Source organism: Leucoraja erinacea, chromosome 17, assembly GCF_028641065.1.
Source record: "Leucoraja erinacea ecotype New England chromosome 17, Leri_hhj_1, whole genome shotgun sequence".
In the NCBI taxonomy this organism is placed as follows: Eukaryota; Metazoa; Chordata; class Chondrichthyes; order Rajiformes; family Rajidae; genus Leucoraja; species Leucoraja erinaceus.
In genome coordinates this window covers 7,594,507-7,882,864 of record NC_073393.1, presented here as the reverse complement: position 1 = coordinate 7,882,864, position 288,358 = coordinate 7,594,507, and the positions used below count along the sequence as shown (strand labels likewise).

Sequence of the window (288,358 nt, the reverse complement as noted above, 5' to 3'; positions counted from 1 at the left end):
CAGTCACCTCCCAGCCTTGACCTTCCAAACCAAGACTTTGATCATTCAATACCAGACTGCTGTCTTCTGCTGTCTTATGGGGAGAAGGCAGGAGAATGGGGTTAGGAGGGAGTGATAGATCAACCATGATTGAATGGCGGAGTAGACTTGATGGGGCGAATGGCCTAATTCTGCTCCTATTATAGTACAGAGAAGGTTCACCAGACTGATTCCTGGGATGTCAGGACTTTCATATGAAGAAAGACTGGACAGACTCGGCTTGTACTCGCTAGAATTTAGAAGATTGAGGGGGGGATCTTATAGAAACTTACAAAATTCTTAAGGGGTTGGACAGGCTAGATGCAGGAAGATTGTTCCTGATGTTAGGGAAGTCCAGGACAAGGGGTCACAGTTTAAGGATAAAGGGGAATTCCTTTAGGACCGAGATGAGAAAAACATTTTTCACACAGAGAGTGGTGAATCTGTGGAACTCTCTGCCACAGAAGATAGTTGAGGCCAGTTCATTGGCTATATTTAAGAGGGAGTTAGATGTGGTCCTTGTGGCTAAAGGGATCAGGGGGTATGGAGAGAAGGCAGGTACAGGATACTGAGTTGGATGATCAGCCTTGATCATATTGAATGGCGGTGCAGGCTCAAAGGGCCGAATGGCCTACTCCTGCACCTATTTTCTATGTTTCTATTATATTATGACCTTCTGAGTCGCCAGGTTTGGTGCCATTTCCAGTGTCCCAGCTGCAGCCGGCCACCAAGGTCTGTTGCAGCCATCGCCTCTGTCCGGATCATCCAGCAATCTTCCCAATAACCCTTTCTGGCTTAAGTCTTCCCTTCACCACCTCCAGTTTAAATTCCATTTGGAATATTTTGGAGGACCAAGAAACCAAGAACAATCCGTTGGCCCTTTCCTCACCCGGCCACCTTCAGCCTTTGTGCCTCGGGGGGTGTGGGCCCCACGCAGCCGACTGAGGGGACAGAGAGCTAGACCCTGGTTCTTCAGTCAGAGACACTATGAAATAGGAAAGAAAAGGTGGATTACGCGGCCATGTGCTGGTGATGAAGGAGGTCAGTGATTCCGTACGACTGATTTGATGGGGAGAAGTGTAATGATATCAGTAGGACTATGATGGAGTGAGCTTGTGGGTCAAGACCCAGCAGTTGGCAGCCAAGAGCCAAGAGTCAAGCGTTTGGAATCAAAAGTCAACACAAGAGCTGGAGATCAAGGTTTAATATATGAGAACCAGAGGGCATGGGTTTAAGGTGAAGGGGGGGGGAAGGGGGGGGGGGGGGGGGAAGGTATAATAGGCACCTGAGGTGTAATCTTTTCACACAAAGGTTGGACGATCTGCTGGGAGGAGGTAGTTGAGGCAGGTACTATCGCAATGTTTAGACAAGTACATGGATAGGACAAGTTTAGAGGTCTATGGGCCTAACACAGGCTGGTGAGACTAGTGTAGATGGGACAGGTTGGCCGGTGTGAGCAAGTTGGGCTGAAGGGCCCGTTTCCACACACTGCATGTTTCTATGGCTCCACGTGTCTCACCAACCATTGACCTCGAGGAGACCGTTGGAGAGCAAGTGTTTCCTTGAGAGACGGGGAGAGACCCTCGTACCTGCGCAAGCCAGGAGCTCCCACCCCCTTCTCCTTGGTTGATGAAAATCATGACTGTGGTTGCTATTAAATTTAATCAGGCTTCCAACTGTGCTGTGGGATCCCAATTTAAATCAGATAATGCGGCACATCTCCATGACGCAGACTGCACAGGCTGTCTCTGTAAAGTAAAGGTACGGGCAAGGCACTTTGATAGACAGTCCCCTTAATTATTAATATTTACATTCCCTCCCCCAACTCTCTCTCTCTCTCTCTCGCACATTGTGCAAAGGTTACTATTAAGACCTTAATAAAAATGTTGGCTGTTACCCATGAATATGTCACCTTATGTTCACTGCTAAGCCAGTGGCAGCTACTCAGTGCATTGAGGGTTAACACCAAACAATTAATGCCTGAGCAAAACTGCAGGTTTTGGAGAGAATGCAAATGGAGAGAGTGTTCATGACGGTTCACAGATACCAAGTAAGTAAGGTGAGTTTCATAAGTTCATAAACAATAGGTGCATAATCGGGCCATTCGGCCCATCAAGTTTAGAGATACAGCACGGAAACAGGCAACTTTCGGGCCACCGAGTGCGCGCCGACCAGCGGTCCCCGCACATTAACACCATCCTTCACAGAATGGGGACGATTTACTTGTTTACATTTATACCAAGCCAATGAAACTACAAACCTGGACGTCTTTGGAGTGTGGGAGGAAACCGAAGATCTCAGAGAAAACCCACGCGGTCACGGGGAGAAAAGTACAAACTCAGTGCAGACAGACAGCACCTGTAGTCGGGAACCCGGGTCTCTAGCGCTGCAAGCGTTGTAAGGCAGCAACTCCACCGTGCCACCTTTGCAAGTCTGATCCACCGTTCAATCAGGGCTGATGACATTTTTTTAACGTGAACCTGTTCTCTGGCGAGTTATCTGTAGTTATTTTCAGATTACCTCCTCGTTTCACATGGTCCATCCCAACCCACACCTCTTCCTCCTTCCTGGTTCACCCAAGAATAACATGAGATGGTAAACAAGTAATCCTCACTCGATCATCTATTGAAAGTCACGTTGGCCTTCTGAACCTTCTGTATTTTGTAGTCGGCAGGGCAGTACTCTGCATATCGCCAACTTGGACAATTTTACATTTTTATCAAGCCAATTAACCTACAAACCTGGGTACACAAAAAAGCTGGAGAAACTCAGCGGGTTCGGCAGCATCTATGGATTGAAGTTCTCCAGCATCTGCAGTTCCTTCTTAAACACTGTGTAACCTACAAACCTGTACGTCTTTGGAGTGTGGGAGGAAACCGAAGCTCTCGGAGAAAACCCACGCAGATCACAGGGAGAGCGTACAAACTCCATACAGACAGCACCCGTAGTCGGGATCGAACCCGGGTCTCTGGCGCTGCATTTCGCTGTAAGGCAGCAACTCTACCGCTGTGCCACCGTGACTGCCCATGTTATCTCTAACACCAAACATCAAAGCCTCCACATCCACCCTCACTACAGTCCCCATTGGTAGCAAAGGTCAAGAGTTCAGTGTGTTATTCCAGCTTCTGCCTCTATTGATCAATCTTGTTCCGCAGACCAATAAATTGTGCAGGAAGGAACTGCGGATGCTGGTTTAAACTGAAGGCAGACACAATAAGCTGGAATATCTCAGCGGGACAGGCAGCCCCTCTGGGGAGAAGGAATAGGTGACGCTTCTGGTCGAGACCCTTCTTCAGACTGAGAGTCAGGGGAGAAGGGAAACAAGAGACCTGAAAAGATACACAGAACAAATGAATGAAAGGTGTGCAAAAGGAAAGGGAAACGAGAGATGTAGACAATGTGACATTGATGTAGAACAAGTGAATGAAAAGATTTGCAAAAAAGTAACGATGATCGAGGAAAGGTGGAACCCGCAATGGCCCATTGAAACTCAACGGTGGGTTTGCCTGTTCACTCATAGAGCTTTCTTGCTAAATGCCATGAACATGTGGTCGGGAGTCTCAAGTAGCAATGCAGATGCCTTGATGGGTCAATGGTCTTCTCCAGCACGTGTCAACCATACTCACCAAGGTGAACAATGACCTGCTATATGTTGTACAGCTTTACAGAGCAGCGAGACATAAGCCTGAGGCTGGGTGAAGAGAAGGAGCATCAACAACAAAGCAGGAGGTGAGCAACAAAGAACATGAAAGTCGTGAGGATGTGCCTGCAGACTTGCTTTTGCAAGCAATTAATGCCACTCCCTTGACTTTTGGACGTGAACTTATGTTTGAAGAGCCATCCACACTGGTGTATTTACTACATCTTCACAATGGTTTAGACAGATATTTTCCTGTTGGCAATACATCTCACTGCATCTAAACTGGTATGTATTCCAGGATAAAGAAATCCTAATGCCCCTGTCCCACCTAGGAAACCTGGAGGAAACGGAGACTTGGTGCCCCACCCAAGGTTTCCGTGCGGTTCCCGGAGGTTCCCGGAGGTTTTTGTCAGTCTCCCTACCTGCAACCTCCGGCAACCACCTGCAACCTGTGGAGAGAGAGAGAGAGAGAGAGAGAGAGAGAGAGGAGAGAGAGAGAGAGAGAGAGGGAGAGAGAGAGAGAGAGAGAGAGAGAGAGAGAGAGAGAGAGAGAGAGAGAGAGAGAGAGAGAGAGGGGAGAGGGGGGAGAGAGAGAGAGTGAGTGTGAATGCGAGAGAGAAAAGAGAGAGAAAGATGGAGGGAGAAAGAGAGGGAGAGAAAGTGATAGTGAGCAGAAACAAAGATGGAGAGAAAGAGAGATGGAGCGAGAGGGGAGAGGACATCAATGGGAAGAGAGATAGAGGGAGTGGAGAGAGATAAGGAGGGGAGAGAGGGGGAAAGAGAGAGGGGAAGTGAAAGATAGGGAGAAAGTGATGGAGAGAGAGAAAGAGAAAGAGCAAGAAAGAGATAAAGAGGGGGAGAGAAGGAGAAGGAGAAGGAGAGAGGGAGAGTGTGTGTTTCTTTCTGTTTGGTGGCAGCTCATGTGCTTTAGTCGCTTAAATGAAATATAATTGTAACTTCAGTGAACATGTTGAAAAATGGCCTCCAGTATCATCTGTGGTGTGACAGCTCCTATTGTGAGACATCAGTGTGATGAGGTTTGCCACAGACAAGGTTTTGCACTCACAATGGGCACCAGTTATTTTCTGTTCCAAGTGTCAATCCATTCAATAGCTCGTTAACTGCACATATTACACTTTTCAATTTTACACATCACGACCTTCCGTAAACATTACACTTTTCAAAATTTGGAACAACACACAAAGATGCGCTCACTCAAAGAGTTTTAAAACGACAAGGATATGTTGCCTTATTCTCTACTGAAATAACCAGGCCAAATTCACTTTCTTCCAGCATCAGGTTCAGCACAAGGCATCAGCTTCCAGCTAAATCAATCCACCCAACGTTAACACTTTTAGTAGCTGCCTTACATAGAAACATAGAAACATAGAAAATAGGTGCAGGAGTAGGCCATTCGGCCCTTCGAGCCTGCACCGCCATTCAATATGATCATGGCTGATCATCCAACTCAGTATCCCGTACCTGCCTTCTCTCCATACCCCCTGATCCCTTTAGCCACAAGGGCCACATCTAACTCCCTCTTAAATATAGCCAATGAATTGTGGCCTCAACTACCTTCTGTGGCAGAGAATTCCAGAGATTCACCACTCTCTGTGTGAAAAATGTTTTTCTCATCTCGGTCCTAAAAGACTTCCCCCTTTTCCTTAAACTGTGACCCCTTGTTCTGGACTTCCCCAACATCAGGAACAATCTTCCTGCATCTAGCCTGTCCAACCCCTTAAGAATTTTGTAAGTTTCTATAAGATCCCCCCTCAATCTACTAAATTCTAGCGAGTACAAGCCAAGTCTATCCAGTCTTTCTTCATATGAAAGTCCTGACATCCCAGGAATCAGTCTGGTGAACCTTCTCTGTATTCCCTCTATGGCAAGAATGTCTTTCTTCAGATGAGGAGACCAAAACTGTATGCAATACTCCAGGTGTGGTCTCACCAAGACCCTGTACAACTGAGTGCAGTGGAGAGATAAGTTTATTTGGCCTTCCATCACAGCGATTTGATGGATGTTTATGTAAATTATGTTGTGTCTTGGGTCTATGTGTTTGTAATGTATGGCTGCAGAAACGGCATTTCGTTTGGACCTCAAGGGGTCCAAATGACAATTAAATGTATCTTGTATCTTGTAACTGCAGTAGAGCTTCCCTGCTCCTGAGCAGAGCCCGAGCCATAGTGCCACAGACCCGGGTTTGATCCTGACTACGGGTGCTGTCTGTACGGAGTTTGTTCGTTCTCCCAGTGACCTGCGTGGGATTCCTCTGGGTGCTCGGGTTTCCTCCCACATCCCAAAGACGTACTGGTTTGTAGGTTAATTGATTGATTAATTGGCTAGATAAAATTGTAAATATTGTCCGGTATAAAATTGTCCAACTTCCAGTATAGTCCCTGGTGGACTCTTCGGATGGGTACAAGGTACAAGATACAAGGTTTGTAGGTTCATCTGTAAATTGTCTCTAGTGTGTAGGGAGTGATTGATAGTCAACGTAGACTCAGTGGGTCAAAGGGTCTGCCTCCATGCTGAATCACCAAAAACTCATGCAATAACTATTATCTTCTATAAAGATTGGGAACATGGTTTAATAGTTTAGTTTAGATCAGAGATACAGCATGGAACCAGATCCTTCAGCCCACTGAATCCATGATGAACATTAGAAAAGTCTCGATCCAAAACGTCACCTATTCCTTTTCACCAGAGATGTGGCCTGGCCCACTGAGTTACTCCAGCATTTTGTGTCTATCTTTAGTTCTCTGTTTTCCCACTTTTTCCATCCACCCTCTATGCAGTAAGGGCAATTCACAGAGGCCAAATAACCTACAAACCTTGTCAGAGGAAACCGGAGTGCTCGGAGGAAAACCATAAAAGATGTTCTTTTAGGAAGGAGGCATTTCTTTATTCAGAGGGTGGTGAATCTGTGGAATTCAGAAGGCTGCAGAAGCCATCGGTGGAAATTTTTACGGCAGAGATAGATAGATTTGGGTGTCAGAGGTTATGGGGAGAAGGCAGGAGAATGGGGTTGGGAGGGGGAGATAGATCAGCCATGATCGAATGGCGGTGTAGACTTGATGGGCCGAATGGCCTAATTCTGCTCCTATTCCTTCTGGCATTATGCGGTCACAGGATAAAACGTGCAAACTCCACACAGACAGCATCCAAGGTGAGGATTGAACCCGGGTCTCTCGCGCGAACAGTTTTGTCACCCAAATGATTTATTTCAGCTTTAATTATTTTGATTGTGGAAGTTGCCCATGACATTAAGCCTGGCCTTCGTCATCTCGATGCTGAGGAATATAAGGTAGCTGCATCTTGATTAATAGTACCCCTTGAATAAAGGGAGCATCACAGTTAAAGGTAATATTGCCTTCATTCATTCAAATGCAAATGCTACACTGTTCATATTCTTTGCAATGAGAGCACTCCCATTTGAAATGCTTGCAGTGTTGCTTATCCACTCATGGCATAATGAAGCACATTAGACACCCCCCCCACCACCATCACCGATTAATGTTTTATGACAGGCTGCATCACTCTCGTTTGGCCTCGGTAGACTCTTTTATAAAATCAGACTACCCACCAGAGTCTAGTTCATCGTGTTAATCTTCCAAGATGCATTCGCTTTTCTGCTTTGAATATCTATCTGCTTAGCTTTCCGTGGAAGCTGGAGAATAGAATTGAGGGCATGGGCAAAGGCCGCTCACTGCAACTTAATCTCGGCCTCACCGAGAATGTTTGGCTGCCGAAAGGAAAGTCCGGTCTCATCCTGAGTGATTTGTTTGTTCATATGTCCGTGCGTTGTAAAGCAGAATTAGGCCATTTGGCCCATCAGATCTAACCCGCCATTCCTGCCTTCTCCCCATAACCCCTGGCACCCGTACCAATCAAGAATCAATCAATCTCCACCTTAAAAATATCCAGTGACGGCCTGCACAGCTGTCTGTGGCAATGAATTCCATAGAATCACTACCCTCTGCCTAAAGTGGAGATCGAATTTCCAATTTCAGGTAGTCCTTGCTTTCTCCCTCCTACCCCTCCCCTTCCCAGCTCTCCCACAGCCTACTGTCTCCGCCTCTTCCTTTCTTCTTCCCGCATCTCTTCTCCTGCCTTCACCCCATAGCCCTTGACACCTGTCATAATCAAGAATCAATCAATCTCCGCCTTAAAAATATCCAGTGACTTTGCATGCAGATTAAGCATGCAGGTACAGCAGGCAGTGAAGAAAGCGAATGGCATGATGGCCTTCATAACAAGAGGAATCGAATATAGAAGCGAAGAGGTCCTTCTTCAGTTGTACAGAGCCCTAGTGAGACCACACCTGGAGTATTGTGTGCAGTTTTGGTCCCCTAATTTGAGGAAGGACATTCTTGCTATTGAGGGAGTGCAAGGTTAATTCCCAGGATGGTGGGACTGTCATATGCTGAGCGAATGGAGCAGCTGGGCTTGTACACTCTGGAGTTTAGAAGGATGAACGGGTATCTCATTGAAACATATAAGATTGTTAAGGGCTTGGACACTCTAGAGGCAGGAAACATGTTTCCCGATGTCGGGGGAGTCCAGAACCAGGGGGCCACAGTTTAAGAATAAGGAGTAAGCTATTTAACACGGAGATGAGGAATCACTTTTTCTCACAGAGAGTGGTGAGTCTGTGGAATTCTCTGCCTCAGAGGGCGGTGGAGGCAGGTTCTCTGGATGCTTTCAAGAGAGAGCTATATAGTGCTCTTAAAAATAGCGGAGTCAGGGGATATGGGGAGAAGGCAGGAACGGGGTACTGATTGGTGATGATCAGCCATGATCACATTGAATGGCGGTGCTGGCTCAAAGGGCCAAATGGCCTACTCCTGCACCTGTTGTCTATTGTCTATTGTCTATTGACTTGGCCTCCACAGCCTTCTGTGACAATGAGTTCCACAGACATACCTTTTTCAATTTGGGAAAATAGCATAGAAGTTGGGATGTGATGTTACAGTTGTACAAGGCGTTGGTGAGGCCGCACTTGGAGTATTGTGCTCAGTTTTGGTTACCCTCCAAAAGAAACAATGCAATTAAACGGGAAAGAGTGCAGAGAAAATGTACACAGATGTTGCCGGCATTCATTTGGGCAAGCGAGGACTTTATTCCCTGGTGTGCAGGATGCTGAGAGAAGTGTGTCAGATCGTGAGGAGAATAGTAAGGATGGATGCACAGAGTCTTTTCCCCAGGTCGGGGAATCAAGAACTAGAAGGCATAGGTTTAAGGTGAGGGGGAAGATTTAATAGGAACCTGATGAGCAACTTTTTCACGCAGAGGGTGGTGGGCATATGGAACAAACTGCCAGAGGAGGTGGTTGAGACAGGAACAAATAACAACATTTAAAAGACATTTGGACAGGAACATGGATGGGAATGATTTACGAAAAAGCTTTGCACTGTACCTCAGTACACGTGATAATAAACTAAACTAAACTAAACTAAACTCAACTAATCTGAACTAATCTAAACTCAACTAAGCTCAACTCAACTCAATTAACTCAACACCTCAACTCAACTCAACTCAACTCAACTAAACTAAACTAGATATTGGCCAAACACAGATAAATGGGATTAGCATTTTGGTTGGGCCAAAGTCTCTGTGCAGTATAACTTTATAACTGTAAGTCACATTTAATAGAGCACCTCTCAATGTCGTCAAGACATCCCATTACACCCAAAATATAGCCAACATAAACTAATATATATGGAACAGTGTTGCAATATGGAGCTTGCTATAGAGTCAAAAACTCTGCCTTTGGAGAAATTCTAAGTCACATTTTCATTTGTCCATCGTTTTTAGTGAAGAGAGCAGTCTGAAGAAGGGTCTCAACCCCAAACGTCGCCCATTCCTTCTCTCCAGAGATGCTGCCTGCCCCGCTGAGTTCCTCCAGCACTTTGCGTCTATGTTCGATGTAAACCGGCATCTGCAGTTCCTGTCTGCACATGAAATACAAGTGAGTGATGCCATGATGAAAGCAGGATTGTTATTCATAACGGTGGAATAAATAACAGAAGCAACACTTCCTGAAACGCCATGCATTTTACTGTGCTGTAACAAATAGCCAGTCAATTAATCTTTCTGCACTTCAGTAATAAAGCTGCCTTAATTAATTGCCTGACCCAATGTTAAATTGTCAATTGTTATTTTGCTGGCGGGATTTGAATCGTTATTTGAGGAGAAGAATGTTGATGGTCCAGAAATTCACTCACTCCAAGAACACAACGTTAAAACCATATTGCACGGGGCAATGGTGCAACAGTGTCGAGGCAGCACGCACGAGGAATGCTTACAATCCCTATTCGCATCGTGGCAAAGTTATAGATACACATTTTACCTGGATCTCCTGGTATCAGGATAAAGGAAGCTTGCTTATACAATACGGATCACAGTTTGATCTACCGTCTCCCATTATTTGGATGACAGTGGAAGTAGCGAACCGGTGGATAGGATGGTCAAAAAGGCTTTCTGCACATTGGCCTTCATCAGTCAGAGTATTGAGTATTTGCTTGGGGAAGCTTACAACCTAGGGGTATGAATATTGATTTCTCTAACTTCAAATAACCCCTGCATTCCCTCTCTCCCCATTCCTCCCCCACCCAAGTCACACCAGCTTCTCGTTCTCACCTCGCTACAGCTAACAATGGCCTGTTTCCTTTATCATTATTATTTTTTTGCATATCTTCAAGTTCAGGTTCAAGTTCAAGTGAGTTTATTGTCATGTGTCCCTGTATAGGACAATGAAATTCTTGCTTTGCTTAAGCACACAAAACATAGTAGGCATTTTCATTCATGTGTTCTATATATGTCTCTCCACATCATCGTCAATATCTCTCATTTCCCTCTCCTGTGACATTCAGTCTGAAGAAGGGTCTCGACCCAAAACGTCACCCATTCCTTCTCTCCAGAGATGCTGCCTGTCTCGCTGAGTTACTCCAGCATTTTGTGTCTGTCTCTGGTTTAAACCAGCGTCTGCAGTTCCTTCGTACACATATTGAGTATCGAAGTTGGGAAGTCATGTTATAGTTATCTAATGGCCCTGTCCCACTGTACGAGTTTATTCCAAGAGCTCTCCCGAGTTAAAAAAAAATCTAACGTGGTAAGCACGTAGAATGAACATAGCGGGTATGTCGGAGCTCGGGGACGTCTCTTAGCGGCTTGTAACGCTAACGGCAGGTTCTCAGGAAAACTCGCTAACGTCAGGTAAGCTCGGGAAGACTCGTGAAGATTTTTCAACATGTTGAAAAATGTCCACGAGAGCCCCGAGCACCGACGAGTGGCCATTACCGTAAATCTCCGAGTTCAAATCAGGGCAAACTCGGGGAGAACTCTTGAATGAACTCATACCATGGGACAGGGCTTTAAGACATTGGTGAGACCACATATGGAATATTGTGTTCAGTTTTGGTCACTGTGTTATAGGAAAGATGTTGTCAAGCATGAAAGTGTTCTGCGATTTACCAGGATGTTGCCAGGACTTGAGGGCCAGAGCAATAGGGTACAGTTGAGCTGGTTCGGGCTTTATTCCCTGGAGCGCAGGCGGATGAGGGGTGATCTTATAGAAGTGTACAAAATCATGAGAGCAATAGATCGGGTCAACCAGAGGACATCGCTTTAAGGTGAGGGGGAAAAGATTTAATGGGAATCTGAGCAGTAACTTCTTTACACAAAGGGAGGAGGGTGTATGGATCAAGTCGGTGGAGATAGTTTAGGCAAGAACTAACGCAACATTTAAGAGACATTTGGAGAGATACATGGATAGGCCACGTTTAGAGGGATATGACCTAAAAGCCGGTAGGTGGGACTACAGTAGATTGGGCATGTTGGTCGGTGTGGGCAAGTTGGGCTGGAGGTCCTGTTTCCACGCTGCATGACTCTATGACTCTACGAAAGGCATTCAGTGTCCAATGCGCGCGCCCACATTTGCAGCACCCGTCCCACTGGCTGCGGTTTTGAGGCCAACGTTGTCTGCAATGCTAACATTGGGTGCAAAGAGCCAGAGACAATGCCAATCCACATGCAATAGCAAATTAATGCCTGTCCTGCATGTTACTGATGGCAAACATAAAGCAGGCGGAGGGAGGATCAGCAAGATGAAGAACTAACCAACTGCACGATGTAAAGGGATCATTTAAAAAAACAGACGAAAGACACAAAAAGCGGGACAGGCAGCATCTCTGGTGAGAAGGAATGGGTGACGTTTCAGGTCAAGACCCTTCTTTAGACTCTCCAGGCTGGGGTTATGCTAAGTTCTGCTTCCCAACTTTCCATCTGTGAGCTTCTAAGTCCTCCATTCCCAAGTGCATGTCGAACTAAAGATTGTAAACGGAATCATCTTCCACCACATTCTCAAGTGGAGCGTTCAAGATCATGAAGACTCTCTGGAAACTATTACCACTTCTATCCCCTTCTGACTTATTCCTAACGCTTTTGCATTAGTTATTAAGCCACTCCTCAGGGATAACAGATTTTCTCTCTTTATCAAAAGCTTTGAACGCCTCATTTGATTATTTATTTTAATCTCTCCTCTCCAATAAGATGCAACTTTAATGATCGTGTGACTAAAACTTTAATTTCTGCAAAATGCTCGTAAATCTCCTTTACAACGTTTCTAAGATTCATTTGTGCTTTTGGAAATGTGGCGTTATTCACAATACTGAAACGCTGGACTATAACGTTCTAGCATAATCTCTTGTTGTTAATGTTTTATATTTATATAGACCTTGCTCAAGAGATGCAGTGCAGAAAGAGGCCCTTGGGCCCACCGAGTCCGCGCCGACCAACAGTACACTTCCAGAACCCGACAGACTACGTGGCCAGCATGGACTTGGTGGGCCAAAGGGCCTGTTCCTCTGCTGTATCTTTCAAGCAATCAATTCAATCAATGTGATAGAATTGCCCAGTCTAATGAGAGGAGGCAGGATGCAGGGACCAGGTGCTCTTTCATAGAGCCAACCCCTATCCCTTTCCCATAACTTTAAGTCTGAAGTAGGGTCTCAACCCGAAACGTCACCCATTCCTTCCCTCCAAAGATGCTGCCTGTCCCACTGAGTTACTCCAACAATTTGTGTCTAACATATTGTATCTGTCTTCGATTTAAACCAGCATCTGCAGTTTTTTCCTACACATTTAGACTGGTTAAGAAGGATATGGGTTCCGAACGCGGGCAGGTGGGCCAAGTGTAGATTGGACATGTTGGTCGGTGTGGGCAAGTTGGGCTGATGGGCCTGTTTCCACACTGCTTGGCTCAACTCTATACTGGTTTATACCAAAGATAAGACATCTATGCCAGATGCCTATCTCAGGCTGTTCGTTGCCAGTTCAACAGCAAAGCATTCCCAATATTTGGACCATTTTTGAACGAGACTGAGGTGACCTTTGCGAGGGGAATAGGGTTGGGTTGCACCTTTGCCAAGTCCTGGCGAGATGCCCAAAACCAGCTCTATTCTCCTGAGTCATTATGGTGGTTTTGTACTGGTTTGTGGTTATGTCTTTTCAGAAGGCAATTATGAATTGACTGCATTTATGTAGTCATATTATATTACCTACCCTGAGTCAGACCATGTATAAATAGATAGGTTTTATACCTTATGATGAAGAAATGAAATGTTATTTTAAGCAACAAACCAATGGATTCAGAGCCATTCTTCCTGATTTGAGCATTTTTTATTCTCATTGATTACTTAAAAGGAATTTGATGTCTCAACCCATCATTATAGATTTGAACTCAAATTGCATTGTGTTAATTACCATGGATTATTTACATGGATCATTTCTGGATAATTTATAATTCTTTTTGGATTATTGTGGCGTCTGTCGAATGTTGTTGCAGAAAATGACTCGTGATACTATCTGGAACTTGGAATTAAGGAAATGTATGAAGGCCAAATGGTGTCTGAAATTAGTAGGTCTGAAGAAGGGTCTTGACCCGAAACGTTACCCATTCCTTCTCTTCAGAGATGCTGCCTGTCCCGCTGACTTACTCCAGCTTTTTGTGTCTAGAAACATAGAAACATAGAAAATAGGTGCAGGAGTAGGCCATTCGGCCCTTCGAGCCTGCACCGCCATTCATTATGATCATGGCTAATCAAATTGGTCTATCTTCGGTGTCTGAGATTACTTTGGAATTCGAGTAGAAAAACTTGCTGGAGTGACTCAGCTGGTCAGGCAATGGAGAACATGGACAGGCAATGTTTTGGGTTGGGATGCTTCTTTAGACTGATTGTGGTGGGGGGGGGGGGGGGGGGGGGAGAAAAGCTGGAAGAGAAGTGGGGGAAGGACCATTGTGGACTTCACATTTCCTTGATTATCGTTGCTTTCTGCATATCTTCCATTCAGTTGTCCTAGGTACCGTCTATATCTATTGGTCCCCTTTCCCCCGACTCTCAGTCTAAACATAGAAACATAGAAATTAGGTGCAGGAGTAGGCCATTTGGCCCTTCGAGCCTGCACCGCCATTCAATATGATCATGGCTGATCATCCAACTCAGTATCCCGTACCTGCCTTCTCTCCATACCCCCTAATCCCCCTAGCCACAAGGGCCACAAGGGCTAAAGAAGGGTCTTGCATCCAAACTTCACCTTCGCCTGTTCTCCAGAGATGCTGCCTGACCCACTGAGTTACTCCAGCTTTTTGTTTATGTCTTTGGGGTATGGACAAACCCTGGCGAGTAATAGGTGGATACAGGTGGAGGGGGAGTTAATTAGCAGATGTTTGGACAAAGGCCAGAGAATTGTGAAGCCAGAGGAAGGAAAATAGGTGTGAGCGAATGAGGGGAGGGGGAAGGGGAGAAATTGATGCAATTTCCGGTGAGGCTTCCTGAAGACTGGTGCAGAGATAGCAATGGTGGAGAATCCGTGGAATTCCTTGCCACAGAAGGCTGTGGAGGCCAAGTCAATGGGTATTTTTAAGGCGGAGATTGATAGATTCTTGATTAGTACGGGTGTCAGAGGTTATGGGGAGAAGGCAGGAGAATGGGGTAGAGTGGGATAGATAGATCAGCCATGATTGAATAGCAGAGTAGACTTGATGAGCCAAATGGCCTTATTTTGCTCATAGGTTTTATGAACCTGAACCTATGAACTTATGAACTTATGAATGGTGACGAGGAAGGCATGTGGCATGCTTTCTTTCATCAGAGGCATCATGTTACAACTGTGCAAAACATTAGTTAGGCTGCATTTTGAATATTATGTGTATAATGTCACCATCCCCTTGAATGCATATAACCTACCTTGCTATGTTCTATGTTCTCCCTGCTCTATGCCCCCCCACTGCAGGAAGGATGTGATTTGTGTTTGAGGATTCACAAGGATATTGTCTGATGGACTGGAGTAATCAGGAGAGATGAGTATTACGGGTGTCAAGGGTTATGGGGAGAAGGCAGTAGAATGGTGTTGAGTGGGAAAGATAGATCAGCCATGATTGAATGGCGGAGTCGACTTGATGGCCCCGAATTGCCTAATTCTGTCTAATTCACCACCATCCAAATCAGCCTGACCTTTCTGTGCAGGAAGGAGCTGCAGATGCTGGTTTATACCGAAGATAGACACATAGAACAATACGGTGCACAAACAGGCCCTTCGACCCACAGATAGACACAAAATGCTGGAGTAATTCAGCGGGACAGGCAGCATCTCTGGAGGGAAGGAATGGGTGATGTTTCAGGTCGATGCTAAAGTATACATCAATCCCCCGCCAGGAAGTCCTCTGTTTCTTCCTCGAAAACCAGCATCTACAGTTCCTTCCTACACCTTCGACCCAGTATCTATGCCAAACACAATGCCATACCCATCACTGCACTTATCTATCTATCCCTCCATTCCCTGCATATCCATGTGCCTATCCAAAAGTCTCTCAAATGCCACTAATGTATGTGCTTCAACCACCACCCCCAGTAGCGTATTCCAGGCATTCACCACCATCTGTGTAAAGAACTTGCCCCGCACATATTCTTTAAACCTGACCCCTCTTACCTTGTGGCTTTGTCCTTTAGTATTTAATTTTTCCATCCTGGGAAAAAATCATTCTGACTGTCTCCCATATTTATGCCTCTCGTCGTTGTATATACTTCTATCAGGTTACCCTGCGTTCCAGAAAAAATGATCCAAATTTGTCCAACTCCTCCCTGTGGCCAATGCCTTCCAATCCAGGCATCATTCTGGTAAAAGGAGATTTACATCGGGGAGACTAAGCGTAGGTTGGGCGATCGTTTCGCCGAACACCTCCGCTCAGTCCGCAATAACCAACCTGACCTCCCGGTGGCTCAGCACTTCAACTCCCCCTCCCATTCCCAATCCGACCTCTCTGCCCTGGGTCTCCTCCATTGCCAGAGTGAGCAACAGCAGAAATTGGAGGAACAGCACCTCATATTCCGCCTGGGGATCTTGCATCCGGATGGCATTAACATTGAATTCTCCCAATTTTGCTAGCCCTTACTGTCTCCTCCCCTTCCTTAACCCTCTAGCTGTCTCCTCCCACCCTCCTATCCGCCCGCCCTCAGGCTTCTCCTCCTCCCCTTTTCCTTCCTTCTTCCCCCCCCACCCCCCATCAGTCTGAAGAAGGGTTTCGGCCCGAAACGTTGCCTATTTCCTTCGCTCCATAGATGCTGCTGCACCCGCTGAGTTCTCCAGCAATTTTGTGTACCATCATTCTGGTAAACCTCCTCTGCACACTTTCCGAACTCTCCACCCCCTTCCTGGAATGGGGGACGTGACCAGAACTGATCACAATGCCACGACATTTAGAAGAGGACACATAATGCAGATTTAGGACGGCACGGTGGCGCAGCGGTAGAGTTGCTGCCTTACAGCGCTTACAGCTTCGATCCCGGGTTCGATCCCAACTACGGGTGCCGTCTGTACGGAGTTTGTACGTGCTCCCCGTGACCGCATGAGTTTTCTCCGAGACCTTCGCTTTCATTCCCACACTCCAAAGACATACAGGTTTGTAGGTCAAGTGGCCTGGTATCAATGCAGAATTGCCCCTAGTGTGTGTAGGATGGTGTTGATGTCCAGGGATCGCTGGTCAAGTCAAGTCAAGTCAAGCCACTTTTATTTCTATAGCACATTTAAAAAACAACTCTCGTTGACCAAAGTGCTTTACATTGGTGGAGGTACTAACGTTATACAACAGTGGTTCATAGATTAAGTACATACATCACTACATACATATAGCATTCCCTCAGAGGACGCCAAGAAAGGTTTGAGAGTAAACACCGGCTTGGTCGGTGCGGACTTGATGGGCTGAAGGGCCTGTCTGGCTGAATTACTCCAGCATTTTGTGTCTTTCTGTGGGTCGAAAGGCTGAAGGGACTGTATCTCTAATGTGTGACAAGGACATTTGAAAGGCTTGACCAAGCTGCTGGGCAGACTCCCTTGACTCTTTGAACCACTTTTGCGCTCTGTCCACATGACACCAATAATGTGCCCTGACCTTCACACCCCACTGACTCTGCCATTACTATCTTTTTTCACCATCTCCGTTTGTACCTTCGTGGACCGTCAGTTAATTTTGAATTACAGGTGGTCTAGAAATATGGATTTAAATCCGGCCAGTGATTTATCGTGAATTGAATGCCAAGGCTTACACTGTCCTGAAAGTTTTATGACAAATGGTTGTACTCAAATAGCGCGGCAACTATCGTACATTAAGTGTTGGAAATTTACAGCATTGTTTTATTAGAGGTCACCTCAATATTTTTACTCTGACCCACTGCAATTAGTTTGTGACCAGCAAAGAATATAAAACATTCTACAGTGGCAGCTTCACCCTGACAGAAAGAATCGGTGGAGTTGAATCCAGTTGGTTGTGTCACACAGTGAGACGATCAAGTTAGATATATTATACAACGCAATGATGTTTCGTTTTTGTTTAGGTTAGAAATACAATGAGGAAACAGGCCCTTCGGCCCACCGAGACCGTGCCGATCAGCGATCCACGCACAATAACACTATCCTAGGAACAATATTACATCGTCAATTATCCTACAGGCCTGTACCTCTTTGGAGTGTGGGAGAAAACCGAAGATCTCGGTGAAAAAACCCACGCAGTCACGGGGAGAAAGTACAAACTCCGTACAGACATCACCCATAGTCGGGATCGAACCCGGTTCTCTGGCGCTGTTAGCACTGTAAGGTAGCAACACTACCGCTGCTCTACATTACTGCCCCTAAATGATTGAAGTATATTTCCTTTCATGCACTTCCACAATTTCAAGTTCTCACAATAAATTTATTAACCAATGGACGGGTTCTCAATTTATTTCAGAATTATTCAGATTAAAATGTTATAAAAGGTTTTCTGCATGTAGATTGATGTGATCTGCTAACAAATCAAATGGTAGCTTTTACAGCCAAGGTAACCTTTGTTGAGATTTCTCAACCCGTAATGTAATCCAGAACCAGGTTTAAGTTTAAGAATAAGGAGTAAGCCATTTAGAACGGAGACGAGGAAACACTTTTTCTCACAGAGAGTGGTGAGTCTGTGGAATTCTCTGCCTCAGAGGGCGATGGAGGCAGGTTCTCTGGATGCTTTCGAGAGAGAGCTAGATAGGGCTCTTAAAAATAGCGGCGCCAGGGGATATGGGGAGAAGGCAGGAACGGGGTACTGATTGGGGATGATCAGCCATGATCACATTGAATGGCGGTGCTGGCTCGAAGGGCCGAATGGCCTGCTCCTGCACCTATTGTCTGTTGTCTATTGTCTAAATTATAAATATAAATTATTCACTAGGTCTTCATTTATTTCCACACAGTTCATAATTACAGCAACATTTCGGACCTTTGGTATAGTTTAATTTAGAGATATAGCATGCAAACAGGCCCTTCGGCCCGCTGAGTACACTCTGACCATCGATCACGATTTCACACTTGTTCTATGTTATGCCACGTTCTCATCCACTCCCTACAAACCCGCATGTCTTTGGGATGTGTGAGGAAACCGAAGCACCTGGAGAAAACACACGTGGTTGCAGGGAGAACGTTTAAACTCCACATAGACAGCACCCGTAGTCTGGATCGAACCTGTGTCTCTGGCGCCGTGAGACAGCAGCTCTACCAGCTGCGCCAATGGGCCGCCCATGTTAATCTAAATAATTCCACGCTGTTTTGTATTTGCTTTTTGAACAGTTTTTCTCAATTTTAACTTCAGTTATGCTCAGCTTTAAACTCATAGATAATCGGAATGGTGCCATCTAAATTGGCGGCTGGCCTGGGGAATCGGAAAAAGAGCAAAGAGTTTTCAGAAGGTAGGGTCATGAAAAAGAGAAATGTCCGAATTCAAGTGTTATGAGTGCGTACATGGGAAAAGATGCTAAACATAGTCAAGCGACGCCACATATGGAGGAAGTTTAATTTTTTTATTAATATCACGAGGAAAAGACTTCGAAAAATAATGATGATAAAAATAATGATGATAAGATTTTTAAAAAGAATGAAGAAGTGAGAGGTGAGCAAAGAAGCTGCGACAATGAGAAAAAGGAGAATGATTCGAGACATGTAGTATCAGGGAATAATGAGTGTAAAAGGAAGGATGAAAAAGATCAAATAATTAAGTGTCTTTTCACTATCTGAGTACAACAGAAAGGCACGGAAAATGAAGAAACTCGAAAACAAGATCAATATCCCTTTTAGAAATATTCAATATAGTGAAATCATTATCTGATTTGTTTTTTAATATTTTTAGTGACTACCAAACAGTTTGAATGATAAAAATCAGAATGCCCAATAAGTAAATTTCCAGAATTAGACACAAAAAGCTGGAGTAACTCAGTGGGACAGGCAGCATCTCTGGACAGAAGGAATGGGTGACATTTCGAGTCGAGACCCTTCGTCAGACTGGTTAGGGATAAGGGAAAGTCATTCTGAGGAAGGGTCTCAACCTGAAACATCACCCATTCCTTCTCTCCAACTCAGCGGGACATAGCCTGTGCCGATGAGTTACTCCAGCTTTTTGTGTCTATCTTCAGTTTAAACCAACATCTGCAGTTCCTTCTTACACAAGTACGTTTCCAGGATACCTTGAGCTAATTTTAGTTTAGTTTTGTTCAGAGACACAACATTGAAACATAGGGTCAGTCTGAAGAAGAGTCTCAACCCGAAACGTCACCCATTCATTCTATGTTATCCCATTTTCTCATCCACTCCCTACACACGAGGGGCAATTTACAGAGGCCAATTAACCTACAAACCCGCACGTCTTTGGGACGTGTGAGGAAACCTGAGCACCTGGTGAAAAGCCACGTGGTCCCAGGGAGAACGTACAAACTCCGCATAGACAACACCCGTAGCCTGGATCGAACCTGTGTCTCTGGTGCTGTGAGGCAGCACTGAACCACTTTTATTGACTTATTCCCCCAAATAAAATGTTGAAAGCATTTAAAATATAAATCACCTTGTCACACTTTTTTTTTTTATAGCTTGATATCGTGATAACGTTCAGTTGCAATGAATCACATCCAAAAATAATTTATTTACTCGCAGTTTAACATATAATAGAATGATTTCAAACAAACATTGCCGGAGGGAGGCAGCAGTAAAGGGATAATCGGGATAAAAATAAATAAATATGATGGGAAGAAGGGAAACTGCATTTGGTGCCACAGCAAATAGCTTCTTCAAGGTTGAATATTTCTCCCGTCTGATCAATATGAAGCTACTTACAAATCACATTCATTGATCACAGTAATCATCGAAAGGAATGTAGGGCGGTCACTAAAACCACATGCACTTAGTCTTAATTGCCCACATTAAAGCAATTATGTCTGCAAACTATTGCTGTCTAACATTATGCTTATTATTAATACCGTCTCTTCACTTATATTGACATAAACTGTATTTACTGGAAATCAATCAAACCCTGCGCTCCTCCACACATTCAAGCTGCTGATGCTCTGAAATATTGCCACAGTAATAGCAAATATGTCTTCTTCCTCTGAATGTCAAAACAGTTTTGGCAGTCGCAGTGATAACTCTGCTAACTGATAATGCACAAGCGTTTTATGAGCTTCTGTCCCTCTTGCTTCCCGCGATGATACCATTACCGGAAACATATGACCTTTTAATGAACAGACCCGCAAAATCATTTCAAAATTTAGAGAATCGTTCAGCAAACATGTTTGTGTTAAATCTTTTGTGGAAAATTATGCTAATCTTAGCGAAGGTTTGTATGTCTCCTTGTTTGTCGTGTCAATGGATAAGCCTAGAATTTGTACAAATAGACAATTAGATGATTAGATGACAATCAGACAATTAGTCTGAAGAAGGGTTTCGGCCCGAAATGTTGCCTATTTCCTTCGCTCCATAGATGCTGCTGCACCCGCTGAGTTTCTCCAGCATTTCTGTCTACCTTCGATTTTCCAGCATCTGCAGTTCCGTCTTAAACAATTAGATGATTTTTTTTGTTTTGCATTAATTATCTCATTAGCTTCCATTCTGGTATAGCCAGAATATACTTTTCTGTGACACTACAGCTACAATATAGTAACAACACTATACTAAACATTATAGTTCAATAGTTCTCTGCACTCGACCCGAAACGTCATCTATCCATTTTTTTCCGCTGATGCTACCTGACCTGCTGAGTTACTCCAGCATTTTGTGTCTATCTTTGGTATAAACCTGCATCTGTAGTTCTACATTATATGGGACGGCACAGTAGCGCAGCGGTAGAGTTGCTGCCTTTATGCCCCTGTCCCACTTAGGAAACCTGAACGGAAACCTCTGGAGACTTTGCGTCCCACCCAAGGTTTCCGTGCAGTTCCCGGAGGTTGCAGATGGTTGGCGGAGGTTGCAGGTAGTGGAAGCAGGTAGGGAGACTGACAAAAACCTCCGGGAACCTCCGGGAACCGCACGGAAACTTTGGGTGGGGCGCAAAGTCTCCAAAGGTTTACGTTCAGGTTTCCTAAGTGGGACAGGGGCATTACATCGCTTTCAGTTCTCCCCGTGGCCGCATGGGTTCTCTCTGAGAACTTCCTCACACACCCTAAAGAAGCGACAGCTTTGTCGGTTAATTGTCTCCCTAGTGTAGGATAGTGGTAATGAGCGGGGATCGCTGGTCGGTGCGGACTCGGTGGGCTGAAGGGCCTGTTTCTCTGCTGAATCTGTAAACTAAACTAAACATGACGCTTCCTCGACCTTGAGGACCAAATTGGAGAGCAGAAGCGTTTAGGCAGCATCACATTGTGGCATGTTCATCCGGAATCTTGGTCGACAAAGACGGGTTGAGGTGAAGGCCCATTTTCCACGCTGCATGACTGTATGACTCTATATATCTTAGCTGCAAGACAAAATAACATGCGTGTACATTATAATCGGCAAGGACTTAAAATTTTGGAACTACCATTTCTTAATTTTAGCTTGGAAAAACAACACGAAAACCGGCCCTATGGCCCTCTGAATCCACGCTGACCAGCGATCCCCGCACATTTACACCATCCTACACACACTAGGGACGATTTTTACAATTATACCAAGTCAATTAACCTACAAACCTGTATGTCTTTGGCGTGTGGGAGGAACCTGGAAGAACAGGATAAAACCCACGCAGGTCACGGGGAGAAGGTACAAACTCCGTACAGACAAGCACCCATAGTCAGGATCCAACCCGGGTCTCTGGCGCTGTAAGGCAGCAACTCTACCGCTGCGCCACCGTACCTTGGTCCTAAGCAAGTCTTCTGCCAAGTAGTGAAAATCTAAAGACCCACCTACAGTTTCCAGGATCGAAGGAAAACGTTCGCAGTGAACTCGTGCAAGATACATTTCAAACCTTCTGTAAACAACATGTACAAATTCGTGTAAGAAAATGCTCTAATGTTTTTTTCATTATTTTAGAAATGAACGCAGATTTGCAATGGTTGCAACTGGAGTGGAGACACAGCGGTGGGTGCACAAATCTTGCACAATATCCACAGTGTTACTGTGAAGGAAGTCTAGCAAATTGAATTGATTTCCAGACCAACACATGACAGTTTCCAATCTGATATGCAGATCCCAGTCTCCAGTCTAATTTAGCTTGCTGCAATTTTGTAGCAGAACTAGGGGGAAATAACTCAATTAAAAACCGCTCCCCGCTTCCTGTCCCTCGTGAGAATAAAATAAGTTTGAATGTTAAATACAACGTGTTTGGCGAAGGAACGTGGTGATATAGTGAGATCCTCCTGATGTGAATCCCTGCGAACTGTGATTACATTTTGGTGAGTGCTGACTTGATGAGAAGGAACTTAGAATCAAATATGGGCAGAAAGTGACCGAGTAAAGGGCCTGTCCCACGAGCATGCGGCAAGCGCGACCTAACGTGGTCGCTTGAGCCATACGGCCTCGCGGGGCCGGTCCCACTTCGATCGCCGGAGCCATATGGAGTTGTGCGGAGCTGGTCCCGACATTGCGCGGGGCTCCGGAAAACTGACAGTGTTCAAAAACTCCGCCGCGGCAACGGCCTGCCGGCCCGCGGTCACATTAAGGCCGTACGCAGCGCCTCGACGGGCATAACCAGCGTCTTGACGCCGTACGCAGCATCTTGACACCGTACGTCATGCGCGAACTTCCCGTGGACTTCGCTCGAACTTCACATCACTCACTCGACCTCCGCGCGGCCCCCGCTTCTGGTTTGGTCGCACTCGCCGCATGCAGTCGCATGCTCGTAGGGTAGGCCCTTTATCATCAGCATCTCTGGAGAACATGGTTAGGTGACGATTCTGGTCGCCACCCATCTGAATGAAGTATGTATGATTTTCACCAATGGATAAAGCTGCTCGCAGTTAATTATGTCTGCTATTTTGAAAAAGTCACCTTTTTTCCCCTCCTTTTCCATTTTCATTTTGGCTATCAAGAGTCCCATTGTGAAAACGGGCTCCTGTGGAAAAAAAAATCATGTATTTGGGTAACAGCGATTGAGAGATATAGCATGGAAAGTGAGTACAGAGAAGGTTCACCAGACTGATTCCTGGGATGTCAGGACTTCCATGTGAAGAAAGACTGGATAGACTCGGCTTGTCCTCACTAGAATTTAGAAGATTGAGGGGGGATCTTATAGAAACTTACAAAATTCTTAAGGGGTTGGACAGGCTAGATGCAGGAAGATTGTTCCCGATGTTGGGGAAGTCCAGAACAAGGGGTCACAGTCTAAGGATAAGGGGGAAATCTTTTAGGACCGAGATGAGAAAAAACATTTTTTACACAGAGAGTGGTGAATCTCTGGAATTCTCTGCAACAGAAGGTAGTTGAGGCCAGTTCGTTGGCTATATTTAAGAGGGAGTTAGATGTGGCCCTTGTGGCTAAAGGGATCAGGGGGTATGGAGAGAAGGCAGGTATGGGATACTGAGTGGGACGATCAGCCATGATCATATTGATTGACGATGCAGGCTCGAAGGGCCGAATGGCCTACTCCTGCACCTATATTCTATGTTTCTATGTTTCTATGAAACAAGCCCACTGTGTCCATGCCAACCATCGATCACCCATTCACACTGGTTCAACGTTATTCCACTTCCCCATCTACCTACCCACACACTAGAAGCAACTTAGAGAGGACAATTAACCCGCAAATACGCGCGTCTTTGGGATAGGGGAGGAGACTGGAGCACCCGGAGGAAACCCACGCAGTCACTGGGAGAACGTGCAAACTCCACACAGTCAGCAGTTGAGGTTTGGATCGAACCTGGGGCTCTGGTGCCGTGAGGCTGCAACTCTGCCACTGTGCCACCTCTCAGTAATAGTACATATTACTATACCTGAGTAACACACATACATTTTAACCTTCTTATTGACTCAAATATACATTTTAGCCACCTTATCAATTGCTGTTTTGCAGCAGCTCCAGCAAGTGTGGCACTCTGCTGCTCAACTTTCCCATTATATTAGAATGGAAGTATTTATTTTGCTGGATGGAACAGATAAATTGCACCGTACATTGTTTGACCCATTATGTCGAAGAATACCATGAGTAACTGTGAAATTGCAGTATCGTTATTTAAGAACTTCTCCCTTGTTGAGCAGCAGTGCCTGCAGGAGTATTCTGAATGTCTTTATCTTGACATATCTCCTGTTGTCACTCGAGTCAATTTTTTCAAATTATCATTTAGTCGTGCCTTTCTATTTTAAACCCAAAACCCTTTGTGCCAGTTTGTCTTGCACCTTATCCAATTACTTCATTTTACCACTTCAATAGTCAAAGTGACTCAGGGCTGGAAACTGAGCAGGATTCTCTCCGCAGCACCTTTCCTCACATTTCTCATTTAACCTTCTATCAAATCATCCTTTGTCTCTCCAGTCCCCTCACGATGCCTCTGTTACATCTAAAAAATTACCAGGTCACATGGGTCAGACAGACTCAGAAGTGGATCATATAAGAAACCGTTGAACAAACCTTTTAACATCTATGAATAGACCAACGCTATCATTTGCCTTCACCTCTGGTATCACATGACACTAACCAATGATTCTTGACAACTTTACGTTTTAAAAAAAATATTTTGCTACCTTTTAAAACAAAAGTCAATGTACTTTCCATTTACTTTTTGAAACCTTTCTTTCTTTTAACTCTGCATGGTGGCATGTTTCTTTTGTGTCCATTTCTTTCTGCATGCACCTTCTTTAAATTTCTTGCCGATATCTTTATTTTCCTGCCTTTTTCTCCCTATTTCCATTTATCCTTCTTTCCATCAGCTATAATACTTGCGTCTCGTTATAAGTGTATACCGTTGCTTTCTTCGCTGGTGTTGTTATAGCCCAGGCTTTGTCCATCCCGCAACGTCTTGTGTTTTCTTTAGGCTTTTTTTTGGCGAGGTTCTAATCTCGCCGAACCAGCGAGAAAGAATGAGAAGGTTTAACATGAAGCCTTTAAAGTGGCTGAAGGCGAGAGGGTCCACGATAAGTGGATTTGAACAGAGGAGGTTCAGAGAGGCCGCAAGAATCTTCAATCAATGGGGGGGGGGGGGTTACGACACGGGGTGAAAAGGACTTGAAATGCCAGAGCAAGGGGGACAAAAGTGGCCGAAGAAAAATATCAGAGTCGCAAGGACGCAGACAATGAGTTCAGAAGTGAAATTTGGCAGCGGACCCAAGAATGGTCGCAGATGGCTTTAAATGCACAGCGAGGCTAAGATTGAGGGAGATAGATGAGAAGAAAAAGAAGCCAAAAAAACTGCAAACGAAAAGAAAGCCCAAGGGGCATAAGGTATATTTTATCAATATCTGATTAATCTAATAGCGTTACTGCTACTGAGATACTGAATGACATGTTCCTGGCTATTCTCTACATACAACAGTCACTACACCGAGAGAACATAATCACACTCCTATTTGATGAGCACTGGGCAATAAATTCATTAATCATCATTTTATGCCTCATCAAATCTTTTCCAAGCTGCTCCATGGGAGTTATACAAATTAGCCAGAGAAAAGGCAGTAATTTTAGTTTAGCTAGGTAAGTGCTTTTTGATTGCCTTCTTGAACAATGCTTCCCTTGACAAGCCAATAAATCAGTTCTTTCTGAACCAGAAGCACAGCAAGTGTGAACAATAAGTTCACATAGTTTTGCCACTGATTTTCGACGGAGAGGAAAAAAAGGGCCCAAGTGAATGGGGGTGAGATCAAAGTCCCCCAAGTTTATTGCAGAGTAAGGCTTTCTCCATCAAGAACAAGCAGTGAAGAGAAAAGATTTTGTTTTATTATTAATGAACAGGCGAAAAAGTCTGGCGACAAAAGGAACAACTGTATGTAGCTGGAATTGCAGCATTTGACCCCTGTGTTCTCCAGGCCACCATTCAGACGTATTGTCTTGCCATTTGTAAGGTTTGAAACAGGAGCAATATTGCCACTGTTGTACTGGGCGCCCCGCTGTGCTCCTGAGATATCGACATTCTCACACAGTTGGACAGGTGAGGAGGAGTGGTTACGTACAGCTAGGAGACACTATTGTCAAGGAAACAAATTACCAGGGAAGCTGGTAATACAGACTGCATTTAATCAGTGGACAATTGATTGCTTGACTGTTTCAGGTATTTGTGGAGTATGTCTTGATTTGTTGGGTGGTTTACAGTAACATGTGTGAAGCCTGGCGGGGATGCTATCATGTCTTTTTGAATTGCAGACTTGACAGTATCATCCTTTCTGTTAGGCTGTAAATCATCTCACTAATCAGCTTCCACCAAGCCAACATGCATACGCTGGCAATCAGCCGGAGAAGGCCTTCAGCAACGAAAACTGTGTTTGTATCAATAACTGTCTGCTAATGTCTCATGCATATGGATGTAGCACACACACACACACACACAAAACAAGTAAATACAGTGATACAAGCAGTCCTGTAATCATTGCGTTTGCTCCAGATGTCTGATTGTATCCCGCACGACAGAATAATCAAAGCTGCGGACACGGGAAAGAAAAATCTGCCCACTTGAAGTAACTTGAAACAGCATTTTAGTTCATCGGGCATTATCAGAACCTATCTGGAGAAGAAAATTAATTCCCCGAAGATAGACACAAAATGCTGGAGTAACTCAGCAGGACAGGCAGCATCTCCGGAGAGAAGGGATGGTTGACGTTTCAGGTCTTGGCCTGAAACGTCACCTATTCTATCTCTCCAGACATACCACCTGTCACGCTGAGTAACTCCAGCATTTTGTGTCTATCTTCGGTGTAAACCAGCATCTGCAGTTCCTTCCTACACAACATAAATGATCTGCAGTGGCTGAGGGTGCTGTTAATTTTTGTAGCGTTGAGCTTGTATATTCCACAAACCTCATCCCAAAGATGTACAGGTTTGTAGGTTAGAGTTGCTGCCTTATGGAGCTTGCAGCGCCAGAGACCCGGGTTTCGATTCCGACTATGAGTGCTGTCTGTGCGGAGTTTGTACGTTCTCCCCTTGGCCGTAGGGGTTTCCTCCCACACTCCAAAGACCTACAGGCTTATAAGTTCATTGGCTGGGTAAAATCGTAAATTATCCCCAGTATGTGTAGGATAGTGTTAATGTGTGGGGATTGCTGGTCGGCGCGGACTTGGTGGGCTGAAGGCCCTGTTTCTGCACTGTATCTCTAAACTAAACTAATCTAAATTAACCTGTACCACTGAAGAACATGCAGTTTAATTTCCCCTGCATGTAAAAAAAAACTCAAGGCTTCCTTTCAGCAAGTCTAGACACAAGGTATTTTAAGTACAGTTTGTCTCTTAGCTTCTTCATTAACTTTCTCTACACACATCACTGCATGCCTCTGAAAATAACTTGGCAAACTGGGAGCAGTTTATCTCTTTTATCTTGGGACCTGATCCAATTAAATAAGTGCACATTTACATTTGCATCTATCAAGCTTAAGCAAATAGAGTTTATGGTTTGCTTACAGTGAATAAGACTCTAGTTTTAGAGAAAAGCAGTATCTGAACAAAATATGTTATTTTACTATTAAATAGAAATGTAAACTATTATCTATTTAATAGTGTCATAAACCAAGTGTCAAGAGACTGTTGTCATTCTGGATATGTCATCAGAGCATAAAAATCAAATATCATCTTTGTTAAGTAATTGAATTATGCTGTCTTATCCGTTGCAGGTTCTGTGGAAGTGTGCAAATGACTCTATCCAACCCTTAACATTGATAATTGTTACTTACATTGATCCCTTGCCAACTATCTACAAGATTCATCAATGATATCCTCACTGCAAATGACACATTTTGTACAGCTCCAGAGACAAAAAACTCCATAAAATAGTGAAAGGCCTGGATAGAGTGGATGTGGAGAGGATGTTACCACTAGTGGGAGAGTCTAGGACCAGTAGGCATAGGCTCAGAATAAAAGGACGTACCTTTAGGAAGGAGATGAGGGGGAATTTCTTTTATCAGAGGAATGGTGAATCTGTAGAATTCGTTGCCACGGAAGGCTGCGGAGGCCGTCAATGGATATTTTTATGGTGGAGTTGATAGACTCTTGATTAGTACGGGTGTCAGGGGTTATGGTGAGAAGGCAGGGGAATGGGGTTAGGAGGGAGAGAGAGAACAACCATGATTTAATGGCGGAGTGGACGATGGGCCGAATGGCCTAATTCTGCTCCTCCTCTTCTTCTTGCGTATGGCGTGCACAGCCTAAAGTTGTAGGACAACTTGTTCTATTTGATCTTACTTGATTGTGCACGTCAGGTTGATTGCATTCATCGAAACAGGGCGGACCACGTGAAGGTTGCAATCTCCCACCCCATTCTGCTCCTATAACTTATGAACTTATGAACAGTTTTACAGAATTAATTTAACGTTTGTATAATTTCCATACATTAATTGGTTAATAGTGTAAAAGAAGGACATACTATTTTTAACATGATCTTGCACCTTTGTAAAGGCTGGCCCTTTTTAATTTAAATATTTTTCCACAATTCAAATTGAAGTCTAACCACAAAATAGATGTGGATCGAAAACACTGAGCAAAACTACATTGGCATCAAAATGATTCACCTACTGTTGCCCTATGACCTTATAGTTTCTTTGCAACCTTCCTTTGCAATATGCATCTTCCTTAATCGTGAACATTTCACAAAGTGAATGATTTCATTCCCTTTCTCTGGAATTTTACATTGGCACAGCTGGATTTTTCCCAATTGGTGCATTGATCTATTTCCAGGCTTGTATCTCTCCCTCTCAAAGTTCCCGGTCCCAGTCATTGTATTTATTGTGAGTCTCTATTTTCTTTTCAAATAACTCAGCAATCCTACGAAATATCAGCAGCGTTACAATTCCGCCTTCCTTTGCATCCTCCTTTGCATTAATGCAGGTCTAGCCTTCAACTACTGAAGCCACAGTCTCTGGAAATTCCTGCCTAGACCTCTGTACCTCAACCTCCCTTTCCTCTTATTTTTAGTTTGGAGATACAACGCAGAAACAGGCCCGAGTCCGCACCGACCAGTGAATCCCGCACACTAACCCTATCCTACACACACTGGGGACAATTTACACTATACCAAGCTAATTAACATATAAGCCTGTAGGTCTTTGGGGTGTGGGAGGAAACTCACACGGTCACGGGGAAAACATGCAAACTCCGTACAGACAGCACCTGTAGTCGGGATCGAACTCGGTACTCGGGCGCTGCAAGGGCTGTAAGACAACAACTCCACTGCTGTGCCATCATGCTGCCCCCTTGTCAAAATGATCCTTAACATCTACCTCTTTGAACATTTTGTGCTTACCCGTCCTTACATCTCTTTAGAAAAAGGATTTCCCCAGAGCTGCTGCCTGACCTGCTCCAGCAAGTTGTGTCTGCAGTATATTTTTGGTATAAACTAGCATCCTCAGTTCTTTCATTCTAACATAGATTTCTGTCCTTTGGTGCAAGTTCTTTCTGGGTAATGCTCCTCTGAAAAGTCACGAGATATTTACTGTCTTCAGGAGGCTTCACAGCTACTAGTTTTTGTTGTGGAAATTGTTCCTGGCAATGTTTAACATTCTTTAATGTAACTTCAATCTACTTCCTCCCTTCTTTCCCACAGAAAAGAAAACAGAACAGAAAATCAGCTTAATAAGCATCTAACTATAGGTGTCCCAGCCAAAGGCGTAGTGCTGGAGGAACTCAGCAGGTCAGGCAGCATCTGTGGAGGGAATAGAGAGATGACTTTCCAGCACAGGTCCCTTCTATACACTGCTTAGAATGGGGGGGGGGGGGCGAGAAAGCTGGAGGAAGCAGGTATAACACAGGTACAGGTATCCCAACATTTGACTGAACCAAGTGCCCATTGTAAATTTGGAAATTAAAATAAAAGATAGGGCAGCATGGTGGAGTTGCTGCATCACAGCGCCAGAGACCCGGGATCAGACTACGGGTGCTGTCTGTACAGAGTTTGTACGTTCACCCCGTGACCAGCATGAATTTTGTCCCGTTGCTCCGGTTTCCTCCCACACTCCAAAGACGTATAGATTTGTAGGTTAATTTACTTTGGTAAAAACTTGTAAATGTGTAGTTGTAAACCCTAGTGTGTGGGATAGTATAAGTGTGACGGGGATCGCTGGTCGGCGCCAACTCGGTGGGCTGAAGGCCTGTTTCCGCGCAGAATCTCTAAACTAAACTAAACCTAAATGCTGTACATTGTTCGTTGTCAGAAAGTTGTTCCATTTGAATGTTTACTTTTATTGTTCACAGTTGTTCCACTGTTCTTGATTAGTACATGGTGTCAGAGGCAATGGGGAGAAGGCAGGAGAATGGAGAGATAGATCAGCCAGTGATTGATTAATCGGTAGACTTGATGGGCCGAATGGCGTAATTCTACTCCTATTCCTTGTGAGCTTATGACCTTAATACTGGGACAGGTTTTCAATATGCTGACCAAAACTGATATTTGTTTGATGTGGTGAGGTTAGTTGGTAGAGTCATAGAATCAGGTGATAGTGCCACTGAGTTGCATGGACCACCCTGCCCATTTTGACCATTTTGTCCATCAATACTGATCTCATTTGCCTGCATTAGGTTCTTATTCTGCAATACCTTACCTACTTCAGTGCATGTGTGGAGTTTCTTAGATGTAATGCCTGCATCTGTCTCCACTACTCCTCTGGCAGTGAGTTCTAGATATCAACCACTTACCCTTTAAATCCCCTTTAAAACATCTTCCTCTCATATCAAACCCATGTCCTCTTGCTTTTGATACCCCCACTTGGGAAAGATGATTCTGGCTATTAACACTATATAATATGTCTCTTATTATCCTTCGCTCCGGGGAAAACAAATCCTTCTTATGCATCCAGCCTCTCTCCATGACTATAGTCCTTCAATTCAGGCATCAAGATGACTCTCTCTCAACAAGACCATATGTTTCCTTTTATTTGGCGAACAGAACTGGATGCAATATTCCAAGTGCAGTCCAACCAGTGTGTTTTAAAGTTAAAACATAACGTCCCAACTTTTATATACTATGAAGGCAAGCATGCCCATGGTCTTAGGGGAAGAATGGATTGTACGTGGCATTAACATAGACAACAAAGAGTTGGAATAAATGGATCCTTTCCAGTTGAAGGTAAGTATCCTGGGATGTATTAAGGTGAGAAAGCAAAGTGTAAGCAACATATGTGGGGCAAGTTTTTTTGGACAGAAAGGTGGGTGTCTGGAATGTGCTTCCATGGGTGGTGATGGAGTTGGATATGATAACGGCATTGAACAGGTTTTACGATAGGCACGTGGATATGCAGGGAATGGAGGGATATGGATCACGTTCAGGCAGAAAGTTCAACTTGGCATCATGTTCAAAATGGAAATTGTGGGCCAAGAGTTGAATCGTTATCTAAATGGAGAGAGAATGCAACCGAGTAAAGTTCATCAGGATGAGTGTCTTTATTTAAACATACAAGATCCTCAAGGAGTTTGACTAAGTAGATGTTAAGATGTTCTTACTAGTGTGATAGTTGTGAAGAAGAACACTTTGGCCAAAATAAGAGGCCTGTTATAGCTGAGGTGTGTAGAAATTGTGTCTCTCGGAGGGTAGTGAATCTCTGGAATTCTCTGCCCCCTCCCCTCCATAATAGTCCTTCTAGTTCCACTGTTCTAGATATTAATGTGCATCTATTTGACGCGTCAAAACTATTTTACAGACCAGAAGAACCTTTTCCAATGATTAAGTGGCTTTTCATCCATTTTTACAAGCGAAGCTAAGACGAAGAACTGCAGGTAGACACAAAATGCTGGAGTAACTCAGCGGGACAGGCGGCATCTCTGGAGAAAAGGAATGGGTGGCGTTTCGGGTCGAGACCCTTTTTCAGACCCGACCCGAAACGCCACCCATTCCTTCTCTCCAGAGATGCCGCCTGTCCCGCTGAGTTACTCCAGCACTTTGTGTCTACCTTCGAATTAAACCAGCATCTGCAGTTCTTTCCTACACGAAGACCTGCAGTCTCCTAATGTACAAAATAACATAAATGTGTCTGCTCCGCGTTCCTCTTTAGTTCTATTAGCAGAATATTCTGTAGTTTATGAGCTTCCTACTCAGTCAGCTGGGAGAATATGGTGTTTGCTTTTCCCGGTTATATTGCAACCAGTGTAAGTCGAGCCGCTTGTACAAACACAGATCTGGAAATGTCATTCCTAAATTACGCTACAGAAGTCACCGCCGTCCAAAACTGGAGTTGGCTCGCTTCACTGTAAAATGCAAATATCACTGCGAGTCTGTGCATGCACCCATATTCCCAAGAATATCTATAGAACCAATTCTGAGAATGAAGAAACGAGGAACTGCAGATGCTGGTTTACCAAGGAAAAACACAAAATGCTGGAGTAACTCAGCGGACCAGGCAGCATCCCCGGAGAACAAGGATGGGTAACGTTTCAGGCCAGGAACCTTCTTCAGAGTTTGGATTCTGAAAAAACGGTTACCTGCCCATTCCCTCCACCGAAGCTGCCTGACCCACTGAGTTCCTCCTGAGTTCCTCCTCTGAGTTTTTGCTTGACAATGGATTCAAAAGTTCAGTACACTTTTGATGGACCTAAAAACCTCTCTATATTAGTGTTGAGTTGATTAGACACAAAATGTTGGAGTAACTCAGCGGGTCAGGCAGCGTCCCCTGGAGAGAAGGAACGGGTGACGTTGACGAACGGGACCCTTCTTCGGACAACCAGATGAAGTCTGATGAAGTGTGCAAGAAGGAACTGCAGATGCTGGAAGATCGAAGGTACACACAAATGCTGGAGAAGGTTCTCCACCCATTCTTTTATCCAGAGATGCTGTCTCACTCGCTGAGTTACTCCAGCATCCGGTAATAATCCAATACCTGCAGTTCCTTCCTACACATATCGAGTTGATTAGTTATATATGTGATAAATCGACTCATAAGAGGAAATAGAAAGGCGGTTTAAACCGTACACTCGAAGTGAAAGAAGTATATCGCATCATTTAAATTCTAGCTCGCCATCTGAACGACAGCAAGAATTCTACACCGTCACCCGTTGTTCCCTCTGGACTAGGGAAAACGAGATTAACATGTATCTGAATAAGGGTTCCGACCCAAAACATCGCCCGTTCCTTCTCTCCAGAGACGCTGCCTGTCCCGCTGAGTTACTCCGGCATTTTGTGTCGATCTTCGGTGTAAACCAGCATCTGCAGTTCCTTCCTCCACACTTTGTGTCTGTGTTCGGTTTAACAAAGGACATTCTGATTCATCTCCGTTGCTTTTGCACTGGTTTTGAAACCCACTTATTAAACGCAAACTAAACATGCGTTTTTTTAAAGTATATTTTCCTTCTGAAAACTTGTATAAATGATTATAGTAACAACTTGCAGGCCGAAGCACAATTTCAACGTACATATTTAAAAGTTTTGTTTTAATAATGTTTTTATTGCAAATTCTTGCTTACGCACCGGCTCGATTTCTATACTCTGAACCAGAAACGTTGAAGCCAATCAACTATCAGTCATTTTCAGGAAGGATTGTCATTAGAAACTGACTGCAAATGTGCTCTAACGTATCTCAGTCCAGGCTTTACCTTTCTCCACTCGAGCCAGAGCCAAAGAAACAGCTGGGCTGAATTTTTAGCGCCTATAATTAATTAAGAGCTTCATTCTCGGGATTCGATGATTAAATAAAGCAAGACCCCTTATCCCCTTTGCGATTTCACTGGAAGTGCCTACTCCAGCCTGGCTCTCCTGGTCCCACGCCGGCAGTCCAGTCTAATCCCTTTTTGTCAAGAAAATGCCACAAGATTGCAAGTAGACACAGGCACAAAGGGTTTTTTTTTTAACAGCTACTTGTTCTGCAGTCGCTTCTGTTTTCTCCAGCATCTTGCATTTTTGGTTACTTTTAAAAAAAAGAATCGATGGGTGGAGAAAGCTGACAAGTATTAAGGCATTGTTGTTTTTCTGGGGGGGGGGGGGGGGAATTCCTGGTAAGACTTGGTGTGCTGCCAGTCACACATGTCCTTACTAATAATCTTAACTGGGTCAAAAGTGATCGGATTCCCTTTACACTTTCTAACTGAATTTTGATGTTGTTCTGAAGTGGCAGCCTCGCTCTTCTCGCTGCCTCTAGCGGTTTATTTGTGTAAACTTGATTTGTGAAACTGACTTGCACACATTTGGGTAATAACAATAAACTAAACAGCATGCCACGTCGTTTGTCAACAGACCGCTATTATGTCATTAATTTTCGGGGTGTTTTGTTTTATTTATTTTTTAATCCGTAATCTATTCATATTTCCGCTCCATAACCCAAGTTACAAAAGGGAACAAGATCCCGCAACCGAAATCTACAACGAAATCTACAAATGGCATGGGGGAATGATGAGAGACGCCAAGCAGAGATAGAAATCGGGAACTCGGTTTGTAATTTTGGTCAAAAAATAAAGAGGTCAAAAAATTTTTTGTATAATCCGTGGAGAGTAAAAGGAATCGGCCGTTCGGCCCCTCCGACCAATCTACTAGCCCAAAATGCCAACCAATTCTAACGTGACAGGGAACCTGTGTCTCGATTCCACGCACTCGTTTTTATTTAACAAATTAAGCGCTTAAGGTTGCCCTCAAAATATGTAGGAAGAAACTGCAGATGCTGGTTTAAATCGAAGATAAGCACAAAATGCTGGGGTAACTCAGCGGGACAGGCAGCATCTCTGGAGAGAAGGAACGGGTGACGTTTTGGGTCGAGACCCTTCTTCATATACCCCGCGCCGTTACCCGTTCCTTCTCTCCAGAGATGCTGCCTGTCCCGCTGAGTTACTCCAACATTTCGTGTCTATCCTCGCTGTATAACCAGCATCTGCTCTTCCTGCCTACACGCCTCGACACTTACCTTTGGCAAGGGTGATGCAACTCAATTATACTGGGTGATCCTTGGAATATGTAACACTTCTGTCTGCATCTAGTCCTAGTCAAAAAGGCGTGAGTTTGAAAATGTCATTTCAGATAATTTCCCGGAATAACCTCCCCTATGGATACACATATTAGGAGCCAAAATGCAGACCGTTCATGGAGGGGTCGGTCAACTGCTGTTTATTTCAACCGATTAAGAATTGTTCTCCATACAACCCATTTTTTCTCAAGAACACTTGAGGCTTTTGCAAAGTCGCGCTGCACACGGTGGCATGAAACGCGCGTTTTAGCATGAAAAATTTGAGCCCGATATAACGCTGACTAGTGTCAATTTAGGGAAATAAATAACTAAGATCGACACAAAATGCTGGAGTAACTCAGCGGGACAGGCAGAGAGGAGAGAGGGGACGGAGAAGGAGAGACGGACTAGTCAGAATACAACGACGCCCTTCTAAGTACACATAAGTATTTGTACGGCGCGTATAATTCTCAATTAGACCAATAGATAATGCACGTAAAATTAGTTGTAATTTCTATACTAAAATCTATTGGTTTTCTAAGAAAGGGTCTTCAGATGGCGCCGAGCGCATTGTACGTACAAGGCATTTTAAAGCAATTAGGAAAACAGTGGAAGAAATTATTAACTCTCCACTATAATTTGATTTACTTACGTTAGTGATGGCCCGAACATTCATTACCACACTAACAGAACTACCCTGACATACGCAACACAGTGGCTGGCGATGTATAAGCAGTTGCCGCAGATTTACCATCCGCGGCGCCAGCCAGCACTTCAAACAAAGTTTGTGTCGTTTCTTTTTTTTTTAAGGTCTCGTCCGTCATCCCATGTTTCCCTACAAATGTATCCTGCCTGCTTTCTTAGCGGTCTCCCCGTTGGGTGCGTGTCAAGGGTTGGGATCAGTGCAATGTTTCGCTCTGGGTACAGAAGCGAGTTTCCTAAATCTGCTCGCAGGACACAGACAGACGACTAACATTTCAGCCCAAGCAAAACCGGGCCCTTTGATCATCGCGATCAGCTCCAGATGGACTCGATTTGTAGGCCATTTTTTAGTTTTCTCTCCAAATGATTATTTATGTAGTGTGCAAACGCCACCTTTTACTCCCCGACGCAGACACAAGAGCACAGAAGCAATCAGCTCACACCTTGTCCGGAAGCTGGAGTTTATTTGGGGGTGACGGCGGTAGATTAAATAGGCCGGCTCAACTTTAACCGTGGAGAGAGAGAGAGAGAGAGAGCGGGCACGGCCAAATAAGAAACAGCTTCACCCACATAAACTTTTCAAGTTGCATAACAACTTGGAATTGGACTTGCCATGCAGCTTTTGATAAACACAATAGCTGATTCCAAAGTATTACCACGTGTTAAGTATTCTCCGTATTTGAATGTTAAGTCCTGTTTTTTTTTAAGTCAAGAGTTTTTTAAATTGTCATATGGAACAACGGCATTCTTACTTGCAGCAGCACAGCAGAATATTAACATGAATGTTTTAAGGGACTTAAAGAAAACATTGACTGCATATGGATTGGCACAGTTGGCAAACTCACACCGATATTTGCTTTCAATTCCCGATTGCATGTATTATTGTGCGATTCAATATGTTCTGTAACCAGTAAACCACGGACCCCTCGGCAATAAATGGGACTATTTGGAATATTAAATGTATTCTGGAGGGAAGCGTGTGTGAGATCGCGCCAACCCAGCTAAAATGTATTGGTCGGAATTATCCATTCTCTTTCGAAGCGCCGAGGCGAATCGTAAGAGAATTTAAAGTTTTATTTTAAAGGAATACCGGTGAATAATATGAAAATGGTTCTGATCATACATCTCACGAGAGTTATAAGTTGCAAAACAATACCTTGAACAGTGGAGCGTTTGAATGCAGCGTGTGATGTGTGTGGCACGATTTTATTTTGATATCACCAGCAAATTAAGAATTCATTCGAAGATAGACACGAAATGCAGGAGTAACTCAGCGGGACAGGCAGCATCTCCGGAGAGAAGGAATGGGTGACGTTTCGGGTCGGGGCCCTTCTTCAAATTCCTTCCACGCATTCATCAATTTTGTGATGAATTAAAATAATCTTCCCCTCTCCCTTTCCTCCCTTTCTTTTATAGTGGTACTGGGTTTGTCCGGTAGGAAGATAACAAGGATAGTGACAACGACTAGTTCATTGCTTTCAGCGACTTGTCAAGAGTCGAGAGTGTTTTATTGTCATGTGTCCCAGATAGAATAATGAAATTCTTACTTGCAGCAGCACAACAGAATATATAAACATAGTACACTGTAAACAATATGATAAACGGGGAGAAAAAAGGTCAGTGAGTGTATATATATATATAATCACAAATACACACACACACACACACACACATATATATATTAGATCACTCTCACACACACACACACACACACACACACATATATACACACTCTCACACACACACATATATATATATACACACACTATATATACACATATATATACACACACATATATATACATATATATATACATATATATATATACACACATATATATATATACACACACATACATATATGTATATATATATATATATATATACATACACATACATATAGATCACTCTCACACACATATATTATATATATATAGATCACTATATAGAAATATATCTATATTTATTTATATAGAACACACACACACACACAATATATATATATATATATATATATACACATGTGTATATATATATATATATATATATTGTGTGTGTGTGTGTGTTCTATATAAATAAATATAGATATATTTCTATATAGTGATCTATATATATAATATATGTGTGAGAGTGATCTATATGTATGTGTATGTATATATATATATATATATATATACATATATGTATGTGTGTTATATATATGTATGTATATATCATATGTATGTATGATATATATATATCCCCACACGTTATCCAGTCGGTTAGAAGGAGCCGAGGGTAAACGTCTCGTTTCTTCCGAGATGATTGCATTGCCTGGGCCGCCTGGAGGAATTCAGCAGGCCAGGCAGCATCTCTGGAGGCAATGGACAGGCGACCTTTCGGGTCTGCACCCTTGTCCAGCCTGATTTTCAACACTACTACAAGTCAGACGCGAAGATGCGAGCAGTGATACTGTGCCGTGTCATTCCCTCCCCTTTCTCCCCCTGAGGTTGCGAACGACCGCTGCCCCGTGTCGCTCCAAAGACTATGCAGTGGAAGAAGAATGTCAGGAATTCGTGCCTGGGAAGGGGACGGAGACTTTTTCACCTCTCGCTATTCAATAGGGACGAGCTAGAATGGGCAGCTGCGAGCTGAACGGGCTACACAGTCCTGGTTTGGAATGGAAGGGGGCTGATTTCAACGGGATAATGCCAAAATCAACTTCCCGGTTTAGCGCGAGTTTGTTTTCCCTTAATAGTTCCTTTCGCTTGATCCTTGGTTACCTGGAATACCGTAATCCCCAGCGATGGGGCGACATCCAGTGTTTCTCCTCTGCTTAAGGTCCCTTGTGAATAAATGCAAACGCTGTTTGAATTAATACTATCTGTCTTTCACCTTTCTTATCTTGTATCGATATTTTATTTAATTATTAAAGATGCGCATTTGCATTGTCACCCTTCCTAATATTACAAACAGTGATATCCTGTAGAGAGGTTTCTTACATAAATACGTGGGTGTCATATCTATATGGGCCATCAAAAGTGCATTGATTTGCATTTTCAAAACTTTCTGTAAAGCCTTATCTATTCCAGGGTGTTTTGTTTTGTGTTTGGCAACGTTTCGAGTATTCCTCGGGCCTTCAGTTTCAAACTTAATAGACCCTGTGAAAATAAACCTTGTTTTCCCTCCCTCGTTTTACCTGCTCTATGCGACAACAATCCGAAGATCTGCATCGTTACCCGCTGGGTGTTTAACGCAATGCGGTGGGTGTGTGGGCAACTTAAAGATCAGTACTAGGAACATCGTAAGCGGTATCAGCACTTCTTAAAAAAAAAGTGTTTGCGGTACTTTAAAGTCGGATTAGGTAGCAGCCTGACTGGTGTGAAATGTTTTTTTGGTGGTGGGGAGGGGAGAGGGGGGGGGGGGGGGGGGGAGGGAGGGGGGGGGGGGGGGGGGGGGGGGAGGCGTGGGGAGGTGATGATCAAGAACATTTGTTAAGTACTGTTTGGTATGAAAATGTCTCGTCTGAATTTGAACCGCTTAACCTCGATCAACCCTTCGTTAATTCCCTGCTTATTTTTCAAGAAGTCATCTATTTTCGATTTTAACCGAGGACACCAGTAAACCTGGGCTGGGTTAATGGACTGTAGTTATTTACATCTGTGCGCCTATATGCACATTGCTGCTCAGTCAAGTGCGTGAACATATAATGCTCCACCAGTCACGAATATTCTGCATTGCCTACTGATAGCTGTGATCAAATAATACATATTCCGAGCGTTTGGAAGAAAGGATGACTGAGCTCAGAGCACCATTAAATGTTTTTTTTTTTCATTTCTTAAGTGGGTGAAACTAAAAAAAACGCAGGCACCCTGTAAGAAAACTGTTGTGATCTTGCATCGGCAGTTATAAATATTAATACATTCGGCCACCGGTCATCCTTGAGATAAAAGCTGCCCTCGGAGGAAGTCTCGTGTGAGATTCTACAACTGCAAATCCTACGCAAGCCATCAACCTCCCAAAAACCATATCATTTAGTCAAAAACCACAAGGTAACTGGAATCAGGTCTGGGGCTTGGGAAACACTCACTGTGTGTGTGAAACACTGGCAACTGCGTTTGTAAATCTGCGCTTACGCACTTGGAACAACTCACGAGAGATCATTTCTTTATAGAAAAATATTTTTAAAAATCAGCTTAGGACTAATGCCGCCTGTAAAATACTAATCCTTGAAAATTAAGTAAAGATTAATTTAATTCCTAAAATAGACACCATAGCCACACTACTAATTTGCATAGTTTCCATGTTTAAAAAAAAAGCAATTTACTACTAATTCCTTGCTTGAAATTGATCATAACTTTAAGCTGCAGGTTATTTTATGTGTTGTATAACAAAAAATTACACTTCAAGAAACCAGATGGGGGAGGAGGCGAGGAGAAACTAATAATTATGGCCTTGGTTGATGATATATTGCAATCACACCAAACAAGCTAACACTTTAACACCAGATAAAAATAGAAGTTCTGATTTGAATTTGAGTCCGAGAGACTCCGAACATTTTTGTACTGTTACAAGGGTATTTATGTTCGCCTCCTGAGACGTTTTCGCACAATTTACTGAAAGCCTAGAAAGATGAAATGAAGTAAGATTAATAGCAATCCACCGTTTAACAATCCTGCTGGAGAAACTGTAATTTAAAGAGAACTGATAAGTAAATCTGCCCTTTTTTCTACGCTTTGTTAAACTCACTGCTATTACACATTTAATAAGATCAGTCCGTGTCTTTTAAATGGGGAACCAATCATCGAATGTACTTTATAGGTAATTGTAAAAATAACATTGCAAAATGGAAATAACATATTGTGCATCATATTCGTTGATTATGGATAACTTTTGTGTGTGTGCCTGTGTCTGTATGTTCGTGTGTGTATGTGTATGTTCGTGTGTGTGAATGTGCCTGTGTGTGTGTGTCTGTATGTTCGTGTGTGTGTGTGTCTGTATGTTCGTGTGTGTGTAATTTCGTGTGTGTGTGTGTGTGTGTGTGTGTGAATGTGTGCGTGCATGTGTGAGTCTGTGTGTGTCTGTGTGTGTGTGAGTGTGAGTCTGTGTGTCCGTGCGTGTGTGACTGTGTGTGTGCTGCACCTGAAAATGTTTAGGTTCTGAATTAATCATAGACCAATGACAAGTAATTCTGAATATGTCTAATTGGTTATAATGGCAGCAACGTTAAACTTCATCCAGTGGAACTGACTGCGATATTAAAAATATATATTTTATTCATCTTATTTGTGGAACCATCTAGATTGTGATAAGTTAACAATGCAATTGTTAGGAAAAATCGCTGAATCTCTGAAGCACAGGACCGAGAAATACAAATTCCACAGGCAATTAGTCGTTAACTAAATATATATACGTGCCAAGTACGAAATTTACATGAGTTCATTTCCATTCAATAACCTTAAACCACCCATAGTTCGGGCAGAATTGCACTGTCGTTAAACAGGCTATGTATCTAAATTCAATTGAGGAAGATGGGACTGACATCTTCAATTTAATTGCCACTAAAAATAAGCCTTTTTTTGTTTTCCCCTATTCTGTGGCGAAATAATCAGATGGTCCGTCATTAATATTTGATTTCCCAATCTGTTGATCTTTTAAATTAGGCCGCTCGGATTTTGACTGCGGTTCCACAGAAGCTGAAAACAGGAAAACATCAAGTCGCGTTTGGAAAAAATCAGGCTGAGATTTTATTTACAAACATTTCCGAGTCCATTGTTTCGCGAGAGATAGAGAAGAAGAGGAAAAAAAACAGCCGCATAAATTAGTAAAAGCTTACAAAAATACATTTCAAAGATTTGTTTTACTCTCGCCTTCTTCCTGCCCACTCCGTGCACAGAGACAATATTTCACAAAAAAAAACCTGGTTATCGTCGCATCGCACGTCCAAGTACGGTGACATTTTCGGGTCAGTGGCCGTATTCTCTGCAAATAATGAGTTGAATTTCTTTCCCATATTTCGTCAAGATTTATCATCATTTGTTAGTCCCCGGGTTTGTGAATTGGGAGGTTTGTGTTGAACAAAGACTGTTATTTGAGGCTGGTGTGTGTGTGTGTGATTTTATTAATTAAGTATAAACAAAATCTTTTTGGCACTTATTGGAAAGTAGCACGGGTTTCTTTTCAGAACAAGTCTGACACCTACCTGCGAACCGGGGAAAAGTTCAAGTTAACACTTTTGAACTGAACGGGGGACTCCAATCTCAATCTCATCGTAACGTTGAGGATGGGAAAATATAGGCAGGGAAAATAAATACCCTAAGAAAAATCTTGTGGCCAACACCGGGGAAATTAAACGAATTTACGCGATACACCAAAAAGTAGTTGACTGTGCGAGAGTTGGTGATGAGAGAGAGGGCTATAGGCGACATTATCTAATGCTGGTGTCACTGAGTGTTCCGTTTTCATTGCCTCGTATATCGCACCACTATGCCTTTTTTTTTGCGATAGTAATGAGGACTAAATTTGGCATAAAATCGAACTCATTAGCAAAGTTCACCAGCTGATTGCTTTGCATAAAACACGACACTGATTAGATGTAATTAGGTTAAAGGATGGCACTTGAGTTTTTCGCCTTATTATTCCAGCCAGTTTTCTCTACTTCACCAGCTGCACGGTTAAAGTGCCACACTCTCTAGTCTGGATTAATTGTCTTTTAAAGTAACGCATTAACAACCCTTAAACAAAAAAAAACAAAACAAGCCAACAGCAATGCTTGCCTGGGTGTGTAAGCTAAAACTGTGTTTTAATTAAATATTTACAATTTTTTTTTGCCAGCAGCGATCTTTGATATTCTGTATTTTTTGTGTGTGTCTTTTGTTGAGACCTTATTTTCCTCCGATTTCCAGAGAAACAGCTTTCGTCTTAAATTAAATTGCTACCGTGTTAATTATGAAACACTTCAAAAAACAGATTTATATTATATATGTATATATATTATACGAAAGAACAACATTAATATCTGTACAAGAGACTCATTTCATAATTTACTTCAAAGAGGGTGTATTATCCTTTTTTTAAATACAAAAATGCTACATTAAATATACAGAATTAGTCTCAATACAAATTAATCCGTGGTTGGTTAAGACGGGTTTTTTTCAGATGTTACTTTCGGACAGTTTGAATCGACCGTTTGGAATATAACAGGAACTAAACTTCTTTGTTACTTTATACCACATAGACGGCGAAATTTGCCATGGCAAGATAATAGTGTCCAGAGATTCGGCGAAGAACCATTATTAAATGTTGGACATACCTTTCTTCAATTCATAAGGCGACGCGTCCTTACACTGGTCTAGTGGCGCCGGGCTCTTTGTTTTAGATTCTGGACACAGTTTTGCCAATACTTCTGCTCTGCTTAAGACAGTCTGACTTAATCCATTAGAACTGAAGTGATTTGTGCTGCTACCTCCGTGGTGGCTGTGAAGGTGTCCGAAAGTGCCATAGTTCGTGTAGCCCGTGTAGAAGGGAGAGGTGTAGTAGAGGGGCCGGCCCAACACGGCGCTGTTCGGGTAGGGGCAAGGTGAACGGCTCGGCGATGCAGCGCTGGCGGACACAGCGCAACCGTGGCCCGAGCAAGCGCTCGGCTGCTGCTCGTTGCTTTCTTTCGACTTGTCCGAGGTGGCGATCTCCGCTAAAGACCACAGTTTGGGCTTGGAGCTTGCAGCCGGGGGCGAGTGAATGACTGAAGTCACAGTGCAGCTCGGCGTGTCGCTGGCAAGAGTATGGACTAGGTTTGTATGTGCATTTTCCAAGTCGGAGTCGTGGCTTTCGCGTCGGAGCTCCGTTCGATGAGGAAGAGCCAGGGCTGAAGTTGTAGCTTTGGGCGAGTGAAGGGTCTCTTTTTCCTCCGAATCTTTAAATTCCGAATCGCTCAGGATCTGCTCACTCTCTTTACCGAGGTCTTGTTCCTGAAACCTCTCGCAAGCAATTTCTACCACGTTTTTCTGCTCCCCTGTTTCAAAGAGTTGAGAGAGACAATAACATCACATTTCATTAATCAAACATTTTAATCGCGATCTAATTGCATTCACTTCACAAGAAGATTCACAATTGTACACATGTTTAAACTCTACAATGGGATTCACTTTCAAGCAGTATTTCTAAAGGGTGTGTAGGAAGGAACTGTAGATGCTGTTGCCTGACACCGGTGATAGACACACAAAATGCTCAGCGGGTAAATGCTGGAGTAACTGCCCGTCCCGCTGAGTTACTCCAGCATTGTGTGTCTATCTTTCCAAACAAAAAGATATTAAGGTTGCAGAGACATTTCCACGCAGCGAAAATTACAATTCCCACGAAAATCCGGTGTGTTCTTTTTGCATATGCGTGCGTTATAAATAATACACCAACAATCAACCCTGCGCCATTATTGGAATTGATTTCTCTAAAATATTCATTAATTTCTTACCTGGCTCTGGCTCCGACGAGTTCTCTTTCTCCAAAGGTTTCTGCGGTTCATCCTCGTCGTTTTTCTCCAGATCAATGTTCTCTTCCTCCTCCTCGTCCTCGCTCCTGTTTCTCGGGGTCCAAGTCATCTTGTTCTCTTTCTTCAATCTCCGCCGGGCGTTGGCGAACCAGGTGGACACTTGGGTCAGGGTCATTTTGGTGATGATGGCCAGCATGATCTTCTCGCCTTTGGTGGGGTAAGGGTTCTTCCTGTGCTCGCTCAGCCAGGCTTTGAGGGTGGCGGTGGCATCTCGGGTGGCATTTTTCCGGTAAGCCGGGTCGCCGTAAGGGTAAGAGCCTAGAGGGGCAGCGTACGGATGATATCCTATAGATCCAGCCATGCCCGTAGTGTGATCATAGGGAGATCCCTGTGATTACAAACAGCCGTCAACATCGCGTTTTGTACCAAACGCATTCAATTGTAAACCCTTTTTTTCCCCAACATTGTGAAATAATATATTTAAACCTGCCAGCTTTGGAAGATTATTGGAGCAGCTGATTATATATATATATATATATATATATATTAAACATCATTCCCTCTCCCCCCCCCCCCCCCCCCCTCCCCAACGCTTATCTAAAATCAAATAGCGTTCAAATAACAGATTGAGATGCATGGAAAGTTTGTGAAGAAGGGTGCGTTAGACGGTGTCGGCGAAGCGCCGTTCATTGTGTGGTTGAAACACAGGCGAAAGCAGAACTTACCACGTAGGAAGTGAAGGCAGCGGTCGGGTCGGTGCTGTACTGGAGGTGGCTGTTGTAGCCCGGGGAAGGGGCGCTGAAGGCGGTCGAACCGGCGTAGGGGCTGAAGGCTGACCCCGACGAAGACCGACCAAGTTCATCCGTCCTGGGTCCCGAAATGACGCTGGTGCTGTAAGCCGGGCACGAGTAAAGAGCTAACGAGGCTGACGGCTGGTACAAATAACCCTGAGGATACGACATGGTTAGTGATAGTGCGCTTCTGTGCGCGAATCAGGACACCTTTTTTTTTCCAAGGCTTTACAAAAAAAAATATATATATATATATATATAATGTGGAACTGGGCGAACCGGAGCCACGCACCGGCAGATTGCCTGGGTGGGCGTTCTCAGCTCCGAGCGGACTCATCCGCTGTTTACTTGCTTGTAGAAGTTTTTCTTTTGCATAGAGCTGTCTAGAAAAAAAAAGGTCCTGCGAGATGCAAGTTGGAAAATCGGGACTTCTGACGCCTTCTACGCACTCAGAGCTCCTCCTACCATGGGTGGTATCAACATAAGAAAGCTGTAGCATGCTGGGGTACCACAGCTAACCTAATGAGAGAATATCTCTCTCTCTCGCTCTCTCTCGCTCTCTCTCGCTCTCCCTCCCTCTCCCACTCTCTGTGGCGGAACAAGAATCATTTCAAGACTCAACTGCGCCGGCCCCTGGATGGCAATCTTTTACCAAGCAACTAAACTTTAGTTTGCTCGTGGCTCAACGTGACGGTAGCCTGGCGAATCAGACCACAGAGGGTGGAAGAAGAGACAGAGAGAGAGAGAAGAGAGAGAGAAGAGAGAAAAAAAAACAGACACAAATGTGAAACTTGCTGTTGATGTGCGCCAATTAAAACGCTCCCAAAACGCTACCTTCCTCAAAACGTGCATGAAGGAAGGAACTGCAGATGCCGATTTACGCCGAAGATAAGCACAGAATGCCGGGGTAACTCAGCGGGACAGGCAGCATCTCTGGATCTCTGAAGAAGCGGTCTCGACCCGAAACGTCACCCATTCCTTCTCTCCAGAGATGCTGCCTGTCCCGCTGAGTTACTCCAGCATTTTGTGTCTCTTTACGTTCCTTAAACAATCATTGAAATTTAAATTCGCAGGACATTTAAATTCCCGGAATGAATTACAATGTTGGCGTGTGTGCCAGCGAGGCATTACAGCTGTATAAAATGTTGTAAAGGATAGGCTTTCTTTCAAAAAAGATACAAAATGAATGCAGGGAATATGATTCTTTAAGATAGGGTTGAAATTATTTGTCTGAAGAAGGGTTCCGAGCCGAAACATCACCGAACCTTTTTGGCCTGAGATACTGTCTGGACCCGCTGTGTTACTCCAGCATTTTGTACCTTCACCTTCTTTAAAATATAATTTACAACGCGCTAGAGACTCACCCAGCTCGTCTCCATGAACCCCGCGAGTTACCCGGTCAAGAGTTCCAGCAATATCGGTATCCAGCCGGTGCCAATACTAAATGATGCACGGTGATGCCGGCTTCGGCGCCTCGCTTAGTCGAGTGAGAGTGCATCTGGCTTTCGCCCTTCTGATTACCGGCCAGTGACTTAGCTGTGAATTGTGTGCGCCTGTGTGTGTGTTTGGGCATCGGGCGAGGACAGGATCGGCAGTGATGGTCTGGATGTGATGTCACTTGCCCACCCAGCTGACTGTCACTGTGACCACGGATCAGGAACTAGAAGGTACCTCGCTTCTCTTGCAGTCGGCGGAAGGGATTGGTCTTAAGGTCATAAGCGGTAGCGGCGGAATTAGGCCATTCGGCCCATCAGGTTTACTCCGCCATTCAATCGTGGCTGATCTATCTCTCCCTCCTAACCCCATTCTCCTGCCTTCTCCCCATAACCTCTGACACTCGTACTAATCAGGAATTTAACTATTTCTGCCTTAAAAATATCCATCGACTTGGCCTCCACAGCCCTCTATGGGTTGAGTTGAGTAGAGCTTAGTTTATTGTCACGTGCACCGAGGTACAGTCGAAAGGTTTTTTTGTGAAGAAGGATTTCGGCCCGAAACGTTGCCTATTTCCTTCGCTCCATGGATGCTGTTGCACCCGCTGAGTTTCTCCAGCACTTTTGTCTACCTTTGATTTTCCAGCATCTGCCGTTCCTTCTTAAAAGCTTTTTTTTGTTGCATGCTAACCAGTCCGCGAAAAACCAATACATGATTACAATCGAGACATCCACAGTGTACATATACATGATAAAGGGAATAGCATGAATAACACTTAGTTCAACATAAAGTCCAGTAAAGTCTGATCAAAGATAGTATGAATGCCTCCAATGAGGTAGATAGTAGTTCAGGCCCGCTCTCTAGTTGTTGGTAGTGGTTCAGTTGCCTGATAACAGCTGGGAAGAAACTGTCCCTGAATCTGGAGCTGTGGGTTTTCACACTTCTGCAGCTAATGCCCGATGGGAGAGGGGAGAAGAATGGCCCAGGTGCTACTCGTCCTTGATTACAAGTCTTGTTGACTCCTTCACTCTACCCGAGGACGCACCCCGGCCACTCCCTCTTCTCCTCTCTCCCATCTTCTTATTAGCAGTACCTTGAAATCACTCCAGGGTATTGGCTATTACGATGTGCCGTTAACAGTGCACTATTAATCTGATGAGGTGATTTGATTCAATTTTGGGCCTGTCTGTATTCTCTTCTGACAGCAGCTGTCAGTGTAGTCTATAACATTAATGCGAAATGGGGCTCTCCCGCGCTGAAGGATCAACAATTGTGAATGTCATTACTGAAAATATATTGAGGAATAATTTGCAGTAGGTGCATTTAACACACACAGAAGCAACCCCTACCCATCCAGGCCCTCAATGCTGTATATGATCGTTGTAGATTGTGGAGAAGCTAATTTTTACCATTGGCTACCAATTGACATCCGCTTGTAGCCGTCATTAGCAAGGCTTGCCAGATGATGATAAAGCATAATGAGTAGACAGTACGTACATAACATGTATGGGGAAAAATGTATGTAAGAATGAACTGCTGATGCTGGTTTACACCGAAGATAGACACAAAATGCTTCAGTAACACAGTGGGCCAGGCAGCATCTCTGGAGAAAAGGAATAGATAACGTTTCGAGTTGAGATCCTTTATCAGACTGGAAATAAATACTGCTGTAACAATAAACTCAAAACCAAGTACATTCAATAATAATAAATAATCATTTACAAAATCTATTCTTTGGCTATAAAATAATCTTGCACATATCAAGAAATATTAAGCCCCACATTTCATTATTTTACATATTGAAAAATGGAAATTGATTAATGGAAATGACCAAACTTAAAATTTGGAACTAAAATGCATTTTATAAAACATAATTGTGCTTAATACAACATGACCTATTCGCGACACAGGAAACTGCAAATGCTGGGGTCTTGAGGAAACCCATCTTGAATTTAATTTTTTTGTGGTTCAAATTAGTGAGGTAAGTGAGATGGGGAATAGTAAATGTATGAATGCCTTGCTGGCTATAGAAGACAGACAATTTCTCCTTTTAAAAATAAAGTATAATGTACAACAGTTCCATGCTTGATTTTTATTTTGGATCCAGAATGCTGAGAGTAACACAACGGTCATGCGGCATCTCTGGAGAAAAGGAATAGGCGACGCTTTGAGTCGAGACCCTTATTCAGACTGATTATTATTTCGTTTATTACCTTCCATTCAGGTAATTGAGTAACAATTTTGTTTTACATATTTTGTTGTACAAGCTATCATCCATTTTTAACATTTTCATTGTATAATATAATGAAATGCATGGTTTTATATTTTCCAATATGTGTAAACACCTATTAGAACTAAAGAACATAACTAATGAACACATTTTGAAAACATTAAATGTAAGCATTTAATTTGATTTACAATCTGAGGTGGCCTGCAACCCATCAGTGTTGGGGGGTTTTCTGAATATGGACTCAAATGCAAAATTTCCTTTGACTGTTTGGACTAACATGCACTAAATAAGGCACTGTTCATCCTACGAAGCCCTCGTTGTTCTTCACATATGTCTGTAGCCACTCCTCCTGTCCTCAAAGTCTTTCACAACTGTCTCAATGAAAGGCAGTGAAGAAGTTGTTCGCAGAAGATGTGTCATTTGTCGTTAACTTAAGTTAACTGTCACACCCACATAGGAACCTGATGATTCTGAATTTTGAGTGCAACTCAACAAACTGAATACAGTGGACACAATGCTGGAGTAACTCAGTGGGTCAGGCAGCATCTCTGGAGAGAAGGAATAGGTGACGTTTCGGGTCAAGACCCTTCTTCAGACTGAAGAAGGGTCTCGACCCCGAAGGAGGGTCTCGACCCGAAATGGCACCCATTCCTTCTCTCCATAGATGCCGCCTGACCCGTGGAGTTACTCCAGCATTTTGTGTCTACCTTCGATTTAAAACAGCATCTGCAGTTCTTTCCTACACAAACTGAATACAGTTATCTGGGCTTATTATCCAGTTCCAAAAAGAGTTAGACATAAATGCTGGAGTAACTCAGCCGGTCAGGCAACATCCCTGGAAGAAAGGAATAGGTGATGTTTCAGGTCAAATCCCTTCTTCAGACAGAGTCACGGGAAAGTGAAAACGAGGGAGAGGGAAACTGGAGGTTTGGAAAGGTACAGAACAAATCAGAGCTGGCACTGATGACCAAGGAAAGGTGGAGTACACAATGGTCCATTGTTGGCTGTGGAAGAAGTGCACAGAATGGGAGCAGCAAGAGAGGGTGTTGCACAACTAGCGGAGAGAGGCGGAGAACTATTTCAAAGTAGACATACCTAGTGGAGATTTCACTGTAGAGCAGAGATACCTGCACTGTCAGAAATGTTTCATTTTGGTTGAAACTCTAAACCAAGGAACCATAAGAATTCTGATGTACGCATGTGGCGTACTTTACAAGAGGAGTAAGGCAGAGATCCTTGATATACAACCACTATGCATCCCTCAATCAACATCTCTAAAATACACATTATCTGGTCCTTATCATATCTCCGTTTGTGGGACAATGCTATGTACAAATTGGCTGTTGCTGATTAATTCCAATCAAAAGCAAGGTCTAGACATTAGTTTTATCAAGTGACCAAGAGTTCTTCAAGTGGGAATTTACAAGGAAAGTAGAACTGTTAGGTTTCACAGCTACAGTGCTACAATATTGATCCAGTGTTATGCTGGTAACAAAAATGGAGAACGTTGAAGGCTTAAAAAGGACCAATTTTGTATGTCAAAATTTGGATATAATAATTGATGTGTTATATCCAATGAAGCTGGCATCACAATTCACATCTGATTTAACAGAATTTACAACTTTTATACAAGACTGAGGTGGTATATCTATCTACCAGGATGAATGCTACATCTTTTCCCATTATCAGCAGAAAATCATAATTCTCATCACAGTCTGTGATTACAGAAACTCACAGTAGTTATATGGGCATCAATAATAGGTCCACAACAGGTGAAAGAGTTAGGTGCATTACAGTCAAGTGACAACCATCCACTGAGAAGATATTATAGGCTGCACTTCATGACATATTTTATTGTTTGCTAATGTAATCCACTTAACCATCATGCTTGTTGTGGTTACCTTGTTACTTTCAATAAAATCTATTTTACCGCATGGCACTTTTCAATCAATCTTTCTGCCATGCTCGAAGTCCAAATACATTATATTTATAAACACACATAACCCTTCTGAGAAGAGCAGACATTTGCTTCAAAATTTGATACCCCACTTAGATTTATAATGTGTTTTATTTTATTTTGCTCTGATATACAGGTGGCCCTACAAATTGACATCTCTGCCTCAGAGGGCAGTGGAGGCAGGTTCTCTGGATGCTTTCAAGAGAGAGCTAGATAGGGCTCTTAAAAATAGCGGAGTCAGTGGATATGGGGAGAAGGCAGGAACGGGGTACTGATTGGGAATGATCAGCCATGATCACATTGAATAGCGGTGCTGGCTCGAAGGGCCGAATGGCCTACTCCTGCATCTAGTGTCTAATGACTATTTATTTGTGTGATAGATAACTCATAGGTAATAAATGAAAACTCAATAAATTAACAACAGATATAGTGCAAAAAAAAAAGCCTGACGTCCTTAATGCAGCCAAAGACAGTCCATAGTCCATTGTTTAGTTAGTGTTGTGTAGTGTTCAAGAGCCTGATGGTTGTTGGGAAGAAGCTATTCTTGAACTTGTTGGTCATGGGTTACATATTCATAAATTAGTCTACTTCCCTATACTATCCATCATTGTATACCTCAACCTTCCTCGCACAGATCAATTATATAAGTTCCTAACAAAGTTTTAGGTATGCGTGAATTGCATAGAAAGAAAATAATTGCTCCGCATTAAAACCAACTTATCATTGGAAAACTTAAAACAAGTAGACAACAATATTTCCCTCCAGCTGCTGCACAGTTGTGGAACAGCTGCTGACAACATCTGTCCATTCTGAGGTATTGCACTTGCTGGTTCATTTTTACTTTTGATGGCTGAATATTTTGGTAACTTTAGTTAATGCTCCTTCTCTTTACTCACCAAGAAGGCCATTATATTCTAAAAAAAGCTAGTGAATTGTTTCATAATCTCTGTAAGGCATGTAACCGGTTTAGTTCTTGTGATCACTGAACACATCGTTGGAGATGGAGACTTAAGGCGATGGACTATATTGAAATATCTTTGAGTTCAGTTTATTGTCACGTGTACCAAGGTACAGTGAAAAGCTTATGTTGCGTGCTAACCAGTCAGCGGAAAGACAGTACATGATTACAATCGAGCCATCCACAGTGCATAATAAACGGTATATCGTGAATGTGTTTGGTGCAAGATAAAGCCAGTAAAGTCCGATCACAGATAGTCCGAGGGTCTACAATGAAGTAGAGACCTCATGCTGGTGGTAATGTGGGTTACTAATATATTTGATAACATTATGTTACAGTAATGTTATCCAACCCATTGATGCAGTGATCTGAGGATGTAAACTAAGAAAAGGAAGAATGAACTGTCAAAATGTACACTTTAACCATCAGAACGAATTCAACAAAGACCACAATTACAAGATGTCTTCATATAATATAATTAGATATTCTGCTAATATTAATGTTGATATTAGCAGGGGGTCATTTTATGATTAGCTCACTAATTTGGTGTAGGTCTTAATTTATTCTTGTTATTTTAACTTGCAAAAAAAAAAATCCTATTAATTGATTAAAATGTCATCAGCTAACAATGGCTTGGAGTTGGTACCCTGAGAGTGAAACCCTTTTATGTGTGAGTTTGGATCAAATCCATACTGTAGGTTGGTGCAGGACACAAATCAAAGCCTTGTTATTTAGGCTGAAAGACTTAATATGGCGATTCTTCACGATGGCATGGAAGTCACATCTAGAAAGGGGTCACCAACTTGATGTTATAAGGAAGAAACATGTGTAGTGTTTCCCTTCAAGTGTAAACAGTTCTTGAATCTAAAGCTCGTTAAGCGAATACACAGCAATTGTTTCGTTTTCGTAAGTACCACAGAGATTTCTGTCAATTAAAATCTTCCGACAATATTAATTTGAAATATGCACTCGGCTAGTTCAACTATTTCCCTCTGCCGTCGAGCAGTAATTCAACTGCAACACTTTGCATAAGAGCTAAAGTTAGCGACCAATTATGAAACTGGGAGAGGTTACGTTGTTTGCTCTGTGCTCAATAATTCGAAGAATGGCAAAGGTTATTTAAAACAATAAATCGACAAAAGAGGTATACATCGATTCAGCAGTTGATTCAGGAGAAACCGATCTGTTCAGCTTTCTTGTAGAGGTTTCGAATGATATTAATTACTTGGAGAATTCCGAATTTAGACGGGCGTCTCTACAACGCGGAGCAAACCCACGGGTTCGCGGCATTTCACACTCTCAAGCTCAAAATGAGTGTTTACTGGTGGATATAAGCGAATAAACGGACCAGGTATCCCCTCTCGAAAACTCATAAAAGGGTAGAAGCGAAAGCAGATTAAAACCATATGAACTGGGCTAAATCCCTGCCGATCAACGGATGTAATCTCCTTTGATTCCACCAGATATATTTCCCAACACGAACATATCCCGGTTTATTTAATTCTCTTTGTCTGCTTATAGCTGCTATTCTGCTCAAGCCCACATCTCAGCGGGAAATCTCACAAATCGATAGTTTTCAAAGTCTTTTGCCCTGCGAAATAAATCAGCGCATTGCATATTGTTGCCTTTAGCCTCCCAATGTTAAGAACGTCATTTTACTCTACAATATCATGCTCTGATATCACTCCGTGTTAATGATTGATTGAGATGTTTGTTCATATTCATCTGTTTATAATCCGTTTTTGTTACTTTCAATTACGTTTCTTTGGCGTGGATTAAAGGCTTAATGCTCCCTTTCCGAAATCATCTTTGGAAGCATTATATCTATACAGGAAAATGACTATTGTCAAATTGTACACGTTGCTAATGTGTGCATCATTGCTTTACATGGACAGATAATTAACATGCGCGCCTCTACCTCCACATTTGTTTCCAAGTACATGGATGTTTCGTAATTTGCTTTGAACTGTCTGGCAAGATGTTTTTTTAACAAATCTCAAATGTGCAAACATCTGGAACCTGACGAAATGCAACCTTTAACTGCGATTTGCATCTGTACATTGCAGGATAGAGGAGATGCCGTTCAAAATAAGTAATTAATGCAAATAATGCAACTCATACCAGCACTTTGCTCCAGTTTCACTCCTTTATCTATATCATATTAAAGATAGGACACAAAATGCTGGAGTAACTCAGCGGGTCAGGCAGCATCTCCGGAGAGAAGGAATTTGTGACGTTTCAGGTCGAGACGCTTCTTCAGACTATCTCCTTTTACAGACGCCCTTTAAATTAATCTGCATTATTGTCTTTAATCTGTATATTTCGCAAAATAGTATTTTCTTTCTATTTCCTTTCCACTTTTTTTTTCAGGCTCATAGATTCCTCCGCTTATCAGTTTCGCATCTGGGGCAGTAAAAAGAGTATGAGTAAAAGAGCAGGAGGCAAATATTAAGCCATCATTTTCTGCAGTCTCTACTATTTCTGATTTTGTTTTACCGCAGAAACATTCCCCTACATCCAAACCATGCACAGATAAAATAGACACATAATGCTGGAGTAACTCATCGGGACAGGTAACATCTCTGGAGAGAAGGAATGTTAATACAGCATTTTGTGTCTCTCTTCGGTGTAAACAGGCATCTGCAGTTGCTTCCGACTTATTTTGTGTCTATCTTCCGTGTAAACCAACATCTCTAGTTGTTTCCTACATTATGCACAAAGAAATCCGATTGAAACCATTTCGCAGGTAACATCAGTCATTGCCTCTGCAATCCACACGTCCAGCTATTGCCGGGGGAAGTCGTGATTGACAGGAGTGCCTGGGAAGCGCGAGGCGGTCTGGGAAATGTAGTTGGCGGACTACAACTCCCGGAATGCCGCGCGCGGCTGTGACGCGTCCTTCATTTACATGGCCGGGGAGTGGGCGTGGCCGAATGTAAATCGGGCGCCCCGCCCACCGCTGCGGAAACGCCCACCTGCTTCCGGTCCGGTTGCCAAGGCAGCGAACGGGCGACCGGAAGCGGGCGGCGGCGGTCCCTGACGCCCTGACGCCCGGCCGGAGATGGCGGACAGCGGGCGGTTGTCGGCTCCACTCCCGGCCCGGCCCGGCCCGGCCTGGCTCCCCTCACTCACTCACAGGCCGAGGCCGCCTGCACCGGACCCGACCCGACCCGACCCGACCCCCCTCGGGTAAGTCCCGCTTCTCTTCATCCCGGCTCCCTATCATCATCATCTCCGTGAGCTCTTTATTCCACAGCGCGCTTCACACCTTAACTAAAGCCCATCAACATTTATTTATATCCATAAATATTTCGCAGTCATAGAAACGTAGAACATAGGTGCAGGAGTAGCCATTCGGCCCTTCGCACCAGCATTCAATGTGATAATAACAATAATAATAATATTATATTTTATTGTCATTGCACATAGGTGCAACGAGATTTGGTATCACCACAGATCATTGCTGATCATCCACAATCAGTACCCCGTCCCTGCTTTCTCCCCGGCCTATATCCTTGATTCCGTTAGCCCCAAGAGCTAAATCTCTCTTAAAAAACAATATATTCCGCGTTCAAATGTAATACATGCTTATAGATGATATATATGTTTCAGAATTATATGTCTGTACTACTCGTTATCCCACAGCTAACAATGGACTGTTTCCTTTATCATCGTTATTTTTTTGTGCACGTCTTTCATTCATTTGTTCTCTCTCTCCCTCTGTCTGTCTCTCCACATCACCGTCTCTATACCTCTTGTTTCCATCTCCCCTGACTCTCAGTCTGAAGAAGGGTCTCGACCCGAAATCTCACCCATTCCTTCTCTCCAGAGATGCTGCCGGTCCCGCTGAGTTACTCCAGCATTTTGTGTCCAACTTCAGGATTTTATTCACTTTATATATTGAGACCATTACACCAGTATATATGCAGAGAGTCAAATGTACCCAGGCGACGCTCGAAACAAACCTGAGTGAATTATTAGCCACACAAGAAGCTGCAGATGCTGGAATCTCCAGTGAATTATTCATTCCATCGTGGCAGAGGTGTACGAAATACTGTGTGCTATTTATTTCGAGGTGGCTGCATTGATTGCTCTCACCTTTTAAGGTTGTCAACAGTGTTTTGATTTGTTCTTTTCACACCTTTAATTCATTTGTTCTGTGTACCTTTTCGCGCCTCTTGTTTCCCTCTCCCCTGACACTCAGTCTGAAGAAGGGTCTCGACCCGAAACCCCACCTATTCCTTTTCACCAGAGATGCTCCTTGACCTCCAGCAATTTGTGTGTCTGTCACCAGTGTTTTGCTGGGTTGGCGTTTGCAGAATGTGTGACTTGGTGAAAATAGATTTCTCTCCGGCAAAAATGGTGAGGGCGAACTGTTCTGTTCAGGTTCGAGAGCAGGTGCGTTGCTTTGCATTTCACCCTCTGGTCGTGGATAAAATGCGTCGGTGAGTCCTAGTTAACGCGAAAGCAGATTTTTCCAGGCACGCAGCCGTCAACGGGAACTTACCCCTTCATTTGAAATTCCTGACCTGAAACTGATTGCAAGCCGCAGATTTGCTTTGATGCAATTAGCACTCGCCCGCACCTTTTTGTTAACAGCCAAATAAACAGATCGTTTTTTTTAAACTACCAAATAATATAATTTGTGTATCGTTTGAGAAACAAAGCAATTATTAAAACCAACTATTCAGAATAATATAGAACGTGTAAGTATATCTTCTAAACAGAACATTGCCTTTTCTACAATCATAATTTAATATAAATATCGGTACAATTGACCCAACATAAATATCGGTATAATGGACTATATATAAAGTGAATATAATTATTCTGAAACCTGTATATCATTTATATATGTATGTATTATATTTCAACGTAAAATATATTTTATACTTCTAACATATTTCTTGATAGAAATAAATATTCATAGGATTTGATCCATAAACATAAATACTGCTTGTATTTTCTTGGTTTTTATTTAATTATTGTGGGAGTTACATGTATAATCCTAAATAAGGTGAAATGTTGATGTTTCTAATGCTGTGTTGATATGAATAAGATTTTATCTTGTAAAGACTTTTTTATACATGCTTGGTCGAGTATATATTTGGTTTTCAGTCTTGATAATAAATATGGATTGTTATTTGTCATTGTTTCTAAAAATGTTTAATAGACTGCATATATTGAGTTATTAAATTCTAACTGCCCCAAATGTGTTTTACCACCATTGTATATATTGCATTGATTATGAAAGCCAATCAGTAATTTGGATGTTTAATGTCAGTACACTTATCATGTTGAGTCTAGCCATCAGTATTGGCTTTGCAAGAGGAAATGAGACAATTAAAACTGACATTAATAAATCTAGTATTTTTGTGGCACATCTTTGCCGATAGAGATAATTTCCATATGTAATATTTGTCTTGCCACAGGTATGGAACTACTGCGCAAAATTAATGTTACTTCTGGATATTTGTAAAATGGCTGTCTGTATAATACAACATTGGTTATTAATTCCAGTTGAGATGTAATCAATTCCTAATCATTCTGAGCTTTGTTCCTGGATACAATGAAGTTTTATAAATTAGCAATGAACTGCTGTGACTAAGCTACCTCATTTTAAAAAATTCAATCATTTTGCCAGAGTTTTACTTTCGACTGGTTATAAGCAAAGCACTGATTAAAATCAAAATAAATGTCTGCTATTTGATATTTTATTGAAACTTCAAATATAAGACAAGCAATCATTACAAATGCATTTGTAAACACGTATTCTAATTCTAATTTGAAGTAGCAATAATATGATGGACTTTAGGGATCATGATGTACTCTATAACCCCATGTAGCAATATGCCAGTAATATGATTTGAAATTGTTCCAACAGGAACACAAAGATCAGGGTGACTCCTCACAACTATTTTTACTCGTGTTTATTTTCAATTGTTGAATTTTAAAATTTATACCTGAGAATTCTATTACAAAAATATGCAGTGATCGTGTATCTCTGTGGTGGTATAAGTAGCTATTAACCTATCACAGGTGGTAGAATCCTCGAGTCAGGAAAAGAATGGTTGCAAGTTAAAGTGCCAGTTAATGCTGTCAATCCCGTTTGCCTGTCGCTACATGAGTGTTATCCGTGCTCAGTTGCAGCTACAATACTGCACGCTAAGAGGGGATGCTCCATCTTGAGACTGCAAACTGTAAGTCAACATGGTCTAATCTAAGACCTTGAACAATGTACCCCTGGATCAGGAATTTACAAGGTAATGTCTTTAGGGGCAACACAAATAAAATATTTAAATTATATTGAAACATAATTTGTATGAAGCAAATGACTAGTATTGTGTCAAATATCCTAAGCATGCAACAGAGAAGCTTTTCTGAACATTTGTATCCTTTCAGGTAGAAACAGATCACTTCAGATGTGTACTTGCAGATTTTGGATCTGTCATTTGAAGAGGAGGTAAGGCAGGGCTATTGAAAGTAACTCTGCTCAAGCAAACAAGTTGTGTATTTGATTGAATGTATCGGCATTAAGAATGGATGAAGAGTTTTTGCACAGTTTTTGTTTTGTGTATGTTTTTAAAATTCTGAATACATTTTGAAATAAAAATATTGATTATCAAAATCTCCAAGTATTACCATATATTCTATTAAAGAAAACCAAGATCATTTACTTTGACATTTTCCATGGCTTTAATAACATTGAACTGCAGTTTTTCTTAAAATTCAATTTCTGTCACAATTTTCTGTAATTGGTTGGTTGTCCTGTTATAACAGGCAAACTATAGCCTGTTAGATCAGCCATGATTGAATGGTGGAGTAGACTAGATGGGGCAAATGGCCTAATTCTGTTCCTATAACTTATGAACGTGAACAGTATGAATGTACGTTTTTTGTAAAGTGTTTGAGCAGCAGGCCATCCGAGTGATATCAAACAAAATTTGCCATTGAACTTTATTAGATATTAGGAAAGATATGTACATGGTGTCATCTAAAGCCCTGGTGAGATTATTCATGTTTTGCTCACATGTTGCAGTTGTGGAAAGAAGATAGTTAGGAATTAGAAAAGGCCAAACAAACTAATTCCTCCATTATTCTCGTTCATATAGCGAAGCAACAAATTCACTTTAAATACTCGTGTTTTGTTACTTTTAAAACCTGGAATTTATTATTAAAATTATTCTTCAATTATTGAGCAAACAAATGTTTACATTTGTGGTTTCAATTTACTTTCCATATAATTGACAGTTTTCCTTATTTAAAAATAGGAAAGGGTTGCTCAGGAAGGCACAGAAGATTGCAAAAACAAGGAAGTGAAGCAAATGAAAGAGATGAAAAGTGAAGGGGGGTCAGAAGGAGAGGATGACAATGAGGAGGATAACTGAGAGGGAGGAGATAGTGTGGGAGAGCAAGGTTGATCTGGAAGGGCGAGGTTGGCAGGAGAGAGTCAGAAGGTTCAGAGCTGGGATTGTAAGAAGGAATCTGAGATGGAGGGGGTGGTAAGGGAGGATGGGTAGGTGGCTGTTGGGAGGCGATAGAAAGGAAAAGGATGTAATGGTAAGTATGGTGAGGAGGGAATCTGAAAGGGGAAAGTAAATGGTTGGAGAGAAGGAAAGGATGGCAAGGGAAGGTGGGGGAGGGACGGTCAGGCAAGGCGATGGTAAAGAGGAAGAATGGTAGGTGAGGTGATGAGGAGTTGGTAAATAGTGAAGAGGTTCTGAAGGAGAGAGAGGTTGGTAAAGGGAGGCAGGAGGTCTGGGGCAATGCAGTGGGTGAAACATGGCTCGGGTGGAGATGGGAGTCTAAGGGACTGGTAGACCAAACAGGGTAGCAGCGGTGGGATGAAGTGAGAGGCTTAAGGAAGGATTGGAAGGTAGAGGCATGGAATTTGTGTTTTTACAGTGGGGTCTCTTGAGTGGTTATTTCTGCTGGGAGAGGGAAGTGTCCTAGTCAAGAGGTTTGAGAGGATCTAATGGAGAAGCATGGGTGTGGGAGATGGGGTGAAGGGGGGATTGCTCTGGGATTGGCTGAGGCAGAGGCAATGGGTACCTTTGTGGATGTGGGAGAGGGGCAAGAGGAGGCCACTGAGAAAGGCGAGTTGTGTTCAAGGGGAATGTGAATTCTGAGAGGACGCGTGGTGACGAAACAGTAATGCTGATCTAGGAGAAGGGGGTCTGAGGGAGTTTGCGAGGAGAGTAGTAATGAGGGATGGTAAAGGGCAGTGAGTGGCTGGTGAGGTACATAGTGACTGAAGGTGCCTGGTGGGTGGCATGTCAGCGCAGCGGTAGAATTGCTGCCTGACTGCACGAGGGACCCAAGTTCGATCCTGACCAGGGGTGCTGTCTGTACAGAGTTTGTACGTTATTCCTGTAACCGTGTGGGCTTTCTCCGGGAGCTCCAGTTTCCTCCCATTCCTAGGATAGCGCGAGTGTCCAGGATGATCGCTGCACAGTGCAGATTCGGTGGACCGTTTCTACGCTGTATCTCGAAAGTCTAAAGTCATGGTTCTGGGGCTGGTGAGAGGAAGGGTGCCGTGAAGAAGAGTGTTCATGAAAAAGGGTTGGGGTCTGGGTTGGAGGTAGGAGAGCAGCATATGAGGGAGAATTGGTGGGAAGAGGGTCATGGATGCATTTGTGCTATGGGGTGACTGAAGGAAATTATTGTGATTGAAAGGGGAGGAAAAGTGTGTTGAAAGGGAGGGAAGGGTTCTGAGTGAGTAGTTGACGAGCGAGTGGGAAGGGTGGAATAATGAGTTCTGGTGCATGGGTGTGGGGGAGAGGGAAGATGAGGTGGGATTGAGTAATGGGGCACAATTGGTAGTTACGGGGGTTCTGAGGGAAGGTTTGGTGGATGAGTGCAGAAAGAAGTACAGATGAAGGATCTAATGAAGTGGGAGGCGAGGAGGAACAATGAGTTGTGCTGGAGAGAGGGGAGTGTGAAGAAGGGATAGAGAACTGCAAGGGAGAGGTGAAAGGGCAGAGGTGTTTTAAGAGTTAAGGAGAGGCATATTGAGAGGTTGTTGTGTGGTCTTTGAAGGAGGGAGGGAAAAGAGAGATGTAGGAGAGAAACGGTACCTGAGGAACAGGATGTCAAGGGATTATAAGGGTGAGGGTCTACAATGGGGAGGACAGTGGACAGAGGAGCTGGCCAGTGGTAGAGAGGTGGGCTTTGTAGGAGAGAGGTGTTGGGGGGGGGAGGTGCAAATTAATGAGAAAGTGAGGGACTTTGAAGTATGTGGTGATGTTTTGGAAGATGAGGTTCGCAGGGATCACAGGGTCAGGCGCTGATGAGGAGGTGAGATCATGAAGGATGGGAGAGGAGGTTCTGAAGGACATTATGAAGCTCTGATGGAGGGGCGGGATGAGGGTTGGCTTTGTGAGGGAGAGGGAGGTTGGATTCTCATGGAGAGAATGGTCTAGGTCAGAAGGAGAAGGTAGTTAGTGCTTTGGCTTCGGTATCGGAAGGAGTACAGGCCAGCCCCAAGAAAGTGGTTTGAATGGAGTGGTTGGTCACGGGAAGAATAGAGAGATTAGAATTAAGCTTCTGGGGGAAGACTAGGAAGATGAAAATGGGGTCTTGGAAGAATGCGTGTTCGGGGAGAGTTCGATGAAAGGAAGGCAGTTCTTGGCAATATGGAGGGAGGGTTGTCTGAGGGAAGGTGTGGCGATTGGTAGGCTTTTGACCTGCCTCTGAGGAAGGGTATTGGAGGAGTTCGTAGTGGGGCTACAGGAAGATTAGATCAGGAGGGTGAGGGTATGCTATGGAGTCTGTGTGGTAAGGGTAACAATAAGAAGTCAGAATGCCATTGTTTAGGTCTGAGGTAAAGGTGTGGGTTGGGGGGATTGGTGATGATTCTATGGATTTTGGTGGAAATAAAAAGATGTGATTGTAAATAGATAGCCTGAGAGCGTGTGTGCGAGAGTTAGTTATATCCAGGTTCAAGTGGTAGAGTGTCATATTGGATACCCTTGTTAATGGACCAAGATCACATTTCATCAGCTGTTGTGCTATGATTACCCCCAAGTAAGAAGAGCAGTGCTCGGATGTCATCCTTCATAACAGAACATTTTAAAGTAATTTTCAGGATTCCGTTTTTCTCCTTTTTTACCCACTGAGGCATCTCTTCCCATCGCCTATCTTGACTGCGGTTAGAGGAGAAAGGAACCTGCCAAAGAAAATTGCTTGAAGTTTACCAGGTGTCACTGCTATGGTTTGTACCTCAGAGATTTTATTGCTGGACTCTGCTGATGGGGAGTGCCTGGAACAACTTCATTTGAAATATACAAAGCTGCAGAACCGTGGAAACCATCAAAATACTTCATTTTTGTGCGTTTATTTGTTGTTACTTTTTGTATCACATTTTTGTATTTCATTTTCTTACATGCACATCAAGAAGCAACATTGGTTCGAAAGCAAGGAGGTAGTTAAATTGTATGTCATTAGCGATTTAAAACACTGGATTTGTCTACATTTGGACATTTGATGCACCCAATGTGTGGATCTCAGCTATGTAATTATTTTGTACATTTAATTGTTTGAATAGAGGTATCATGGTTTAGATTTTGGACAAAACACATCTCATAAACAGATTATATTGAGTACTTTGAACATTGCACAATCTTTGTTCATAGTACATTTAATTTGTAAAACTTTTTAGCAATGTTGTAACATTAGCTTATATACTGGGAACCTAAAAAGCTACGGGTTTATCTTTAATTAACTAAATACTACATCCTTTTTAATGATGGTATTAAATAATAAATGTAAAGATATTATTAGTCCTTTAAGGTCATAAAATAACCATCTTGTATACAGAAGTAAAAACATAATCATATCATGGTGCTAAATGGATTTCTTTATTTAAGTGAGTATGATTTATAGTAATCCTTTCTTGTTTTGCTTACCGAGTGTTCATGCTTATCTTAATTGAGTGCATTAGTGATTATCTCTTAGTGTGAATTATAAGGTAAGGAATGGTGGGAAATTACTTTTAGCTGCATTTTAAAATATGCTTTATGTCTAGTAATTTGGGAATTATTTTCAAATCTTTACATTTTTTCTTGGATGGGTCAAAAATGCGTACCTGCTAACTTGAAATGTTTGCAGTGATTTTTCACAACATGTGCCTCTCCCATATCAAAATTTCACGAATAAAATGGATGCAAGAATAAATATGTTTTCTCCATTAAAACTCCTCATCTATCTAGTCAGTAATTGTGAAATTGATTTTATGCTCTTTCATCAGCTTTAGTGGATCAAGTGCCTTTATGGTATCGTCTATTATGGATTTTTACTTTTAAACGTTTTGCTGTTTAACCATTCTAGAGCTTTAACTGTACAGGCTATAATATAAGTTGTGTTGGTATTTTTAAGTCAATGTCCACCAATAATGGCTTCAGTGTTTATTCATTTTTGGTGCATTTTTTTGCTTTCAATTATGCTTTATCTTTACCAGGTTTTGGCTGCCTTCTCATTTTATACATTTTTGTTCTATAAATGCTTGAATCCATTGTAACAATTTAAAATAATTTGAACAAATATCTAACAAAATAAATTGCATTTGAAAAGCTTTTTTTTTAAATATAGATTTGCAAGCTTTGCGCTCAGCATTATTTTATTTTCACCAGCAACCCTTCCTGTAATATCTTTTCCCCCATATGTAATTTAATATAATAGCATGCTTGGGTTATTTGGGATGATGAATAATATGTGCAAAACCACTTAATTACTGTATGAAAAATAACTATATTTGACACTTTACGTGCTTAAACTCTGCAAATAACCCTGCATTCAGTTATTACCTCTAACTAATAGAAGGAAAGCTCTCCCCCCATCTCCCCCCCCCCCCCTTGACTTAAGTATTGAGGAATGCAACACCTTTTTGAGTGACTGTGCCCATTTTATTCATGCTCGGTAATGGATTGTAAACCAATGCAATGACTGTGCATGTGCCATTGAGGCAGCTTGCTTTAAAATGAAACATCACTTAAAGCATCAACATCATCACTGTTGTTATTGTCTGCTCTGCTTCAATTACGTTTGGTTATAAAAGTAATTGTCTTTACTCCAACAACTGGTTTACAGACTTTACAACATATATGGATGTGCCATTGAGGCAAACTAGTCAGTATTCTTCTAAGTTGTCATTTAACATCCATTACAAAATTGTATTTGCGAGCAATAAACTCAGTGTCTACTGTTTAGTTTTGAGATACAGGATGGAAACAGGCTCCTGGGCCACTGAGTCCGAGCTGACCATTGATCACCCGTACACACTCGTTCTACGTTATCGCACTTTCTCATCCACTGCCTGCACGTTATGGGTAATTTATGGAGGGCAATTAACCTACAAACCCAAATGCCTTTGGGACGTGGGAGGAAACTGGAGCACCCGTAGGAGACTCACGTGGTCCCAGGGAGAAAATGCAAACTCCACACAGACGGCACCCGAGGGCAGGATTTAACCTGATAGGTTTGTGGCGTTGTGAGGGAGCCGTACTACTGGCTGTGCCTCTGTGCTGCCTATACTACTATTATCAATGTTGATAACATTTAAAAGAAAATATATGACAGCCAATAGAAATTTAAAAAATATCTGCAGATTTTGGAAATGTGAGATAAAAACAAAAAATACTGGAAACACTCAGTAGGTCAGGCAGTATCTATGGAAAAAGAAAAATTAACACTTTGGGTCAAAGACCCTGCATCAGGCAATTGAGGTTGACCATAATTGAAAAATCTGTACATGGAAGTCAGGGTGTCAATTAATTATATGCAATATATAAGAGACATAAAATTCATGCATCTGGAATAATTTTTCTATGAGCTTTATGATTTTAAGTACATTTTCCGATGACATTGACTGATGTGATGGATTCAGATTTATAGTGCGTTAAGTGGGGGGAAAAGTAGCTATTGGAAAAGTGTCATTATGATGTGTTAACTACTAGCAAACCTGGTGAATTACATGGTTATGTGGTTTATTGTAAAATTCATAGAAGTACAGGGAGTTGTCAAAGATTTGCAGAGATTGCTTTGCCTACGGGCCATTGTGTATGATCTGCAGACCTTTTCATTTTGAGAATTTAAAATACCTCATCCGATCTGAGGTGTTTATTCATAAATATTTACAACATAATTGTATCTCCAACATTCTTTTGATTTAGTATTTATTAATGGATGCTCATAATGTGGAAAAGAGCATTTTTATTTTAAATCCTGACACCACCTATGGCCTATTCTATCCCCAAGTCAGTAGTTGTTCAGAATAAGTATAACCTCGGAGTAAACCTCTCTTTAGAAATGTTTATCTTTTATTATCCTTTCTTCCTGGATTAAAATATCATTTCTGATTTCTGCGTCCTTCATCATTGACTATCTGCATGAGATTGTAATTTAACAGAACCTTTGTCTCATATCAGCAGAAAATTGCCAGAACACCCAAACTGGTTTTATCCAAGTGCATTGGAAAGGCATGCAGTTGCCTCTTACATTTGATCCTGAATGCTTCAGAAAAAATATATATTTACCTATTAAACATAGATCTTGGATTTTCCTTTTGTTCAAATAAAGTTGCACCTGAATGTGGCCTATGGAGACAGAAAAATAATAAATGATTCTGAATACTACAGGGGAAAGGAATATGTATTTACCTATTGAACTCTGATCTTTGATTTATTTTTGTTCAAACATATTTCCACCTAAATGGATGTGGATAAAGTACAGTTTTGCTAGTTATCTTGTTGACATTTTTCTCATTGAAACTCCCAAACCTACATTTAACAGGGGTTGTCTTCCATCAGACCGCCTGTACTGCCATTTCCTTTCTGGTAGCGTCCTCACTGCTCAATCTCAACCTAATGAACCCTCCTGGGTACCACCTCACCATTTGTAATGGTTCGCAAAATAAATACAACTTTAAAAACTTAATAATAATAGATGTTCATTATTAATATGTCTGCTTGGGAAATGGATCGATTCTATCATTTGTAAAATGACATTTTGTTCAGCTGTATGAAGCAAAATATAACCTAGTCAGGCGTGAATGTGATCTTTATTTTCGCTTCCAATGACGAATGCAACTTGATTGATGTTGCTAAAAAATACTTGGTCAACATCTTTAGTGGCAGTAACAATATTGAGCAGTTGGCTGTAATTTCATTTGTATTTCCTATCTTTTTTTTCTTCTCTCATCCTGCCAAATCCACACACGTATCTTTATTTTAAATGCACTAGTTCTGTATTCTGTCACAATTATGATTTGGAAGATGTTTTGTGCTAAGTGTTTAAAATAGAATGACAATTTTTATTTGAAATAGCACGTGAACCTTGTTTCTGATTAAATAATGAAACATTTGCAAACACCTAATTAGGACTGAATTATTGGTTCTTGGAGTTCTTCTGTGTCCGTTTTTGCCAGTTAAAATAAATTCACTTTAGATTTCAGGTGGTGAAAAAAAAACAGAAACTAAAGAGAGAGGAAATAAAATCCCATATGTACATATAAAATAAACAAACCTGCTGAGAAACCCTTGAATTTCTGTCAGAGGAGAGGCTGTGCTCTGTGCAGTATCTATCATAATATTCTGTACCATGCTGTTCATGCAACCTTTAGTCCTTTAAGTAGCTGGATAATAGTCACCCGTCCAATACATTTGCCCCAAGGCAATAGATAGAGACTTTTTCATCATTTTTCTCCTTTGGGTATTGAAACCTGGTGACTCTTGAGGAGAAAGACAATCGTCTGTGTTCCTTTCACAGTGCACTGAATTATTATCCAGTATATAGTTACATGCAACCGAGTATAGAGTCGTAATGTGAATATATTTATATATTAAATTTGTACCAGCTTAAATTATGCAACTTAAGATATTTTTATTTTGTGAAGAGTAGAACATGGAATAGTTGTATTCACAGCACCCGGGAAAAACATTTAAGTAGAAATCTTACTTTTATACAACGTATAGATATCAAAGACTTTAAGTTCCTGCAGGAGCTAATTTGCAGTGAAATTGTGCATGTGAGGCATACATAATTGATTAGTAGGAAGAAAACTGCAATGTAATATTGACAGACAGTTGGCCTCCCTTATACTGCTAACTAATGCAGAAACCATTTAAATTAAATGTTTGTTTATATAACAGTGATGGTTTATCTCCTAGTCATAGTTTTCCCATTCCACGCTGTGAGCGGCAGTGGCAGTGACTGTTAAGTGTTTAAAAGATGACACCATTATGTGAAGTGATTTTGAAATGAGAGATTTCACTGGAAGATTGCATCTGCTTCTCACCCTCCCTATATCACACTCCTTGGCTGTGCAGATTATGATTGATTTGTTTGTGACAGATTGCAGGAAACAGTCATTGATTTTTCAATATTTTACCAAAAAATTATTTACAGTTGTAACCATGGGGAGGTATTTCCATGGGCTGTCAGCCCTTGAAAGACTGGGATAATATTCCCTGCTCCCTGACAAGACAAATTACCTGTAATGAGTGCAATAGCTGAAGGGTATACTTTTATTTTAAAATATGTCAATAACCCCAGTGACTAAACGAATATTGATTCAGCATAATGAAGCCTGAGTAATGCAGAAATGAGCTCTTCAAGAAACCTACTAAAGGTTTCATTCAGCTCATAGCAGGAGGTTTTCCATTCTTCACTGCTGGGTCATGAAATGCTGCTGCTTAGGAACGAATCATTAGAAAATTCAGTGCCCTATTTCAATGCGACGACTGAAAATTGGCCTACTGTAAGTGATAGATAGCCCTGCTCTCCCATGTTTTTATTCCAGTATTTATATTATGTACACATAAAACAGCTTTAATATTAATGCAAGGGCTATTTATTTTCTGAGGTGTTGCCAAAAGTCATTTTGAGATCAACGCATACCTTTTAATCATTTACGTTCACAGAATAAAATTTATTTTCTATACTCCCAGCTTGTTCAAATGATTTCTTGTCAGAGGCAACAGTGAAATGTAAGAAACTTGACAGAATATATGATTTGAATATTTAATTTGCCCATGCTTTGAGGGAAAAATGAAAATTGCTTTACATATTTTTTAAGAGCATTATTCTAATGTTTGACTTGTTTTTTGACATTTTGAGCACTTGATGAGCATTCCTCCTGATACAGTATTAGTTTCTAATTTCCATCTTTTTAAAATTGAATTTGGACTCTCATTCCAGTAACGGGATTTGAATCTGTTTACTTCGGATTGTTAGTCTGCATTACTAGTGCATAAAACATAACCAATATTATAACTTGAATTAGTAATATATTCTGAAATAAGACCGTCAGAAGCAGGATTTGCATGTGAATGCAGTTTTCTATGGACGAAGGAATACATAATTGAAACATTAGGTAGAAATATGGAAGTTCAGATGCTGGTTTACAAAATCCCTGGAGGTCGGAGAGAGGAGGAGAACGTTTTCAAAGTAGGCATACCCTGAAGAGGTTTTGCAATGGAGCAGTCAAAATGTAGAAATAAGAAACTGCAGATGCTGGTTTACAAAAAGGCAAAATGAAATGTCAAAAGGGAAATATAAAATAAACGTTTCTTTCCATACAAGCTGCCTGACATACTGAGTTTTTCCAACATTTTCTGTTCTGTTCCATGTTTTTTGTTATTGACCCATGGGCTTAATTCTTCATCCATCGTGCTACTAGCTGCCTGTCATGAGGTACTTGCAAGAGTTTCTATGCTTTTGTTTCTGATCCTGACTTCCTTGCAGTCACTGTAACAGAACATTGTGACCTTTCCAACCATATTGCAGTTCATAGGTGGGCCATCGTGGGATGGGGTGGAGAAGGAAGGGGATGTTTGAGATGCAGAAAACAGCATTATGTAATAATCTGTGCAGGTGCTGGTACCAGTTTGGTATAACAAGTGGAATGTAAATTATCAGTGAAGTAGTCTTTGGAGATTTTTAATCATATGTTGATTAATGACAGGGTTTAGAAAAGGGTATTGTTAGTGAGGAATAGCACTGAACTAGAAATGCCGAGATGTTTCAAAATGGAAAATGCAGAGGCATATTATTTCAATGCGACTAATCAGAAGCATAAATGTTCTTCATTTATTTTCAGGTAATTGGAGTTGATATAATAGCCAGTGGGGGAGAAAAAAGAGTGATTTTTGTATTTTAATCTACCAGCAGAACTTTTGAACTTCAAATGGAATCAAGTGTGCCCTGCCCTGGCCCGGCAGTCAACATTTCTCTGACAACGTCCCTAAGGTTTTAAGATCAATCCCCAATCCACACAATCCAGACTGAAGACGTTGAGCAATGTTTAGGAAATATTGCATTGTTAGAGCTGCCACCTGCCAAGTGGCACATGAGTTTGCGATCCAGGGAAACATAAGATGGAGGACATGAAAAATTCTATAAATGGGAAGAGCTGAGTCGTGACTTTGTTCAAGAATTAATTCTGTACAGTTACATAGTTGGAGACAGTGGTGAGTTATTAATTTAATGGTTGCTGAAGCTTTTTGTGTGCCACTTAGTTATGCCCGCTTAGTTCACAATGATTATAACATTTGTAAGAGAAGTGATATATCTAATGAATTAGCATTTTTCTGTAAATTTAGGCTTTTATAAAGTATTGTTAATCGAATAATGCATGGAGGATTGAGGTAGAGGGATTATTGGAGGAGCCTCGGCCCTTGAACTTGTACTGCAGATCTGAGATTCTTGCTCCCTGTGCAGACAAGTGTGGGGGATGTGGGAAGGAGAAGCAAACTAACCATGGCACCATGGATCAGGGAGTCATTCAAAATGGGAGAGAGAGGAGAGACATAGCTGTCATTGGAGATAGTATGGTCAGGGGAATAGAGACCATTCTCTGTCACGAGGATCAAGTGTTCTGAAGGCTGTGTTGCCTGCCTGGTGCCAGGGTCCCCGCATCTCATCTGACCTGCAGAGGAATTTGGAATGGGAGGAGAAAGATCCAGTTGTCGTGGCCTGTGTGGGTACCAATTACATAGATAGAACAGGGAAAGAGGTTCTACTGTGGGACTAAATTGAAAAAAAAAAAGTTAATAATCTTCATATTGATATCTGAGCTATAGGGTCAAGAAGATGAAAGAGTTGAAGGTGTGGCTCAAAGACTGGTATTGGAGAAGTTTGTTTGAATTTGTGGAACATTGCATCAGTATTGAGAAAGAAGGAAGCTGTATAACTAGGACAGTGGATAGGGGTTTTAACTAAATAATGGGGGGGTCAACAAATTGGAAATGTATAAATTGAGTTGAAATGAAGCAGAGTGCAGGAGAGGTTACTGAAGTCTACAGATGTTATAGGTCAGAAGGTTTAAGACGGGATAAGTGCCTAAAGTCAAGCAAAATGGGGACCAATTTGAGGAAAGGGGTGGGGGATACTGAACTATTCATATTTGAATGTATGCAGTATATGGAACCAAGTGGATGAGCTTATAGCACAGTTAAAAATTGTGTGCAGTTTTGAGCTCCATATCTGAGGAGGGATGTTTTGGAGTGGGTCCAGAGAAGAATGATCCCGGGAAAGATTGGGTTAACATATGATGAGTGTTTGATGGCTTTTGGCCACTACTCGCTGGAGTTTGGAAGGATGAGGGGGACCTCATTGAAACTTACTGAATAGTAATAGGCCTCAATAATGTGGATGTGAAGAAGATGTTTCCACTTGTGGGAGAGTCTCTGATCAGAGGGCACGCCCACAGAATAAAAGGACGTACCTTTATAAAGGACATCGGGAGGAATTTCTTTAGTCAGAGGGTGGTGCACCTGTGGAATTCATTGCCACAGAAAGCTGGGTATTTTTAAAGTGGAGATTGACAGATTCTTTATTAGTAAGAGTGTTGAAGGTTACGGGAGAAGGCAGGAGAATGGCGTTGTGAGGGAAAGATAGATCAGCCATTATTGGAATAGCGGAGTAGACTTGATGGGCTGAATAATTCTGCTCCTATGACTAATGAACTGTTATAGATGGGCAGTATAGAAGGGCATAAGTGAGGAACAGGATTGAGGAGTGAAGTATAAGAGGTAATGTAAGATTGAGGAAGGGATTCAGTACAAAGAAAAACAGAAAACTATCGGCAAAATTATTTTTTTATTTTTTAAAGCTATTATTGGGTATTTTCATGACCTCCCAAAAGTGCTTTATATTCAGCTAGTGACTTAATTATCTTGCTTTTGTCTGCTGCTTTTCATAAATCCCAGTATCCAATATGCTTATTTTGTGATCAGCTTCTCAACCTGCTTCACACCTTCAAAGATTTGTGCGAATTTACAAGATCTGTTGCAGCTCCTTTAGAAATATCCTTTTATATTGCCCTTCTTCATACTTGTTACCAATATGCACTAAGTTTCATCTAGCGCATGTCCACCCATTTTACCAACCTGTCAATATCTTTCTCACTGTTTGTCACACTTGCTGAGAGATGTGTCAACTGTGATTTTAGAAATACTGCTTGTAGACCCAAATCTGTCAATATGTATGAAGAAAACCTTGGGGTGCCCCACAGCATATGCTTCTGTTGCTTGAGAAGCAACCATTCACGTTGATTCTTTCTTGTTTCTCTAACTGCTGTCACTTTTTTGCCATGTGCTCCAATCTTTACTGATAAACGTGCATGGCAATTTAGCCAGTGTATTTTGAAAGTCCGTTTACAACATCAGCTACTTTGCCCTCATTAATCCCCAACTCATCAAATACTCTAGTCAGATTAGCTAAGTAAAATTTGCCTTTAACATATTCTTTCTTTGGATGTTGTTCCAAAGTTGTCCAAGTGAGTTTTAATTTTGTCCCAGGTACAGTCTACAGCAGTATTCTCTGAGTTATTAGGTTTATCTTTGCAACCTTTTAGAAAATACCCTCTGACCCTTTAGCACCACCCAATTATCTTGGAATCCAAGCAGTTCATTCACACTTGGTAATTGAATTGTCTTAATCATCTGCCTTTTCACTACATTCATATTATCAAATTTTAGTTTGTTTGGAATCTCAATTATTTTTCTCTTTATGCTGACTTTGGCAGCAGTCTCTCTGTTGGCTGTGAAGTCTTCTTAGGCAGAAATGAAAGAGGCTGCAGCAAGCAGTAGACTTGATTGCCCGGTCTATCATGGATGTTGACCTCCTCACCATCAAGGGGATCTACATGAGATGCTGCCTCAAAAAGGCCACTTATATCATAAAAGACTCTCACCAGCTGGCCTCATCGCACTGCTTCCATCAGGAAGAAAATACAGGAGCCTGATAATCATGACCTCCAGGTTCACGAACAGCTTCTTCCCAGCAACCCATCAAGCTCTTGAACCACACTCAAACACTAATCACCATCTCACCTCAGCAACACTTCACTATGGACTTTATTTTGAATGCACTACATATTATAAAATAAAGTTAGAAACAAAATGCTGGAGCACTCAGTGGATTAAGCAGCTCTCAGGAGAAAGGAATAGACGGCGTTTTGGGTATGAACCCTTCTTCAAGAAGAACCCTTTGTGTCTATCTTCAGTATAAATCAGCATCTGCAGTTCCTTCCTACACATACTACATAATAATTTGATTCCCTGATATTACCGATTAATAATTAATTGTACTGTTGATTATTGTAAATAAGGAGACCAACTTGTGGCTAAATTTGAACGTTATTAAATCATAATGAAACACCACAGCATTACAAATGGGCTTACTTATTATCCTTTTGAGCTAATTTGTGATCAAAATGTAATAATTTCAAAATTTGAAATAAAAACGATAATTTTATTTACTGCTTTCTAAGCTCCCTTCCAAATTGTGGACACATAACTCACCACGAGGCCCGTAGTTCACGCTAGAGTCATTATAATCGTGTTGTTTGAATTTTTTTCAAATCACAATGAGTGCAAAAAAATCAGTCAGAGCATTGACGGAGTCAGACAAACGGAAGGGACTACAGAATGAGACATCGATACAATAGGTGAGCAAACTAGATTTTTATTTCATGATTTTAAGTTGTATTCATTATTAAGTATTTCAATGGAAAGCTTAAACACAAAATATAACCAATAAAAACGAAAGAATAAATATAAAAACGGTTACTCTGCTTTTAATTCTCACATTTCACACGTGACCAAATGGACACTGCTACTCACGTTGGCTGCAAAAACTCGCGGCATCAGAAAACCATCTAATCAGGTGCTAATCATAAAAATCATAAGCATAATCAGAATTTGGCTTTTATGGAGTTATTTAATTGCAAAATTAATGTAATCTTTCTGGTATAAACTAGCCTAAGGATTTGATGAAATCTTGTTTGAAAAATGTCACAAAAAAAGACAAGAAAACACAGGGACACATCTAATATTTTTCTTCGTAAAAACAGATTTATTTATTTTTGCTTCATCTCATTATTTTGGCTATACACCATGATCTGTACTATTTAAAATACAGGATATGAAACAATGGGAACATTACATAAAAAACAGGAAAATAATCTGGAAGTTTGAAGACCTTCAGTTTCACTACTGACTGAGTGCTGTATTTACCGAAACACCCATAATATATTTGTTGTGTTATTGCATGAATGGGTCTGTGAAGCTGCAACCAGTAAAAACATCATTTTTTCTGATCCTGGTACATATGACAATTAAACACACTTGATTCATGACTCCTTTGGTAATATCATAGATCTCGTTTTTGGTCCCTAATCATCAGTACTCCTCCTCCTCGTCTTGCAAACAATTCATTAGATGTTCTAGTATGTCAGTAGAAAACATGATTAAATTTATTATTTGCTGATCTACTCTCATATATTCTCTTTATCATCTCTGATCTCTCTATATATAGTCTGCATTTTCACATTCTATTTTTCTGACATCTGTCATGCACTGCATTTTTCTGCTTTATCTTGCTCTCCATCTCTTGTCATCCAGGGAACTCGGGCTTTGATTGCCCTGCCTTCCCTCCCCTGAAGGGAATATACCTTGAATGCACAGAACCATTTCCTCTTTAAAGACTTCCAATTGTTCAATTACAGTTTTTTTGCCTGCCAGTCATTGATACCAATTTACCTTGGCCTGATCTATTTTCAATCTGCTGAAATCGGCACTCTTTCAATTCAGAATTTTAACTCCAGAATGTTCCTTGATCTTTTCCATGGTTAATCTAAACCTTATACCATAATCACTGTTCCCTTAATGCCATCTCATTGATCCTCGCCCATTTGACTCCTCTCATTTCCCAAAACAGAACTTTTCTTGATGAGCTAGAAATGCACTGAGGAAGGTATTTTTCTGAGCATGCCCGGCAAATTCTGCCCCTTTCGCCCTTTATATTTAAATAGTTCTTGCATCACTTTGCAATTTCACTACATTTGCCTCCATACACTTTCTGTTTGTTGGCCGATGGAATATACCAGGAATGTTAATGTCGATCTTGATTATTTATTTGGCTTAATTCCAAGAATGGAAATATTTTTGGAAGGTCCAAACCTTCAAGTGCTGGTGTAAGCGCCCTTCTTGGGTGATAGAGGTCATGAATATAGAAGGTGTAATTTCTGTGTTCCAATCATGGGGGGAGGAATTTTCATATGGTGGATGTGGACGAGTAGAGAAGCAAAGAGGTCCTTCTGCAGTTGTACAGGGCCCTAGCGAGACCACACCTGGAGTATTGTGTGCAGTTCTGGTCCACTAATATGAGGAAGGACATTCTTGCTATTGAGGGAGTGCAGCATAAAGGGCCTGTCCCACTTGGACGACCTAATCCACAAGTTTAGAAGACCCTAGATGAGTTGAATAAAAATGTGAAGGTCGTGTTGACTCGCCGAAGTAAAAGACCTCCTACGACTATGTCTATGACCTCCTACGACCCCCCTCGACCTCAGTCTTCCACACCTAACACCAACTACGATTATCTACGAGTGGAAAACGATCACATGATAAAATGATGTCATGTTTGCATTTTTTTTTTCTCGGGCCAGTTATCGACCTACGATTACCCACTACTATCTACGACTACCATCACGCCTTACTACGACCTACCTACGAGTAAAAAGTGTCCATTTTTTCCATGCCATTCATTTTTTTTACTCGTGGACATTTTTTATCAGGCTGGAAAAAACACCGCGACCTACTTGAGGCCACGAGTACGCGGAGACCACTCACGAGCATGAGGAAGAGTTACGAAGACCTTTTACGACCTTGTGGCGATCATGCTGCGAGTACGAGTCAAGGGCAAACACGGCAAAGATCGCCAATTAAGTCGTGAAAGTGGGACGGGCTTTACGAAGACCTCCTATGACCTTGTGGCGACATGCTGCGAGTATGTCAAGGGCAAACTCGGCAGAGGTCGCCAATTAGGTCGTGAAAGTGGGACAGGGGCTTAAGTTTACAAGATTAATTCCCAGGATGTCGGGAATGTCATATGCTGAGAGAATGGAGCGGCTGGGCTTGTATACTGTGGAGTTTAGAAGGATGAGAGGGGATCTTATTGAAACATATAAGATTATTAAGGATTTGCTAGAGGCAGAACACATATTCCCGATGTTGGGGGAGTCCAGAACCAGGGGCCACAGTTTAAGAATAAGGGGTAAGCTATTTAGAAAGGAGAGGAGGAAACATTTTTTCTCACAGAGAGTTGTGAGTGTGGAATTCTCTGCTTCAGAGGGCAATGGAGGCCGGTTCTCTGGATCCTTTCAAGAGAGAGCTAGATAGGGCTCTTAAAGATAGCGGAGTCAGGGATATGAGGAAAAAGTAGGAACGGGGTACTAATTGGGGATGATCAGCCATGTTCACATTGAATGGCAGTGCTGGCTCGAAGGGCAGAATGGCCTACTCCTGCACCTATTGTCTATTGACTCAATCAAGGGGATTGCTTTGCACTGGATGACTTTGAGCTGCTTGTGGTAGGCAAACTAATCATCCTACCACAACTAGAGAGCAGTCTTGAACTACTATCTATCTCATTGGTGACCCTCAGACTATCTTTAATCGTACTTTATTGGCTTTATCTTGAACTAAACGCTTTTCCCCTAAATGTATCTATACACTGTAAATGACTCGATTGTAATCATGTATTGTCTTTCCACTGGCTGGTTAGCATGCAACAAACCCTTTTCACTGTACCTCAGTACACATGACAATAAATTAAACTGATCATTGACACTGTATTCATCCAGACATGTGGAGAGTATTTCATCCCATTCATTTTAGGTGGTGGAAAAGGTTTGGGAAAATCTAGAGGCAAGTTGTTTACCTATGTATATCCATTCGCTGCACTAATGCAATTGAAATATTTATGTGGCTGACTCGATTCAAATTTTGGTTAATGGTCAACAGCATGATATTGATTTTTGGAAGCTCTGTGATGCTTCTGTTATTGATCACAAAGAGAAGATGGTTAGATTCTCCCTCATACCACACTATCATTTTATGGTCAACGGTGATGCCAAGGATACTGATGTAGGTCACCATAAATGTAATGCAACTGAATATCAAGCATATTGTATGGAACCTTTGCAAATATTACTTCCAATGTGTCATCCTATGCTGAAGTGTGGTCCAGGCCACACTGCTTATCATGTTAACAAGTCATAGAAGCAGAATTAGGTTATTCAGCTCATCAAATCTACTCAATTCAATCATGGCTGATCTGTCAGACAAATCTATCAGACAAAAAGGAACCATTCAGTTGGGACATTTCATTTTCTGTGCTTTCAAGAATAAAACTCATCCAAGGTATTGAATTTAATTGTAATAACACTTTGTTTTCTAAAAAGTACAATCGTAGTAAAATGTGAACAAAATGATGGGTGGGAGCATGTCACACCCTTAGTGCTAATTATGAGCAGCTGTATTATTTTGTGTTGTGGGGGTGGGGTTGTTAAGAGAGATAACATTAACATGTCACTCGAGAAAACTGCTGCTGGTAAGTTCAGCAACTTTTCTGAGGAAGCTGGTTTGCTTTCTAGCTGGTGGGCAAGTCCGGGTCCAATTTTGAGGTGCACAGGTATGTAATACGACTTGATGTAGCTTGCAAAGCTAAAGACCTTTTCTTGTGAAGTTCAGGATGAATTTGCAGCTAGTTGTGAAAGAACAATGCACAACCGACGAATATACAAATTGAAATATTAACAAAGACTTTTAAATAAGAGATGATGTTTACCATTGCAGCCTACTGCAACAGAAAGTTATTGCGTGAAATTGCACTGGATCTGGCACACTGCCCGACTTGTATTTACTTGCATTAGCTCGATCTGGATTTGGAGGTTGTCTGAGCTGATCTGCACATTCACGTGTCCTGCAAAATCTGTCCTTGTCCTTGGGCTATAGACATAATTCAGATGGTAGATCCTGAGACCTTTATCCAGAATACCATGACAATGGCCTTTTGATAATACTGCTCCAGTAGGCGTTAGATCATGTGTGTGATTGAGGACTTTAGATGAAAGGGAGATGACTGGGGGGAGATGAAATTAAAGGTAATTATTAGAAAGGGTCGAGGAGAGATGGCAAAAAGAGGTGTGTGGAGAAAGGAGGAGTGGAAGAGGACTAGAACAACCATGCCTGAAAAGATAGTAGAAACAGAAATCCTCATCACAATTTAAGAATAGTTGGATAATATAAACTGTCTTAATGTAGAAAACTGATGCAACAAAGCAGGGTTAACTTGCATTTGCATGGACATGACGGTTGCATCGGTTACTTTTTGTCTAATAAATTCCAATAATTCCATGATGACAAAATGGGATTATGATAAGGGAAGGACAATTTACAGCTGTTTACATAGTTGATATATTCACACTGCTGCCAAAAGGGGCTCTGACTTTACACCAACGTGAAGTTGTGGATGGCTTCAACTCATTGCCAATGTGATCGCCAACTCGCATTTACTAGAGATTCGAGCACCAAATATCTCTTCAATGTTTGTTAGCTGCACCGATTGGTGTGCTGCATATTGCGCTGAAGCAGCAAGAGGTATGGAGCAGCACAGGTGGTGTCAACTGGTGTTCTGGTAAACACTAGGCAGGCTTGCATAGTCACAAGACCTGGTGTAATAACTTCAGTCCCCCTAGCATTGACTCAAAAGTTCACAAGTTCTAGTAGCAGAATTAGGCCATTCAGCCCATCAAGTACACTCTACATTCGATCATGGCTGATCTATCTTTCCCTCTCAACTCCATTTTCCTGCTTTCTCTCCATAACCCCCGACACACTTCCTAATCAAGAATCTGTCAATCTCCACCATAAAAATATTAATTGATTTGGCCTCCACAGCTGTGGCAATGAATTCCACAGATTTATTACCCTCTGACTAAAGATTCAATTTAATGATCCAATTTTCTCCTCATCTCCTTTCTAAATGTATGTCCTATTATTCTGAGGTGATGGTCTCTGGTCCTAGACTATCCCACTAGTGGAAACATCCTCTCCACATTCACTCTATCCTTTCACTACTCGGTAAGTTTCAATGAGGTACCCCTTCATCCTTCGAAACTCCAGCGAATGCAGGCCCGGCGCCTTCAAACACTCATCATATGTTAACCCAAAATGATTCATCATGGAATCAGATAGTGGGATTTCTGAGTCACTGTGTCTCTGTACTGGATTGTGCCACAAACAATCATTTTTATAAATTAGTACTGTTCAATAATTGTAAGGGGAAAGCACGGATAGAAATAAGTTAGACCTTCTCTGCAGCACTGAGATGTGGAGGTAAATTTGTTGCCTTACAGTGCTAGAGACCCGGGTGCAATTTTGACTACGGGTGCTGTCTGTACGGAGTGTGTATGTTCTCCCCGTGACCACGTGGGTTTTACCCAGGTGCTCCGGTTTCCTCCTACACAACAAAGACGTACAGGTTTGTAGGTTAATCGGCTTTGGTAAAAATTGTTTAATTGTCCGTAATGTGGAGGATAGGGCTAGGGTACGGGGATTGCTGTTTGGCACGGACATGATGGGCCGAAGGGCCTGTTTACGCACTATATCTCTAAACTAAATCTCTAAACTAAATTCTATGGCTGCTACATGATTTCCCTGCGATCCCTCTTGTAGTTATTATATTGTGCAGAAGTAAAGTGTCATAAGCCACGATTAAACAATTTTCAAAGGGCAACAAAGTTAGTTAGTTATAGCAAATATCAAACATTTGCAAAATACTGTATAAAAAATAGAACAGCAGTGTGTAATTGCAGAGTTCATTGGAAAAGCTAAGCATCAGGTCCCCTGAATGTTGAATAATATTTTATCGTCCAATTTTCCACGGTGATTATTCTCTTTATCCAGTTCAAAAATAAGGTATTTGTTTCATGGAGCTATTGCTCATGCCATTACTGTTCTATATATTCTTAACAGAGACAATTTTGTAACAAGTGCCAATTGGAGTGCATTCTTTCCTTAGATTTTGTTTTAACATTTTGGATTTGAGTTGAACTGAGATCACCCTATTTGGGACCAAAATTTCTACTGCCATCAAGATCATTAAATCCGTTCATTGATTAGTCTCGTTGTCGTTAATGGGATCATGCTCAAAGAAATAATACTTTGCCAAGCCTGCTTACAATAAAGCAAAACAATAAATGAACCATAAAAACTGTTTACTAACTATTCACTGCTGTAATTTTATCCATAGGCCTGAACAATTGTAATTTGCCCTTTCCTCCCATCCCCTCTTTATAGCATATGACTTGTACATTGAGTTTTATTTTGAAGGGATGGCTGTAAATGGTTCTAATTGCAGAAAATTAATGCAATGGCATTTTTCCTAAATATTTTGCTCTCTCTTTCCCTTGCATCAAAGTCTATGATTTTTCATTTGGTTGACGTCAAGTGATCAAAATATCTTTAGACTGAAAAATAATTATTTTTGGTTAAAATGTGAATCTTCAGTTGGTGACCAATAGACATTCTGACTCCACTGTGATTACGGTACTGTCTGTAATGTGATGTTTCAGAATTGGCGTAGCTTTGAGATTAAAATGTGGTTGATGTAAAATTACTATTTTGGCAATACAGGATTCTGTAAATGATCCACTTAACCTCTTACATTGTATTACAGTAATGTTATAATTTTGAGCTGTTTATATATCATGTATTGTTTCTACACAAACAAAGTGTAAAATTACACCATAATCACTTATTTGTGTGTTACGTGATGTCACTGATCAAACATAATCCATTTCCCACCCTCGTCGTTCCTCCTTCTCCCTACTCCCGTTGGGCAAAATATATGACTTGGCTTGAAGATATGGCTTGAAAATGCGCACCACCAGACTCGGGAAGAGCTTCTTCCCCTCTGTTATCGGGCGTCTGAACAGTCCTTACAAAAGCCAGGATACAAACTAATTGCTTACTACTTAAGACATAGGTTTAAAGTGAAGGGAAAAAGATTTAATAGAAATCCGAGAGGTAACTTTTTCACAAAAAAGGTGGTGGGTGTATGGAACAAGCTGCCAAAGGAGGTAGTTGGGACAGAGGGGCTATCTCAACATTTAAGAAACAGTTAGACAGGTACATAAATAGGACAGATTTGGAGGAATGTGGGCTAAATGCAGGCAGATGGGACTAGTGTAGCTGGGACATGTTGGCTGGTGTGGGCAGGCCTGCTCCACACTGTTTCAGTCTATAACTCTGACTCTACCTCCATTGCAGTCATTGGACTTTGTCTCGAGAACTGTTGCGCTATAATGCAGATAACTATATTCCGTACTCTTTATCATTTCCTCTGCTCTCTATTGTACTTGTGTTTGACTTGATTATATTTATTCTTGGTGTACAACCCAATTAGATAGCAAGCAAAACAAAGCTTTTCACTGTACCTCAGTACACATGACAGTAATAAACCTAAACCTAAATTCTCCTTAGTCAAAAATTCCTTCTCTCTTTCCTCCATCTCTATCCGGCCTGTAGCATCTGTAACGTAGAACATTAAGCCCCCAGTCCTGTCCTTCCCCAAACCATGTTTCTTGAATGGCAACATTAAAGAAGTGTGGCAACTTTAATGGCCCCATGCACCTATCCATACCCGGAGCTCGTCCATCTTGCCTGTCAAGCCTCTTGCATTGAAAGAAGTTTAAATTAATCTAAATATCCAAATGCTTTCCATATGATTGCTGGGGACCACAACCAGGCTAGCCAAAAGAAGTATTTGTTGAACCAACATCAACTTCAACATCAACACACACAGACACCACTATACCACCATCAGAAACACCCACTACTCTATCCCTCGTCCATAGTTTGGAAAATCTGACCACCTGGCTGTGCTGCTTTTCCCCATCTATAGACAGGGACATAATGTGGCACCAGTGAATAGAACTGTGAAGTGCTGGTGAAGGGAGGCAGAGGAGCAGTTGAGGGATTGCTTTGAATCGTGGACTGGGTCACATTCAAGGATTCATAAGTGATAGGAGCAGAATTAGGCCATTCAGCCCATCAAGTCTACTCTACTATTCAATCATGGCTGATCTATCTTCCCCTCCTAACCCCATTCTCCTGCCATCTCCCCATTACCTGTGACACCCATATTAATCAAGAATGTATCTATATCTGTCTCAAAAATATGCATCGACTTGGCCTCCACAGCCTTCTGCGGACTTCAATGAATATGCCATAGTCATCGGCGGCTAAATGGTCATGCATCTGCCTATAAAAAGCTTTAATCAAAAGCCTTGGTTGAACCAGGAGACCCGTAATCTGTTGAGGGGTAGATCACTTGCATCCATTGTAATGAAATGGTTCAAGAGGTTAGTTATGGCATGAATCAACTCTTGCCGCAGAAATGACTTGGATCTGCTTCAAGCTGCATATCGCCACAATAGGTCAACAGCACGTGCTATCTCACGGGCTTTCCATTTTGCTCTGGATTACCTGTATAATAAGTCCCAGTTCTTTCATGCGGTCAGTCAGTTGAAGCTGGACACACTTACCACGTGTAGTCACCAGTTACACAGGAAGATTCTCTGTTCTCTCACATTATGTAGATGGAGCATGCCACTGACCCAACTGTCCCCTCAGCTGCACTAAGACTAAAGGGGAAATTTAAAAAATACCTGACCTTACTTTCACTCTCTGCTCATTCTCTTGGCAAAGCCTCCTGAGGCTAAAGGGCCTATCCCACGTGGTGATTTTTTTTGGCGACTGCCAGCGTCATATCAGCTTCGCCAAAAGATTTTGAACATTTCAAAATCCAGCAGCCACAAAAAAAGTTGTGACATTTGAAAAAACCCGCGCGTCAAACGTCACCACGCCACGAATGTTTTGGTGACCTGATACGCAAGTCAATTATGCCGGCAGTCGCCGAAAAAATCACCAGTGGGACAGGTCCTTAAGCCTCACAATCACAGCACTTTACCTCAGTCACAGCCATTCCTAAAAACAGCTGCTCATGACAGAAATTACTAGATGTTTTTCTTTCCTACTTGAAACCAACCTAGATATTATCTTTGGGATAATTGCATTATCCTCCACCATGAAGACGGACTCAAAATATTGGTTTAAATTGCTCTTCTTAGTTTAATTTAGGGACACAGTGCGAGAACAGGCCCGTTTGCCTACCGAGTCCGCACCGACCTGCGATCCCCGTACCCATAATGGGAACAATTTACAATTAAACCCAGCCAATTAACCAACAAGCCTGTATGTCTTTAGAGTGTGAGAGGAAACCAGAGAAAAAAACTACACCGGTCTCTGGGAGAACATACAACCTCCGTACAGACAAGCACCTGTAGTCAAGATCAAACCCGGATCTCTAACGCTGCACCATCGTGCTGCCCGTCTGAGGAAGGATCTGAGTCCAATTTAATGCCTGACCCACTGAGTATGTTTTGATTATTGGTTTAAATTTGCTGGTATTTTCCTTCTTTCATGTTCAGAGTCGTGAACATGTTGTTTGCAAGCATATGTGGCATTCCATGGTTAGATACCTTTTAAAAAAAATAGAGAATGTGAAATTGAGGATGAGGAAGGTCAGAAATGGAAAATGTGAAGACAAGAGAAAGGTGAAAATTGGAGCAACTTGATAAAACATGGGTTAGGTAAGGTCATCTAAACAGAAATGAGACAAGAATATGCCACACATCCCACAAAATGTGCATAGGTTGTGTCCATACAAGTTCTTGTAACATTGATTATTAAAGAACTGAGCTGTGTGTCCAACTAAACTTGTCACCAAATTGTGATGGGTTTTAACTAGTGTATTTAAGAAGAAATGAAGCAGAAAATAATAAAATCCACTGGAGTGCTGAGTTGTTTGATTCAAAGTTTGAGGCAGTATTTTCAAAGTCCTATGGGAGATATTACAACATAGAAACTACTTAACAAATCACCACGTGAAATCCAGCATGATGAGAGGTCTTATTGTGATGTCATTCTCCTTTAACCCCATAGAATGGTCAAATTACTCAAAATAACCATTTAGTTTATTATTAAAACGCTAGCAAATGGCAACAATTTAATTCTGTAAACTAGTATTTATTTGATTGGTACTGTTACTAAATGCTTCATATTATTTTAATGTATTACTAATATGCTATCCCATGTATACATGTAAATAAAAATATATTATATGTATGTATATACATTTAAATATATAGAATGACATATAAAAATAATAACATATTTTTAATGACATGTAAATACATATATATATACACATGTACACATATATACAAACGTGTATATATATACACACACACACACACTATATATATTTATTTACATGTATACACAATTGGGATATGTCTTCTTGATATTTAAATGATATTTAAATGATATATATATATGTGTGTGTGTGTGTGTAGATAAAATTGTATTAGATATATATAAATAACACAAGAAAAGGTTATTTCCATGCAGTGTTCAGAGCACTTTTGAAGTAGCAGAATTATGACTAGGACCCATTACTTAGCAAAACAGCATAATCTAATGAAGAAACAAGAAAAATTCAATTATACCAAATTGTTGCAATACTGACATATTACTTATTAAGTTAAAGCATTATATGATTTGGTTAAGTGAAACTTTTCTAATTGTATATGCCATGAACTAACTGAAACTTGAAACCAGAGCATTGAGGTCATGCTTGAGAGGGCAGAGAAATATTTTTACTTTCAGAAACAAGGCAGTTCTGATAACTTGTGAACAATAACAGTTCAAATAAATTGTGCCCTGCTTTAATAGTGAAAACACAAATAATAATTCACTGATTTTTGTTCAATATTCTATTTATAAGACAAATTAATTTTGTAATTAATTTTATTTACTTTTGCGGAAGGTTATTACAAGCATAATGGTGTTTTTGTTCACATGAGTTGGTAAGTTAAGTGACCAGTTTTAAGCTCTTTTAAGAGGTAATTTACTATTTCACTTATCAGCTTTTGAAGTAATATGAGTTTTTAGCCTCATGGGTCATTTCTTTTTGAGAACAAAACATGTTTTAAATACTTTTGGCTGCTTAAGAGGTGTATTTGATGGCATACAATGATGAGAAACTGAATTGACAATTTTATAAACTGCTTGAGACTGGTGATAAAGAAATTCTATATATATGTTCAGTAACACTGTGTGATATGTGGCAAAAATGATAGAGTGACTGATGATGGAGGTGCAGTTGAAAATATGATTTAAACTTGTTTTAGGAATTATATTCTCCCAATTACTTTTTTCTTCATTCAGTCTGCACTATTTTCTTCCAAGAGGTGGGTCAGAGGGCCTGATCCATAATTTTTGACTAGGTCATTCTGAAGACTAGGAGACTTGGGAACAGCTGTGTCCCCATTGTTTTGGACTCCCAAACCATTTGCCTCTTTCACATCCCCTCATTGTAGGTACTGCCACATACTCTTTTAACTGTACCTAATTCAGTTATTCTATTATTGTTTTAATATTTCTTTGCAGTATTTCAGATTTTACACTATAATACAGCACAATTTTACCGTTTTGCATTTGTCGCTCTTATTATTGTGTTTATCATTATTATATGTACACTGATCATTTTCTGAGCTTCGTGGGATGAAAGAATGCCATTGCACACAATTGATGATACGTTGATTCTCTGTTTTTAGGATGATCTGCATATATTTTGGTGTAACCTTGATGCAACCTTGAAACCCACAACTTCCATCCGCTATTTTACAGAAATCACTGGATATCAAAAATGTCCATTTTGAAAGAATTTAAAAAAGGTGGATAATCTAGTACGTACGTAAAGATGTTAACCACATCCAAGTGTTACAGTTCTTAAAACCCATCAGCTGAGGATTAATATGGACAGATGAAGTGCACAACATCTGAAGCTTTTGTTTGGTTTTTCAGATTGGAAAGGATTCTAATGTTAAAGGCACAAAGTCACACTTCATCTTAGACTCGTTCAAGCATGAATTTCTTATTGGGCTTTACTGTTTTAATATGGATACTTAATTCCTGGAAGACATTTTTAGTATTGTTTCTTCAAGAAACAGCCACACTAACTAATTTTGCTTTTGAACCATTATTCTAATTTTATGTATCTGTTTCAAGTAGCACCAAAATCCTATACAATATACAATATCTGTTTCAGAACTCTTCTAATTCTGTTGAATTGCCGTACACTTAGTGGTATTGATACGAGTTATAAAGCATTGTAACAGGCGTTTCGGCCTTGCGTGTCCATGCTGAGATTCCCATTTTCTTGCACATACTTGTCCAAATGTTTTTAAAATGCTATGACTACCCATTTTTACTACATCTACTGACAACTTGTTCATATATACCACCAATTCCCGTGTGGAAAGGCACCCCTCAGATCTCCTTTTAAATATTTCCACTCTCACCTTACATCTATGTCTCATTTGAAACTTACCTACCCTTGAAAGAATCTGTGACTGTCTACCATATCCAAGCGCCTCGTCATTTAATAAACCTCTATAAAGTCCTACTTGGTCTTATGTACTGCACTCCCAGCCTAGGTAATCTTTCCTTGTCCCTCCATTCCAACCAACATCCTGGTGAAATATTTAATCCTTTCTCATGCTACTGCATCCTTCCTATAATGTTAGGATCAGAAGCACACACAGTATTGGCTGAACCAAGTGTGGCTGAACCAATATCTCATACAGCTGCAACACGAGGTCCCAACTTTCATTCTAATTAACAAGCAATCTAAATGACTTCACTACCCTGTCCACCTGCGTCACCATTTTGAGAGAGCTCTCTGCACTTGGAACCCAATGTCCCTCATGATACCAATGCTTCCAAGTGAAGAAGGGTCTCAACCCAAAACGTCACCTATTCCTTCTCTCCAGAGATGCCGCCTGTCCCGCTGAGTTCAGCTTTTTTTGTCTATCTTTGTCAGAAGGCTCAGAATTGGAAAGGACTTGAATGCAGGCTTACAGAGAAGTACTGAAGAAAACCCAAAATCCAAACACGAATGGTACCGAAAGATATAGACCTGGAACCGACAGAACTCAGAACTGCTATCGAACCGACAGAATGCAGAACTGATCAGTCAGCACCCAATTGCTGATGATCGCAGGTATTTATACCAAGTGATAGAAATGTCCAGCCAGTATTTGATGGCCCAAAATGAAATTGCCTCACACTTGCCTGGATCTGCCACCTCTCCATCCAGATTTCCACCTGATCCATGGGATGTAATCCTTGATATCTACATTTCTGCTATTCTTCATGTAATAATAATAATAATAAATGTTATTTATGGGCGCCTTTCAAGAGTCTCAAGGACATCTTACAAAAATTTAGCAGGTAGAGGAAAAACATGTAAGGGGAATGAAATAAATAGTAGAGACATGACTAGTACACAAATTAAAGACAGAATTCAATTCAAAACACAATATGAGGCAATTAATGCACAGATGAAAAGGGAGGGGGACATGGGGCTAAGGATAGGCAGAGGTGAAGAGATGGGCCTTGAGGCGGGACTGGAAGATGGTGAGGGACACGGAATTGCGGATCAGTTGGGGGAGGGAGTTCCAGAGCCTGGGAGCTGTCCTGGAGAAGGCTCTGTCCCCAAAACTGCAGAGGTTGGACTTGTGGATGGAGAGGAGACCGGCTGATGTGGATCTGAGGGACCGTGAGGGTTGGTAGGGGGAGAGGAGGTCAGTGAGATATGGGGGGGTTCAGATGGTGGAGGGCTTTGTAGGTGAGGACCAGGATTTTGTAGGTGATCCGGTGGGAGATGGGAAGCCAGTGAAGTTGTTTGAGGACTGGAGTGATGTGATGCCAGGATTTGGTGTGGGTGATGAGTCGGGTGGCTGCGTTCTGGACCAGTTGGAGTTGGTTGATGTAGGTGGAGCTGATGCCAAGGAGAAGTGAGTTGCAATAGTCCAGTCGGGAGGAGATGAAGGCATGGATGAGTCTTTCAGCAGCGGGAGGTGTGAGAGAGGGTCTGAGTTTGGCGATGTTGCGGAGATGAAAGAAGGAGGTTTTAATGACATGGCGGATGTGAGGCTCAAGGGAGAGGGTGGAATCAAAGATCACGCCAAGGTTGCGGGCCTTGGGAGATGGGGAGACAGTGGTGCCGTCGATGGTGAGAGTGGGGTTATTGATTTTGCTGAGTGTGGATTTGGTGCCTATGAGGAGGAATTCTGTCTTATCGCTGTTGAGTTTGAGGAAGTTATGTTGCATCCAGGTTTTTATAGCTGACAGACAGGATACTTGCTTATCAGACCACAGATTTGCATCAAAGTAATTTGTGACCAACAACAAAGGTTCCAGCACCGAACCCGATGTTACTCCACGAGTCACCGACCTCCACTCAGAGAAACAATCTCCATGATGTAATACTTTGAATGGAGGAATTCTAATTCAGATTGTTTATTTTTAATAAGATAAAACAACCACAAGAGCTTTTTTTTAGACAAAGAAACAACTTTAATTGAATGTTTTTCATTCACCACCAGCTAAGTATAGGATGTCAAGATTTGATCTGTGCCTGCAACAACTGTATGCTATCAGCCCATCAGCCAGCTGCCATTTCAACACTTAAGAAAATCTTGTCTGGGTAAATATATAGGAGCCCAGTAATTATTCCATTGAACATTATTGCAATTGAAATCTTTCAACTGTTAATGAGAAAAATCACGTGGAATTCTGCTAACAAGATTATTGGAAACATATGAAGGAATTGATGTCAGGAAGAAAGTCATCTAATTATTCACCCAATTATGGTACTGTTACGAGTTAAGGATCAGTCATTTTAACTTCATGCCACTAACAATGTCACTGGTAAAGTCTATGCCTTATCAGAAGGCCTTCAATTTTAATTTGTAATTTATGGTGAAAGGAAATCTGCAGAAAATACAATATTAGAATTGGCTAATCATTGAATTAGCAGGATAATACTGGACTATAGTTTGGGAATAAAGCCTCAAACAACTGTATTAAAACACAACCATAATTATCATTCTATGATGTAAGCTTGTACTTGCTTTTTTTTTGCAGATTGCCTACAGTAAAAAAATGTTCCAATGTTTCAAGGTACACAATGCCATGGACAGATAGCTAAAGAATTGTGCTTACAATATTACTTAGTATTAGCTAGCATTTCTGATTATACATAAGATGAAATGTTAGAATTGTCACAGGAGGCCATTCAGCCCAACACGACCATGCTGGGTCTCTGTTCATACGGATTCCTCTGTGCTTTCCCCTGCACACTACATGTTTTTCCTCTCAAATGCTATCTGATTACAGTTTCAAAGTCCAATTTGACTCTCTTTCCTCCACTCTTACAAGCAGCGAGTTGAGACAATTCCCATAAGTCAAAACGACGTGCATTTGCATCAAGTCTTCCTCCCCAGGCAAAGAACAAATTATGCTGTTCCTATCTAAGTATTGGCTGAAGTTCCTGGAACTGTTCTAGATTATCATCTCCACTGCATCTGTCTGACGAAGGGTCTGGACCCAAAACGTCACCTATTCCCTTTTCTCCAGAGATGCTGCCTGTCCCCTTGACTTACTCCAGCTTTTTGTGTCTATCTTCGGTATAAACCAGCATCTGCATTTCCTTCCTACACAAAGTAGTAGGTGACCACAATTTAACAAGAACAATAAATATTGGAACAAACTCTTTCCTCAAATTAAGTTTTACCTCGTTAAGTCACTTTCTGGTTTTCTTCGACTGGACTTTCTTTAAGGAGCAACTATCCTTTATCAGGTCTGAAGAGGGTTTGGAGGTTGGAATTACTTCACCCGAAAGCACTCCGCTGACATTTTTACAAACAATAGGGGTTCAAACTGCTTTCGACATGAAACAAAATATTCCTCATTGTAGATATCACTGGAAAGTACTAGGTTCATTCTTCTTATCAAACAAGAACTATTTGCATGGAATTTTGCAATGGACTGTCAACAACTCGCCACCATCAGCCCAATAGACACAAAATGCTGGAGTAACTCAGCGGGCCAGGCAGCATCTCTGGTGAAAAGGAATGGGTGATGTTTTGGGTCGAGACCTTTCTTCAGAGTGCCTGGCCCACTGAGTTGCTCCAGCATTTTGTGTCTATCTTCGGTTTAAACCAGTATCTGCAGTTCCTTCCAACACCATCAGCACAATGACTGGAATCCATCAATTTCCATGAAGAAAACAAGCCCAATAGAACAAAATGTTTAAAGTTCAGCATTATTCTTTGTAAATTTGTTTCTTAAATAAAGGATGACAAAGTAAGTATGCTTAGAGTTGTCATTTGATTACAATTTCTCTTCTATTGATTGCAGACTTTAAATGGAATTGCGTGATCTCAGCAGATCAGGCAACACTTGAGGAGAGGGGATTAGAGTTAATGTTTCAGGTTGATGAACTTTAATCAGTTCGGATTTTTCATGAACCTGATTTGTTAACTCTTCTCTATCTGCAGATGCAGGGACAAACCCAGATTCAGGCACAATTTCTTCCCAGCTTCTATCAGGTAACTGAATCATCCTACCATCAACCAGAGAGTAGTCCTGAACTATTACCTACTTTCGGACTATCCTTGATCGGACTTTGCTGGCTTTACCTTGCACTAAAAGTTATTCCCTTATCATGTATCTATACGCTGTAAATGGCTCAATTGTAATCGTGTATTCCTCTGACTGGATAGCACGCAACAAAAAGCTTTACACTGTACCTCGGTACACATTACAATAAACTGAACTGAGATGCTGTCTAACTTGCTGTGTATTTCCAAAGTTTAAGTCTTAATTACACATTTATGCAATTTATTGTGGCAGCTTAAATACAACATGATTATCGACAGTTCTCTTTGTACTTGGCCGGGAAGATTGTTTTTCATATTCACTTTCATATTTTCTCATGACAAAGGAGACTATTTGGCCCATTGTGTCCATGCTGGCTCTCAGATGAATAAATCCCCATAGCAAGTTTCTGTAAGCTATGTTTGCAAGCATGCTTCTGAGGAGTCTTCAAATATCTTCTAACATGAACGTGCTCATAGATGTGTTTTGAAAGATGCAGACTGATTTTAGTTTACTGAGTTCTGAACCTCAATTTAGGAATCTGTGTATGTATTTAAAAATCTGCTTATTCACAGGATATGAATAACCACACACTGTGATTTTTCTTTAACCATACTCATTTTCAGTACTATTGATCAAACTTTTTCTTGCATTACAGCTCTTAAATATATCAGCACACTTTTAACGGTAAAGGTTTTAAAAATAATATTGATTCATTGCCCTTTTTTTTGATCCCCTGGGTAATATACAATACGATACGATAGAACTTTATTTATCCCAGGAGGGAAATTGATCTGCCAACAGTCATAAAAACTCAAAATACACAAAACACAAAATCCATGAAACATGAAATTAAAGTGACGAGTGGAGAGGCTTGGGGGGGTGCATAGATTGGGGAAGGGGGTAGGGGAGTCAGTCTCAGTTTACCCCATGACAGAAGGGGGAGGAGTTACATTTGATAGCGACAGGGAAGAAGGATCTCCTGTGGCGTTCTGTCCTGCATCTTGGTGGGACCAGCCTGTTGCTGAAGGTGCTCCTCAAGTTGGCCATTGTGTCTTAGAGGGGGTGAGCTGTATTGTCCAGGATGCTCCGCAGTTTGAGGAGCATACACCCCTCCAAAATCAGGTTAATTTAAGTAGAAGCTTTTGAAGGGGGAGAATAATTTCAAAACACTTACCAATTTGTGCTGTAATCGTTTTAGCACGCAAAATGAAAACTTTCACTCCATGGTCAAAACTTTATGGACAGTGCCTCTGGAGGGGATCTTGGGTTTGGTAGTCTGCTCTGAGTTAGTTGATCTTGATATTGCAATGTAGGAGAAAATATCTCTTTCTGTATTCCTTAATTTTGTAAAGCAAGAACAGCCAAGAATCATGTATTGTACTTAACCATATAACCATATAACAATTACAATTACAGCACGGAAACAGGCCATTCGACCCTTCTAGTCCGTGCCATTTTGATGACTATCTGTGATTCATGTTCACACACGACCATTACTGTGTGGAGCAAAAAAGTACTTATTTGCACAACCCTTCTCTGATTTTAACAGTACATTTAAGAGAAATATACTTTTTTTTTTAATAAAGATGGTAAGACTTAGCATAGTTAATGATATTTTGACCAAAGATATATTCTGTGATAAGCAGTGGAACATTAAACATTATGTATTAACATTCTGTTCAATGTCACCTTATCATTTAACTGGGCAACACTGGTTTGCTCAGGCACTCCATCGTTAATGCCAACTGAGTAATTACATGGCAAATTAAAGCTGTGGAGTTTGAAGTTTTTCAGTCAGTTATTTAACCATTAAATCACGATTCAGAATGTGCACCTTGCCTTCACAAAACCGTACACTTAGTTTTTTTTACCACTTTATTGTAATCCAAGGAATTTTGATTCTGCATCTTTTGAAAAATTTGCTTTGAGCGGATAATTTCGGGAACATCAAAATATTATGGTGTGACATCCAAAACTTTTTTGTTTTTCTGAATATATTTGTTAATTATATATGAGCTCAGTTGAGGGAAAAGTAGAGTTATTTTGCAATATTGGATCATTTAATAATCTCAAGATAACCCCACATGCCTTCACCACACAGGGAATTTTACTCTTCACATGATGGGCAACTTTGGATGGGCTCACACTTGAAAGTACATTTATGGCTATCTGCGATCCACAGTGAGTTTCAGTAAGTTATGTTCACGTGCATGCTCCTGAAGAGGTTTCATAGGTCTTCTGACACATGGATGCTCATAGGTATGTTTTGAAAGATGCTAATTTATTTTAATTTACTGAGTTCTGAACCCCAGTATATAATTTAAACAAAAATCCCAATATTCACAATATTAATACTGTGATTTTCATAAAAATCATACACATATTCAACAATATTAATCAATTCCATTTAAGTACATCACCTTATTTTAAAGCCTTAAAAATTTTTTTTTAATGGTGATTGATTGCTTTGGTTTTATTACCCTATGTAATATTTAAATTAGTTTAAGTAGAAACTTAGATTCTGCAATGATTTCTGTATCTTCGATTGTCTTGTAGTTTTGTCTATAGTGTGCCTGTGCAGTTTGAAGTAAAATAAGTTTTAATTGTGACACAACATAGCTGATTAAAAGGCAACTCCTCGTTGATGCAGGCTGAACTGCTACCAGGATCAATCAGCATGGATTACTATTTGAAGAGCGATGCGGTGGCGCAGCGATAGAGCTACTGCCTTACAGTGTCAGAGACCCGAGTTCGATCCTGATTATGGGTGCTTGTCTGGATGGAGTTTGTACGTTTTCCCCATGATCTGCGTGGGTTTTCTCCGAGACCTTCGCTTTCCTCCCACACTCCAAAGACATAGATGTTTGAAGGATAATTTGCTTGGTTATGAATGTAAAATTGTCCCTAGTGTATGTAGGGTAGTGTTAATGTGCAGGGATCACTGGTTTGTGTGGACTCAGTGGGCCGAAGGGCCTGTTTCCGCGCTGTATCTCTAAACTGAACGTTTTTGAAATCTTACTCGTTTATTTTCATTCTGCATTCCACCTCTATGACACCAATTTAAAAAGTATGATTTAATTTGGAGTGCCAATGCACAAATGGTTACAGTACACAACAGATGTGATATCTCATGCGCGTACTACTCAACACATCTTCCACCAAACACATTGTCGTTTGTAGGATTGTGAAGTGGTGTTTTGAAAAGTGGATTCCTATTAGGATTTAATAAAGCTAAGGTTAAGAGTTGTTTTTAATGTATCAGTAAAAACAGTGTTGAAAGACAGCTTCACTACTGCTCAGTAGATTAGTATTTGTAAATGTTTAACAATGATTCAGTAAACCACTTTGTCAGTTTGTTTTCAAAACTGCAGAAATGACTGTAATCTACTATCAAAGCCCGCATAAGTGTTTAATTTTTCTTTGATTTAAAAAGCATTTTATATATAATTCACTTGTGTCAACAGCGACATAAGTATTTGGACAGCTTTCTTGTGCAAATATTTTTATTAACTTTTATTTCTTTTGTGTGGTAACTGGTACAAATAAAAGTTACGAGCAACTTGGTACCAATGCTTTTCTGAAACATCCTTGAAATAGAGACAAAAAAAGTTGAGAACTGAAGTACAAGGATATGTAACAAAGCAATGGTTGATTTGGAAATGTTTTATCCAGCATCAATTAGCCAGGCTTAAATGATAAGAGGTTACTCATACATTGTTTAATTAATTGAAAAATGCTCATATTGCAGTAAGTTGTTATTAAAAACTAGAATCAGTGTTGCCAGTACGCAACCATAATTGGTACACTGGGGAATTAAATATTTAGCATTAGTAATGTAGCAGTACTAAGACACAAATTTCTATTTCGGTAATGAAAGGGATTTACTGTAAGTGCAAATGGCTGCAATGACAGCTGTGACAAGGGAAACAGTCTGGACTATTTCAATAAGACTTTTCATTTGATGGCAAGCTTTACCACATTATTTGCTGGTAAAAAGATCTGCACGTTTAATTCCCAAATGTAATGCATTACCAAAAGTACTGAGATTTCTAATTACAAATAGGATGAACAGTTGGCCAAATGTCTTGCCTTAAGTGGCCGAAACATGAAGCTCTCACCAACTAACATGACATCAGTTCATGCTGTTGTCAGTAAAAACATAGATGTCAGAAAGATCTTGTTTGTTTTAAGTTTAATTACATTTTGAGCATAAGTGCTTCCACTGATACAACATAAAAAGTCGGATATAGGCCTCTAATGAGCTGTAGTGGTGGATGGCTGAACACCCTGAGGGATTCTTTCACTAAATTGACTGTACTGCAGTATTTGGTTTGGACTCAATATGTCTTTTAGAAACTGTTTAAGCACAATTACAGAACTCACTCAGTCTTGTGTTCCGTTCAGCCAGGCTGAATTAAGTTGTTTTATCTAACAAAAGAACTTACCGGGAATTTTCCATAACTATCTCTGGTCCTGTTTATTTTATATTGAAAAACTAATATTAAAGATACAAAAAGCCTCCAGGTTGAATGATTTTTTTTTTCAAATTATTAAATAATTTAGCTCAGCCATTTTAAGTTAAACAAACCCTCTAAATATCTCAACACTTGGAAGTATTTTATGTAATACACAATCAACTGTAAACTGCAGTTTATTATTGAATTTAGTCCAAATAAGTTGCAGTCAAATACTTTGATCATATCAATACCTAATTTATTTGTATAGATTTAATTACTGTCATCTTTTAAAATATGCTTAAACGTGCAGAACAATGTGATACACTTTGTAATTCACCATCTTTGAGAATTGGTGATGATTTATTTTATTTTATTATCCCATAACCTTTTATTCCACGGTGGTAAATATTGGGAAGCATTCTGGCGAGACCTCATTTTAGATTCCTGAGTACAAAGGGATAGTTTTCCAATAATATTTGCACGGCAATTTTATCATTACAGTATTTGGATGAATGTGAGATTCTTTCATTCCTTGAGGAAAATACGACGATTTTAATATTGATTTTTTTTTTAGAAAGGTGGTGCAGTGGACAATAAAATCTCCTAAGGAAATGTTAGTCTTGGCAATAATTGTTATTTGGGATTTTGGAAATTTAGAAATATGGATCATTATTTGTTAAAGTTATAATCTAAGGTGCTTTGTGTTGTCTGGGTGGCACATGCTTCCTTGAATTGCCAGTGCTGCTTGTTTTGCCTTTATCAGTCATCAACTCATCAACTGGTCCATTCATATAATGACTCTGGCAGCTCATCAGGGAATGGAGCACCATTGAATACACTTCTATCAGCCTTCACACCTCATTGTGGGAACCTGTATACGATGTCAACTTTCTCTGCAAATTGTGCACAGTGCAATAAAAGGAGATTCAGCAAAATGAAACCGTATAACCTTGTAGCAGTCAGTTGAGATTGCAAGTTTGTGTTGAGTGATAATTCACAGCCTCTTTTTTACTTGGTCACTAAGTCACATTGAGATGCATATCCTTGAAGTCCACCATACAGGAGATAATTAGACGACATTTCATTTGGTTTAACTGTTGTCAGTTTCTCTTTGAAAGAGATTCCTGATAATTAGGGTATGTGGATCAGTTTTCTGACAGCACACTAACCTTTCACTCTCTTGTTATGCTAACTTCTTCCAAAGCATTGTCATGTTTAGTGCGTCAGGTTTCTACAACCTTTGCACCGAATTAAAACACAGTTGCCCTTTGATACTCTACCAACAGTTAATATAATGATTCCCACAAATGTAAGGTCATATAATTTGGCCGTATTTAGTAAACAGTTGGTCCTTGTTACAAATTTATAAAGTAGTTGGTATAACTGTTAAACTATATCCCGGCAAAAAAAAGTGCATTTATTCACAATTTATTTTCCTATTATTCCTTAATTTTCATTCTCTTTTTTATGGAATTTTGAATCATAATCATTGAGTGGATGGTATTGATCATCTAAATGGAGAAATGAAAGGCTGGTCATTTGGGCAGTAGGTTTGATTTTTTCACCCAAAAGGCAACACCTTTGACACACACTGGATTCGACTTCATTTGATCCTTGGTGGTATGAATTTAACCCATGATCATCCTGAAACCATCACTGCAATCCACGTTGAAGTGCCAGTGTCAGCCCAAGTATATCTATAGCTCTTCATCTATTTTGCAACTACGTGCTGCTCCTTGGTGACATTATCAAAACTTATTTCCATACACAGGTTCAAAACATCTCAGTCACCAACTCCAATGCTTCTGATTTGTCATATTCGCCAATGAAGTGATGGGAAGAGATCACCTTCAGTTCACATATCTTCTCGCCAAAAGTTCCGTCACTTGCAGCCATCTGAAGCTGAGACAGGCTATTCGCAATTTGCTTTCATATTTGGCTTCAAGATATGTTGTCATCTGCTGCTGCTCCATCACCAGGTGTGCCACCTTCTACTCCCGTGACATCTCCTGACTCCATGCCTGCACTAACTTGTCTATTCCTGTAATGCTCCTCTATCCCCTTGTCTGTCCTCTTGACTTATTCTAATGCTCTCCCACCAGTTTCCTATTTTCCACTTCTATACTCTGGTGCATATTTCTTGACTACAGTCATATCCTACTCATTCTTCATCTCTGGCTCACGTTTTGGTGACAGCTCAGTTCTGAATCCCTCACTTTCATTTTGAAATGATTCCACGACTTGTTATTTGTATTTTCTCTTGCACCCTCTTCCAAACAAAGACCATCCAAAGGTATCAGTGTGACATTTCTAGCCTCGGGCTCATCTTCAGTATAATTGCTGCATCATTGACAGCCATGCCTTCAGTGGCCATTTTCCTAGACTTGCACCATAACCTCTCCATCTCTCCCTACTCTTCAGAATTGCTCCTTAAATCTTCAACCGACCCCAATACATGGCTCAGTATTAGACTTTTTTAATAGTCCTTCTGAAGTACCTTGGTACATGTAACTAAGTGATGGCACAATATAAATTTCCCACAGTATTTTTATTTGTGGGAGCATAAAGTGTAAATTAATTCCTTCTTCTGGATGAAACTATAAAAATTCCATTGACTGGAAAACACTGACATTGAGATTCAGTCTTGAGAAAGGCAAGATGGAAACAAAATGCTGGAGTAACTCAGCGAGACAGGCAGCATACCTGGAGAGAAGGATTGGGTGACGTTTCGCATTGAGTCCCTTCTTCAGACAGCCTGACCCGACCCAAAATATCACACATTCCTTCTCCAGAGATGCTGCCTGTCCACGCTGAGTTACTCTAGCATTTTGTGTCTATCCTCGGTAAACCAGCATCTGCAGTTCCTTCCTACACATTGAGAAGTGTTCTTTGCATAATATAATCCTAGTATGGATATGATAAAGAAAAATATATCTGTGAATAACTCTTTACTGTGTTATTGCTTTACATAGTTGCTGTATCTCAAAGTGTTATGTACCGAGGCTAAGATTAGTTACTGGTTGAAATAAGTTTTGATCACATAGGATCCTCTCAAACATCTGTTTTCTTCGCATTTGGTTCATCGCAACTTGGAAAATTAGTCAATAAATCAAAACGCAAGGAATCGCACGTGCTAGAATTGTAGCTAAAGCAAAGTGCTGGAGTAACTCAGCAGGTCAGACAGCATCCATGGAGGGAATGGATAGACAACATTTTGGGTGGCGTAAACTTCTTCAGATTGTAATAGAGGGAGAAAGTTGGACAAGAGAAGTGGGGGCCTGTCAAAGCCTGACAAATAGTAGGTGGATACAGGTGGAGTGGGGGGGGGGGGGGGGGGGTTTGACAGATAGGTGGAGGAGGAAGTGACAAAGATTAAAAATGAAAAGCAGATAGGATGATAAATAAGGAAAGATGAGTGATGAAATGTAAAGCCAGGGGGAAGGATATAGGCACAATAGGAGGGGGGGCGTGGAAGATGGGTGGGGACAGTGGGGAAAATGGATGTGCATTCTGATGGGAGGGAGGCATCCAATTCAGTTTTGTTCCTAAGTACTGGGCAACAATAAGTACCACAAAATAGATAAAATTGAATGATAATTAATTCACGTTGCTTTGACTACTTCACATTGCTTGGGTTGCTGTTTCCCTCTTTATGTACACATGACTACGTTAGAAACTGTGCACTATTATGGAAAAATACATTTAAGCCTATCCACAAAGTGTAACTATTTCATGCTTGAATTGTCCATTCTGCTTGTTTCTGCTCACTTGCCTTCCTATTAGTAACAAATCAAAAATGTGCTGATTTTCAAAGATGCGTCACTCATGTTGTGTGTTTTATACTGTTGTGAAACGAATATTCAAGATGCATTTAATGCATGCCATGTGATATTAAAGGATATGCGAGAATTGTCTATAATTATATGTTGCAATGATTGAAGAAGTTATTACATTTTCAGCAAGTAACTAGCATCCTTTTCCTTTCTGCAGATGGACTGCTCTGTTTTGCAACTCGAGAATACTGCAGTGCACACCTACAATGCCTACGATAACTTGGGTAAGAAGCTTCAGTAACAAGTTCTTCCATTATTCTTGCATCATCTGAAGCCATGATAACATCTTTAAATCCTAAGCTCCCTGTGACTAAAACTGTTAGTACTAGTGAGTCTGTAAAGCAAAACTTACGTTTTATTTGCAGTTTTATTTATTTCTTACTCACCAGGCTTTTTGTGTTTGTGTTTTTCTTTCAACCATGCCAAAGTGAGTCTTCACTCTCCATCGCTTTTCTAATCATGTGCCTTGTTTCAATTCCGTTCATCTTTTCACACTTCCTTATGTTTTTGTACTTCATTCTCTCTCAGTTCTCCTTTTGGAATTCTCCTCACCTCCAGATAAAAGCTGATAGAAGTATATACAAGTATATAACATTATGAGAGGCATTAGATTGGGTAGACAGTCAGAACTTTTCCCCCAAGGTGGAAGTGTCAAGGACTGGAGGGCATAGCTTTAAGGTGAGAGGGGCAAAGTTTAATGGAGATGTGTAAGACACAGAGTATGGTGGCGGCTTGGAACATGCAGGTGAGGGTGATGGTGGAGGCAGATATGATGGTACCATTTAAAATACTTTTAGGGCAGCACAATGGCATAGTGGTAGTTGCTCCCTGACAGCACCAGAGACCCAGGTTCAATCCTGACTACAGTGGCTTGTCTTTACAGAGTTGGAGTAGATTGTGTAGCTTAATTGGCTTGGTATATTGTAAATTGTCCCTAGTGTGTGTAGGATAGTGTTAATGTGCGGGTATCACTGGTTGGTGCAGTCTCAGTGGGCCGAAGGGCCTGTTTCCACGCTATATGTCTCTATGACACACAACCTATGTGGCAATCACTTGTGCATGCAGCTGGATCAAAAAAACCCACTGTGGATTATCAGGTGGATGACCATGCAGTAGTCTGGATTTTGCTCTCAGTGGGTGTGCAGATAATTTCTAATAAGCTCTGTAGTGGACAGCAGTGCATCCCAAATCTCTGCACCTCTGCATTGTAGTGTAGATCCAACCTTCCACCCTACACTCAAGTTGCCATCAGTTACAGGCTGTGCCTGGCCCTTATGATTTATTTAATCCACAGCTAGTGCATTAGACACACAGGGCAATTCATTTACCTGTGGCACCTGAATGCTGGAGCAGCTGAACGGTTTAGGCAGCCAATGTGAAGAAGGGTGCAAACATGAAATGTCACCCATCCTTTTTCTCCAGAGCTGCTGCCTGACCTCTTGAGTTATTCCAGCACTTTGTGCCTATCTTCAGTATAAACCAGCACCTGCTGTTCCATCCTACACATTTAAAAATAGAATGTAGTTACGTTTTTTTTAATTTTGTATTTATTTTATTGCAGCTGCTTCAGCTTATTTAACTTAATTTTTAGGGTTTTTTTTAAACACTTTAAATCTTTTTTCTATGCTTTCTTTTAACTTTTAATTTGGTTTGGCAGTTTCCAAATGTCTCCATTCATCATGGGAGAGTATGAGATGCCTCATGCTTTCAGCAGCTCCTAGCTAATCATGGCTCATGCAACACAGAGCTTCACGGAGGGTCTGAGGCACTGATGCTACCTGAGACCTTTGTAACAATTTAGCTTGGCCAGTAGACCGGTACCACTGGCATCCTTGAGGCCAGGACCAGTTTTGGAGGAACTCTGCAGTTCTTCTAGTGGTTTGAACCAAAAAACAATATGTTTGTGTTGTTGAAGGGCAAGAGATAAACCCTGGATTAAGGGCAAGAAAGATTGAAAAACGAGACTTTTGGCAAGATAATGTTCCCTTAGTGCTGCAGAACATTGTTTGAGGAGTGATGTTTGATGCAAAGGATCATCACAGTCAAACCTTGATACTCCAAGTTTCTTTCTCTCTGATTTACTTGCTGTGGGTTTGAATGGACTGTGGATGGGAATAGCTGCAATAGATCCTGGGATCATCAAAAAGGTCTCAAAATAGTTCAAGGCAAGCCACTGTAGCGAGCAAGACCAGTTTCCAGAAACATAATCGACAGGGAGTGGAACCAAATTGAATGTGAGAAGCCAGTATATGATTTACACGGTCTTATAGCAGAATAGTAGGAGTCAAAGCTTCTCCAGTAATAAATAGGAAATAGCCAAAGTCATCTCAGCGAGGGTGCTCTCAGAACAAATTATTTTAAGTCATTGTATTGAAACATAACAGAATTGAGGACTCCAGCATTTTGTAATTATCTTCAGTATAAACCAGCATCTGCAGTTCATTCCTGCACACTTCAATGGCGCATCTGCTTAAATTTGCACAATCCTGTCATCCAAAAAAGAGGGGAATAAACAAAGCAAACACACGGTCCTTGAGTAACAGGTGCTCAGGTATCATCTCTGGAGAACGTGGAGAGGCAACATAGTGGGTCAGGATCCTTTTCCAAAAAAGAGGAATTGAATTTCACAATTGTGACAGATTGTGGCAGATTCTATGTTAATGAAATTTACAGTAATTGAGATTAAATTACCCTGGGTAATAACAAAGGAGTGGAAATATTGAATAATTGCTCTACTATTTACCTGAGAGACATGTAAGCCAGGCATGCCTTTGCAAGGTGGGCTTAGAAAAGATATACTAATATTTAGAATAAAATGAGGAAAAATATTAATGAAATGCAAAATGTCTGTGTGGTTAGATGTGTAAATTTTAAGTGGACCTCGAAGATAAGGCAAATATACCGTTTATTTCCAACATGCTGAAAGAAGTGTGTAGTACTAGTGGAGGCAAGACTGACTATCATTGTGGGTGTATTTAAGGGAACTGGACACTACCCATCTTAATATTGGAGTTAGGAAAAATAATATAAATCTTAAAGTCGAAGGGATAAAATATATCAAATCTATTCTAATGAGTAGAATATACATTTCAGAAAGGAGAACTTGCTCCCTCAATCTCATTGAATTATTTGAGAATATATCAAAGAAAGTAGAGAAGGCAGGTGCAATAGATGTAATATTTCTACCTTTCTGAAAGGCTTGCTAATTAACGTCAGCAGGCAGAATAGAGTTCGTTTTGGGATGAGAATGAGAGTTACGATAAATAGTTGCTCCTCATGGTGACAGAAGAGGGAAGCACAGTCTCACAAAGATCAATGCTGAAACTTCTGTTCATAATTTTTATTCCAAAATTGGCATCAAAATAAAAGACAATTCCAAAATATTCAGACAGCAGCAAATGTTGGATCATTTGGGGAACGATTGCAGCAAATGGCAGGAAATTAATTACAGGTATTTAACAGGGAAGTGCATTTCAACACAGCAAAGTGTTTACATTGGTAAGGAAAATAAAGGGGTCACATAGAAAATAAGCATAATTGAGATCGAGGAACAAAGTGATTTGTGTGCTAAGTGTAGTGATAAAACCATGGGTGTGGTGAGAGGTGGTGTGGGGATGTAGGGCTGAGTTTTGTTTTGGAGGGTCAGTTAGTGGATGGACTAGTCGATTGAGTGGGTTGAGTTTGGTACCCACAAAGGTAAAGGAAAATAACTCCTTCACTCACCATACTGCACATCTCAGTGCAGTTTTGTATTGGGAAGGCCAATCTTCTGCTCCCAGGGCGATGTGACTCAAAATGCTGGAGTAACTCAGCGGGACAGGCAGCATCTCTGGGGAGAAAGAATGGATGACGTTTCGGGTCGAGACCCTTCTTCAGAAACATCACCCATTTCTTCTCTCCTGAAATGCTGCCTGTCCCACTGAATAATTCCAGCGTTTTGTGTCACATCGGCCTGCGAACAGTAGATTGGCTTCAGTGTAAACCAGCATCTGCAGTTCCTTCCTACACAATGTGACTCTAGTTCTCTTGCAGTGATCCAAAACGGGCATTTTATGAGGACGGCCATCATCCCAGATGCCTCTGACACGATAGTCGCAAGAGTGACGAGCCGGGGATTGGAATTTAAAGTTTTAGTTTTAGAGATACATCATGGAAACAGGCCCTTCGGCCCACACTGACCATTCACACTAGTTCTGTTATCCCACATTTGCATCCACTCCCTACACACTATGAGCAATTTACAGAGGCCATTTAGCCTACAAACCCACTTCTTTGTGGGAGGAATCCTGAGCACCCCAACGTCACAGGGAGAAGGTGCAAACTCCACGCAGACAGCACTATAGGTCAGCATTGAACCCAGGTCTCTGGTGGTGAGGCAGCAGCTTTACCACCTGTGTTAAAATGCTGCCCCGTATTGTTTCTGAAATGCTGCGAAAGGATTTAAGAATTATTTTTGATTTTTTTTTTGGAACAAAATTAATTTTCAGTGATGCAATGCCGAGAAGAATGCTATGCAATCGAATGTCTATTCAGGTAGCCCTGCAGCATGGATCTTACCAAGGTAAAAATATTTATTGAAACATCTGGAAAATTATATGCACTTGTACCACTTACAAACACAAAAGGATGAAAATGGGACAAAACGTTAAATAATCCAACAAATTTTTCAAATTATTGTACAGATGCTCAAAGCATTATGCTTAAATTGAGATAATTGAAACTATATGCTGCCATAGAAAACAATGAACAGATGGTCCTCTTTTTGTTTTCCATTTTGTTGTGGGGCTGAATTTGATATCCCTTGCAATATGTTGAAATTCATCCCTGTTTGGCCTTACAAAATGTACTCTATGGAGTTGTATGCAGCATTTGAAATTTGATTAGATTAACCTCAGTTGTTTAGGTGAGATTGTATGGTTAGTGACAAACACACAACCTTTTCCAAACAACTGGCGGCAGCGGCGAAGAGCAGATCTAAAATAGCAATGTGTCTTACTCTGGTAAAGACCACCAAATTGAGAAACAAAGCAATTTCAGCTGAACAATCAACTTGGTAACAGCCAACAAATAGAAGACGGTACTCGTCGAGTTTAATGATCCATTTATAAGGTTGACAAAACATGGGATGGGCTTAAAAAATGGATCTGCTCTGCCTGTGTCCACCACAAGAGCCATATATTGATGAGTTGCAAACCTCTTCTCCAGGGTGGAAATGTCAAAGACTAGAGGGCACAGGTTTAAGGGGAGAGGGGCAAAGTTTAAAGGAGAACTGTGGAGAAAATGATTTTACACAGAGGGTGGTGCGTCCCTGGAACACACTGCCAGGAGTGGTGATGCCCAGTCCATCAGCAGCTCTGACCTCCCCACCATCGTAGGGATGTTTCTGGAATCACTGCCTCAAAAAGGCAGCCAGCATAATCGGAGACCCAGACCACCCTGGCCACACACTAATTTCACCTCGGCCACCGGGAAGAAGGTACAGGAGCCTGAAAACTGTAACATCCAGGTTCAGTAACTGCTTCTTCCCTACTGACTATCTATCTAAGTTCACACTAGATCTCTGCACACTGACTATCTATCTAAGTTCACACTAGATCTATGCTATCCACTTTCACATCCACTCCCCACACACTAGGGGCAATTTACAGAGGCTACAAACCCACACATCTTTGAAATAAGGGAGGAAATTGGAGAAAAATGAAGAAACCCATGAATTCACAGGGTAAATGTGCAAACTCCACACAGACAGCACCCAAGGTCAAGATCGAGCCAAATCTCTGGTGCTGTGAGGCAGCAATTTGGTGTTTAACAAAGATTTCTTTTAAACTAATAGAACTTGTCAGACTTCTGCGAATTTGAAGCATTTTATTTGTCGGCTATTTTTTAAGAAGGTGGTATGATATGAATTCTCAAAATAATATTTGGCTGATAGAACTAATTTTTAAAAGATGATAGGCATTAAACAGGGAATGAAACTGAGCTAACAGTAATTGGAACACAAAAAGACATTTTCTTATAAATTAACTCAAAAAATTACGACGTCTTATATAATCCGCTAGTGGACATATATGTTACAATACAGCAAAAACATGGTAGCTTGATAGGGGATTAGTTTATAATTTACCTTAAAAACAGATATTTCATTTACACCTTCTTTTGATTTAGCTAAGTGTACAAAAGACTTGCACCATCATCTCTTGAATCATTTAACATCATCCTTTTGCAGACATTTATTTTTGCTTTATCCTTTTCTCCACATGCCCACTATTGTGCACCTTAAAATTCCTTCAAAGTCTTGTGGATTTCTGACTGGATTGCTCACGTTACCTAAATTATAATTCCTTTTATTTTCATAGTTAAACGAGGTTAGAGACAGGCTAATTTCTGAGTAGCTAGTTATAACTTCAATTGTTGAGCAGGTCATTTACTGAATGGTAATAATGACACAATGACCCCCTTTCTGAAGACGAGGAAGTTTGTCTTGAAAACAGTTGGAATTTTGTTATCATGACATCTTGGGGGGTTTAAGCGCAGTCGGTTGAGAACAATTAGTTCACTGGAATCCAGTGTCCATTAATACATTTTACTTAAGAATAATATAAAATTTTATTTCAAATTCTAGGTTCCAAAAATTAACTTGGTATCTGCAGATCATTTATTGTGCACTTTTTCTAAAGTTTAAGATTTTCTTTCATGGTATTTTTTATTGACTGGAACAAGTTGGAATAATGTGATCGTAAGAAAATGAAATCCAAATCAGTAAATTCCATGCTATTACCTGAATATGTCTGAGAATTTTTGTACTACTAAATAAACAGCAAATTAGATTGTTAAAATCTGCAACAATAAAAAACAACCAATGTAGACTCTCGGCAATAATACAATGCCGGGAAAAGGTTACAGTTCTTATTGGAGAGGCGACAGTTTGTACAGTGGGTTTTTTTATGATTTTGTTTTCTCTTTCCAACTAGAGAACAAAGTATGTAATCCTTAAACATACCTGGGATATTGCTTTTGTAGTTGAGGAAAATTCGTTGTCATCTTTTGGAGATGATTCAAAGAGATCCATTGACATACGCTTCACTGGTGGAAATCCAGCAAATGTACTGGAGTAGTGGTTTATGAACCCATCAACTTGAGACGTAACAGGACGTACTGCTTGAAGATGAAAAAGCTGACAGACTTGCTGCACACCAGCCAGTGTGATCACAAAAGCACATAAGGTATGTGATAGACAATTGAGTGATGTAAAATTCACTGTTATCTGTGGTTATTTGTATGCAAGACACTAGTTAACATATTGATCAGTTGTTACTTCTCCTACATTGTGGTTTATGTGCCTTTTATTTATATCTGTGGAATGGCACATTTATAACATTTTCTTACCATTTCTTTCACTTGCATTTTATAATTAAGTTACTTAAAAATACAAACATATTTGCCTGGCTCGCCATGAATTTTCTTGAAGGAAAACATTGCCAATCTCATTATTTCCAGGTTAATTCCTGGAAGATGATTTAATTTTTTTTTTATAAACAAATTGTTCAGCATGGGCAAGTTGGGCCAAAGGGCCTGTTTCCATGCTGTATGACTCTGTTGCGGCCAATGGTGTGGTGTTGTTGATGTGACATGAAGGCTGGCTGGGCAAAGACCACTTGTAATGCCAGATAAACACCAGCCCTGCTGGCTGATAGAACAGCTGGTGTTATAGCTGCACCTCTTGTACCAAAGGCACTTTGATGGCGCCATTGTAAAAAGCCAGTAACATATAGTTGGGTATATAACAATGCTGATAGAGACGGCAGATGCTGGAATCATGAGCAGAAAAAAAATGGCAGTACAATGGTTGGGTGTCCAGTCCTGAGAATTCATCTATTCCATCCCCGGATTGTGGCTGACCCGCTGAATTCCTCCAGTACATTATGATTCTTTATGTTTTTTTCATGATACCTCGCATGATACCTCTGCAGGCATCCTTTAGTTGCATAGGCATCCCTGCTAAATTATAAAGAATTGTGAACTGATATTCAATTTTAAAATTGGATCATTACATTGAATCTTTAGGCAGAGGGTGATGAATCTGTGGAATTAACTTCCACAAACGGCTGTGGAGGCCAAGTCAGTGGATGCTTTTAAAGCGGAGATTAACAGATTCTTGATTAGTACGGGTGTCAGGGGTTATGAGGAGAAAACAGAAGAATGGGGTTAGGAGGGAGAGATAGATCAGCCACAATTGAATGGCAGAGCAGACTTGATGGGCTGAATGGCCTAAATCTGCTCCTATCACATGTGACCTTATGAGCACTTCATGTTTTGCACATTCATTCTGCTATGTTTCTGCAGATTTTGCAGTTTACAGTTTAGTTTATTGTCATGTGTACCAAGGTACAGTAAAAAGCTTTTGTTGCTTGTTATCCAGTCAGTAGAAAGATAATACATGATTACAATTGAGACATTCTATTGTTATTGCCTGGCTAGCTGTTTGCAGCTTTTACTTTTTTTTACTTACGATTGGCACCATCTACCATCTGTATTTGGTACTTAAGCAACTTTGTCAGTGAAATCCAAAGTGCAGGCCTCCCCAAAACGCAGATAGTACCTTTGTACGGGGTCTACCTTAAGCCCCAGTGTCTAGTTCAATATGTTTCCTCACTTGGTGTAATGGATAAATTATGCCTTTGACTAGCAAATACAAGAGGTAATTGAAAATGTATCAAGAGTGCCATGTCATAACAGATACTACTGTTCAAATACTAATCTAGAAAGAGAAATGACCTGAGGGTAAAATTACATTGTTACATTGGAAAATCATAACAAAACCAAGTGATAATGTATTCCCATACATTTATTACAAAAGCATGTGTCCCAACTCCCTTCCATCCATATTTACTAGCTAGTTTGGTTTAGTTTATAAAAACAGTGGGGAAACAGGCCTTTTGGCTCACTGAGTCCATACCTTCCAGCGATCCCTGCACATTAACACGATCCTACACACACTAGGGACAATTTAAACTTATACCAAGCCAATTAACCTACAAACCTGTGCGTCTTTGGAGTGTGGGAGGAAACCGAAGATCTCGGAGAAAACCCACGCGGTCATGGGGAGAACATACAAACTCCGTACAGACAGCACCCGTAGTCGGGATCGAACCTGGGTCTCTGGCGCTGCAAGAATTTAAGACAGAATTATTACTTTTCCATTTATTGCTTTAAATAATAAACAACAAACTGCTGTATTTCCCTGCTTATTTCTTTTTTGGCAACAGCTAAGTTAATTTAATGATAGATTGCAAAATGTGTTGTTTAACTTTTAGTTGGTTTTGATTCCAGTGTTCCTTTGTTGAAATCTTTTGAATGGTGTCCACATTATTATTTGGTTTGATGAAGTACTTTTTCGAGTTACAGATTTTATGATAAGTAAAAGCATGTTTGATTTTTACATCAATGTTGAATCACACTGAGAGTATAATTGTAATTTATTGGTATAATAGTTGGCATAATACAGCATGCAAGTCAATGGAGTAAAATATACTGAGCGAAATGGTTCTTTTGTTAGCTTTTGAGCTGTTTCAGCTGAACCAACGCTGTAATTCCACTGTTATCACAGAAACATTAATGGTGTATTTTCCACATGGTTCATTGCTGCATGGTTGCTTAGGTGATGGAGTTATATAATCCAAAATAAGATAAAGCAAATGTTTAAGTAAAATAATTGAAGAATTAGAAACATAACAAGCTGATATCTGTTTACCAAAAGTGATTTGAATTTTGCAGAGAATAGGTACAGGAAATTGAAATGTGCATTAAGATGTGATTGTAAAAAAACAAATGGTAATTTTTTTTTTCCAGTATTGTAATTTGTTGGGAGAAGTGAAGCAATTCATGGAGAATTTCTGCATGTTTTTTCTGCCTTATTCTTGAAAGAAACCTGGTCAAAAAGTGTGACTAGCTATTACTGTTAAAGTGATAGATAATGACGAGAGGTATAGATAGGGTACACAGTGGGATCCTTGAGTCATAGTAGGGTCATAGAGTGATACAGCCTGAGTGAAACAGGCTCTTTGGCCCAACTTGCCAACATGTCCTAGCTACACTAGTCCCACCCATATCGCTCTAAACCTGTCCTATCCATATACCTGTCTAATTGTTTCTTAAATGTTGCAATAGTCCCTGCCTCAATCACCCCTCTGGCAGCTCATTCCATTCACCCACCACCTTTTGTGTGAAAACATTACGGCTCAGATTCCTATTAAATCTTTTCCCCTTCACCTCAAACCTGTATCCTCTGGTCCTAGATTTCCCCTATTCTGGGCAAGAAACCCTAGACGTCTAGCCGATCTATTCCTCTCATGATTTTATGCATTGGTATGAGAGGGACAAAGTTTAAAGGAGATGAGTGGGAAAATTTGTCTTACATAGGCCTGGAATGCACGTAGAGGTGATGGTTGACTTCATATGGCCTGAGGCCGTCTCCCTGAACCAGTAAGTCAAGTGTCATGGGATTGAAAATGATCCCCAGTAAAATACCATACATGCCTCCCAGAGTAGACCACATCGGATTTAGTTCCACAAGAAGTTGGAAATGCATTACTCCATAACCTTTGTCACATCCCACATTTATGAGGCAGTGTTACAGCTCTCTATCATCTCACTGTGCACCTACAGCATCCTTGTAATCCACAGCATTGCAATAGTTGCCTTCACAAGAATTAGAAGCTGTATTACATTGAGTGTGGCCACAATGGTGTCAGCACTAATTACACTGATGCTCTTCACACCAAGAAAAGGTGGAATCCTGTTTCCAAGCACAACTATTTTCTATGATGTTCTGCTGCCTTTGAAGATCGAAGAGATTTTATTAGGGCAGAGTATTTGTTGTAACTAAAAACAACTCTGAACTTTATAAATTTGAATGTAACCAAAGTATATTGTTGACAACTTGCATAAAATGTCACCTTTGAGGAGACCCCTTTCTATAAAATAAATTTTAAGAGAATGGTTAAAAAATATTATATTTCAGTTCAACTAATTCAAACAAATCATCACAGAGGAGGCCCAATTGTTTTGGTATCAGACATTTTGTGCGTAGGCAATGTGAAGAGCAAAAGATGTAATGGTAACTTAATTACAGGATTATCTATATTATTATTAAAATTCTGATATTGGATGTTTATGTCGTCCGTATTTGTTTGTGTGTTTGATTGTGTTTCACATCTCCTAGAAAACCTGATGCGATAACGGTGAAATGTTTGCATTTTTCTTACACTATCCTGTCCTAACTGTGTGTTTACAATGTTTATGTGGAAACTAGCTGCAGAGCGGGTTCAATAACAAATTTATGATAAAGTCAACCATTTTCTACTGAAGGTAATTAAATGAAACTATAGTTTATTAAATCAGTTTTACAATTAAAATACCGGTTGCCAAGCATAGTGTTGTATTTCAGGGCAGTTCTATAGCGGATCCTAATTGGGTCAATTCTTGTCTTTTTGGTTCCTTAACTATGTGGTGATGAAGATGCCTTTGAGATGCAAACCCCAAGAGGATACTTGATGTCAAGCAAAACAGTTTACAGCAATAGTTTAATATTATGGAAGTTGGCAAGACACTGCTAATTGGGCAAACTGGCTGCATCATTGTTCTGCTGATGAGACTGATCTCTGGCATGCTGCTTCCTCTGCAGTGCCACCACAGTTCTCTGTGAGATCTGGTTGGAAAGCATCAAGTGGCATTAGCAACTTAGCAACAGTCGGACTCCATCTTTAATGTGTACATTAGAAATATTTTGGCCACAAGGCAGCTGATATTTACTGTTGAGTATTTTTAGTTTGGTTTACAGATACAGCGTGGAAACAGACCCTTTGGCCCACTGTGTCTGCACCGACCAACGATCACCCATACACTAGTTCTGTCCTGTTCAGAAGGGACAATTTACAGAGGCCAATTAACCTACAAACCTGCACGTCTTTGGAATGTTGGAGGAAACCGGAGGAAACCCATGCAAGAACGTGCATACTCTGCACAGACTGCACCCGAGATCAGGATCGAACTCTGATCTCTGGCATTGGGAGGCAGCAGCTCTAACAACTGTGCCACTGTGCCACTCTGCCACATTTTCTAAAGGTATAAAAGGGATGAATAAACGTGTACATTTCTCCAGCATTTTACACAATTTCTCGATTTCCAGCATGTTTTACCATTTGCATTGTATTTTTCAAGTGTAATCATTTAATGTTAAATGCTAGCCAATTTGAAGCATATCTTCCTGCATGGCTTTATAATATTTAGATAATCTGGGTTATTTTTTAGATAAATATTGATCGGGACCCTCGGATTGACATCTACTATTCACAGTTAGCATAAAGGAAGGTAGACAAAATTGCTGGAGAAACAGCGGGTGAGGCAGCATCTACGGAGCGAAGGAAATAGGCAACGTTTCGGTTCAAAACCCTTCTTCAGACTGATGTGAGGGTGGGGTGGGTGGGAGGGGGGGGGGGGGGAAGAAGAAAGGAAGAGGTGGAGCCAGTGGGCTGAGGGAGAGCTGAGAAGGGGAGGAGAAAGTATGGACTACCTGAAATTAGAGAAGTCAATGTTCATACCGCTGGGGTGCAGAACTGCCCAAGCGAAATATGAGGTGCTGCTCCTCCAATTTACGGTGGGCCTCACTCTGGCCATGGAGGAGGCCGAGGACAGAAAGGTCGGATTCGGAATGGGAGGGTGAGTTGAAGTGCTGAGCCACCGGGAGATCAGGTTGGTTATCGCGAACTGAGCGGAGGTGTTCGGCTAAGCAATCGCCAAGCCTACGCTTGGTCTCACCGATGTAGAGCACCTGACATCTAGAGCAGCGGATGCAATAGATGAGGTTGAAGGAGATGTAGGTAAACCTCTGCCACACCTGGAAAACTGCTTGGGTGCTTGAATGGAGTCAAGGGGGGGAGGTAAAGCGACAAGTGTAGCATTTCTTGCGGTTGCAAGGGAAAGTGCCCGGAGTGGGGGTGGTTCGGGTGGGAAGGGAAGAATTGACCAGGGAGTTACAGAGGGAGCGGTCTCTGCGGAAAGCAGACGGGGAGAAGATAGGAAGATGTGGCGAGTGGTGGGGTCACGTTGGAGGTGGCGAAAATGACAGAGGATTATTTGTTGTACGTGACGGCTGGTAGGGTGGAAGGTGAGGACAAAGGGGACTCTGCCCTTGTTACGAGTAGGGGGATGGGGAGTGAGGGTTGAGTCACGGGCTATAGAAGAGACCCTGGGGAGAACCTCATCTGTGATAGAGGAGGGGAACCCCCGTTCCCTGAACAATGAGGCCAGGTATATGGATAGGCAAGGGTTAGAGGAATATGGGTAAAATGCAGGCAGGTGGGACAAGTGTAGATGGGGCATGTTTGTCGGCATAGGCAATTTGGTCGAATGGCTTGTTTCCATGCTGTATGACTAAGACAATATTTATTGTCTTTTGGTCGATGTGGGCAAATTGGGCTGAAGGGCCTTTCCATGCTGTATGACTCTAATTACTGTTGATATCCTTTCTACATAACGTACTGGAAAAAAAAAAGATTATTTGATATTATCTATTTTCAGATATCCTTTACCTTAAGTCTTTTTTTTTAGAAAATAAGTAGAATGAACAAAACGTTCCAACATTTGGATATATTATAAATGCAAAGTACAAAAGATAAAATGAAAGAAATGATGAGAAATGAATCTTAGGATGAAGTTTCAACAGATCCAATTGTCAAGCTTGGCTCACTTTTGAGTCATATGCTGTCCTCAGTTGACACGATAAAACAGAGCTTCTTCCTCCCTTAGGAATCAGAATTAGATTGAAGTTACCTTGGCATTATTCAAAGATAGTGTTTGTCTTAACATAGCAAATGGCATTCTTCTTCATTATCTCCATCACTGAAACTAGATTTAAGCAATTGTTCACTTTGTTGTCATTTGTTACATTTTGCCGACTACATGGCAGCTGCTGCATTCATCTACATAAACGCACTTTAAAGTAATTCATGGTATCTGAGGCATTAGTTCATCCTGTTTTTTCGACAACATACACACAGAAATCATTTGAGGATTTTGTAAATTTAAATCCCATTGTCTTTACAGTAAATACCAATTTTCGGTTTTGAATTTGGACTAATAATTAGCAAATGTGAATTATAGCCTCCCTGCATTCATATCTCTGATCGTTTTTCAAACATTCTAAATGTTGCCAAATAAGAAGGATTCAACAGGATATGCAAATGTGTGGTAAGCTGCACAATGGAGCTTTTTGATCTGCAACAGATGAATTGGGAATAAGATGCATTTGCTCTCATGCTGCTTACTGTGACTGTTCCTATTATAGCCACACTGCTGTGTTTCCATTATAATATATTTCAGGATCCACGATGCAAACTATCTCGGAAAAAAATCTCTTGTATAAATCGAACAAAGAAGCAGCTTCTTGTTTCACAGTACAATTAAATAATGTTCATTTTTGAAATGTTTGGCTGAAGGAACTGCAATAGTCAATATGTCAAATAAGAATTGCCGAGCAACATGCAAGCAGATGAATTTCCAAGGAGAGGATTTGGATTAGACTGATTTGCTTTGAAGTTTGTTAGAGGAAGTAAATGGATATGTCCATTTAAACTATTTATGTAATCTAATACAATTGCTTTCATAGTGTAATCACTTCTTTATTCCCAGTGGGTTATCTGGCCAGTTTAGCATCCTCCGAAGATGCTGGTGTTTAATTCATGTGGGGAGGAATATGAAACTATCAAAATAAGACAAATAAATCATATCTGTTTAAACAGCTGCTATAGTGAAGCTTAACTTATATACTGGTCAACACGATCCGAGCATGTGCCAAACAATACAGGATATGTATACCATTAAAGTATCAAGTTTGACAAGATACAATCATTCATTTACTTTGACAATTTCAGCAATGAAGATGACTGTACCTGTTGGTGAAAAGCCCTGTATTGTTTTCCAAGTTATTTGGAATATTCATATTTAAAATCATCATAATTAAACAATACTCTACCAATGGATTTCTGTTGGTTTATTATTGTCAGGTGCCCAGATACACGGGGGAAACCTTGTTGGTGTGCTTTCCAATCAAACCATATTAAACACGAGTACAATCAAGTCATGCACTAGTACTACAGGTAGTGCAAAGGGAAAAATACCAGTGTGCAGAATATACTAGTGCAGCGTCAAAGCACTAGTTACGGACAAACCTGTGCAGATTAAAAAAAGTGAAAACGCCACAATTAAGGTGGGTTGGGAGGTCGGAACTATATCCTGAGCTCATGAGAGGACTGCTTTGTTGTCTCATAACAGTGGGGAAGGAGTTGTTCCTGAATCTGGTGAGATGTGTTTTCAAGCTTTTGTATCTTCTCCCTGCCTGTGGTGGGGAGAAACAGCAATGATCAGTGAGGTTGGTTTGTGCGATGGACTGGGCTGCATCCACAACTCTGTGCAGGCACTTGGGGTCTTGAGCAGGGCTGTTGCCTATCTAAGCAGTAATACTTCCCACTAGGATGCTTTCTACGCTGCATCCGTAGAAGTCGAAGTGTCAATGGAGATGTGTCAAACCTCCTTAGTCCTCTGAGGAAATAGAAGCATTGGTGTGCTTTCTTGGCCGAGGCATCAATGTGGTTTGTCCAAAATGCTGGTGATATTCATGCCAAGGAATTTGAAGATCTCGATCATCTCCACTTGGACACTATTGATTCTGATTGTGGAATGTAAACCACCTCGTTTCCTGAGGTTAATAACTAGACAACCAACGAACATTTGCTGACTTGACTCCATTTTACTCAGTTCTCTGTCACCATGGAGTAGTCTGTCTCATCATTGTTTTAGATCCAGCCCACTACGATGGTGTCATCTACAACCTTGTTAGAGCAGAATTTGGCTGCGCAGTTGTGAATATACGGGAGTATAGTAAGGGTAAACACAAAATGCTGGAGTAACTCAGCGGGTCAGGCAGCATCTCTGGAGAGAAGGAATGGGAGACCTTCTTCAGCATAGTAAGGGACTGGGGGGGCACTGATTTTGAGAATTATCGTAGAGGATGCATTGTAACCTATCCACGTGACTCTAGCTTGGTCCGGAATTCCCTCTTGGCATCCTTGATGGCTTTGCGAAGATTGTAAATAGATTTCTTGTACTGCTTGGGATTGTTTGTCTTGAATACTACAGACTTAGACTTCACTTGGGAATGGACCTCATGGTTCAACCATGGTTTCTGGATGGGAATAATTGTCTTCTTTAGCATGCATCCCTCTTCACACTGATGAAGTCTGTAAACACACGTTGGCATACTCATTTAGGTTGACCACAGAGTCCTTGAATATTGACCAGCCTACCGACTGAAAGCTGTTGAAGAGGATCTCATCTGTTTCCTCAGATGAGCACTGAGGGCAGCACAGTGGAGCAGCAATAGTGTTGCTGCTTACCAGCGCCATAGACCAGGGTTCGATTCCGACCTTGGGTGCTGTCTGTGTGGAATTTGCACATTCTCCCTGTGACCACGTGGGTTTTCTCCTGGTGCTCCAGTTTCCTCCCATATTCCAAAGACATGCAGGTTTGTAGGCTAATTGGCTTCTGTAAATTGTCCCCAGAGTGTGGGATAGGACTAGTGTATGGTTGATCATTGATCAGTGGACCGAAGGGCCTGTTTCCATGCTGTATCTCTAAAACCACTTTGGAAGTTCCATCAGAAGTACTGTAATGTTTTAAAAAGATGACTTGCCAGCACATTGTGAGGGCAATTAGAAATGTAAATAAATGCAGGCCCTGCTAGGTTCACCCATATCCTGTATATGAACAAATAAAGAAATATTTTTACAGTATAAATTATTCTAGGGAATTATTTAAATGGAACCTTTTTTCCCCCGAGAGTTGAAATGTCAAAAACAGGAGGGCAGAGCTTCAAAGTGAGTGGGGCAAAGTTTAAAAGATGTGCAGGGCATTTTTTTTTAATAAACAGAATGGTATTTGCCAGGGATAGTGGTGGAAGGCAGATATAATAGTGGCGTTTAAGATGCTATTAGTTAGGCATGGGGATATGCAAGGAACAAAGAGATTATGGATCACGTGCAGGCAGAGGAAATTAATTTAACTTGCCATCATGTTCAGCACGGACATAAGTTCATAAGTTCTAGTAGCGCAATTAGGCCATTTGGCCCATCAAATCTACTCCGTCATTCAACCATGGCTGATCTATCTTTCCCTTACAACCCCATTCTCCTGCCTTCTTCCCATAACCCCTGACACCCGTACTAATCAAGAGTCTGTCAATCTCCGCCTTAAAAATGGACCTGGCCTCTGCAGCCGCCTGTGGCAATGAATTCCACAGATTCACCGCCCTCTGACTGAAGAAATTCCTCCTCATCTCCTTTCTAAAGGTTTGTGGGCTGAAGGACCTGTTTCTGTGCTTTGCTATTCTATGTTCAATTATTGAGGGGGATTTGTTTCCTAAATATTATTTGTGGATCTAAAATGATGAAGATCCTTTACGCAAGCATTCTCTTCTCCATCCCCAAAGGCTCTATTAGCAAAAGCAACCCCTTCCATACCTCACTCAGTTTACCATTTTCTGACAGGTGAATTCAGGCAGTAAATGGTAGCAACTGTTTATGTATAAACAAGTAGTAATGCAAGCTGCCCCTGCCCAGCCAAGGAACGTAAGTGTTCTCTTATTAAGAATATGTTTTAATGTTTAAAGATTCAATTACAAAACACAAATAGAAATTCCTCAGCAAGCTGGTTATTATTGAAAACTAATTATGACTGAAAAGTAGCCTAAAACTAGTTCTTCAGTTGGTTAAACAGCATAATTGCGATATAAATAATCCGGCCACGTTTCGCAGTCGGAGGACATCTCGTGGTCGTCATGCACCTGCGTCCTTTAGTTGCAATAGAATCTTCACCAAATTATCAGAACTATGGGCTGGTGTTCAATTTAGATTTGGATTATTAAATTGAATCTTCAGTCAGAGGGTTGTGAATCTGTGGAATCCATTGTTACAGACGGCTGTGGAGGCCATGTCAATGGATATTTTTTGAACGGAGATCAACAGATTCTTGATTAGTACAGGTGTCAGGGGTTATGGGGAGAAGGCAGGAGAATGGGGTTGAGAGGGAAATATAGATCATTGATCATAAGGTCATAAGTGATAGAAGCCGAATTAGGCCATTCGGCCCATCAAGTTTAATACGGCATTCAATCATGGCTGATCTATCTCTTCCTCCTAACCCCATTCTCCTGCCTTCTCCATATAACCTCTGACACCCGTACTAATCAAGAATCTATCCACTCTGTATCTGTGCCTTAAATATATCCACTGACTTGGCCTCCACAGCCTTCTGCGGCAAATAATTCCACATTCACCACCAGCAGAGTAGACTTGTGGGGCCGAATGGCCTAATTCTGCACCTATTAACATGAACTATTGTGGTGTTTATTGGGTGCTTGCTCTGGGAATTCTTGAAGAAAAAACTCTCATAAAATATATTGAGCTTTATGTCAAGGAGCAAAATAGACCACCTTGAGTCTGAGCAAGCAGAATGGCTAACATGATGAAATTGCACATTTATAACAGTTATTTGTTTGCCTTGGCGTGTACGATTTAAAGTAATTAGTATTTCTCACTGTTGATTTATGTCACTGGTTTCTCGATCTGCAGTACACAGAAACAAGAAAGTTGCTTTCTCTAGGAATATTATTCGATCCAGATGGTCCCCAATCATTTCAAATTTCATCTGCTAAGTATGCTGATGGGTCATTTTATTCCCCCCAAATTGCCAATTCTTCACAAATGTGAGCTTTGTTTGAGCGCTTTTCCTTCCATTATATGACTGGTTTGTGAAAATATGTTAGCAGTGGAAAATGGTCATGCTCGGATCCCTAAGCTGCACTTAAATTGCATAAAATATTCTATGCTTTCTGACTTCCCTAATATTTTCAAAGCATGTGTAATCCACGTTAATTGAAGCAATATCCTCTCCACAGATGAATTACTTTTATCCAGGCCCTATTGGGTCGAATTATGAAGCAATTATCATTTTGAAAGAGCACAACCACAAAGCACACACAAAAAAAATTTAAACACGAGAAAAGAAGCTGCAGTGAGCTAAGATATGCCACTTTAACACCAGTGATGAGAGGGCTCATCAACTGTTATTGGATCCTCCACTGCAAATGTTAAAAGATTTTAAGGGTAAATCAACTTCTATCATGCAGCATCGTGGCGCAGCGGTATATTGGCTGCCTTACAGTGCCAGACACCTGGGTTTGATCCTGACTACAGGCGCTCTCTGCACGGAGTCTGTACGTTCTCCCGGGACCGCATGGGTTTTCCCCGGGTGGTCCGGTTTCCTCCCACACACCAAAGACATACAGGTTTGTAGGTTAACTGGCTTCAGTAAAGATTGTAAAATGTCCCTAGTGTACAGGATAGTTCTGTGCACGGGGATTGCTGGTCGGCACAGATTTGGTGCGCTGAAGGGCCTGTTTCCCTGCTGTACGTCACAACTAAACTCAACCAAACCCGTTTGCCCAGGTCTGGTAGTTATGCAGGTCTTTTTTAATGGTGGTCATATCACGGTGAATGCAAATTGACCTACCCTCCAAATCATAGGGAGAAACAAGGAACTGCAGATGCAGGTTAATACATTAAAGGATACAAAGTGCTGAAGTAACTCAATGGGTCAGGCAGCACCTCTGGAGAACATAGATAGGTGATGTTTCCACAGAGAGATTTCCAAAACATCTCATTATACTGATGCCAGATTTGTGCTGACTGCAAACTTTGTGCCATTCTTTTTGATCATGTTTGCTTTCATTGTACTTGTATTTCAAGGGAAGTCTTTCCTTCCTGTACCAGCCCAATAACCAAGGGTTAACCTTCTCAGTCTTTTTCCCCCTTAAAATGTCTTGTGTGATACATACAGCAAATCTGAAATCACCACCTTCAGTGCAGTGCCTTTAACATCTCCAATCTCCCTTTGCAAGACCTCTTTACAAGTTATTCGATCGCAAGAGTTACAGAGTGGTGAAGAAGGTTTTTTCCACCCATTCCTTCTTTCCAATGTTTTTTCTATTTTTATAAACATGTGATGGAGGGGATAGAAAGTTTATAGAACAGTGAGAGAAATGAAAAGTAATGGTGAAGATGATGTTCGAAAGGTAGAGGTTGCACTACGATATTGGGCAAGAGTAGAGAAAGGCCAGATATGGTTATGTAAACCTTACTTGCTTCATTGAGTTATTTTGTTAATACACGGCCCCTGTCTCACACTCCCTCGCTCTTCCCCATCACTTTTGCTGAAAGTCACAGGCAGGTCTCCTTGTGTGTACTATTTTCTTAATTAAAGTGCAAACCAAACATGTTGTCACTGTTGTATGGATAAAGTTGATTTACACTAAGAGGTGGCGCACTGCCAAATACCTGGGTTCGATCCTGACTATGGGTGTTGTGTGTATGGAGTTTGTATGTTCTTCCTGTGACCTTGTGGGTCTTTTCCGGGTGCTCCGGTTTTCTCCCACATTCTAAAGACGTACAGGTTTGTAGGTTAATTGGCTTCGGTAAAAATGTAAATTGTCCCTGGTGGGTAGGATAATGCTTATGTGTGGGATGATCGCTGGTCGGCGTGGACTCAGTGGGCCCAAGGCCTGTTTCAGCGCTGTACCTCTAAAGTCTAAAGTGAAAGTCTAAAAAACTATTTAAAGAAGTTAGAATGGAACAGATATTGTTGAATCATACTCGGACAATAACAAAAAATATTAAATATTTGAACTGCAGCATATAAAATTGGAAAATGGTCTACAATAATGTAAACCTGTTATTCAGTTTAAATTTAATTAAAATAAGATGTAAATTTAGTTTAATTTATTTTTGTCATTTTCAGAATTAAGCAAGGATAGAGAATAGAGGGTTAACGGGTTGGGCAAGAATATATCTGAAATGGTGACTAGATTGAGTTCTTTACATTGAAGATCTTTCTATTAAGTGGCATTAAATTTTATTTCATGCTGGAGAAGCATGGGAAGAAAGTCTTCAGCATTGTCAGGGTATATCACATCCTTCGTATGAAAAAAGGTATCTGTCAGGTTCCCATTAATAGCCCTGTCCCACGGTACGAGTTCATTCCAAGAGCTCTCCCGAGGATTAAAAAAATCAAACTCGTGGTAAGCACGGAGAATGAACGTAGCGGGTACGTCGGTGCTCGGGACGTCTCTTTGCGCTAACGGCAGGTACTCGGGAAGACTCGCTAACGGCAGGTAAGCACGGGAAGAGTCGTGAAGATTTTTCAACATGATGAAAAAGGTCCACGAGAGCCCTGAGTGCAGTGGCCATTACCGTAAATCTCCGCGTTTGAATCAGGGCAAACTCGGGAGAACTCTTGGGACAGGGCTTTAAATCTTTCTCCCCTTCACCTTAAACCTACTTTATGTCCTCTGGTTCTCCATCGCCCTGCTCTAGACAAAAGACTGCGTGCGTTTACCCGATCTAATCGTCTCATGATTTTGTACACCTCTAAAATATCACCCCTCATCCTCCTGGGCTTCAAGGATAAAACCCCCTAGCCTGTTGAACCTTGACCATGAAGAGGTTTAAGGGAGTAGCAGCTGGTTTTCATGCAAAAATACATGTTTGGTGACTGGATTGAGATGCAGACTTTTTCCTTTTGAAATATGAAATGGGTTGTATGCGACTTTATTGATGCAATTGATATATACTGAAAGAAAACAAATATTGAAAGGGCAGATTCTGTAATTTCATTCCTATTAAGGAGTCAAGTTTGCAAAACAGTGTTAAAAATCTGTGCTTCACTGAGGCCAATGCCTCCTTTATGACTTGTGCGAACTTGTAAATGTTTAATTTACTTTCGCACATTGAACACAGGGAAGTATACATTGTGATAGATTTAGTTGAAAATAAATAGAAAACAAGTTAAAATGCAACTCACCTTTGTCTAACTGTGGGATCACATTGAACAAAAATTGTATTATTTCAATAAATTCCATGGAATTATTGTTTCTTTTTCTCAAATTGAAGTACTACTCGAGAGCACTGCTTTATCGGTTTCTCTTTGTAATACATGTTGACAGCCCACACAGAGCACTGCAAATATTTTTATTATAAAACCCACTTTATTTAATTTACAGTTTTGGGAATCAAAACACAGTAGGACATTTTATATTGAGATCTTGCTTGGTCTGACAGAAAGTCACTTTGTCAGGATTTCGACTGCATCAAGAGTCACTCTATCAAGTGTTGCAGGCTGAGAACTTAGCGAAATGAAAGTGGCAACTACGGGTTCAGTTACATCAAACAATCACACCAGCTTGAAATTGCCACAATCTTCTCATTCATTCACAGCAGTTTTGAAAACCCAATCCAAAGATTGCAGTACATTCATTGAAAATTGGCCATATTCAACAATGTGAAATGAAAATAGACTGCTTTCTACATCTGACTTGAAAGTCATGTGTTAATGGTATAAGCAACACATCACTTTCATGGCTCAGAGTTTGACTGGAAATAGTGTCAATTACCCCAGCAACTGTTTACATTTCCCAGCATAACAGGCAGTAACCTTGAGCTTTCTGCATTAATGCTGAAGTCCCAAGATGTGGTCAGTTATTTGCAGTATTTTCCAAGAATATCTTCTAAAGTCGGATCACTTGTGAAGTCCAGTGACAGAATGCAAAATTTGCAGTCATTCCCCAGAGCTTGCACTAGGGGATCTGCACAAACAATGTTAGATCTGTTGCAGGAATAGTACAGTGCCTAGATTCATTTCAGTAGAGAGAAATGGCTGCAGGGGACTGGTAAGTTTTAATTAACACACAAGATGCGTCAAATTTGTTTGTTTAAATTTTTAACATATTTTTTGAATATTCAATAATTTTTAATTTTGTAATAATTAGTTTTGTAATTTCCTTGAATGTTTCTAGCTGTTGGAACCATTCAGAAAACTGCTGCAAAAAGTTTGTCTCGAGTTTGCACGGCAAAATTCTGTGGGTGGTGGTGCATGGCGGTTCTTAGTTGGTGGAGCGATTTGTCTGGTTAATTACGATAACGAATGAGACTACCACATGATAAATAGTTACGCGACCCCCGAGTAGGGTACCATGTAGTCCCGTGCAACCTGCTCCATGGTCGGATAAATGTTCATGGCGACTAAACTGCCTCCTCCCCCTAGTTTGCCTAGTGAGGAGGGGGCTGTGGACCCCCAGCAGGACCAAAAACAAGACCTGTCAAAGGGCGGATGAGCTTCGAGCGAGCCAACGGCCATCCACACTTCAGTGGAAGTTGCGATCACTGCCGTAAGGAATTGTACATTGAATGATGATAAAACACACACCCCAAAATCCTATACTTCCAGCGGCGGAAGTCCACAGGAACTGGAGGACTGAGATGTGTGGCACGTCCGTCACCGTTCCCGTTGGAAACCAGCACCACTGTGTCGCTAATGTTTTCAACGATGATGATGATGATGATTTTTACTGTGATCTGTCGTACCTTTTCATACCTCTACTTTCCCTCTCCCCTGACTCGCTGTCTGAAAAAAGGTCTCGACCCGAAATGTCACCCATTCCTTTTCTCCAGTGATGCTGCCTGTCCCCGTGAGTTACTCCAGCATTTTGTGTCTATCTTCAGTGTAAACCAACGTCTGCAGTTCCTTCCTTCAGATCCAGATAGCATCCTCTGCAGAGATACACTCTGCCCAAGATAATCAACTATGTATCTCCTTAACCAATCAGACTGAAGAATTTTAAATGAGTTGCGTAGAACCTGAACTAGTAAGAATAAGGTAGAAAAGTGAATTTGTAGTCAAATTTTGTGCATCAATCATTAGTTAATAATCTTATACTTTTCATCAAGTACAAGTGGATATATTTGTGAAATATCGAGATTGTTAGTAATTTAAAGCAATAGTTTTGAACATGTATGTTATGCAAGTTTGGTAACAAATTACCTTTAGCTGATACACGCAAAATGTGTCTAAGTAGCACTAATTATGATTTTCACTCTAACATGCATGTACAAATGTCTAATTTTTATAAAAATTTGACTGGTGGGAAAATATATTTTCCACATTGACCCCGTGGCATGAGGTAATAACCCATTATAATTGACATGTGCATATTAATTAGAATTTGTGCTATGATTTCTTTTCAGCATTATCATTTTCCAGAAATCTTCAGCGCTATAGAAGTGATGAATCACTTTAACTTTAATGGTTCATTGTCTATATTTTTAACTAACCACTGTTATAATTAACTCACAGCATTAGCACAAAATATGTGAGTTGGTAATCCATTATTGGCTCAGAGCTATTAAGTTGTACATCCGTTTTAAAACATCAAGATTAATGCATTATAATATGTGGTTCCAAGAACTGTTGGTCAGAATCACGAGCATTTTATTAAAATTTTGATATCAGCTTCATTTGTGATTTGTTTGCATGACTGTCAAAAGGTACAAGAGGCTATATCATAGGTTTTGGTAATCTTGTAATAATTTTGATATCAGTGTTTAATTCAGCAATTTGCTACTAATTTCTATGAAAGGAAAAACTTTTAAACATATTTTAGGTAGATACAGAAATAGATGAATTTATTTTAATGTTCAAGAAAGAACTGCAGATGCTGGTAAAATCGAAGGTAGACACAAAATGCTGGAGTGGCTGAGGCAGCATCTATGGAGAGAAGGAATTGGCGACTTTTCGGGTCGAGACCTTTCTTTCGGGTCGAGACTGATTTATTTTTATGGTTTATATGGATAACTTTCTGCATCAAATACAATTCTATACTTAGCAGAAAGGAAAATCCTGAACATAATATACAGCAACTTAAGTTGTTAGCTGAAGATCAGAAAGTTGCAAGGCATCAAATAGTCCATGGGGTTCATGATCTCAAAACTGTGATGCCCAAATGATTCATGAACACGTTGCAATCAATTACTCTATTTTATTTTGCATTTAGATTGTCATTTTGATCATCGTTGGAATTTCAGCAGTTCTAGCTATGTGCAAAAACGATGCAGAGCTTGTTTTAGGAGCAGAGGATCTTCACTGCCCAGAGGTTTGTGAATTCTGTTGCTTTGGTCTATGGATCAGTATGCCATTGTGATTGGAAGTTGAGAGGAAAGAATAGCAGTACATAAATGTCCAGAGGAAGGTTTGGAGGAGGAAATAATGCAGGAGACCAAGTAGTCCATAAGCATGCAAGAAAAGAGATCTTCTGCGTAGGAAGTAACTGCAGATGCTGGTTTACACTGGATAGATACAAAATGCTTCTGAAGAAGGGTCTTGACCTGAAACATCACCCATTCTGCAGAGATGCTGCTTGTCCCGCTGAGTTACATTTTGCAGTTAGCATTTTGTGTCTAAAAGAGACCAATTACCTGACAAGTGGCACTGCGGCTCTGACTGACCAAGTGAAGTGACAAGTGGAGCCCATCAAGTGAGCGGCATATTATTTTCTGCACCTCTGAAAGCTATCGCGACCTAAATTTCTGTACTCCCTGGTAATTCCAGGCTACACTAGATGACATTTGGATCATCAATGAATTCGCAAAGCATGTCTCTACTGATAGTAGCACTCTAATAAAGCAAGATGAATATATCATTTCCATCGAGCTGGAGAGCTGTTCATAGGTGAAGGATGTAATGGATTGCATTTGAGTACCTTTGTGTATTCCATATCAAACATTTAATGTATGAGCCAACCATAAAAGCTCATTATCGCTGACACGCTATTTGTTTAGTTTGGTTTTAGTTTGGTGACACAGCATGGAAACAGGCCCTTTGGCCCACCGAGTCAGTGCTGACCACCAATCGCCTGTTCACACTAGTTCTAAGCTATCCCACTTTCCCAGCCACTTCCAGCACAGGGCAACATTTACAATCAACGTGCAAACCCGCACATCTTTGGGATGTGGGAGGAAATCGGAGCACCTGGAAGAAACCTACGTGGTCACAGGGAGAATGTGCAAACTGCACACAGGCAGCACCCAAGATCATGATTGAAGCCCAGGACTCTGGCACTGACAGCTGCACTGTTAGCAGTCCTACATTTTAGATGCAGGTTCTGTAGAGCACCTAACTAGAATGAAGCTAATAAATGCAAAAATTTTACCAAGCATAATTAAATGTGATATGAGCATCATTTTAGCCTCTGAAAGTAATCTTTACTGGCAGCAATCTGAATTAATCCAATATTTGTAATTGTTTTTCTTATTCTTTTCATTACTTCTCAATACCTTTTGCCCTGTAGGTCTAACAATCCAGCCATTCAGATTTATAAATATCAAAAGTGTGACCAACGTACAGAACTAAATCAGCATTTTATATTTAAAAAATGTTTTTGTTGTTGCATTGCAAATGGATAGCAATATTTAGAGTACAACATGTTGAATTAGAGTTCGGTATCTGTCCTTTGCTCAAGAAAATACGATTATCTTTCTGAAACAATTCGTGTAGCAATTCTTTAAAAAAAATCCAATTTTATTATTTTATGATCTCCATTTTTTCCACTTAATTTTTTTTTGTGTAATTTATGAACTGAATGTGTAGACAATTTATTTTCAGGTGTTGAAAGCACCTTCCCAGGAAAGACGTATATGGCGAATACAAGTTAAGGCAGACAGTTGCATTTCTAATTTTCCAGACTGAATTTATTCCAACTGCATAAAGTAATGTATAATAACATGAATACTGTTCCAAAATGGTGAAACCTGGTGATCAGTGAAGTCTGTCACATACTGAATACAGTGGGAAAAAAAATATTTTGCTTCAAAATCAGATACGGTTGTCTGACTGATGGACATTTTCCTCATGACCACAGCCTATCTGCATGAGACCTGCATTGTCAAAAGGAGTAGGCTTTTTATCGATGAATTAATTTTATATCTGCCAGTTTTCTTCTCCATTAGAAAAGAATATACTTTAAACTGCATGAATATCTAATACTAGGTCGCTGAAGATTGCTCAAATATCAGTAAAACAATGTACTGTGTTTTTTTAGGCCACGTTTTCATTAGTTTTGGAGGCATAGCATCGTTGGTTAGTCTTTGGGTATGGTTCAAAAAAAAATTGTACGTCTTTAATGCGATATTTTTTGACGTCCATACTAAAGCTGGGAAAGGGCAAATCTTTATGAAACCAAAAATATTCAGTCTTTAAATTCATGTCTGTCATTGCAGTTCTCTTGTGCAAGCTATTGGCTGAAGCCTATTCCATTACTATTGTTCAGAATATTTATTGATACTTTATTATCACATGTGACATGTCACAGTGAGATTCTTTGTTTTGCATACGGTACACAAAGTATGCAAAGAGTCACCACGTATAGAGCGCCGAGAGAGTTACAATGTATTCATTACAGTCCCCAATGGTCCCGCTTTCTTCACTACGTTCACACCCCCCCCGCCCCCCGCACGCCAAGTCTCCTTTTGTTTTTGGTGGCCCCCCATGCTGGATCCCTCTTTATTCTCTCTGCAGCCCCCAACGCCAGGTTGCTCTTTGTTCTCGGCAGCCCCCCCCCCCCCCCCCCCCACGCCGGGTCCCCCTTTGTTCTCAACGGCGTGTCCTCGAGCGACCACCAGCAATCACGTAGCCTGCCCGACCTCCGGCACTCACCTTGGGGCCCGCCCGACCACCGGCACCCACCGCCTGACGTCATAAACCTTTGTGGGCTTTCTGTTGTTCATCAATGCCCCTAACCAGTCATTATGAAAAGTTCCAGAAGGCCCTGCAGGCTGAGCAATAATGTTTCACACATCCGAATGTGCAATAATTATGAAATGTCCATGTTTTCATGCAAATCACATATAATTAGATTCATCATGACAAATGTATTCTTCTCTTACTTGCCCAAGACCAATCTTCATTGAAGCATGCACTGAGCTAAACAGCATTGTGAATGTGGAATTTGTAATCTTATGAAATGATCATAACATGCAAGTGTAGTCTTTTATTCATCTTTTATTCAAGCCATTCAAATTATAATAGCCGATAGCCCGAAAACTGAAATTCTATTCCAATTATACATTATTGTGCAAAAGGACAGGAAAAACTTATTTTTATGTAGCATTAAACGTTTATTTGTCGGTCTTCAGTGCTGTACATCTGCATGTGTAATAATTGTTTTAATTTTACTGATGTGCAATATGGCTTTTTAATTCATCTAGACACTTCTTTGTGCTTTCTGATCTTGCTTTAATATGAAGAGTGTTTTGTTGTCATATGTCCCAAACAGAACAATGAAATTCTTACTTGCAGCAGCACAGCAGAAGATGTAAACATAGTACTCTGTAAACAATGTAATGAATGGAAAAGGAAAGTTCAATGTTTGTGTGTGTGCCCATATATAATATATAGGTATATGTATGTGTGCATGCACCCAGACACGCACACGCACATGCGTGCACACATACACACGCGAGCACGCACACATAGTTACACACGCACACACGCACACACACACACACACACACACACACACCCACACACACACACACACACACACACACACACACACACGCACACACACACACACACGCACACACAGTCACACGCACACACTGTCACACACACGCACAAAATAATAGTGCAAAAAGACAAAAAGTCTATGTAATACCGAGCTTATTTTGAGGTTGTAGTATTTATTAGTCTGATGGTTGTAAGGAAGAAGCTGTCCCTTAACCTGGACATTACAGTTTTCAGCCTTCTATATCGTCTTGACTTTTACATTTTCATGTAATTAAATATCATTGATACTTAACAAATTCAGACTATAGTTACAGGCGCCTCCATATTGAATAAACTGTGGCAAAATATTAATCAAAAATCTTTTACCAGGATAAAGGATGATGATGGAGGATCATCAAGAATGTATTAGACACATGTATAAGACTTCTTTCTATTTATACGGGAAGTGCTTTTGGGGAATGGATTTTTTAAAGGCTTTTCTTGATTGATCTGTGTATATTTGGCTGAATAGCTAAATCCTCTGAAAACAAAGAGAACGAACAACCCTGCTGCTGAAAAAAAAAGGGCTAAAAATCTGAGCTCCGTCTGATCAGTGGCAAATTAGTCGTTTCTTCTGAAATTCACCTTGTGTTTACCGGTGTTGTAAAGGCACCCCGAGTTTTCATAGAAAATATCGTCTATTCCTTTCAGTGGATGAAAAAATTAAAATCAGATTTATAGTAGGTTCAGATTTATAATAGATGGGCCAAAGGGTAATATTTAACATTCAGTGTTTGCTGGAAAATCATGGAAGATATGATGATTTCCACTTGCCTAGATCTACAACACGGAATTAGAAACTGAATTTTCAAAATTTAATTGGTAAAGATCTTGGCATCCTGATTTTATAATACTAATGTAAGAGAGGTACATGTTCCCTAAATGGTGCTTGAATGTGAACAGAAAAGTAATGAGGAAACATATTGACGTCACATCTGTGATGTATGGGTGGCACATTGGCACTGCTGTTAGAACTGCTGCCCCACAACACCAGAGACCCAGTTTTGACCATGACCTTGGGGGAGATGGATGTTCCCATGGAGTTTGCATGTTCTCCATGTCACCGCATGGGTTTGCTCCAGTACTCTTGTTTCTCCCACATCCCAAGGTTGTGGCAGTATGTTTGTTAATTGCCTCTGTAAATTGTCCCTCGTGTGTTGGGAGTGGATGAGACAGTGGGATAATGTAGAACTTGGGTGAATAGGTGTTCGATTGTTGGCGTGGACTCGGTGGGCCAAAGGGTCTGTTTCCACGCTGTATCTCTAAACTAAAACTAATTGCCCCAGAACTGCAGTTGATTTAAGCTTGCAAAAGGTTAATTACCTTGACATAGCAGAGGTGGTGTGTCTGAAACCACAAGGCTTTGAATGTCTGGAGACTCTGTCCAAAATACAATTTTTGAACCAAGCCACTATAGTAGTCTTCTGGATGATGCCTCTATCAACAGATTGCATGATTCAGACAAGGAAGTCATTTGATTCCCACTCTATCCATGAAATCCACATGAACAACCTTAAATGGGCCTTTATAATGGAAATTGATCAGGTTCAACATGGTATGGAACCCATTAGTGTGTAACCCAACATGGTCATTCAATGAATACTCAGACCATGTCTGATTAGAAAGGCAATGATTCAATCGAAGGCATAAATGGCCATAAATACTCTTCCAGGTTTCTCAAAAATACAACGTAAAGGCTGTGTTAACATTGCAACAGCATGTTTCTTTTTGAAACATTCCATATCCATCACCCATCATTCTATTGCTGCATGCTGGTGCCACAGCCAGTTACATCAATGCTTCCTGGTATCAGGCATTTCCAGTAAATTCTGTCTAAAGAAGGGTCCAGACCCGAAACACCAACTATCCGTGTTCTCCAGAGATGCTGCCTTACCCGTTGAGTTACTCCACCACTTTAGGTCCTTTTTTTTTATAAACCAGCCTCTCCAATTCCTTGTTTCTACATATTGACTGCTCCACTGTGAAATCTGCTCGAGGTATGCCTGCTTTGGAGACAATCTCAATTAGTTGCGGTGTCCGGGGTTATGGGGGAGAAGGCAGGAGAATGGGGTTGAGAAGGAAAGATAGATCAGCCATGATTGAATGGCAGAGTAGACCTGAGGGGCTGAATGGCCTAATTCTGCTCCTATCACTTATGAAATCCTCCTTCCCTCTCTGATGAGAGGGATGCAGAGATCCATGGCCCTGACATTTACTGTGGCAATAACAAAAAAACTCTGCATCTAGTGCACACATCATTATCAGCAAAAACGTTTTTGAGTTAGTTTGCCCTTAAAGTGGAATTGTAAGACGTAGGATGATGCTGGGAATGGGAGTAGAAAAGGCATGCATGGCCCTTTGTAGGACTGGTTTCTGGAAGAGGATGGAGCACAATTTAGTCTCCCTATGCTGTTTTGGAGATGTTGGAGGCAGTGACCTTTGGAGTAATGAAAGTAATCCAGGCAGCATTATGCACCACTTTTATTTCTTTGCCCAAATCTTTTCTCTCTGTGCAGATTATTCTTGTTGGAAAGGTTAAGATTTGGGTGTTTAAAAAGAAGAACCCACAGGTGACATGTGGAAAAGCTTTTTTTGCTCAGCAAGGGATTGGCATCTGGAACATATTGCGTGACAGAATGATGGAGATTGATTCATTCATGGCTCTCGAATGTAGATCGGATCAGCACCTGAATAAAGAATAACCAATGCAGTGTGATGGGGAAGATGGAACGTGATTATCCGTTGTGTCCTTGCAGAGAACTATTCGGAATCAAAGACCTGATGGCTTCATCCAACTAGAGCCGTTTTCCTTCTCTCGTCCTGCTGTTCCACTTCCTCCATCAGCCGAGGAGTTGTTCTTTACCACTTCTCTCTTTGATTCTCGTCACCTTACAACCTCATGCAGGATACCACAAATGTTGGTTTCATTATCGATGCAAATGGTTATTAAAAAAAATCCCCTGCATTCCAGCAATTAGCCGATATGTCTACATCGGGAAATTACAAAACCCGGTCTTGTGATTATGATTTAAAAGACGGTCTTGTGATTATGACTTTAGACTTTAGTGAAACAGGCCGTGTACTTGCCCATTAGAACAGCCTTTGTTCATGACAAAGGTGATGTAATTGTCCACCTTGAAAATCAGTCATCTCTTTACTGCATACGTTTGGCCCTCGGAGTCAGCGCCGACCAGCGATCACCCCGAACACTAGCACTATCCGATACACCAGAGAAAATTTACTATTTACAGATGCCAATCAACCCACAAACCAGTACGTCTTTGGAATGTGGGAGGAAACCGGAGCCCCCGGAGCACCACGATGTCACTGGGAGAACGTACAAACTCTGTACAGACAGCATCAGTAGTCAGGATCGAACACTAGTCTCTGACGCTGTGAGGCTGCAACTCACCGTGCCGCCAAAGTACTTGCACTGCAAGTAGGGTTTGAACCTGAGTGGGGAGTTCCCTTTGAGTTTCAAGCCCAACACCGTAACCACTTGGCCATCACAGCTCTGATCCTGGATGCACATTGATGGAGAGGAATCTCATCCAGTTGACAAACACTCTGGTGTGATTCCGAAGATGCTTTTATAACTCCACACAGTCAATGGCACATTCAAGAAGGCACCTCGTGTACTTGCCCATTAGAACAGCCTTTGTTCATGACAAAGTTGATGTAATTGTCCATCTTGAGAATCAGTCACCTCTTTGCTGCATACGCAATAAAATTCTATAGGCACCTGGGGGCCAAGGTCCAAATAAAACCTTGCACTCTAAAGAACCACTTGATGGATGAATGGAGCACAAGGAATTTGATCGCCCGTTGATAACCAGAAGAGGATTCCTCAGTGCTCTCAAGGCTGGCATGCATACTCACCCAAAGGCCCAGCCTGCGGGAGCCAGGTAGGACAGTGAGCTTTACAAAATTAGATAGATGGTCAGTATTTCAGCAGGACAGGCAGCATCTCTGGAGAGAGGAATGGGTGACGTTTTGGGTCGAGACCCTTCTTCAGATTCTGATTCTTCAGATTCTTCAGTCTGAAGAAGGGTTGCGACCCGAAATGTCACCTATTCCTTCTCTCCAGGGATACTGCCTGTCCCGCTGAGTTACTCCAGTATTTTGTGTCTATCTTCGGTGTAAGCCAGCATCTGCAGATCCATCCTACACAGATGGTTAGTATTTGTTGAATGGAGCACTGAAGAATTGCTCAGCTGTGACCCTGCCTTCACTGCAAGTGACTTGGCTCCATCAATCTCCTTGCTGTTTTGTTCAGACGTGCCACTACACCTGCTTGGTAAGAGGTTAAAAGGTCCATGTGTCATTTAAAACACAACAAGGTCCCTGGAACAGATAGTGTCCCTCCTGAAGTTCTAAAACTTAGTAAAGAGAAACTTCTGGCATCAATTCTCAGCCTTAACTCCCTCTGCTGGGAAGAGGAGGGCATGTTGCAGGATCTCTGTAAGGCTATATCCCCGACTATCTTCAGAAATTGCATTAATCTGACAGTAAAATTACAGTAGGGATCTAGGGCAAGTCTTCACAATAGTTTTGCTCAAATGTCTCCTCCTAGTGGCTAAAGATCTTCTTCCCTGAATTGCTGTGCAGGTTCTGCCCATCAAGAGGTGCGTTGACATAATCTTTATTGTTTGACTGTTTCAAGAAAAATACAGGAAGGAAGTATCAATCATTCATATGTCCTCTGTTGATCTTTAAAGCTTTTGGCTCTCTCAAATGAGAGGAAATGTGGAGAATCCTTCTCAAATTTGACTGCCCTTGGAAATTGTTCCCTCTACATTCGTTCGATGATGATGTGCAAGCCATACAAACAAATGGGGTAACCAAGACAAAGTGAACTACCTGCAAGAGAGAGAGAGAGAGAGAGACGCGGAAATGCAGATGCTGGTTTGGTGTCATAAGAAAAACCTAAACCGTAAAATCAGACAGACAAAAGAGTCCCAGACTGAAGTAGAAACGTCACCTATTCCTTCTCTCCAGAAATGATACATGTCCTGCTGAGTTACTCCAGCATTTTGTGTCTATCCTCGGTGAAAACCAACATCTGTATTTCCTTCCTAGACAAAGGGGTTTGTTGGTGAGCTAGGGAAATAGACATACAGTGGCACAGTGGCGCAGCGGTAGAGTTGCTGCCTTACAGCGCCAGAGACCCGGGTTAGATCCTGACTATGGGTGCCGTCTGTACGGAGTTTGTACGTTTTCTCTGTGACCGCGTGAGTTTTCTCCCACATTCCAAAGATGTACAGATTAATCGGCTTTGTTACAAATTGTAAATTGTAAATTATCCTTGGTGTGTAGGCTAGTGTACAGTGTAATCGCTGGTTGGCATGGACTCAGTGGGTCGAATGGGCCTGTTTCCAAACCGTATCTCTAAATCTCTACAATAAATCGCTAAATTTAAGATTGTTATTCTCTAGGTTTGATTTCACTGACTAATCCAATGAACAAACTATATTCCTTGCCTCAGATATTTGTGAACTATCCTGAAACTATATATTTCACAAAATACGTTAGCGACTGATCGTTTTAGTAGCTGAAATGGAATGAACACTTTTGAAAATGTATTAGTGTAAAAGGTTCAGTCAATGCACTGAGATTAAGTGACTTTTCATTGATTTGTGAGGTGCATTTCATTGCTCTTTATTGCTTAGATAATGGATCAACTCTGAGATTTTCTCTGAGAGAGCTAAAAATATTTCAACATAACATGCAGTGGTACTCAGTGGAGCTTATCATTTCTGATTCCTCATTATCAATTTTAAAAAGAACTTTCGACTATATATCACCTTTGTCAGCTTCTAACCAAAGTTGACTTTCCTAATGTATAAGTTTTATTTTTAATACTTATAATGAGCTGTTGCGCTAATGTTATCAGTTTATTGTTTCCAACTATTCTATCCATTTGTCTTTGATGTTGGAGAGCTGCTGACTGTAGTTTTCTCTCCGTGCCTTCTGCTGGCTGACACGGTGCTGCTGATAAAGTTAATTGGCTAAATCCAGTAAACCTCAATTTGGCAAACTCATCGGTGTCTGTTTCACATTTCAAATGGGTTTTTACTTTTTTTTATCGTGGGTTAAAAACACCAACTCAGATAATGTTAATTGATTCCATGCTAACATTGTTGTGGTTTTTGATTGAAAATGGAAAGGAAACATCAAGTCACCACAGTGGCCATCCGTTGTCCTCTTGCTTACTACAATGTTGTGGTTCGCTCTGTATCTGCTGCATGGTTTATGGCCAAGTTATGAATAGCATAATCTTCAAAAAGATTCCACGGATAGGCAGGAAATACTTTGATTATGAAGGAGTTTTATGAGAATGTGGAGTCCAGGTGGCGTTTTTTTCCCCCTTGTCTTTATGTAAGAACAAATGACTATTACATTTTCTCCCATGTATTTTCTCATGAATTTCAATTAGTCTGTTAATTAATAATGCCAAAAAATATATATTAAGGCAGCACGGTGGCGCAGCAGTGGAGTTGCTGTCTTACAGCAACCAGAGAGCCGGGTTCAATCCTGACTACGGTGCTGCCTGTACTGAGTTTGTACGTTCTCCCCGTGACTGCGTGGGATTTCCCCAGGTGCTCCGGTTTCTTACCACACTCCAAAGGCGTACAGGTTGTAGGTTAATTGACTTTGGTAAAAATTGCAAATTGTCCCTAGTGTGTTGGATAGTGTTAGTCTACGGGGATCGCTGGTCAGCGCGGACTCTGAGGGCCGAAGGACATATTTCAATGCTGTATCTCCAAACTAAACTAAGCTCTAATTACTTTGCTCTTGTTACAAACTCTTGGAGGAATTTGCACTTAATTAAAATTGGCATGTCCCACGAATAGTGAAATTGATATTTCTGTGGGGCATTATAGAGTTTCCATCTCGGAGAAAGTATGGTTTAAAGGATGTAGGAAGAATAATGGTTGATTGAAATAGGGAGCCACGAGGTCACCAAAGGCCTCAGCGTACTGAAAGCAGGGGTCAAACTTGAAAGTAGGCCAGCTTCCATTTCAGGCTTTTAGGACATTGTTGAAATTAAATATAATCTAAGGCATGCAATGCAAATCACATTCCAACAAGCTAATTAGAAGAAGAATGCATCTGCTTTCCAAGGCAGCAGGAACGGCAGCTCATTGAGGAGCTATTGTAACCATGTTTAGTTTAGTTCAGTTTAGAGCTGCAGCGTAGAAACAGGTCCGCGCCGACCAGCGATTCCCGTTACACGAACACTCTCCTACACACACACTTGGGACAATTTACAATTTTACTGAAGCTAATTAACCTGCAAACCTGTACGTCTTTGGAATGTGGGAGGGAGCCGAGGCACCCAGAGAAAACCCACGCAGTCGCAGGGAGAACGTACAAACACCATACAGACAGCACCCACGATCAGGATTGAACCCTGGTCTCTGGAGCTGTAAGGCAGCAAGTCTACCATTGCGTCAGCGTGCACTTTCTTTGGTAATTTTATTTTGGATATGGTATTCCAGTATTTGTTGCAGATTGCCGGAGCCAAATTGGAACATAATTAACATAATTGGCATAATCTGTTTCATGTACGATAAACCATATCATATAGTTATGATATAGCCAAAACCTGGGGACACTTGTGTACTGCCTAGGCGAGGTCTGCTATATGATGTTACCAGGTGAATACAAAACAAAGCATTTCACTGTACCTATGATCATGTGACAATAAAGTGTTATTGAATTCTTGGAGTACCTAACATGCATTAGAGTACTCTTGATACAGTCGCTTTAATTTATGAATTTTAATTTCTCAAACACCATTATAAGCACTTATTTTAAATGCACGTTTCATGAAATATTCCCCACTGTCATTGCATTTCGTACCCAGACAAATTCCAGATAAAAGGTTAACTGCTTCTAACTGTGCTTTGAATCAAAAGGATTTTGAAGAAAGCAAAGGAGAAGAGTATCTTTGCACAGTTCCTTTGCTCCTTTCTTTGATGTGTGTTCATATATGTCAAGAATATACCAAGTCCTTTTGTTTAAAGTGCTTCCACGACTCGATTCTGGATCAGACGGACTTGGGAGTTCCGATAGAAAATAACATTAAAAATGCATTATAAGTACATAAATCCGGAAAGTGATTGGGATGCAAAAAATACATCAAATAACTTGCGAAGATTTATTGTATCTTGGATAGGCTGCAGCGACCTGTTTTCGATATCCATCAAGGGGCAGAAACCCAAACAAATAAGAATAAGGGAGAGGCCATTTAGGACTGAGATGAGGAAAAACATTTTCATCCAGAGAGTTATGAATCTGTGGAATTCTCTACCACAAAGGCAGTGGATGCCAATTCACTGGATGTTTTCAAGAGAGAGTTAGATATAGCTCTTAGGGCTAAAGGAATCAAGGGATATGGGGGGAAAGCAGGAACGGGGTGCTGACTCTCGATTGAATGGCGGTGCTGACTCAAAGAGCCGAATAGCCTACTCCTGCACCTATTTCCTATGTTTCTAAATGCAAGAAGATTGGTGCCAAGGATAGAGTTGTGAAGAACAAAGGGTGGAACATCACAAAAAGTTCAAGGACCTTATCAGAGTTATACTGATCCGATAATATCCTCACATCTCCTTACTTGCAATGTTCTACCTCTGCACCTTTTCTCTCCCAGACTCACTTCAGTGCACTCTTCTTCTCATCGCTAGCAAGGATACATGTGTTCACAGAGTGATTCAATGATGCATGAAATGATGAGCTATAATTATTAGCATGTTTTTTACTTGTAGGGACAAACTCTAAAAAAATATTCTTTATGTTCGCAGAATTTACAGCAGCAAACTCAGCCCATTAGTTTGTCTTCTATCTTTTACCTGCACCAACTGTTTATTTAATATCCCTTTAAGCTGAATTTGCCTCTCCCTTATTTGAATGCAAGCTTCTCTTGCTCTGGTTAAAGAATACTTTTCAACCTATTCTCCTTGATATCTGGATAATTACTGATACTTTTGCTGACGAGTTCAAGTCGGATAAATGATGAATCCCAATCAAATCTACCAAAATTCTTCACATGAAAAAAATAATTTTATGAACCTTTTGGCTTTGTCCACTTCACTGCAAATACTACAGATCTCCATCTGCGCTTTTCAAGGATTCTTATACTAATTTAACCCCCTACATATTTAGGATGTACATCCAAAAAGTACTTTATTTTGCCCTGTTGTTATTTTGATCAGCTTAAATATTATTCTATTAATATTTGTCAAATGTTTTGTTCTTCTACACAGTTTTAATAATGTACAACATTCGAACAAAACGTGTGTTTTCTTTGGAGCGTTGAAAAGGGTTGCCAGTCAGAACATTTTTCCCATAGTGGAAATGTCAAAGACCGGAGTGCACAGCTTTAAGGTGAAAGAGGGAACCTTTAAAGGAGGTGTACAGGGCGAGTTTTTTTTTACAGAGAGTGGTGGGTGGGTGCCTGGAACGCACTGCCTGGGGTAGTTTATTTTGGTTTAGTTTAGAGATACAGCGCGGAAACAGGCCCTTCGGCCCACCGAGTCCGCGCATTAACACTATCCTACACACACTAGGGACTCTTTGCACTTACACCAAGCCAATTAACCAACAAATCTGTACGTCTTTGGAATGTGGGAGGGAACCGAAGATCTCGGAGAAAAGCCATGCGGTCACGGGGAGAACGTACAAACTCCATACATACCCATAGTCGGGATCGAACTCGGGTTTCCGGCGCTGCAAGCTCTGTAAGGCAACATCTCTGCCACCGTGCGCCCGGTGGTATTGGAGGCAGATACAATAAAGGCATTTAGGAGGGTTTTTAGATAGGCAGATGGATATGCAGGGAATGGAGTGATTATGGATCACGTGCAGGCAGAGGAGATTAGTTTTACTTGACATCATGTTTAGTATGGAACTTATGGGCCGAAGGGCCTGTTCCTGCACTGTACTGTTCTATGTTCTATGAAAAGCACTATACAGAATTAACAGTAAATTAGTATGTTTATTCCACCCATTTTATGCGTGTCCACGTTTGAAGGATTCAATAGTTTGCTTCTAAATCACCAAAATATTTTAGTTAAAATTAGAATTACTCTATTTCATTTGAAATTTTTGGAAATATTGTTATCTGTTTGAAATGTGCAAAGATAATTTTTTATAAATATGGTGATGATAAGTGTTAGTGACAGAGAATATTACTCCAATTGCATAAAACACTTTGCCCTGTGGCAATGCCATTTATTATTTTGAAATTCGGAATATCGTGGTAAAATTCTGACTTGCTGCAGGAAAAATGTAAGACAATTTCTTTGTCATTATTTTGCAAAAAATAGTATATGTGGACTCACTTAAATGCCTTGCAATGCCGACTGTCTACTGTTTGTAATAATGGATTAAATTACTACAACTAAATGATGTGAAAACACACATTGGATGCTTGTGGCATTAAGTGCACAAAAGGATGTAAACCGTATTCAGGCACAACATTGATCAATATTTAAAACAGTTTTATTTGGGTGTGGGAATGCACCAGAACTTTAGTAATACTTCCATATCGATTTGATTCTAAAGAATAGGATTGCACCCGTTTTGGGATGGTTGAATTATAGAAAATATACCATGATAATCCAGCTCGTCGGTTGGCGGGATCGGGAACCTGCCCGAAGGCTCGTCGGTCGACGTGACTGGAAGGGAACTGGGGAAGTCGGACGTGAGGAGCAAGGGCGAACCGGGGTATTGCCTCCAGCGCCTTCAAGGTCGGCTGCAGGATGCGCTCCCAGGCCACAAAGATGGCTGGGCAAGGAGTGGAGAGGGACGTCGGTTCGCAGGAACTGCTCCAGTACATTGAGCATGCGTGCCGACCGGACTTTGGACCTAAAATAATGGCTCAAAAAATGGCAGTGCCAACACATGTAATATATGCAAAAAGAATTTCACTTTCCAGTTGAACATGTGACAAACAAACTCCATTGAACTGTCACGGGGTGGAAGATTGCAATCTTCACGTGGTCCGCCCTGTTTTGACTAATGCAATCAACTCGGCGTGCACAAACGGAAGGTCAAATAGAACAAGTTGTCCAACAACTTTAGGCTGTGCACGCCACATGAAAGAAGAAGAAGAAGAACTGTGACCATATGTGACCATGTGAGCACTTCAGCCCTGTATTTTCATCGAAGTTCACAGTTATGATACAAATTTCAATATTTAACTGATAATAAATGGTCCCGATCTAAAATGTCACATGTACATTCCCTCCCCAGATGCTGCCTGACCTGCTGAGTTCTTCTGGCACTTTGTGGTTTGCAGATAACTAAATGGTGGTCTCCATAGATTGAAGTAATCGACACACATTTCAGACCAGTCAATTCCTCCTGCCCAGTCTGTTGCTGCCGTTTACAGTGCCTCTAGCTAACAAAGTCAGATGTTGTAGATGGTTTTCTAAAAGTGTTAAGATGTACAACAGCAATTAACCAATTAATAGTTTGAGTTTAGCTAATTGGAAATCAATTTCCTGAACCTGTCTTCTTGGGATTTCATGTCAAACTAATGGATGAAACAAATGACATTATTGATGATAGGGAATAAATAGTTATTATGCAAAGTAAAACCTTTGCCTTTTTGTCTGATTTATTTGGGCGGTTTCCATTTTATACAATTTGCAAAATGCTCATTGTGTGACCAAAGTGTGTAATGGTTAAGAAGGAACTGCAGATGCTGGAAAATCGAAGGTAGACAAAAATGCTGGAGAAACTCAGCGGGTGAGGCAGCATCTATGGAGCGAAGGAAATAGGCAACGTTTCGGGTTGAGACCCTTAAATGTAATGGAATAAGTTTAAGTTCACCAATCAAGAAAAAAAAACCTCCGTAAAAGGATTTCATAATTTTTATGGCATGCTAAGGTGAAGTCAGCTTGGTTATGAGGAAAAAAAACAGTAGACTTTATCTACAAACGTTTGGTTAAAGGATAAATATTCACCATCAGAATGGTATGAGGAGATACTTTATGCTGACGGGATAGATTTGATCCCAATCTCAATGTCTCATTTGGAAACTTTATTAATCCACCATTACCTTAGTACTGCTGTGAAATGTGTAGGAAGGAACTGCAGATGCTGGTTTACACCGAAGATAGACACAAAATGCTGGAGTAACTCAGCGGGACAGGCAACATCTCTGGAGAGAAGTGATGGGTGACATTTTGGGTCGAGACCCTTCTTTGGACAGTCTCGACCTGAAATGTCACCCATTCCTTCTCTCCAGAGATGTTGCCTGCCCCGCTGAGTTACTCCAGCATTTTATGTCTATCTTTACTGCAGTGAAATGTCGGACTTGATGCATGGCCATTTGGAATAGTATATACTGCTTTTAATGCAAATTTCAATAATGATTCATTTGAACATCAAATCTGCATAGCTTTCCAATACCTCTGTCCTCAATCAAGTTTTGATTGATAGTAATCAATAGTTCTTGAGGATACCATGTAATTAAAGATAACTTTAATTGTTATCCTCAATTGTTTAAGTGTTCAATTCTTTAATTGGTATCCTCAAGAACTCTACAATTGTTCGTACATTTTCAAATTACTTCCCTATTAAGGCAGTGAATCAGACCTTTTATTCATATGGTTCTGTAATCTGAAATTAAGTTATAAAATGATTTTGGAAAAAATTGCACTGGAATAGATAATGATTTAAATGTTCATCGTGACATTTCTTAAGCACAGACATTGAAATGAACGCATAATTTACTTTCTCATTAGAGAGGCAGTGTTCATGAAAATATATGTTTGCTAATCATTTTATGTATTATTACAAGATAGAGGCCAGCTTTGGGTTCAGTGGTAAGTTTTTGGAACCTTCTTCTTCAAATGGCGATAGAAACAGACTGAATATTTCTAAGGCAAAGATAGGTATAACTTGATATGGAGGTTAAGGTTATTAAGAGTAGGCAGAAACACAGAGTTGCGGCTGTAATCTGATGAGAAATACATATATAGTATAGATAGTGTAGACAGTCAGAATCTTTTTCTAAGGGTGGCAATGTCAAAGACTACAAGATCTAGCCTTAAGTTGGGATGGGCAAAGTTTAAAGGAGATGTGCGGGCATAGGGTGGTGGGTGCCTGGAGTGCCCAGTCAGAGATGGTGGCAGAGGCAGACGTGATAGTAGTGTTTAAGGGGCTTGAAGAGGAGGTAGGCACCTGGATATGCAGGGGATGGAGGGATAGAAATCACGCATAGGCAGAGGAGGTTAGTTTAACTTGGCATTGTGTGTTCACCCCAGACATTGTGGGCCGAAGGGCCTGTTCCTGTACAGTACTGTTCTGTGCCTTTTATCAACCTATCAGCAATTAGTTGTATTATCTTGGTAGATAAGATTGAGATGGTAGCTCTTTTCTCTATTGTTCCCTTTTCTTATTTTTGAAGTATATACTCCAGAAAAATTAGATAAAATTGGGATTATCCATGTGGGGAAGATTGAGAAACCATATATCATTTTGATGTATCATGAGGTTTCACTTTGATGTTCATTTCACATGCTATATTATAGCCAAAAGTGAATCATAATGCTACTATTTAATGTGTCTTGGTTGTTTCACGTAGCATACATTCATAAAAACAATTGAAAATGACACTCTTACTCAAAGTATTTGCCTAAAGTCTAAGCACAGAGTGGAATTGGAAAGACTGAGTTCCTCGCTTTTCTGTTAAATCAACATTGGTGAAAAGTACTTCCTTAAATTGCACACACATTGAAGGGTTGGGTTTGAGAGATAACCTTTCAGCATACCAGTTGTCAAAACAATGTTTGTAACTGTTCTTTTTTCCCCCCTCTTTAGGTTCGAGCTGCCGAGGCATGGAATATTAATGAAATTGTTTATTCCCTTTGATTTTCAGCTGATGTTGTGCCGGCTATTGATGAGAGACTTTTTGGGAGCCACTGTAGGATGTTTTGTATTTATTTGCAAGTTTCTCATTGATGTTGGGACATTTTGATGCATCTTCAGAGCAGGTACAAAGGAAAACATTGATGAAATGTGTTTTCAATGGTCAGTGTCACCCATTAAAAAAATAGCGCTGCAATATCGTTGTCAAGTGTGTCACTACCTTTTCCAGGAAGCTGATCCGTATGGCAGCAAATTTCCTCTTGGAATAACAGATCAAAACCTGTAAAGTGGATCATTTATATGCCACTCCCCATTATAGAACAGCATGGAGACAGATAATGAGAGGCATGGCAAAGGGAATATTTCCATGACTTTGTTCCCATGCAGTCAGTGGCTGAAAGTACTGTCTTGGGGGAATTATTTGAAAGAACAAAAGTGCTGTCTGAAATTTTTGTGCCACTGCTACTTCAGTCAACACAACAGCTTGCTGCAAAGAGTGTGCTACACATAGAGAGTCTTTTTATTGCTCTTTTTTTAATCTTAGAAATCCAGCAGTGATGATAAAGGTATCTGTGACATTTGCAATTTTCTATGCACCAGCCCACTCCATTTTCTTCCTTAGTGCCACTTACATGGTACAGTAAGCCTGGACCATTGAGAATAATTACAGTCTGCATAAAATGAACAGTGTAATATGAACACAGCTTCCTGTAATTGCCTTTTCATTATTTGCTAACAGTAAGCTACTCACTCATAAGGGGGGGGGGGGGGGGGGATGCATAGTAATTCACTGACAACAGGAAGGTGAAACAAATCCCGCAAATATGATAATTTTCATATCGCCATAAAACTTCTTCACCCTCCCCCATTTTGAATGAGGTTAAACCATTTGCGCTGCAACGTAAAGCGACAATTGCCAGGATCGAAAGAAAATCATATCACTAGCATTTGCATCTGTTTAGACTGAAGCATCCCATTAGCAGTATCGGAGGTAGACCGAGTCTGCCCCCCACCCCTCCCTCCCTCCCCGTTTTAGTAACTGTGTGGCCTCTGACCTGAATCAGATTTTGAGCTTTGTTTGTCGTGAGAAGCCATGTCATGGAAACAGGTTAGCTGTGGGCTAATTATTTTAACCTCTAGTTAGGATACATACGATGCTAACACGGGGGAAAGCTGTGCTTTTGGCACAAACAGATTTTCTCAATTAAGTGCACTGTCTTTGCCAGAAGCTTTATCATTTAGATTTATAACAAACCCTACTTTTGTTCTTGTCTTGAAATTTGCTGGATTACTGTTCTGCTGATTAATAGATCTTTATTTTCAGAGCTCGCGGCTATCCTTTTTTTTTTTACAGCTATGATTGTGCATCATAATTATCTAATATAGCAAAACCCAAATCAAATTAGTATTTCATGAACCAGATCAAATGATTGCTATGAATACCTGCAGTACAAACCTCTTAACATTTAACAGCAGAAACCATTTACGTGCTTGAAGAATTGTTTATATTTTCCCGGTATGATTGCTTTTCTGTAATTAGTTCCATGGGGACAGTACATTCTAACAGTTAAAGAATAATTACAGCCTATGAAATATTAAGCTGCCGAACGGAACCTATTGTTGACGAGTCACTGTTTAATTTTATGCAACAAGTTAACACAAGATTTTCATTTTTCGTTGCGTTTGCAATGGACAAGCATTTTGTGCACAAAGGGAATTTTGTACGAGAGTAAATAGACTATAATTTGACAACGTTTCAGTACACCGAAGCATATTCAAAGCCAGCAGTTTTATTAAATCTCGACGTATTTATTTTCATCTGCAGTAGAGCAGTTGTACGTAGCATATTGACAATGAACTGGAGTGTAATTTTCCATCTTAATAACACTGAAGTGAAACTCCTTCTGAGACATTAATTCTCATAATTTGATGCGGCTCTACGGTTCCATATATTTATTTTTGTCATAATCTGAAGTGTTTAACATAAAATCTTTTGATATTCAGGCAAACAAATTTGCCATGCCTTCATTTCCTAAACGTTGACAATCGTAAAAACATTCAATGATTGCCTTTTAATAATGTTTCAAACCATTAACAACATGCTAATTTGTGTGGAAATGTAATTAATGTGCTTAAATCCCTATATACTAAACTATAATTATAATTTGAGGTTCTACACTCCCTGTGAGAACCAATGCTTCAATGATAAAATATATGACCTGCACAGTGATGCAGCGATAGAGTTGCTGCCTTACAGCACCAGAGACCCAGGTTCGATCCTGACCATGGGTGGTGTCTGTATGGAGTTTATACGTTCTCCCTGTGACCATATGGGCTTTCTCTGGGTGCTCGGTTTCCACAGTCCAAAGATGTGCAGGTTAATTGGGTTCGGTAAAATTGTAAATTGCCCCTAGCGTGCAAGATAGTGCTATTGGACGGGTGGATCACTGGTCGGCGTGGGCCAAAGAGCCTGTTTCCATGCTGTATTACTAAAGTGAACTAAACTAAACTGATATTGAATTGGATAAGTTGAAATAAAAGTATTTGTTGTAATCTATTCGTCTGAAGAAAGGTTGCGAATGGAAACATCTAGTATCCATGTCTTCCGAGAGATGCTGAGTTACTCCAACACTCTCCTCTATTTTAATTTTTTATTTGGCAACATACTATAATGGGCAGCAAGATAACTATATTGACAGGTATCCATTTATAAGGTAATCACAGTGAAGTGAAAGCTCCAGGGATGAGGTGATGGATCCAGTGGTAATGATATTAATATAACCATGGAGATTTCCTTTCTTTAGAGATACAGCGTGGAAACGATAAGATATGGTACGATACGATAGAACTTTAATTATCCCGTGGGGGAAATTGATCTGCCAACTTCATAAAACACAAGATACATGAAACATGAAATTAAAGTAACGAGTGGAAAGGAACCGAGACTGCACCAACCAGCGATCCCTGTATGCTAACGCTATCCTACACACTAGGAACAGTTTAAACATTTTTTTATCAACGGCAATAAACCTCCAAAACTAGTGTGGGAGGAAACTGGAGTACCCGGAGGAAACCCACTTTGTCATAGAGTGAACGTACAAACTCCGTACAGACAGCACCTGTAGCCAGGAGTGAACCTGGGTCTCTGGCGCTGTGAGGCAGCAACTCTACCACTGAATCACCATATCGCCCCAGGCCTTTCTCGTTTTAACAGGATGTCACTGGTCTCAAGAAGGGAAGGATAATAAATTGGAAACTATGAAATTAAGTCTTTATTCCATTTGAAGTGGACTTCTTTATTTTTTTACAACTCATGTAGAAGTGTTGGGGGGGGGGGGAGGCAGGGAAACAAATTGGAGGTGAGGAAAGGCCAGAACAAATCAGGGCCAACAGTTTGATACAATGCTGTGCACAATTCCACAGTTAAACATCGATATTTCAACAGGTTACATCAGAATAACAAAGGAAAAGTGAAATGTCATATCACGATATTAGTGTGCATTGTCTCATTAGCAATGTGATTTAGCAATGTTTAGTGAGCAACATGGAGGGAGTTATATTCATTTGTTATAGGAGCAGAATTAGGCCATTCAGCCCATTAAGCCTACTCTGCCATTGTATCACGGCTGATCTATCTTTCCCTTTCAACCTCATTCTCCTGCCTTCTTCCCATAACCCCTGACACCTGTACTAATCAAAATCTACCAATCTCTGCCTTAAAATTATCCCTTGACTTAATTCTACATTTATCTTATGGCATAACTCTAGGATATTTTGGTCTGACAATGCATGCAGAACTTGTCCAGCAAAATAATGAACATTAACTCCTCACCTCCCCCCACTGCCCTCCTCTCCCTCTATTCCCCACAGGAGAAGAGACTAATCCGCGCAGAGGAGATCGATCTGCGCACGCATTTTTTATGAATTTTAAACCTCGCTAACATACAATATACCACCAATCGAAACAAAACTTGTTGCACTCGCAGCTCAGGAGAACGATGAGTGAGCTGGCGAAAAATTGCAGCGCTATTGTGTACCATTTCTGCGCAAATAGATAAACCGCGCAAACCGGAAGAGCACATGATCAGAGCTTTAGTTATGTATAGATAGATTAGTAGCCCTACATATAGTTGAATATGCCCTACCAATTTTTGTTATGATCCTGGCTGATCTGCCCACAAGGTAGATCAATATCAGTTTTATTCGTCACTTGCACATGAAGTGGAAGAACTATGGCAGGGCGGCACGGTGGCACAGCGATAGAGTTGCCGCCTTATAGCGCCAGAGATCCGGGTTCAATCCTGACTACATTTGCTTGCAGTTGGATGCAGTTTGTATGTTCTCCCCGTGACCTGCGTGGGATTTCTCCGGAATATCCGGTTTCTGCACACACTTCAAAGACATACAAGTTTGTAGGCTAATTGGCTTGGTATAATTTTAAATTGTTCCCAGTGTGTAGGATAGTGCTAGTGTGCGGGGATCACTGGTCGGCGTGGACTCAGTGGGCAGAAGGGCCTGTTTCCACACTGTATCTCTAAACCAAACTAAACTAAACTCAGTCCTCATCTCATCTTCAGTGCCAATGTCCCATCATCTTCAATTGCCTGATCTTTCAAGCATTTGTTTTCTCCCTCTTTAAACACCAGCAGTGATCATGTCTCCATAACCCTCCGGGGTAGAAAATTCCCGAGGTATGTCTTCTCTGCGTGTTACACCATCGAAAAATGCTTGTAATCAAGTAGTCAAACGCAATTTATCTTTCATAACATGTTGACTTGTTTGGACTTCATTGAGCTTCTCTAAATGGTTTGCTATTTCTTCCCTGATTACACACGCCAGAACCTTGTCAACAACAGACGAGGAAACTATCTCCGTGGCCCTTGATTTCCTTGACAAATGGAGATCAGGTGATCTGTGTTTTGAATGCGTGCTACAAATAAGCCTCCACAGGCCTCCCGGGTAGAGAATTCCAAAGGTTCACCGCCCCCTCGGGAAATTTCTCCTTATCTCAGTCAGCTTTAAATGGCTCGGTTTTTATTCTGAAACTAGACTAGACCCCCTAGTTCTGCTCTCCTCAGCCCTCAGAAGCATCTTCCCTGCAACCAGTCTGTCAAACCTTTTAAGATATTTAATGTTTTTATGCGATCTCCTCTCATTCTTTTAAGCTCCAGGGAATGCATTCACATTCTCCTCAATCTCTCTTCATACTGCAAACACTCCATCACTGGAACCAGTCAAGTGAATCTTGGCACCCCCTCTGAGCCAAGTAAATCCTTTCTTTGGGAAGGATACCATAATAGTGCCCCATACTGCAGGTGCGGGTTTCATCCAGGCCCTAGACAATTGCAATGGACTTCTGCATTAAATTCCTCTCATTATAAAGGGTAACATATATGGGAGGCACGATGGCGTAGCAATGCGTTTTGGGCCGATGTGGGTCGAGTGGAGGCCCGGCAGCAGCCTGGAGCTCGATTAGATCGGGCACCACCCCCAGTGGCCGAGTGTGTGGAACGGACGCGGCCTTCAGCGGCATGGAACAGCGAGAGGAGCAGAGCAGGTCATCTACACATCCAGTGGCCATGGTGACCCCTGCACTCTGACCCAGTGCTGCCACCGTGACAATTTTAAAACATAATTTCAGACATGAAGAGTACAAGTTGGGGACTGAAATGTGGTGACTCTTGTGTACGGTCTCAGTACGATCTGCCATGTTACACCCTTATACCAATGCCCCTGTCCCTCTTAGGAAACCTGAACGGAAACCTCTAGAGACTTTGCGCCCCACCCAAGGTTTCCGTGCAGTTCCCGGAGGTTGCAGGTGGTTGCCGGAGGTTGCAGGTAGTGGAAGCAGGTAGGGAGACTGACAAAAACCTCTGGAACCGCACGGAAACCTTGGGTGTGGCGCAAAGTCTCCAGAGGTTTCCGTTCAGGTTTCCTAAGTGGGACAGGGGCATTAGTCTGATTATGCCGATTGTATAGTGGGATTGTCACTGAACCGTGTACACCAAAAAAGAGATTTCACTGTACTTAGATACATGTGACAATGAAGTACTATTGAATTGAACCATTGTGTTTCATCTGCTAGATTTTCATCTATTCATTCAGTTATCCATATCCCCATGAAGTCTCTACATCTCATTGGTGTTCACCATTCCATTCGGTATAGTATTATCAGAAACCTTGAAAATATGACTTTTTGCTCCCTTAATACATATTATATCTATATCAATGATTTACTTAAACAAGTATCTTGTTCTCACTTTAATTCTTTATAACTTAAAGACAACTAATGATCTTTTTTTCTTAATATTTCTTGTCTCTACTTCCAATTTGTGGTACACGTCTAGCAAATGTGGTGCTTATGTGTGCATTAGCACTGAAGTTCATTGGGTCTCAATTCTGGTGCTTCTCTCTGACTTGCTGGGGTTGGTATTTTCCAGCACTGACGAAGGTTGGAAATATCATCATCAAGATATGCTTGCAACTTTGGACATTCCCTATTCTCTCTTCAATCTTTTGGGAGAAGATACTGGAAAGTATTGCAAGCTCAAAGTCCAGACATGAGATACAGCGTTCTCCCCACTGCCGTCCGATTCTTGAGCCCGACACTCCTTTCACTCCCCGTTCCCAGAGATGCTGCCACGTTCTCTTACTTTCAACTCTTACTCCCTCTTTTAGTTATTCTGTTTGATATTTTGATATTCTTTTGCACTATGATCTTGCACCATTTTTCTGGTTTGCCCTCATTGTTTTAGCTATCACTACTGGATGTATACAGTTTGTTCGCTGAGCTTCATGTGAACAAGGAATTTTATTGCACCCTGCAATCAATTGAATCAGTGATAACATTTTCCAATTACTTCTTGAAAAAATTCTGTACTTTCAAAACCAGCTTCCACAATTGCCCATCTTTGCCATCCCTGGGATCAGTTGGCACCCACAGCTCTCTTATTTTAAAAAAAATGCCCCACACATTTCCTTTAACTTCTGCCCCTCTCACCTTAAAACCTGTCTCTCTAGTCTTAGTCATTTCTACCCTGAATTGAAGGTTCTGACGGTATTCATCTTTTCCCATTAGGTGCATTACCAAGGGCAGCACAGTGGCACTGCGGTAGAGTTTGGATAAAGGAGGGCTGGCAGGATTTCCACCCCCCCCCCCCCCCCCCCCCACCCTTTCCGATGAGGTGAGTGCATGTGTTTCGAGGTGTGGAGGGTCAATTTTGATCTCGCTCGCACGATCAAGGCAAATTTGAAAAGCAGGAGTTAACAACAACCATACAGGAAAGTGAGCATGTTCAGATCAAAAGTCTGCAGTGGAGTGCAGACAAAAATACCAGACACATTTGTTCGAAATTCCAGGTCATAAGGTGGTGCACTTATGGAGAACGGGGTCCCTGTCTATGCTCGTGAGGTATGGGCTGACTGTAACACAAAGTAATGAGTAACATAATACAGCTGAGGAGAAAAAAAAAGGTCTCGGGTCCCTGAGATCCTGGAAGGAACAGTAGTTCAACATCTTTCAGGCGACTGCCTGATAAAGTTTATCAACTTCAGAGACGTTAATTAATCCTTACATTTTCCTAGGTTGTGGTCTCGTATGTCTATAAACTCTGAAGTGAAAATAATTGTTAACACTGCTTTGAAAGATAAAACCACTCATGTGTTTGGTAGAAATTACAAGCCTTTGCATAGTTTTTTTTTCTGTGGGTTCATTACAAAAGGCTATCTTTCAGTGAATTAATAGAGGTACGTTTCTTACAGGGGCTAATTGGAAAGAATGACATTTTTGCATTTTCTCCCACAGAGAGATTTATAGTCCTACGGTACACATTTAATATGTAGCGTGGCACATACAGGATCTCTTATTATATACAGATGTGTCACACTAAAACTGCAGCATTGTGCATCAAGCACGTCAGGAGATTTTGTTTAGGATTATTAAAGAGCAACTTGTGTAGTTTGGTTCAGTTTAGTTTATTGTCACATGTACCGTGGTACAGTGAAAGGCTTTTGTTGCGTGCTAATCGGTCAGCAGAAAGGCAATACGTGATTACAATCGAGCCATTCGCAGTGTACAGAAGCATAATAAGGCATGGTGCAAGGTAAAACCAGTAAAGTCTGATCAAAGATAGTCCTAAGGTCCCCGATGAGGTAGATAATAGTTCAGGACTGCTCTCTGGTTGCGGCAGGATGGGTCAGTTGCCATACTTATGACAAAAGCGGTGGTTGTATAATGGGTCAGAAGAAGAGAAGATATCGCAGGAAGACAGATGGCAGAGTATAAATGTGAGTCATTGTAGGTTCTACATCTTAACCTCTTTCACAAGCACTATCAGCAATAACTTGTCATCTCAGTGGACATAAATCTGTCCTGACTACTTGTACCAATGGATTATCAAAAATCAAATGTTCCTGTAGTTAGGAAATGTGTACACCGTTTTAAAATGTTACAAAGGAAGACATTATAAGGTAAGTGTTGATAACGGTCTTAAATATGAATAGTTTTTCTCTTTCCACAGATATTCTGTACTTTCTGTTTTTATTTCAGATTTCAGGCATGCAAAGTATTCTGTTGTTCAACCACCATTCAGTTCTTTACAAGGATGCCCACTTTGAAGACAATGTTCCCTCCGTACCTGATGAGATTTCTCTCCGCCTGCTCATACTCAATGATATCTGCCTTTCTCCTTGGTTTTGTCAGTGTTGTGTTCTGAAGAAAAGCCATAGACGTGTAATGTTTATTCTGTTTTTAATTCCAGCGACATGTCCGAACCAGTAGTTTTATTTCATAGAAACACAAGTTCTATTCCACTAAAAAAAGAGACAAAGTGCTGGAGTAAGTGCTGCTGTTAGGCAGCATCTGTGGGAAACATGGATTTGGTAATTTTTTGGGTCAGGAGCTTACGTCCTGATACGAAATGTCACCTATCCATGTTCTCCGATAATGCTGCATAATCAGCTTAGTTACTCCAGCATGTTGTGTCTTTTTTTTTTAATAAACTAGCATCTGCAGTTCCTTGTTCCTTTTCCTCTAAGTGTTAGTAAAATCATCTAAAATTACTCCCTGCTTGACATTCAATATGTGGCTGGTTTCTAATTATTTGGTCGGGCACCCTTGGGTCTGCTCAACTTGATAAATCAAAATGGCTAATCAGCGCTGTTCTATGGATACATTTAAAGTAATTTCTCTTAAAATCCTCATTTTCTTTAAACCTGTTTTAGATGTTCAACCTTTGATGACCGTTGCCCTAATTCATCATATTCTTGCATTTGCTGTTGAATTACGTGATTGCAAGATGTGAAGTACCTGCTCCTTCTATTTTCGGATCTTGAAATTTCCCAATTAGCTTTTTTTTGTTTAACCCAGTGTTTATTCACAACACAGTTTCTGGGCATTTTAATTCAGATCTTGCATTATATTTAATGTCCTGCATAGGTTGAATTTCAATCAACAATCCATGCAGAAGAGTCACGACCCAAAACTTCACCCATTCCTTCTCTCCAGAGATGCTTCCTGACCCGCTGAGTTACTCCAGCATTTTGTGTCTACCATCTAAATTTTCTAGCAGGCTTCCAAACAGTATTAATGATGTTGCTCATGATACGTTTAGAATTGAGAGGATTGATATCAAGTTTAGTTCTTGTACCAAAACATTCCTCCTACAGGAAAACTAGATTCAGCAATTTAATTACTCTTAATAACGGGCGGTACAGTGGCGCAGCGGTAGAGTTGCTGCCTTAAGGGCCTGTCCCACGAGAATGCGACTCCATGCGGCAAGCGCGACCTAACGTGGTCGCTTGAGCCGTACGGCCTCGCGGGGCCAGTCCCACTTCGATCACCGGAGCCATATGGAGTTGTGCGGAGCTGGTCCCGACATCGCGCGGGGCTCCGAAAAACTGACTATGTTCAAAAACTCCGCGCGGCAAAGGCCTGCCGGCCCGCAGCCACCTCAACGCCGTACGCACCGCCTTGACGGGTGTGCACAGCATCTCGACACTGTACGCAGCGCCTCTACGCCGTACGTCATGTGCGAACTTCCCGCGGACTTCGCTCGAACTTCACGTCACTCACTCGACCTCCGTGCGGCCCCCGCTTCCGGTTTGGTCGCACTTGCTGCATGCCGGTCGCATGCTCGTGGGACAGGCCCTTTACGGTGCTAGAGACCCGGTTTCAATCTTGACTATCTTTACGGAGTTTGTACCTGTGACCTCGTGGGTTTACTCCGCGTGCTCCAGTTTCCTCCCACACTCCAAAGATTTACAGGTTTGTTGATTAATTGACTTCAGTAATTGTAAATTGTCCCTAGTGTGTAGGATGGTGCTAAGTGGTTTCGGTGGGCCGAAGGGCCTGTTTCTGCGCTGTATCTCTAGAGACTAAAAGGATCTTTAATTGAGAAGATTTATTTGATTCTCGTTAGGTACTTAGTTAGTCCCACCATAGTGGTCTCTATTGTGTTTAAGAAATAGTGACTGGGGATTCTTGAAATATTAAGCTCAGAAAATAACTAGTTACAGGATAATTAGGAATGTAATTACCTACAAACACCTTTACCTACTTTTCATTTTGGGCAAGAGCACACAGACCATTTTTTTAGTTCTCCAACTTAGAATTTCATATATTTTGATTTTCTAAAGGTGTTGAAACTAAGCTTTGGGATGCTTGCCTTAATCCTCTTAGGCATATGTGCCTGGAAGTCAAAGATTGTATGGGTTAGAATTTAATGATCTGACATTGTTGGAATTTTAAGGTCAAGCCAGCTTTTTTTTTTTGTTGAATCCACACAATTGCATTTTGGTTTAAATTTTGTTTTGGCACTAACAAACTTTAAGATGATCTTATGTAAACAGTATACTCTGGAAAATAGTATCACACCTGCATGTTGCTTTATTCTTTTTGCTTTTCTGCTCATTTTTTCAAATTCCTTTGAAGAACTCACATTGAACAGCTGTGAGAGTTTGTTTCGCAAAGGTTTGCAAACTCAATTAAAGAAACCCGCGTGGCATAATGGAGGCCCCGACATTCCACAATTTGCTGTAAGATCGGGACAAATGCTCTTCCCGAGCATTGAGTTGGGACAGAAGCCCAGTTTTACTGACTTTCCATATGAAAGTCAGTCCCAAATGCTACGATTTACCGACAAGTCCCTCGTCGCCTAATTATTCTTCATGACATGAGGGTCAACGGTGCTGTAGCCGAGAATTCCCACAAATTATACTCTCAATGCGCAAGGGGTAAGATTAGAATGAGAAGTATAAGGTGCAGCTGCTGCCAACATCAGCTGCGACTAGTGGAAGGGGAAGGTTTCTGAGCCTGGAACGAGGAGCAATTTCAGCAGCTGGGAATTACTTTTCAGAACAATATTCTCCCATGCATGCAGCCTGTATGTTCTAAGACTTTTGATTGCCCGTGTGGGTGTGAGATTACCATGAAAGTTTGATCAGCTGTTCTCTTTCAAGTATCTTGCACCCCCCACCCCAAACACTAACATTCCCCTGAACATGTGCACGTGTACACATGCATGAACGGATAGAATCGCGACGTTTAAGATATATTTAGACAGGTACATGGATGGGACGGGTTTAGAGGGATATGGGCCAAATGCAGGTAGGTGGGACTAGTGTAGATGGGACATGTTGTTCGGTGTGGGCATGTTGGGCTGAAGGTTACTGACATGGAAATGGGAAATTCAGCTCAACAAGCCCATGTTGGCATTTTGTCCACTTTTTCAGGACTTTCCTTATCCAAATGTCCCATTACACCCACTTTCACGTTCTCCCTTCTATACTTGCCCACCTTTCATTTCCAGTTTTTTTACAGTGGCATTAGGGAGATTGCTAGTACAGGTAGTGTTTTAATGCCAAGAAAATCAACGCGGATGAATTTCGAGGACATGTTTAAAATGGGTTACATATAGGGTTGACTGAATGTTGGATGGGCAAGCTACCAGGAAGAAGCTAACATTTGGAAGAGAAAATGTGGAATTATGTGACATTGGGCACAGTCTGAGCTTGTTGGAGGTTGTGGAAGGAGATGATGTACCACTAAACATTAAAGCAGTGAAAGAAAATCATTGTAAAAATGAATAAAATGTCAGAATTCAGCTCAAGAGAGTTAGAATTTAAAATGGAGTTGGAATAGACTCTTCATCAGACCTCAACGGAAGGACTGTGTTCAGTTTTAGGAACCAAATTCAGGAAAGATATATGTAGGAAGGGACTGCAGATGCTGGTTTATACTGAGGATAGACACAAGGTGGTGGGGGTAACTCAGCGGGTCAGGCAGCATCTTTGGAGAAAAAGGAAGTGTGACATGTCAGGTTGGAACCCTTCTTCAGAACAAGGATTCCGACCCAAGTCGCCACCCATCTTTTTCTCCAAAGGTGCTGCCTGACCCGCTGGGTTACTCTGCCACTTTGTATCTATCTTTAGGAAAGATGTTTTGGTCTCAGAGGAAACAGAATGATAATGGGGCCTGAAGCATTAAATTGCAAAGGAGGATACATATTTACCTTGAATTTATAAGACCGAGGTAAGATTCTAATTGAGGTAATTAAAATGATTCGATCCAGGAAAATTAGTGAGTAGCAGAAAAACGAATTTCATCAGAGTAAACCACAAGGGTTTACACTTGGGAGACAGAATCTTGATATTTCAGTTTTGTTGTGTAGAATAGCAATCAGGAAACACTTGCCTGGAAAGTAAATTCGATTGTGCAGATTTTTAAAGTATTTTTCATGATATTGGCTGCCTTTTTGTGGCAGTATCTTCTAATAATGCCTTCCGTGTCAGGGAAGATGGCATCTATGGTAGACTAGGCAGTGTCTACCTGCCAAAGCAGGTCATGATGCAACATCCCATTACCACAGTATAGGCCTGGTGGAGTTGGCTAATTTGCATTTAACTATTTGCAGGTACAAATTAAATCAATTATGAATCCGCTCATTAATTTAGAGTCATCGAGTCATAGAGTGATACAGTGTGGAAACAGGCCCTTAGGCCTGACTTGCTCACACGGGCCAACATGTCCCAGCTACACTAGCCACACCTGTACATGTTTGGTCCATATCCCTCCAAACATGTCCTATCCATGCACCTGTCTAACTGTTTCTTAAATGTTGTGAAAGTCCCTGCCTCCAAATACCTCCTCTGGCAGCTTGTTCCATACACCCACTACCCTTTGTGTGAAAAAGTTACCCCTCAGATTCCTATTAAATCTTTTCCCCTTCACCTTAAACCTATGTCCTCTGGTCCTCATTCACCTACTCTGGGCAAGAGACTCTGTGCATCCACCCGATCTGTTGTTCTCATGATTTTATACACCTCTATAAGATCACCCCTCATCCTCCTGCGCTCCAAGGAATAGAGTCCCAGCATACTCAACCTCTCCCTATAGCTCAGTCCCTCAGACTGTTCTGTAATTGTTGATTCAAAATAATTATCTTCAAAACCATGAATATACTGTTTGCGTACTTGACTGCATCTCTCTGGTCTCTTGCCTGTTCGCACTGAACTGGCCACACGAAACAAAGGCTAATAATTCTCATCAATAACCATTGTAGTTTCAAATGTACATGGTATTGTTACAATAGTGGACACCTTCACCTCCGATAAACAGTCTCTCCTCTGGTTGCTTCTTAAAGCTCTCCAAGCAGGACATTGAATGATGAGATGGGGCTCCAAACAGGAGATCCAAAGGGTTGTGAGATCAGATTATGCGAGTGTGGGTAGGGTTGGCAAGACCAGTGGCAGTGATCATGATGAATGAGCATCTTTATAAACAAGGCTTTCTGAATAAAGATCAGCACCTGGACATCCCCACCAGTTAACAAAACCCTACATTAAAATATGGACCACTGTATGAGACTTCCACCAACTCTCGACCTTGTATGTGGAGTAGAATTTAATATTTGATGCCAATAAATAAGATTGGCAAGTCTAGTAGGCACCATGTATATGCAGATGCCAAAGCCAGATTGAATTTCCAGTAGTTAGCAATATTTACACAAAGAAGGTGTTTTATGTTAAATTCCCTCACACGATGCATGAACATGTTGTGCTACACAGGAGAATGTCGAGCCCATCTGTTTTTAATGTGGTACATTATGGTAGCCTTGCAGATTCCTTCATAGTGGGGGCTGTGGTTCAATCGCACTTGTATAAATGCAGGTTATTCATGGACTTTACACCATCCCAGGCTATAATTTACAAATAGCAGTGTTAATGGCTCTTTTCTTGCCTAGCCATATGCAGCCTTATCCATCATCCATCTACGTTTGGATGATGTTTCTTTAACTGTTGTTTAAGTTGAAGTGCTTGCATATGGTCCAGTCATGTGCCCTCAGGGGCGGCACAGTGGTGTCGCCGTAGAGTTGCTGCCTCACAGCGCCAGAGACCCGGGTTCGATCCTGACTACGGGTGCTGTCTGTATGGAGTTTGTACGTTCTCCCTGTGACCGCGTAGGTTTTCTCCGGGTGCTTCTGTTTCCACCCACACTACAAACATGTTCAGGGTTGTAAGTTAATAAGCTTGGTATAATTGTACATTGTTCCAAGTGTGTCGGATAGTGTTAGTGTGCAGGGTGATCGCTGGGCGGCGCGGACTGACTGGCTATATCCGGCGCTATATCTAGTAATTTAGTCTAAAGTCATAAAGTCTAAAGTCATTTACCATCATTCGCCATCTCTTAATGTTTAAGAGCAATGCAAAATACAATTCAAGTGATATTTAATTTTATGTTTATTCAGTATTTTTTTTATGGCAGTACAGCATACTGGCACTTAAAAATGGTAAAAATTGTTATTCAATTCTCTGACTATGGGACAGATACGTGTATTAATCGTACATATCACCACCTTTATGTTTACAACAACAGTACTGTTAACTACATTGTGCACACAATTAATAAACAAACGTGTCACGTTGGAGAATGTTATCTCCTATCTGGAGAAAATGATGAAAAAGAATAATTAAAATTACACAGCGTGGATAAGGCCCTACACATCAACCAATATATCCCATCTACACTTGTCCCACCTGCCTGTATTTGGCTCATATCACCTCTAAACCTGTCCTATCTATGTACCCGTCTAAGTGTTTCTTGCAAGTTGCGATAGTACCTGCTTCAACCACCTCCTCTGCCAGCTAATTCCATACACCCACCACCACCCTTTGTGTGAACAGGTTACCCCTCAGATTCCTATTAAATCCCCTCATCTTAAAAGCATTGATCATAGACACACGATGCTCGAGTAACTCAGCGATACAGGCAGCAACTCTGAATAGAAGGAAAGGGTGACGTTTCGGGTCGAGACCCTTCTCCAGACCTGAAACGTCACCCATTCCTTCAATCCAGAGATGCTGCCTGTCCCACTGAGTTACTCCAGAATTTTGTGTCTATGTTTGGTGTAAACCAGCATCTGCAGTAACTTCCTACACACCCCACAACTGATCATGTTGGTTGCAATTCTAAATTGCAGAAACTAATGGGCCTGTTCCACTTACGCAACTTTTTTGGCGACTGCCGGCACCCGTCATTGGTTGTTGCACGTCGCTGAAAATGTTCAACATGCTTAAAATCCAGCGGCAACCAGAATAAGGTACGACTCTTTGGGTGACGACTCACGACCATACAGGCTTCACCCTACGACACGTCGCCAGGGTGTCGACTGTACGGTCGTGAGGAGTCTCCTCAGTCGTCCAGAGTCTTAGTGTCTTTCTGGTCGCTGCTGGATTTTCACCATGTTGAAAATTTTCAGCGATCTGCGACGACCTATGACGGGTACCAGCAGTCGCCGAAAATGTCGCGTAAGTGGGACAGGCCCATTATGGTATCCAAAGTTGATGTATTTTGTTGTGTAACGTGGGTGGTAATTGATTTATGATCTGTTTTTTAAGGCGGGGTTGTATAGGATCAGGAAGGGGTGGATCCTCGAATTATATTTAGCCATTAGTATACCAGTGAAGATCTGCTAACCTGTGGTTCACAAAGGGAATGACCCCTCACTGGATCCTTCCTAAACCAAGTGTTAAAATTTACCCCACCACTAGATTTCTGGTTGTATGCTACATAGATTAGATTTTCCCTTTTTGGACGTTGCTAGCTTTATCTTGCACTAAACATTGTATCTGTATGTACACTGTCATGTATCTGTACACTGTGGATGGCTTAATTGTTATCATGCATTGTCTTTGCGCTGACTTGTCAGTACACGACAAAAGCTTTCCACTGTACCTCGGTATATGTGACAATAAAGGACACAACATTTCACTTGAGATGTTTCACTAAACTTTTGAAATGAACTGTTTTTCATGATGAAACCAAGCTAATAAAAAACATAAATATAAATACCAAATATAAATATAAATACCAAATGAAAATTGTAGCCAAAAATATTCCAAGGCAATACTGCCATTATTGAGCGTTATATGAATCTAAATCATTTATATTTATTTTTGCTTGTTCCTTATATAAGTAAACTGAAACTGTTTGATGTTTAGGTTAGTTTAGAGTTACAGTGCGAAAACAGGCCTTTCGGCCCACCGATTCCACGCCGACCAGCGATCCACGTACACTAAAACTGTCCTATGCACATTAGGGACAATCTACAATTTTACCAAGCCAAATACCCTACAAACCTGCACGTCTATGGAGTGTGGGAGGAAACTGGAGCACCCAGAGAAAACCCACACAGGTCACAGGGAGAACATACAAACTACATACAGACAGCACCCTATATTTGCATTTTGAATGTTGAATTATTATGGCAGCTAAGAGAGCAACATGCGTATACTTGTTGCAAAAATTCTGAGAGGAGGAAAATATGATGAAAACTATTAACAGTTCAGTGATATAGACAGCAATATTTTTAGTTGCACGTCAGTGGGACATTTTATTGTTCCACATCCTTTGATCTCTCAGCAGGAGCATAACGACATCCATTAAGTTAAAAATGACTGCATAATTTAATGAAGGTTTGCACGGATTATAATTTCAGTGAAATATTTTGCTTCATTTTAAAATTGATGATGCAAAACATTTGTGGAAGACAAGTCATTTTCTTTCACCGCACAATCCCCGGAAAGTTTTAGCACGGTCTACTGCTAGTAGTTCAGCAGCTTAGATCAAGAGATTATGTTCATCTTTTCTGTTGTGTGTGTCAAATATGGGCGGATGAAACGTCTCTTAGGTGACCTGCTGGGAGGAAGGGGTGTAGTATTTGTCAGGCAAATATGTCCTGCGATTTATATCTACGTGCAATCCTCATTATTCCCCTGACATGACAACCTTTGTGTGTTCAACAAGGGGGGGGTAAAGCTTAAAGCACAGGGACAAGGTGTGGCTGATGTGACCCAGATAAACGCACAAAAAGCCCAGTGTGTTGCTGAGTGGATTCTCTCTGTCCTTCTTTTTTAATTTCGCTTGGTGAAAACGCTTCGCCCCCTTTTTTTTTTTTCATCCTCCTGCCTTATCTCGACTGCTGATCTCAGTGATACTGCATCCTTTCAAATTGAACAAACCTTGTTTCAAAAAAAGCTCTTCGGCTTCTGACAAGATGTACCTCATTTTCACTCGAAGCCTACAGCAAGGTCACACCTTTTTAATTTATTTTCTGTAAGGAAATCTACCAGGTTGATAGAACAACTGCCAAAGCTAGCTGGAGGTCAATCCCATGGCTTCTTATGAAGGGAAAGGATAAAAACCAGTTAACTACAATGGATCGTAAAATGCAATGTTACTATACATCGCCAAGTCCATTATTTAAAGATTACACAGAAAAGCTGGAGAAACTTATTATGGAGCGAAGGAAATAGGATTGTTTACTGTTCCTATTTGTGGAATTATATGAATTGTACATGGAAATGTAAAAAATGTTCTGGGAAGTTGATGATATAATTGAGTTATATTATGAGAGTTTAAAATTTGGATTGATGATAAATTTAAAAAATATCATGATTAAATTATGGCTATTTTTTTGAGATGTATGCTAACTATTAGATAATTGTTTAATAAGTGACTTCTCATTGGAAAAAAACTGGCAATGAAATTCAGGCACGCCTTCTTATTTTTATAGGTTTGTGACTCATTGAACAGACGAAATTAAAAAAATAAACAGGCCAGTGTTACAAAACATGGGTGTTGTCCATGTTATTTGCTGTTTCATTATAATGTAGGAATTTAACAGTCGCTAAGGCAGAGCGAGCAGTGCACTTCTAAGTGTGGATATTCTTGAGGTAAAGAGAACAACTTTCCAACAGATGCATTTTGTTTTTTATTTTGTCTGCTTATTCTAACCTATAAATATATGGCGTGCCTGGATTTAATTGCCTTTTTCTTTCCAGCTGAGAAGTCACTTAGTAAACAATTATCTAATAGTTAGCATACAAGTTCATCTCAAAAAAGAAGCTATCATTTAATCCTGGCTTTTTATGGTTCACATGGAGACCGTGCAAACTCCTCATAGATCGAATCTGGGTCTCTGATGATTTGAGGCGGTTTGCAGGAAACCTATCTTTGAGATCAACATTGATTTTACTTCGGAGTCACGTGAGTGACTACGTGAAGAAGGGCCGTCCGTCTGCTTGCGCGTCATTACGTCTGAACGCACGACGGACTGGCAGGCACTGTGTCCTCCCAGCCGTTGGGATGGGCAGGTAAGGAAAGATGAACTACTTACCTGCGTCTCTTTTGGGCTTGAAGCTTTTTTGTAGTTTCAGAGCTCAGATGTCGAGGAGACCGCCTGCGGGGATGTCGGCTGCCGAAGACCGCAGCATTCCAAGTAGCGGGCGACGGTCTTGTTCCCGACATTAGGGCCGACAGCAGAATCGGCAGGAGACTTTGTGCGGGAGGAGGAGCTCCATGGTGGTCCTGCGGGACGTAATACCACCCGCAAGTCTAACAAACCCGTTGACCCAGATGAGTCCGGGGAAGAGGGATACCCTCGCTCAACGGAGAGCGTCTGAGGACGACTCTCCCACATGGAGCAACTTATGGAGAAGTTTCTCCAACAATGATCTGCTCCGAAGGAGGGAGCAGTATCAGCACGGGCCCTACAGCAGTGCCGGTGCCGGGAGCCTCGCACATGGGGCAGCCCAATGTCTTCCCCATTGGAGGGGGAAGTACATATGGAAGAAACCACTCTGAATCAGAATACAAAGAACAGGGGGGGGAACCTTCCCCGGGACAAGCAGAAGAAAGGAAGTAAGTAAGTTTTACTTATTGCACTGTTCAAGTCAACTCGCATTGACACCAAAGTGCTTTACATAAAAGGAATAATAAGCTTCCATACAAACAACAGAAAATAAGAACTTCTGCAATCATCCAGGTTCCACTGGGTGCTTCCCTGGATGGAGATCTAGCTAATTGACAGCCCGGGTATTATGGAGAACCCGCAGGCAGCAGCACCTGTTTCAGGGCTGCACAAATGTCTCCTGCTCTGAGGAGAGGAGCATTCATGGTCCGTTTCAGTCTGACCCAAAGCTAGAACCTCATTTAGGTCCACTGGAAGGGCCATGTCAGCTCAGGTATCCTCAGGGGCCTGCAGCAGCACCTGTTTTCAGGGCTGCCTACTGTGGAGGGGAGTGTGAGTGATCAGTAGGTAACTGATCTCGAATTTATAGTATGAACATACTGAAGCACATGCATATGGCCTCAAGAGCCAGCAGTTGGCAGAATATCCGCACGCTACAATGCCGGCAAGGGAGCGCTATCAGCTGCCGAATCCTCTCTTCAGGTAAGACCAGAAGAAGGAAGCAAAGCTGTCGGACCAGTCAAGGTACCAACGACAAGCAAAACTTCATCAGTAGGCGACAACACACCCCACACCTCCATAGGGGGTAAGCGGTTCACTGAATCCGGTGGTAGCTTGAAAGCTGGGCACGGAAATATGATCAGAGTCGTCTTTCAAGGCAGACTCAGAATTATGGCCAGAATTGTCCTACAAGGCAGGCTCAGTATGATGAGGTTTTCAGACCAGACCCAAGCAGAGGTCAGGAGAAACATGGGATCCACACTCCCTACCAGTCCTACTCCCAATCAAGGAGAGAAAAAAAACCCGCATCAGGGGCCTTTGGGCTTACCACAAGACCACCGGTAGCCATAGAGGTAGGTAGGTCTGGGTTTACTGAAACAAGGGATTGTGGGCCATTACATGTTGGTAATTTTACTCTTGTGTTTTTGTTCAAAATGACAATAACATGACTTTTCAGATCTGGTTTTAAAAAACAGATAATAACATGTGATTATTTTTACTGCACAGCATACATAGGTTCCAAGCAGACTTGGAACTTGGACTGGAGTTGTCTTCGAGGCAGGCCCAGTATTTTGGGCAGGATTGCCATTCAGGACATGTGACATATGGAGGATGTCACTTCATCCAGGTTTAACTCATATGTGCAGTATAGACTTTCAGAACAGCAATTTTTGTTACGGTCTAACAATTGTTTTATAGGAGCTTCCTATAAAATGGTCACATGGCATGCATCGACCTCAAAGATGCATACTATTCGGTGTCTATTCACTAAGAACAGGAGATATTTGAAGTTTAACTGGATGGCATGAATCTGCCAAATGGGTTGACATCAGCTCCTAGACTATTGACTAAACTACGGAAACCAATTCTGGGTCTACAAAGGTCTCAGAACCACATAGTAATGGCATATTTGGAGGACAATTTCATTTTGGAGTCACCAAGAATTGGCAGAAGCATCAGTCAAAGCAAACCAAAACCCTGTTTGATAGAATTGGTTACCTCATCCATCCAGTGAAATCAAAATTGACACCTACAAGGGTAATTGATTACCTAGAATTTACTATCAAAAACAGTAAACATGTTGGTGACTTTGCCTAGGGGCAAACGACAATATTAATCAAGCCTGCTATGACCTGATAGTCAAACACTAGCCATCTATCAGGCAAACAGCGAGTGTAATTGGCAAATAGTAGCTGCATTTCCAGCAGTACGGGCCTTTGCATTACCAGAATTTACAGCGAGCAAAGGAAGGAACACTCAGATTCCATGCAGGCCAAATTGGCAAAACTATAGATTGCCAGCAGAGGCCATTGTTGAATAACTATGGTGGATAACGAACGTGAGAAAGCTCAAGGTAAATTTTGCTTGAAAGCCATCGAGGGTTCTTCAGACCTATGCAAGCGGCTAAGGATGGGGAGCCACAAACACAGTCTAGAGCTGTGGGGGCAGATGGAATGAGCAGGAGTCTGTAATTCCCCAACACATGGAATCAATTACCCAGAATTGTTGGGGGCACAATTTGGACTCAAGGTTTTCTGTAGCAACATGCAACCGGTGCTTGTTCAAATTCAGATTGATAACACCACTGCGGTGGCACATATCCATTAACCCCAGGGTGGTGTAAAATCTGTATCTTACGACAGATTGTCGAACCTCATTTGGCACTGGTGTATCAAGAGGAATATTTGGGAAATCTACGAGGTAGATATAACACGGTAACAGATGCTGGATCACGAATGTTTAATAACAACACAGAATGGATGTTGAATCGGGCAGTATTTAACAAAATAACTACATGATTTGGCATACCAGATATTGATCTGTTTGCATCTAGACTTAACCATCAGTTACCCAGATATGTGTCCTGCAAGCTGGATCCAGGAGCAAAGGCAGTGGATGCTTTCTCCCTCAATTGGGAAGAATTGTTTATGTATGCTTTCGGCAAATTTGTCTCACAAACCGATGCTTGACCAAAATCAAGCAAGACTAAGCCACAGGCATATTGGTAGTGCCAGATTGGCCTACTCAAGCCTGGTTCCTAAAATGTTTGGGAACTATAGTCCAGCCAGTTATGGCTGTACCCAAGAGCAGGGACCTCCTAGTGAACCCAGTTACAGGGAGTAATCATCCACTACACGAACGTATTAACTTGTTGGTCTGCAGATTCTGAGGAGGCCATTTCAAGGCATAGGGCTGTCCGAACAAATACAACACAGTTCGGATAACAGATGTCTTGGAGTTCCTATCAACTCTGTACTATAACTATAAACAAAGTTATAGTGCAATCTATAGTGCCAGAGGTGCACTCTCCTCCTATCTGATGCTGGAAGCAGGGCACGGGTCGATAGGAACGCACCCCTTTACAACAAAATTCATGAAGGGAATTTACAATTTAATACCTCTAAGGCCAAGGTACACGGACACATGGGATGTGAGCGTGGTACTAACCCTACTTTGACAGTGGGGACCGCCTATAACTAACCCTGAAGGTGGTATGCTGACAAAGAGTCCAGACACTGCAAAAGCTATGGTTGGACCACATGACCACCAATGTGAACAACATAACATTCGTAATCAGGAACCTGATAAAACATAGCAGGCCAGGAATGCCAGGGATGGAGATCCAGTTCTTGGCATATCCAGAGGACCTACGGTTGTGTGTGTGGTAACATACTAACACCACTATCTGAGAGTTACGGAGAACCTCAGAGGCTCAGAACAATCGGTCCTCATCAGCCATAAAAAAAAAAATAAAAAATTTAAAAAAAAAAAAACCACACCAGAAGGTGTCAACTCAAACCATCTCCAGATGGTCAAAGGGGGTAATGGCGGTAACAGAGTGAACATTTATATGGTTAAATCTCACTCCACCAGGGCTGCATCTACGTCGGCAGCAAGAGCTATGGACGTGCCTCTTGACGACATCCTAGTGGCTGCAGGATGGACGAATGAAATAACGGTCCACTGGTTTTATAACAAACCTATAACCGGACTGGGGGTGTTTGCACGTACCATTTTAAGTTCTGTCCCTTTAGTTTACCCCCAAGGTTGGGAGGGGTAACTAGTTTTTTTTAAACTTTTCTTTCATTTAAAGCATCAGCGTCTTTACTTAACTACGTAATGTCTGAATGCTTTAATGATTACACGCATCCATGGTCAATCCATTCAGTGTGTGACGCCTGGATTCGTAACTGGCGTAAAATCACAGAGCTTTGAAATCTTCACGTAGTCACTCATGTGACTCCGAAGTAAAATAGTAAGATTAAACGAGAACTTACCAGTTTGAAGTTTGATCTTGATTTTATGAGGAGTTACGATGAGCGATTACGTGCCCACCGCTCCCACCCTCATACTATCAAGGTCATATGGAAGTTCTAGTTTCTTCACAATCTTACTATTCTCAGGTCTTCTTTTTATCTGTGATTTAACACCGCTGCTTTGAAGATTGACGTGCACGCAGACGGACGGCCCTTCTTCACGTAATCGCTCATCGTAACTCCTCATAAAATCAAGATCAAACTTCAAACTGGTAAGTTCTCGTTTAATCTTACTATTCTTCAACATTATAGAGTCATAGTATGGAAATAGGCCCTTTGGCCCAACACTAGCCAACGTGTCCCATCTACACTAGCCCCACCTGCCTGCATTTGGCAGATATTGATCCATTTGACAGTGCTGAGGGACTCCTTGAAGGTGCCAACCTCCATTTTATTATTGTCCTTCAAAATACTTTATGGAATGGCTTGTGCAGTTGTTAATTTTGTTTCAAGTACAAGTGCCAATTAATTGTGTTAAACTGTTGTTTCTGCTTGTAAAACGAAAGCTATAAACATTGGATTACCTAAATATAATCGCTATCACCATTTTTATAGCCAAATTAGCTTGATTATATTGGAGTTTATAAATTTGGCAATTGCGCCTTTAGCCACAAACGTAGTCAGTAATCCCCCACATGCGATACTGAGAAGATTTGCAAGTCCAGTACAGAATTATTGTGCAGTGCATGGCATGCTGGTAAACAGATTGTTTTTATTCTAACTTTCAATTTAGAGGTGGTTTGAGATATAATCATGCAGTGTGGAAACAGGCCTTTTGGCCCAACTTGCCCACAATGACCAACATGCTTTTTTCCACGAGTAGTAGTTATAGTCAATAACCAAAAGTCTGTAGCCTCCTTTAGCTCTGGTATTTTATTTAATTCACATGTTTAAACTATAATGTTTTATTCTTAATGTTTTTAATGTTTTATTCTTAATTGTTTACTGCATGTCGTGTTGTTACTTGCGAGCGGAGCACCAAGGCAAATTCCTTGTATGTGTAAGTACTTGGCCAATAAACTTAAACTTATTCAACTTATTCACGTATTCATTATTCATGTCCCATCTACACTAGTCCCACCACCCTGCATTCGGCCCATATCCCTCTACATAGAAACATAGAAAATAGGTGCAGGAGTAGGCCATTTGGCCCTTCGAGCCTGCACCGCCATTCAATATTATTATGGCTGATCATCCAACTCAGTATCCTGTACCTGCCTTCTCTCCATACCCCCTGATCCCTTTAGCCACAAGGGCCACATCTAACTCCCTCTTAAATATAGCCAATGAACTGGCCTCAACTACCTTCTGCGGGAGAGAATTCCAGAGATTCACCACTCTCTGTGTGAAAAAGTTTTCCTCATCTCGGTGCTAAAAGATTTCCCCCTTATCCTTAAACTGTGACCCCTTGTTCTGGACTTCCCCAACATAGGGAACAATCTTCCTTCATCTAGCCTGTCCAACCCCTTAAGAATTTTGTAAGTTTCTATAAGATCCCCCCTCAATCTTCTAAATTTTAGCGAGTACAAACCGAGTCTATCCAGTCTACACCTCTCTTATTCATGTACCTGTCTAATTGTTTCTTAAACGTTGCTGTAGCACCTGCCTCAACTACCTCCTCCAGCAGCTCGTTCCATACACTCATCACCGTCTGTATGAAAAGTTACCCCTCAGATTCCTATAAAATCTTTCCCCCTTCACCTATGCCCTCTAGTTCTCGATTCCCCTCCTCTGGGCAAGAGACTCTGTGTATCCACCTGATCTATTCCTCTCATGATTTTATTGAGCAATTATTATTGAACAAAACACAAAGTCCTGGGGGAACTCAGCGGGTCAGGCAAAAAATTTTAAACCGTAATACTAGGTAACCATAATATTGCAAGAAACAAAGTATGTAATGCAGTCAAAGACAGTCCATAGAAAATCATCATTGCTGAGGTTATGTCATAAGGTCATAAGGAATAGGAGTAGAATTAGGCCATTCGGCCCATCAAGTCTACTCTGCCATTCAATCCTTGCTGATATATCTCTCCCTCCTAAACCCATTATCTTTAAGCATAGCTTTCTTTAAGGTGGACAATGAGGAATGTGGTTTCAACATTTGATGTTTAATTTCCACTGACTCACTTTTAATTTCCTTTTTTAATTAACTTTTCCCCTCATTATTTTATCATGTTGCAATCTTGTTTGTATGTAGTTGTTCTCTTTTTGGAAAGTAGTTTTTAAAGGCCACTTTTGAAATGACAGCAAGTCTAATTTTTTTAAAATCGCAATCTAGTTCGACTCCTTTACATTGCATTTCACAGTTAGACAGATGTCCCCTAATTAAACACGCTTTCGACAAATGTGTGAAATGCTTTCAGGTAAATACTCCTGGAAAATTGAACACAATTTGTGCTAAACCAGTTATTCTCATCTCTAGAATTGACTTCCAAATGAAGGCAGCCGCACTTACAGATCATGATTACAAAGATATTTTCCATGAAAGTTTTAAGAAAACAAGGAAACTGGAACAACTGCCTCACTGTCTATCGTGAATCCTTTGATCTGAAAAAAGCCTTTTGAGTACTAATAATAAGTTTCAGCTTGTCAATTAATGCAATTTTGGCAAATGATGTTTTTTTTTATTTCTTCAAAAGAATTTGGATCCTGCTGCTAAATTAACTGATTTATCTTAAAATTGCATGTCAATAAAATTAAAGTGCTTTTACCCTTCTGTTAAAAAAAACATCCATCCGTTTATGTCTGTCAGTGATCTTATATTCTCAAAATAATCCTCACTGTGATAGACAAAATCATTTTGATATTAATCCTCATCCTTCAATGTGATAGACTAAATCATTTTGATATTAATTGCATTACATCTTGTCAGGGGTTACTAAAGTGATCACAAAATGATGTTAGAGTATGCATGTGGTGCAACAAATTACATTCATAAAATAGATCTGTTACAAATAGGCCAAAGAATGAATTGCGTTACAGTTACGGAGAAAAACTCCAAGGTCTGCAATGAGGTAGGTTGGAAGATCGGGGCCACACCTTAGTCTATGGGAGTATGATGACAGTGGGGAAGATGCTGTTCCTGAATCTAGTAGTAGGTGCTTTCAAGCTTTTGTATCTTCTGCCTGATGGGAGAGGGGCGAATCAGGAATGACCAGAGTAAAAAAAAGTCCCTGGTGATGTTGGCTGCTTTCCAGTGGCCATGTAAAGTGTGGATGGAGTTGATGGTGGGAAGGCTGATGTGAGTGATGGACTGAGCTATTTATCTGCAATTTCTTGTGGTCTTTGGCAAACTTTTGGATGCTTTCTATGGTGCAACTGTAGAAGTCACCAAGAGTCTTTGGAGACCTGATGAACTTCCTTTATCTTCTGAGAAAGTAGAGGTTGTGGTGTTTTCTTGGCTGTAGCTTCAACGTGGTTGGTCCAGGACAGGCATTTATGCCTGGGAATGTGAAGCTCTCAACCATCTGCACTTCGACACTATTGATGTTGATTTAACACCAAAAAAATGTAAATTGCACTAACCATATTTAACATTCACATTCAAAATGTTATTGTTAAAACTATAAATTGTGCGATTAGCATAGACGGTGAAGACCATAACATCCACCGACCAAGTATGGTCAAAGGCCATGTTGGGCCAGGGTCACCAGAAAATCATTTATTAGAGGATGATATGTATTTCCACTCTCACACAGTTTACGACCTGTCCGAGCATTTTAAGCAAATATAGATTTTTGGCTTGTGTAAATGCCAGGATCCTGACTTACATGGACCCAGCACTCTGCAATCATATTGAGACAGGTTTGTATTACATGTCTGCTAGACTGCAAGTGATGTTGTAAAATGTGCTTTCTTGCTTAGATTTTCCCAATTTTTTCCCAGCTGATTGAATTGCACAATAGGATCTTAAAATAATCAGCCTATGGCAATCGAAAAACGGCGTTACATTTCTTTGCAGTTGGGGAAAATGTCTTTACTTAGTTGGTTTCAAGGCCAAGTGCACCATGTCTAGCCATGCAAATGCACCATGAACGCATACTTTCTCCACATTTACAAACATTGCGGTATTGGGACTAGGTCGGTAGATCAGTAGGTCGGTGGGGGCGCTGCAAGCTGGTGCCCTGTCAGCAGCGTGTCCGTTTTTTTCTACTTTTTTAGTTTTTTAGTATGTTTTACAGTATGTTTTTGATGTTTCTCGGTGTGTTTTGTGTGGGGGGGTGAGGGGGAAACTGCTTCGGTCGCCTCCTCCACGGAGAGGCGGCTTTTTCCAGGTCGTCTCCCCCGTGGCCTAACAGCAAGGATCGGCGCGGCCTTTCCCAGAGATGCTCCTGGGGCTTCAGCGGCGGGCGCAGTGCGGACTCGGCGTGGAGCGGGCGAGCCCTCGCTGGAGGGGATCGCTCCGTTTCACTGGCCCGCGGCAGCCGACAGCCTGAAGCCGCGGTCTGCACAGCTCCAGCATGTGCAATGTGATGAATAAAACTGATTGATTGATTGATTGATTGAGGTTGCACCTCTAAATTCCTCCTGAGAAGCAGGTGCTTCCAAATTCAACTAGTGAGCACTGCTTTGCATCAATATATAAAACCCAGAAATTTGCAAACACAGGGAGGAATGAATACAGGGAATGTTTGGTCTCTGATTTCTGAAATCCTAACGTAGAGGGATAAAATATTACAAGACATTGTCCATGTATGTCAGTAATTCACTTAAGATGGATCTCCTCTCTTCTGGAATAATGCAAGAATCTTTCAATCTCCACCTTAAAAATACCCAATCACTTGGCCTCCACAGCCGTCTGTGGCAATGAATTCCACAGATTCAACACCCTCTGACTAAAGAAATTCCTCCTCATCACTTTTCTAAAGGTACTGTATATCCTTTTATTCTGAGGCCATGCCCTCTGGTTCTAGACTCTCCCACTAGTGGAAACATCCTCTCCACAGCCACTCGATCCAGGCCTTTCACTATTTGTTAAATTTCAATGAGGTCCCTCATCCTTCTAAACTGCAGCGGGTACAAGCCCAGTGCCGTCAAACGCTCATCAAACATTCACCGAATCATCCCCAGGAGCATTCTCGTAAACCTCCTCTGGACCCTCTCCAACACCAGCACATCCTTTCTCAGATACGGGGTCCAAAACTGCTCACAATATTACAAATGCGACCTGGGTAGACCAAATGTGGTCTGAATACTCTAAATGCAGTCTGAATACTCCAAGTGCAGTCTATAAACCCCCAGAAGTATGCAACAACAGGGAGGGATGAATGCAGAGAATGTTTAGTATCTGATTTTTGAAATCCTAACATCGAGGGATTAAAGATTACAAGGCACTTCCATTTATATCAGTAATTCACTTAAGATGCATCGCCTCTCTGCTGGAATAATGCCACACTGAGGCGATAACAGAATGTCAATCCCATCTATAGTTTGTAGCAACAGAAAACTACCTTATTTCCCTCAACACAGCTGAAGGTGCTGGCTTAAAGCATAACCCCAAGACACATCTTAGCAGCGTATGCGTCTATTGTGGTCTGCAGCTAAGTTTATAGTTCCAACAAAACTATGTTGTAGCCTTGCCTCACATTTCACACCATTCAATCTTGTGTGTGAGTTAATAACACTGGGTGCAGTATCTCATAAATAGTAGATTTAAAATAATTTGTATTGAGTAACCTGCTTCAGTTATTCAAAACATATTATAGGAAACTGTGATCTGGATTTTGTTGTGTATTAATTTGGAATTTTTGAGTAGCATTGCTAATTGTAGAAATCTTGCTGCAGGGAATATATTTAATTTACAAACAGTAATTAAAAAGAGTTCAAAGAGTTGGTTGCTGGCAGAGTTTTCAAAATGTTGCTACCTTTTCTTGAGGATACAGAGTGATATTAAATGATTTATTGCTTAAGGGGATTTACATGTAAATTGCATATCTGTTGTTGATTGATCAATCCTTTTGTGGAAACTGTACAGAATATAAAATATTTTGTCAGTATCTACTGCATAAGACTGAATATTCATGTACTGATACTGAAATTTACTCGATTTACATCTTTCTGTTTATCATTTACAATAACTCTTTGCATCTGGTGTATGGGGCATGTAAAGGTGGTAGACGTATGAATTTAGTAGATGCCTTGTATTGTTGAGGAGAAATTGCCTATATCTTGAAAGTTCAATTAGTGTACTTTGTTTCATTTATTCTAAATGGCATCTGTCCAGGCTTATTAAGGGGGCAACACACAGCATGTAATAAATGTTTACCTTGAGGGCACTCATTGCGTTGTCCATTACTGATTAGGTCTTACAGTTCTGAAAGATTTTTTTCCTTATCCGCTTAGCCAATGTGAAGCAAATGGTGAAAAGAAAGTGGTAGTCCATGTAGGGGCGGCACGGTGGCGCAGCAGTAGAGTTGCTGCCTTGCGGGTTCAATCCTGACTGCGACTGCGTTTGTACATTCTCTCCGTGACGCTGTGGGTCTTCCCCGGGTGCTCCGGTTTCCTCTCACACTCCAAAGACGTGCAGGGTTGTAGGTTAATTGACTTTGGTTAAAATGGTAAATTGTCCCTAGTGTGAAGTGTGCTGCTAGTGTAACGGGGATTACTGGCCGGCGCGGACTCGGTGGGCCAAAGGGCCTGTTTCCACGCTGTATCTCCAAACTAAATTAAAGCAAACTATACCATATCTGAAGGAGGGAAATAATTGATTGCAATGGGATATCTTGGAGGAGGCAGTTGGGAGAGGGTAGTTGCAGGGGAGAGCATTGGCAATCAGTCAGGAATACCAGGACCTAGAGGTTTAGTCAGGGTCATCAGGCAAGGGGCGGGTGTCAAGATGAACTGGCAAAGATTAAGAGGGAAGTTGGGTAAGTATCAGCTGAGGTAAAAGATCATGGTGAGGATAAGTTGCAGGGGATCAGAACGGGATCTGGACACAAGATCAGTGGGGGAGTGGAACAAGATCAGACTGCGGAATCTAAAGTGAGATGAAAATTAGATGCCAGGGATTAATAGGAATGTTGGTTGAGGTTTGGTTCAGAGATTGTGTTTTGGGTTGGGGAGTGTTTTTTGAAGTTAGACAATAGATTGTGGATTGGTGCTCAGATGACAGATTGTAGGGGGTGGGATTCTTTGGTGAGTTCATGCGTATATAGATGTTGGACCTGTGGGGATTTCAAGGGAGAGCTGCCACTATGAACGTTATGTAAAAGGATCCAAACTGTCGCGGGTTCCCGGCCCCGGATGCCCTAGGGCTGCCTCGCGTTATGTGAACGCAAGCCTCAAAAACAACGTGTGGTCTACATCTCCATGATCTCCACTCATCATCTCTGGATCATGACACAGCAAGCAGTATCTTTAAAACGGCATTCAGAAATGCAAAGGGTGCCACAATGCATGTCTGAATTGCTAGCATTGGCAATTGGATTCACACAAAGTCTTTAATTTTGTTTTTGGCAAATGACTTTCATTGGCATTGAATTGTGTGGTGCTTTGTCACCTGACATTTTGAGACTCAAATTTTCTAGGCTCTCACATTTCTGTTTATTTCAAAACCTGCAAGGAAATATTTTCTGCAGAGAATAAAACTTGGAGAATAAAAGTTGTTTCAGGACAATATTACTATGTTTTGGGATTTACTATCACCAGCAATTTGTCCTCTACCAGCCATGTGAAATCAATGGTCAGGAAAGCAGACTAACATCTCTACTTCTTCCGAAGGCTTAGGATGTTCAGCATGTTTCCGTGCTGTATCTCTAAAATTAATATCCCCAACAACCCTCACCAGCTTCTACCGATGCACAGTGGAAAGCATTTTATTGAGATCACCATTGACCAGGATCTCAACTGGACCAGCCCCAGAAATAGTGTGGCTGCCATCGTTGTGCAGTGATGTATATATAATGGGGTTTGATCAGAGCTGCCAGCCTTCATTTCTGGGAAAATGTACCAAAAGTGGATGTTAACAGAAAAATCTGGTTGGACTCTTCCTGCATCCTTTAATTGTAAATAGAGGGAAGTTGGATGAGTTCTGTAACCAGCCTTTGATACTGCCCTATTCGCAATGTAAGTCATGCTTGAATAACTGACCACAGTTTTCTGATATTGTTTTTACTTCCATATCATTCTCAGTAATTGTAATTTTGAATATTCTCTTGGTTTTTGACTCAAAGGGTATGATTGGCTCAATCGCTTTTGCTTACTTCCAATAATTGGCATCTTTTGATAAATTTTGACAAAAATAATGATTGTGTGTAAAAGTGCGATCCAAACAGTGATAAATCTTTAACCTGCTTCACACCCTGCCAGATTTTGTTTTCTAATGTAATTTGCTGAGACAGTTTCACACATTTGTATTTTGACTCCAGCTGTGTCTATGAACATTTTAGGTGGTAATTTGTGGTGAATTTTATGCCGTTAAGGTTTTTAATTAGTCATGGATTATTCCTCTACTTAAGACGCTGTATCTTTTTCTTATCATGTTAGTGACAACATCCAATGTCATTTGATGCATCTATGCACTGTAAATAGATCGATTGTAATCATGTATTGTCTTTCTGCTGACTGGTTAGCACGCTACAAAAAGCTTTTCACTGTACCTCGGTAAACATGACCATAAACTAAACTGAACTGCTTGTTAAATGCAGTCGAGAATAGTAGGCAGGCGATTTTTTTTTTAACTCCGAGGTACATGGTGCCAAAATGCTAACAAAATGGTAAATATGCTTCTGTTGTGGTCTTGCAGAGAGCACTTTAATAGTGCTCACTTGCTTGTAGCTTTCCGTCTATCTGGGCCAAATAAATTCTGGCTTTGCAACCAGTCCTTTAGATTGTGTGATTCCATTATTTTAACTCCAATTCGAGAAGTCAGCAGGTTATCTGGCATTGTGGTTTCATTTGCAAAATAAACCATTATTTGTCCCTTGCCCATCCTTCTCGGGGAGGGGGGGGGGGGGGGGGGGGGGGTGGGTGGGTTGGAATCATGCAAACATTCATGGTCCTTGAACACATCGTCAGCTTTGTCCCCCAGATGGGCCTCATTACGAACACTCAGCAGGCTGGAAAACATGGTTTCATTGTGCACATCAACTGCCAACTCTGTGGCCAGTCGATCCCAGGCTGGAAACATGAACTCGCAGCTTGGAACTTCGAAACCTGTTCCAAAAATAAAATGCCAGCATAAATACACATTTCAACACAATACGAAGTTGATGTTTAGGTAAGTGCAAATCTATAATTCCAAAATAACGGATCCCCAGAAGGATTAAAGTGTTCATTAACATTATCACCTTATAAAGGATGGTGATACAAGATATGGTGGTAATGGGTAGACAGGGTGGTCAAGAAGACTTTTGATACATTGGCTTCACTAGTCAGGATGGGGCATGATGGCTGATTTCTCTCTGACTTCAAGTAATCCTTGCATTCCCTCTCTCTCCAGGCCTCAACCACCCTAGTCCCTTTGCTAATTTCACTGTTTGTATCCCTTCGCTATCACCCCCATCCCCAGCCAACAAACGACCATTGTGGGATCCACCTTTCCTGAATCATTGATGCAGTCTCTGTTTTGTTCTGCACCTTTCCATACCTCTGGTCAGTGCAGTCTCTGTTGTCAGAAGCCGGGGCGGACTGGCCAGGGTGTCAGCTTGCCCGATGGCAAGTGGGCCCCTAATGAAGTGGGCCCCCTATATCAAGTGGGCCCCTAATGATGATGTGGACCCCCTTTGTCTCCTGGCAACCAATATTTGTAGACCCAGTCCGCCACTGGTCAGAAGGGCCTGTTTCCGTGCTGTATCTCTAAACTAAACTAAACTAAACTAAACTATGGGACTAATTGTTTATTTTCTACTGCCTCTTTACGTTTCAAGAGTATATCTTGACAGGATTGTGGAAGGAAGCCCAATTATACTCCTGGCTAATATCCATGCCAAGAGGCTAGAGCCAAGAGTGGTAATCCCAGTTCAATATCATCTTTCCGGAGCTAAAATCATCACGCCCCAATAACTCAGGTTTAAATTAGTGAAGGGACCAAGGACTAGATGCATCCGTCCACATCTGAGTGGATGATATTGTAACCTACTGGGCTACCTTGAGAGACTCCAAAAGCAGATTATCCAAATGCTGGAAATATGAAGTATTGGGAATATAGAGCAAATATATTCGAAATACAGCGCAAATATATTGAAGATATAGAGCAAATATATGAGATATGGAGAGAGAGAAACGGGGTTGACATTTCAAGGTAGACCACTCATTGCCTTTTTTACATTTCATTAAAGAGTGTTATCCTTTTTCATAAAGTAGAATTATTGGTCTAGTAATCAGAAGTTCGAAGGTGATGCACGAGACATTGAGTTACAAAGACAGATGCCGGAGAAAACCTCAATCCCATGTAAATGTATTCGACTCTATTTAAAAAAAAAATAATTAAAACCCATAATACTCAACAAAAAAGCACCTGCTTGAAAGTATGTTCAATTAAAACTGTGGAAGTCCAGGTGACATTGTTAAAATCGCATAAAAGAAAAATATTTTTTTTTTAATATATTGTGATTAAAGATAATGCATTTGCTTAAGGTATTAAAATTACCATTAAGATTAACTTACATTTGTTTATAAATCTCAGATATTTCCAAAATGCTTGAAGCTATTTTTCCTTCTTCTTCAAGCCTAATTTTAGTCTATGGGAAAGAATGCATATTTAAAAAAAACAAATCTGTGTTTTATTCCCTGCATTTTCCATCTCAAAAATGTGTAGCCTCGTCAGAAGAGGAATGTACACCAGATATTCAGTAATAAACTGCCAATTACGTGACAATTTTTTAATATGATTTAAAGAATGGCCGATTCAGCTAATATTGACCATTAAATGCAACGATTATCGTGAGCACCCTTGTGTTTCCACTGATCTCGCAAAGGTCAGAGGACAAGGTTAGTTTATGAGCTTATTCTGCCATGTATCACTGCAGGCAGCTCCGCTGAACAGCAGGATGGATAAACGCCACTCACCTCTCCATTTATTATCCCTGTCAACTCGTAAGGGATTTCTTATGTTGTGAAAAGCCCATCAACAATGAATCAGTGGAGTGAATACGACAGTTGATTTGTGAATTCAGATTATATGAAGTGACTAGATTTCAGTGGACTATGTAGATAAAGAAACTGTCATGATAAAATAGGATGTGCCGTTCAGCAAACAAAATTCATCACATATCTGAAAACGCTATTTCAATGTCATGAAATAATTTGAAAATGGAAGTTATTTGGCACTTCATTTCTTTATTCTTCTGTGTGGTGGACAAAGACTGTAAAACGTACCTTGGCTCTAATTATGGTGCACATTAACATGTAGTATCGTGCATAATCTGTGCAGAGATCATCATTTGTTTCTTATTTTCTTCACACAGAGGTAATCATCTGAGTATGTAGTGTCGGGGGTTAATTCAAAGAAAACCTCCCAAATCTTTTAAGGTGCCAGCATTATAATCGATAGATTAGCAGTGTTTACAAAACAGATTATTTCAAATGAATGCACTATCCAGCAATTCCATTGAAATGTGGTTTTGTGCCAAAACATTTAAACTGAATATTAATAATCTACACCTGGATTAAAATCATTCTGAAATCTTTGCTTCCATTTGTGCAAACGGCGCACGTGTGTGTCTGTGTGTCTGTGTGTGTGTGTGTGTGTGTGTGTGTGTAAAAGTATGCATGAGATTCAGCAAATAACTACACATTGCATCTAACCTGGTAATCAGAATTTAAATTTGAGGCCTTATTTTTGCATGGATTTTAGAAAAACGTACAGTTAACATGTACTCTACATTGTATTTTCTTTATTCATTGACCTTTAACCTCATTGATTCCACACGGAATTAACATTTGCTTATTTATTGTTATGTAATCTTATTTTCCTGCTCTCCGAAGTGAACCCGGAATAACTCAGAATTCTCTTTCTGCAAACTGACAGCTTTGAAAAGTGGCTTTAATGTGAATATCAGCTACTTTATTGCCTTGACTCGTGTGACCTCATCTACTCGAATGAAGTCATTCACGGAGCTAAGGAAGACAAACCTTCGTTCCAGGGAATTAATCAAGTCCATCAAGTGCCCTGCTTTACAGCCTTATCTCGAGCTGGTGAGAGAGTGAGCAGTTAGAAACTTGACAACCACCAGATAGCCTCCTGTCCTTCACGTTATGCCAACATCAAAGGGAAACAAAGAGGTTTCTAGAAGATGAAACTATCTCTGGATAAGTGCAGCTGACATAATTTCCAGCTTGGGGATTACATTGTTTTAGAACAAGGTATTTTAGGGAGAATGACTACAATACGTTGCAATGAACTTTTAACTTTTTGACGATTAACTTTACGGATCGGAATGCTCAGCACATAATCGGCTGGCCTGCCTTTTCATCCCCAGCTATCACAGAAGCCATAAACATTCCAATTAGGTAGCCAATTAAAATGAGAAAGAACCTCCTGAATTATACAGCAGTTTGAAGCTGTTCTGCCTTTTAGTTGTCAGACTGTGAAAGGTTTTTATTGCATTTGAACTGAAGGAGGCAAAAGAATTAAGTGAAATAGTTCTGTTTGAAAGGATTGTATGAAAAGGCTGAGCAGCGATAATAGTTCTTAGCATTAGTGTTAGAGAGCCATTAGTCAGTTGTGGGGGGAAAAAAAGGCATTGTTATGCTAAGGTATGGATATTGTAAAAGTTAGGCAGATCCATGGACAAAATGAAACTAAAATCAAATTTTATTTTATCATTACCTTCCCCGGTAAAGGGCAGGACAAGGTAGCCATTTGCAAATTCCTGATAATAGCAACAATGGCCTTCAATAACATATTCTATTCTTGCAATTCGTCCCTGAAGGGGAAGAAATAATCTTACTTTGGTGTTTTTCTTTGTATAATGGGTTTTAAATCAAAATGTCATAAGGAGCCAGCAGGCATTATCAAAAAGAGACACTTTCTTCCACATTGCATTGTCATTCATTTAGTCATTGGTGGCATATTGGAAAGTTTAAACTAACGATACTACGAATGTAGCCGCCTTTGAAGTGCTGAAGTAACCACTTACAGTAATTAGGATATCCTTGAACAAGTGTTTCTGAAGTATTGGCTGGCTTCTTGGCATTTGCCTTCTTTCCTGCTTGCTAACTAGGAAGGCTTGATCTTAGATAATTATCCACCCACTGAGCCTCCAACCATGACAGTCAGTTCTCCAGGGATTCTGGGATGCCTGTACTGTTGACTGATGACTTCAAAATGTCAGAAGCATTAGGTCTGAATGTTAAGCACCAAAATGTTCTGTTTTCGCTGCCTTCAATCAAAGTTATTATAGATTTTATAATTACTTAACGGTGGGAACAATTTCCCCTCCGTGAACAAATAACACAAAATGAAAAGCTTCCCTGTACAAAAGGCTTCATTATCTTATACATTCAAATCAACTCTTAAAAAATAAGTGCCTTTGCCACAGATGTACAGCATCATCGATATGATGTACATTTCTTTCCTCATTTATATTAAGCCTCCGATCAATCATCACTGACACTGCAGTGTCTTTGTGCGAAGGGCTGTAGGACAAATGTTTTAGCTTGTGAGGAGAAATTGTTTGCATTTGAAAAGAGAACAGAGCTGAGAGGATTAATGGGCCACTTTGATGGATTATAATGTAGGGAAATTGCTCAATATTGATATGAAAATGTTTGTGAATTGGCTGCGTGGAATTGCCAATGGAGAAGGAAGGCTGTTAATTTCATCTTGTCACCGTTATCAGCCAAGCTCAGCTCATGCCAAAGGCTGGTCAACAAAGACCGATGAGTGTGCTTGAAAAACAGATGAATAGGGCTGTGCTGAAAATCGATGTAATCAAAATACTGAACTGCCCAGTGTTACAATGTCAATTATTTTGTGCTTTATGATAATATGCGTCATTATTATATGAAAGAACAGTTTTCTACTAAATACCAATTATGGAAAGCTATTTCAGGCTGCACTATTTGCTTGCCTGCAATATAATTGTAAATTCTGTATGCATTATTTATAAAGCACGGTAATTATAAAACTATATCTCAGTGATATGTACACATACTTACATTATTTGGATGTGAAAATGCCAATAATTGGGCTATAGTAATAAAGCAGCCTAGTCTTTGTATATTCAGATATCACGTTTGGGCCAATTTATTTTTGTCACTTTAGATCTTTATGTCAGAGAGAGGAGGTTTTTATTGTAAATCTACCCCATCAATTTAAATATCGCAGACAAACCAAAGATATGCGCTTAATGAAAAGTAGAGCTTTATACTTGATGTTTATTCATCAGTGTTTGACATAAATGCAAGCATTTCATTTAAATTTTTTTTTTTTTTTAAATATTTACATTATCAGATAAATTTAAATACATTCATTTTTCAAACTGTGTTTCTTAATCTCGTTATTAACAGAATTACAAAACCTTTTCATTTTTGTAGACAATATTATTATTTTTAAATATATATATCACACGATTAAATGAATTGAAGCAAACTGGGCTTCAGAATTAATTGCACAGCCATTAATCCTAAGAAAAAAATATGTGAAAACCTCAGTGTCTGAATACTTTTATCTTTTCATTTTCATCTATATTGTGACATTTCTTACTTTATTATTTGACCCATATGCCCCACTTACATGTTGTTTCTTGCTTATTTCTAGGCGATTTTTTTTTTTTTTTTTTTTTTTTTTTTTTTCATAATGCTCTTATTTTTTTGGTCTCTAAACAAAATTCTGGTTGGTTATAATCTGTTATTTACCATCTTTGCCCAGTGAGTCATGCATGATGATATGTGGTTACTTCAACAACAACGACTTGAATAAACAATTGTAATTTTTTAAAATAAAGAACTCGATTTTAAATTTCAATTAATCACTCCATGGCTTGTCACTATCTCAAAATAAACATTGTATTGAATCATAGAATGACGCAGCATAGGTGGAGTCTGAAGAAGGGTCTCGACCTTAAATGCCACCTATTCCTTCGCTCCATAGATGCTGCCTCGCCCGCTGAGTTTCTCCAGCATTTTTTTATCTACCCAGCATAGGTGGAGGTATTTTGTCCTTTGCACTTTTTGAAAGAACAACCCAATTGATTCCATCATTTTAAAAAAATCCTTCAAATCTTTACCCAATTAACTTTTGAATGTTTTTATTGATCTATTTTCACCTTTGTTACATTCAGTGCATTCCACCACAACAGTTTGCTGTTTTTAGAACTCTTTCCTTATTTACCCTCTGGTTCTGTAACCAATTAACATCTATTTGCACTATTTACTGACCATACAGTTGTATTGGATGCTGTTTAAATTGAAGCCACAAAATGGCAGTACATTGGCGCAGCGGTAGAGTTGCTGCCTCACAGCGCCAGAGTCCCGGGTTTGAGATCCTGATTGCAGGTGCTCTCTATACAGAGTTTATACGTTCTCCCTGTGACCATGTGTGTTTTCTCTGGGTACTCCGGTTTCCTCCCACACTTCCTATGTTAGCTACTAATTCATTCTAATTTTCTTTTCCCTTGATCACACTTTTAGGTTCCTCTGCGTTTTCTGCATTAGTTGCATTATATTGCACATTGGAAGGTTGAATGTAAGTTGAAACTATACAATTAATGACAAGACCATGAATAGAATAGATGTACAAAGGGATTTTGGAGTCCAAATCAATAACGCCATGAAAGTGACACCGCAAGTAGATAGAGCGATCAAGAAACCATATAGAATGCTTACCTTCATTGGTTGAGGCATTGAGTATAAAAGTCAGGAAGTCAAGATACAGCTTTATAGGACTTCACACAAAGGGTGGTGGGTGTGTGGAACAAGCTGTCAGAGCAGGTAGTTGGGGCTGGGACTATCCCATCGTTTAAGAAACTGTTAGACGGGTACATGGATAGGACAGGTTTGGAGGGATATGGACCAAGCGCAGGCAAGTGGAACTAGTGCAGCTGGGAGATTGTTGGCCGGTTTGGGCAACTTGGGCCAAAGGGCCTGTTTCTACACTGTATAACTTTGGTTCGGCCACATTTGATGTATTGGGTGGAGTTCTGGTCAGCACATTGCAGCAAGAACGTGGAGGATTTGGAAAGGATGCAGAGGAGGTGTACCAGAATGATGCCTGTTTTAGGGGATATTAGCACCAGGAAGAGGTTGGACAGACTTGGATTGTTGCCTCTGTAATATTGGAAGCAGAGGGGAGGTCCAATGGAAGTAAAATGAAGAGATACAAGGATAGGGCAGATAGTCAGAACCTTTATCCCCAAGATGCAAACATCAAATATTGAAGGGCACAACTTTACTGTGCGAGGAGGTTTGTTACATTGGAGGATGGTGAGTGCCTGGAATGAGCTGCTGGGGGTGATGGTGGAGGCAGATATAATAGTAGCATTTAAGAGGTTTTTTGATAGGCACGGATGTGCGGGGATTGGAAGGATATGGATTATGTACAGGCAGATTAGACTTGGTCTTGGCAGCATGTTTGGCATAACATTGTGGGCCAAAGGGCCTGTTCCCGTGCTATACTGTTCTATGGTTTTATAAGGTCATGTGATTGGAGCGGAATTTAGACCATCCCCATTCGCCTGCCTACTCCCCATAACCCCTAACCCCCGTACTAATAAAGAATCTGCCTTAAAAATATCCATTGACTTGGCCTCCACAGCCTCCTGGGGCAAAGAATTCCACAAATTCATCACGTTCTGACTAAAAAAATTCCTCCTCATCTCCTTCCTAAAGAAACGTCCTTTAAATCTGAGGCTATGACCTCCAGTCCTAGACTCTCCCGCTAGTGGAAACATCCTCTCCATATCCACTCTATCCACGCCTTTCACTATTCAGTAAGTTTCAATGAGGTGTCCCCTCATCCTTCTAAACTCCAGCGAGTACAGGCCCAGTGCCGTCAAACGCTCACCACTCTGATGATTAACGTGTCAGAGAGCCCTTTTTGCAGTCTCCTGTTAGTTTCTATATTCAACCTGAAGACTCTGGATTTGGAATGTATCTGTGCTGAACCATATCCTCCTTAAGCACCACGCATTTTTCAAATACTGTTTTGCCACCAATTTTTCATTTCAATCTACCTGAGCCAGATCCCTTTTCAACACACTGAAGTTAATCCTCTTTCTGCTAAGTACTTTCACACATGTATTGCCCTTTGCACCTTGCCTATTGCCATGACTATTCTAAATCCGAAGTTACTATAATCGGTGTTCTGAAGATTAGCTCCACTACCTTCGGGAAGTTCGATGGAGGTGCGAGGCTACAGTGCGGCAGGGCAGAATGTGATGGAAAGAACTGCAGATGCTGGTTTAAACTGAAGATAGACACTGGAGTATCTGGAGTAACTCAGTGGGTCAGGCAGCATCACTGGAGAAAAAGAATAGGTAACGTTTCGGGTGAAGACCCTCCTCGAGAGTCAGGCGAGAAAGAAAAGAGAGGTGTGAAAAGGTATAGAACAAATCAGACCCAGCATTGATGACCCAAGAGCCCAGAGAGGTCCATTGTTGGCTGTGGAGGAGGTGATAATGAATGGATACAAACAGTGAAACTAGTAGGACAATTAGAGTGGGGGAGGGATGGAGAGAGGGGGAATGCAAGGGTTACTTTAAAATAGAGACATCAATATTCATACCGCTGCGTTGTAAGCAGCCCAGGTGAAATATGAGATGCTGTTCCTCAAATTTGCGTTTGGCCTGACTATGGCAGTGGAGGAGGCCCAGAACTGAAAGGTCAGTATGGGAATGTGAGTTAAAATATCCCCGCTGAAATTCTTGATTAGTACAGGAGTCGGGAGTTATGGGAACAAGGTGGGAGAATGGGGTTGAGGGGGATAGATAAAGTAGCCATGATTGAATGGCAGAGTTGACATGATGGGCTGAATGTCCCAATTCTGTTCCTATCTTACGAACTTATGAAATGCTAAACCCTCAGCAGTGAAGAACTTTTCCCTCGAATCCACATTCTTTTTGTCCAGACCTGGGAGAAGGAGGATAGTCCAAGGAATCTCAACAATGATCGTGACCATCTGACTGCGGTAACTAAAGAGAGATCTCCCTGGAGAATGCCACAAGGGGAAGTCATGCTAGACCCTGCTTGACCACCTCCCTCTAGGGGCTGAAGAGCACAGGAGCAAAAAGCTGGAGTAACTCAACGGGACAGGCAGCATCTCTGGAGAGAAGGAATGGGTGACGAAGTGAAGAAGGGTCTCGGCCCGAAACGTCACCCGTTCCTCTCTCCAGAGACGTTGCCTGTCCCGTTGAGTTACTCCCGCTTTTTGTGTCTATCTTCTTTTCACTTCTTACTAGGATCTGGATAGAGTGGATGCGGAGAAGATATTTCCACTAGTGGGAAGGCATAGCTTCAAAGTAAAAGGATGTACTGTTAGAAAGAAGGTGAGAAGGAATTTCTTTAGTCGGAGGGTGGTGAATCTGTGGAATTCATTGCCACCGAAGGCTGTGGAGGCCAAGTCGATGGATATTTTTAAGACAGAGATTGACAGATTCCTGATAAATATACGGGTATCAGGGGTTATGGGGAGAAGTCAGGGGATTGGGGTTAAGGGAAAGATAGATCAGCTATGATTGAATGGTGGAGGAGACTTGATGGGCCAAATGGCCTAATTCTACCCTATAACATATGAATGTATGAACTTACGAATGCTAGGAGGACTTGAAGGCCTGAAAGGAAGGACATTCTTGCTTTTGAGGGAGTGCAGTGTAGGTTTACAAGGTTAATTCCCGGTATAGCGGGACTGTCATATGCTGAGAGAATGGAGCAGCTGGGCTTGTACACTCTGGAGTTTAGAAGGACAAGAGGGGATCTCATTGAAACATATAAGATTGGTAAGGGTTTGGACACGCTAGAGGCAGGAAACATGTTCCCGATGTTGGGGGAGTCCAGAACCAGGGGCCACAGTTTAAGAATAAGGAGTAAGCCATTTAGAACGGAGAAGAGGAAACACTTTTTCTCACAGAGAGTGGTGAGTCTGTGGAATTCTCTGCCTCAGAGGGCGGTGGAGGCAGGTTCTCTGGATACTTTCAAGAGAGAGCTAGATAGGGCTCTTAAAAATAGCGGAGTCGGGGGATATAGGGGGAAGGCAGGAACGGGGTACGGATTGTGGATGATCAGCCATGATCACAGTGAATGGCGGTGCTGGCTCGAAGGGCCGAAAGGCCTACTCCTGCACCTATTGTCTATTGTCTATTGAAACAAGCTGCAGGGAAGTTCAAAAGTCAAGAGTGTTTAACTGAACTGAACTGAACTGAACTTTATTTATAGAGCACTTTAAAAACAACCACTGTTGCAAGTGCTGTACATGACTAATCATAAACATAAAACAAAACAATAAAAACATTAAAAGACAGTAAAAACAATAATAGAAACACTAAAACAAGAGCAAAGTCTCATGCAGGGGCGAAAGCCAAGGAATAGAAAAGGGATTTAAGACTAGTTTTGAAAATGGACAGTGAAGGGGCCTGTCTAAAGTGCAAAGGTAGAGTGTTCCATAATGTCGCAGCAGCAACAGAGAAGGCTCTATCCCCTCTGAGTTTCCGCTTAGACCTCGGTACCTCCAGGAGCAGCTGACCAGCTGACCTGAGGCACCGAGCAGGAGTGTAGGGATGAAGCAGCTCAGAGAGGTAAGGCGGGGCGAGACCATCTAAAGATTTAAAAACAAATAAAAGAATCTTAAAATGAACTCTGAAGTACACAGGCAGCCAGTGGAGGGAGGCCAGAATAGGCGTTATGTGCTCCCTCTTACGTGTTCCAGTTAAAAGGCGAGCAGCAGCATTCTGAACCAACTGGAGACGTGCAAGGGAAGATTGGCTAACTCCAAAATAAAGTGTGTTACAGTAATCCAGCTGAGACGTGATGAAGCCATGGATTACTGTTTCAAAATGCTGTCGTTCAAGAATGGGCTTCACCTTTGCCAGCTGCCTTAAATGAAAGAAGCTGGACTTAACTACCGCGCCTATTTGACGATCTAATTTAAAATCACTGTCCATCTTAAAACACAAGTTTAAAACTATTGGCTTCACATACAGTGCCAAGGGACGGACACAAGTCAACAGGGGGAGGTTCACGGGAGCCATTGGGACCAAACACTATCACTTCTGTTTTCTCTTCATTAAAATTTTAAAAGTTTAGGGCCATCCAGTATTTAATGTCATCAAGACATAACAGAAGTGGTTTGACTGAGAAAGCATCTCTGGCATATTGTACTGAATTGGATACTGAAACGATTGCAAGAATGAACGTTTTCCATTGTGAGGGTACACTAGTGAAACTGGCATCATTTTCTACAGCGTGAAGTAGGTTGGGAGGAGATTGAGTAGAGATGGACAAAATAGCAACAGATCTAAGGGAGAAACCGTTCCTATTTGTGCAGGTTCAAAGTCATAAGCCCATAAGTGATAGGAGTAGAATTAGGCCATTCGGCCCATCAAGTCCACTCTGCCATTCAATCATGGCTGAGCTATCTCTCCCTCCTAACCCCATTCTCTTGCCTTCTCCCCATAAGGGAAAGAGGTCATAGATTTGTGATACAGGGAAATGCAGATGCTGGATTCTTGAGCAAAACATAAAGTGCTGGAGGAACTCAGCACGTCCGGCAGCATTTGTCCTTACCCAAACCATTGTCTATCTATTCCCTCCACAGATGCTGCCTGACTCACTGATTTACTCCAGAAATTTGTGTTTTGCTCAAGATTTCAGCATCTGCATTTTAGTGTATCTATTTTGGAGATAGTAAGTTGTATTGGCTTGCCCTGTCTTGTGTGAACATGGCATGCCAGGATGTCCCTCACATCCCTCTTGTATATCTTGCCTGAAGCATCTGACCCCTGGGCTTTGAACCATCCATTAGTGTGAAAGGTTTCCTTATCACTTCTCCCCTCTAACCATCTAACAGAAAGAGATCCTGCACTCAAAATTACTTTGCCATAAAAGGCAACATAACATTAGCCTGAAGATAGACACAAAAAACTGGCGTAACTCAACGGGACAGGCAGCATCTCTGGAGAGAAGGAATGGGTGATGTTTTGGGTCGAGACCCTTGTGATCACTACCCATTCCTTCTCCCCAGAGATGCTGCCTGTCCCGCTGAGTTACTCCAGCATTTTGTATCTATCTTTGGTTTAAGCCAGTTCCTTCCTGCAGATAATATTAGCCTACCCAATTGCTTGCTATGCCAGGGTGTCAACCACTGCTGATTTATCTGCAAGGATACCTGAGTCCCTCTCAATACCTTTCTAACACTCACTTCTTTTTTGTTGTCTTACTATGATTTGTTGTGCATATTTTAAAAGATTGTTTTTCACCCAGTGTCCAAGGCTTTCCTAAGCTTAAACTGTTTCCAGTAATTTACGTTGATGTATTTTCAAGCATAGCGTCATGAATCATGATAGTTGCAGGAAATTTCCAAATAGCAACATGGTTAAGATCATTGCGTTTCCTTAATCGTGTTTTAAACGGAAACTTGTGCCCATTTTGGTTCACCTCTGTAAGAATAGTTTTGTTTCGTTTTGAGATACAGCGCCGAAACAGGCCCTTCGGCCCACGGAGTTGGCACCGACCAGCGATCCCCGCACACTAATACTATCCTACACATGCTAGGGCCAGTTTATACCAAAGCCAATTAACCCACAAACCTGTACGTCTTTGGAGTGTGGGAGGAATCTGAAGATCTCCGCGAAAACCCGCGGGTCACGGGGAGAACGTACAAAACTCTGTACAGACAGCACCCGTAGTCGGGATCGAACCGGGGTCTCTGGCGTTGTAAGGCAGCAACTCTACCGCTGCGCCACCATGCCGCCCAAGTCGGTCAGTTACTTTGAGCAACTTATATATTTTTATGCAGAATCTTGCCCCATTCTCCACCTTCTACCTCAACCTAAACCAAGCACATTCTCTCCACATTTCCCCTCTATTAAGGGCCTGTCCCACTTACGTGACTTGTTTGGTGGCTGCCGGCACCCGTCATAGGTTGTCACAGGTCGGCGAAAATATTCAACATGTTGAAAATCCAGCGGCGACCAGAACAAGGTACGACTCTTTGGGCGACTACTCACGACCGTACAGGCTTCACCCCATGCCATGTTGCCGGGGGGTCACCTGTATGGTCGTGAGTAGTCTCCCAGTCATCCAAAGAGTCGTAGTGTCTTTCTTATCGCCGCTGAATTTTCACCATGTTGAAAATTTTCGGTGACCTACGACTGATGTCGGCAGTTGCCAAAAAAGTTGTGTAAGTGGGACAGGCCCTTTAGAACTCACAACTACCAGACACACTTTGTGGTACGGATGCTGACTTCGAATATTTAAATTAGGCACAGCCACAACCCCAAAACATTGTCAGGGAGACTTTTGAAATAAAAGGTTTCCTCCCACACTCCAAAAACGTACAAGTCTGCAGGCTAATTCGATTAGTATAATTGTAAATTGTCCCTAGTGTGTGTAGAATAGTGTTAATGTATGGGTATCGCTGGTCGGCGCAGACTCGGTGGGCTGAAGGGCCTGTTTCCACGCTGTATCTCTAAAACTCTAAACTAAACTTAAATGACCTGGAGATTTTCAGTATTTCAATAAGTTTTTCACTAAGTGCTGCACAGCGAGCTTCTCGATGTACTTGCACCTGTCGGGATTAGTGGTCAGATTGCAACTGGGTATGGAATAGCTTGCATTAAGATAGGTAGGAATGGTTAATAATAATAACAGCTTTGAATGGGTCCGTGCTACTCATGGGGTCTTGAGGGCAGGATTTATACCGTTGCCGAGACATTTTTGCATAAAGCTGCTTTGTTTTCATTCACATTATTCAATTGAAAACTGATTTATATGTTTTAGAGTGGAATGAGGGATCCTTTTGCATTACTAGAACAATTTAACTGTTGTCAGTAGTCAGTAAATCCTACCCATGTCTTCACCAGGGATTAATGGGATGCCATTGATTCCTTCTGCAGTGTTGCAGCAGAATTTAGATCTCCATAATCTGGCTGTGCACATCATTTGCCAATCCTGGGATTACATGGCCTTCAACCGTAGACCTTTGAGGCCTGTGATCCCAGGAATGAGTGGGTTCTCATATGATGAGCATTTGACGACGCTGGGCCTATACTCGCTGGAGTTTAGAAGGATGAGGCGGGACCTCATTGAAACCTACCGAACAGTGAAAGGCGTGGATAGAGTGGACGTGCATATGATGTTTCCGCTAGTGTGAGAGTCTAGGGCCAGAGGTCATCGCCTCAGAATTAAAGGACGAATTAAAGGACGTTCCTTTAGGATAGAGATGAGGAAAGAATTTATTTGGTGAATCTGTGGAATTCATTGCCACAGAAGGCTGTGGAGGCCAAGTCAATGGATATTTTTAAGGCAGAGATGGATATATTCTTGATTTGTACAGGTGTGGGGGGCTATGGGGAGAAAGCAGGAGAATGGGGTTGAGAGGGAAAGATAGATCAGCCATTATTGAACGGTGGGATAGACCTGATGGGCTGAATGGCCTAATTCTGCTCCTATCACTTATAAACATAGGAGGTCTACAAGGTAAGTCATTGTCTTTATTATTTCATCTCCCCATCCTCAAACTAAAATGACGTCCCTTGATCTTCCCTGATTTCCCTTCACATTCTTCTAGCCTCCTGCACCCATCCATCCTCTCAACTCCCAATCAGGAATACAAGGCTCAAGGATAGGTTGGACAAACGTATGTCTGGAACGCCTGAGTTTGAGGTGAAACCTGATAGAGGTATGTACTGTACAATTATGAGTGGCTGACTTAAGGGCCTGTCCCACTTAGGCGAGTTTAGGAGACTCTTGTTCGGCACAGAAATTGTGGGCCAAAGGGCCTGTTCTTGTGCTGCACTGTTTTCTGTTCAATGGTGTCTGATGCCCCTGGGTCCGTAACCATCAAGCTTCTAAGTCTCTCCTCCAGATAGGATGAGGGAGCATCACATTTTCTGGCTACAAATGAAAACCAAAGGCCTCAAGCGTAGCAGAATGTTTATGTAGCTCGTTAACGGTCAAAAAGCATAATTGGCGCCCAGCTTCTCCACTATTCTTGTCAGTCTGGAATTTCTAGGCAAGGAACATTCTATCACCTTGATCAGTGATTTGAATGAAGGCTTCGGGTGTCAATCCTAGTTACGCTGCTAGTACCAAAAGGATGTGGGAATACGAACATTAGATGAACCATGCTGCTCAGAACCAGAGGACATAGGTTTAAGCCTCTAATCAACGCCTCTACTTCCTGAGAAGAATACGGAGAGTCAGTATGTCGAGGAGGACTCTCTTGAACTTCTACAGGTGCACAGCAGAGAGCATCTTGTCCAGTTGTATCGTGGCTTGGTTCGGCAACTTGTGCGCCCAGTAGCGGAAAAGACTGCAAAAAGTTGTAAACACTGCCCAGTCCATCATTGGCTCTGACCTCCCTACCATCGAGGGGATCTACCACAGTCTCTGCCTCAAAAAGGCTGGCAGCATCATCAAGGACCCACACCATCCTGACCACTCACACATCTCTCCGCTGCCTTCAGGTAGAAGGTACAGCAGCCTGAAATCCGCAACAACCAGGTTCAGGAATAGCTGCTTCCCCACAGCCATCAGACTATTAAACTCAACTCAAACAAAATCTGAACTTAGATAGATATAGATAGATATGCCATTTATTGTCACTATACATGTACAATACTTTAATTAGCCTACTGCACTTTATGTGTTTATTTATGTGTGTGTGTATATATATATATATTCAATGGTATATGGACACACTGATCTGTTCTGTATTATTTATGCCTGCAATATTCTGTTGTGCTGAAAGCAAAGCAAGAATTTCATTGTCCTATCTGGGACACATGACAATAAACTCTCTTGAATCTTGAAGGTGAAAGGGGAAAGATTTAATAGGAATCCGAGGGGTAACTTTTTCACACAAAGGGTAGTGAATGGGATGAGCTTCCAGAGGAGATAGTTGAGGCAGGGACTATTGCAACGTCCCTGCCTAAACAATTAGACAGATACATGGATAAGACCATGTACTATTTGGATGGATATGGGCCAAACGCAGGCAGGTGGGACTAGTGTAGAAGGGACATGTTGGTCGGTGTGGGCAAGTAGGGCTGAAAGGCCTGTTTGCACACTGTATGTCTATGAGTCAGAGAGTGACAAAAATATTATTGGTCATACTTCACGTTTTTCCACTAATGTATGGCAAATGTATGTGCTAGCTGTATTCTGTATGTATCAGAAGGATACATGTGGAAACCTATGTCATTGCACTTTCAGGAAACTACAGTATATTAGATCAGACTGACCTAAGAGAGTGAATAATGACTTAAATTGGATATCTACCAAGAAAAAGCAAAGTATTTTTAACTTTTCCTTGCTGTCCATTCTTATCATTAATAACAGAGTAATAAATTCTGACTGTCTTGAGAGGTGGAAAGTTTATTGAGTGGCATTGTTATGAAAACTACCAAGAAAATGCCGACTTAGCTTTAATTTATTTTTTGAACAAGTAATGTATTTTATTTAGAGAATTGGAAAGATTACTCCTAATTGTGTTTTAAGAGAGAATCACACACAGTTCATTTACCAATATATTTACTTTACAAAGCGTACACGTGCTTTGTTAATTAGTTTGAAGTCATTAATTTGGAGTTTCACAGAAACTTAAAGAGGGTGTTAATTTTGCAGATACGTCAGATGTCCAGAATTAGCTTCATTTTAATGATAGGAATTTATAATTGAAGGTATTTCAAAGAACCAATACAGGACTGATGTGGCGCCGCGGTAGAGTTGCTGCCTTACCGCGCCGGAGACCCGGGTTCAATCCTGACTACGGGTGCTGTCTGTGCGGAGTTTGTACGTTCTCCCCATGACCTGCGCTGGTTTTCTCCGGGCGCTACGGTTTATTCCCACACTCTATAGATGTACAGGTTTGTAGATTAATTGGCTTGAGTAACAAAATGATAAATTGTCCCTAGTGTGTAGGATAGTGTTAGTGTGTGGGGATCGCTGGTCGGCGTGGACTCAGTGGGCCGAAGGGCCTGTTTCCGCACTGTATCTCTAAACTAAAGTAAACCAAACCATGCACAATGCTGCAAACCCCAAATGGATTTGATTCATTCTAGACTGCGGGAAAGAACATAGTGAACACCAGCCCCATTGCACGCGGATATCAGTCGGGTGACTAATGAGTGTTAAACCGGTTCGTAAATTCATCAATATTCTCACGGCGAAGAAGCAACAGGATAAAAATGCTACTGTTTAGTTTAGTTCAGAGATACAGGCCCTTCGGCCCTCCGTGTCTGTGCTGACCAGCGATCCCCGCACATTAACACCATCCTACACCCACTCGGGACAATTTTTTTTTTACATTTACCAAACCAATTAACCTACAAACCTGTATGTCTTTGGAGTGTGGGAGGAAAAAAAAAGATCTTGGAGAAAACCCACGCAGGTCACGGAGAGAACGTACAAACTCCGTCCAGACAGCACCCGTGGTCTGGATCGAACCCGGGTCCCCGGCGCTGCATTCGCTGTATGGCAACAACTCTACCGCTGCGTCACCGTGTCCGTGTTTGTAATAAAAATATTTTGTCACAAATACCTGACTGCCATATTAAATAGAACCTTCATTGACTTTAGACACTCTGGCATCTAGATCATCTGGGTGGAGCAGGTGAAATGTCAGTTTGACATTGTACTTACATATCTAAAATGATTCATATGTTTCTGTTACATTTAGTGCTGTCGTTTCCTCTTGCTTTTTGCACAACAGCAATTACTCCATAGATTTCAACCAAGCTGAAATTGTTCCCTAATTCCGCGATCATGCATTGACCCAATACTATCATTTACTTTCAGCGTTTGAAATCATGGATATCGAAGTAAAATAGCCAGCAAATTAGTCCTGATGGAACTTGGAGTGTCTGTTTGAAGTAATTTTTTTTTTTTGTTTTGTTTATTTTATTAGAAGTTAGTACAATACAAAACAATACAGTGGGACCTAATTTTAGGTGCCAACTATGTCATAACGTAATTATACATTCTATGAAGTAAATATGAATGTGGATTCACATTTTCACCATCCTCTATATATATGGCTGTGTAGGTGGCATAGTGACACAGCAGTAGAATTGCTGCTTTACAGCTCCAGGCACCCGTGTTCCTTCCTGACTACGGGTGCTGTCTGTACAGAGTGTGTACATTCCCCCTGTGACCGCACGGGTTATCTCAAGGTTCTCCGGTTTCCTCCCACATTCCAAAGATGTGCAGGTTTGTCGGTTAAGCGGCTACTGTGAATTGCCTTCCGTGTGTAGGGTAGAACTGGTGTACGGGTGATCGTTGGTCGGCGCTGACTCGATGGGCCAAAGAACCACTCTGTATCTCTAAACTAAACTGATGGCCCTAAAGGAGGCCGCTGTTGTCCATTCATTGAATGGAAGGAAGGAAGACCCAGACTCTCACTCAGGAGCTGTGAGTTCATGACTTATTCACACCCTTTGAAGTCCTCATATTCCTCATACAGAAGTTTAGGGGTAACATGAGGGTGAACTTCTTTACTCAGAGAGTGGTGGCTGTGTGGAATGAGCCTCCAGTGAAGGTGGTGGAGGCAGGGTCGTTTTTATCATTTAAAAATAAATTGGATAGTTATATGGACGGGAAAGGTATGGAGGGTTATGGTCTGAACGCAGGTGTATGGGACTAGGGGAGAATACGTGTTCGGCACGGACTAGAAGGGTCGAGATGGCCTGTTTCCGTGCTGAATTGTTATATGGTTATTCCGCTTGGGCAGCTTGCAACCTAACGGTATGAGCATTGAATTCAACTTTCTAGGTTGGTAACTAATCTACCCTTCTTTCCACCTCTGCCTCCTCCCAGCTTCCCTTCCCCCCCCCTCCCCCCCCCCCCGCCCCCATTTCCCTGTGTCCCACCTGGACTCGCACCCTTTTCTCCCCCTTCCCATCCCCATCCACCCACATTACTTCCTCTGGCTTCACAATTCACATCTATCCTTATCTCACACGCATTTAGTCTTTTCATCTCTAGCCTTTGTCCAACCATCTGTAGCTAATGAACCTACAAATCTGCACGTCTTTTTGGAGTGTGGGAGAAAACTCATGCGGTCATAGGGAGAACGTGCAAACTCCATGCAGACGGCACCCGTGTAGTCTGGATCGAACCCGTGTCTCTGGTGCTATAAGGCAGCAACTCCACTGCCTGTGCTGGGTGGAGACTCCTACAATGCAGTCTTGTTAATCAGCTGCAAAGAAAGACAAAGTGCTCGGGTAACTCAGCGGGTCAGGCAGCATCTCCAGAGAACATTGACAGTTGACATTTCAGGTCGGGACACATCATCAGACTGATTGTGGTGGGGTGAGGGGGGAAAGCTAGAGAGGACAAAGTCTGACGAGTGATTGGTGGATACAAGAGAGGGGGGGGGGGGGTTAGATAGGCAGATTGTTAGACTAAGACCAGAGATGAAAAGACATAAGGATAGAAGAGATACGAAGATAGACACAAAATGCTGGAGTAGCTCAGCAGATCAGGCAGCATCTCTGGAGTAAAGGAATAGGTGACGATTCAGGTCGAGACCCTACTTCAGACTGAGAGTCAGATGAAATCTGAATTGTGAAGCTGGAGGATCGAATATAGGTAGAAGGGAACAGTATGGGGGAGAAATTGATGTGAGTCCAGGTGGAACACATGGAAGAGAGGGGAGAAATGGGGTGTGTTTGTAGGTTAGATACCTAAAATTGGAGAATTCAATGTTCATACAATTCAATTCAATTCAACTTTAATGTCATCGCACAAATACAAGTATCAGTACAACGAAATGCAGTTTTGCGTCAGTCCGTAGTAGTTGTACATAAAGAAAAACAAAAAAAATAGAAAGAGGGAAGATACAGAATAATCAGGAAATACAGAATAATTAAACAAAGGGGACGGAGGGACCAGAGGAATCTATCGTCGGGACTCCGAGTTCAGCAGTGTAATTGTGTTGTTGTAGAAGCTTTTCCTCATCCTACTAGTACGTGACCTGAGGCTCCTGTACCGCCTCCCTGATGGGAGGAGGGCAAACAGTCCATGGTTGGGGTGTGAGGGGTCTTTGATGATCTTCCCAGCCCGTCTCAGACACCGTTTTCGGTGGAGGGCATCCATGGCAGGGAGCGGGGCACCGATGATGTGCTGTGCGGTTTTCACCACCCGTTGTAGTTCCTTCCTGTCCGCAGCAGTGCAGCTGCTGTACCATACCATGAAGCAGGTGGTCAGGATACTCTCTATGGTACAGCGGTAAAAGTTGGTCAGGATCCGGGGGGACAGGTGGGCTTTCCTGAGCCTCCTCAGGAAGTAAAGGCGCTGCTGTGCCTTCCTGATCAGCTTGGAGGTGTTGAGGGACCAGGACAAGTCCTCCAAGATATGTACTCCGAGGAATTTATAGCTGGAGACGCGCTTCACCTCAGTCCCGTTTATATGGATGGGGGTATGACTGCCTCCTCTGGTCTGCCTGAAGTCAACAATAATCTCCTTCGTCTTTTTGGAGTTGAGGACGAGGTTATTGTTGGCACACCAGGCTGTCAGGTGCTGGATCATACTGTTGGGTTGTAAGATATCCAAGCTGAATATGAGGTGCTGTTCCTCCAGTTTGCGTGTGGCCTAACTCTGGCAATGGAGGAGGCCCAGGACAGAATGTTTAAGGTAACCTTAAAGTAACTGTTGCACAATAGCTAAAATACATGTGCCACAAATGAATATACATTCACCACAACGTGTCATCTTTTGAAGGAAAAAATAGATGAATGCATTTACATTAACTCAGGCACAGTGTTAAATGAACACTCGTCCATCAAGGACGTTTAACCCCCGAGATTATCCAACTAGTGCAGGTATGTTCAGCGCTCTCCACACATCTGCTTCACATGTTGGGACAGCACCAGGGTCATCTTCCCAGAACCTCTCGTGGCAACTCTTTGATTCTGTCTCAGTTTCACTCTGGCTTGCCTCTCGCTCTACAGGCAATATTCCCTCAGGATCTTCCTGCTACTTACACATCCGATCGCCATCCGTTTCATGTTCACTTACACTCTGGCAGACACATTATGCCTTTGGTTCTCAATGAACAAACCTGCACACTGACTTCATTGTGGAGTTGGCCTTTCTGCTCATATTTAGAGTCATAGTCATGCAGTATAGAAACGGTCCCTTCAGCCCAACTTGCCCACACCAACCAACATGTCCCATCTACACTAGTCCCACCTGACTGTGTTTGGCCCATATCCCTCTAGACCTGTCCTATCCATGTACCTGTCCAAATGTTACTGAAACATTGTAATATTACTGCCACAACTACCTCCTTCCTTACATCCACTGTGTGAAAAAGTTACTCCTCAGGTTCCTATTAAATCCCACTCCCCCTCACCTTAAACCTAAGTCCTCTGGTTCTTGAGTCCCATACTCTGGGCAAGAGACTCTGTGCATCTACCAGATCTATTCCTCTCATGATTTTGTGCATCTCTCTAAGATCAGTCCTCAGCCTCCTGCGCTCCAAGGAATAGAGTCCCTATAACTCAGGCCCTCAAGTTCTGGCAACATCCTCGGTAAATCTTCTCTGCAATATTTCCAGCTTGACAACAATATACCCTTTATACTCTTATTATTTCTTCTTGTTCTTGTGATGCTTCTTCACCATTATCTTCACTAGAGCTCATTAAGGCTGATTCTGCTTCTGTGTGAGTGACTGCGTTCCCCTTATCTCCCCATCCCATTTCACCTATATTCCTTCCTCTGGCTTCACATTTCATGCCACTTCTCTACTTATCTCTTTATTTCAAAATGTTTTCTTTGTCTTTTCATCTTTGGTCTTTGCCCCCCCACCCTCATCTATATCCACCCCTCACTTGTCAGACTTTGTCCTGTCCCCACCTCTCTTCCAGCTTTCCCCCCCCCCCCCCCCCCCCCCTCTACAAGCAGTCTGAAGAGCGGTGCCAAAGTGAAATGTCGCCTATCCATGATCTCCAGGTTCAGGAACAGCTTCTTCCCTACAGCCACCAGACTATTGAGCACTACAACCTCCAAATAAGCTCTGAACTACATAGACTAGGGGGCATTGGTTTTATCTTTTGCACCATTATTGTTTGTTTATTTTTATGTCTATGTGTGTGTCTCTGCTTTTTTTCTCGTTTATTATAGTCATGAGCTCATAATTGATAGGACAGAAGTAGGCCATTCAGGCCATCAAGTCTGCGATTCAATCATGGCTGACCTATCTCTCCGTCTCAACCCCATTCTCCTGCCCTCTCCCCATAACCTCTGTTCTAATCAAGAATCTATCAATCTCTGCCTTAAAAATATCCATTGACTTGGCCTCCACAGCCTTCTGTTTACTGTATTGCATATTCTATGCACTGCTGCAAGTAAGAATTGTATTGTTCTCTCTGGGACATATGACAATAAAACCCTCTTGACTCTTGTATCTCACTCTCTTTAAGTAGCAAGGTTCTGATGATGGGAATATCACATTTAGGAACATACTGTGCCTACTTAAATTCGACTGGTCCTAGAAAATGCACTGATCTCAGATACGTCGGAGCTGTGAAGGGTAATGTCTACAGCTCTCATTTGTACTATGAAAATACATGAAGGAGTTTATGCTTCAAATCAAGGAGTGGGACAAAGAAGCAGTTAAGGGAATGTGGCAAAACAAAGCAGGGATTCAACATTGAGAACAATGAGTTTTCTATTTCTGCTGTTTCTGAAGTTTAGCCTAAGTAAACTGGCAGCAAGGGAATGATTCTCATTGAGATGGCAGGATACATTTGCTGTCTTAACAGAGCCAGTTCTACTTCACCAAGTGACCTCTTTTGTATTTTATAAAACCAAAATTGTTTCCTTTGACCTTTGGACATTACCGAAGACAAACTGTGGGAAAATGTGTAACTGTGCACCAAGTGTCGTTTCCAGTGCCAGGAATAAGAAGAATTTTTTTGCATATTGACACTGAGTTGTGAACCATGAAAAGTAATAGCTCTGCCAGTTTCCAGTTTGCTCGCAGTATTCCCTTCCGTTTCTGGTTAAAGAATCCCTGTAACAAAACCCAATCTGTTTAGCCCGGACAGAAAGCCTTCGCTGTCCTTCCTGTGCTACCGCAGAGAGAATGAGAAATGAAGGCTGAGGGCCTAGACAGCTCGCGAGGGGGAAATGCACACAAGGTCAGGACAAGAAACGAGAACTTGTTCGCTTTCTGCTCCCCGGGTGATATCCAATAACCCTTTCAGCTTTCAAACTGTAAAACGCGGACTCATTTTCCCAATTCGGAGACACAGGACAGATTCTGTCACTAAGTTAGCTGGAGTTGTAGATGACGGAGCCTCACATAGCTGAAGGAACCTTTTCTTTATCTAAGCAACAGGGGGGCCCATGGAAATGTAAGCACTTGGAAGAAACAACATAAATTCAGTGTTCTGCCGATCTGACCCAGACCGGTTGGAAGGTATGCCTCGTTTTCCTTTGACGTTCCGATTTCCTGACTGACGTTTGAGAAGTTGTCTTGCCTGGCCACTAAAGAAAGTCCACATCAATTACTTAAAAGGAAACCAGCCTTGTCTCTGAAAGGCTGGCAGTAGAAGTGGTTATTGTTGAGCGAGAGTTAATGAACTTACTTTCTTTTTGTATTTTCAAAGCCTTAATTATTTGTCTTAAGGTCACGAGACCCTTGAGAAGTTGAAACACAGCCTGCTATGGAACTGGAATCTCATTAGATCAGATAAATCACAGCACACTCCTCATGATGCACTATGAAGCATTCTTTCCTCCAGTTTTACCACTTTTAAGATTTTCTTTTAATTGCCGTCAACTATTCACATTTCTCTGTTGCTCGTGCATTTAAATTTAAATGCTGCTCCAAAATAGAAAGCTAAATGAATTTATAAACTATTTTGTTTGTTTCAATGAAGGAAAATTGTTTTAATTGGTGGCACAGATTCACGAATGCATTTAAAAATAACAACTTGTACCTATAAAGCATCTTCAAATCATTAAAAAGGTTTACTTAAAGCTGTTTCTGAGGAAAAAATTGGCATTGGGGAAAGGAAGCCTTCAGTGTGAGTAACGAAAATCTCAGTCAATGACTTGGGCTTTAATGAGAGGGGGGGTGGGGGGGGGGGTAATAGTGGTTTATAGGGGAAATTGCATACTTTAGGGTCAGATTGCTGAAGGATCAGCTGTTAATAGTCAGCAAGAAGTTGGGGAATGTAGAGTCATGAGAAATATGTAGGAAGGAACTGCAGATGCTGGATTAAACCAAAGATAAACACAAAATGCTGGAGGAACTCAACAGGACTGGCAGCATATCTGGAGAGAAGAAATGGGTGACGTTTCAGGTCGAAAAGGGTCCCACAACTTGGGTATGTAAAACAAAGATTGTGACTTTTCACACAAGACAATAAAGTATTCATTCATGTTTGGTGAGGTACCACCTCACTGGGGAAGTGGCAGTGGTCCCTTGGACCTCTTGAGTTTGCTGACTATTATGAATCCTCCACTGGCACCCGACTAGGGCCTTAACTGCTGGTAGTTGCTGGCTCAGACTGCTGCTGCCCACACTGGGATGTCGTAATTCACACCCTACCTTCTAAGCTCCAACCTAAGCCCGTCAAGATCATCGTGCTACAATCGTTAACATCCTGAGACAAAAGTCTTCCGTAAGCCGTGGTGCAATTTCTGTTTGCACCCTCCACAGAAAAAAAGCCACCAGAAGGCGGGCACTTCAATGATTCAATGATACTTTATTGTCACATGTACCAAGGTGCAGTGAAGTTCTTTGTTTCTGCATGCAATCCGGATAAAATCATACAGCAGACGTCAGTCACCTGGGCAGTACACAAAGAGTCGCCACTTTTCTGGCACTGAAGAGTGATCAGTTCATACTTGCGTGTATTGTGGCAGAATTAATAAATCTGGTTGCAATATTTATTTGGTGTCGACGTTTCCTATTTACATTGTGGGTATTTTTTGATGGTTAATGATCGAGGGCAGATAAGGTATGCAACTCATAGGAACTCGCATTATAATTGGTTCTCACATGTGAATCAGTTTGAGAGAAAGGGTAGGTGTGGAAGTGTTTGCCTAGGTTGCTGCCTCTTTGTTTTCTTCCCCAGTTTCCTCCCTCTCCTCGCTCCTAACCCTCCTTCGCTCATCGTGAAGCTGGTGGCAGTGAATACAAGCCAGCAGCTGACTCCCGTACACAGCGCTGACTCCTCTGTCAAGAACTGCCCTGCCATATGGAGCAGGCGGCAGAAGTGCCTGTTCCATCAGATTTCATGCAGCAATATGGTGTGCAGTACGTTCATGCCACAAACCTGTGCATCAGCTGAGCATCAGAATGACCAGCCATGTCATCAGTGGATAGCTCAGAAGCCACACTGGTTTTCTGTGATGGTTGAAATACCACAGGTTAGGAGCCAAGGCATAATGAGCCAAGATGTTACCAGAGCATAGCGACCACTTACATGAGAGTCCCAGAAGAGGATCTACTATCATCCGATACAGTCGCTCCACTCTTTTAAATCTCTCTTTTCCGCTTCTACGAGTGTACTTGTGCAAGGCCTGATTGTATTAGTGTATGGTATTATCTGATTTAATTGGGTCACAGTCAACAAATGAATGAATGAATACATTATTGTCACATGTGAAATGCTCTGTTTTGCACACCCAAGGTATGCAAAGAGTCGCTACATAAAGGACGCAGACAAAGTTACAAGCATCCCACTTTCTTCTTTCCCCTCCCCCATCCCTTCGATGGGTCCTCCATTGTCCTCCCCCCCTCCTCACAGCGGTTCCATTTTGTGAAAGAAAAGCTTTTCACTGTATCCCGGTGCACATAACAATAATAAACCAATATCAGTGGAACATGGAAACAATATGCCTGCTGCTGAGATACTGGGCTCTGACTCACATATTTGATTGCGTGTGATCATGTACCGTTGGAATATTGACGAAGAGAAATCCCTTTTGATTTGATATTGGACAGAGTTGATACGTGTTACCTATATTAAAAAAAAACGATGTACATGCATTCAATGCCATTCTGTGGAAATTCTATTTAAGAATGTCTGCAGTTTCAACTAAACAGTGTAGTCTATGGCTTTTGAGACTGTGACCACGGCAGCACAGTGGGGCAGCGGTAGAGTTGCTGCCTGACAACACCAGAGGCCCGGGTTTGATCCTGACTATGGTTGCTGTCTGTATGGAGTTTGTACGTTCGCCCCGTGACCGAGTGGGTGTTCTCCAGTTTCCTGCCACACTCCAATGACATACAGGTTTGTTGGCTTGGTATAATTGGAAATTGTCCCTAGTGTGTGTAGGATAGTGTTAGTGTGCGGGGATTGCTGGTCGGCGTGGACTAGGTGGGCCGAAGGGCCTGTTTCCGCACTGTATCTCTAAACTAAACTAGACACAAAAATGAAACATAGCTTGTTTCTTTTGAATAGAGTGTTTCAGCATCATCTCTTGCATAATAGAGTGTGACAAACAGCAACATATCATCACCAATTCTTGCTCCAATGTGTTATGAGCCAAGCGCACAAACATTCTTCTTCATGTTGATCTTTATCTTCTTTCGTAGGTGATGGCGTTGCAGTCCTTGCCCCGCTCCTAGATTGCATTCACGGGTGGATTAGATGACGTGGTTCAGACCAGCCTACCATGCAATCCTGCCTGGGTGGAGAAACCTTCAATCTGTCAAAATTGTCCTTCAACATCCGCCACCTCACTCCCTCTAGACTTTGAGGAGCAAGTATGGGCAAGATCGAACACTTAGCAGGAGAGATTAATAACAACAAACCAGTAAGTACTAATGATCATATAAATAACTGATTAAATTGGTGGTGGACAAAAATGCTGGAGAAACTCAACGGGTGAGGCAGCATCAATGGAACGAAGGAATAGGTGACGTTTCGGGTCGAGACCCTTCTTCAGACTGATGTGGAGGTGGGGGGTGGGGGGGGCGGGGAAGAAGAAAGGAAGAGCCGGAGACAGTAGCCTGTGGGAGAGCTGAGAAGCGGAGGGGAAGGAGGGAGAAAGCAAGGACTACCTGAAATGGAGAAGTTTAAATTGGTGATTGTTTTCACTGCTGCTTGTCAAGGAATGTAGGTAAGAATGATTGGACTCCGAGCTCTAAAATGGCAGTGGTTTGGTCCAATCATTGTTCCTTGCTGATTAGAGATACAGCATGGAAATAGGCCCTTCAGCCCACCGAGTCCGTGCCGACCAGCGATCCCCAAACATTAACCTATCCTGCACACCAGGGCCAATATTACAATTTTTACCAGTTTAACCTACAAATCTGCACGTCTTTGGAATGTGGAAGGAAACCGGAGCTCCCAGAGAAAACCCACGCAGTCATGGGGAGAACATACAAGCTCCGCACAGACGGCACCTGTAGTCAGGGACGAACACCGGGACGCTGCTGTTGTAAGGCAGCAACTCTACCGCTGCGCCACCATGCCGCCTTATGATTGACATTATGGCCTGCCTGGACACATGCAAAATTCTAACTGCCGGACACATCTTATTTAAGGAAGCATTTACTATTACAATGTCTAACACGATCTGTTTTACAAGTGTGGGCGCACATGCCATGAACTCCATTTTGGAGCCTTAAAGACACTTGTATACCTTATTTCTTGCCTACCACTATAGGGCAGCTTTTAGATATAGTCATAAAGTCACACAGTGTGGAAATAGGCCCAACTTGCCCACATCGGCCAACATGTCCCATCTACACTAGTCCCACTTGCCTGCGTTCAACCTATATCCCTCAAAACCTGGCCTATCCATGTCCCTGTCTAATTGCTTCATAAAAGTTGCGATACTACCTGCCTCAGCTATCTCCTCTGGCAGCTCATTCAATACACCCACTACGCTTTGTGTGAAAAAGCTACCCCTCAGATTCCTATCAAATCTTTTCCCCTTCATCTTGAACCTATGTCCTCTGGGCAAGAGACTGTGCAACTAACTACCTGATCTATTCCTCTCATAATTTTACAATTCCTCTCATGATTTTATAATCTGTTCTTAAGTTTTTGTCCAGTGACAAAACCTATTTTCATATTACTATTCATAATGAATAAAAGGTGTCTGGATCCTGATGAGGATTCATAACCCTGGTGGGCTTGACAAGGGAGCTAGAGTCATGGAGTCATACTACATCGAAACAGGCGCTTCGGTCCAACTTGTCCATGCTGTACAATAGACAATAGGCAATAGGTGCAGGAGTAGGCCATTCGGCCCTCGAGCCAGCACCGCCATTCAATGTGATCATGGCTGATCATCCCCAAGCAGTACCCCGTTCCTGCCTTCTCCCCATATCCCCTGACTCAGCTATTTTTAAGAGCCCTATCTAGCTCTCCCTTGAAAGCATCCAGAGAACCTGCCTCCACCGCCCTCTGAGGCAGAGAATTCCACAGACTCACCACTCTCTGTGAGAAAAAGTGTTCCCTTTTTTCCGTTCTACAAAAGGAGTTTCCTCGTCTCTATTCCAAGATGCCCCATCTATGCTAGTCCCACCTGCCCGCATTTGGCCCACATCCTTTCCTATCCAGTTCATGGGGATTAAGAGAGATAACAAAAGCTTTGTGAGAGGCAGATTTCAAAACGTTTTTTTTCCACGGTGGAGATAAAGTTTTATAAAGGACTATGTTTGCAGAGAAAAAGTGGCACAAATTAATTTGACTTCATTTTGGCGGGGGGGGAGGTCAAGATTTCTTAACTGATGCTCGTGGAAAAAGTTGAGTTATTGCTAAGAAATATTTTGCACAGGATTAGACAATAGGACTTTAATGGTTGATCTAGGTAAATAATCACAATATTTTACAAGGCTGCTATCATTGTTAATACAGTAGGTTGTTGGAATTCAGTGATGTGCTCACCAGAATTTGCTTGTCGTTGCTAAGTTCTCACCTAATATCCTTCTTGCAAGCAGGAAGAAATCAAATGAAAGCTCTGTGGTATCTTTTCTAAAGTTGTCAGTAGCAACATCTAACTTTATTAGCATTTGAGAATAAGGGACATTGGTCAACTTTAGATCTAAACAAATTAATCATTTTTATTTGGGTCCCAAATGTATCCAAATTGGTTGCATAATGGAAATTATTAACTGGTTTAACTATACCCTTTAGCTTTCTTGATCAAGCCTTATAAATATAATTTTATCCTTACTTTTTCTATTCTTAAGCTTGGCACTTCCAGGCTTTTTGTGAGAAATGTCAAACTGTTCAAGCCCAGGACATAGAGTTTAGGTGGCGAAGAATGCAAAGGACTGACAGAATTTAAATGCTTTCAAATTAAATGCCTAATAAATAAATAGGTTTACAATATGCAGCTGTTGTCAGTGCAAAGTATTATGTATACGAGAAAGAATGTAAGAAACATCGGCAAACAATATAGCCACAGTGAGTTAAAAGGCTGTCTAGTCGCCAATGGATTCCCCATGATGATCATTGTCTGAGATTACTTTTTTCCTCCAATTCATTTGCATTTGTGGGACAAAGAGCTTCTGTTAGGCACCCAGAGCAGCACTTCACATTTTATCTCTCAAGGAACAGGGGCATCCAGAGGGTGGGTAGTTTTCATTGCTTCCCCCCTTGTGAGTCCACACTGGCCGATACAAGTCTGCCTTTTTAACACAACAGAGAACACAAGAGTAGCATTTCCCCAAGAATAAAGACGGCTGGTTTGAAAAGCCGGCCTCGAGAATAGGGGCCTTCGCCGTGAAAAGGTTGGGGCAAGGGAAGGATGGTCAGGATAGTTCAAATTGCTTACACAAACAGCATTGTGAGCGGGGCTATTCAGGCTGTCTGCTGCCTGGTTTGTACTGTAAGGAAGCTGTGACTTCTGGAATGGCAACAGAGGATTCCCAGCTTCCGACGCTTGCATGTGTTAAACGTCCATGAATTATGTATGCGATTTCTTATTAAAACTCAGCAACAAGCTCAGTGCTAAGCATACCTTGTACTTGGCAGCAAATCAGCAAATGTATACGTGTAACTTCTCCCATTTGTGAATGGGCAGAATTAGTTGTTCGCCCTTTGAATAGCTTTAATGTGTTGAGTGGAACCGTTAGGTCATGATTTTTGTTTCACGCTGGCGGGCTTTATTTGCAGAAACATCGTAATTGCTTTTTAAAATTTGCACCATTAGGGAGCTCATTAATCCAGGAGTTTTATAAACCTTTAAACTGTATGTTGACGCTAGTTTCAAGTTTGAACTCAGACCGTAAAAGTGTTGGCTCGATAATCTTATTCATGCAAATTTCTATTATTGACTTATTCTTCGAGTTTGCTATTGCTTGGGGTTAGTGGACGGATGCTTCCTTTGTCATGTATTTTAAAGTTTATTTCTGATCCCTTATTAGCAAACCTTCCAACTTTAGAAAGGTTGTCAGATTGAATGTCAAACTTTTTGTTGGAGCTCTGGAGCATAAAAGGAATTTGATGACTTGAGACAGTTTGAAGAAGGGACTCGACCCGAAACGTCACCCATTCCTTCTCTCCAGCGATGCTGCCTGTCCCGCTGACTTACTCCAGCTTTTTGCGCCTATCTTTGCCGATTTGAAGGGGTACTTTTAGACTCCTGGTAGCCGTGAATAGTTAAAATCCTTCATTCCCCCCCCTGTAAGACCATACTGCGCTGTGAGGTTCTTCTGATGTCACCTGTAACCAGGCAAGAACTTTGACACACGCACAGCTTGAAGCTACTTAAATCAGGGCCTCATTTACAGGACGCTGCTGCCAGTAAAAATGGTCCTAATGGCATTATCCCCAGGCCTGAGGGCCAAGTTGAATAACAAAACCCAAAGGCTCTGTTATGTAGAAAAATAAAGCTAATCTCTGATAGTATAACCTAATCTCTTCTTGATCTTCTCTCCAGCATTGAAGTTAAGCTAAAACAGAGTTTAAAAAAAGACTGTTGTACATCTGTGGCGTAATTTTTGGTGAGCATTTCTATTATAGGAGTAATTTTAAATCTTTTAAAACTCTTATTCTTAGTCAGCTGCACACCATTCCTAAACCCTACAGTTCACTTTGAAGATTAAACATTTATATTCTCTGCGACGGTGGCGCAGCAGTAGCGTTGCTGCCGTACAGCGAATACAGCGCCGGAGACCCGGGTTCGATCCCGACTACGGGTGCGGTCTGTACGGAGTTTGTACGTTCTCCCCGTGACCTGCGTGGGTTTTCTCCGAGATCTTCTGTTTCCTCCCACAATACAAAGACGCACAGGTTTGTAGGTTAATTGGCTTGGTAAATGTAAAAATTGTCCCTAGTGGGTGTAGGTTAATGTTAATAAGCGGGGATCGCTGGTCGGCACGGACCCGGTGGGCCGAATGGTCTTTTTCCGCGCTGTATCTATAAACTAAATTAACATAGCAGATCCAACTCCTTTGAAGTGCTAGTTTTCTAATGCTACCCTAAATTATGATTAAATCATGATTTGGTTGGCATCGAGCATACTTTACATCAAAATATATAGACGGCTGTGCAGGAAGGAACTGCAGATGATGGTTTAAGCTGAAGATAGAACACAAAATGCTGGAGTAACTCAGCGGGACAGGCATCTCTGGAGAGAAGGAATGGATGATGTTTCCGGTCGAGACCCTTCTTCAGACTGCTTGTGTCACTTGCAGTTATATACAAGTTATCAAAGCGTATGCAACCTCGTCTGCTAATATCACAACACATTTTTAATAGCCACATTTGCCTGCAGTTATCCACGGCACTACTTACGATCCCAGCAATAAAATTTTATTAAGTATCCACCTGACCACAAATTAGAAATTTGTGTTGGAACCAATCTAACCAACTATTATAGTTCTCGACTGTTGTTAATTTTACATTTGACTAATAAAACCCAGCAGGAGCTACTGTAGTTCCCTGCAATAGGCACTATTAACGCAGATTGTATTGGGCTAATTCCTGAATTTATTAGTACCACTTTTTTGTGAAGCAAACATAACAGCACTACAGTTGTCAACGGCATCGATGTAATTTATTTAGTTGCTTTTTTTTTCGTTTTTTGTAAAAGGAGGAAATGACATGTTTTTAATGGTATACTTTTGAGAGAATTGCACACTGGTGGAAATGCCAGTTAGAATGATCCAGACAATAAAATTGTATGCTTTCTACAAGAAAAAAATGAAATTCTATTAAAGTAAGGGGTGGCAGATAGCGCAGCGGTAGAGTTGCTGCCTTACAGCGCCAGAGACACGGGTTTGATCCCGACTACGGGTGCTGGCTGTACGGAGTTTGTACACCACGTGGGTTTTCTCCAATATGTTCAGTTTCCTCCCACACTCCAAAGACGTACAGGTTTGTAGGTTAATTGGCTTGGTATAAATGTAAAATTGTCCCTAGTGTGTGTAGGGTAGAGTTAGTGCGCGGGGATCGTTGGTCGGTGTGGACTCGGTTATCCTTAGGGCCTGTTTCCACGCTGTATTTTTAAACTAATGCATGTGTGTTCTTCTGAAAGTGGTTGAATGTAGGCTTTTATCCTAATCAAATGGATATGAACCAAGAAGTGAGACCAGCCTGTAATTTGTTCAAAGGCTTCAAAACTCCCATAATTATTTACAATAATTCAACCAAGGTTCACAACCTTTTGAGAAGAACATTATTTCAACAAGGTAATATTGGCAATATTTGAAACTGTTTCATTATCATTCTAAAAATAAATGGCAACGCACAGTTCAATTAAATTGACATAGTTGCAAACCTTAAGATATTTTCTCCTCTTAAGTGCAATTCATAGCAGAAGACATTCATTAATGTAGTCCTGCTGTAAAAGCAACGGTAAAATGAGACATTCAAAAGGTAGTAAACGGTTTTCCTCCAACATAAACCTGAATTTATGTTACTTTTTCATCAGTTTCTTCATTTGTAATATACACTGACCCCTGATTTTTGCTACGCTCATAAAAAATAGTCTCCAGTTTCTTGATCAAACAGTTTTACATTAAACCTAAGATGGTCACAAAAAGACTCAGCGGGTCAGACAGCATCTCTGGAGAAAAGGAATCTGGTCGAAACCCTCCTTTACTTTACATTAAACCTTTTCACTTTACCTCTGTACACGTGACAATAATAAACCTTTCCCCTGAGTCTCAGTCTGAAGAAGGGTCTCAACACGAAACATCACCTATTCCTTTTCTCCAGAGATGCTGTCTGATCCGCTGAGTTACTCCAGCTTTTTGTATCTATCTTCGGTTTAAACCAGCATCTGCAGTTCCTTCCTGCACCTATACTAATGTATTTGTGTATGACTTCACCATAGTATTCTGCAGATACTTTTGTTTTCTACAGTAATTGATAATACACTAATTTATTAAGCGCAGTTGAGCTTTCTATATCTGTATGCAGTACCGAATAACAGTTGAAAGCTGCAGAGAACGTGTCATAATAGGTTTGCAAAGTAAAACAAAATGACCACTGATAATGTAGGAAAAAAACAAGCCATTCCAAGCTAATTTTTCTTTACCTGCGCAATGAGTTTGAAACATATATTCATAACAAAATGCCCGAGGATTTTCTTGGCTCAGACAGGATTGATGTGTTTGTGTGCTTAATTTTCATTAACAGTTCTTTATCATTCAACAAATCGAGTACAGGAACAATGATAGCCTTGAGAGTTCTCTGGGTTGTTAATGACATGGAATCACTCACTCAATTTTGTGTGCCTGCTCCTATGAAAACTGATCTCACAGTGAAGCGCTGATGAAAAAAGTGACCTTGTAATATAATTCAAAATTCTGCTATTTATCATCATTAGTGTGTGAAAGTGTCTTTGGATTCAGTTTCCCTGATACCGCGAAGAATGCAGTCAACATTAAGAAGGGGGAACTATTCAACTTGGAGGGACAGACATTTGACGAGAATTGATCCTTAAATGGATGACAGCATTAATACTGAACTGGGGCAACATAGCCCAGAGTTAAAAGTTCCCCTACTTGAGTTTCTGCACATGGATGTGTGTTTAAAAGGAAGACTGATTTTTTTTTAAATATTGATTTTTGCCACATATTGTCATCATCAATCATGTTCTGTTTGTTGACCTAGCAACATGTTGTCAGTATTTATTTCATGCATGTTTCTAATAGGCTGCTGAACAAAGAGCTCTTCTCCAAGCAAGCATTTGATGTTAACACCTCATCTATTAAATCATTAGTCCTCTTGTTTTTTAATGACAAAATTAGTTCATTAAGCTTCAACCAGAAAATCATAGTTATTTTTTTATCTGGATTATCTTGTTTCTCAAGTGATTTAAATAAACAATTTAAAAACAGGATACACAATTTCTCATTTAATGGCAGGAGAACTGATATTAACTCTTCAGGAAACAGCCAAGACATTCATTGGAAGCTACTATCTTTATAGATATGTTTTCAAGTATTCATTCATCGAAAGAACACTTTTAAATGTCAGCGCTGCATAGTCTAGAGTATTGCAAGTTATCGTTAGATAACTAATTTTATTGATTGAACAGATCCTTTCACCATGGAGTTGAAGAAGCTAAATTGTGTATATTTCAAAGATCAGCACAAAACGCTGGAGTTCATCTTTTTATTTTAATAGAGGTTTGAAAATCGTATTTGATGTATGAGGAAAAAATGTTTGTCTGTTAAATATATACAACCAAAGATCTGTGCATTGAAAATAATTGTGTCAGTTCCTAATGATGAGGAAATCTTCTGATCTGAACTCTTGATGTAAGAGACATGAATATCAATGCAATAAGCAAAAACTCATTGACGTATTTATGTTTTTAAAAAAATATAAGTAGAAATTGCTTCTATTTTCAATACTTATGCACGTCCAATACTTGTATAATGTACCAATATGTGTGCAGTTTCAATTCTTGTTCCTAAATGTGTTTTAAAAAAAATAGTTAGAACTTTTTCTATTTTCAAGCTTGTGCACTTTCAATACGTATAAAATATATTAATATATGGGCATTTTCAATACTTGGTCCTAAATGTGATTACTATTTCTATTTTCACTGCTTGGGTGCTTTTGGGATGTGTTGTACCAGATCATACATCTCCCCGTATTTTAATTTGACAAGTTTTTTAAATCCCTTGCCATATCTCTATGTTGGCAAGTTGTACCTCTAACAAGTTATACCACGATCAAAAAAAAAGGCACTATTATTACATATCAAAAGCAACATTCAACCAAGCATTGCATCCTCAATAGCTGTACAGATGTGGTCTTGTGTTCTGTTAGTCTGTTCTAACTTGCTGTCCATTATATTTTTATAGGTTTGTTCTGCATTCCTTTGAGTCAACCCTTAGGAGATGGAGGCCTGTTAGCTTATTACTTACATATGTTTGAGCCCCTTTACCTCAGCAGGGAAAGACAAAATATGAAGGAGTAACTGTAGATTTGGGACGGTCGACTAATCTTTCTCCACCTTGAACTAATCGACAAGCCTATGTGTTATTGCGCTGAATGTTGCTCCGCAGTACATAGCCAGTGGGGTTTCAATTTGTAGAAGCATAAACAGATACTAAACTAGAAGAAATGGTGCAGTGATTTATTAACAGAGCACAGATCAAATTATCACAGCAGTTCCCTGCTGTCAAACCAACAATTGCCTCCTTATTCCAGTTGCTACAGAGTTTTTTCTACATTATTGTCTGATTTTCTTCTGCAAGACTAAATCATTTGACCTGTGCACCGGATCATTAGAATTAACTTCAACATTTGTTTCCACTCTTTTCTTCCCTCTCCTTTTCCCAACCCTTGACTTTCTCCCTCTTGTAGTTACATTTGTACATTTCTTACAGTTCTTCTGGGACTGATTTATCATCATTTGTGAACATATATGTCTCAAAATCATGGCTTTGATCATGTTGTATTTTATAACTTGTGTCTGTTGTAGGTTTAACCTTCTGTTATGCTATTTTTAACATCCATCTTCTAAGACATGAAAGAATTATTTAGTTGGAAACAATGAAATTCTGTCCTGAAGAAATTTATCACTCCATGTCTTCCCCCTCTTCATCTGCTGTTATCATTCTTGCTGGAATTCTATTTACATCTTGTTTTTCTTCATTGATCTTTAAGTGGCTTAACTCTTGTCACCTTCCAACTTCTCTTAAATCTTTAAACTTCATGCTCCCAATCCCCAACCCTTTTCAAATGCTTACAGTTTGATCCATTGAATCATTTTACTGCTCCTAGAAACACAGCTGTTTTGACTAACCTTTTGCTTCAGAGTAAAGCCCTCGCCTCGAGAAAGGTAAGATTTAGAGAATGGAAATTCAATTAGCTGTTATCTGTGTCTCAAAATTATTCCAAGGTCCCATGAGGTATGTCGACATTCTTTTAAACATATTTACCGTGTGAATTGTAAAGAACAATTAAAACAACATCAACTAGAATGTATAATCCCTGCAAATAATATTTCCAAGATTTATTCCTGGATGGGATCGACAAATGTATACAGTATCTTCAGATTATCGGTATAAAATATTTGATGCCAAAGTAATAATTCTTTAATGGATACATTGTTCGTTTTCCTTTCATTTAAATTATTTGTTGGATTTTTATTTCCACTTTGGATCAAGATAAAGCATTTGCCAGTGAAATACACTAAATGTATTTATCTTCATAAATGCAGTTTATGGAGATTATGTTGTCGGACTAGCAAAGAATACTCTCCCTTTTGATGATACTTACACTTATGCGTTATATCTAGATATTTTGCATTTTGTTCTTGAGTCTATGAATTAGACTGAAGAAACTCAGTCCCAGCGAAACTTACGTTGAACAGGGAGGAAATAAATTGCTCCATTTTCAATGCATTTTTTAGAGTTGCTGACTTACAGTGACCCAGGTTTGATCCTGACTACTGGGTGCTGTCTGTATGGAGTTTTTACGTTCTCCCTGTGACTGTGTGAGTTTTCTCTGGGTGCTCCGGTTTCCTCACACAGTCCAAAGATGTACAGGTTTGTCGATTAATTGGCGTCAGTAAAAATTGTGAAATCAGATTCAGATTCAACTTTAATTGTCATTGTCAGTGTACAGTCCAGAGACAACAAAATGCAGTTAGCATCTCCCTGGAAGAGCGACATAGAATATGATTTCAATAAATAAATCTATTTACTAAATCTAAATGTCCCTAGTGTGTAGTATACGGGTTGATGGCTGGTTGGCATAGACTCGGTGGGCCGAAGGGCCAGTTTCTGCGCTGTATACCTAAAGTCTAAAGTCTAACCTGAAAAAAACAGGGATTATTCCATTGTAAAGTTATGTAAATGGGGATGAATTTTAAATATTGAATCTGAAGTCAGAAATTACTGGTAAAGGTTATGTCGATCATAAATCCACACACAATAACATGTAACTAAAAACTTGCCTTTTCTTTATTACCCACCTATATACTTATATATAAGTAATAAAATAAATTATTTTAATCTTTGTAAAATATAAAATGGATAGCGATCCATGTGGAATAAATAGTTTTATGTGACTCAAAGGTGCATATAAGTAATCAAAAATACAAATCTGTTGAGAATAGTTCTTTTACTTTTCATACGTTAGAGAAATTTGAGTATACTACGAAGCTGTATCTCCATTTTTTTTATCACACAAAATATAAGGAATTTATTCTGTACGAAGGAACTGCAGATGCTGGTTTAAAATGCTGCGTTTTGTGTCTATTTCAGGGATTTATTCTGTAGGTTGTTTGTATACAAATGGAGAAAGGAGTTCTTCAATGCCATGTTTTCTTTCGTGAAGCCGGTCCCCCTTTCATGTTATAATCCAACGAGCAAACAAGGTGTATTTTAGATTAGTGTTTGATGGGGGCTCAGGTGTTGAGATCATCAAGATATCATATTTGTCCAAATAATTTAAGTGACAGACATGTTGATTGTATTATCTATGAGGGGAAGAAGCTTTGAACGTGCCGCTTAGAGCAGCCCACTTGTACTTTCTCAAATCAGTAAAGGCTCTGGTCAGTAGATAAGGACTCCTGACCACTAAAGGGTAAATGGCTGCCTTTCATCTTCCATTTCAATGTGTAAGCGCGATGTTTGCTTATCCTAGCCTTGGTTTGGCAAGGGGATTTTTTAAAGTCACCTCCGTTATTTAGCTTTTATGCACGATATTCCAAGAGAAATTAGCTGAAACTGTTCTGAATGTTTAAAAATGTTCTCGAAGCATCAACTTTTGCTGAACAAGTTCGACCGTAATGTATTAAGTGCCACAGTAGATAATAATGATAAATGTCAACTACAAGCTATATAAATGAAAGATAGAATATTTAGAGTTACTGATATGCATTATATTGGTAAGATGGGCCTTTATTCATGGTGTAAGCATGGAATGTTTTTGGTTTGAACGTTCATCTCATCATTGTAAGAATAATTGAATAGTCACATCTGTTTCACCTTTGCACATTTAAGCAACTTGACATTAAAGGGGCAGCTTTCCCAATTGGCAATAGTATTAATTTAAAACAAAATAATTATTTGATATATTATTCACAATGAAGAGAGCAATATAAATAGTTGGCAGCATTTGTACAAACGGTGGTTTTTTTATTTTGCCAAAAGGGGAAAGAAAGATTATTTCTATGAGGCTAAATTGCGCTGGGCAGCATTATCAGCGGAAAGACCCTACATTTTGACAGGCTGCACAGTATAATGATTAATTACTTCTCAGCTTCATTGGACTTTTCTAATTTCCTTTTGCCATTTGCTGGAGGCTACAAGCGATAACTGCTGCTCTTAATACGTTGTGCAAAAGGAAAATGTCTCTTACTGCCTTCATTCTACAAGTGTGCAGAATGAAATGCTGGTTCCTGCGAAATAGGTTCTTGGCCTGTAATTATTATCCCTCCCTGCTGAAGAATCTCTTTCGCATCGGATGTCAAGTTTATGAACTCAAATCAAACTTGTCATGTACAATAGATGCTGCCTGTCCCGCTGAGGTACTCCAGCATTTTATGTCGACCTTCGACTTAAACCAGCATCTGCATTTCTTTCCTACACATTTACAAGTAGAACATAGAGTCATAGAGTCATACAGCATGGAAACTGGCCCTTCGGCCCAACTTGTACATACCGACCAACACGTCCCATCTACACTAGACCCACCTGCCTGCGTGTGTGCCCCATATCTCTCTAAACCTGTCCTATCTATGTATCTGTCTAAGTGTTTCCTAAATGTTGCAATAGTCACTGCCTCAACTGCATCCTCTGGCAGCTTGTTCCATACACCCACCACTCTTTGTGTGAAAAAGTTACTCCTCAGATTCCTATTAAATCTCTCCTCCTTCACCTTAAACCTGTCCTCTGGTCCTCGATTCCCCTACTCTGGGCAATAGATTCTGTGCATCTACCCAATCTATTCATGTATGACTGTATAACTTTAAGCAGTATGTTTGTCATGAAGAAGAAAATGATTTAGTGGTGATGGTGTCTGCATGCTGCGGTCAAGTCATTGTCCAATGGTAATTGTTAAGGTTAATACAGAGTCATAGGGCAATACAGCATGGAAGCAGGCCCTTCTGCCCAACTTGCCCATGCCGACCAACATGTCCCATCTACACTGGTCCCACCTGCCTGCATTTGGCCCATATCCCTCTAAACCTGTCCTATCCATGTACCTGTCTAATAGCTCTTCAACGTTGTGACAGTGGAACAGTATAGCACAAATAAACATGTCCTTTGCCCCCCTATGATGTCAATCTAAACTGTTCCCATCTCCCTACACATTCTTTGTGTTCCTCTATTCCCTGCCTGTCCATGTGCCTGTCCCAATGCTTCTTAAATGACCCTCTCATAACTACTCCTTCTATCTCTCCTGAAGGTGGGTTCCATGCACCCACCACTCACAGTGTTCAATAAAACCTCCTAAATCTCCTTTAAACTTTTTGCCCTCTTATCTGAACCTCTGCCCTCTAGCAATTGACCTTGAGAAAAAAGATTCTGGCTATCCACCTTATTTCTGCTTCTCATCATTTTATATACTTCTATCTGGTCGTTTCTGATGACCCCATAAAAACAGTCCATGTTTGTCCAACCTCTCCATGTGGATGCTACGCTGCAAACCAGACAACATCCTGGTGAACTTCTTCTGCACCCTCTCCAAAGCCTTCACATCCTTCCCATAGTATGGCGATCAGAACAGTATACAATACTCCAAATGTGCTCCAACGATGAAATGTGAAGTTTCATACAGTTGCAACACTACTTTGGAACTTTTATACACAATGACCTGACCAATGAAGGAAAGCATGCTGTATGCCTTTTTTTTAATCACCCTTGCCGCTTTCAGGGAGCTATGGATTTATATTTCACGTAATTACTCTGGGCATTAGTGCTCCTAATAAATCTGCCATTTATTGTATACTTTCTTCTTGCACTTGACTTCCCAAAATGTAATTCCTCACATCAGCTGGATTGATTTCCTCAATCTGCCATTTCCCTGTCTAAATTTTCAACTGATCTATACCCTGCTGCATCATTTGACAACCCTCCTTACTATCTACAATTCTGCAATGTGGTTACTTAACCCAATGCAGAAGAGGTTTGCCTCTCAGAACACATCTTTTCTGAACGTGTAGGAAGGAACTGCGGATGCTGGTTTACACCGTAGACACAAAATGCGGTGAATCTGTGGAATTCATTGCTGGAGAAGGCTATGGAGGCCATGTCAATGGATACCTTTAAGCCAGAGGTACTGTAGATAGAATCTTGATTAGTACAGGTGTCAGGGATAATTGGGATAAAGCTGGAGAATGGGGATAAGAGGGAATAAAGATCAGCCATGATTGAATGGTGGAATAGATTTAATGGGCCAAATGGCCTGATTCTGCTTCTATCACTTATGAACATGAAAATGCTGGAGTAACCCAGCGGGACAGGCAGCATCTCTGGAGAGAAGAAATTGGTGACGTTTCAGGTCGAGATCCTTCTTCAGACTCCGGAGTCTCTTTTACACCACGACATTTACTAATCACTTTCTATGTTCAGGTAACAACGACAACAACAAATTGTGTCTCACTTTTGCTTTTGTAAAATGTCTGAGACTACCTCAGACAATATCAAGCAAAATTTAATTCTAAATCCCTTTAAAAAATATATTAGGCAAACCTGTAGAACATAGTAAAAATCTCACTCTTCTAAATGTTTACATTCATAACAATTTGCATCATATAAATGGAAGTTCAACAGTATCAAGCAGTTATTGAAATTATTGGAGCTATCATTAATATTTTAACAAAATTCAATTTTTAGTCTAGTTGCTGTAGATTACTTCACGTCATTCTGATTAAATGTGCAATTAGCATGGATTTTCAATTTCAGATATGAAATTAGTGGAAAGAAGCTTTCTATCTTTTACAGGGAAATGGAATGATTTCAAGGTGACAATTTGACCAGTGCTTGACAGAAAAAAACCCAATTGACAATAGATTAATATTCCCAGAATGTGTCCACTTTATAACTATATTTTAAAACATGTTCAGTCAAAGCTCAAACAAATTGTCTAATTAAAATGAAGTGTGTTTAGTTTAGTTTGGTTTAGGTTAGTTTAGAGATATAGGGTGGATACACACTCACCAGCAACCCTGATACACTAACACTATCCTACACACTAGGGACACTTTACAATGTTTGCCAAAGCCAATTAACCTCCAAACCCCGAGATCTTTGGAGTGTGAGAGGAAACCGGAGCATCCGGGGAAAACCCACGCAGGTTACGGGGAGAACGTACAAACTCCGTACAGACAGCATCCGTAGTCAGGATCGAACCCAGGTCTCTGGCGCTGTAAGGCAGCAACTCTACCGCTGGGCCACTGTGCCGCCCCCTTGTGTATTTGGTTATTGAAGTGTACCTGTGAAATATTATGCTAAAGATCAAAATTAAAAATATATAACAATAGATTTGAAGTTTGAGCCTAATCAGAATTCTAATTTAGATTTAACTGTATGGAGGATATATTTATTTGAAAAACAAAGTCGACAGCAGTAATAAAATGCGGATAAGATCCCTGAAAAGATCACAGGTCAGGCAGCATCTGCAAAGACATTAATAGAATTAACGTTTCAAGATAACTCATTTGAATGTTTTTATTTAATATGTCTAGCCTATGTTATGATGTGCAGTCAACCCTCGTTATCACAAACCATGGGGGGGGGGAGAGGGTGAATGGTGTCCGTTATTGCCAATTGACCGCTATAACAGAGTCAGGGATTATCAATGTGTAAGCAGTAGAAACAAACAACTGCAGATGCTGGTTAATACACAAAAGGATACAAAGTGCTGGAGTAACTCAGCAGGTCAGGCAACATCTCTGGAGAACATGGATCGGTGACGTTTCTGGTCGAGACCATTCTTCACACTCGCGGTCTGGAACTGGGCCTGGAATCCAGGTTAGTTGACGGCCCTGGCCTGGTGGTGGCCGGAGGAGAGGCAAGGGTCGGCGGAGTCGATGGTCACGGCCGGAGTGTGGGTGAAGGGTTGGCGATGGTGTTGGTGGTGACTGGCATGGCCTGGAAGTGGCCGAGGGAGTTGTGTGTGGGCCGGTCACCAATTTAGCCCAATATACGGGATGACCCGGCTAATACGGGACAGTTGGCAATCCTAATTGTAAGTAGCATGTATAAAGGAAACGGGCTCAGTAGTTCTGGTGGTGCCACCGAATACATGTATTGATCTAGTCAATAACAACGTCAATACACGACTCTCTGGCATGTCCTTTACATTGCACATCTTTTTAAACACTGGCTCATTAAGTTTGATCCTGGTGCCATTGATATCCAGTAATACAGGCCTTTACAGGCCTCACTGCTCTTAATAATAAAAAACTTTGTCAAACTCATCAGAATTGTCTTATGGGGAGGGGGGGGGGGGGTGTTCGAATCATGAACAGCAATGATAGAAGTCCTTGTATGTGTGGGGTGCACTCCAGAACCACAGAACATATAACAGTACAGCACAGGAAAAGGCCCTTTGGCCCACAGTGTCCATGCTGAACATGATGCCAATCAGCGCATACAACAAGTTTATCTTTCGTATATAGGACCATTGAGACCTGTGGGCAGCAGATATCATTCTATGACTAGGAAGGAATTGCAGACGCTGGTTTACACTGAAGATAGATGCAAAATGCTGGAGAAACTCAGCGGGGCAGGCAGCATCTCTGGAGAGAAGGAATGGGTGATGTTTCGGGTCGAGAACCCTTTTTCTGAAACGTCACCCATTTCTTCTCTCCAGACTTGCTACCGGTCCCACTGAGTTACTCCAGTATTTTGTATCATCCTTAGATATGATCCTACCTTTGGCAATTGGATGTAAACCAGTCAATGGATGGGGCAGTGGATAGATTTTATTTTTGTTTGTGTCAGTTTGCTCAATAAGGGCGACTATGAATACATTTGGGTGAATGTTGACTGCTTTTCCGTGGCACTGTGAAGTGTAGATGAATCAAGTAACCCAAGTTCCTCAGAGTTCCACAACTAAATAAAACATTGTCATAGTGTTTCAGTATCCAAGGCATCTACAAGGTCCTGTTATCTAATCACCTTTCTCCCTTTCGCTAACTCATTCAATTTGCTTTACCAGCTGATACATGCTTACAAATGATTTTAGTATATTTCAAACGTTAGACTTTAGAGATACAGTGTGGAAACAGGCCCTTCAGCCCAACCGGGTCCACACCAACCAGTGATACACTAACACACTTTCCTCTACACAAGGGACAATTGATAATTTTACCAAAGCCAATTAACCCTCGAACCTGCATGTGTATGGAGTGTGGGAGGAAACCGGAGCACCAGGAGAAAACCCACGCGGCCACAGGGAGAATGTACAAACTCTGTCCACACAGCTCCCCATCCCCTCCCGACATAGTCAGGATGGAACCCGGATCTCTGCGCTGTAAGGCAGCAACTCTACTGCTGTGCCACCGTGACGCCCTGCATGACACCAACAACCATTGATGCCATTTCCCTGCTCGGGGAGTGAATGCACTTGGACATTTTTGCCTTGTCGTTTGCCTTGATAAAAAAAAAAAGCAAATAGACGATTTTGCCCTTTATATATCAATCAGACGTTGACAGAAGAGGCAGTGATCCAGCACAACGGTTTTCCTATGTTTACTTGGGAGATCCCTGCAAGTCTGCCACTGAATTAAAAGAGGACTTGCATAGAATATCCTGGCAAAGCTCGTAATGAGAAAAGCAAAGTGTACTACAGTGGAAGTATGCTATGGTGAATATGTTGTAGATGCTTTCATAAGAGTACTAAAAATAAAGCATGTTATTGTAGGACGTGTTACAGCGGCAGTCAGCAGGAATGAAAAATAATAATCTGGTGCTGAAATTCAGCAGGGGTTGGCTTGATCTCCTGCTGAAGCTGCTGAAGTTATAACAGGAGATTGAGGGAACCCCTGTGGAATTTCAGGCCCTTTATGTTTAGGTGCTAAAGGCTTTGAAGACTTGAGTTTGTAGATTTCAAATACTGACAGTCCGCATTCTACACGTGCATTACTTTTGTGCGACGCGTTTTCTGATGTGAGCCGAGAACTAAGTGTTGTATTTAACAATTTTTTTACTGTTGTAATAAAAACATTTTTTTTTTTGATTCATGCACATAAACCAAGGTCTCATTTCTGAAAGATATCCGTGTGGGATAGAAAGACTTGTATTAGGTCCAAAGTGGAAGATTACTCAACTCCATTGATATGGAACACAATTGTATGGAAAAGGTAACTTCACTACAAATACCATTAAATAAGGCTCTGTTCAATCTTATAGGCTTTTCATTTGATGGCAATTGCTTCTTGAATTTTACAAACTATCACAGAGGCCACCATCGAAGAGATTTATTGTAGTCGTTGCCTCAAAAGGGCAGCCACCATAATCAGAGACCCACACCACCCTGGCCACACACTCATTGCACCCCTGCCATTGGGAAGAAGGTACAGGAGTCTGAAAACTGTAACGCCCGGGTTGAGGAACAGCTTCTTCCCTACAGCCATTAGGCTAATAAAACACTACAACCTCCAAATAAGCTCTGAACTACATAGACTATTATTGTTATTATCGTTCTATTATTGTTTGTTTGTTTTTTGCATGTACGTTTGTGTGCATGTGTGTGTGTATATATGTGTATATATATATATATGTGTGTGTGTGTGTATATATATATTATATATATATATATATACATACATACATATTTGTGTATTATATATATATATATATATATTATATATAATACTATTAAAACTGTGTGGCTGCTGGCTGCCTGGCTGCCTGTCTGACTTGTGGTTGCCAGCCTGTGGGTGCCAGCCTTTGATTCGTTGCCACGACAACACCCGACCCACAAACGCCCTGAATTTTCACATTTCGGTACAGATTTCACTTTCCATTACAAGTATTCACTCCTCATTAAATTTCGTTGTGTTTATGTACACAATTTTAATCAAATCCTTCGCCCCCCCCACTCACTCATTTTGTCGCCTCCTGCTGGCCAGCGACCATAACGGCTGCTAGCGCCCGCATCTCGCCTTAAAGACGCCATTTAAAAACAGCCGCACTGCTGATTCCTGAGCCGCTTGAGTTGGAGGACCGCGTCTCCCGTGGGGGCTACGGGTAGGTAACGGCTGCGTTGGGGGAGCAGACCCAATGGGTCTGCACTTGGTCTAGTATATATATATATATATGTACATGCATATGTAGATATACACTCACTGAACTTTTTTTCCCCCGTTTATTATATTGTTTACAGTTTACTATGTTTACATATTCTGTTGTGCTGCTGCAAGTAAGAATTTCATTCTTCTATCTGGGACATATGACAATAAAACATTCTTGACATGCGAAAATTACGACAAGAAACTTTCCCTTGAAGTGAAGCAAACAGTCCGCCTCAGCCTAGGCGTTTTCCCGATTGCCAAACACTCTAACTCCCCCTTCCATTCCCACAACTGGTCTTTCTGTCCTGGGTCTCCTCCACTGTCAGAGTGAGGCCCAATGCAAATTGGAGATACAGCACCTCATATTTCGCTTGGGCAGCTTACAACCCAGTTGTATGATTCTTGATTTCTCTAACCAAGTAACTCTTGCTTTCCCTCTCTGTCCTTCCTCCACCCTAGTTCTCCGACGAGTTTCACTGTCCTGATTAATTTAATCACCTCCTCCAAACCCCATTCTCCTGCCTTCTCCCTATAACCCCTGACACCCCTACTAATCTAAAATCTATCTACCTCTGCTTTAAAAGTATCCATTGACTTGGCCTCCACAGCCTTCTGCGGCAATGAATTCATTGCTTACGTTATTTTCTCCTGTTTCTCAGCAGAGCCCTTCCACTTTATTAGTGTCGTTCGATAGGATTGTGGGGATGGGAGCTTGGCAGTTGACCGGAGGTGATAACGTGCATAAGTATTCTTCGAGCATTGACATTTATATGTTGACAAACTTATTATTCGTACCACTTTTATTTGAAAAATAAGGTGGCTAGGGCAAGCTTATTTTCATTACTTTGAGCTCAAAATGCCCACACAAATCCTTTCATTTTGAGGGAACGTTTAAGGTGATATTTCAACATATTATCTATTTACCCCGGAGAAAGGTTCACAGGTACTTATGTCAATGGTGGGCACAGGCACACAGGATTAAGAGAATCTCTTGGAAATATCTAGAGTTTAACATGGAAGCGTTGCTTCACTGATATAAAATACTCTTTTGACCTTGCGAACACTTCTATTATGTTTACCGAATGCCTGTCAGTGATGATGGTGGCTCTTGGGGCCAGGTACCCGGATATCTCGACAACTGACTGATAAGAGCTTCCTTCCACTAATCTGTCGAGACACTCACCAGCAACACTTGAACCTTCTGGGAACCTGCGCTACAGTGTAAGCATGGAAAAGTACAAGTTTCAGATACTTGAGAACCTTTGCTTTATATGAATAATTGCAATGCATCTAGTGGTGTTAAATGTCCCAGATAGTGCGGCACGGTGGCGCAGCGGGTAGAGCTGCTGCCTTACAGCGCCAGAGACACGGAGCTTGTCTGTACGGAGCTTGTGCGTTCTCCCCGTGACCTGCGAGGGTTTTCTTCGAGATCTTTGGTTTCCTCCCACATTTCAAAGACGTACAGGTTTGTAGGTTAATTGGCTTGGTGTAAATGTACAATTGTCCCCAGGGTAATGCGTAGGGTAGTGTTAATGTGTGGACTCAGTAGGCCGAAGAGCCTGCTTCCATGCTATATCTCAAAACTAAACTGAGAGATCCATGCACTTTATTGTGATGGGAACTCAGTTCAGATAAGACCAGTCATACTACACTGACCAATGCAGATATCTTCAAAGAGCCTTGGTAGCTGAAACTTTTCACACAGACCTGAAAAAATCAGACGTTCTCAACAGGAATTAATTGCAATCTCCCTTACTTTACCTGTTCCCTCTTTGCCAATGAGCACAAGGGCTATCTTAAATTATCTCTTACTTCCAGAACAAAGGGTGGAAAACCTGTGTCAATTCATTGTCACAGACGGTGGTAGAGGCAAAGTCATTCAGTACTTTTAAAGTGGAGATTGCTAGTTTCTTGATTTGTAAGCGTGGTCAAAGGTTACGGGGCGAAGGCAGGAGAATGGGTCTGAGAGGGAGAAATAGATCAGCCATGATGGGAAGGCAGAGTGGACTCGATGGGCCGAATGGACTAATTCTCTTCCGTCTGATTTTGTGAAACAGTTACCAGCATCTTGCTTCATGATTCAGAAGACAAACACCATATCTCTAAATTAAATTACATAAAGGCAGAAACAAAAAGTCAACTCAAAATAGCATTCAAAACAGTCTCGCCTGAAATAGTTACAAATTCATTGCAATTTAAATTCCAGTCATCAGAGAGGACATCCTTATATGGCAGCAATGTTAGCCTACCTGCCAGATTAGAATAGGACTAGCGTTACTTGAGAAATAGTATATAATAGCTGATATAAATAATTATTTTTCACACCAGAAGAGATTTTGACAGTATTTAATGTCTGTAAGTACTTGCATTGGTCTAAATTTAAGGGACGTCTAAATTTGAATTTCCATGCATATTGAAGAAGCATCTCCCTTCTCTGTGTGTATTTGCAAAATGAACACTTAATCTGCCGTTGACTTCATTGTCATTCCCTCTCCCTCATAAGGTACTGGAGCACTTGAGATATCATCATTATTGTGATATTGGCTGTGTTCCCTTCACTCGAGTGCTGCTGAGTGAACTGAGAACAGCCTCTATCCTCCCAGAATGTCCACTTGTTAATTTGACGATTTGTGTGATTTTTGGTACAGAAATGAAGGAATATGATGAGATCATGATATTTTAAGTCAATATTTATTAAAAAATCAATCTAGATGAAAATCTGCTCATCCCTCTAATTACAGTAGATGAGGCAACGAGAGGTCAATGTTTAATTGCAAAAGTAATTACATGGAGCAGATAGCCAGTGACATTTGATTATCTAGTTGATTGATTAAAAACCCTACCTCATGGAGCAGATTGTCAGCTATGGGATTCGAGACAATAGACCAAATAAGAAAGTTGTCCTGTTAGCAATCATCAATTTCAAGGATAAAATTAAAGGAACTAAACACACTCCAATCTTTTTAAACCACAGACATGTGTGGATTAGGCCGCTGCTTGACTGAGATACAAAAGGCTTGCGTTTAGATATTTCAGGGAATGATGAATTGGTAAATGGAGGGAAAGATACATTAGTCCGTATTGAATGTAGACAAAAGATAGACACAAAAGGCTGGACTAACTCACCGGGTCAGCCAGCATCTCTGGAGAAATGGAATAGGCGACGTTTCGTGGTCGAGATGCTTCTTCGAATGTAGACATCCTGGGTTTTCTGCTTTCATGTGCCCCGAACCATTGTCTCCTCTTCATCTAAGATAGGCACAAAAAGCTGGAGTATCTTGGTGGGTCAGGCTGCATCTCTGGAGAAAAGCAGCTTCCCTCCAGAGATGCTGCCTGTCCCGCTGAGTTACTCCAGCATTTTGTGCCTATCTTCAGTGTAAACCAGCTGTTCCTTCCTATGCATTTCGTCTCCACTCTTTCTGCCATGTTCATTTGTTTCTTCCCACCAAACAAATAATGAGATGCATTTCATGCACACACACAGTTTTTAAACAAAGAACACCCATCTTATTCATTAACTAAGGTCTGCCTTTATAGTTTAATTTATGCTCATGTTATATTAGGACTTTTGGCTCATCAAGTCTACTCTGCCATTCAACCATTGCTAACCTATCTCTCCCTACTAACCCCATTCTCCTGCCTTCTCTCCATAACCCCTGACACCCATACAAATCAAGAATATGTCAATCTCGGCCTTAAAAATATCCATTGACTTGGCCTCCACAGCCGTCTGTGGCAATGAATTCCACAGATTTACCACCGTATGACTAAGGGAATTCCTCCTTATCTCCTTTCTTTTCTAGTTTAGGTAAGTTTTGAGATACAGTATGGAAACAGGCCCTTCGGCCCACCGTGTCTGCTCCATCCAAGGATCACCCCGTAGACTAGCTCTGTCTTGCACACTAGGGACAATTTACAGAAGTCAATTAACCTACAAACCTGCAAATTTTTTGGATTATGGGAGGAAACTGGAGCAGCCGGATAAAACCCACACAGCCACGGGGAGAATGTATAAACTCCGCATAGACAGCACCCTTAATCGGGATCAAACTCGGTTCTCTGGCATTAGAAGGCGGCAACTCTACTGCTACATCACTGTGTTATAGGGTGCAACTACATATTTGATAGCAGTACCCTGAGGCCAACTCCTTTATTTGCTCATCTAATTCATAGGATATAGGGCCAGTTAAAAGACGCCGATAAACTCTGTTGAATCCCTGTGCTGTTGTGGAAGACTAGACTACGATGCTGAGAGTTGTTTCAGATTGATGTTAAAGCACATGTGTTTCACAAAATAATGCAGCTTTCATAAGAAACAGGTAAGTGTTTTGAAAAAAAATGTCATTGTCTTGATGTATTGTTTATTACAGGGGTTTGAGGGGAGATACAGAACTTTTAGTGCCAGAGACCGGGCTTCGATGCCGAGTATGGGCGCCTGTCTGTACGGAGTTTGTACCTTCTCCCCGTGACTTGTGTCCAGGAAGCTCTGATTTCCTCCCACACTCCAAAGACGTACAGGTTCATAGGTCAATTGGCTTAGTATAAAGGTAGATTGTCCCTAGTGTGTGTGGGATAGTGTTACTGTGCGGGGATCGCTGGTCGGCGTGGACTCGGTGGGCCGAAAGGGGCTGTTTCCGCGCTGTATCTCTGTTGGTCTTGGCATCATGTTCGACACAGACATTGTGGGCCGAAGGGCCTGTCCCTGTGCTGTACTGTGCCGCGTTCTATGTCCACATTGGCTTCAGCTGCAGAGGCCCCAGGCCTCTACAACCACTGTAAATTATCACATATGTCCCTCACAGCATCAGGCAGTTCCCTCTGCAGGCAAGCACAAAGCAGCGGGACTTAATACATTTCTATGAAGTTTACCAAATTTGCAGGATCAGTGGGGAGGACCCAACAGGGAGATGCTCCCACTGCCTCCAGCACCTTTGAAGCTGCGGATGGTGGCGATACTTAGCATTCTGTTGATATTGCACCACCAGAACCCATCCAGTTAATCTCCACAGCAAAGATTAGTTTATTCGATTAATGCTATTCCACCGGGACCTTCTGGTTACTCCCTGGAAGCCCACGAGTGTATCTTATTCTAACCTTTTCCCGGCTAAGAGGGTTCAGAACAACATTTTTCTTTTGCTTCCCTTTTATATATTGGAAAATGAATTGAAAATGTATCCTCAAAGTCAAGGTTTTAAATATGAGATAAAGATCAGCACCCGGAGGACTTCTTTTTTTTGTTTAAACAATAAAAAAACACGAATGTGTTTGTTGTAAACTCTCATGTTAATCCCAGACTTTTGCCAATCCTACCTATCTGTTACCAAGGAACCACAGACCTTTGAAGTAAGGTTTTTTTTTCATTCTGAAGAGGGCAAACTCAGCTTCAGAAAATTATACCATGCAAAAAAATATCGTCCATGTTTCTGCTCAATGCAATGCAACGCAACGTTTTTCATGGGGCATTTTAAACTGTTCATGGCACAGATTTTGTACCATCAAGAAATCACCAGAAAGATAATTACAGATGGTTACAGTTAGTGTCATTCACCAAGGATTCAAGCTGAGCTATTGAATGTTGACTTTCTGTACTTTTATCTAAAGCCACTTTCCTACACAAAACAAGCCTTCCAAACAGCACCGTTCCACTTTTTTTTTTGCAAATTGAAATTTTTAGTTTTATTTTTAGAGATACAGCGCGGAAACCGGCCCTGCGGCCCACCGAGTCCACACCGACCTGCGATCCTCACACGTTAACGCTGCCCTACACACACACACACACACACACACACACACACACACACACACACACACACACACACACACACACACACACACACACACACACACACACACACACACACACACACACACACACACACACACACACACACGGGGGGACAATTTACAAAACATTTATACCAAGCCAATGAACCTACAAACCTTTGGAGTGTGGGAGGAAACTGGAGATCTCGGAGAAAACACACGAAGGTCACGGGGAGAACGTACAAACTCTGTACAGACAGCACCCGTAGTCAGGGTCGAGTCAGGGTCGAGCCCGGGTCTCCAGCGCTGTAAGGCAGTGGGTCTATCGTCACCATGCCAACCGCCTCTCACAAATTAACAATCATAGGAATAGGATCTTGGACTCCAACGGAAACAACAGCAAGTTACAAAGAACAGAAATGAGACGTAGTTACTACATTCTTCCTTTCTTCGTCCGCCCCCCCCCCCACCCCAACATCAGTCTGAAGAAGGGTCTCGACCCGAAACGTCACCTATTCCTTCGCTCCATGAATACTACCTCACGCGCTGAGTTTCTCCAGCATTTTTGTCTACATTCTTAAACACACATGTTTGTCCAATATCAGTATTTTATCATGTGTTATGAATCCGTTCATTGATTAAAATACTCATGTTGTATTAATGATTAAAGCTTTATGACTAATAAATGTGAAATTAAAGCTTTAGACTTTTAGAGATACAGCGCGGAACCAGGCCTTTCTGCCCACCAAGTGCGTGCCGACCAGTGATCACCCCGTACACTAACACAACACACACTAGGGACAATTTATAATTTACAGAAGGCAATCAACCTTCAAACCTGTACCTCTTTGGAGTTTGGGATGTAACCAGAGCACCCGGAGAAAACCCACGTGGTCACAGGGAGAACGTACAAACTCCAAACAGCACCCTTAGTCAGGATCAAACCCGGGTTTCTGGTGCTGTAATGCCCCTGTCCCACTTAGGAAACCTGAACGGAAACCTCTGGAGACTTAGTGCCCCACCCAAGGTTTCCGTGCGGTTCCCAGAGGTTGAAGGTGTTTGCTGGCGGTTGCAGGTATTGGAAACAGGTAGGGAGACTGACAAAAACCTCCGGGAACCGCACAGAAACCTTGGGTAGGGCGCAAAGTCTCCAGAGGTTTCCGTTCAAGTTTCGTAAGTGGGACAGGGGCATAAGGCAGCAACTCTACCACTGCACTACCATGCTGCCAGTGTGCTTGTAGACCACTTACAGATTATATTCCCTTTGGTGTCAATTCAACAATATTTCTGCCAGGTTACACAGAAAAGCTGGAGAAACTCAGCGGGTGCAGCAGCATCTATGGAGCGAAGGAAATAGGCAACGTTTCGGGCCGAAACCCTTCTTCTGCCATATTGAAAATGTATATATTTCAAATATCATTCATATTTTTGTCACCGTAACAATTTAAAATTGAAGGACTTTAAGTTCATTTAATTAGACATAACTACCTGATTCTCCTAATAATATTTTGTAAGGTTTATAACAAATTTTTGCAACATTGAATGTAGTTACATTTCAATAATAATGCAAATTATTTTAAGAAAATGCTCTCAGCGTAGTATTTATGGTGTATTTCTTAATGCACTATTAGACTCTAAAAGGACAGGCAAGCAGTCTAATCATATTCCAAAGTGGGTTCCTAAAGTTAATTAACAAATGTTCAGCATATTATGGAATATTAAGCCTTAAGGTACTCGGAACAAGAAGGAAATGAGTTAGAAAGTAATTGGGACCTGATGTATATTGAAATGGAGTATATAGAAGTTGCAATGAAACATGATATTTGACCCGACGAGACTGCATTATAATCGCAATCTGGAGGGCAACTTGCAGTAAGCAGATGGTTGGGAACTTGAAAGGGAGGGATCTGAAAGAGAAGGTCAGATGGGACACTCAGTGAAATGCTCAGCATCGATAAGAAAGATTAAATGGAAGTGGCTGCAGAGGAACAACGTTAGAATGAATGAATGGCCAAAGATAGGCATTCATCTGCTGTCCGTGTGGAAGCTACGGATCACAAGGGGAGCCTGGCACTGGCCAGATGTGCTACAGAGCCTCCACAAGGCATTCCAGGAAGACTGCAGCTGTACCATGTTGATATCTGCGCAGTCAAACAAGATGGGTTGTGAAATCTACAATCTGCCAAGAAAAGAATGCCCCAGGCATCAGCAAGGGAACTCTGCAATGACAGTGAACCAAAATCCAAGCACTGATTCTCCCGTGAATGCTGTTTCTTCGTAGGCACATAAAGCTGGAGTAACTCAGCGGGTCAGACAGCATTTCTGGAGAAAAGGAATATGTGATGTTTCGGGTCGAGACCCTTCTTTACACCCCTCTCGACCCGAAACGTCATTGATTCCTTTTCTCCAGAGATGCCGTCTGACTTCTCCTGAGATGCTGCTTTTGTGTCTATCTTCGGTTTAAACCAGCATCTGCAGTTCTTTGGGTTCTAAATTGGACAAAGCCCTCTATTCTGCCTTGCAGAGTGTATGGGCATAGTTTAAGGAAAGGAATGAACGGCTCACTCCCACTCTAGAAGTGTTTGTCCATGGTTTGCTCAAACAGATCTCGAGCCAGCGTTAAAGGAGAAACTCAACATTAGGCAGCATCTTTGGAGAACATGGATAGGTGACGTTTCCATGTCCGAACCTATCTTCAGACCCGTCTCGACCTGAAAGGTCAGCTATCCATGTTCTCCTGAGATGTTACCCGACCTGTTGAGTTGCTCCAGCACTTTGACGACAGAATTGTCCATTTATTGTGTGCCGCACCACCTTAAGGCTGTAAGGCTGCAGCCAGCACTGCACAGAGCATCCAGAAACGTTGCAGACTGTGGCGTTTTCATCCTGCTGCTACATCGCCGTGAGAATATTGATGAATTTTCTAGCCGGTTTAACACTCATTAGTCACTTGCCTGATATCTGCGTGCAATGGGACCTGACTGATGTTCACAATGTTCTTTCCGGCAGTCTAGAATGAATCAAAATCCGTAGAGGTTGGTGCTGGAATGACCTTGGCAGTCACCGACAGCACTGTACATGGTTTGGTTTACTTTAGTTTAGTGATAGAGCACGGAAACGCCTTTCGGCCCACCGAGTCCGCGCCAACCAGCGATGCCCACGCACTTTCACTCTCCTACGCACTCAACGGATAATTTTTTACATTGATACCAAGCCCAATTAACCTACAAACCTGTACGTTTTTGGTGTGTGGGAGGAAATTGAAGCGCCCGGAAAAAACCCACGTGGTCACGGGAAGAACGTACAAACTCTGTGCAGACAGCACTCGTAGTCAGGATCGAACCCATGTCTCTGCGCTGTAAGGCAGTAACTCTACTGCTTTAAAGCATTTGTGAGGCATAGTTTGCAGCATGTGAGATTTCACTGCAACACGTGGTTGGGATCGGACCCAGGTTCGATCCCAACCACGGGATTTTCCTCCGAGATCTCCTGTTTCCTCCCACACTACAAAGACATAGAGGCTAGTAGGTTAATTGGCTTGGTATAAATGTAATTTGTCCCTATTGTATGTAGGATAAGTGTTAGTGTGCGAGCATCGCTGGTCGGCATGGACTCGGTGGGTGGGTCGAAGAGCCTGTCTCCGCGCTGTATCTCTAAACTAAACTAAACATCCCCGATGAAACCTTCACTCACAGATTTCATTGCACAATCAATCTCGTCACATCCTATCCTTTGTTAAAACGGTGCAAATTCAAAGGTGGACACGTTTCCATAAGGATTTTTCCATTGCAGTGCCTGCTCGCAGCCACTATGTTGGCTCAATAGAAAGTATTGAAATCCATTAAAAGAACACAGACTCACTAACTCACGCCAGACACATATGTGAATCTCACCGTGTTTTGTGAAAGCAGTGACCAATAATACCGTACGGGCATTGACATCCATACGTAAGCCAGAATTATGAAACTGTGTGCTTCTCGTGTCAAGGTGGGTGGAGAAATCTTATCAATATGTAAATCACACCATATTGTAATGAAGTCTGGCCTATTTCTGGTGAAAGAAGTGTACAAAATTCATGTTATTGTCCCATGTTAGTGCACATCTCGTATGTGTATGTGACAAATAAACTTGACTTGACTTATGTGTGAAGATTAAATACAACTGATCTCCATCTATATTCCTGTTCTGTTACACACAATTGCACTCATTTACGGGTGTAAGAGGAACCAAATTAGGATCATATACTGTCTGTATTAGTATCTTTCTAGTTTAGTTTAGAGATACAGCATGGAAACAGGCCCTTCGGCCCACCGAGTCCGTGTCGACCGTTGATCACCCGTACACTAACACTGCCCTTGGGGCAATTTACAATTTTACCAAAGCCAATTAACCTACAACACTGCGAGTGTGGGAGGAAACCCTGAAAGGACCCATGAAGGTCACGGGGAGAGCATACAAACATTGTACGGACAGCACCCGTGGTCAGGATTGAATCCGGGTCCCTGGCACCGTGAGGCAGCAACTCTACCGTTGCGCCACTGCGCCTCGTACACATTCGTTATTCTTACCTTTTTATCCCCAGTTTCTTTGTAGTTATTGCGATTGTATGTGGTCCATACGGTTGATACGGAGAAAACCAAGAGAGCAAACCACTGTTTATCTTGCTACTTTTTTTCACATCTTTCATTCATTTGGTCTATATCTATATCACCATCTATATCTCTATATCACCGTCTATATCTCTTGTTTGCCTCAGTTTGAAGAAAGGTCTCGACCCGAAATGTCACCTATACCTTTCCTCCAGAGATGCTGTCTGACCCGCTGAGTTACTCCAGCATTTTGCGTCTATAAACCATTGGTCAACATGGTGGGAATAACAGTGAGATTTTTTTTTAAACGATAAAGAGTATTTTCGATGAGTACACTCAGCAACTGCAGACTCATGAACTGATGGCGGAAAATCCCCTGTGCAGGAAGGAACTGCAGATGCTGGTTTAAACCGAAGATAGACATAAAATGCTGGAGTAACTCAGCGGGACAGGTAGCATCTCTGGAGGGAAGGAATGGGTGACGTTTCGTGTTGACCCTGCTCTGAGTTACTCCAGCATTTTGTGGAAAACCTCCTTGCTCCTCTTTCGGGGTCTGAACGATCGTTATCTATTGTTAAGGTTGTTCTGGTAACGATTTTCTCACCCTCCATACTGTAGCCTGCAAAACCAGACATAATATCACTAGCCTCTTGATTACATTAGTGAGGCATTACTACAGGGTCAAGTTCCACTTGAGATTAACCTTCCATGTTCTTCAGTCTCTTCCAGTTAGTGTCGAACAGTTTTGAAAAATTGTTTGCTGTTAATCCCAGACAAAAATAATTTCATTACAACGAGGAAGTTTCAGTTAAGGTTGTGAATGATTTAGTATAATTACACACGGATGCGTTTCACGGTAAAATGACCACATAATACCTTCAGTCTGGGTAGAAAGCAGGATGGGACTGACAGATGAAACACAAGACAAAAGCTCTATTTGGGTCCCGGTGAGCACTTAAAAGGTTAAATCAATAATCAGGTAATCTATGATTGTAGTACAAATGGAAGATTGGATTTGTCTACCTCTGATTTATTTTAATTTGTCATAGATGAATATAAGTGACCTCCTCCTGTGGAACGGCACTTTGTATCTTGGTGGCCTTGGTCTTTTGTTTACCACCTCAGCTCATCCTGCTATGATACACAAGTCATTGTCCATAAAACCAAATCAATTACATCTTGTCCTTTCTCTTTTTTTCTGTTTCCCTCCTTGCTGCCTCTCTCCACAATGGTGTTTGGGAAAACGACTAATCCCTTCACAATGCGCTCCTAGGACTCCAAATCTGTAAGTACCAGTGGGATAAAGCCACGCTCAGTGAAACCTCCCTCTCCGACTAACTCAGCTAAGCTGATTGTTGCAGAAGGAAAAGTCAAAAATCCACAAGGGTCTGCCTGATCACGTTGCATTTTGTATTTCCTTCAGGTTTTTCTCCATGTTAACTCGAAAAATCTTGTGTAAAATGATGTTTGGATTTTTGATGAGAGTAATTGGGCGGGACGGAAGCCAAGTCAAGTGTCGGGAGAGTCAAGTGTCGGGAGAGTCAGGAGTGTTTTATTGTCGAATGTCCCAGATGGAACAATGAAATTCCTACTTGCAGCAGCACAACTGAATATGTAAACATAGCACACTGTAAACAATGTAATGAACGAGAAAAAAACCTCACTGTGTAAATTGAAAGATTCTAGGGAGAATAACCAGAGATTAGGTTTAGGTTTATTATTGTCTGGTGTTCTGAGGTTTGGTTTAGTTTAGTTTATTGTCACATGTACTGAGGGTACAGTGAAAAATTTGTGCTGCGTGCTAACCAGTCAGCGGAACGACAATACATGATTACAATCGAGCCGTCCACAGTGTACAGATACATGATAAGGGAATGACGTTTATTGTAAGATAAAGTCCGATTAACGAGAGTCCGAGGGTCCCCAATGAGGTAGATAGTAGTTCCGCACTGCTCTCCAGTTGTTGGTAGGATGGTTCAGTTGCCTGATAACTGCTTGGAAGAAACTGTCCCTGAATTTGGAGGTGGCCGTTTTCACATTTCTATACCTCTTGCCTGATGGCAGAGGGGAGAAGGGGGAATAGCCAGGGTGTGACTGGTCCTTGATTATGCTGGTGGTCTTGCCGAGGCAGCGTGAGGTGTACGTGGAGTGCAGAGGAAAGCTGTTTTTGACTTTAGGTGTAATACCATACCTAAAGTCAAACACGGGTACTATAGTTAGAACAAAGGGGAAAATACAGAATGGCGATGCGAGGGTGTGGATTGAATACTGAACATAGATAAGTTGAGGGTAATATTTTTGGTGGGAGGAAGGGGATGAAAGGTTTGGTCCCTCACCAACCTAGTTCTCTTACTGGTTTCACTGGCCTCCTGATTAACTTTACTGTTCGTATGCTTCGTCTCCTGCCCCACAACCAATAGTCATTGTACAATTCACTGGACAGTGGGCAGATCTGCACGGGAAGGTAGACGCTCCCGCCCCCACGAGTCTCGGGCAGATGGAGCTCGTCAGCCTGGGAAGGCAGTCCATCTAGGAGATGGAACACTCTGATTTAAAACCTCCACTGCCTTGTGGCCATATCCAGTCATGGAAAAGGCTCCAGGAGTAAATCTCAAGAAAAACCTCAAGAAGTTTCCACTCCGGCTGCCTGCCCGCGGCCAACGTTTACCGAGGGCGCGGCATGGACTTACCATCGGGAGCAGGGTCCCTCGCTGGGGATCGTTGGAGGGGAGCTTCGAATTCGACTGCCGGCCCTGCGGTCTGCGGTGTTTCTGGGTGCGGCACGAACTCTAAATCACCGACCGCTGGCCTGCGGCCTACACCAACCTGAAGCCGCGGTTGATTACTAGGTCGATGGAGTAAGTGACAACAGCTTGATGTGAAAAGGAGACAAAAAAGGAGCCGGATAAGGAAAGAAGAGGAAGAGTGAGGAGTCAAACCAAAGGAAAGGATATGGGTGGAGGAGGACAGGAGGGTTGGGGCGGGTCGGGGAAAGAGGGGGGAATAAAACGGAAACGGGAGACCCGGGATATGAGATGAGTGTACGGAGGAGGGAAAAAAAGTAGCAAGTTGATTGAGTGTGGGAGAAATGTATCCACACTAAGATGGTGGCGGGCGGTGGGAGGGGCAGGGCAAAGAGACCCAAAACATTACCAGTCCGTTGCCTCCACGGATGCTGCCTGACCTGCTGAGTTCCTCCAGCGCTTTGCGTTTTGCTGAAGATTCCAGCAATGGTGCGGCATGGTGGTGCAGCGGGTAGTGCTGCTGCCTCACTCACCGCGCCTTAGACCCGGATCCAATCCCAACCTAGGCCAAGTCAATGGACATTTTTAAGGCAGAGATAGACAGATTCTTGATTAGTACGGGAGTCAGGGGTTATGGGGAGAAGGCTGGAGAATGGGGTGAGGAGGGAGAGATAGATCAGCCACGATTGAATGGTGGATTAGACATGATGGGCCGAATGGCCTAATTCTGCTCCTATCATTTATGAACTTACGAACTGATGACCTTCAGCCCACCAAAAAATGGGATGATTTTATTTTGCTGCATTCAGGTCAAATTGTAGAATGTTTATGGAAGAACGTCATGATTTTAGTCCAGTCTAAGATTAAGGATAAAAGGGAGATCAGTTCTTTGAGCATTCCCTGAGAGTTTAGTTTTAAAGGAGTGCAGTGGTAAACCTATCCGCAAAGCTGCTTGCGATCATTCCAGCAGCACAGGAGTGAGTGAAGTTGATCCTTTCTGGTTGAAATTCAATCAAGGGCATTAAAGTGTAAACCAGTTGGAAAAACAAAGAGCTGAGGGAAATCAGATGTGTAAACAACAACAAACATGTACTTTGTAATCTTCTTAGAGAAATTAATGAAGGGAGAAAACCCCTTGTGCTTGAACGGATAATGGTCCACTGCGGCCATGTAACAGCCCTGGGAGGATCAGTGTGGAGGTGAGAACGAAGCAGACTAGATTAAAATAAACCCTCACGGGAATAAAAGAAAAATTAGGAGAGAGGATCGCAGCCAACTCATTCACACATCCAAAAAAAAAAAAAATTGCCGGATTCAGCAGCAGAGACCTCCGTTTATTTATACTGGAATTCACAACAGAGACTGTAACACTGACACAGTCAGCTTCATAGGTCTGCTAGATTTCACTATTTAAACAAGAACGGTTCCTTGGAGTTTGACTGCAACGTAAATAAAGGATTTATCCAGTGCAAATATCTCCCTCTCATAGGAATTAAGCCTTTGGGTTGAAAATGTAGTTACCTTATAGCATTTTCCTTTGTTTTTGCTCCAAGCCACTTGCATTCCCCTGACATCTAGTGATATTGCACGTCCTGGTGGACAAGCGGAGGCTACGAAGCAAGATTCACTCTCTCACGAATCACGCAAACAAAGGAGGTAAGGTCGTGTTTTTCTAATGATGATGTCTTTAATCTGCCTTTTGATCTAACAGGCTGCGTCCCAAAAAAAAGTTTGATGCGGGCCGGTGGAAGTGTTGAGAGATCAGTGTTACAAGGAAATAAATGTTGATTTTTTGATTATAAGGTCTCAGATAAGAAACAGTGAATTGTTATTCCCGTAGAAGCCTCTGCAAGGAGGTCTTCGTTAGTTCTAGTTATCAAGTAATTGTTTCAATCCCGGCCAATCCCAAATTATTTACAGACCAGTTGGGGTGGTATGGTGGCGCAGCGATAGAGTTGCTGCCATGCAGTGCCAGAGACCCGGGTTCGATCCTGACTTTGGGTGCTGTCTGTACGGAGTTTGTACGTCCTTCCTGTGACCGCGTGGTTTTCCCTCCGGGTGCTCCGGTTTTCTCCCACATCCCAAAGACGTACAGGTTTGTAGGTTAATTGGTTTTGGTATAATTGTAAATTGTCCCTAGTGTGTAGGATAGTGCTAGTGTACGGGCTGATCGCTGGCCCGCACCGACTCGGTGGGCCGAAGGACCTGTTTCCGCGCTGCATCTCTAAAGTTTAAAGCCGGTCGCAGTTATTTCTGTCGGCAAAATGCATTTAGCCAAGACTGAACAGGATGAAGAAAGATTTTGACCCGAAACGTTGAATATCCATGTTCTCCATAGATGCTGCCTGGCCCTCTGAGTTACTCCAACACTTTGTGTCCTTCAGTGTATTAGCCAACATCTGCAGTTTCCTGTTTCTACAAATAAAGTCAGATAGCTTAGCACAATTCATACCATTGCCCTGCTTTTCTGAAATGGTAAATGCGTATTTATGATCGAAGGTTGTATTTAAGAAGGAATTGTATTTCACTGTATTTAAGAAGGAACTGCAGATGCTGGAAAATCGAAGGTAGACAAAAGTGCTGGAGAATCTCAGCGGGTGCAGCAGCATCTATGGAGCGAAGGAAATAGGCAACGTTTCGGGCCGGAAAAGGAAATAGGCAACGTTTCGGGCCGAAACCCGTAAGGGTTTTGGCCCGAAACGTTGCCTATTTCCTTCGCTCCATAAATGCTGCTGCACCCGCTGAGATTCTCCAGCACTTTTCGCATTTCATTGTACCATATGACAAAGTACCATTGAAACAATCTTTTCTTTTTAATTTAGCAAACCAAAGCTGAGCAATTGCGGTAAGTCTTTTAGCCAAGATATTCCATGAGATTTTTATTACTCTTCAGGCATTTTTTAAAATATGAAGCAAACTATATGGGCACGGCGGTGCAGCGCTTGAGTTGCTGCCCTACAGCGCCAGAGACCCAGGTTCGATTTTGACTACAAGTGCTGTCTGTACGGAGTTTGCACGTGATCTGCATGGGTTTTCTACAGGAGCTCCGGTTTCCTCCCACACTCCAAAGACGTGCAGGCTTGTAGGCTAATTGACTTCGTTAAAAATTGTTAATTGTCCCTAGTATGTAGGATAGCGCTTGTGTGCGGGGATCGCTGGTTGGCGCAGACTCGGTGGGCCGAAGGGCTTGTTTCTGCTCTGTATCTAAGCTTTAACTAAACTAAGCAAGTGACCCGCGTGGCCTAAACTAAGCAAGTGACTCCGGTTTCACTCCCACACTCCAAAGATGTACAGGTTTTTGTCGGCTAATTGGTTTGGTAAAAATGGCTTTTAAAAAATTGTCCCTCGTGTGTGTGTGTGTGTGTGTGTGTGTGTGTGTGTGTGTGTGTGTGTGTGTGTGTGTGTGTGTGTGTGTGTGTGTGTGTGTGTGTGTGTGTGTGTGTGTGACAGACAGCGTGTGTGTTTGTGTGTGTGTGTGTGTGTGTGTGTGTGTGTGTGACAGACAGCATGTGTGTATGTAGGATGGTGCTAGCATGCGGGGATCGCTGGTCGGCACAGGCTCGGTGGGCCTGAAGGATCTGTTTTCCGCGCTGTATCTCTAAAACAAAACTAAACCCTATTAAACACAACAACACACAGCCCTTGTAAAGACCATATGGGCAGCAAGCTACTTGATGTGGCTACCACTGCCCTGCTTGTCATCCCCAATCATGTTTAGTATAATCCTTGTTTTAATTTACTGTGCTTGTATGGCTCCAATCTTGCCAGTGCATCCCTTCGGGTCCCTCATTCCTGCCATTTATGACAAGGAGAATGCAACGCCACAATTATTCATCCGCTAAGGTGACAGAGAAGGGCTCTGACTGGGAATATGTTTTCAGGAGCTCAGTATCTTAATGTCAGTTGCTTAAACACTTTGCAGTTACAAGTAATTCTTCGGAGACCATTTTATTAATATGTTGATCTGAGAAGCGATTAGGCTTGGTATACATGAATAAGTATATTTATTTCAGGAGAGATAATCTTTCAGGCGGGATGGCGTGAATAGGCCCCTATAGTGTGTCGTCGCTATATTATTTTAATGTATTTGTTTGTGTGTTTTTATTCCGAGTTGACTTTCTGGCGGGCTTGTTTTTTTGTTTATTTGCACGATTATATCTGTGGCTTATTTCACACAATGATGTAAAGTGCAGTCAGTAAAAACATACCAAGTCTCAAGTGCAGTATTCAGCTTCCTCATGCCATGATGTATTACATTTGCCACGGTCAGAGTGGTTTCAACAATGCCTTTCATTTTCTTCTGCTCCGAAACCATTTTCCTTTCTGCGGGACCTATTCTCCGCGCCTTCTCTTGCCTTTTCAGGATATCATTTGCAATTTAAAGCTCACCTGGTGTTCCCACTGACAATAGGCTTCAGCGTGAAATGGCTCAAGGCTTGCCTGCATGCCTAATGAGGTTGATGTTCAGCTATTTAGCTTCTTTGTCCCACCATAATATCTACTTAATGCAACTCAATGGGAGTGGATTGTCGGGAGCGTTAAAGATTCTATTAAGTCTTTACAAAAGCCACTCCATTCTGCGACCAACTCTATAGTGGTGGCAGCATAAAATTTAAGAAGGCAAGAGTGAGAACAAGTGGCGCAAATGAGGCCCTAAAAAGAAAAAATTAAAGAAAGTTTGTCACACAAAAAAATAAGACCCTTTAGCTACAAGATTATGGTGATTGTCCGACACAGTGCAGAATTTTGCAGCATTCAGAGTTTCCATTCACCAGGTTTAAAGTTAAGCGCTATTATATGCATCAGCCCTTTCAACCTCCTTTCATTATTTGCATTTCACTTTAAATGTTTCTAAATCTGATGAGGCCAAAGGGCAGCAGGAAAAGAAGAATAAAGCAAATATGGATTAATTCACAAACTGGGCTACGCCGGTTATTTTTTTTCTGCAGAAGATTATTTTAACTCTGACCTCGTGGAATAACAACAGAACTCACACACACACAAACTTTTTTTTAAATTCAGGCCTTTAAAAAAAAAATGTTTTTCCTTGTGGGATTTTGTTGGACAGGGATGGTACCGGCCATTGGACTTGAAAAGTAGGGTGTAGTACAGCAAGGGTTTCACACAGTTGGCTGGGACTTGGCTTGAAGAGGGGAGTATTAAGCTTTCTTTTCAGCCAAGCTCAAACACTCCATTTGGCCACCCGAAAGGCTCAGTGCGTTTGTTCAACTCGCTGTCAGCTGATTAGGCTTCGTGAAGCAGAAGTAACGACATCAATAGTGTAAACCAGCACCACTTGAGAGTATTACATTTCATTTCATGCTTGACTTAATCAAAACTGGGGGAATGAAATTTACACCTTTTTGATGTTCTTTTCCCTGCTGTTTAAGAGAAAAAATCGTGGCCCTTTTGATCTTCACAAGGACCTACTAAATGACCAAATATGCCAAGCTACCAGGAGCAGAAGGCTGCCAGGATGTGTCAGGTCAACTTTCCAGGCACTTTTACCACTGCACCGTCTCAACAGAAGCCTCAAAATGGAAAATGACAGTTGCTGGAGAAGCCCCTGGTTTAATTACTCGTAGGTGCGATGAACCCTCAGACCCAGCCTGGCTCTGAGAGAAGCCTGCATCTTGCTGGCTGTGTGCTGCTATCCACCAACACTGTGCACCGTTTGCTCCTCTTAATGAAACCAGCGTTGTTAAGGCTGTTGGCAGCATCCTGCTGCTTGTAGTTCTGTGGATGCTTGTCGCAAACACATGCAGGGGCAAGAAATAGCTTTCTCTCTCTCTCTCCTCCCACCTTCCCTCCCTCTCTCCCCTCTCTCTCCTTCTTCTCTTCCTCCCTCCTTCCCTCTCTCCTTCAATCTTCCCTCCCCCCCTTATCCCTTACCCTCCCTCTCCCCCCTCTCTCTCTCTCTCTCTCTCTCTCTCCTCTCTCTCTCTTTCCCCCCCCCCCCCCCCCCTCTCCCTTCTCCCTTCTCCCTCCCTCTCCCTCCCTCTATCTCGGAAGCCAAGACACTCTCCTGCCGGGCTTTCCAGCCTTTTTCTCACCCTTTCCTAAAGCCTCCATTTTTTTTTGATTCGGTGAAAACATTGGGGGTAGATAATCAGATGCTTGTGTCTTGCAGAGAACAACGTCCTGTTTGTTAAATATAAATTACCATCGAGGCAGATAGCATTGCAGAAGGCAAAGGGTTTTGACACATTTTCAATGAGGCAGGCTGGGTGTCAATGATGGAGCCAAGTGCCTGTAAAGAAACTTGTCTGGGACCGTGATGTCCGGGCAGTTTTTGTGTGACAAGATACATAGTTTCTATTCAGCTAGACGGAGATTATTGGTTACCATAGTTTCACTAATGCTCAATTGGGCCTCATGGCTAAGCTGAACAGAATAGGTTAAAAGGTGCCGATGTTTGGCCAAAGAAACCACATGTTGAGAGTCAGGGACCAAACAAAACAAAGAGCACATCTCCGTGTTCTTTGATGTCTTCTCTCGGAGTTGTAGAATGAGAGGGGGGAAAAAAAGAATATCTTGCCCTCGGATAGGATTGCCCAATCGGACCCACGACAGCGCTTCAGTGTGTAGAAAATGGGGAAAACAATGCAATGGTTCAAACAAATAGGGCAATTTTTTTAAAAAGCGCATCTATTTTGAATTTATTTCTCATTTCTTTTGAAACAAATCTAATTTTCTCCCTCTAACACGCTACATCACAATTCCACCCATTTACATCCACTTCTCCTGTTTGTATCCATTTGCTTTTTGTTTTGCTGAATTAATTGCCTCTTACAAGAGCTAATAAACGAATCAGTTTAAGCCTCTACCATTAATCAGTTTAAAAAAGCAGGAGAAATTAGTATTTATGTCTTTAATACTTACTGGGGTTTCGGTATCAAATAAGTGACATGTTACCAGCCGTTGCCTTGGGTTTAGCTAGGGTTTAATATCTGATGGGGTCCCTGTATCACCTTATGGCAGAACGTACACCCTATGCCCTGAAACGTCATTTTATTTCCGTTCCTGTTGTAAAGTGGAGGGGTGCTTACAGCATCTAATGTTTTTTTTTACGTGGCTTTTGACATAAACCAACAACGGAGATGACTTGATTTGTTCAGTGCCGGGAGAAAATAGCCAAAGATATCACAGGTAAATATAGGAGCTGCTTAATACTTAGAGACCGTCCAACATTTTTAAGCCCAACAGACATGCATAATGCTGATGGACTTTGCATAAATTGCGATTTTTAATACACATGCACGGCATTGACACTCCTGATTATTTCTTCAAATGTTCAATTTCTGGTCAGTATTAAGGCCCCGTTATGGCGGAACCAAAATATGCTTTTCTTCTCCTTGTACCTTCTACGATTTCTTTTAATGCAATGACATACTTCACAACAGGGCTGCAATACAGCCTAAAATAAAAATATTACATTTGCTCAAGATATTTTGGAGGGTAAACATTCATTTGGGTCGGAGCCTTGGGTAATGAACAAAAACCACCAGTGCTAACATATATTAAATCATGCTCATTGTCTATTAGTTCATGTTTAATTTATATCCATCAAGCTCCCGGTCCTGGTTTTCATATAAGAATGTAATTTGTACTAACTGCGTTCACCAAGTAAACACTTTAAGTAAATTCAATCCCCTCAGAAAAGAAGAAGTCATCAAACAATAGCATTGGGATCACTGTCCTTGAGTTTGAGTCTTTAGTAATGCATCAATGGGTTTGCAATATGCAGAATTACCAGGCATATTAATGACCAGATGCAGTACCAACCCCATTCTCTTCACTGAAATCTTCTTATGCAAATACCCCATGAATCCAGTTCAAAGGGATGGTTTCAAAATGAGCTTCTACGAACATTCAGATGGGTCCTTTCAGTGCCTGGGAGAGTCCCTGTAAAGAAAGTGACACGAAAGAACTTTGGACACTTGTTTTTTTCCACTGAACATGATCCTGTTATTATAATCTTATACTAGTTTCTTGCTCAGTTTGGGTTTTGATTTTTAAGTATTTAACAGAGGGGGATAATCCTGGTCTTTGTACCACTATGTACTAAATTTGGCACTCAATGAGAAATTGTTGTGTTTGGTTGCATGTTTAAACCATCTTTTCCGTTAAGAAGGGTTATGGCACTGAATAGCCTTTTGGACTCGATAATTGGCTCCATTTTGCATAAGAATATATAACAGATTTTTTTCGCAAATTAATTAACTGGACTTTGAGGTTATAATTTGTAAAATACTTTTAATTATTATTTTCTGAACCATGGGTATAAAACACAGCAAATATTTTGGCATGATTTCAATTTGCATTTGCAATCGATAAAAGTGTTTGCAAATGTCGTAATTGTTAAATAGAGAGGGGAAAATAAACTCTTTAATTTGGTTCTGCCACCTAGCTGCATTATGGCATTAGATTTTTACTAAATGGTTTATTGAACTGGTTGATAAAATTGCGGATTTGAAATTCCAGTCGATGATGCAAAACTGATTCTTGCGATTTTGTGTTGATTGTCGAATAATGAATGTTGGTTCAAAATTAATATTAGGGAAAGCTAGCGGAAGGTTGGATTAATCTTTAGTTCATCTGGGGAAGGTAGGTTTGAAAATCATGCATAACAAGAGGAATAAATATACATTGGTTAAAAGATAATTAATGGGGTATTGTTGGTATGAATCTCTCTTAGCCTTGCTAATTTTAATATATAATTATGTGGATCTATATTTGCCTTAAATCTTTTAGCACTATTTTCCAATTGTGTGAAGAAGGAAATTAATCATCGATGATAATTAATATCTTTTGAGAGTTCTTATGTCAAGTAAATGATCTAATTTTGGAAGTGGCTTAAATGAAATTTATATTGTATTGTATATAATTGCTGTTTTAAATCTCCTCCATAAGCGAAAGTTAATGATTCTGTGGCCACTGGTGGCGGCATTTCACAAAGCATTTGAAGCCCATTTTTCACTCAATGGTGCATAGGCAAAAGCTACTGTAATCATGCGGAGATGGGCAGCGTTACTTGACAGCCCAAACAGATATGCAGCATTTGAACGCCGCTAAATTTTTTTTTTTTGAATTTTCATACGATTCGAAAGTTCAATCGCGCCATCAGTGTCCGAGAAACCATAAACCCACGGGCAGAGGTGAACGCTTGTGCATTGATAATGGAAGTGAATTCCTCATTCTATATTGAAGATGAGGGAAGAATGCATAATGGAAAAGTGCACAACAAAAGTTTGGACCACATAAGTATAATACTCATTTTCATTTGAATGGCAGAGATGTCACGTCTCAGAGCTAGCGATTCTACATGCTGCATAAGTGCACACAATAATACATTTATTAAAAAAAAGACAATTGGATTAAAGATATATCAAAATGCACACTGGCAGAAGTATTTTTTTTTTAAGGCTAGGTGAAAGCACGACTTAGCTTGTTTGCTAAAAGCTTGCCTTTTTTGTAAATGAGGCAAGTATAAAGCCAGAACAATTCATAGAACTCCAAATAAATGACTTAAGGAGTTCATGAAAATGTCGTTAATCTGTCTCATTTAATCCTTCTCGATTGATCCTAGTGTGTGTGTAGATTTTGAGAATTGATTCTCGGGCAAGAATGTTAGCCCACTGTGTTGTTTCTGGCTGATGGATATTACGCGCTGATCAAAGTTTGTCGCTGGAGCAATAGGAAACCTGATTTCAATGCCGTCCCGTCACCCCTTTCGCCCAAATTGGTCGATCTTGTTCAATTACGTTGTGGGGCCATAAAATTTAGTTCCGTTTAATTGTGCGATACAGCGTGGAAACAGGCCCTTCGGCCCACCGAATCCACGCTGATCCCCTTACTATCCCACACACAAGGACAATTTACAATTTTACCGATGCCAATTAACCTACAAACCTGTACGTCTTTGGAGTGTGGGAGGAAACCGGAGCACCTGAAGAAAACCCACGCAGGTCACAAACTCCCTACAGACAGCACCTGTAGTCAGGACTGACCCCGGGTCGCTGGCGCTGTAAGGCAGCAGCTCTACCGCTGTCCACCGTGCCTAACTTGGTCCCAAAATGTTTGTAAAGCCAAACAGCCTATTTACGTTTAAATTTAGAGTTTTATATTTTTGCATTGTATAAAAAAAGAACAAATGTAAAACCAATTATTCACGGCATGATTGAGCTAAACCGTGCAGGGAAATGCTGACTGCTCCATGCCAGATTGCTGGCACTTTCCATAAATGTCACTTCCGATTCTGAATCCGCATCCAAATGTAGGACTTCTATACTTGTTAGCCACTCTTGGGGGGTTTTGCCTGGTGCTTGTTGATAGAGTCCTACAAACACGGAAACAGGCCCTTCAGCCCAACTTGGCCATACTGACCAAGATGCCCCATCCAGGTGCGTCCATATTGCAAGTGTGGCCCATATTCCTCGAAACCTTTCCCAAGTGTGTACTCCGCGCAAGTATCTTTTAAATGCCGTTATCGTACCTGCCTCAATTGCCTCCTCTGGCAGCTCGTTCCATACACTCACCATGCTCTGAGTGAAGAAGTACAGAAGCCAATTAACCCACAAACCTGGAGGTGTTTGGGGATGTGGGGGGAAACTGGAGCACCCGGAGGAAACCCACTTAGTCACAGGGAGAACGTGCAAACTCCACACAGACAGCACCCGTAGTCAGGATCATACCCGGGTCTCTGACCTGTGAGGCAGCAGCTCTACCGCTGTGCCACTGCCCCGCCTTTACAAACTGTTATTGACAAACAATTGGTTCCGGCAACAGGAGACAAGCAGAGATCCAGTCATCTGGAACGTCACCAATTCCTTTTCTCCAGATCCACTGAGTTTCTCCAGCATTTACTGTCTATCCAATGTCATGGTATCTCCATTGGAAAGAATGACAGTGAGTCTGGGGATGGCAGGCGCAGAGTTTTACCTGATTCTCCTCCTTAGTTTAGTTTTAGTTTAGAAGTACAGCGCAGAAACACGCCCTTCGGCCCACCGGGTCTGCGCCGACCTGTGATGCCGCGCAGTAACACGCAGTAACTAACACACACACACACACACGCACACACACACAAAAATTTACAATCATACCAAGCCAGTTACCCTACAAGCCTCTGTGTCTTTGGAGTGTGGGAGGAAACCGGAGAACCTGGAGAACACACGTGCAGTCACAGGGAGAACGTACAAACTCCATACAGTCAGCAACTGTGGTCAGGTTCCAACCTGGGTCTCTGGCGCTGTAAAGCAGCAACTCCACTGCTGAGCCACTGTGCGTGCCACCCATTTGGCCCACTGGAAGGCCCAGCCTCATGACGCAATCCCTTCTGGTTCACAGAGCGCAGGTGGTATGAGCATGGATTTCCTGGTTGCTCAACCTCCCCTGATGATAGATGCTGGGGACTGGGAAGAAGACTTCATGGAAGCTGCCCCCAGGCAGATGGATGCGCACTGCGAAATGCTCCATCAATTGGCCGGGCCACCCCAAAGCCTACGTGGAACGAGAAAGTCCTCATCTAGGATGGACACAAAAAGCTGGAGTAATTCAGCAGGTCAGGCAGCATCTCTGGAGAAAAGGAATAGGTGAGGTCTCGGGACGAGACCCTTCTTCAGACTGAGAGTCGGGAGAGAGGTAAACAAGAGATTAGCAGGAGTGCTCACAGATGGGGTGCAGTGAGAGAGGATGTTGCTTCAAGATAGGTTCTTCGAAGTAGTCATAGCTTGAGGAGATTTCGCAGGGGAGCAGATGAGTTGTGTAGGAAGGCACACCGTATGCTGGTTAAAAACGAAGAGAGACACACACAAAAAAGCTGGAGTAACTCAGCGGGCCAGACAGCATCTCTGTCCTCATGCCGGCTTGGTTCTGGTTTGGCTTGAGTCTTGCCTTTCTGGTACGGAAGACGGGGCCAGCTCCATTTCAACAGCTGCCGACCCTTCCTTTTGCCGAGCATCTGGTGCCTTATGTTGCAGTGTAAGCAGAGGCCACCCACTGAGAACAGTGGGAGCTCAGTCTTCTGCCATCGGAGCTGTACACCAGTGTTCCAGGGGACTCTGAAAGGGTGTCAGATCTGCCCAGCAATCTGTCCTCTAATAGATTACAAGGACTGTTGAGGCATGGACCTGAGGGATCAGCGATGGAAAACAAATTGTCCAAACCTGGGATGAGAACATCCATGTCCCAGCAGTCCATGCCACTCCGCCAGTCCCTTTACTGTTGCTTGACTGATAGTCAGCCCAGATGGTGGAGCTTGGAGCCAGGTTTTATTCTTTATGCGCGTGGGCTCAGAGCTGCTCGAGTGAGTCCAGCAGCTCCACATTGCATCTTCCTTCACTGCAAGCTACTGGGTTCCTCCTATCCGTGCTGCATCCATAGAGGGCAAGAGGTAGGAGGGCCAGAGCAGGTAAAGACACGGAACAGTGGCATCAGGAGTGGAGCCGGCGTCGGTCGACGAGGAGGTCTGTGGTCGTTGGGGGGGGGTTAGCGCCCACTCCTGAGGATGGCCCAAGTGGGAGCCGGAAGACACGCTGCCCTGAACAATGGGGGACCCAGCGTGGCGGGACCGCTATGGAGGGGGGGGGGGGGGGAGGGGGGGGGGGATCAAGGGGGAAGCCGGCGGGGGGGGGCCAGGGGGGGGGGAGGGGAGAACAACAAAGGGGGACCCGGCATGGGGGGGGGGGGGGGGGGGGGGGGAGGGGAGAACAAAGGGGGACCCGGCATGGGGGGACTGCCGTGGGGGGAAAGGGGGGAGGAAGAACAAAGGAGAATCTGGCACGGGATGACTTTGTAACTTTTTCGGCGCCCTTTATGTGGCAACTCTTTGCATACCTTGGGTACGCAAAACAAATAATTTAATTGTGACTTGCATTCATTCATTCATTCATATGACAGGAAGAGTGAGATTTTTTTTTCCTGGTTTGGCTTAGGGTTGGTGGCATCAATGTGGATCGCAATATTCAATCTTATTTCGTAGTTTTGGTCAGGTGACACGGGGATAATTACAAACAAGGGGCAAGGTTCGCATTGCTCCTGCTCCCTCCCACGTCCCGAAGCAACACAGCAATTTTGAAAGACGCTCGGACAGGTACACGGATTGGAAAGGTGGAGAGGGATCTGGACCAAATGGAACCATCCTAGATGGGGGATCTTACTCGGAATGGGCAAGTTGGGCTGAAGGGCCTGTTTCAATGCTGTATAACTCTTTGACTCTGTGCTGATAAAGATGCACAGGAACCTAGTATTTGCTATCTTTAACATCTGTACACCTTTGGCCGCCAAATGGCTGATATTACAGATGTTCCCCGTCATAACCTGGAAAGTGCCCCTGGCACAAAAGGTACAGGCTGTGGTTGCCTTGGCAGTCTGCGTTCATGCTGTCCCATTACACGTTGTCTTAGGTCTTTGTGAATGGGTTGCTGCCCCTGTACATCTGACGGTGCCTCCAGCAATAGAAAACTCTGCCTCAGGATGTGAAGTCAAGCGGTACATTTTGGCCAGTGCAGGGCACCCCACCTCTCATTCTCACCGTCAACCTCTCCCACAATCTCCTTGTCCTTACTACACCATCGCCACTGGCACAATGCTGTATGCCAGCAGCATTTAGCAAACTATGATGAATACAAAACCAGTTTGGTTATCAATAGTTTGAATGAAAAGTTGCCCCCAATCTGTTACAAACATTAACCTAAATTTATAAAACCACACGTGTTTAGTTTAGTTTAGTTTAAAGATACAGTGTGGAAACAGGCCCCTTTGGTCCACCGAGTCCGTGCCGGCCAACGATACACACGCACGCACACACGCACGCACACACGCACGCACACACACACACGATCGAAGTCAGGTCCTGTAAGGCAGCAACTCTACTGCTGCGCAACCCTGCCGCCCATTGATGCTATGCCATCAATAATGCGTGCTAAAGTTGTTAACATTCTCAAAAACAAACATACAATCTTAAGAGATACAACATTGACACTGTCTGAAGAAGGGTTTTAGCCCGAAACGTTGCCTATTTCCTTCGCTCCATAGATGCTGCTGCACCCGCTGAGTTTCTCCAGCATTTTTGTCTACCTTCGATTTTCCAGCATCTGCAGTTCCTTCTGAAACAACATTGAAACAGCTCTCTCGCCCACCGAGTCCACGCTGACTACCATTCACCTGTTCACACAATGTTATCCCAATTTCACATCCACTCTCAACACACCAGGGGCAATATACAGAGGCCAATCAAACTACCAAACTGCACGTCTTCGAGACGTGGGAGGAAACCTGGTGCACCCAGAGGAAACCCGCGGGGACACAGGGAGAACGTGCAAACTCCACACTGGCAGGAGCCGAGGTCAAGATCGAACCCGGGGTCTCTGGCACCGTGAGGCAGCAACTCTACCAGCCTAGCCACTGTGCCATCTGTTAAGCTTGCAAGTGATTACGCTACCCGCTATTGACGATTAAATTAACGACACAGTGTACACTCCAATTCACAATGTGTGTTTCAACATTCTGTAGCAGTTCTTACCCAGGGCTCGGTACTCAGGGAGAACAGAGTGCTCAGTCACAGAAATTGTTACCTCTTGTCGCTCAATTATCGTTCAAATGCAATATAGTCACCGCAGCTTCAAGACCGAACTGGTTGCTGATACAGTGATGAATGGGCAAACTCTCTGAGGCTAGCAGTGTGAGAGAAGTGAAGTAACTTTGCCAAAGGTCCAATCGTGCTTCTTAACAGATTGGACAAGATCATTTTAAATGTTTGTGCTGATTCATCATAGAGTCATACAGCGTGGAAACAGGCCCTTCGGCCCAACTTGTCCACACCGGCCTATGTGCCCCATCTATACTATTCCTACCTGTCTGTGTTTGGCCCACATTCTATAGCTGTCCGATCTGTGTACCTGTCTAATTACCTGTCTAGACCTATTAAATCTTTTCCCCTTCACCCTAAGCCTGTGCCCTCTGGATCCTTGAGTTGTTGGCATTTAAAATCCATTTGTACAGGTACATGAATGAGAAAGGTTTGGAGGGATACGGGCCAAATGCAGACAGGCGTGTCTGGTGTAGATGGGGCATCTTGGTCGGCACGGGTAACTTGGGCCGAAGGGCCTGTTTCCCTGCTGTATGACGCTCTGACTTCTGAACTTGAAAAAAAAATATTGCTTCATTTGACTTCCAGAAAGGAGGGAAAGTGAATTATTTCATTAGAACAAAGTTGTCCTGGAAGTTTACTTTTAAATGCAAGTCATGAATGCAGTAATACTGTAATACGTCTTGTGTTTAAGAGGCTTTGAGATGAGTGCATGGATATGGAGGGGTATGGATCATTTGCAAGCAGATGAGATTAGTTCAGCTTGGCATCATGAGATGAGGAATTTCTTTAGTGAATCTGTGGAATTCATTGCCACAGACGGCTGTGGAGGCCAAGTCAATGGATATTTTTGAGACGAAGATTGACAGTTCGTGATTTGCAAGGAAGTCAGAGGTTGTGGGGAAAAGGCAGGAGAATGGGGTTGAGAGGGAAAGATAGATCTACCATGATTGAATGGCAGAGTAGACTTGATGGGCCGAATGACCTAATTCTGTTCCTTGAACATGAACTTATCATGTTTGGTGCAGAGATGGTGGGCCGAAGGGCCTGTTCCTGTGCTGTACTGTTCTATGTTGTATGTTCTATCTAAACCAGATAATCTTGTCCGATGCAAATAAAGGCCCGGAGGTTGCTTACGTTAACATTTGGCAAATGAAAGCTTGCTTTGAATGATTAAACTGCTTTATTTTGTAATGTATGAATGTATTGTGAGCAACAACCACAGATAAATTCACTTATTTGCAAACACTACGGTTTATCTTGACTTAATAACCGAAAATAAAGACCAGGCCACGTTTCCCCACATCAGCGAGTCGTCTTCCGTGACTTAAAAGTAACCGTCCTGCAATCTGGTTTTGCAGTGAAGTCGATAAATGTTGGCTTTGTGCAATTGTGAGCCACTGCAAGCCCTCTCCATCCCAAACACATACGCGGGGCAGAACTAAGTAGCCTAACTTGGCAATGACTCCCGCTGTGTTCAAATAAATAGAGTTGTCGTAGCAGCAATGATTGTGAGTGATCACTCGAATGCTAAGCTATCTTTCATTGTTTACACCACACTGATTCAGACATCCCTTTGGAATTCAAATTTACATTTTCCAGGCCTGCTTTCCTGTGACATTGATAACCAATGATAAATATATACTCAGCACAGTGTTCCAGTCAAGTGCGGGGATTTGTTTTTTTCTCTCTTTATACGTAGTGTGTACAAATTTCTGACTGCTTGAATTGGCATGGCGCAATTATAGTTAACGTTACGTTGTGGAATCTAACCTAACACACCTGTAAGGCCTCCATTTCTGCACCGAGCATATACTCAGCCCGCCTCGGCCAGCGTGATCTCCCGGTTGCCAAACACTTCAACTCCCCTTCCCATTCCCACACTGGCCTCTGTCCTGAGCCTCCTCCATTGTCAGAGTGAGGCCAAACGTAAATTGGAGGAACAGCATCTCATACTTTGCTTGGGCAGCTTTCAACCCAATGGTACAAAGCCCTCGCCTGCTCAACCTCTCCCTATAGATCAGTCCCTCGATTCCTAGCAACACAGAGCAATGATGAATCTTATCTGCACCCTTTCAAGATTGACAACATCTATCCTATAACATGGTGGCCAAAACAAGAGTCCATGACCAATTAATGGGTCTTACTCAGTGGCCTGCATTTTGAAAGGTCATGCAACCACAGTCCCATTTCTAAATGCCTAAATAATATAAGATTAATTTAACAAAATTAAAAGAATAAATTCATTTCCAACACTTTTTCTTAAGGCAGTTGATCAAAAGCAATCGCATTAATTACAGGGAGGAAATTAATTCAAATGAGGTAAGTATTATGCTTAATGTCGAGGAAGGAACTGCAGATGCTGGTTTTCACCAAAGACAGACACAGAATGCTGGAGTAACTCAGCGGGTCAGGCAACATCTCTGGAGAGAAGGAATGGGTGGCGTTTCAGCTCGAGACCCTTCTTCAGACTGTTCGACCGAGCAATATATTTAGCCTGACTTAACTTTTTAACAATGTAACTGACTTTCTTCAAAAGGATGGAGTCCTTAAGATGTCTGGCTTACATTCGAGGAACTAAATATGATCGAGAACATAAAAAACAGAAACAAGAGTAGGCCACCAAGCTCCTCGGGCCTGCCCCACTATTTAAGTTGATCGAGGCTTATGTATGTTGGTCTCAACCCCTTGTTTTGTACCAATTCCCCTTAACTCTCAATTCCTTAATTTTTCAAATATGTATCCACCTCGTCCTTGTATACGGTACATCTGATGATCTGGGCCTAAACTAAAATAGTTTTTTTTATTAGCGTTGGGTTTGCCAGCCTTTGAAATGTTACCTATGTTTTGGCAACTGATCATTTTGGCTACTTTATACATAGTCAGATGGTAAATGTCAACCATTGCTACTACACCGATCTCCCCAATGTTGTAGACGTATAGACTATGTTAGCAACTCGATTAATAACATGGAACTGTGCATCCTTCAAGTTTCAGTTTAGTTTAGTTTGGAGATATAGTGCGGACACAGGCCCTTCGGCTGGCCACGTCCGAGCCGACCAGTGACCACTATCCTAGACACACTCGGAACAATTTTACAATTATACCAAGCCAATTAACTTACAAACCTGCGTATTTTTGGAGTGTGGAAGGAAACCAGAGCACCCGAAGAAAACCCACACGGTCACAGGGAGAAAGTACAAACTTCGTGCAGATAGCACCCGTAGTCAGGATCGAAACCGGGGACTCTGGCGCTGTAAGGCAGCAACTCTACCGCTGCGCCACCGTGCCACACCAAAGTTGTTCCAGGTCGCTACATGATTCCTAATTGTGGTTAAAAATGGACTCGTTGTTTGGTGAAGGAACCTTTCCTGTTATAAAAGCCCTGTCTCATGGTACGAGTTCATTCCAAGGGCTCTCCCGAGTTTAAAAAAAAATCATACTCGTGGTACGCCCGGAGAATGAACGTAGCGGGTACGTCGGAGCTTGGGACGTCTCTTAGCGCTAACGATAGGTACTCGGGAACACTCGCTAATGGCAGGTAAGCACGGGGTGGATGATCAGCCATGATCATATTGAATGGCGGTGCAGGTTCAAAGGGCCGAATGGCCTACTCCTGCACCTATTTTCTATGTTTCTATGGAAGACTCGTGAAGATTTTTCAACATGATGAAAAATGTCCACGAGAGCCCCGAGCACCGACGAGTGGCCATTACCGTAAATCTCCTAGTTTGAATCAGGGCAAACTCGGGAGAACCCTTGCGGGAATGAACTCATACCGTGGGACAGGGCTTTAAGTGAGAAAGATCCAAGTTGGAAACAGCAGTAGAAACAAAGAACTGCAGGTGATGGTTTGTACCAAAGATAGTCATAATGTGCTGGAGCAACTCAGCGCATCAGGCAGCATCTCTGGAGAAAAAGGAGGGGTGACGTTTCAGTCTGAAGAAGGGTCCCGACCCAAAATGTCTCCCATCCTTTTCCTCCAGGATTGCTGCCTGACCCATTGATTGACTCCATCTTTGGAAAGAGCAGTTCTGTACATAAACCATCAGGAGGAAACTACTGCAGAAACATTTAGTAATACATAGCATGTTCATAGATCAGGCAAATCTTACATTTCTCAGTTGTTTATGAATGATTGTGCAATATATTATCAGATTCAGATAGAAAGTTGGTTTGATCTTCCTTGGGTTTTGGAGCATTGCTGTTTGTCATATGATAAGCATAAAATATTTGATGTGTGTATCTCCCATTTTAATTGAAACTATGATTCAAGCTACTTGTAATAAACAACAGTTTAAATCAGAGACAAAAGAGACTGCAAATGCTGGAATCTTGAGTAAACGGTTGACAAACTGAAGGAACTTGAAGATGGACACAAAATGCTGGAGTAACTCAGCAGGACAGGCGGCATCTCTGGAGAGAAGGAATGGGTGACGTTTTGGGTCGAGACCCTTCTTCAGACTGGGTGTCGACCCGAAGAAGGGTCTCGACCCGAAACATCACCCATTCCTCCTCTCCAGAGATGCTGCCTGTCCCACTGAGTTACTCCAGTATTTTGTGTCTATCTGTGGTTTAAACCAGCATCTGCCGTTCCTTCCTACTGAAGGAAAGCAGCAGGTTTTGCAGCATCTGTGAAGGTAATGAGTAGATAACGTTTCGGGTTGGGACCCATTTTCGAACCATGCAAACCTAAAAAAGGGTCCTGACCCGAAATGTCGTCCATCCATTCCCTCCACAGATGCTCCCTGACTCACTGAGTTCCTCCAACATTTTATGTTTGGCTAACGTAAATTACACTACAGTAAATTAATTAAAAACATAAATACAGGGTAAAACAACTGACAATTATGTTCAGATTTTGCCTCTTATTTGTGAGAAATTGCTATCTTGACACTTTTAGACTTTAAACTTCAGAGATACAGCATGGTAACAGGTACTTCAATCCACCTAGTCCGTGCCGACCAGCGATGCCCTGACACTAACACTATCCTACGCACTAGGGACAATTTACAATTTTACCAAAGCCAATTGACCTATACGTCTTTCTATGTATACATCTTTGGAGTGGGGGGGGGTAACACGAGCACCTGGAGAAAGCCCACGAGGTCCCAGGGAGAACGTACAAACTCCGCACAGACAGCACCCGCAGTCAGGATCGAACAGGGATCCCCGGCGCTGTAAGGCAGCAACTCCACCACTGCCCCAGCATGCCGCCTCCATCAACCAAAGAAGAGAAACTAATAACGTAACAGAATTAATTTCATAAACTCGTCACTTGCGGATTATAAAAAGCGGCACAATTTGGGGTGTATTTCAAGGCAGTAATGGATCTGTAAATACCAAAGATTTTTGATTTCATCCAAATCTGTCAATAGGTTATTGCCTCGTAATGTGAGCTGCTTCGTCATGGTTTCGAAAAGACAGATTGTATGTTCTAAAGTTGACACTGACAGCTTCTCAATAATATGTTTTTATACTCGTTGATCCACAAATTAGTTCTACATGTCATATTGAAAGGTATCCAATGATTAAGGTTGTTGCTCTGAAATTGGATATTTTGTTGTGGTGGTTGGCATTCTTAATCGTCATGGTGATGGATGCAAAGTGCCCTAATATTCAAACATGTATACATTTCTCTGTAAGTCTTACTCCTTTTTATTTGGTTCTGGGAGGTATGAAACTGGAGAGGGGGGATGGAGTAGAGAGACCTTACAAAAGTAATCCATGTGTTTTAATGTTTTTCTTTAGCTGCAGAAGCAGCCATACTTAACATCATTGAGCTGACAATGCCCCTCAGGTCCTTTTCTGATATTTATAATAGAGAAGCTAAGCCTCTCATATGGGAGATGAAATTTGCTACATATTGTTTAGATTGAATATTGGATTCCGTTACCTGTTCTCCAGGCATCTAGCCAAGTATACGGTGAGGTCTGCAGGGAGTTGTGAGGATTAGCTATGCTTTTTCTCCAGTCCAACGTCTTTGCTCAGAAGATCAAAGTCACAACCATAATCAGACAGTGTTGAGTGATGCAGGGAATATCTCTCTGAGCACATCGCATCCTGGAGAGTGAATTTGGAGTTCCTGACCAGAGCGATTTTGGTAAATCAACGGAAAAGGAAGATTGTTTAATGCAATTTATCCAACGCTGGGAATTTTATGCTCCTGCAGTGTGCATCATTTTTTTTGTTCCACAAAGAGGCAGAGATAGATAGATTATTGATTAGTACGGTTGTCAGGGGTTATGGGGAGAAGGCAGGAGAATTGGGGTTAGGAGGGTGAGATTGATCGGCCATGATTGAATGGCGGAGTAGACTTGATGGGCCGAATGACCTCATTCTGCTCCTATCACTGATGAACATGAAGATTATAGTCTTTAGTCTTAACTTTTCTTGTATTCTCTCCCTTTAAAGAGGTCTAAGTCTTGTATAGTTTGATTTAATTTAGAGATACAAGGAGTCCATGCCGACCATTGGTCACCCATATGCTAGTTCTATGTTGTCTCAGTTTTGTATCCGTTCCAGGCACCCACCACACTCTGTGTAAAATAACTTGCCCCGCACTTCTCCTTTAAGCTTTGCCACTCTCGCCTTAAATCTATTCCCTCTTACTCTTTGACATTCCGACGGGGGGGGGGGGGGGGGGGGGGGGGGGGAAGGTTCTGACTGTCTACCCTATCGATGTCTCTCATAATGTAACATCCTTCTTTCTGGTCTCCTCTTAGCCTCTGGTGCTCCAGTGTTCAGCCTCTCCTTATAGCTAATATCTTCTAATCCTGGTAGTAATCTGGTCAACCTTTCTGTACGATCTCCAAAGCCTCCACATCCTTTGTGTAATGGGACAACCAGAACTGAACACCATATTGCCTAACCAACATTGTATATGATTGCAACAAGAATTGTAGGGTGAACAGTTTATTTTATTATTGTCATTACTGAGGTAGAGTGAAAATCTAATTTGTTGCTCACTATCCAGTCATCGAACAGGCTCTACATGATTACAACCAAGTGTCCACAGTGTACAGAGAGAAGATGAAGGGTGTAATGTTTAGTGCAAGATAAAGACCAGTAAAGTCTGATTAAAGATAGTTTGAAGGCCTCCAACAAGGTAGATGGGGTCAGGACAGCTCTCCAGTTGGTGAGAGGACAGTTCAGTTGTCTGATAACAGGTGGGAAGAAACTGTCCCTGAATCTGGAGGTGCGCATTTTCACATTTCTGTACCTCTTGCCCGATGGGAGAGGGTAGAAGAGGGAGTGGGGCCGGACCTTGATGATGCTGGTGGTCTTGCTGAGGCAGCTTGAAGTGTAGATGGAGTCACTGGATGGGAGGTTGGCTTGCGTGATGTTCTGGGCTATGTCTATAAGTCTCTGCAACTTCTTGCATGGAGCTGTTCCCAAACCAAGCTGTGATGCATCCTGATAAAATACTTTCTACGGAACATTTGTAGAAGTTGATGAGAGTTGTTGGAGACTTACCAAACTTCCTCAGCCTTCTACGTAAGGAGAGTAGTTGGTGTGCTATCTTGGCCACTGGAATAATAAACCTTCACTACACTAATAGAAGATAGACAGAAAAAGCTGGAGTAACTCAGTGGGCCAGACAGCATCTCTGGAGAGAAGGAATGGGTGATGTGTTAGATCGAGGCCCTTCTTCAGGCCCATTCCTTCTCTCCAGAGATGCTCCAGCTTTTTATGTCTATCTTCGGTTTAAACCAGCATCTGCAGTTCCTTCCGACACACTTCACTACCATAATGCCTGACCTCCTCAGTCAGAATTCCTTTTTATCTGCCCTTTGTGTATGCTAAACTAGAAAATGAGTGATTCAATTAATCTTTAGTTTAGTGAACATTCCTGAAAAAACAAATTCAGGGGAAACCGACTCGCAAATCATTATTTTCTTTCATAACAAGAGGACATTTTCCCCCCCACATTTACAATTGTAATTTTGTTAGTTCTCCTTAAATATTGACACATGTTTTTGCAGCAATGCAAATTGAGCTGTAAATTTTCTCCCATCAAAGGTCACAAGCTGTTCTTATTGGAAGAGAATCGAGATGCTATTCCCTTGTGGCAATGGACGGAAATTCATAGCTGAGCTGATTATGGCCTCTTCTGAACATCTATGCAACTCTTATTATAGAGTCATGGAGTCATACAGCGTGGAAACAGGCCCTTCGGCCCAACTTGTCCACACTGACCAACACGTTCCATCTACACAAGTGAATATTGGAACAAATGTTTTTTGGGAGTGCTGTGGAGAGCATTATCATTTTACTTTTCATCATTAGACATTAATGGATATTACTGCAGAGAAAACAATTGATAAATATATTGCCTTGGTGCACCATGGTAATATAATTACATTTCTGAATATTTCACAAGGAAGAAATTTTTGATTATCAATTAATTTCCACAGAGATTGCCTGAATATTGTTTTTGTAACTTAGAGCCAGAGAGAGACATAGAGTCAGACAGTGTGGAAACAGGCCCTTTGACCCAACTGGCCCATGCCAACCAAGATGCCCCATCTACACTAGTCCCACTGGCCTGTGTTTGGCCCATATCCTTCCAAACCTTTCCGATCCATATACCTTCAAAACTCCAGAGCATACAAGCCCAGCCACTCCATTCTCTCAGCATATGACAGTCCCGCCATCCCGGGAATTAACCTTGTAAACCTACGCTGCACTCCCTCAATAGCAAGAATGTCCTTCCTCAAATTAGGGGACCAAAACTGCACACAATACTCCAGATGTCTCACTAAGATGATATAGACAATGTCATCTGTACACTTCATAACTGCCCATAAGTTCATATGTGATAGAAACAGAATTGGGCCATTCGGCCCATCAAGTCTACTCCCCCATTCAATCATGGCTCATCTATCTTTGCCTCTCAACCCCATTCTCCTGACTTCTCCCCATAACCCCTGAAACCCTTTACAAATCTAGAATCTATCTATCTCTGCTTTGAAAATATCCATGGACTGGAAATATCCAGCCTTCTGTGGCAATGAATTCCACAGATTCACCACCCTCTGACTAAGTAAATTCCACCTCATCTCCTTCCTAAAGGTATGTCCTTTTATTCTGAGGCTATGGCTTCTGGTCCTAGGCTCTCTCCACCTGTGGAAACATCCTCTCCACATCCACTCTATCCATTCCAGTGTAAGAACTGAATCTTAACAATGTTTTGTGATGTGTTCTGCACCTTGCGGATGCTCAGTGGTAACTCAGTGCCTGGTTTGTGGTCGATAACATTCATATTCAAACCTTTTGTAGATGCTGAAGCTGTCAAGATTGGGTTAGCATACGGTGAGCTTTTGACGGCACTGGGCCTGTACTCGCTGGAGTCTAGAAATACAAGGGGAAATCTCATTGAAACTTACCGAAGTGAAAGGCCTGGATAGAGTGGATGTGTGAGAGGATGTTTCCACCAGTGGGAGAGTCTACAAACAGAGGGCATAGTCTCAGAATAAAAGTTGGTACCATTAGAAAGGAGATGAGGAGGAATTTATTTAGTTCAGAGGGTGGTGAATCTGTGGAAATCATTGCCACAGATGGCTGTGGAGGCCTGGCCATTGGGTATTTTTAAGGTGGGAGATTGACAGATTCTTGAGTAGTATGGGTGTCAAGGATAACGGGGATAAGGCAGGAGAAAGTGGTTGAGAGGAAAGATAGGTCTTTCGTGATTGAATGGCGGATGGGCCGAATGGCCTACCGCTCAAAACAAACAAAAAATGCACACAAAAAAATGTTGATACAAAGAACGGGACGGCAGGGTGGCACAGCGGTAGAGTTGCTGCCTTACAGCATCAGAGGCCCGGGTTGGGTCCTGGCTAGTGATGGTGTCTGTGCATTCTCCCCATGACCTGCGTGGGTTTTCTCCAGTTTCCTCCCACGCTCCAATGACATATCTCGGTTAGTAGGCTAATTGGCTTCATATAATTGTAAATTGGCCCTAGCGTTTGCAGTATAGTGTTGGCGTGCAGGTATCGCTGGTCGGTGCGGGCTCGGTGGACTGAAGGACCTGTTTCCGCGCTGTATCTCTAAATGAAACAAAATGTTTAAAACCTGAATCTAAGGTTAGTTGTTTTGTTGTTGAGGGCCCCCCCCCCCCCACTTGACTATATTCACATGAGCTGTGTCACTGTAGGCGCTAATGCCATGTTTGGTGTCGAGCCAAAGAGCCAGATGTGGAGTACATCTGGATGCTCAGCTTAGTACACACTGGAGCTGCCCATGCACTCAGAGTGTGCCCAGCAGCAGGGCAAGAGGGCAGAAGCTCCAGCATCCAACTTCTAGCTTGTCTCTAATTCCGTACGGAAACACTGCCAACATCATAGCCCAATCCAGCCCACAATCCTCTCATCAGCATCCTGCTCTCTGCGAAAATTTTATTCATCGCATTTTGTAAACTAATATATCTGGACTGGACAACACTTCACAAAAGCAAGGAAGACACAAAATGCTGGAGTAACTCAGCCGGACAGGCAGCAACCATGGAGAGAAGGAATGGGTAACATTTAGGGTCGAGACCCTTCTGAGTTACTCCATCATTTGGTGCCTATCTTCACAAAATGCTTTATTGCGGCATGCTAAAGGAACGAGAAGGCCCCGGAAACAAATACTTTATTTTCCCTTCCTTTAGAATTAAATTTAGAATCTGAGGGGCAGCTTTTTCACACGAAGATGGGTGGGTGTATGGAACAAGCTGCCAGAGGGGGTAGGTGAGGCAATGTTTAAGATACAATTAGACAGGTACATGGTTGGGACAGGTTTAGAGAGATGGGCCAATCGCAGGCAAGTAGGACTAGTGTAGATGGGACATGTTGGTCAGTGTGGGCACGATGGGCCGAAGGGCCTGTTTCCACACTGTATGACTCTATGACTCTATTAATATTTTAGATAAATTAATAGACAATAGGTGCAGGAGTAGGCCATTCGGCCCTTTGAGCCAGCACCACCATTCAATGTGATCATGGCTGATCATCCCCAATCAGTACCCTGTTCCTGCCTTCTCCCCATATCCCCTGACTATGCTATTTTTAAGAGCCCTATCTAGCTCTCTCTTGAAAGCATCCAGAGAACCTGCCTTCACCGCCCTCTGAGGCGGAGAATTCCACAGACTCACCACTCTCTGTGAGAAAAGTTGTTTCCTCATCTCCGTTCTAAATGGCTTACTCCTTATTCTTAAACTGTGGCCCCTGGTTCTGGACTCCCCCAACATCGGGAACATGCCTCTTGCCTCTAGCGTGTCCAAACCCTTAACAATCTTATGTGTTTCAATGAAACATTTTCAATTGTTGCTCATTTGGTTTGTCCTTTCCTGAGCTTGAATATATTTGATGATCTCCATAAGTTAGCTGCTAACTTTGTCATATTCAGCACGGAGAGAGGGCTCTTTGACAACTCATCCACGCTGACCAAGATACTCCAGCTTTATGTGTCTCTCTTTTCTCGACAATGCATCTGAGCCAGTTCTGATCTTGTACACCGCAACCAAATCTCCTTACAGTGCCAACTTCTCCAGCCCTAACCTTGTCATTGAAAGCCCTCTGACCTGGGAACAAAAGAGACTGCAGATGCTGGAATCTGGAATAAGGACAGGGTGCCAACAGAACGGAATGGAATGAAGCAGCATCTCCCGAGTCCAAAGGTGGTAAGTCAACGTTTTGTGTCTAGACCCTGCATCAGAATTGGGACGGATCAGGAAAGATATTCAACGTGGAGTAGTAGTACATGCAGTAAGGCTGAACATAGAGACATAGAAAATAAGTGCAGGAGTAGGTCATTCGGCCCTTTGAGCCAGCACTGCCTCTCAATATGATCATGGCACTTGCAGAATCAAGAGATATGGGGAGGAAGCAGGAACGGGGCTGGTCATCCAGAATCAGTACCCCATTCCTTCTTTCTCCCCATATCCTTTGATTCTGCAAGTGATGGGTGGAATTTAATGGGGAGGAGATAATAGGTAGATGGAACCAAGTGGGGGAGGGGGGGTAGGGACAGCACAGGCTACTGGTAGATGATAAGGTGGAGTTAGGTGGAAAGGTCATAAGTGATTGTAGTAGAATTAGGCCATTTGGCCCATCAAGTCTACTCCGCCATTCAATCATAGCTGGTCTATCCCTCCCCTCCTAACTCCATTCTTCTGCCTTCTCCCCATTTACTCTGACACCTGAACTAATCAAGAATCTATCTATCTCTGCGTTAAAAATATCCACTGACTTGGCATCCACAACCTTCTGTGGCAAATAATTCCATAGTTTTACCACCCTCTGACTAAAGACATTCCTTCCTAAAGTATCATCCTTTAATTCTGAGGCTACGACCTCTCGTCCTAGACTCTCCCACTGGTGGAATCACCCTCCCCACATCCACTCTATCCAAGCCTTTCACTATTCTGTACGTTTCAACGAGGTCCCACCCTCATTCCTCTAAGCTCCAGCGAGTACAGGCCCAGTGCCGACAAACGTTCATTCCTGGGATCATTCTTGTAAACCTCCTCTGGAAGCCAGCACATCCTTGCCCATATATGCTTCCTCAGCGAGGGGTGAATGGATAGATTGAATCGGGTGGGGTAGGTGAGTGGGTGGACTTGAGGCTGGTTTGGTGAGATGTAGAGAAGGAATGGAGGGCAGATGGATGGACACAACCTGATGGGTGGAGAGGCTTGGAGGAGTGAACAAAGGAAGAGAAAAAGGACTCAAGGTGCTGGAGTAACTCAGCGGGTCAGACCGCATCTCCAGAGAACATGGGAAGGTGATTTGAGTCTGAAGGACGGGTTCCGACCCAAACACCATCTATCCTTGTTCTCCAGATATGTTGCCTGGTACCCCTTCTCCTCACCCTGCCCTCTCTCCCCCACATTCTCCCTTCCCCTGTGCCACAACTGGACTCACACATATTACCCCCCTCACCTTCCCCCTCACATATTCCTTCCTCTGGCTTCACAATTTGCAACTCCAATCCTGTCTCACACCTTCTGCTTTAATCTCTGGTCTTTGTTCCAACTATCTGCCTAACAAAAAACGACCCTCTCCTGTGTCCATCTATTACATGCCATGCATTGTCCTACCTCTCCTATCTCCTAGCTTTCCTCCCCCCCCCTCCTTTCCCCCCCTCCCCCCCCCCCTCCCCCACAATCAGTCTGAGGAAGGGTCTCGAACCGAAACCTTCCCTAACCATGCTCTCCAGAGATAGTGCCTGACCCGCTGATTTACTCTGGGCCTAACTCAATGAAACACCAGCGAAGGGAGGTTCCACTTGATAACCTCATATAACTACGCATCTACACGTCACATAGCATAAGTGTGTATGGGTTGTTTAGATACTGCTTTGGCATTGGGCTCGGTTGAATGCTTTTCCTGGTGTTTTAGCACAAGTACTTTGTGTTTTGACAGTAATAATTCAGCACTTTGTGTCCTTTTACGGTTTCACAGTAACTGCTTCTTGCAATAGTGAGTGAGCATGTAACCAGGAGAAAGGGTAGAATAAAGGAAGCACGGTGTCGCAGCGGTAGAGTTGCTGCCTTACAGCGCCAAAGACCCGATTTCAATCCTGACTACGGGTGCTGTCTGTACGGAGTTTGTACATTTTCCCCGTGACCTGCGTGGGTTTACTCCGAGATTTTCGGTTTCCTCCCACACTCCAAAGACGTACCGGTTTTTAGGTTAAATGTGTAAGAAGAAACTGCAGATGCAGTTGAAGAAAGGTCTGAAGAAGTGTATCGACCCGAAACGTCACCCATTCCTTCTCTCCAGAGATGCGGCCTGTCCCGCTGAGTTACTTCAGCATTTTGTGTCTATCTTAGGTTTGTAGGTTAATTGGTTTGGTATGAATGTAAATTGTCCCTAGTGCAGGATAGTGTCAATGTGCGGGGGTCGTTGTTCGGCACGGACACGGTGGGCCGAAGGGCCTCTTTCCACACAGTATCTCTTAGGCTAAACTAAACTAAATGTTTGAATATTTAGGACAGCCATCACTTCGGGCAAGACTGGGCAAGCTTCTGCTCTCTTGGAAATTGTTTTATTAAATAATAATTTGCACTTTTGTTACTTCTATTATTAATGGGAATCAGAATCAGCAGGAAAGGGTAAGTTAACTTCGTACTGAGATGTAGTCAGTTGAGTCTTATTGGCACGGTCATGTAAAGACCGAGAGGCTTGATGTGTTATGAAGTTCGTGGGAGGATACAGATTGAATGATTAGCATTGAAAGATTAGTCCTTCATTTGAAGGTGGGATGAATGAGCAGAGACAGTGTGGAGGCAACGCTAGGCCATATTAAACAGAAGCGAGGTCTTTGCTCATACCTCATGCAGAGGATATTTCGCTTGGGCAGCTTACAGCCCAGTGGTATGAATATTGATTTCCCTCACTTCAGGTAGCCCCGGCATTCCCTCTCTCTCTATCCCTCCCCCATCCTTCACACCAGCTTCTCGTTTCCACCCAACAAACAGCTAACAATGGCCTGTTTCCTTTATTATCATTACTTTTTTTGCATATCTTTCATTCATTGTTCGTTATCTCTCAACATCATCGACGATATCTCTCGTTTCCCTTGTCCCTAACCAGTCTGAAGAAGGGTCTCGACCCGAAACGTCACCCATTCCTTCTCTCCAGAGAAGCGGCCTGTCCTGCTGAGTTACTCCAGCTTTTTGTGTCTATCTTCGGTTTAAACCAGCATCTGCGGTTCCTTCCTACGCAGTTCTCTGCGTGATGGTCATCCTAATGTTCTCCTCCGTCTACATGCGCCTCAGGAGCAGCTCGAGGCTGTTTCCCCAGGCTAACTCGTATCCAGGTTCTTCTGAATGGAGAACCTTTGCCTCATCCTGCAGATTACCATAAGCAAAGGCCGGGCAAGCTGTAACTTGCTTCAATAGAGAGTAACATCAGACAAGGTATAAAACAGATGTCAGACCCAAGCCTGTCTTATTCCCATTTGACAGGCTCGCTTGAAACAGGGGCTCTTGTTCATTCACACCCACTGACCTCATTAGCAATTCAACTGGTTAACAGTTGCTGCTTTTCCATTAAAGTGTACAGCGCGACCTCGTTTAATTGTTCGCGAGCTTATTACTCTGAAATTACAGTGAGAAAACGCGCCTCTTGGCTTGTTTGTGTTGGTGTTTATCCACTAGACAAGCAGTAGCTCTAATCCTGTGTGTTGGCCCGGTTCCCGTATCCCTTTGGTTCTTTATCTTCCAACCATTTCTTTTCCCAGCATGGAGAGTCAAAAACTAGAGGGCATATGTTTAAAGCAGGAAGGGAAAGATTTAAAGGGGACCAGAGGGGGTGAGTGGTTTCCACACCGAGGGGTGGTGGGTGTATGGTACAAACTGCATGGGGAAGTGGTAGAGGTGGGTGCAATTATCTGTTTAAAGGACATTGAAGATGGTGGTCAAGAATTGTAGCAGGTTCTTGATCCGTTGGCCAGGAATGGTTGATAGAATTTAATTCAGAGAAATGTGAGATGTTGCATTTTGGGAAGTCTAACAAGGGCAGGGCCTACCTCGTGACTGGGAAGGCTTTTGGGAGTGTTGTAGAGCAGAGGGATCTAGAAGTGCAGGTACAAAGTTCCTTGATACTGGCTTCACAGGTAGATAGTGTGGTCAAAATGACTTTCGGCACATTGGCCTTCATCAGTCAGAGTATTGAGTACAGAAGTTGGGAGGTCATGTTACAGTTGTACACATGTTGTACACTTTGTGAGGCCGCATTTAGTGTATCGCGCTTCTTCTTCTTTGTGCATTTGAGTCAGCAGAAGTCCGCAGCAGGGTGATGCCATCCGGTTCAACATCATTTAGGTGCCTGCCATGGATAGGATCGGTTTATTGGGATAAGGACCAAACACTGGAAAATGGGATTAACTTGGTGACCAGATCTAATATATTTTACAGCTTGATGTGCTGGGAATCTTTGAAGGCAGCCGGTTTCAAACAATTGTATCCCATTTCCACATAAAATTAAAAAATCTCTACACATTAGTACATTTTAAAGTCATTTAAAATGTACTAATGAAAACACTTTTAATGTTTGAGGCATAGATAAGGTAGACAGTCAAAATCTTTTTCTCAGGATGGAAAAATCGAATACTAGAGGGCATCATTTAATTTTTAGATAAAACTTTTAAAAACTCGTTTTATATAAAACTCCATTCATTCCAAGCATTCCAATAAATAGGCGTTGTGCTCTCTAATGCCTGGCCTTCTTTTCTATGTAACAGAAGCTTACACAGCACCCAATACTTGTAAAATGGTCCTCCTAATGGTCTATATGGATTTAAAATTATAAATCAACTATTCAATTCCATACCCTTTCATTTAAAATCTTAATTTGATTAATGCTTATTATGGAGCTTTCCACAGATCTAATGCTTTTAGTGGCTATTGAATCTGAAATGCTTGAATTCCCCTAACCCTTTCAGATTATCCTGCCCTTTGCCATTCAATATACTGTTATTATTCATTTTAGCCATTACTTACTAGAGTCATAGGAAGTCATAGAGTCATACAGTAGAGAAACAAGCCCTTCGGCCCGACACTTCTATGCTGACCAAGATGCCCCATCAAAGCCAGTCCAATTTGTTTATGAGTTCCCCATATCCCTCTCAATCTTTCCTATCCGTGAACTTGCCCGAAGTCTCAACTACTGTTATAGTAATTGCCTCAGCTACTCTTCTGGCAAGCACTACATTGTGTACGGGACATTACTTTATACTTCAGTGTGGACCTCTGCATTATTTTTATGCCTTTTACTTTGGTGATGGGGTCAAGGAAAGAGCGTTCACGTCGCGGCCCTGTATCCGCCACCACCACGCACAAGCAAGAAGCGACAGGACAGACACCATTGTACGCAGATGCCGAGACTTGTGTCCAGCTCTGGCTGGCCAACTTCTAATCTGGTGTGTGGACTCGACAAGAAGAAGACTCTGGTAATGTCAACAAATTTAAACGTTACTCCCATTTGCTCTTTGATTTGATATTTCAATTTTTCTCTCAAATGTTTTTACATGAAAATACTTCAACAGCGTAAAGAGTTTGCAAGTGCTCCATGCCTTCATGTGAGGTTGAGTGCAAATAGTTGTGGCATTTAGGAGAGATAGAGGTGGAGGTGAAAGAGGTGAGGGAGTTGAAGGTTCACTAGTCCTGTGAACAGGAAGCCAAACTGTAACATAAGACAAGGTGCAGATTTGATCTGTAATCGGTAATTAAGCGGGGGGCAGCATGGTGGCACAGCGCTAGAGTTGCTGCCTTACAGCGTTTGCCGTCTGTATGGAGTTGGTGTGTTCTCCCTGTGACCGCATGGGTTTTCTCCAAGATCTTCGGTTTCCTCCTACACTCCAAGGTCTGTAGGTGAATTGGCTTGGTATAAGTGTAAATTGTCCCGAGTGTGTGTAGGATAGTGTTAATATGCGGGGATCGCAGGTCGGTGCAGACTCGGTGGGCCGAGGGGCCTGTTTCTGCGCTATATCTCTACACTAAACTAAACTAGAATCCAAAAGCTTCATGAAAACAGTACATGTTATTATATTATTTGTGTTGCAATATTATATTATAACAAAATTTAAAAGACATTTGGACAGGTACATGGTTAGGACAGGTTTTGAGGGATATAGAAACATAGAAACATAGAAATTAGGTGCAGGAGTAGGCCATTCGGCCCTTCGAGCCTGCACCGCCATTCAATATGATCATGGCTGATCATCCAACTCAGTATCCCGTACCTGCCTTCTCTCCATACCCCCTGATCCCCTTAGCCACAAGGGCCACATCTAACTCCCTCTTAAATATAGCCAATGAACTGGCCTCAACTACCCTCTGTGGCAGAGAGTTCCAGAGATTCACCACTCACTGTGTGAAAAAAGTTCTTCTCATCTCGGTTTTAAAGGATTTCCCCCTTATCCTTAAGCTGTGACCCCTTGTCCTGGACTTCCCTAACATCGGGAACAATCTTCCTGCATCTAGCCTGTCCAACCCCTTAAGAATTTTGTAAGTTTCTATAAGATCCCCTCTCAATCTCCTAAATTCTAGAGAGTATAAACCAAAAATATGGAAGATAGACACAAAATGCTGGAGTAACTCAGAGGGAAGGCAGCATCTCAGGAGAGAAGGAATGAATGCTGTTTCGGGTCGAGACCCTTCTTCAGGCCCGAACGTCACCCATTCTTTCAATCCAGAGCTGCCTGGCTCACTAAGTTACTCCAGCATTTTGTGTCTATCTTCCGTGTAAACCAACACCTGCAGTTCCTTCCTACACATTAGAGGGATATGGGCCAAACGCGGGCAGGTGGGACTATTGTAAATGGGGCACCTTGGTCGGCGTTGGCAAGGTGGGCCGAAGGGCCCATTTCTGTGCCATATGACTCTATGACGCTACTGCTTCTCCTATAATTCTTAAAGGATTGGACAAGCTAGATGGATGAAAATTTTCCCCGATGTTAGGGGAGTCCTGAACCAGGGGTCACAGTTTAAGAATAAGGGCTAGGCCATTTAGGACTGAGATGGGAACATTTTTGTTCACCCTGAGAGTTGTGAATCTGTGGCATTCTCTGCCACAGAAGGCAGTGGAGGCCAATTCACTGGATGTTTTCAAGAGAGAGTTAGATTTAGCTTTTAAGGCTAAAGGAATCAAGGGATATGGGGAAAAAGCAGGAACGGGGTACTGATTTTAGATGATCACCCATGATCATATTGAATGGCGGTGCTGGCTCGAAGGGCCGAATGGCCTACTCCTGCACCTATTTTTCTATGTTTCTACTACATTGCACATGACCATCAAGACTTCAAAAATATATTTGTTTACTGTGACGCATTTTACGTTTCTGAAGACAGGAAACACAAAATATAAATGTGGCACTTCATCGCTAACACAGTGGTGCAGCTGGTAGAGCTACCAAGGCTTGGAACTGGTGACCTGTGTTCAAACCTGACATTTGGTGCTGTCTGTGTGGAGTTTTCATGTTCTCCCACATGGATTTCATTTGTGTGCTCAGGAAATTGATTAAGTCTTCATAAATAAATTTAAAAAAATCAAAATCAAATATAGGGCAGCACAGTGGCGCAGCAGTAGAGTTACTACTTACAGCGCCAGAGACCCGGGTTTGATCCTGAGTACAGGTGCTTGTCTGTGCGCAGTTTGTACGTTCTCCCCGTGATCTGCGTGGGTTTTTCCCGGGTGCTCCGGTTTCCCCCCACATCCCAAAGACGTACAGGTTTATAGGTTAATTAGCTTGGTATAAATGTCAAATTGTCCCTAGTGTGTAGGATGGTGTTAATGTGCGGGGATCGCTGGTCGGTGCAGACTCGGTGGGCCGAAGGGCCTGTTCCCTAAACTAAATAAACTAAACTAAATTAAACTAGGGTTTACTGTATATTGAGGCCATTGAACTCCCAGTTGATCCTCCTCTGTGTGCGCATGTCCCCGGCCCTTCATAATGGACCTGGTTGGCTTTCATGAACATCGTCAACCTCCTTCCTCCTTTCCAACTTATTGAGTTAGGCGTCTGGAGCCAAGTCGGAGAATCAAGGTCTGATCTCTGCCCAGATCCAACATGGCTGGCACCTACCTACAAAAGCATCTCGTGGAGGTGGGAGGTGATGAATCGATTCCTTTCAAAGAGGTGCCAACTAGCCCCACTTAGCTTTGCCCACTTGCTAGTGAGTGCTAATGAAATAAACAGCGTGGTTGGCACTGGCTTGGAGCGACAGTCAGGAGGATGGTGAAGAAGCATGGATTTTAGGTGTGACCTCCACAGTTCAAACTGATGTGGGCTACCCACACATTGGGAATCCAGCACACATCTTTCAGCTTGATCCAATTTCTCCTCCAGAGTGTCTCATTTACCTGAGGTTAAACTAATGTCATTGAGTTTTTCTTGTCCTGTTACAACCTCGGATAACTGTTCCAGAATTTCCAGGCAATTGACCCTGCTGTGCTCCACAGAAGCACGGAGACATTTTTGATTATGAAAACAATAAGCAAGAACAAATAGCAACTGGAATCATCCAGAAGCGTTTAGATCACCAATTAACCCCTTCTAGATAGACACAAAACGCTGGAGTAACTCAGCGGGACAGGCCGCATCTCTGGATAGAAGGAATGGGCGACGTTTTGGGTCGAGACCCTTCTTCAGACTTTTGTTGCAACCCCTTCTACTGCCCGAGCCCGAGCCTGACCCAGGCAGGTTTTCTAGTTTGTGACGTTCTTTGAAATGTGTGGGAAAACACTGAAGTGTTTGTATAGAAAACTCCTATTATTTCTCCATGCAAAACATTTCAAGAGGCCTGTTGTGATTTTACACTAATGGCCTTTTGACTCAACTTGCATGCACAGAAACTATGCCACATAATCTGTCAAGGGGAAACACTTAAAAGCTTTGTGCCATTTTTCTTGAACTAACTAATGTATTATCCAATCCTTTTAACATTAACTGACCATGTTTAAAAGTATCCAGCTCTAACACACTTCATGTCACCAGAATTCTAGAGAGGACACTGATACAGTACTTATCCGACTCCCAAAATCTATACAAACGTAATTAAATTCACCAGTCTCACTTGTGCTCAGTTAGTTTTATGCACCATCATTTAATCTGTAGAAGGAATTTATAAGAGACAGCAAAAACAATCCAGCCTTTTATTGCCACAATGCGGAATTGATTGAAGGGAGTATTTAATTTCTGGAAGGGCATTGTTGCTTAAATATTAAAATAAACACAGGAGATGAAACATTTAAAGAGTATGCCCTTTTTGGACCTTGTATATGGTTATATTTACCCATACAACATGGAGAGGTAATCCATATTAATGGCCCAAATCAGAAAGAATTTAAGAAGAATTATTGACGGACATTTAAACATGTTTTTTTATTTTACTTGTGTATAGACCAAATTGCACTCATAACCATATAACCATATAACTATTACAGCACGGAAACAGGCCATCTCGGCCCTTCTAGTCCGTGCCGAACACTTATTCTCCCCTAGTCCCATCTACCTGCACTCAGACCATAACCCTCCATTCCTTTCCCGTCCATATACCTATCCAATTTATTTTTAAATGATAAAATCGAACCTGCCTCCACCACTTCCACTGGAAGCTCATTCCACACAGCTACCACTCTCTGAGTAAAGAGGTTCCCCCTCATGTTACTCCTAAACCTCTGTCCCTTAAAATACATAAATATTTACTTCGGACTTTAGACTTTAACGACACTGTGTGGAAACATAAAATATCATAAATACATTGATTTTCTAACACTTATTTTAAATACACTTACATCATGATGTATCCTTAATAAATTGGGACTTAACTTTCTGAAGATGCTGTTAATTCATTTTGGTGTTGTTACCAGTACAGGTTTATTAGTAGTCGGTCGCAATCTGGAGCTAAACATTGTAGTATGGAAGTTGCGTATTGGCGGTCAGTTATTAGATAGTTTGACCGATGTATGTTCATATGTTTAACTAAACAGATAAGAGTTCGAAATGTGTTTTAATGCACGTCAAACATTTTGCTTTACATGAAATTTGCCCCTTAGGTTCAGTAACAAACACCGATGTACTTTGTGTCTTTCTCCAAAGTAAGAAGGTTGCCCCTCACACCTGCCATTTTATGCAGCCTGCTCTATACCCCAGGGCTTCCCAGCATCTCTCTCTAGCATGAGCTGTCCCTGGGCTTTTAGCACCAACAAATAATTGAGGTTGTCACATCTTTTGTTCATTGTTTTTCTAGCCCGGAAAAAATGCAAATATTTCATTGTAGTCATTAATTTTTCCATCCCTCTCTTAAAGCATTTTGTTAGTTTGATCAGATGAAAAGGGCTGAAGGCATTATTGCAAACACGCTGGCATCCAGGTCTGCCTGTAGAGAAGAGAATTTTATCAGATAAAGTCTCAGGGAGGTCATCAATCATTGGCGCTGACAGCCATTTTGCCTTCGTTTGTTACAGATGTGAACATGCTTAATTATTTGTAGTGTAATTAGTTCATGAAATGTCAGGAAATGTCAAACTGTGTGCACAGTGCAGATTCCTTCAGCAAAGTGGAATGAGAGCAAGTGTCAATGTAGGACTGATGAGCAAAACCACCACTGCAGGCAAATGAGGAGATAGCATACAGCCGATGAGAAAGGGTCAAGAACTACTTAACTCCAGCCTTCTGAGTGACATTTCTGGCAGTACATATACATAGTATGTAAAAGAAAAAAGTCTACCCGAAAATCAAAACGTTTTTGGAAGAATATACAATTTAAAACAATTTTGAATCTCTTTCATTAATTTTGTGCCATTTTGTTTTCTATTATTCCAAGTGTAGAAGAGACCCTTATGGATATATTAACTTGTGAATCCAAGTTTTCTTCCTCAAATAGTTCAATAACATAACAGCGGCGGCACGGTGGCGCAGCGGTAGAGTTGCTGCCCTACAGCGCCAGAGACCCGGGTTTGATTCTGTCTGTTCGGAGTATGTACATTCTCCCTGTGACCGCGTGGGATTTCTCCGACTGCTTCGGTTTCCTCCCACCGTAGCTTAATTGGCTTTGGTAAAATTGTAAATTGTCCCTAGTGTGTAGAATAGTGCGCTTGTACGGGTGATCGATGGTCGGTGCAGACTCAGTGGGCTGAAGGGCCTGTTTCCACACTGTGGCGTTAACGTCTAAAGTCCGAAGTAAACAATATTGACAAATAATGCAAAGACTAGGAACCGGTAGCTCCGACTTGAGTTTAAATGATACCACCTCTGCAACGTGATGAAAAATTCACCTAGGACAGATGGGCAGAAAGTCTTTGCTCCCACATGGCTGTGGAGTTTAGTTCAAAGATACAGCACGGAAACAGGCCCTTCGGCCCATCGTGCCTGCACCATCCAGCGATCCCCGCACATTAACACTTCCTACACACACTGGGGACAATTTTCATTTATGCCAAGCCAATGAACCTACAAACATGTACGTCTTTGGTGTGTGGGTGGGAGGAAACCGAAGAACTCGGAGAAAACCCATGCGGTCACGGGAAGAACGTACAAACTATAGACAGCACCTGGAGTCGGGATCGAACTTGGGTGTCTGGCGCTGTAAGCGTTGTACGGCATCAATTTTACCGCTGCACCGACCACCGTGTCTTAACTACAATGAGTTTGCCACTCAGTTCTCCACTCCAGACTACCTGGAATATGACGTTAATTAGACGGGCACACTCAGGTACCATTAGGAGAGTATGGGAATGAAACAGCTTTCTTGGTTCAGGTGGGGAATATTTATGTCAGTTCAGTCATAATATACGAGTTCCATGAAAAATATCTACATTATGCCTCCCCTATTTATCTCAACCAGAAGGATATATCCCGTTCCCCGTTCTTGAACAGCACAAGATTTCACACAATTATTATTTGTTTTGCTGTCTTTAATTAAAAGCAAGACATTTTCTTCTTACAAAAAGGTCTGAAAGTTATTTAATATAAAAAAGGGTTTTTGCACAGATGAAGAGGAATGTCTGATCCAGATTATTCGTGTGCATATTAGGGAATCATAATAGATACATACTAATTAATCCCTTGTTGCTAAAAAACCCCAATTAGTACTATTTTGTTGTCACCGGGTCATCAAGTTAGTGTGGACTAATAAAACAATTGTGACCATTTTTCTGGGGAATGTCACATCTTTGTGGAGTTATTAGAGAGGATGAGACCACAGTGATTAGAACGCTATTTAATATTGTGCAAAGGCCTTTTTATTGAAGATGCCATGTGATGGCCATCAAACGAGTGTGGTGCTGCAGATGGCACTTAGTGGGCCTATTTGTGGATATTTTAGACGGCACTCCACTGGGCAATGAAGCGCGGAGAGGACGAAATGGCAGCGGTGATCTTCTGTGGCTCCACCGATGCCAACGTTATCTTCAAGCGACTGAGATGTTAAGTGATGTTTGATCGGTCTCTTTAAGTCTTAAGCATATTTTCTTCCTCTTCTCCCTGTTTCTTTGTAGTTTCACCCCCTGCTGGCCTACTTTATAAAAAGCACCTTTCTTCTCTTATACAGACAAGGGCCCTTTATAGTGGTCTTGCAAAACTGTCACGCAGACCTGTCAAATCTGCCACCTTACCACGCTATTAAATCTAAGTGCATCACCACTGTCAATTTATTTAAGGAAAGTTATTAAAAAATACTTTGAAGAGACTAACATAGCTTGACTATGCATTGGAGAATACGGCTTGCAGCTAGCGAATACCTGTTTTTAAAAGGAAAATTCAAATCTGTTCTTTATATACTCAGCCGCAGCAGGTCCAGTTTATATGTAAACTAATTCCTGACTTTTTTCTGACATGGCTGTATATTTGTGGTTACAGAAAATGGTTTATGCTATGACAACGTAATCTCATCTTCAGTCTTATCGGAGTTCAAAGAAGCCATGAGTTTCTTTTGTTCATTTATTTATATTCAGTCATCATAAATTTGGGATTAAAAAAGCAGCTTTGACAAAAATTGGAGACATAAGTTAAATCAAATAAAGCTCTTTTCAACCCAAGAAAATTAAGTTTCTTTGGTCAAAGAACTGAATTTTGATTCTGGAAGTGACAAAAAGGGAAATATTTCCTATTTGCCACTGAGTTGTGAAACTGGAAGTTTAGATTTGTCTCCCATTATGGAAACCACCTCAGAAATGTTGGTTAACTTCAATGGAAGTGAAAACTGTATGGTTTCTGTAACAGGCAGTCATTCTGTAATGTGTTGGAGGGAACTGCAGATGCTGGTTTACACCGAAGATAGGCACAAAGTGCTGGAGTAACTCAGCGGGTCAGGCAGCACCTCTGGAGGGAAGGAATGGGTGACATTTTGGGTCGATGCCCTTCTTCAGACCTGTAATGCCAGTTTCATGCCAGGGTTATGCTAAAATGTACCCTTTGTCCTCTGAATTATTGTATCTCCGGCCCTTCCAACTCTTGAAACATCAGACTTTAAGCATGGAAAGGGAGCCCATCACACAAAGGACACTGTTTGGAATGTAATGGGCCTGTCCCACTTGTGTGATTTTTTTCCGCGACTGCCAGCACCCGTCATAGTCACAGTAGAAATAGTCGCAGCAGAAAAGGGTACGACTCTTTGGGCGACTACTCACGACCTGGCAGGCGTCACCCAGCGACATGTCTGGGGTGTCGTGAGTTGTCCCCTACATGGTCAAGAGTAGTCGCCCAAAGAGTCGTACCTTTTTCTGGTCACCGCTGGATTTTCAACATGTTTAAAATTTTCGGCGACCTGCTGCGACTATGACGGGTACCGGCAGTCGCCAAAAGAATCGCGTAAGTGGGTCAGGCCCATAACAAGGCTTAACCCAAAGCCCGAATTGCATTCAAACACAAAGTTTAAATATAAAATTCTTAAGAGCGCACAATCTCAATGTAATCATGTTATGATGATGTTATTGATGAACATGAAGCGTAAAGGCATTGAATGAAATAGACCATTTCTATCCACTAACTTAATATTAATGTGATTATATATTTTAATATTCATGCATATTTTCTTTTTAAGGATAAACTTTTGGGGTTAGGCATTTTTTTAAATCAAATGCCACATTTTAACAGCCAGTAAGATTGTTCCCGATGTTGGGGAGGTCCAGGACAAGGGGGCACAGTTTAAGGATAAAGGGGAAATCCTTTAGGACCGAGATGAGAAAAACACCTGCCACAGAAGGTAGTTGAGGCCAGTTGATTGGCTATATTTAAGAGGGAGTTAGATGTGGCCCTTGTGGCTAAAGGGATCAGGGATGGATGGAGAGAGGGCAGGTACAGGATACCGAGTTGGATGATCAGCCATGATCATATTGAATGGCGGTGCAGGCTCGAAGGGCCGAATGGCCTACTCCTGCACCTAATTTCTATGTTTCTATGTCACTTGTTTTGAGTGGAAATGTTGCTTCATTAAAATCTTGCGAAGTATTTAGCAGAGAGAAGCCAATTCTGATTGTATCAATGTTGTGAATTATGTGAGCGTGTGGTAAGAAATAGGAGCCACCTTTTATTCAGATGTTATAAATTATTTTCATATTCCTCTAATTATTTGATCTTATTTCGGTTAGTTAAGAGATACATCGTGGAAACAGGCCCTTCAGCCCACTGAGTCCGCACCGACCAGCGATCCCCGCGCATTAACACTATCCTACACACACCAGGGACAATTTTACACTCATACCGAGCCAATTAACCTACAAATCTGTACGTCTTGGGAGTGTGGGAGGAAACTGAAGATCTTGGTGAAAACCCACGCAGGTTATGGGGAGAACGTACAAACTAGCACCCTGTAGTGAAGATCAAACCTGTGTCTCTGGCGCTGTAAGGCAGCAACTCTTCCGCAGCGCCAGCGTGCCAACCTTTCCTTTGCCAAATGTTCCTTCCACAGAGTAATAACAGTTCCTCTCTTAACTATAAAGGAAGCATTTCACTGTTGGCTTGCATTAAGCTGGGCACATGTGTTAACTTAGAATGATTAATATAAACTATATTTGAAACAAGTCTGAAAATTGTCTGAAGAACGGTCTCGACCCGAAACTTCACCCATTCCTTCGCTCCATAGATGCTGCCTCACCCACTGATTTTCTCCAGAATTTTGTCTACCTTCTGAAAATTGGAATATAGCTATTTAAGTTATCCTTATATTAGACTACGCTTCTTAGAATCATTTTTTGGAGGGGGGGTGGGGGGGGGGGGGGGGGAGGGGGGAGGTTGAAAACTGCCGAGGGACTATTACGGTAACACAATTATTGAGAGTTTATGCTTCACTAATAAACCTGATATGGCCAAATATTTTTAGGAGGAAAAAAAATACAACGTTGGTCACACTGAGAAATATCCATCTTAATATTCGAGATAAATTGCAGCATTTGAAGTATTGCAAAACCGCACTTGTGCGCCTCGCATGTGCTTATTTTTAACATTATATTTATTCTCCAAGGTGAAGAGGGTCCCTCGGTTTATCTTCCCGATTGTATCCGAGCTTTATTTTCTTCTCTCCAACCTTTTCAGTTTTGAAATAAATTGAGGCGTCCTATTTAAGAGCATTTTTTTTTTCCCCACCATGGTAGTGCCCGAGGCTTGGTTTGCGATCGGGTGAAATAAAATTGGAATGCTCCGTTGCACCTTTCCCCCCCCCCCTCCTCCCCCCCCCCTACTTTTCCACCTTTTGTGTGTGAAGTGGCAGACGTGAATTTAATAGAGGAAGAATGCTGTGATTAGTTAATGGTTTCCCAGACAGCAATGGCCTGGAGAATTTAATTTCACATCTGCTTTGATTGTGTTAATCTCTCCCTTCACATCCAGGCTGTTATGATGTGCACATGAGAGATAATGTTTAAACGGACTAAAGCAAAGTAAACCAGACAAGTCTGTTATTGGCTTTATAATTACATAATTAACTTTTTGTCTCTAATCGTTATGAAGGTAATGGTGCTGTTAAAATGGGCTTCTGGTGAGCAGGAACTAAATCAAAAATCAATAATCCATAGAATGCCATTAAGGGCTGTAACAGTGCTTGTTTGAATCACTCAAGTTTTTGTACTGCAAATGAATTTCATTATAGTGCAGAATGTTATCTGGCAAGCTGACTTTCAACTGATAGAAGTGAGTGAGAGCATTGTAATCAGTAGTGTGCAGGAAAATGGACAAACTGTGCCATAAATTACACTGTGCTTGAAATGCAGTTATTGTAGAGTGATTGACCTACCTGAAATTAATTCTATTCTCCATGAACCCTCCTTTCTTTCTAATTTACATTCCCATCATATAGGTCTGAAAAATGATATCATAAAAAAGATTAATGTACTAATTACTTGTCTTCTTATCTCCCCCCTCCCTCGGTTCCGAAACCTTTAGACCATCGCACTCAGCATGTAAGCATGTCACTTATTTCATTGTGACAGGGGTAATGTATTTGCAAGCTGTGCTATAAATATTGGAATTCAGGGTAGCTATCTCATATTCAGACACCAGTCTTTTGAGCTATGCTTTTCCAAATGAGTTTAGAATTGACAAAGATTTTCAAAGCCAAATTACCTGTATGTCACTGTGAAATTAGGTTCTTGACCCTGTCTCTGATGTATGCTTATTTTCTACATATTTTCTCCCTCAATTTTATGCATCACTATTCACTGTTGGAACCGGTGACATGTCTATCCTGAAAGGGGGTAAGTAATACTTTAATACACCTGTGAAATGAGTCTACGTTTGTCATGAATATGCTGAATGCCACCAGCATCTGCACTCAAATTGTTATTCCATTGCTTCAGAGGGGCATCTGTATACATCCTGCAGTATTAACACAGCTTCACATTTTAAAAAGCCTGTACATTTTTTCCTCCGCTCTTAATTTTACCCCCAAACCCTCTGCCCCCTCTATTTTTTGTTTGTAAGATATGTTTCAAAATGAAGTGCAGCATCGTTTTTTTATAATATCAAATTATTTTTAAAAACAATATCTGGAAAATGAGTCTGTGTGTTTGTCATGAACGTACTCATAAGTTCATAAGAGACAGGTGCAGAATAAGGCCATTCGGCCCATCACGTCTACTCCGCCATTCAATCATGGCTGATTTTTCTTTTCCTCTCAACCCCATTCTCCTGCCTTCTCCCCATAACCCCTGACACCCGCACTAATCGAGTATCTGTCAATCTCCGCCTTAAAAATATCCATGGACTTGGCCTCCACAGCCTTCTGCGGCAGTGAAGTTTATTTTCTTTCACATTGTCTTGAGGTACACTTGAAGTAAAGATATGTTAACGTTTTTAATTGCTGTTAAATATTTGTAAAGTGTCACAGCAAAATACTCCCTGCTTAAATCATTTCATGTACAAACTGAAATTCTAACATCATAAGTTTAACATTCCTGAAATAAAATGTTATGTAGGAGAGAATGTGGAAGGCAAATTATCTAAGTTTACAAATGTTTGTTTATTCTGTCAAATATTCCTCTCCATTAACTAATCCCAGTTCGTCTACATAACAGGCCATCATACTTTATTATGTCAGATATTGTTTGTACATCTTCTGCATATATCTTATTGTGTAGAAGTCATTTCTTCTGTCACACCAACCCAGCATCTATGCTGTCTAAAAGATTTAACAGCATTTACAGTATCTGCAGAAAGTAGTATGTCTTGGGGAGAGAACAAAAAAACACACAAGGATATCAACTGCTTACAGTTCAGACACACTCAAGTGTCGAAAATAATCCTCCACATGTTTAGTTTAGAGATACAGCGCGGAAACAAGCCCTTCGGCCCACCGAGACCTCATCGACCCGCAATCCCCGCTCACTAACACTTTCGCACATGCTAGGGACAATTTACCGCTTTTACCGATTAACCAATTAGGCTACAAACCCCGTAAGTCTTGGAGTGTGGGAGGAAACCGGAGCTCCCGGAAAAAGCCCACGCAGGTCACGGGAGAACGTGTAAACTCTGTACAGACAGCACCCATAGTCAGGATCGAACCCGTGTCTCTGGCGCCGTAAGGCAGCAACTCAACCGCTGAGCCACCGTTTTTGTCAAAAATCAGGAGAAAAATCAAGTGATGTGCTTTCAAATTGTCATTCATCCATGAAGCAAGTCGGCTTTGAAGATTGTTGCTTTAAGAAAACTGGGTTACCCTTTGTAAGATTTGACTCTATCTAATGTGAAACTTTTTTTTTCTCCCTGAATAACATTTTTCACTTCTGCACTCACACTTAGCAGTATCGTTAAGTCCATAAATTAACTTGACATCATTCCCCAAAATTGAGTCCCACTCCCCTTTGTTAGATTTTGGTGAGTTCTCTACATGGACAGGATCGCCTTTATTTCTGCAGGCAAGACACCTGGCTCGACCGAAGAGGTAATTAATTTTTAGTGTTTGAGGCGTGATCATCATTCAGATAGGACTCAGTCATCCGCTGATGGATGGTGGGGAAACTAGAGTCTGATAGGACATAGCCCATGAATCTGTTCTACATCATCAGTTCCTTTGATCATTGGCAGAAGTTCAGAGATGTTTCTATGCATCTGTCCAAATAAACACAGTACCAGCTACATCCTCTGGAGCTCGGATTCGCAAACGCAGAACACACGGTTGTTTTCCATTCTCCCCCTTCACTAGAATGCCTCCAGTATTAAATAAACGCACCGTTCTTTTTTTTTTTTGGATGGAACTATTTGAAAAGGACTAAGATAATGACAGATTCTGTAGATAATAGATGACCCATGAAAGATGATAACTGCGCTGACAGCATGGGCTGGTTTCAGCATAGCTGCCATGCAACATTAAGGCCCACAGCTGTCATGACAAGAAACTGAAAAGTTACTGCTAACGCTATTGCAATTACATCATTTATCTTTTGAAGGCTGCTCCCTGATTAGTGTCTTGCATTCATTCCACTCACTTTCAGTGCTCGGCTTGAAGTAACTTGTCAGCGCACTTTCCAAGAATAAATCAAAAGTATGTTTACTACAGGTTTCGGGTCGGGTTTAGTGGATACAGTGGTTGCTTCTAGTTAGGCGGACTGTTTAGCAAATATTGATCGCGTATTATGGAAGAACTTCCTCTTTAAAATGCCACCTTTCCCTTTGTTTAAAATCTTTGACCTTTCTTTGCTTCATTAAATTTACACATAGCTAAGAAAAAGGAGGAAATGGTTGCTGGGAATGTGGCCTTTATATATCACAACGTACATGACTCTCTCTGTCACCTTGTTCCAAATTCCCTCTCTTGGGGATAATGAGGCAACTCTGGAATTTAAAATTTGTTATGTATTCATGGACTGTTTAAATTTAAGTTTTTTTTTTAATGATGCTAATGAAGAACATATTCCTCCTGGGATTTATTTGTTTACCTTGTTACACTAATAAAACATTTTACAAAACTATTTCCGCCATAGTGCAGGACCTACATTAAGTTATTTCATAAGCCTAGAATGCATTTATACCCAAGTAACTTAATGAGGTCCTTCTGACAAATTACATAGAATATGGGAAAAGGGTTCCCACACGAAACGTCACCAATCCGTTTTCTCCAGAGATGCATCTGACCCATTGAGTTACTCCAGCATTTTGTGTTTATCTTTTCACCCAGAGAGTTGTGAATCTGTGGAATTCCTTGCCACAGAAGGCAGTGGAGGCCAATTCACTGGATGTTTTCAAGAGAGAGTTAGATATAGCTCTTAGGGTTAACAGAATCAAGGGATATGGGGAAAAAGCAGGAACGGACTCGGTGGGCCGAAGGGCTTGTTTCCATGCTGTATCTCTAAACTAAAAGACTAAACGGGGTACTGATTTTGGATGATGAACCATGATCATATTGAATAGCGGTGCTGGGTCAAAGGGTCGAATGGCCTACACCTGTCTATTTCCTATGTTTCTATGGAAAATTACAACACAGAACATGATCAATATCCATTCATTGCATATACATGTGCCCATCTGAAAGCCTCTTCAATGCTGCTATTGTACCTGCCTTCACCACCACCGCTGACAGCCTGTTCTAGATACCCATCACCCTCCGTGTAAAAATACTTGCCCTGCACATCTCTTTTAATCTTTGCCTCTTTCATCTCAAAGCTGTGCCCTCAAGTTTTTTGGCCTTTCAACCTTGGGAAAAAGGTTCTGACTGTCTACCTTATCTACGCCTCTTATAATTTTATTTATATATATATATATCAGGTCCCCACTCAACCTCTGGCATTCCAGAGAAAACAATCCAATATACGATTCAAATTGTGTAGGAAGGAACTGCACAAGCTGGTTTATACCCAGAGTAGACCAAAATGGTGTAGTAACAGCAGGTCAGGCAGCATCTCTGGAGAAGAAGAATAGGGACTGTTTCAGGTCGGTACCCTTCTTCAGCCTGAAAGATAGAGGTGGGGTTGATTGAAGGCGAGGAAAGGCCAGAATCAATCAAGGCCAGCAACAGATGACCTCAGGTAGGGTGGAGTCCACAATGGCCCATTGTTGGCTGGGGAAGGTGTGCTTACAACAGGGATACAATGATGTGAACAGTGGAACTGGTAGGACATAAAGCCCGATCAAAGATAGTCCGAGCGTCTCCAATCAGGTAGGTAATAGCTCAGGATTGCTCTCTAGTAGTTGGTAGGATGTTTCAGTTGCCTGATAATATGCATGCGATGCACCAAATGTCCTTCCTCTAAATTGCCTTTAGTCTATGATGAGGATGATAAGTAACACACATCAGAATGGACAGCGTGGACAATGTTGGTAAATATCTGTTCTCTACCTACTCGTCAACTGAATTGACTAGAGCTTTGGTGGAATAGAATTTGATGAAGGTTCTTCATCCTGACACATTAACTGTGTTTCTTCTTCCACAGAGGTGGCACGGCGGCACAGTGGTAGAGTTGCTGCCTTACAGCACCAGAGACCCAGGTTCGATCCTGACTACAGGTGCTGTCTGTACGGAGCTTGTACGTTCTCCCTGTGACCTGCGTGGGTTTTCTCCGGGATCTCCGGTTTCCTCCCACACTCCAAAGGTGTGCAGGTTTGTAGGCTAATTGGCTCAGTATAATTGTAAATTGTCCCAAATGTGTGTAGGATAGTGTAAGTGTGCAAGGATTGCTGACTCAGCAGGCCAAAGGGCCTGTTTCCATGCTGTAGCTCTAAAGTAAATTAAAAACTAGAAGTTGCTTGATGTACTGAGCGTTTCCAGTTTTTATTAATTTAGCACAATTTACAAGGGATGCAATGGCGGAGCTGGGAGAGCTGCCACCTCACAGTGCTAGAGACCTGGGTTTGATCCTAATTGTGTGGAGTTTGCATGTTCTCCCTGTGACCGCATGTGTTTCCACCATTTTCCTGCCACACCCCAAAGATGTGCAGCTTTGCAGGTTAATTGGCATCTGTAAAATTGCCCCTGGACAGAGTGGATTAGGAGGTAGGATAACATAAAACGGTGTAACTGTGAATGGGTGGGTGATCAATGGTCAGTGGGCTGAAGGGCCTGTTTACATGCTGTCTCTCTAAACTAAACTTTATACTGTCTGAACTATCTAAACTGTCTGAGCTACAGGGAGGGGTTGGGTAGGCTGAGACTCTATTCCCTGGAACGCAGGAGGATGAGGGGTGATCTTATAGAGGTATATAAAATCATGAGAGGAATAGATCGAGTAGATGCACAGAGTCTCTTGCCCAGTGTAAGTGAATCGAGGACCAGAGGACATAGGTTTAAGGTGAAGGGGAAAAGATTTAATAGGAATCTGAGGGGTAACTTTTTCACACAGTGGTGGGTGTATGGAACAAGCTAAGCCAGAGAAGGTAGTTGAGACTGGAACTATACCAACATTTAAGAAACAATTAGACAGGTACATCTACAGAACATTTTTCCTTCTATTATTTATTATGTAAAAGACTATGGACAAAACACAGGCAGATGGGACTAGTATAGCTGGGACATGTTGGCTGGGGTGGGCCAAAGTTGGGCCAAAGGGCCTGTTTCCACACTGTGTCATTTGATGACTCTAAAGTCACATGTTCAAAGAGAGTATACCAGCCTAAGTGCTGACTAAATCCCGAGTCAGTCTCTGCTTTGTTCTGTATCTTCTCAAACCTCTAGTTTCGCCCTCCCTGACTCCCAGTCTCATTAAGGGTCTCGACCCGAAACGTCACCTACTCCTTTACTCCAGAGATGCTGCCTGCCGCCGATTTACTTTGTGTCTATCTTCCAAGTAAGTCACAGAGTGATACAGTGTGGAAACAGGCCCAACCTGCCCACGCCTGCCAACTTGTCCCAGCTACGCTAGTCCTACCTGCCCACGTTTGGTCCCTATCCATCCAAACCTGTCCTATCCATGTACCTGTCCGACTGCCTAATAACTAAGCCAGGCCTCTGAACAACTGCTTTTGTCCGCATTTTCGTTTACAATCCCAGTTTTGTAGTCAATTGGTTGTGCAATTTGTATGTTCTGCATTGCAATTTGTTGTATTTTGTTCAAACTCTGGGACTATGTGCGCGAGAGCATACAGCAGGCCTTCATGGGCACTGACACATCATTCAGCTGCTGATCAGTGCACACAGCAAGTGACTGGCAAGTCTTTTAATACCCTTGCTTCTTTATGAAACACTCTCCTCCCAGACCAGTGAGGTCTGCCATTTCCATAATCTCAATTTAACACATATTTGAAGTGCTAAACAGCGGCTGTCTAGCCTTGAAAGTGGTAAAGTATAACAAAATTGCATTGACAGAGAAACAAAACATCTCTGCTGCCCTTATTAGCAGAGATGCTTAAAATGAAAGTGAGCAAGACCAAGGATTTGGCGGTGGAGGCAGGGGATAAATTGAAAACCAGTTAAAACTAGCTGAGAAACATCAACATGGCAAGCTAACAAAGACAGGGACCCCAAGGGGAAAGATAGGGACAGAGAGAGCAGGCAGTTTGAGCGTCATCAGATAATTGCTTATGCTACAGCTAAATATCAGTGATCGAATGTTATCCTAATTTGTTTCACAAATTCTAGTGGTGCTCTTCAGATTGGCTGAGATAGCCTAATGCAGCATAGATGACTGTTCATTAAGATGTTGATTTGCCCATTCTCTTGAAGCAGAACAGCCTTTCCGAAGATGTAGCCTTCCCTGTTAGCAGAACTAATTTTCCTTTAATTAGCCAGACCTTTTGCTATTGTTATTTACAGCTCTGCCGTGCCTCAGACGAAAAGTTTTTCCTCTCTCTCTCTCTCTCTCTCTCTCTGCCAAGTTTTCAATGCCCTGAAAATGCAATAAGGGAGCAAACCGAAATGGCCAGGCAGAATAAACCACAGTGGATGCATGATTGAAATGGCCACTATATAAAACACACACACACACACACGTTCAAGGTCAATTGGAAGTCAGGACTCTCACAGATGGTAAAATTAACCCAAAAAAAGTGAAAGGGGAAAAATAACAATCGACATGTCACATAAAAAAATCTCATGTGAACACCCATAGGCTTCCACCAATTTTGTAGAGACTGTTTGGGCGGAGATTACCCTCGTTTTCCTGATGCATCCTCCACCCTTTGAGACCATCGTAACCCTCTCTCAAGGGAAGAGAAACCACCCAGTTATTTTATCACCGTGGGTAATATATTTACGTCATACACACCGCATAGCAATGTGAAGTTGACATTAATATCACAAGATTTAGTAGGAAAATAGTGGTGAACTTTAACCAGTAAAATATAATCAGCATCAACAACTTTCCAGGGCCACTGGGCTTAGTTAGTGCGGGCAAAATTACAGGAAACAAATTTGTACATCTTTTTTTTGAACAATGCAAGTGTCAAAGTGATCTTTATCCACATTTTTATATCCAGCATACTTCCTCTGGGACGATAAAATCCCTGTCCACAAATTATGTTACACCCGTTGCTTGTAATGGTGATCGTGAAATCCATTATCATTAAATGCATGCACATATGTCATTTTTAAAACAAAAAGTATTGATGGAAAAAGGAAAATAAAATAGTCCTGTGCTCACCAAAGATCAGTTATTGTAATGACAATTGTCCCTAGTGTGTAGGATAGTGTTACTGTTCAGATCGCTGGTTGGTACGGACTCAGTGGGCCGAAGGGCCTGTTTCCACGCTGTATCTCGAAACTAAACTGATCTAAATCTACAGTTGGCTAAAAATGCTTTGTTAATATGGGTTTGGAAGGTTTGAATTTAAATCTGCCCTGTTTATTTTAGACTTTAGACATTAGTGATACAGTGTACAAACAGGCCCTTCGGCCCACCGAGTCCGCGCCGCCCACCGATCATAGAAACATAGAAATTAGGTGCAGGAGTAGGCCATTCGGCCCCTTCGAGCCTGCACCGCCATTCAATATGATCATGGCTGATCATCCAACTCAGTATCCCGTACCTGCCTTCTCTCCATACCCCCTGATCCCCTTAGCCACAAGGGCCACATCTAACTCCCTCTTAAATATAGCCAATGAACTGGCCTCAACTACCCTCTGTGGCAGAGAGTTCCAGAGATTCACCACTCTGTGTGAAAAAAGTTCTCCTCATCTCGGTTTTAAAGGATTCCCCCCTTATCCTTAAGCTGTGACCCCTTGTCCTGGACTTCCCTAACATCGGGAACAATCTTCCTGCATCTAGCCTGTCCAACCCCTTAAGAATCACCCTGTACACCAGCTCTATCCTGCACACCAGGGACAATTTACAATTTTTACCGAAGCCAATTATCCTACTAACCTGTTTGTCTTTGGTGTGTGGGAGGAAACCGGAGCACCCGGAGAAACCCCACGAGGTCACGGGGAAAACGTACAAACTCTGTACAGCGAGCACCCGGGGTCAGGATCGAATCCCGGTCTCTGACGCTGTGAGGCAACAACTCGACCACTGCATCATTGTGTCACCCTTGTTGCTCCAGCCATTTCAAGAACCAACCTGAATTCTGCTCCATTTACATTCAACAAGTAACAACAGTTTAATGTCCTTCACGTGAATCTGGAGGGAAAACAGAGATATGGTCCCTGTGAATGGCCACACCATTGTACTAAAGAGGTGATCAAGGGCACACTCCCTTATATGGCCAGGGCCATTTACTCGACAACATTGAACGTAGGACATAGCACAGGAAGGCCCTTCGGCCCACAATGTCTGTGCTGTGCATGATGCCAAGTTAAGCTAATGTCCTCTGTCTGCACATGATCCACATCCCACCATTCCCTGTATATCCATGTGCCTGTCCAAAGGCTTCTTAACACCACTATCATACCCACCTCCTTCACCACACCTGCCAGCACAGACCAGGCACCCACCATTCTCTGTGTCTCTCCTGCTTATTACAACGGTACAAATGGTAAGGTACATAAGTTAGTAAATAAGAATCTTCTCCGTGGATTGTCACCTTGTCGTGGTGGAGAAGCTTGTGTGGACCTGAGATCCTGAGAGCGATGCCGTCTGGAGCTGTGCTCCTGGTAGGGCCACTCATGGCGGTAAGGTCGAGGGGGAGGTCTCTGACAAAGAGCAATCCAACCAAGACCTCAACGGTGGAACAGGCGGAGGACGATGGCTGACCTTAGTGGAGCATCACAACGGGCTGGGAAGGCGGATGAAGGCTGCAGCAGAAAAGGGTCTCCGGTCGTCTTGGACTCCATGCCACTGGATCCTGACCCAGATCTGTCAAGGACCGTGGGGTGGCTGTCTGTGCACCAGTCTCCCCACGTTAAACAAAGTCACGCACAGGCGTCCTCCATATAGGGACTAGCACCCTGGAGACACCCATGGTCAGTCATGACCGAAGGGGGCCTAAGAAGATTGATTATAGAGACTAGAATACATTTTAAAATGATGATATCATCATTTCAAATGTTCCACCATATTGATTTTGTGAATGGCTCTGATTTGTGTTCATCTTGATGTTTTTATCCACCAGCATCTTTCTAATCTGCTGTCACAGTACAATCATGAGCCAACTGATTGTTGTTCCTCTACTTATCAAATAAACAGTCAAATGCACACAATTACAGAGATTCTAGGTTGCACGGTGGTGCAGCGGTAGAGTTGCTGCCTTACAGCTCCAGAGTCCCGGGTTCGATCCTGACTACGGGTGCTGTTGGTACAGAGTTTGTACGTTCTTCCCGTGACCTGCGTGGTTTTATTCCGGGTGCCCCAGTTTCCTCCCGCACACCAAATACGTACAGGTTTGTAGGCTAATTGGCTTCGGGGAAAAATAGTAAATTATCCCGAGCATGTACGAACGTGTTAGTGTGTGGGGATCATTGGTCGGTAAGGTCTCGGTGGGCCGATAGGCATGTTTCGGCGCTGTATCTCTAAACTAAACATGTGGAGAATTATTTATGTGCACGTTCTCCCTGTGTCCTGCGTGTGTTTTCTTCGCGATCTTCAGTTTCCTCCCACACTCAAAAGACTCACAGGTTTGTAGGCGAATTGGCTTGTTATAAGTGTAAATTGTCCCTGTTGTTTGTAGGATAGTGTTAGCATGCGGGGATTGCTGGTCGGTGTGGACTCGGTGGGCCGAAGGGCCTCTTTCTGTACTGTATAGATACAAACTAAACTAAAAATAGATGTTACATCTTATTTTTCTTTGGACTATCATGCTTCATACAGTGAAATGCTGGAATTTTTTTCATTTCTAATATAAATATTGTCTGTATGTAGATGTACATACATGCACATAGATACATACAGGCTCCATGTGTATCCCTGTATGTATATATAGGCATACACACCTATATATTCCAGTGAAGTGAGCGCGTGGTCAGGGTGGTGTGGGTCTCTGACGATGCAGGCTGCCTCTTTGAGGCAGCGACTCCTGTAAATCCCTTCCATGTCACATGCCCTCAGGCATACAGGACTTTCCTCCGGGCATGTATCTCAGTCACAACCTTTTCTATACACCTCTGAGGAGACCTGTGAACGTAACCCCTTGTCTCTTTCACAGCCGCCTCTGTGTGTGGTGTATGTATGTAGTATATATATATATACTTCCGCCCCCGATCAGTCTGAAGAAGGGTTTCGGCCCGAAACGTTGCCTATTTCCCTCGCTCCATAGATGCTGCTGCACCCGCTGAGTTTCTCCAGCTTTTTTGTGTAACCAACGTATTCCTATACCTGTATTCCTAAATTCATTTGTAGCAAAATATGTTGTGCACTAAAGCTAACTAACCAAATGTAGTAGTCGGCCCCCCTTGGTCATGACCGATGCATCCTGGTCGGATGCAAGCCTGAGCGATGTCATATGGAGGACAGGCTGTTGCCCATGCAGCACGTGCCCCCTCTCCACGTCGCCGATCGATCCAAAGGAACAGCAGGGCCGTTAGAGTTTGGCACCAGCGCTATCGCAGGAGCTGCCAGAGCGAGGTTGTAGACAATGACGAACTGCCTTAGGGGCTCCGACTCCGGATTTTCTTGAGGTTTACTCCAGGAGCCTTTTCCATGACTGGATATGGCCACAAGGCAGTGGAGGTTTTAAATCAGAATTTTCCCTCTCCTTGACGGACGAGCCCCATCTGCCCGAGACCCGTGGGGGCTGGAGCATCTACCTTCCCGTGCAGGTCTATAGCACCTGCCCACTGCCCACAACTAACCAAAATGTACCAGTAAAAGGCTGCGGGGAGAACGAATGGCGTAAAGTTTGTATGCGTGTGTGTTCCGACCACATGAAAAGTATTTTATCGAGGTTGTTATGTTCAATAGTAACCTGCTGCATGCCCTTGTGGTGGATACAGTGGTGACAGACATCTACATGGTTGTATAGTGTACAACTATTTGTAAGCACAGGCCCTGGCTTTATATGCAGTCTGAAGAAGGGTTTCGACCCGAAACGTTGCCTATTTCCTTCGCTCCATAGATGCTGCTGCACCCGCTGAATTTCTCCAGCTTTTTTGTTTACCTTCGATTTTCCAGCATCTGCAGTTCCTTCTTAAACACAGATGATGCCTCTCGGCTTGTAACACCTCTTGGCCAAGGAGAGATATCCTGGTTTCCTTCAAGGAAACATAGATTTTTAAAAAATAAAAAATTCTTCTGCAACTCTAATGAGGCAAGCTCAGATATGAGTCAATAGACGGATTCATGAACAAATCTGGAGAAATCCCCCAGGCACCTGGCAAGATGGCAGTGAAAGCGGATGTGTTGTGAAAAGTCCTCCTCCGGAATAGATGCCCATATGCTAAGGGTCAGAGTGCTGGACTGCTTTGCTCTATTTGCAATTCACTGAACACATATGGCAGTTAAGGTCACTGTTATCAGACACTTTCTCTGTACACAAAACAAAATTTCCATATGGGCCATGGAAATGGATACACTGTGCTCCGAGGCTGCTTCCCACGACTTCCTTATTGTGCAGCGGGCGGTTAGAAGTGAAGGGGTGTAAGGGGTTAGCGCGCCAGTCAATTGCACTCATTGCTTTGTGCAACAGGCCAATTTAGGGCAAATCTGCGTCAGTTTTGTTCCCCCCCCCCCCCCCCCCCCCCCCCTCCTCTTTCAAAGCCAAATGCTCATGTCAGTCCATTTGAACGTGATGCAAGTACTGATCACTGCCTCTTCATTTAGAACCTTGTGAAAACACGATGACCTGCTGAAGAGGATTTCAAGAACAGGGTCCTTCACTCGACTCTTTCAAATACACATAAATAAAGCCCCCTTACGGACCAGAAATGGCCTCTTAGATTTAGCACTACAGAGCGCTGAAAGGCGCAACACGATTGTCATGGATATTACATGATGCTAACTACAACAGACCAAGCAGACAAGTGTCGATACTGAACAAAACTAGACCAGACGTTTTTGAAAAACCCGGGATGCAGAGACTTGACAGCCAAATAAATGGCTTGTTTAACCCTTTAAAAGTAAATGAAGGGAGGTAAAAAGAAGAAGAAAAAAAAAAAAATTGTGCCACGATAGATTTCATGCCTTTGAAAAATTCATGACACAAGGTTGACATCAGTTTGTTAGAAACATGATGTAAAAGGAACAGCGAAAATCGTTACTAATGAAATCTCAGAGCATTCTTTTCAACGAGTTTAATTGAACTTTACTTGCTTGTGTATTAAGACCCACCATTCAATATAATTTTCGAACGGTTAGGAATTGACTCAGTCCGATTCTTACTTCACCTTCATGCAGTGTTTATAGTTTATATTGGCAGCACTTTTCCAGTGGTACGAACAGTAATTGGCACAGTGAGAAGTGAAAGGATTAGTAATGGTACTATAATGCTAACTCTAAGTTCCCTCAGCATCACTGCGCTGTGGGCTACATTTCGGAAACAAACAGACAATTGGTTGTTAAAATTGTCCAACAAGCAGGATACACATGGAAGGTTTCCAAGACGTACCCTTAGTAGATGGTATTCAGATTTAGCTACGGCTGTATAGTATTTTTTTTTTTTTTAAGTTAACACTAAGATATCTCTAAATAAACAATTATCTCTAGTAGCTATTTTTCTCCAAAGAAAATAATTTGCACATTGAATTGTAAAAAGCAATTAATACACCATCGTTGTTTGGTTTGTGTTTGAGATGATATTCAGGTTTAGCTCCGACTGTATAGTATTTTTTGAAAGTTAAATACTTAGAATAAACCATCATCTCTACTAGCTATTTTCCCCAAAGAAAATAATTTGCAATTTGAATTAAAAAAAATATTAATACACCTTTGTTGTTTGGATTTTGAGATGATATTCAGATATAGCTCTGACTGTATCATATTATTTTAAAGTTAACACTAAGACATCTCTAAATAAACCATTATCCCTGCTGGGTATTTTTCTCCAAAGAAAATAGTTTGCACATTGAGTTGTAAATAACAATTAATACACTCTGGCTGATTGGTTTGGTTTAGTTGATGATACTTAGAATTTGCGCTGGCTATATAGTTTTTTTTTAAAGATATAAATCTAAATAAATCACTATTGCTGCTGGCTCTGTTTTTCCCCAAAGAAAGTGGTTTGCACATTGAATTGCAGAAAGCAATTAATATACCGTGGCTGTTTGGTTTGGTTTTTGTGGTCAAAAGTTCATGAAACAATTCAGGCTATAGAACAAATGTTGAACAAACCAACAAAAGAAATCTTGTCCCTTTTTGAGGAAAAGTTATGTCCACCTTAATCATCATGTACACTGCAGTTTAACGCAGCATAAGGAGCTATTTTCCGAGACAGAAGATTGTTATAATTCTGAATGCCAGTTGTTTTGAACCCCTGCCCATGTTTTAACCGTGTAGAACTTCATTTAATTAATTTAATTGATTCTAATTGTCTTTCAGGGAAGAGAAGCTGTTATTTGCCAACTTGACTGGCAGTGAAAGGCAGCCGGCTTGAGCACTCCCTGTCATGTGAGGACACTCATGAAAATGCATGCTATTCCTCGAGGATATTTCAGTAATTGTGCCATTTTCTTAACCGTTTATGTCAAGAGGTTGTTAAGAGGGGGAAAAAAACTGACACGTCTGACAGCAAATATACATTAAGTTATCCTCAGATAGTTTTAGTTAAGTATCGTGTTGTGACAGGAAATTGTGTGCAATTATCAGCACGGAAAATGATGCTGTAAGATCCAAGGTTGCTACTTGATCCTTTTTTTAATGGTTGTGTCTGCACTATAAGCGCAGCCATTGAAGCATTATTTTCTTGCTTATATATTGCAATTATTAAGTGGACTTGGTGTGAATTGCTCCCTCCTTTCACCTTTAATTCAACACATAATAACCATACTGTTTTTTTTTTTTAATGAGGGCGTGATACGATCTATTTAACTCCAAGT

At 41.8% G+C, this 288,358-nt stretch overlaps 1 protein-coding gene and 1 long non-coding RNA gene across 5 annotated transcripts; one reads left to right on the top strand and one right to left on the bottom strand.

Moving 5' to 3' along the window:
- Nucleotides 1-21,688: 21,688 nt before the first annotated feature.
- Nucleotides 21,689-47,244, bottom strand: irx5a (iroquois homeobox 5a). 2 transcript variants are annotated; one of them, XM_055648442.1, is made up of 5 exons: nt 46,776-47,244; nt 45,346-45,567; nt 44,603-45,008; nt 43,448-44,146; nt 21,689-21,950 (listed from the first exon to the last, which is right to left on the bottom strand). In XM_055648442.1, the coding sequence occupies exons 1-5, from the start codon at nt 46,788-46,790 to the stop codon at nt 21,865-21,867; spliced, it is 1,428 nt and encodes a 475-aa protein (XP_055504417.1). In that variant the 5' UTR covers nt 46,791-47,244; the 3' UTR covers nt 21,689-21,864. The 2 variants fall into 2 exon arrangements, with proteins under 2 accessions (XP_055504417.1, XP_055504418.1); XM_055648443.1 differs by lacking the exon at nt 46,776-47,244 and having other exon boundaries at nt 44,603-44,938; nt 45,346-45,473.
- A 7,639-nt stretch (nt 47,245-54,883) lies between these two features.
- On the top strand, nt 54,884-258,077 carry LOC129705048 (uncharacterized). Of its 3 annotated transcripts, XR_008724842.1 has the most exons (8): nt 54,886-55,179; nt 58,393-58,453; nt 98,360-98,426; nt 102,690-102,763; nt 105,174-105,425; nt 199,344-199,564; nt 233,078-233,180; nt 257,630-258,077. It is a non-coding gene; the product is annotated as an uncharacterized LOC129705048 (long non-coding RNA). The 3 variants fall into 3 exon arrangements; XR_008724843.1 differs by lacking the exons at nt 98,360-98,426; nt 102,690-102,763; nt 105,174-105,425; ... (1 more) ...; nt 233,078-233,180; nt 257,630-258,077 and adding exons at nt 85,019-85,150; nt 86,287-86,466; nt 87,854-89,801 and having other exon boundaries at nt 54,884-55,179; XR_008724841.1 differs by lacking the exons at nt 98,360-98,426; nt 102,690-102,763; nt 105,174-105,425; ... (1 more) ...; nt 233,078-233,180; nt 257,630-258,077 and adding exons at nt 86,287-86,466; nt 87,854-89,801 and having other exon boundaries at nt 54,903-55,179.
- The last annotated feature ends 30,281 nt before the right edge of the window (nt 258,078-288,358 follow it).

Bases quoted from the DNA above. Each gene is read 5' to 3' on its own strand.
- irx5a (XM_055648442.1), bottom strand. The intron at 44,147-44,602 runs GTAAGAAATTAA...TCTTTGAAACAG, and splicing joins CTCGTCGGAGCCAGAGCCAG to GGGAGCAGAAAAACGTGGTA. The intron at 21,951-43,447 runs GTATGTCCAACA...TTTGTCTTGCAG, and splicing joins GCCTTATGAATTGAAGAAAG to CTAAGATATATAGAGTCATA.